Source organism: Cololabis saira, chromosome 3 (assembly GCF_033807715.1).
Source record: "Cololabis saira isolate AMF1-May2022 chromosome 3, fColSai1.1, whole genome shotgun sequence".
NCBI classification, from domain to species: Eukaryota; Metazoa; Chordata; class Actinopteri; order Beloniformes; family Belonidae; genus Cololabis; species Cololabis saira.
This window is the reverse complement of record NC_084589.1, coordinates 27,188,680-27,453,034: the sequence shown is the minus strand read 5'-3', so window position 1 is coordinate 27,453,034 and position 264,355 is coordinate 27,188,680. Positions and strand designations below refer to the sequence as shown.

The window sequence follows — 264,355 nt, the reverse complement described above, 5'->3', positions numbered from 1 at the left end:
AAGGACCCGCCTTGTGAATGCCAGGGAAGCTCTCCGCCCTAAAACGGGCATGACACCGGTGTGGTGACCAATCTGGTTACCGTTAGTCTCGACGTCTCCCCCAATGACCAATGGTAATGGGCCGGGGGCGGGGTTTAGTTTGATTGACGTCTCGAGTAGCCAATAGAAGTGTTGCAGCAGGTGCCGTGCGGCACTCTCGCGCTGGAGTAGAGAGATTTAACCACTCTTTGTTTACCATCCAGCAACGGCGGGAGTCGTGCAGACACCGATCTGATCTCGGATCTAGGCTTGTTTGATTTAACATGCGAAAAGTAAATGGTTAGTGCTAAATGATGCGACTCTGGAGACGTGATTCAGATTGAATCCGTACAGGCCTCATGTCGGTTCCTGGGCTATTGGAATATATATATATATATATATATATATATATATATATATATATATATATATATATATATATATATATATATATATATATATATATATATATATATATATATATATATATTATATATTATAATACACTAACATATTGTTTAAATTTTTGCTACACCTCCATATATATATATATATATATATATATATATATATATATATATGGAGGTGTAGCAAAAATTTAAACATTATATTAGTGTATTATAATCGGTAACAGTCTGCTGTTAAAACCCTGAGACAGAACCCCACCAAACCACTGAGGCATATTCTTTTTGCTCAAAAAAGGGGGTTATTATTATTATTATTATTATTATTACTATTATTATTAAAGTGAAATGTGCAATTATAGCATATCTTAAAACTGTCCATAATCCTAAAATAAATAAATAAATAAATGAACACACAAATGCACCAATGAAGGAACAAGATATGCAAATAAGTGTTGCTCTTTAAAAGCAGTATTTTGTTACCTTGTTACCATGCCCAGTGATTTAGCGAGTGAACTTTAAGCAATCAGTGACACAACTCGTTCTATTTCTTTTCGGCTTGTTTAATAAGTGAAAAAAGTGACAGTGCTTTGGGCTCTCATTACATATCATAGATGTGGAGGCAGAGTGAATGACAAGACCCTCCATCCAGCCTATAAATAGAAGATGGCCATGAAGGAAAAGTGTAAAGGGAAACACAAACATAAAACAGTATCAACACCAGTTGTAGCAGACAATGTGTTATCAATTCATACCTCAGTTCCACCTGAAGGTACAAGGGTGCATCTCTTCAAAAATACAAGTGAACCACCACAAATGAGGCATTGAGTTAAACATTTGTTGCACCTGCAACACTATTGTGCTGTTGTAGAGTTTCATATATGATATCAGCCTCTACATTTTACTCTTGTGCAAAGTACAAAGAAATAGTTCACAAGTTGTGCGTGGGATAGGTTGATTATTGGTCAACAATAAACATGTTGCACCTCACACTCATTTTTATATTTCTTTAACCAACATATTCTGTAATCAAATGCATAAATACTCATGTGGTTAGATTTAATGTAAATTATTACAAGATTATGACAAACAAAACTTTAAAAGTGCTTTGTAATATAACCATGAAGCGTAACTATTAAATAGTCTACAGTGAAAAACAGCTAAAAGCTTCTTTATTTCATCACTCTGTGCACATATTGTGATTACGCAGATACTTCGTTGAGTCAGGTTAATTATTTGTGTATTTAAACATTCTGCAAATGTTGAAGTGACAAAAAGCAACAGTAAATGCATAAAACACACACAATGAAAATACACTGTAAATACACTGTAAATACACATTTTGAGTGTGGAATAAACAGCGCTGATGAGGGGACAGTTGCATAGTCACTGATCCATCAGGAAGGCACCACCTACTAGACTGTGCTCATGTTCTGAGCCATAAACAATATGTAGTGTATTCAAACTGGGGGAAAATGACATGATTCATTGATCCATACAGAATATAGAATAATCCTTTGTGAATGTGGTGTAGATTCCAGTTCGACCATCTTCCAACTGTGAAGTCAAAGTCAGACGTTTTATAGATGCAGTAAGAGCACCCCAACATCATTACCATCTGACAATATGTCCTACTCAGTTCAGCTGAGTCATGTTCTTGTAATGTTGGGAGTGACTTACTGTCTCTGATGCAAAAGCTAAACGGAGTCACCAGGAGCAACTCTTTTTGGCTCAGATTCAGTTTCCACCATCAAGGGTCAAACAAGTGCATTAAACAAGGTTACAATGGCATAGCTCAGTTAGTACAAGAATCCAAAAATTACAGAGAAAAACACTAACATAAAATTTGAGAAGATACTGTAGATATTAGTGCAAGAAGAAAAAAAGCACAGTGATGAATGGATTATCTGCACACAGCCAGCATCATTTATCCTACAAGATCACTGCTATGATCTGAAACTCTAACATGCATGGAAGTCCTCTCAAACATTACATTAAATAAAGCAACATTTACAATATATTAACTTTTTTTCGTTCAAAGCCAACAAAGAAACAAAATATAGTACATTACATGAGAGAAAACGGCTAAAAACCGCTGCTAGTTTCCAGCTGTTTCTTCACGTAATTGTTCCGCTTTGACTCAAACAGAATACCTGCTTCAATATTCAAGTACATTCTTATCAATCTCCCAATATCACAGAAAGTGCACTATCCATACTTACCATAAGAAACTGAAGGATTGAAGTGATAAGTCAGCATCATAGTGGAAACACATTCCTGAGTAACAATGAAATTATCATTCGCTCCATACGAAAGCCACATCAAACAGATCAAACATGTCTTCAGTCAAAAAAGCCTGCAAGGGCAGTTGCAGGCTGCAGTCACTGTGTGGTGCTGTTGCATATCCCGTTAGTCAGGCAGAGCCAGATGAGCTGCTGTGGTAAGGATGGGCCAGATGTGAGGCCGAACAGACAAGATTTCAATGATACTGAAAGACTGCCAGGGCCAATCAGACAACTAGGTCAGAGTAGTGACCTTACTCATCCTGTGTTTTCCTGTTTACACATTTCCTCTCTTGGATGTTAATCTACACTTAACTACCTGTCTAAACCTCTTGACTTGCTCTTATACTAGATCTTTCTACCTTTCATATCATTGTAACTAATGCTCTTTCCTATCAGTGACTTCATTTTGGTAATTTTTTGCCTGTCTACGTGTACTCATATCCAGCTGTTTAACCACTTATGTGGCCTGGTCGTCCTAAGAGCTCTCTGTAAGCTTTCTGCCTATTTCCTTTTAAAACCTCCTCTTTTAGTTCAGTTGTAATGAAGATGTTCTGCCGAGGATGGCTTTCGAGACGGTGGGGAGGAACACTTAGGATGTTGATCTGGCTCATCCTCAGGTGAGACAAACTCCAGGGCAACTTCATTCTCATAACAAAATGAAGAATGTGAGCTTTCAGTGTCCTTCTCATCTAGTTCTTTAGCGCTGCATGATGGTGTGTTTGGAACTTCATATGTCCGATGGAAATAAGAGTAGTCCACCTGGAAACAAGGCAGGACATAAACTTTTTAGCTAAATACTAAGATGCTCAAAATGGCAACGCAAAGTTGCCTTTGTAATCAATACAACTGTGTTCAGTAAATTCAGTAAAAAAAAAAAACAACATAAAAATTCATAGAGAGCGATTTCCAAACCTGGTAGCAGTCTTTCCTCTCGAAGAGCACTGGTTCAAAGCGTTGTCCCCAGAGGATTTCTGAAGCCACATAGGAGCTACGACACTGAGTGGTCATCGCTGTGGCCTCCACCATACCCTCAAGTATGACCACCACCTCCAACTCAGAGTCATTCTCCAGAGTTTTTTGGTCCATCTCAAAAAAAGGTGACTCTTCATTGATTTCATGGACAATTGTCACAGGTGACACCAAAAAGATGCGGTCGGTACCATTGTCAAAGCCAACGTTGATGTCATCGTTGTCGAGTGGGAGGTATTCTCCCTCTGGTGTCACCCGAGGCTGAGGGCAACGTGGGAACAGAGAGTGAAATAAAGTCACTGCACATGATTGAAATTGTCATTATCTTTTTCATGTGATATAATTATTAAATAAATGCCAGAAAATTATATCCAAGAGTGATCAAACAAAAGCTACACTATAATAAGGAACCAAGAGGCAATAGTAATTGTAACAATTAAAAAGCTAACAGAAAAAAAAGTGCTGAATTTAAGTTCTGATTGTGACCCAGAGATAGATTTTTTTGGCTAAGCTAAATCTGACATACAAGTCACATCATTAGTGTCTACATAACTACATCTAACTCTAACATTTTGGATTTTATTTCTGCGATCCTCATAAACTTAATCCCACCTACTCCGTTTGGTCTTTTACTATGATATTGCTATTAAGAGAAATACAATTGTTTTCACTATAGTGTCAATGCTCCACACATTTAGTCCTTCTGGAATATCTGTAGAATACGCACATGCACTCACACAAAGCAATGATGACAAAAAGCTCACATAAAAAAGGAGCAATTTTTAACGCTAACCCAAACACAAGGACACTCATATTTATACGCAGAGAACAATGATCTAACCCACATAGGAACACGCTGCAAGCAAAAACAAGATGATGAAGGACAATGGTTTTCAGTTAAGAACTGTGGGCAAATTAATCCATGTTAAATCTTCCAAACCCCTGAGGGACAATAAAACAAGCTCTCATTAACTTCGGTTCACGGAACGCAGGCCAGATGGTCTAAGCACTCTCTTTCTTTCCATCTCCGTAATGCAACCTTTTTTCCCCTCTACCACTTTTTCGCAGCGACAACCCCTTTGGTACGTCATACATTCTGACCTTTTGCTTAGTTGACTATGGCTTTCATTCATCTTTCCTCCACTTACCTTCAGAAGTTGTGCTCTGACATGTGCCTCTACCAGGTGACTCTTGCGTAGGTTTCCAACCCGCCACATCATGCAGAGTTTACCATCTCTCAGTGCCACCACGGCTGTTTCAGAGAACACCAGCGTCTCGTTGCGCTTCTTGGGCTTGGCAATCTTGGCCATGACTGCCCCGATGATGAAGGCGTCAATAATGCAGCCCACAATGCACTGCAAAACGACCGCCAACACCGCCAGGGGACATTCTTCGGTCACGCTTCTGAATCCGTAACCAATGGATGTCTGTGTCTCCAAGGAGAGCAGGAAGGCCCCCATGAAGCTGTTCACTTGGAGGAAGCATGTCTCCACAACCACTGCCTCTCTATCAAACTCTCCTCCAGAACCGGCTTCTCCTGATCCCAGAGAGGAACCTGAGCTGGGGGTAAGCTGAATGGAGAGGTCCCCATGCGCAGAGGCAATGAGCCAGAAGACAAAGCCAAAAAGCAGCCAAGAGAGTACGAAGGAGAGGGTGAAGATGACCAGCATCCAGCGCCAGCGGATGTCCACGCAGGTGGTGAAGAGGTCGCTGAGATACCGCTGGCCCCTCTCGCTCATGTTGACGAAGGTGACGTTGCAGCGTCCGTCCTTGCCCACAAAGCGCTGTCGGGGCCGGCGACTTGAGCGCCTGTTGCGCCGGCGGCTGGTGGTGGAGGGGGAAGAGAGTGAACCCTGGTCTGATGAAAAACAGCCTTTCCCTCTCCCTCCTACACCACTGCTTTTCTTATTCTTTGGTTCTGAGCATAGTCTTCCTGTTGTCACTACACCTTCTCCTCCTGCATCTCTCCCAGCTGACTCTCCAATGGCACTCTGCCTCCGTGCATTGTTGGCGTTGCTCTGAAGTGGTAGTGGTTTACCGTTGAGGGCATGGATCGGGGAGCAATTGGATGGGGTCCCTGACCCCGATGGGCTCCCTCCGAGCCCTGCGGTATCTGCAGCACTCTGTGCCAGCCTCATTACTTCCTCCTCCTCCACTGGCCCATCCACCACAGCACTGAAGCGACGTTTTACACGTGCCGCTCCCATCATCTGTGATTGAATTTCAGTATTTTTCTGTTTAACTTGATGGTAATTAAGTACGTTGACAAAGTCAGTGAAGTTATGTGTACTATTACCAACGCGATCCTTCCATTCTGTCTTGATTAGGGGGATAATTTCCAGTCCAACAAGAGGATTACACCCTTCAAGGCCATTAGTCAGTGACTTTTTTCAGCTTTCACAACGTGTAGTTCTGATTCCAGTGTAGTCTATTTCCTCAGCAAATATAGGCTTTCTTGGAGGTTTATATGCATTCACTAACAGTAATGTACTTAAATTACACTGAAGGGATGCAATAAGATAGAGGGAAAAGAAGGGTGTCATGAATAGCTAAAAGCTATGTGGCTCATGTGCAGTAATTCATTCAAAAGGTTGGGTCATACTGACTTCAGCATACATTACAGAGGAGCATGCAGGATTGGGTTTTTTCCTATAAAAACAATACAAGGAACGTTTTGAGGAACATGTTTGCAACATGCAGTCAAAAGAGAAAAGAAAATCATGCAAAATCTTACGATCAACGTTTTTTGCAGTTTTGCAAATCCTTTGGTTTGGGCATAAGGATATAAAAAAAATGAAGTCAAATCAAAGTATTTTTTCAATTAATTATTCTGTGTAAATAATTGTCCACACAAAAACAAATACAGTGCTTGTAAATTAAAATAATAAGTAGCAGCGCGTAACATATTGATTTCAGCTAAGTGTAACTATTCTTTAAATGTGGTATTATTGAAACATAATAATTTCTTTCCTGTAAAAGGGAGCCAACAGAAAGACATATTGTGTTTGCCTGTTCCCTCTCATGTAACTGCTTTCACAATTTCACATTTCTTTTCTAAGTGTCTGTATATCTCTTTCATGGCCATTGTGAACTTGTTTTGTGTACTGACTGATGTGTGTGAAATAGTGAGCTGAACAACACAACTTTTAACAATTACCTGTCACAGTCACCGTCTCAGAGCAGACAAACCTCATTGCCGCTAAGCATTACAGCTGAGACATCACTAATACTTGACAACAAAAGGGAAGGGCAGTAACATGGAAAGGTTACTAGGATCTATCTCAAGTGACTAGTGTTTTTAGATTTAGGCTGGCAATTTAAATGCAGGAAAAAGGTAAGTACACAAATCACCTTAGGAAGTGTTCTGCATTTGTTGGGGGTCAGGTGCCAAGGCTGATAAATCGGGTGCTCGCCACAGAAGGAGAAGAGCCCAGAAGTACTGCAGAAATAAGCTGGCAAAGAGTTTAACTACCTTTGTGGATTGAAGTCTCTTAACCAGCATCTCTGTTTGAGCCTCATCACAAAGGTCTACTTGAGCATCTGAAAGATTTCCTTAGAACAAAAAAGATAATAAAATGCAGAGGCCACATGAAAATGGCAACTTGCGTGAAAATCTTTGAAGTAAAAACTATTATCTAACATGCATGCAAATATGAACAAAATTTCTTAGTATACTTAAATGTTAAAATTAAGCAAGGAAAATTTGCTTTTTATATGTGTTTACCTTTCCTGACTATTGCCAGAAGTACTGAGGTATTAATAGTAATATCAAATCATAGGAACCACGGGACAGAAACAGTCCCTAAACCATAACAGTGCATTACTGGAAGTTCAAATAAAGCAGCAAAACAACAGATGTGGAACAAGACCCGTAGAGGAAAACACAAAAGTCTACAACAAATGAAAATGGGGGAAAAGATCCCTCCTGAAGTGAGAAGTGACGTAAGGGTTCATCTTCACTTGTCTGTTGACCTCCCCATGTTTCATAAAATAGTTTTCCTGATGCCACAAGGAGCAGGGAATTCCAGGAGAAAGTATATATAAGAAAGTCGTCTGGCAGTCCTCTTCCCTTTATTCAAGTTTCAGTGTTCATGTTATATCCCTTCGCATTAGGAACTCCATTCCTTTTTTGCTGCCAGTCTTGAAATCAAGCCTGATCAAACAAAAAGAGAGGGAAAATGTGAGAAATTACTCACAAAGTTATTCCAAAAATTACACATTTTAATAGCAGTGGTAAAATAACAACATTTAGGTGAAAGAAAAAGTACATTGTCTTTCAAGTCTTATCTATATGGATGACATAATTAAAAAAAATCATCTGGCCCATAACAGATTTTAAAATCAGGTGAATAGTCTACAACTTCAGATAAAAAGATACAGTTTGGCAGTTTGATGAGTATTGAGATGTATATTAACACAATACCAAAATGGAGAGACATTAGCAATATTTTAAGAGAAACACTTCTTCACTCTATTTATCAATCTAGAAAAGATTACAAGGCTGTTTGTAAATAATGTTGAGTCCACCATTCTAAAGTGATAAAGAAAATATCCAAGACCATTGTCCATCTTCCCAGGTAAGGACTTCTAAGCAAGTTCACCACAAGGTCAGATTGTGCAATGCTCAGAGAAATTGGGGGGAGAAAAAGGGAATTGCAATTCAGTTTGCACAGGCTTTAGTAAGTATTTAAAGTAAAAAAAAAGAAAACGTTTTTCTTTAATTTTACAGCATAGGATCTGGGCACACTGCAGTCATTGAGGCAACCATGAATTCATCTGTATACTGCAACATTCAAGACTAAAGCAAGTCTTTGTCTGAGGGTCTGGGGTCATGAAATGGAAAGATTCCAAACACGTCAACAAATCCACAAGATAATAACTGAAAAAGAACAAAGTCATGGTGTTACAATGGCCCAAAGTCCAGACGCAGGAGAGAACTTTACATAAATGATTGCCTACAAACTTAAACAATAAACAATAAACAATAAACTGAAACAGCTTTGTAAAGATGTGAGCAAAAATTCAATATGAAAGAGTGATAATGAAACACAGAAAACAATTACTTCAATTTGTAGTTGGCCATGTCTTTGAACAACAATTACTTTTCTATCTCCGCTAATGCTTTGACACTTATAACTTACACATACTTTGCACCTCTTCTCCTGTTTTATACAGTAAATAAGATGAATGTGTTTTACTTTATTAAAGCTTGAATATTGTTCCTAAATTGTAATTCTTATTGAATAAAACCGTTAAAGTGTTAAATGACTAATAAAACTGTTAAAGTGTTAAATTACTAAATGCGATTTTTAACGTAAAGGTGTCTGGTCAAGCTATTGAATGATGAGTTTTTTTTGTGGTTTTTTTTACTACTCAAGATCTTTATTGACCTTTCAGCTGACTCAAGATTTTGTACACATCCTGGAAGAGACACATTTCTGCAAATCTTGAGACAATGAAATTTCCGTAGAAGTATAGGAGGCAGCTTGGAAGACGTTTTTTCTGCTGCATGGAACCATGATCATCAGAAGCATGCTCAAGTAGTGGATGGCCTGAGAGTAGTCTTTGCCTTTTTATTGATTATTAGCAACATATTGATAGATATTGTACAAAACCATCAAATTATTCAGAGACACCAGTAGTAGATTTCTCATAAACAGTTAAGAAGGGGTGCTAAACTTTATAAAATCTGTTTTCAGAACCTCAGACAGTAAATGTAATCTTTTCTAAGTCCATACACAACATAATATATAATATATATTATTATTATTATTATTATTATTATTAACATAACACCTCATCTAGTGTGATTGTAAAGAGGGAGCCGGACCTTTCCACCTCTCCTGGCAATTAGTGATGAAAATTAATTAATTAAATTATTAAATTAAATGATATATATGATATGATAAATGATATAATAATTAAATGAGAGCATTCTTTGTGTGAAAAGTGGTAAGTCCATCTCTGGCATAACTCCAAAGACAGTGGATAAAGGATTTGGCTCAATCTAACAGTGCAAAACTTAAGATATACAACGGAAAACTGACTTCTAGAAATTAGTCAGAGAGGGACAAGACCAAAACATGTGGATTAATGTCGCAGGTGCACTTCTACACCAGTCACATGTTGGGTCCATATTTGGGTAAATGTGCACCAGTTTAACTTTAAAGAGGTGTACCCAGTGGACAACTTTAAATTGCAGATGTGTGTGGCCAACATATATTGAGGATTAATGCACGCACAGTCTTGGATTGTTTCCCTATGGACACTCTTAACCCTGAAGAATCAAAGGTTTTCTTAAGTTTATCAAGAAACTGTGAGGAAAAAAACAGAAAAATATTCTATTTGAATCTCTTGACATCTGTATATTCTGAATATAACTTATGTTGTGTTCTGTTATGTTGTGTTCTGTTGATTTAGAGCTGACCCAAAGACAGTTGCATCTACATTGTTAAAATAATAAAGAGAATACTGGTGATCTATTTTATCTTTGATCTTTTGTTGTTTATAATATAGCTCCAGAATATTACTGACCGGGCCATTCCAATTTTAAGCAAAAGCAGTTGAGATGTCCAAGGAGTTCAAGTTTTGATGAAGACAACAGATGAAATCCAGCTCTACATGGAAGGGAACTCTTTTTGGGTATGCCACCAAGTCATCCACGATGAATAATATGCTGAATTTAAGACTACAGGCAGTAAGAGGTAGGGATTGGGATTGGCTACAGATGTGACTGAGATAATGACTGAGGACTGGAATAAACCTGAACACTAAGTTGGTTATGGGTAAAGAGGGAGAGTGCTGATGTAAAGTGATGTGCAGTGGATTACAGCTGCACTCGTGACTCCTGTAATCTCACCAAGGGTTTTGCTAATCCTCAGATTACTTACATAACTTTTCCATAAAGAACAACACTCAGGTATGGTATGTAATGGAATTCAAAGGGTTTATTAATTTAAGAAAAAATGAGAGACAAGATCAAATTTTATTGATCCGTTAAGTTCAGTTGTTGATGCAACTAAAAGATATTAAATAAAAATCAAGTGAAACAACATACAAGTAAAAATATGAGAACAATCTTCTATTTCTATTCACAGTTTTCTAACTTAATTTTTTAATCACAATTAGTCTAAATATTGTCATGGTTAACTTGCAATTAATCACACAAATATATATAATTTTCTTTGTGTTCTGTTAAGTTAAACAAAAATCTAAATCAAATTGCAATAATACAGGAGCTCACAATAATCTTTGCTTTAAGCAAATGGTTGTTGTTGCACTATTATAAGTCAAAAACATGTCCATAAAAGCCTAGAAAGGGCAAACTTTGGTCCAAAATCCAACAACTAATGTTGATCTGAGTAATTCTAACAGATTAAGGTTCAATTAAACATTCCCTGTTTTGAAGCAGTTTTTAATAAACGCATTTATACCCGAGTTAAAAAAACCCATGACACATCACCTCCATGACTACTCTGAGAGGGGTACATTTTTTTGTACCACATAAGGTGAATTTATATAAAGAAATACATGTATTTATAATATGAGGCACACCCTTATGATTGACAGTTGACTCAGCCAATGGCTAGCCATCATCACTTTATTATACTACTAACCCAGGGTCAGCTAAACAGAGCAGTAATTTCTGATTTCCTCACAGATGACATGTGATGTGGGATATTCGATAAACGTCTACTGCCAGCCCTGCAGCTCCTGACATGGGTCGGTTGGTATCTAGCTAACTTTCACATAAGATGGGCATGTTCCCATCGGCTTCCAGAGCAACGCGGTGACACACCGTATGAGGAAAAAGTATATATTCTTTATTTTTTATTGTATTTTACAGTCTACAAGAAAAAGAGCCCCCAAATATGCTCTTCAGAAAATCAATGTATCACGTTACTAATGGTTTGTGCATTTTAAATTATAGTACACCCCAATCTCTTTTTGTGTCTCCAAACAAAAGCAGATTGGGCTGAGGGATCTATTTCTTTAAATGTGTGTGCATTAATCCTGTGTTAAAAAAATTGCGGTGTTAAATACACATTAATGCATTAACTTTGACAGTCAAATTATGCCCTAATATCATGTAACGCAACCAGATCCTTGAGGTTCAAGTGGGTTTGGAGTTGATTCCAAGTGTAGGGAGCAGCATACCTAAACGTCTTTTTCCTCGTCTCACTTCAAATTTTAGGTACAGTTAATAGTATCAAGTCTTGGGACCGTGACAGTATCCACCAGGGCTTTTTTTCTAAGATCTATGTCTGTTGGTAGGATGGAAGAACACCAAGAATAGCTTTGTTAATTAATTTATGCCAGTGTCTGAGTCTACGGGAGGACAAAGAAGTCTATCCAGCCCAAGCATCAAAGTACAATGGTGGGTAACACATATACTGTATATCGCATCTCTGTAGTCAAACACAAACATAAAAGTAGCAGAGAGAAGACTTTTTTTTTCTTTTTTTTGGGATTCAAAAGAGAAGCAAGAATACAAAACATCCCGCGAGGGGGCGGCACAGGGGATTAGCACACCTGCATTTCCAGTTTTACCACAAATCTTGAAGGCAAGAAGACAAGATTCAGCTTCATCTCAGTCTTCCAGATGTATGTGTACTCTGCAGCTGCAACAAAATACGCCAACTCTTGCTTTTTCTTCAACCGAGTATATAATCACTGTAAAATGTCCTCCAACTCTGTCCTTGATTTTCTTAATTAATTAATTAATTAATTAATTTTGAATTAGTAACTTCAACTCTTCTCTTCAAGTTGTGAGGTGAGACTGGAAATGCCCAGGTCTGCTAACCCCCTGTGCCACCCCGTCATATGATGTTTTACAGTTCTCAGGTTACTAATATTGATTTAAAAAATAAATAAATATAAACTTTAGTCAGTTGTTCAACATGCAGCACAACAGAGAGCATGGTCAAAATCCCTAAGTATCTATGTTGTCAAACTAGCTCGTTCTCAATCTCCTTAGCCCTCGAAAGTAGAGACGGACGAAAGATCCAGGGACGGATTTTGCCTTTGATAATACCAGAGTTTTGTTATGTTGCTATTTAGGATTAGTTGCAACCCACACAAGGTGTGTTGAACAACATTAAAAGCTTGTTGTATATAAGGCCTGACAATGTCTAGAAGCAATACAGTGTATTACTATGCTGAAGGAATGAAATGGAAGGCAATAAAAAATGTTAAGCTGATACTGTAATGAACCAATGTGTGAAGAATGGGTCATGACCTTGGCGTCACAACAATAGTCCCTGCCAGCACATCAACAAATGAACAAGCTCTCAGGTCTGCTATCTGCTACTGCTCTGACGTGTCGACAAGAGTGGTGGGAGAAGTGATGAAGGGAGACTATGTGTATTAGTGTGTGAGTGTAAAGGTAAAATGTGAGTCTGTGAGTCTTCATGTTGTCACACCTTACTGTGATGAGGTGACAAATATCTGAAATGACTAATCACAGAACTACATTCACGGAGCAGTACATGGAAAAAATTTTTCATGTACAGTTGACATGCAGGCCTTCCATATATGAAGAAGGCTGGGAGGTAGGCCAGACTATAAATGTACGTGGATTCTTTAATAAGATTTATCTCTAATTATATAGAAAGTAATCTCACTGTTTAAAATTACAAGTTTTTGTTTGTGTACATGAGTTTCATTCAAACAGTGCTGAAAAAACTGTAATGCCTTTGTTTCCAAAAATATATTGCTCATAAAATTTTTTTTTAATGGATTATTGACCACATTTTGTTCCTAAAGTTTTAAAATGTATATCTGTAAAAGTTTTCTGTCATCTCCTGATGTGTGATCTAAGTGTTCCTTTATTTTTGAGCAGCACATGATCACTTCGACTGTGATGCCAGCAAAAATGGTTGCAAATGGTTACACAATTTCCACTGAAGGCAAAAAAAGTTTCAGATTTTTGGTTGAATGACATCTGCTCAATAGTTCAGAGCCTCATTTGGTACGAGTTTTGTTTGATAATGAAACACATATTCTTGACAGAACTGTATGGCCGGCGGGTCAATTTAGGCACATATACTACAGCGTCATGAAGTATTAATATGTGCTGAAAGAAAAATAAATCAGTTGACTCAACATACTTAGGGATACTGTTTCAAGTTCAGTTCTGTAAATTGTTTACATTGGCTGCTGTTTTGAATAAGGTCGATTTTAATGGCAGTGTTCAATGACAGTGCCTTATTAGATTTCCTGAGGGCATGTGTGCAGATTTATGTCTGCTTTTAATGCAAATACACTTGATTGTCTAAAGATTCCTGCCTTCCAATGTTATAGTTCCATAAACCATTGCATACTATATTTTTTCACATTCTCAATCTTTATATGACTTTTATATGCAATAAATGTTGAAGAATTCAAATTCTTTGCCATTTAGAATTGTGTCATTTCCCAGATTAAGAACTTTTTCTCCAGTGTACCATTTGTTTACTTTTTTATTCTTTTCTTTTTGCACAATATTTAAATTCATACTGTATTTGCTGCAGTCTTTTGTAAAAAAAAAAAAAAAAAAAAAGGTCCTGGCCTCAAATTGCAAATGAGCAAATATTTTTCAGAAAAAATATCACATTTCTTAATTTTAACATTTTAAGAGTTGTCTTTGAAGTATCCCACCTTAAAAAAAGTGGCTTTGCAGCTACAGCTCTAGTGTTTGAGGCAAATGAACTAGAAGGGAATGCAAAAGATGACGCCAATTTGAGGCCAGTCTGACTGAATTACAACTGTGACTCTACGACATTAACCCAATAACCTGGAGAAGCACAAGGCTTTAATTATTGCATTCTTTGTCCTCATACAATACCACAATGATGCAACCACCTATCTTTCATGTTTTCTCTCCCTCTGCCACCTCCCCTGTCCTCTTTCTATCCAGATTATCTGACCATATTATGATGTTATATTGACAGATTAAGTCTGCAAAGGATATGATTTAAGTGTCATTGGCAAAGTTACTGAGTATACTTTATTCTGCACCGTCACTCTCGTTACCTCTCATTTCAGATGACTGATCTGTCAATTACCTATCCAAATGAAAATAAAGTACAACTGAGTAAGTAATAATTACAACCTGTTTTGCTGTATGAATTGTTCATTTTCTTCAGTGGGTTGATACATGAGGAGTTAAATCAACAGTGAGTGCACATGTACAACCTAGAACATGGACGGCAGAATGCAAATGTGGAGCCATCAATACCTCATATTGATCTGTGGAGGTTAAAAAACAGGGCACATATTTGGTGTCTCTCTCTCTCCCTCTGTGTGTCACATGGCTCACATTCAAACCTATTTCTATCATTCTTTTTTCATTTAAGCTTGGTTAATCTATTCAACCTTACTTCACGAGGCAGATATTAATCATGTTTTAAGCATAGAAAAGGGCTTTTGCAGAAGATCTCAAAGCAAAGCCTGAAAAAATCAAATATATGCACAAGCACACGAAATTACTACAGCGACCTTTCCTCGAACTGATCTAAACAGTTCATATTGTTTCAGTATTTGCAGCTGATGGCTAAAGGATCAGAGCACCAGACACCGATGGGAATAAAATCCAACTGAATGCTAGGTGATATTAGGATTGAGTATTGTCTGACTCACATGGAACTGTTCAAAAAAGGTGAAATCAATCCAACAAGGCTCTACATCGTCTTTTTTTATTCTATACAGTTGTCTTTCTTGTCTCAAGACCTGGTAACTGCATTATCTATAATGCAGCCCAGCAGTCACCATTTCAGGCTGAGATTCTGAGCTGTTATTGTAATACTCTAATGCAGCCTGGAGCCACCAGACTTAAAGAAACACATAGATGTCACACGCCCTCATAAAACACCACAGGGACCAGTAAAGTTTTCAATGACATCCAAAACATGCTGCATTCGCTTTGCACAGTGGTATGTGTATTAATCTAATGTAGATAGAGGTTATTTGGAAATGCGTGTAATTTAAACACGAGGCCAGACTGTATTAGATGAAATTTAGGTATGGATTTGGTTATATCGTTTGTTGAAAAACTCACACACACATAAAAACACACTCTTCTGAAAACACTTTGGCACTCAGCCTTATTCCCTCTAATTGAAAACGTTTCTGCTGCGTGCAGTGCAGAGGTCATTGCCTGATGACGGCCAAATCTTAATCTGGTCAGTCAAGATGGTGCTGGCTGCAGTGCGCTAGTTAAAACTCAAGAAAACCCTTCACTAATTAATTAAATATTCAGATCTCTGCAACACACACACTCAGCACTGATTGGGTTAAAGCCGGCATCGATATATTCAGACTGCTTTTCCTTTCTTTTTGGTTAAAACCTTATTTCCCCAAAGAATGAAAACAGATTATTTCTGCGAACTGTTGCTATGCTGTAATTCGACTTATTACACAGCAAGCTTTTACTTTTGTTGCTTCCAGTTGTAAAACTAAATTAAGTAAAGTTTGTTTAGACTTTGTGCGTGGACTCAACAAAAAAAAACATTAAATGAAAAAAAGTTGGACACAGTGATTTATCAATTGAAACAGAAAAGAAAACATAGTTGTTGTAAAATTTTGAAGCCTTAGCATGAAACTTAAAAATTAGGTCCAAAAACAGAACAGAAATATGTGTAATTTAAACTGTCTGCATGGAGGACTCAAAAGCAACTCTGGGTGACCTTTGAGGTAATTCCTCGTTGTTTTTTTTTAAACAAGAACAGTGTGATATTGTTGCACAGAGTGGTACGGACTATTATTTAAGTCCAACACATGATGCTAAACCTCCAGTGCTGTGTGAAGACAGTATTTTAAAACTTTTGTTCTACTATTTCTATGCCATTTTAAGTTGCATAAACCCATACTATACTGCTTATTACATTATGGGATTATTTAATCTTCACAGTGTAACATCAAATCGATTAAACAACTAGACTATCAAGGTTATTATGATTACTGAGTTATTGGGTTTTTTACTGCCTGTTGGCATGGCATTTTATTTTCAAAAAGTTACACATCAAATAAAGACTTTCATCCAATGTCATCCAATTTTTTTTATTTGTGAATTAACCATCCCCTAACCTTGTTCTTGTTTTTTGAGCAATATGCTTGGAGTGTTTCATGGAAATAAAATGTTTCTGATTCAAAAAAAACTCTTTAGAGGTTATCGACATATGGTGAAGGGCATATAGAACTAAATAAAGAGTGCAGCACTTTCTCTGGGCAGCAACATGTGGTTAATCTTCTCTGATCTTATCTCAGTAATGTGCAGTGTCACATTACACTTTATCCTGTAGCATTCTGACTGGACGTTTAAATGTTTTGTCTTAATACCTGACTGATCAGTAAACTTTAAGATGTTGCTTATAAGAGTCATATCAGGGATCTACTTGGCTAGCTATATTTTTTAAAGCACATACATATTTGCTAAAGGAAATAGGAAATTGTTCTTTTACATCAGATTGTTCTTCTGCTGTTCACATGGCTAATCACATCCTACTATTATTCATCTGTCCCAGGAAATCTAAACACACTACGGTGCAAGTCCATGTCAACAGCATATCATGAAATTATGAGCTGTTTTTCGAAATCTGATCAGAACATCCAACCAAACTTAAGCTTAATGAGTTAAAGGCCAATTTATGATTAAACAATCCAATCCATGACAATAGTAGACAAATATGCACGGCCAGTTTAGTGCAATAGACCATTGATTAATAAATAAATAAATAAATAAATATATTTTAAAAAGGGGCACTTAATTTTTACATATTCATCAAATTATTCAGCCATCTTGACCAACTGGGTTTTGGGAGAATGGGTGTGTTTTTTTAAAACAGTTCATTAGAAGTTGCTCCAAACTAGAACTGTAAATTAAATGCAGTTGCTTTTTTTAATAGAGACTCCATTTTTGAAGCAAAAAGTCAAGTCAAGTCAAGTCAAATCAAGTCTCACAAAATACAATATGCAAACTTAAAACAGAATTGTGTGGGAAGAGACTGCTGTCATCTTAATCCTGCTTTTGTGACCTCTTTACCTCATGTGCTTTCCTGAGAAATCCTGAGCCATGCCTTGCCGCTTGATTTAAAGTTATCCATCAGTGCTGACACAGCTCCATACTTTGAGGAGTAAAACCGAAACAGCACTTATAAAATCACTGTGGCTACTGTAACCTACACCTTCTCAATGTTGAGAGGAATTACATAATTTTTAAACACATTTCAGAAGACAGATGGGATTCCTATTAGGTCATAGGAACTGTTAAAAACAGAAAAGGATTAACGTCTAAATCATCAGGCCACCCCAAGCTCTGTGGGCACCTTATCTGTTCAGAACTCTCTCCCATTTGCTTCTTTGCATCTTTTTATTTTTTTCCCCCAATTCTCCAACCCTGATCTAAAGGCTACATTGTCAAGGAAACATTTACCATACATTGATGGAATGTAGATAGCTTTAAAAATTGTTTAAGCATGTTTTTACAAGCCAAAAGTAGTAATTTTAATCAATAAATGTCCAAATGCTGGGTCAAACTTTGCAGTCAGTCATACACTAAAGTCCTTTTTGGAGCCAACAGTAACTCCACCAACCACAACTCATACGCAGGTGACTAATGCAGTAATGTCACTGTAATATAATAAAGAATAATAGTTTTCAGTCCAAGTTCACAGTCTGCCTTTGGAGAACAACATAAATGTCAAAGTCGACGATAATAACAATGATAATAAAAATAATAATAATAAAAGACGTAAGCCAGAAGTGGAGTCCAAACAAGTCCATTTGTAGTTAAATTTCGGAGCACTTACCCTCTGTTGACATTTGCTGCCCTTTAAATCAGCGCGACATTATTTTCTTCTAATTTTTAATGCAAATCTTTCTTAACAAAGCAGTTAAGAAAACAAAGAAAGAGTAAAAGAAGAAGCAAAAAGCAAAAAGGATGAGGAAAGTACTGCGCCAGACGCCCTGTACTGGCGGACTGTCGGCGAGCGCTCAGGTCGCTGCTGCGCGCTCCCGCAGCTGTGCCGTGTATCCAGATGAGAGGCTGGCATGCGCGCCGCCACACTACCTACTACTACTTTAAAACAAATCTATTCATTTAAAATTAAATTTACATTTACATTATTTGACTAATTCCAACTTGTTCCACTTGTTTTATGTTTGTATTTATTTATAATCTAACTATCCATGATGAACAGTTAATGGCAAAAATGAGTCCCACTATTTCCTGTCCATAGTGTAACCCACATTGATCAATAATGGGATTAATAGGTTTCTGCCTCTTTTTTAACGTATACAAACAATTACAGTTAAATATGGCCTCATAACCATAATTACCTCAATAAATACAACAGGGATCAAGGTAGGGCATCAACATGTGTGTGTGCAGGCATTTGTGTGTTTTAACTCATACTTAATCTGTTTTAATCTCAGTCAAGGAGGCTAGGAAGTGTCCTATGATGTCATGGACTCATTCTTTGGAAATAGGGATCAGACTAAAGATGATGAGGGCAAAACAACAAAGAAGCCAATCAGCTGGATCCAGCAACAGACATAAGACCTATATACCTTTCAGTGGAAATCCATGCATTTACACAAGTGTAAACTTAATCAATGGCACATATAAGCAACTAGTCAATGAGTGCCATTTTAAATTGCATAAGTGTTTCTGTTAAAACACGCTGTAATTACTATTGACCCATGGAAAACTCACTGGGAGGAGAGAGAGAGGAGGAGACAGACAAAGTGACGTGGGAGAGCTTGATGGCTTGATGATATCCGTGAATGAGTAAATGGACAAGAGGTTTAGAACAATAATACAGGATTACATTTGAAAAGCCAAATATATATGTTATATATATATATGCTATATATACACAACCAATTAACCCTCAATCCCATTTTTTAAAGTGTCATGTGATTATAATTTATCTTGTACAATTCTGATCCGTTTTGGTGCCAAGGTTGAGTCAGATGGATTATGTACAGAATATCAACTGGATGATAAAACAAAAGCAGAAAATCATTAAATAGGTTTTGCTTTGCGATTGTTTCAGTGCTTACTATGATTTTCCTGTTCGGGTCTAAACATATCAACTCTGGGTTGGAACTGGTTTTAATTCAGACATGGATCATCACTGTATGTTCTTGTATATCTCAAAAGAGTAATATTTCTTTTTATAAATATTGGTGCCATCTTTTACAGGTGTACAACATATATCACTTGGTGTGATTCAAGCAATCTCTTCTGGTCTAATGACAAATATGCACATCCATAGAAAAACATTTTCCTTCACTTATTTTACAAATTATTGGTGGATGATATACACCAACAGTGCTCTTGTTTAACCACTAAAACATCAACTAGCATCTCCATTGTCCCATCCTCAATCGTGGCTTAACCCTAATTACATAATGATTCATTTAAAGTGCCAGAATATAAAGGGCTAAGGTTTGTATACGAAACATGATTGACCACAGTTTTTTGGTTGTTGTCATTGTGGTTTGTGTGTGTGTGTGTGTGTGTGTGTGTGTGTGTGTGTGTGTGTGTGTGTGTGTGTGTGTGTGTGTGTGTGTGTGTGTGTGTGTGTGTGTGTGTGTGTGTGTGTGTGCGCGTGGGGGGGGGGGTTACTTTGAAGACGCTTTTGTGTTTGTTTCCACCGGGGGAAAACGTGGGTGCGTAATACTGTAATACTGTGTAATACTGATTCCAGACCACCAGTGGGCAGGTTTTAACAATTTATGTATCCAGCAGAGAGTTTACTGTTAAACGGACTTGGAAGCTTCATTTCTACACTGGTGATCAGCCAATCACATTGAAGGGCAGCGAACTGACCGGAAGCGTACACACCTGCACTCTGAGGACATAATGATTATAGACCAAGTTCTGCAATCAGCAGCAGCTGTGCAGACAGGAATAAGTAGAGGTTGTGGTGGTTTTTTTATTTGTTTTGTTTTGTATTTTTTTTTTTACTTGGAAGATGCTAATCAAAGATGACAGCATACCATATGAATGACATTAATCTTGTTTGGTAAGCAGGAATTCAGCTCCCCGCCTGCCTGGTTAACTACTGGCAGCCATGCCAACATTTGACATCGGCCTGTGAAAAGCCGATCTGATTTCTGCAGATGGTGCAGCAAAGCCTGGCTCACAAGTAACACGTTCCAGATTGTATCATGGTCACCCAAAGTGCAGATCCAATGCTCGGTGTTTTCAGGAGTAGGCACATATTGGTTCAGTGTGCGGAGTCCGCCCGCAGCAGCAGCACTTCAAGGGGCCAGCACAGAGGCCAGATCTCCAGCAATGTGCTCACTAAAAACCACACAGATGCTTTGCGTCATGGATATTGCTGAATCAGCTCAAGAAAGAGGATCCCTGGACCCTCAATGAGATATTGTTGGAGTACTATTATTATTCATGATTTGTTGAATTACCTCTTAAATTTTTTCATAAACCCACAATGTCATCTTAAAGGCTCCAGAAGGCTCAGAAAGAAGTCCAAAGAATATTCCTCAGGACCCTAAATGAAAACAGATTGATTGATTGATTGAATTTGCAATGAAGGTGATGGAACGTTGTAAACTTTGGACTGAGGACACTCTCACTCAGGACAAACTCCTGGCTTGTGTTGAGGGAACAGAAATTTGATGTGCAACTGCAAACGCACACAGGCACGGGGAGGGAAGGAGCGAGGTGAGCCCCGGGGGATCAATAACTCATCACAGGTTGCGAAGCGGACTGGTCCAACAACAGTTTGTCACACACACAAACAAGATGTCCGCCCATTTAATCAGGCCAACGGCAGTGAGGACGCTCAATTTGTCAGTCAGTTTGCTTAGAAACAGTTAAGCTAATTAATGAAATGAATGATGCAAGCAAGGACGTCCAGGAAAGGGTTAGGGAGTTGTTATTGCTGGTATTTGTCATACTTTGATTTGACGTCTTACAGCTCCTTACTTTGGGTTTGCTTCAAAAAGAGATAAAGATATTACAAAATATTGAAAAACATGTCCATTCACTTCTGCTTTTGACAGTTTAAAATCAACTGTGTACAATACAGAAAAAAAAAAATTGTAAAATCATTTCCAGCTTTTAAATAATGCAAGTGACCCAAGTGATCCTTTAAATCACCACTATATTTAAATTGACTTTGGTTTTATGATCATATTATACCAGTGGATACACTATGGTCCTTATGACTGACTGTTGACAAAAGTTGAAATTATTTTGCCTTCTAAAATATGGAAAAACATATATGTTTAAAAAACATATATAATTGAAAGTGCTGACAATAATCAACTGTAGACAGTCCATGAGCTTAAATGTATAGCTACAATCACTGTCCCAGTCATCATGTTGAACGCCTCACTGGCAACAACAGCACGAGCTGTCATTTTCTAATGTCTCCTCTTCTGTCTTCCACATTTACATACAAGATTTATGCGCGCTAATTAATAAAGGGAATCACATCCACAGCAAAGGCATCGAAAACAAAACCCATAGCTCAGGTAAATGTAATTAGAAATTACAGTGGGTGTCTCCACCGGCTGAGATTGATGTGCTCTGACAAATACAAATAAACAGCCCAGAGCTCGGACCCCGCCCCGCACCCCCATGTTTGCATGTTAGACTTAAGGAGTAACAGCTCCAACAGCTGGGTTTCTTTCACACTTCATATAATCCGGCTCCATTTCTTTCCATCTTAATGTAAATCTGAGATGGCTGAATATCACTTCATTGCAGGTTTCTTGCTACCTTGGCACTCATGCTGCCTCCTCCATTTCCACCCAACACGTCTTTGTAGCTGCTCATCTTCTCGTATGAAGGAACAGGGGGCTTCTCATGCCTCTGCAGCCCTATCCCCCCTCTGCCCTATTTTGGCATGCCTGTGCCAGGTATTTGTTCAAATTCCTCACACCCTGTGGGGATAGGTATGTCCCCCCCACCAGTACCACCTCCCCCTTTAGTCTTCACTGTCTGTCTCTGTCTATCTTATGTACGCCAGCACATGTATGAAGCTGCCGACGTGAACTCCCCACCACCAACATGAGGCACGCAGCCTGCACATTTTACCGACTGTAGTCACAACTAAATCATTTCCAAGTTGTCCAGCCTCTCGAAGCTGGCAAACCGCAGATGTGGGTTCGACAGCTGTCCGAGCCAAAAACAACTCAGTGGATAACAGGCAACTGAGAGTTGCTTTTGATAACCGCTGAAAGACCCGTTTATTCAGTGATGCTGTCAAAGTGTCTACCAATTAAACTGTGCTCTGACATGGAAAAATGTTGATCCAGGCGAGTATAGTGGATAATTAATTTCCTCTATAGTTTAAACACCAGATCACCATTTAAATCCCTCATGGGGCTGTGAGGTGCCTTGCGTTTGAAAACGAGCTGCTGTGGTATTGACATTGGGTCAGAGTTGAAGTGCATTAGTTATTGCAGTGCGTCACAAAATGACAGTGAATACCAGTGATACGCTGGCTCAGTGGGACTGTCTCTCTGCTTTTCCCACAGACACGCGAAACTCAATTTCAATCTTACTGGAAGACTCAGTTTTGTGAGTGTGATTGCATTTTCCAGGTGCCAAGTGAGAAAATTTGATTTATTCAAAAAGAAAGCCATGTCGAAAATCATTTTTAACGCTGCTCTTGATTGACCTTTCTCCCTGCCCTTGAGGAGATTTCTGAAGCCACAAATCCATAGTGCATCGTGCTAAGCTTTCTCTTTGTTTTAAAGAGTTGAAGTGAATGTTGGGGAACTTAAAAACACATCAGAATGCCTGTATGTCCTCTAATGAAACATCAGCTCTTAACCCCTTTCACAAATTAATTGATATACAGTTTTAAATGTTCATTATTATGTGATGCTCACTTTGAAAAAATGTATTTTCCATTTTTGTAACAATAGAAAATTTTAATTTTTAATTGCTTTAAATTGCTATCAAAATTACAAAATTGCCGTGCGGAGATTTAAAATATAAAAACAGTCCTTGTTCACTCATTAACCAGTAAATTATGAATGTTCCTGTTGTTTTTCTTAATTTTCTGTCTTTAATATGAGTGATCCAATTAAGTGAATAAGCACTATATTGAATAAACCATCCCCTTCTTTATGTTTTAAACCATAAAGCTTTCATAAATCAACTGCAATAAAATGGTAGCTTTATAATTTAATGCAGCTGAGTTATGCAGCATGTGATTATTTGCCAAAATATGACATTATATGACCATTTACGGTCAGAATATTGACTTTCATGGAAAGCTCTTGCAGTGGATTCCCGGTGAGATTTTTTGCTCGGCTCAGAGGTATTGAAATCATTATAAAGTCGTTATAAATGATGTAGCATATGTTTAAACCTTTGAAATGTGGCTGTAAAGTATGTGAATTTAAAACACACACTAATATCAATTTTATCTGTGTCTCAAATTCTTACAGCGCTACTCAGCCCTGCTGTGCATGGGCCAGTTTAGTCAGACTGCTTTCATAGTCATAATTCAAAGCAACTGAAACGAATAAACTGTAATTTTCAGAAATATTTGCTATGAAAGCTGCCCAAATTTTTCAAACAGATTTCAGCCACAAACCAAGTAATTTCCCTGACACAATCAACTGTTGGAGAGGGAAATCTGTGATCAGGGAAGTCGATCCTATAAATTCCGAGGAGCTTGTAATGATAGAAAGAACCCGAGCACATTTAATTCACTCTCTGTAGGGGCTCCAGGACCCTCATTTAGGCCGACACTTGATATTAATATTCAGTCCGCAGGATAAACCCCCTCATTCTGTGTCCCATCCCACTGCTTACCCACTCACACACGCTCCACAGTTTGACTCAGACAAATCAGTGACTGATTGAGGACACAGAGCTGCGCTGAGGACTGAACAAGACGGACAGCAGGGATCAGATCGCGAACTTCAGAAGACTGGCCCCTTCCAACTTCAAATCATCACCTCCTTCAGCTGCACCTGAACAGATCAGGAGGACTTCAAGACTTCAACATGGGAAGTGACTTTTTCCATCCACCAGGTCCAAGGAATAGTATTTTTTTCAGCTTCTTGGATTAAACAGCTCTAAAGTAAGTAAAAAAAACAAAAAAAACATGAACTAATAGACAGGAAACTATAGAACTAGATACATAAATATGTATATATTTTGAGGGCACAACATGGGTTTTCATATGCAAGATTATAGTCCTTTTTCCATTGGGACGATTTATAAAGGAAATTAGAGATTATATGTATTCATTTATATTTATTTGAGTACTTTCTAGCCATTAAACATATCAAGGTCATAAGGATGCCGTTTGCATAGTTTTGAAAATAAAATGATTCCTAATTTTGACAGGGACACAGCACACGCGTGTTGTCAAATGTTGCGAGTTGGTATGTTATTTTACTATTTGAATCGTGAAATAATGCAGATTTCCTGCTGGCCGATGTTTAGTGGTTAACACAGCTGTTATTTAAAGGGGAGCCTCTGCGAGTCTGTGCAGCGGGGGGCGACTGTTCCTGCAAAGTTCAACAGTAGCTTTTAACCCCGGAACCCCCCCGGGTCAGCCACCGACACCGCGCCTGTCCTGTCGCGTCAGATAATGTTTCTCCACAAAGTCATCCGTTCTGAAGCAAATGTAAGTTTGTCTCACAGAATTCGCTGCTGATTTTTTTTTTTTTTTTGGTACTTTTTCCTTGAACACGGCGCCAGACCGCAGTCCTGTTGCGTTATGAGTCACGCACCAGTCCACATCCAAACCACCGGCGCGTAAAAGCGCGCAACGCACGCACAAGAAATATAAACAAAAAACATGGCAATTTAGCACGGGCATGTTCGGAAGAAGTTGTAAAACATGCCTGCTGTAATGTTATTCGCTTTTGTCTTGTTTAAATTAGCCGAATAGCTGCCAATCCGCTGTCCTTGAGAAGGAGGTCTCAAGCCAGATTTACAGTCTTCACTAGGAACCCCCGACAATCCAATTATTTTACTAAAACTGTAACAGGCTTGCTGGTCTCCTATAAAACTGTGATGGCTGTGCCAGCCAGAGCAGGTTTTTGCTGAAACATAAACCATCCTCGTTTTGCTGACATTTTCATTTAAACATGTTTACATTACTTTATTTACTTTAATATTCTTTCACCATTGCACATAAATCCCACTGCAGCACCCTCAGATATACAGATGGGAGTTTTAGCTTTGTTGTTCTTCACACATGTGTATCAAGCAAATAAAATATCCTGAAAACAAAGATTACAGAGAGGAAATGACAGAAAACTTACACATATTGTTTTATTCTCCTCTCCATTTGTTTCTACTTCTTGATTCACTCCACCTCCTAGCTCTTTCTCCTCTCTGCATCTTTATTTTAACATTTTTTAACAGTCTGTGTTTTCATCTTTTACCATTTGTAATCCTTCTAACCTGCAGACCTTTTAACCTTTCTGATCATGGACCTTACAGGTTCTTTGCCTCCACCCTCACCCTACACCTTAACTATTCTCCCCAATATCTCAGTGCCTTCCTCCTCTCCCTCCATCTCTCCATCCCCCAGCCTGGCGTCCACCGCTTTATTCTGCTGCCTCCTCTCGCTCCTCTCCCTGCTGGGCATCACCGGAAACCTTTACACTTTGGGCCTCCTTCTGAGGCGCAGCAGAAGTAGGAGAAGACGTGGAGCTGGACCGTCCTGCTGCCTAACAAGAATACCATTGCCATCCTGCCTTGCCAACTCTACCTCCCCCTCCTCTTCCCCTACCTCCTCTCCATCCTCCTCCTCTCTTCACCTCCAGGTGCTGAGCCTTGCTCTTGCCGACCTGCTCTACCTTTTCACTGCTCCCTTCATTGTGTACGACAGCTTGGCGTCTGGATGGACCTTTGGAGAGCTGGGTTGCCGTCTCCTTCTGAGCCTGGACCTCCTCACCATGCACGCCTCCATCTTTACGCTCACTGCCATGAGCATGGACCGTTACCGGGCTGTCGCCCACCCTTTACGCACGTCCTCCACGAACTCCTCCAGCCTGCTGCGGGTAGGCCTGGCGTGGGGGCTGGCCGTGGCTCTCAGCTTGCCGATGATGATCACTCTGCACCTTGAGGACGGGGAGAACAATGAGGGCCAGCTGTGTGTCCCGGCGTGGGACGAGCAGAGCTCCAAGGCTTATCTGAGTGTGCTGTTCTGCACAAGCATTCTCGGTCCCGGGCTGGCCATCGGAGCACTTTACGCCACCCTCGGCCGGCTTTACTGGGTGTCCCAGACCCGGCCAGCCTGGGCCAGTGGGAATACTACTTGTACCCCTCGTGCACCTAAACCCAAAGTTCTGCTCCTCATCCTAGGTATTGTCATTGCTTTTTGGGCCTGCTTCCTCCCTTTCTGGGTCTGGCAGCTGCTACCTCTCTACCAGCCCGACATGCTGCGGACGGTACCGGTGGGGACACAGGTGACAGTGAATCGTATCCTCACGGGGCTGACTTACGGAAACTCCTGTGTGAATCCCTTCTTTTACACACTATTGACTGGAAAACGAAAACGTAATCAGCAGGTGCTTACATCAGCAAATCAGCTCTGCCGCAAGAGCAGCCCACTGCAGTAGTATCTATTAATCTCCAACGGTAGACGATAATACAAGTGTGCACATGGAAGTGCTTTAAACACTATACGCACACATGTGGGAAGGTGCAGAAATGCATTATGATTTCCACAACAGCCACCAAAGATGACAGACTTGTCCTTTAAACTGTGCATTAAATATTAAAGAATATAAAATAAGTGACAGCACTTTGTATAAATTTTTTGTGAAAGGACAACATTTCTTGTCAGGAGATTAAGAGTCAAATATATTAGATATATAGAGAGTTTTACCAGCATATAATGACAATCTTGGTAAGATATATTACTTAATGTTATTTCTACAAAACATTCAAAAAATTGGATGAATTAAATTAAACAATGCAATAGCAACAAAGTTTACATCCTGATGATTTGGTTTTAAAGCATTTTGTAACATTGTTTATTGTAATAATGGCTAAGTTACACAAATGGTTTCTATAGAAATAACAATTGTAAAGTTGTTTAACTCAAGGATTCAGGATGGTTATTTAGTCAAAGGACTACGGTTATATCAAGACAGCAGATCTTATGCCATATGTTGCGCATGCACATTTCCAGTGAAAGCCTGATGCACCTCTGTTTGTTTTCAGAGAACGTTCAAAGAAAATGTTTGTTTTTGAACAACTGGTTGTGTCTGGCCAGGACCTCGATGGGACATCTTTCTGAGACAATGTTTGTTGACATAATGAATTATGTTTAAGTGGGTCCAGAGGATTTTGTTTTCCTCTGCTGAACCCTGACATATCTTAGAAAAAAAAAAGTATTTGCTATAATCTTGACCTGCATGTTGGGTTTAAAAATGTACTTATTGTTCAGAATCATGCAATGCTTTGCATGGCTTTTACTGGTGTTGACTGTAACTGAGTTTTATAATATTGCAGAGTATGTTGTCCTGAATAAACTAAGCTTTCTTTCTGTAAGTCATTGTGTCACTGGCTCTTCAAACACTGACGTAAGTATCCTGTTTGGACTCAACAAATCACGCACCATATAACTGACATTTACACTCAACATGACTATAGTACACAGCAAAATCCACATTGATGAAACATCTTGAAGTTGCCCTCGTACTTTTGTTTGTGTCTCTATCCGTGACTCTAGGCGGTCTTCCAAATTTGTGAAGGCCTGTCTCTTTCTGTTCAACTCAAAGGCTGCACTATACTGTATTGCAAACCCTGCTGCTCTTTGACACAGATGAGCAAATATTTTTGTTTGACAGAAAGGCGTACGGATGGGGATGAGATGATAGGAAAATGGGCGGGGGTGGTGCTGCATGAGCCTTTTTCTTCAAAAAAACAATGTGCTCTTGGATGAATAGTGTTTTATAGATTAGATCCTAACCCTAACCCATCTCTCTCTCGTTTCTTCACTTTACTGCGCTGTATACGTCTATGAACATTGTGGGGAGCCACACCAGGACGAAAAGAAAGTAACTTCTAGGAAGTCAACCAACTACAGGCACAGCTGCAAAATGATGCGCCTCATCATAAATGTATGTACTGTACTGCATTTTTTGGAAGTTTATAGCCTGTTTGCCTCTGGATGGAGGAGAACTTTCCAATAAAGATGAACCAGTTCCCTATTTAAAAAAAAAAGAAAAGAGAACTCTTAACTCTTAAGAGGGCTTTCAATGACCTACCGAGTTTGTAATAATCAAGTACTGGATAATTAAGGGGATTTCATTTTCAAATTTAAATGACATTAACTTGACGCTTGCCTGTATTTATTTTGCACACTTTAGTGCATACATAAGTACATTAACTGAGAAACAGAAAACCTCAAGGCTGCACAAGAAGTGACGCTGCCCAGCGGGGCTCTGCTGCACGGCTACAGCCATAGCGACAGTTTGAAGAGACTCATACCGAAGTCATTTGTCATGGGAGCTGGTGCGTTTCTCTGCTCTGTGATGCCATTATTTCCCTTAGTCCATGCTGCCCTACCATGTGTTTCCATTTACCTGGACTGGTTGCTTGTGAACACAATGTTCCCACAGCAGCCATTATCCACAGCCATGTGAAGGCACACGGCAGGAGGCGCTTCTGTTGTGAAGTTAATGCAATATCCATCCACCGTTCACGGACAGCTGAGACTCGCACAGCACACTCATCCATTTAACTGGAATTTCGTGCAGACGGAGAGAGCCAGAGACGTTTGAAACTGTGCACCTTCATGTGAGACTTGGTGATTTTGGGATTAATCATACCAAAGTGACAGAGGACGGAGGGTTGTATCTCATTTGAAGATGAAACTTATCCAAAAACCACATTCGGCAGAAATGCGGATATTAAAGCGCGGAGAGAGTGAGTTATTTCATTTTCTGAGTATGCATAAGGTTTTGAATGTCTGTGCCGATGTAAAACTCCATATATCAACGGATGAGGTCCTCCCTCAGATCTGCAGGGATGACTGAATGTTTGATAAACTTCAAATACATGGTGTTTGGTCAACCCAACCAAATGGATGGAAAATATTGTCTCAGTTGGCAGGCTGGCCAATCTATAAACTTTGTGTTGTTTTTGGTTAGTAGTTACAACGCCAGCTGACTTGCTCCAATAATAACTTCAGTCCTCCCCTGCGACAGAAGCTTTTCATTTCATCCTGGGATTACAGGTCACGTCTTCCTCTCAACACCGGAGGGAAATACAACAACAGATATTTTCTTTAGAGAGCATCACTGCCTTCTACCTGAGGATTTTATAACCTCAGCACATGTCAGTTTCCTGGAACCAGCAAGCATCTTTCCATCCCAGCCCTCCCCTCTCTCCACCCACCAGGCGCTCCTCTTGACCAGTGTTTGAGGCTGCTGCAGGTGCCCCTCCCCTGGGCAGCCCGCTCAGGAAAGCACCCTGCTGGGTAGACTAGACGAGGCCACAGGCCCGGCCAAATTCACGCTGTGAAGTGTATAAGAGGCTCCCATTCTCTCTAGACATACACACACACATACAGAAAAAAAGATTCCCCTCACAATCCACCTTCCCTCCTCTAAAACTCAATCTCCCCATCTGTTTTCCCTCTCTCAATCACTTCTTGTCCCCTTTACACTTTCGGGCTCCACAAGGTCTCGTTTATTCACAAGAGTGAGATTTCTTTATAAACCAAACCAAACTATTATAAAAAAATATATAAACTACATAAAAAAATACATAAACTTACATTATGTTTCCACATGATAGGAAACATAATGATTTGTAACTTGTTTAATACAAAATTGGCAGGGTTTTTCCTTTCAATATATAATCAACACTTCAAATTAAACATTTTTTTTTTTTTGTTGGAGTTATTTCATATGACAAGCATTAAATGGTTAAAGACCTCCAGCTCTCAACGTCTGAAGCAATAAAACCAGCTGAAATCCAACACACTAACTCAAGTCTCGGTCTCCGTTATCTGCCTTGAAGAAGGCCTACATGGCCGAAACATGTTGGCATTTTTTAACTTTTACAAAGCCATGATTAAATAAAGGCTTTTTATATTTTTCTATCTTCTTGAGTGCCTCAGTTTTTCTAAATTGTTTTTCAATCTTTTTGATCCCCATGCCGAAGAGCACCTGAAGTATACTTTTTTTCTCACACCCAGCAGCACTCCATGCATTTGTAGTTACACTAACTAAAGTTTTTGATCCCACACGGACTATACGTACACCCACATTGTAATAAAATAATAATAAAAAACAAAAAACTGCTTGTAATTACTGGTTTGACAGCAAACAGCGAAACCTAGGAACTAACAGTGTGTCTTTGTTCAACCTCTGGCAACCCCACCGTGAGGCGCCCTGCTCCCGTCACGTCTCCCGATCTCACGTCTCCGTGTCAGCCGCCAGGATCAGGCCAGACCTGGCTTTGACGGCCTCCAAGGCCGGAGGTTACATCAACCAACATACACACTACGGTTCACACTTAGGCTCTTACTGCAGTCTGTCCTTCTCGCTCCTTCTCCCTGTGTTTCAGTGCTTCCTCTCACCCTGTACTGCCTGTCAACGCAGGCGTCAAAGATCTGCTGACCTCTGACGACTCTCTCGTGCGAACCCTGAAGTTCATGGCTGAAGACGGGACATGAAGCTACACCGCTTAGCGCTGATGAAAAAGTACAAATAAGAAAATTAATCTGCAACTGCTTTCAGGAAAAATGCTTAACGCTTGGATGACAAATTAAAATAAAGTTCCAGATAGAGTGTCTTGGTAAGATGTTGAGCTATCATGTGGCACCACAAAAGCTTTACCATGCCTTGGAATTGATTCTGCAAGTCTGTGGAAGTCTGTTGGAGGAATAACACACAATTCCCGGATGAACAGCACTGTCTCCTAGGTCAGTCAAAAGATTTTCCATAGACTTCCAACTGAGCTGGGAGCTGATGACAACCACCATAGCGAGGCTGATGCTAATAGGATATACATTTCAAATCAAGTTCAAATTTCAGGGTATTAAGTTGGAGTGAAACTTTGCTTTAAAGTTGAAGTGGGCTGAAATAACGCCAGAGCCACAGACAGAACCAACAGATTCTCTCACTGCCGGCTTAAATTTTCTTTAATTTGTCAGAAGATGATGAGCTTCTTTACATTTATTGTTACCAAAAACACATATTTTTCGAACATGGCTGGATCTTTCCTTAGGATGAAGTAAAATGTTTGGAGATATAACTGGTCATCAGGAAAAGCAATTTGGAACCATGTGATTATTTGATCGAGCGAATATAAAATAACAGAAATTATATTAATGTATTCAAGTAGAATTGTACTCCCTTTAGGATGACTTTGTGTATAGTTCATAGTTAGAATGAGAGCGACCCCTGCAGGTAGAATACAAGAAGATCTGCATATTTACTCAATGATCCTTGTTAATCCTTTCAATGGTGCAAGGATCAAAAATAAACGGAGTCTAACCACTTATATTATTTATTCTTTCCTACAGCTGCCATTTTCACCACAAAATTACTTGTTTGCAGCATACCATGAAGAAAACATTTATCATTCTGTTTATTCAATGTGCTCATGTATATCGGAAAGAAAAAAAGAGGATTATGCATGGATTTGATCCATATTATCTTAATGTTTAGGATAAAATGGCTGGATCCTTAGCCTTTGATGGTTATATTCCGAAAGCTTTGACTATTTTCTTACACAGACTGGTACATAGAATAATCTGGAACAAGATGTCAAAGTTTGTTTTGACATGCAAAGAGGTCCATGCAGAAAACCAAATAACAATACATCTAGATGACAAATAACTGTTATCTAGTTTCTGTCATGCTTTGTCAATTGCCATTACATGGACAAAATGTCCAAATATTCTCACTCCTGTTCTTAATTAGACAGACTTCCTTGTTCTGCACTAAGAATTCTACATTTCTATGTAAACTCTTTAGGGTTATTTTTGTCATGTTGCAAACCCACTCCTTTGAAATGCCTTCACTGTGTCTATAGTATGTTACACAACATGTTCTTCCACTTGTCTGTCCTTACACTGACTGAATCTCCAGCTCAGGTGGCTCAGTAACTGACCCACCCAAGTAACTGTGTCCCTAGCAGGGAGCACACCTTCCTCCAGATAGCTCAACACTTCAGAACAAGCTCTGCTCACCCGGCAGCCAACAGATATCCTGACGAGAGAGACCATTTACGTCAAACACTGATGGTATATTTAAAAGCTTGTCTCTATTTTGACAACAGTTGAAAAACTATGTATCAAGTTAATTCTGTAAGTGTTTTGCATACAAAAGGTTTAAGACAGTCTTTTATTTCTATTATAAAAAGTATCAAAATAATAAGTTCTAATAGAGGGGGTGTGATGGAAAACTAATTTTAAGCAAGAAAAACCTGCCATTTTTTCTAAGGCACACATGACGGACCTTCATCCTAATCAAACCTAAGAACGTAGTTTTTAGGACTGCTTTCAACACTCTGCAACACAGAACAAAAGGAATTAAACCAGGGTTTTTCATTCTGTTGATCCATGTTGGCCACATGCAGCGTTCTCACCTTCCAGCGTAACCTGCACCTCATGCCATGTCTCCGAGCTGCTGGGTGGTCAGTAACTGTACACCTGCCAGATTGACTTTAGGTAACCCAGTACATCAGCACAGGGTGGGAGATGGCAAGAAAGCATGCCGCTGCACCCTGGCCCTGGACAGGGCGCTGGATGTTGGGCTCATCATGCACCAGCCTCAAGGTCGTGGACTATCCAGCTCTGACAACCTCCAGTAGCAGCCTCCAGTAGTAGTTTCTTTACAAAACAATGAAAAATAGGTCAAAAGATACAGCTTTTGAAAGAAAATGTATATGTATTTATTTATTTTATCTGGGTATCCAAGGTGCTGTAAGTAATGAGAAGGAATGAGCTAAGTCTGACAAATTTTATACTCAGAGGGTCCAAAAACAGTACAACACGTTTTGCAGCATTAAAATAATACAATGTAACTCTTTTTTGTTTTTAATGGTGGAAAATGTGGAATTTTGTAGTCAAATGATGGTTAAATTGGTTAAACAGGAATAAACAAACTAAAATCAGTGCAGACATAAAAATCAAACTGTGTTAATTCTAAGATTCTAAGAGGAAACATGAATGTCAAAACTCACCTCGGTCACTGAACAGCTCAAGATTATATTTATTTTTTTCTTCCACTGAAAACTTTAACATTTGTCTCAGAGATTTACTGTGAAGGAGTAGACTATAGTCCACGGTGTCCACGCGTGGAAAAAAAAAGACTCCTGCTCCTCTTTACGGTGCAGAAACTGGACGGATGGAAAAACTTTGATGGCAAAGTCACCCGGAGTGGCTCGACGGGGATGAACAGCAGGATAGGTGAGACAGAAACTTTTTTTTTTTTTTTTTTTTAGAAAGACAAAATGCAAACAGCACAATACAACCGCCAGGGGGAGACACAATGAAGTACAGAAATACATTAAAAAGAGCACACAAAGTTAAGGTCTTGATGGCCTTTGCATTGGTGGAGAGTCTAATGGTTATTGTTTAACCTCATTTTCGAAAAATACAAAAAAGAGGCTTTTGATTAATATAACGGGATTTGTGAAAACATTGAAACATATTGCCAATAGTATAATAAGATTAATGATATAAAAAAAAAATAATTAACAGATGGATAGTCAATGAAGCCAAACAATACATGTTCAAAGCAAAGGGAGAAATGTGGTTCAACACAAACACAAATCAAATTACAGATATGGTTCCATAATTTGGTATTGAAAGAGCAACTCCAAAATAAATGAAAAACATCTTCAGGGGATCCTTCACAGAAACAACAGTGTCTATGTATTTCTAACTGCAAACGCATGGAGTGCTGGGTGCTCTTCGGCATGGGGATCAAAAAGATTGAAAAACAATTTAGAAAAAACCGAGACACTCAAGAACTTAGAAAAATATTAATAATTTCGTGAATAAATTCGAAATTTCGCCTTTTTTCTCAACATTTCAACTTTATTCACGAAATTTTGACTTTTTTTCTCGAAATTGTACTTCAACATTAATCTTGACATTTCGACTTTTTTCTTGACATTTCGACTTTTTTCTCGAAGTGCACAATGAAAAAAAAATCTTCCTCCTCTAAAATATTATTTTTATTTTTCACCTGCCTGGCCCTCTTCCAGTCAAGACTGTTGGTGAGACAGAAACCGCTCACCTGAACCTGCCAGACAGCGCTGGTGTGTGTGTGGCTCCCCCTGGTGGCGGATGCCTGTAATTGCAACAGCAGCGGAAGCGGAAGTGACAGCTGCAGCAACAACCAGCTCCGACTCCTGGAGGATCTCTGCACATATCGAGGAAGATTTCTTCTCAATTTTGCATCGAGAGGACATATTTGGGTTCAACTGAATATTAATGTCATTTTGCGGAACACAAAACAGCGGGTAGGTGTCGGAAAAAAGTGTTTATTATCTTTTTGTGGGGTCATTTTTTGACTCGTCGTCTAAACGCATTGAGTTAGCCTGCTAGGTTGCTATCGTAAGCCACATTATGTAATGTTTTCTGCACTGTGGCGTGTAGGGGCATAAAAACACTATAAAAACACTAACACGAGATGGGCTGGAACTGTTGTGTCATTGCAATGGTAGACAGGTCTATAGACTCAGTATTATCACTACTTCACGTTACCAAAACGTCAACAATCGCAGCGTTGTTTTTACTGTAGCATAGGGTTGCCACCCTTCCCTTGAAATAAGTTGCCAATACAGGCACATATTATGCTCTCATTTATTTATGTCATAATATACAGGTGAAAGTCGGAAAATGTGAATATATATTGCAAAACTTCATTCGTAGTAAATTCAACCTAAGGTGAAACAAATATATTATTTCCCACTACATGCAAAGTGAGATATTTCAAGCCTTTATTTGTTATAATTTTGGTGATTATGGCTCACATTTTATGAAAACCCCAAATAAAAAATTAGAATATATTATGAAATCAATAAACAATTCAATCATCAAAATTATAACAAATAAAGGCTTAACATATCTTGCTTTGCCTGTAATGAGACTATGTAATATACATGTATTAGTTTCACCTTTTAAGTTGAATTATTGAAATAAATTAACTTTTACACCATATTCTTCACCTGTAGCTATATTCTACATCTTGGCTGATGTGGACATACAGAGCAGAGGAGGCTATTTCAGTTGCTAGTATGTTTGGCTGTCTGTACAGTCGTGCAAGTTCAATGCTATTAAAGCACTATAAATCAAAGCGTTTTGTTTTTTCATATAAAATAAATACATTTCTATGCATTTTAGACGTTTTGGGGATGTCCCTTTTTTTGGCGCCTGCGCTGCTGAAATCGGGGTGTCCCTTATTTCTATTTCTGAAAGGTGGCAACCCTAGTGTAGCAGGTTACAGCAGTGCAATTTGCTCCATCACATCTTTCTGAAATCCTTGTGTTTCTCCCCTTTCTCTGTTTTGCTGCCCGTCCAGGCGCCGTAGCAAATGGGACCAGCCTGGTCCCGGCTCTGGCCCCGGGTCCGGCTCCGGGGGGATGTCGGAGGCTGAAGCTGCGCCCACCGGAGCTCTGGATGCTGCAGCGGCGGTGGCCGCCAAGATCAACGCTATGTTAGTGGCCAAAGGCAAACTCAGACCCTCGCAGATAGGACACCCAGGGCCACCTGAGAAGGTAATTCACAAACTATTTAAGTGTCACAGAAATGTTACTTGAGGGAGGGAAAAGAAGAAGAGGAAGAAACAGGTAGATTTTGAATAGTTGTTTATTGTAAGTTAATATTTACTTTTGTGTTTCTGGTTATAGGTGCTGGTTTTATTGCAGGTCATTGAACATGATTGTTGTCAGGTTGCGAGGCGGAAATTCTCATATACCATCTTGAACTAAACAAATGTCTTAGTCTTTTTTACATCTACAGAGATAATTTGTGTAGTTTTATTCAGTATGTTTACTGTTTTGCACTTTGGTTTGGATGATTATGGGTTGTCACTGAAAGAAGTTAGGTAGAAGTCATAATTTTATTAAATGAAAAAATATACTCCTGTTGTCTGTTCTAGGACGGTTACTCAGATAAACATGTTCTTCGTTTTATTATCGTCATACTTCTGAGAAAAAAATTTGAATTGTTTCATCATTGAGATACGAGTTCATGGAAAATGCACAACAACAAAGTACTGAAGTTATTCTCAGACTTATTATGAACTCCAGATGTTCATGGTTTGTTTTGCAAACTTAATTCTAAAAAAAGAAAAGTTTGCATAGTAGGGAAATACTATACTACTTTGATGTTAGCATCTCACCATGCTTTCTGGATTCAGGAAGTGTTTCAGATCTTATTTATATCCCTGCTTTTGTCCCATTTTGCATATTTTCTCAGTTTTTAGTTCAAAACTTTCCACACACTCTATTGTTGACAAGTCAGGACTGCAGGCAACCTAGTCCGGGCACCTGTTCTCATCTTCCTGTGCATCATCTTTCCTCCTTTTATATTGTCTTGTTGAAAAATATATTTTATGTAGTTCATGAGTCCAAAAGACCTTTGGGAAGGACCCAAATAAAAACCCAACTGTCAGAGACCCTGGCTTTTGGACTTTTGAATTAAATTAATTGATTATAGTAAAATGCCAAATAAAATATTAACACAATCCTGAGCTGTTCTGAACATTGTTGCCTTTCCTCTCTCAGGTTATGGGTGTTGGAAAACCTCAAGTGCCGTCAAAAGCCAAAGATGACCTGGTGGTAGCAGAAGTTGAGATCAATGACGTCCCAATTACTTGCCGAAATCTCCTGACACGAGGGCAAACGCAGGATGAGGTCAGCAACAAAATCAACTGACAACTTCATGGAATTAAGCTCATCACTTATGTTATTGATTATTTTCTAATCTGGTTTCTATCTGTCTCGTGATTTATTTTATTATTCTCTGCAGATCAGTAAAGTGAGTGGAGCTGCAGTTTCAACCAGAGGGCGTTACATGACAGGAGAAGAGAAGGGCAAAGCACTTCCAGGGTAAGTTTTCTCCTAATCACTTATTTTCAGTAACTGATCTTAAAACTGTTGGATAATGCTGTTAAGTTTCCTCATGTTTACAACCATTTGCTTCTGCATGTTCCCTACAGGGATCGACCTCTGTATTTGCATGTTCAAGGACAGACGAGAGAGCTTGTTGACAGTCAGTGCTCTTTAAACTTAACTCTTTTTCTAGTGCAAATTTATGATTTCATACAGCTTTGGATGTTACTGATACTCTTCCTCCTTTTCCTCAGGAGCAGTTAATAGAATCAAGGAGATAATCACTAATGGTGTGGTGAAGGCTGCAACAGCTTCACCATCCTCTTCGTCTTTCTCCCCAAGCGGGGCCTCGGTCACAGTTTACAATCAACATAACCCACCTCCGCCCACACTGCCTCCTTCGACCAACCACAAACCTCACTTTCAGTCAGGGGTAAGTGCCATCAATAGCTGACACTGTTTTTATAGTGTTTTCCAAGAACCTGTGTTGACTTAGTCACTTGCATTTTTTTTTCAAGATCATGTACTATTGTTTTGAAAGTTTGTGGGGGATAATATTTAGGTATAAATTCTGATAGACTTTAAAGCTTAGTTTTCTGCACATCATTATTTTTATATTTTAATAATGTGATCTTGGACACCTTTTAAAAAAAAAATAAAATAAATAAATAAATATATATGAATTGAAGTTAATGCAGCCTTTTGAACAAATCTCTCCAGAAGATGTCAAATGTCCAATACTTACTAAGCAAAGCACTGTAACGTCAACAAAAAGCAATTTTGATGGCCACTGTGATGAACATATATTTGAATGTTCAGGATTTCCCTTTCTGTGTATAACTACAATTACTTTAAAGCCACTTTACACATGTTGAAGACAAATTTTGTCCACAACCTTGAATTTGGATGGAACTAATTTGATGAGTTGTAGAAAATTAGCATAGATGTGTTGAAGCACCACCACCATGTGCTGTTTTACAGTCACCAGCAAAATAACAAAAAACTATTGTTATTTTACTTTTATTCATCAATGTCTTTGTCTTTTTTTCAAAATCATTCAGATGCACTATGTTCAAGATAAGGTTTTTGTAGGTCTGGAGCATGCTATCCCAGGGTTTGTGGTCAAAGAGCGAGTCGAGGGCCCCGGTTGTTCATACCTGCAGCACATCCAGGCTGAGACGGGGGCCAAAGTCTTCCTCAGAGGAAAAGGATCAGGATGTCTGGAGCCGGCATCTGGACGAGAGGCCTTTGAACCCATGTACATTTATATTAGGTAAGTGCTTCCCTATGATTTTAGAACATGAAGATTTTCTTTTCTTTTTGTTTTTAGAGACAATAACTTTTAAATGAAGGAAGCCCCAATCTCTAGCTTTGGTTTCCAGCTACATAAACTCAGTACAACCAAATTTGTGTTTTCCTCTACAGTCATCCTAAACCAGAAGGACTAGCAGCAGCAAAAACCTTGTGTGAGAATCTCCTCCAGACAGTGAGTCATGTCTTGTGACTGTGCAATGATAGTTTTTCCAAAGTTCTCTCTTACTGTTTCCTGAAGACTATTTAGCATTGGCCTTGCAAAATTCTGTTTGCTTCTGTGATCAGTTGACAATTTCAAGTTTTACTTCCCACAATGATGGAATCGGTTTAAATGTGCTCAAACTGCATAGAAATGCCCCTTCAACTGTCACACTCAATTTAAAAAAAAAAAAAAATATGTATTTTCATTGCAACCCAAGTGTGGCAAGAAAAGCATGGTCTCTCGTGGCTTTTGCAGATGTTCCGCTGAAATAATAATTTGCACATCATTGGTAGCAGTTTCTGATGTTGTGGTGGAGGAATTTTACACCAAAAGCAATGAACTCAACTTTTTGTAAAAACTCTATGTAAAAGATAGATACTTGTAAGAAATGTTGATACTTGAAGTTGTTGAACAAAGCGTTTCTGTCATGGTCTCATAAGTCTAATGATAACACAATCCTTCCAAAAGTCAGTGATGCCATTTAGTCTGTATTTCATAGTATATTTATTTCGGTTTACTTTTTTTTTAACACTGAACAATGCATTTACACAATAGTTCTTATCTTCTAGGTCCATGCAGAGTACTCTCGATACCTTAATCAGATGAGCACAATGATGCCAACGCAGCAAGGTACTTCCTCTCTTACTATGTTTTGTTTTGTTTTTGTTTTTTTGCACATACAAAGCAGTATGTTAACCATTTGAACAATGCATAAAAAGACAATACAGTTTTGTTGATATTGTTGTTTTTTTCTCTTAAGCCTTACAACTGTTTATATAACTCATTGACCACATATTAGTGATTCTAATAACTGTCTCATCTTTAGTATAAAAGTCCCTGCAACAACCAGACCTGATGTGTTCTGGCTCTCTTCCTCCTGCAGGCTTTGCTCAGCCTCCAATAGTGAACGGATTACCTCCTCAGGCATCTTACTACCCCCCAGCTGGGTTCCAGCCCGGCTACCCTATGCCTGTACCCCCACCTCAGCCTCAACCCCTCCCTACAGCGTATAGTGTACCACCTCCTGTCCCACCAGGGGCACCCGCAGGTGTGCCTTCTCAGTACCCTCTCCGCCCGGCCCCTGCTCCAACATCAGCCCCTGTTCATGCCCCTGCTTCCATCCCTGCTCCTTCTATGCCTCCTGTTCCTGCTCCTGCTCCAGATATCCTGCAACGGGTAAGATTCACCAAACCCATCACAAATCAATCATGGAGCTGGATTTTCTTTGAAATGTTGCTGTAAAATTGCCCCCCAAGTTCAACAGTAGGAAAACGTATTTAAAAGGATTTTGACAACATTTTGTTTCAAGGATGTAGTTGGGGTTTCTGCTCCTTCCCAATCATAGTGCATAACAAACAACTTAATCAATCAATGCTTTTCACATAAACTTAAGGCCCATTTATACTCTCTTTTTATAAACGGATAGCGAGACACAAGGAAACCTTCTGTTCGTTTCCTGCCTAGATTTCATCTGCAGTTTGATACATCATTTGATCCGTCCATCATTTAATATTATGCATGAAACAGAGCAATACCACTGGAAATCATGGGGGCAGTATTGAGCACAGGGAGCAAATTGTTAACCAAATACAATTAAGAAAATGAAGCCTCACTCATAGGTCTACACAAGTCCTCTCCGCCTGATGCAGTGGGCTACATGGTGAAGCAGGCGGTTTGGCAGACATCCAAAAGTATTGAAAATGTTTTGTCATCAAACTTCACGCATGGGTAAAATAAAAGAAAGGAAATTCCCATGTATTTACCGACTTTTGTTCAGGGGTCATTCCATTCACACCACTGTTTTGGTTTCATGTGTCTCCTAAGTTGCGTAAATAAAACATTGAATGTTTAGTTCACTGTTCTCCAATGGACCCTGATCTCTCTATATATAGATAGACCTACATCACTGTTGTGAGTATGTGTTTGTGATTGCTAACTGTGAAATTAGATGAGGATCACACAGAGGTTAGTGGGTTTTACAATAAAAATGTAACCCCCATGAAAACGGATATTATAAGGAAGGGTTTTTGCTGAAGTTGACAGCAAAAACTCATCAGCTGTAGCTATCTGTTTTGGAAATTGACTTATCACCGGTCCTTGATGTGTTTCTGAAGGACCATACAAAAAATAACGTAGAAAAGTGTGAGGTACAGTGACAGGAACAACTTTTGGAATTGGTGTAGAAAAGTACAAAAGTGAAATTAAAAATGAGGCTTTAGCCTATTTTTCTTGAAGCATCAAGCATCTCCTAATTCACCTCTTTCATAATCCCTTATGATTGTTATTAATATCTTGTACACCTATAGAAATAAAAATGCACGTATGTATACTCACATATTTCTGTGTGTCTGTGCATATAGAGTGGAAATAGGTAGAGAAATAACCAGTTTATGCTGCTGTTTTGCTTCTCTGCAGACTCTTCCTCCTGCACATTTTCCTCTCTCTGCTACAGCCCCACCCAAAGGTCCACCTCCCTCCGCTCTAGGCTCCCAACCACAGAAAAGGCGCTTCACGGAGGAAGTACCAGACGAGAGGGACAGCGGCTTATTTGGATACCAGGTGAGAAACAGTTCTTGTACATTTACAACCCCTCATCATTTTCTGGTTTTAGTTATTTATTTCCTTTTTTCCTTCTCCAATCTGTTTGCATCGTTTTACTGCCATCAGCCAATCTTATCCAATATCCATCACGATTAATTTTTTCCAGTTTTAAGTGTACATTTTATCCTTCTTTCATTTAAATGTTTGTTTTTATGTTCTTTGATTGAGATGTTTTGGCCTGCTGTTTCCTGATGATGCTTACTTACAGTTACCCATGAATTTCTACTGGTAATGTGGAGTTTCAGAAGAAGGTATTCTGTCAGATAATCTTGAGGAGTCGCTCGTTATGGAAAGGGGAACATGCTAGTGTAACCAGGCTGGGAACTTATTTTAATGTTGTGCTGAGATATACAGTATATATATTATTTATAGCACAGGGCTTAGTCGGGGATGTCTGCTAATGGTCCCTGTGTGTTTTTCTGCTCATAGCATGGACCCATTCATATGACTAATTTAGGTGCAGGCTTCTCAATGGGCGGCCCAGATACGACAGGACCCCCACCACCAAGTTCCTCTGGCCTGGGGAGTGAGAGGGACAGGTACTCATTTATAAAGCTTTTTATTTAAATACATATACGTATGTATATGTGTTAGTTAGGGCTGGGCGATATATCGAGATTTTAATATATATCGATATATTTTCAAACGCGATATGGTCCGAGACAATATCGTTTATATTGATTAAAAAAAAAAAATGTTTTTATTTTGATATAGCTTATTTTGTGACAAATTGACTTGAATGTTTTATTTGAGATTTGCACGAATGTTTTGTTATTTGCACATCTGCCAACCTCAGTGGAAAAGTCTGCCTGTTACTGTCTACATTGTATTAATTGCACAGTGTATTTTAATTTAATTGTTATGCAGGAAAGGGATATTTGTTTTATTTTATTCAAGAAGCATTTTTATTCTATATATGCAGGCAGTTTATTTTTATTTAATTTGTTTTATACAATTTAATATTGTGCAGACCTGTTAATAAAGGTACCTGTGTGACATTTGGCACGAGGCATTGTATTAAAAATGACTCCGAAAAAAATGAAGCTAACAGAGATGCTATGCTTTAATGCTTTGGGGGAAACCCCAACTATGGCACAGAAAAAATATCGATATAATCGAGTATCGCCATTTAGCTAGAAAATATTGATATGACTTTTGGTCCATATCGCCCAGCCCTAGTGTTAGTATGTTGTCAAATATAATTAAAAGCCATGGTTAATTTACATACCCTCTTTGTTTTGTAGTCGGCAGCTAATGCCTCCGCCACCATCCATGCCTGTGAACGGAGTGCGGCCTAAGATGGAAGAGAGGAGGGCACCGCAAGGTCCTCTGGGTAAGGGCTTTATCCTGTGGATTGACAAATCCCAGCTGAAGTCCACAGGTCATTACTGTGGACGAAGCCCGTTTATAATATTGACCTTAGTTTGCGGCCCAGAGGCCTCAGGCCTTGAGCCCAAGGCAGACCCAGGACACGCTGGAGAGAGTTCACCTCTTTGCTGGCTGGAAACATCTCTGTATCCTCGTGAAAAAGCCGGAGGAGGGTGTTGGAGGGAGGGAGGGAGGTCTGGGCCTCTCTGCTGAGGCTGCTGCCTCTGTGATCAGAGCCCGGATGTGCTGAATTTATTAGATGGATTTGTTCCCAGTCATAATGTACATCTGCTAATCCTGTCCAAGAACACTAGAATGTTCAAATTTGATTTATGTTGCTGGTAATTCTTAAAACAACGTATCAAATAAATCTATCAGACCTATAAAATCATGTTAACTTAAAAAAAAACTAAATTTAAGCCTCATTTCGTTTACTCGACCACTCAGCCTGAAACCGTCTGCATCTAATGAGTCTCTCAGGATTCTGCTGGTGTGACTTCAAATCTCCTCATAGTGAGGTGGAGATGTGGCTCGACACGTTTGTGCATTTGTCAGTCATCTGCTAAGTCCACGTTAAGACTGATATCATCAGTCTGGACTGTGTTTAGTTTGTTTTCTCTCCTCGCTAACAAAAATCTCTCCTGTTTTTGTGTTTTTCTCTTTTTCTCTGTGTTTTTCTTCTCTTTCATGTCTGTGGGGTGATGCTGGATACTGATTGGGGGTGGGGCACGACTCGACCCATGACACCATCCTGCCGCTCAATTGAACGGCTGTAACGCTGGCTACTTTCTAACGGCTGCCCCCCCCTCCGCTGCTCTGCCGAATTAAACATTGACATAAATCCATTAACTATTTGTTTCTCCCAAAATGTGTGTGGAAATATTGAATTGAACCTGATGCATTTAAACCATGTTGCTGCTGCTATGCTGTTTTTTTGTGGGTTTTATTTGTTTTCTCTCCCCCTCTTCTCCAAACGCGCTGCCCGTCTCTTCTGTTTGCTCCGTGTCTTCTGCTTTCAGAGCCTTCAGTGAAAAGACTGAGAACAGGTTTGGTAGCGTACACTGGCGACTCTTCGGATGAAGAGGAAGACCACCCAACGTCCAGGCCCTCGGGGTCAGGTAACCCTGGACCAGTTTCCCCAAACTCCATCTCTTCAGGCTGGGGACAGGGCTACCGATGCCCCCCTCCGCAGCCCCCTCGGGCCAAAACGCAGCCACAACAACAGTCTATGCCATTCTGGATGGCCCCATAAGAAACACAGAAGGGACATCCGTCTCTGTCAGGGCTCTCGGCAAAGTTTCAAGAACTTTCACCGAAAAGTAGCCTCTATTTTTCAACCAATAATCACTCATTGATCACGTGGATCATTCTGGACTGCTTTAAGTTGGTCCACATAGACACACTAATGTTTGTATAAATCATTTTTTTTCCATCCCCTCTATGCTCACACTTTTGATGATGAACTTGAACAAGACTGACAAGACCCTATTCTGTGGATGTACAGATAGGGTGCGTCCCAATACTCCCCCTCGCCCTCCTTTTCTTCCCTAACCCTAACTTTTGCGCGTTCCCGTGAAGGTAGTGGTGTCCCAATTCCTCTTTTCACCTAGGGGGAGGGGGCATAACGAGGGCTAGGGGCTGAGAATAGCCCCTTCAAATCGAGGGATTTCAGATGCTGACTTGGCGAGCGAGGGGGTATGAAAAAAAGAGGCTCTGCGTCGATTTGACTCGCCGACCGAAGGCAAACAGGCAGACTGGTCTCAGAGAAATAGAGAGAAATAATCCTGTGACTCGTCAGATTTGTTTTGGATGTTTCTGATATTATAGTCTTCAGAAACCACAAAGTAATCCAGCTGTTATCTGGGTAATTTACACACTTTCAGATAAAGTTGCGGAAGATCACGCCAGAATAAAGGGATTTATGGTTCCGCGTTACACCAACGCAGAGCCTACGGCGGAGGTTACGCAACCTACGCCGTAGGCTCTGCGTCGATTTAACGCGGACCCAAGCTCCGGACCCGGCAGACAGAAATCTCTAAATTTCGGAGCAAATTTCTTAACAGGCGTAGCTACAACTGTTAGATTTCATCTATTAAACCAACATATTCCTAAATGATTTATTTCAGCCGGCGTGATTCTCAACAGAGCTGCGTCCCGGGAGAGAGTGTCTCTCCCGGGGCTGACGGAGCAGCCTGACCCGGCGGAAACGTCTCTTCTCGGGCTGTGAGCTGAGGCTGCTCCCCGGGGCCGGCGGCTCTTCTCATCTCCGAAAACATCGGGTCAAATTTCTTAACAGGCGTTATTTGGATAAACTGAGTCCCGGTTGGGGATCTTAAGGTTACCATTATACCTGAAAAAATATTAAAACTTAATAAAGTGCCATATTAACAGCGCTACAGCTGAAATTAAAACAGCTTTTGGCTCTCAGCTTCCTGATCAGGGAAGGGATGAAAACGAGGGGTAGGGGGAGAATTGGGACAGGCACCTGGGCCAAGTGCCCTAGATCTCAAGTGCCCTAAAATCTCCCCCTTCTTTTTTAGGGCTTAGGGAAGAAAAGAAGTGCGAGTGGAGAAAAGAAGGGCGAGTGAAGGAGAATTGGGATTGGGCCATAATGACCGCCATTCTGCCTCCAGTTCTCTTCTTCTTTTTTTTTTTTTTTTTTTTTTTTTTCAACCACAACTTGTGAAGAATCTGAGCAGTGTCTTTCAAAAATATAGAAATGTAACAGGACAAAGATCCTGATCACTGGCCAGTTTTGTTTATTTTTTTCTTTTTGTCCCCTTTTCTGTCACTTTTTTTTCATCAACATGACATCTTTTCCTAAGCCAATTCTTTTTTGTACAGATCATATTGGGGATACTTTAGTAGATTTACTGAATTCATTTCAGGCCTTTATGAAATAAAAGTTAATTTATTGTTGTGTCTAAGAATGTTGTTTATATTGCTACATTTTCATATTGAAGGTTCTTCATTTTTTTCTTTATATTTGAGAAAGAAATAATTAAAAACAGTAAATATGAAGTATAATAGAATTAAATCATACATTTTCAAATAGTTACATCTTTAAGAACTTGCTCTGACTAAATAGTTTCTCTTTCAAAACTGTTAAAAAAAAACAAAAAAAAAACGATTGAGTAATAAGAGAATATCCATAAGGTTTTGTTTGCAGCGCATTTCCCGTGTTAGATCATCTCGATCCCTGGCTCTCTCGGAGGGTTTTTCTTGTTATACTGTGCGATGCGGCTTTCCATGATTGACCGGAAGTGACGTACCAGACCCTTAACAAGAAAAAGAAAGAAATGGGCATGAGTTTACCATTTGAATTGGTACTTGAAGTTGTCGTCTCTGTCGGTTGTTTTCAATAAATAAAAGTGCAGCAGTGTAGTTCAGTATCACCTGTACAGGCCAAGCAGCTCCATCTCCCAGAGCACAGATGGTGTGACCCTCAATCTGCTTGCTGAGCTCCCAAATCATGTCGATCTCTGACACCGCTGCGTCTCCTTTCACTAGCCTCCACATGATTTTATCCATCCAGTCCACTCCTGAGAGAACGACGAATGTTGCCAATAATTATCAGAATTACATGGCAGTGTACGGTCATTCTAGGGCAGGGGTGTCAAATGTGCCGAGAAAGGTTTTCATGCAGCCCGTGAGAAGTTTCCAATGCAAAAAAACGAAATGTTAATTTACTAAAAAGGAAGGCATAAATAATTGCCATGAATCGCAGCATATCCGATAATATATTTCTTCTACAAATCCATCGTTATTCCACTAAGAGCAGTTTTTGACATTTTTTTTTGTTTTCTAGAATGCATTTGCCGATTTTATTTCTTTGTAGACGGTCGTTTATTTTTATTAACTGACTACTATTATATATTTTCGCAGGAAAAATATCACTGCTAAAAAAGATGATAGAAGATATTTATTCTGGGAATTTCAGTTTTGAATACGAGGATAGTGACAAAGTAAAACAGTTAAAAGAGAAGTACTGACTTTTTCGGCACACTGGCGTAAATATCCGTGCCAATTTTTTAAAATAAATACACTTAATTGTACTGGAAAAATCTCAAAATCACAAAGAAACACTCGGATGTACCCGGTAATAAGAAAGATTTTGCATTTAATTAAATTTCCTATAAAAAAGCGAAATATAAAAAAAACATACTTGTTACTGTTTATCTTTGTAAAATGATATTAAAAGTATCTTACATAATTTGAAAAAAAATGAGAAATTTCAAGAAAAGATCCTGAAGAAATATATTTTACATAGAGTGTAAACAAAATGCATATTTCTATGGGCAGAAATATGTGCCACTAGAAACTGAATTTGAATCATTTATATTTGAATTTGAATTGCTCAACTTGAATTATTGCATTAAAAAACTGAATCTGAATCACATAATTTGAATTTGTATTGTTTAATTTGAATCATTGCATTAAAAAACTGAATCTGAATCACATAATTTGAATTTGTATTGTTTAATTTGAATCATTGCATTGAAAAACTGAATCTACATTCCGAAAAACTGAATCTACATTCAGCTCTCACAATTCAAATTCAGTTCTTGAAATTCAATTTCAATTCTACTGTGCCAGACATCCGGGTCTTCTGGAGGAACAGCAATCGAGTGCAGATCATCCATGGTGCAGATACAAAGAACTCGGTTATCAGTCACGTGACGTTTTTTGTTGTCAGCGCCATCTGGAGGACCGACCGGGGACATTCCAGCCCCCCGAGTCTCGCACTCAGCAGCACGCCGATTTTTCCCAGTGGCCAGCCGCGGTACTGCAACAAAAAATCCCACGGGGCAAAGAAAGCTTTTTTCCCATAGACCGCAATAATAAAAGAGAAGCCTCTAAAACTGTTCACAGAACACCTCCAGCTGTAATCACCGTCAATTACTAATCTTTGTATTCTAGATTTTTAAGTCATGGACTTTATACATTTACATTTATACATTGTTTTTTTTAAATGTTTTTGTTGTTGTTTTTTTTTATTGTATGACTGCACTGTACTGTATTTTTATGTTCAGGACCCCAGGAAGACTAGAGGCACATTTGTGTGCTTCTAATGGGGATCCTTAAATAAACTAAACTAAACTAAACTATACATACCCAGTGTTGGGGGTAACGCGTTACAAAAGTAACGCAATTACAGTAATGTATTACTATTTGCTGTAACGCAGTAATATAACGCATTACTAATACATTTTCGGTAATATTTTACTCGTTACAATCTAAGTAACGCACGTTACAACGCATTTTAACCCGTTTAGCTGTTGTTTTTTAAAGAATTCACCAACACCGCGTCCGCGAGACATCCCGACAACAGAAAAAAGCGTTGGGAACGCGGCGCGGCGGAACGTAGCGCCGCTGGACACTGTTTGTGTGGGGACTGTTTAGTGAGCAGAGCCGGCAGGGAAAAGTCAACAGTGCGGCGTGTCCGCGTGTAACTTAAATCTACCATGGTCTCAGCGTTAGGGCCCGGCCAAGTGAGGCTTTATTAATATATGGGCTTTATACATTTATTAAATATATATGAGCGTGGAGTCGGCGAGGAGCTCGAGCCGGGCTCACAGTCAGTCGCGCTGTGAGAGCGGATTTATGGTTCCGCGTTAAATCGACGCAGAGCTTTCGCCGTAGCGTACGCAGTAGTTCGCGTAACCCACGGCGTATGGCCTGCGTTGGTGTAACGCGGAACCATAAATCAGCCTTAAACCACACCTGCAGCCCATCAGGAGGAGAGGTTAAAACAGCTGCGAGTTGATTGCTGGTTCGTTTTGTTAACTCTGAGAGCTTTATTGGTTTGTTTGTTAGCTTGCTGGTGTTTTTTTTCTCTCTGGGAGTTATTTATGAAGAAGTTCTGAGTTCCGTGTGAGCAGTATTCGAGTTGAGGGGGGATGAGGGGTGATGTGATGGCACCCCCCCTGAAATTAAAACGGTCCAAATCATCCCCCCCTGAAATAAAAACGGTCCAAATCATCCCCCCTAAAATTAAAACGGTCCAAATCATCCCCCCCTGAAATAAAAACGGTCCAAATCATCTCCCCTGAAATAAAAACGGTCCAAATCATCCCCCCTAAAATAAAAACGGTCCAAATCATCCCCCCCTGAAATAAAAACGGTCCAAATCATCCCCCCTAAAATAAAAACGGTCCAAATCATCCCCCCTAAAATAAAAACGGTCCAAATCATCCCCCCTAAAATAAAAACGGTCCAAATCATCCCCCCCTAAAATAAAAACGGTCCAAATCATCTCCCCTGAAATAAAAACGGTCCAAATCCTCCCCCCTGAAATAAAAACAGTCCAAATCATCCCCCCCTGAAATAAAAACGGTCCAAATCATCCCTGAAATAAAAACGGTCCAAATCATCCCCCCTGAGATAAAAACGGTCCAAATCATCCCCCCTGTAAAACTGCCACCCCTCCTTTCCATCCCTTATGTAATTTTATCAATGAATGTGGTTTTACTGCTATTTCAACATTTAGAGTCATCACCAGAAAAATAACACCAGAAAAATAACTTATTTGACAATTTTCACCTGTTTCAAGTAAATTTTCACTTGAAATAAGTAGAAAAATCTGCCAGTGGGACAAGATTTATCTTTTTTTGCTATTTTGTTGAAAGTAACTCAAAAGTAATACACAAGTAGTGTAACGCATTACAATTCAGATATAGTAATATTGTAATGTAACTAATTACTTTCAAATGACAGTAACTAGTAATATATAATGTATTATATTTTGGATGTAACTTGCCCAACACTGTACATACCCATACCTGCCAACATTGGGCTGTGAAAAAGAGGGAGGTTTTCTGGGGTAGGTTGGAATGCTCCACTCACAACATCCCTGCCCTGATAGAAACAAGACGACTTTTAATGAGCTTTAAATCCATAGCTATTAGCTACAATGAAATGTACTAAAATGTACCTCCCAAAATGACTCTACAGCCTTTTTGGAGCCAAATATGTTTAATATTAATAACAATAAAATACAATTGTACATACAATAATAACAAAAAACAATGCACAATGTACAATTGTATATTGTATTTTATTGTTATTAATATTAAACATATTTGGCTCCAAAAAAGCTGTAGAGCCATTTTGGGAGGTACATTTTAGCACATTTCATTGTAGCTATGGATTTAAAGCTCATTAAAAGTCGTCTTGTTTCTATCAGGGCAGGGATGTTGTGAGTGGAGCATTCCAACCGCTACCCCAGAAAACCTCCCTCTTTTTCACAGCCCAATGTTGGCAGGTATGGGTATGTATAGTTTAGTTTAGTTTAGTTTATTTAAGGATCCCCATTAGAAGCACACAAATGTGCCTCTAGTCTTCCTGGGGTCCTGAACATAAAAATACAGTACAGTGCAGTCATACAATAAAAAAAAACAACAACAAAAACATTTAAAAAAAACAATGTATAAATGTAAATGTATAAAGTCCATGACTTAAAAATCTAGAATACAAAGATTAGTAATTGACGGTGATTACAGCTGGAGGTGTTCTGTGAACAGTTTTAGAGGCTTCTCTTTTATTATTGCGGTCTATGGGAAAAAAGCTTTCTTTGCCCCGTGGGATTTTTTGTTGCAGTACCGCGGCTGGCCACTGGGAAAAATCGGCGTGCTGCTGAGTGCGAGACTCGGGGGGCTGGAATGTCCCCGGTCGGTCCTCCAGATGGCGCTGACAACAAAAAACGTCACGTGACTGATAACCGAGTTCTTTGTATCTGCACTCGATTGCTGTTCCTCCAGAAGACCCGGATGTCTGGCACAGTAGAATTGAAATTGAATTTCAAGAACTGAATTTGAATTGTGAGAGCTGAATGTAGATTCAGTTTTTCAATGCAATGATTCAAATTAAACAATACAAATTCAAATTATGCGATTCAGATTCAGTTTTTTAATGCAATGATTCAAATTAAACAATACAAATTCAAAATATGTGATTCAGATTCAGTTTTTTAATGCAATTATTCAAGTTGAGCAATTCAAATTCAAATATAAATGATTCAAATTCAGTTTCTAGTGGCACATATTTCTGCCCATATATTTCCTTTAAAATTAACTAAACTGATATTGGATTAGATAACAATAGTAAAAAAAAAGAATTAGACAAGAAATATTCCGCACCGTTTTTGTTATTTTGAGCGTGCGGCCCGCGAGAAAAAAATTGGTCAAATCCGGCCCGCCAAGCAAAATGAGTTTGACACCCCTGTTCTAGGGTTTCTTTTGAGTGTAATTTCAACACAGTTTTGGATTTTTAATCGCATTATGCGTTTTGTTCTATAAATGTAAGCACACTTTTTCATTGTTAACCATAATGAAATCTGGCAAGTTTTCTGATCTGACAATCTAATGCACAGTTAAGCAATCTCTGCGAGAAACCCTGCAATGTATACATCTTACATGCAGTTCCTCACCTTCCCTGCAGGGGGTGCACTGGCCACAGCTCTCATGCTTGTAGAACTCAACCAAACGTGCTATAGCTCGGATCACATCAGTCTGAATGAAAAAAGAAAACGTGTCTCTCAGACTATCTTTTTACTGTCACATAAGGTGCTGTGCATTGTTGACCAGCTTTGATTATACAGCCAGTTGTTTACCGATTTATCCATGACTATGACAGCTGCAGTTCCCAAGGCTGTCTCTGCGCGGACCAGGTCATCAAAATCCATCAGAACATCCTCACACACGTGTCGAGGGATGATGGGAGTGGAGGACCCTCCTGGGATCACTCCTAATAGATTGTCCCAGCCACCTCTCACTCCTCCTGCACCAATCAGACGAGTGGATTAAGATAGAGTTGTGTCAACATTTCACAAAATAAATATCCAACCACACACCTGCATGTCTCTCTATGAGCTCTCTCAGAGGAATAGACATCTCTTCCTCCACCGTGCACGGGGTGTTCACGTGGCCCGAGATGTTGAACAGCTTCGTCCCAGAGTTCCTCTCCCTCCCAAAGCTGGAAAACCAAGCCCCACCTCGACGACAGATTGCAGGCGCCACAGCAACCGTCTCCACATTGGCCACTGTTGTTGGACATCCAAACACACCTTGAAGGAGAGAAAGACCAGTGAATAACTGTAATTACAATATAAACTTATTCTGCAGTTCCTTAAACCATAATTACGCGCCTTAAGAAACAGGATGTTTGTGTGTGTGGAGCGTTTACCTCACCTATGTCTGCAGGGAAAGGCGGCTTGAGACGAGGTTTCCCTTGTTTGCCCTCAAGAGACTCGATGAGAGCTGTCTCCTCTCCACAGATGTAAGCTCCAGCTCCCCGCATCACAAACACATCGAAGTCATACCCTGAACCGCAGGCGTTCTTCCCTATCAGCCCTGCTTTATATGCTTCATTAATGGCCAGCTATTTCATGAAAAAAAAAAAAAAAAAAAATCAGAACTAAAAGAGCAGATGGTTGGATGGCTTATTGCATTGGTGAATAATGAATTACAAACTGGTTCCAGATTAATAAATTAACTCTCAATATAAAAAAATGTAACTTCATGATCTTCTGCAACAAAAACAAACCTCATACAAAAGAAGAAACCAAAATATTAATTAACGGAACTGAAATCCAACAGGGACCTCACACCACATTTTTGGGTGTTGTTCTGGATGAAGGCCTTAACTGGAAAAACCATATTGATCAAGTATGCAAAAGATCTATGAAGATGCTTGGTATACTGAGGAAAGTCTGTCCCCTGATCCATCGCTCCGCTCACTTAACTTTGTATTATAGTTTTCTGTTTCCATATATGAATTACTGTAATATTGTCTGGTCTGCAATTTATCCATCCCTCCTTAACAAACTACTGATAATCCAGAAGAGATTCCTGAGATCAATCTCTATGTCCAATAGACATAATCCATCCGCACCTCTGTTCAAAAAATACTCTATATTACCCATTCATAAACTCAATGTTTTTCACTGATGTTTATTTGTGCACAAGTTTATCAACAATAAGCAAGATCTTCCGGACACCTTTCATAATTTCTTTAGTTTTTCATCTGACTTACATTCATACTCAACTAGACACAGTGTCAATCTACATTTACCCTTCTGTCGAACATCTTTTCATCAGTTTAATATTTCATTTAGAGGTCCTAAACTCTGGAACAATTTAGATATGTCTCTGAAGTCCACATTGTCATTTATATCCTTCAAAAAATTGCTGAAAAAACATCTCATGTCCTAATTTTTCAATGTATTCTCTATTATGTATCCTTGTTTTCTTTTCATGTTTATAATTAGAGTTTTCCTATGTTTGTACATTTAATTTTCTGTTTACAGTAGATGACGGGAGTGGAACTCTGTACAAGCCCTCTGGGCTTCGTTCCCTCCTTGCACTATTTTTTAAAAATTGTGCTAAATAAATAAATACAAATACAAATACAAAACACACATCATAAATGAAGTATTTCTACCTGTAGATTTGATGACTCGTTGTAAAACTCTCCTCTGATGTAGATGTATGCAGCCCGGGCGCCCATGGCTCTCCCAGCCACCAGACAACCCTCTATCAGCTTATGGGGGTCATGACGCATTATCTCACGGTCTTTACACGTCCCGGGCTCCCCCTCATCTGCATTCACCACCAGATACTTGGGTCTATCACGCAGAATCAAAGGAAACAACTTGACTGTTGAAGTTAGGCTCCCCGACAGATCACATAGTTTCTTTTCCTACCTGCCATCACTAGGTTTGTTCATGAAACTCCACTTCATGCCGGTGGGAAATCCTGCGCCCCCTCTGCCCCGAAGACCCGAGATCTTCACCTCATTGAGGATCCAGTCCTGGCCCTTCAGTAAGATCTCCTTAGTCTTGTACCAGTCGCCTCTAGTGAGAGCACCTTTGAGTCTGACAGGAAGAGACGCAGGAGTGAAACATGTAGGTTTTTTCGGGGGAGTGGGTGAAGATAGTTCAACATTGAGGCTTGTTTGTTTTTTTTACCTCCAATCATGCCGGCCATATATGTTTGTGAATATTCGGTCTTCGTCACTCAGAGGACCAAACTTGGACTTTTTGGGTTTTATCTGATAGCAGAGGGGAAGAAAAGAGAAAATAGTGATGGACGAAGATTGATGTGCAATGACATTATTGCAGGGGCTGATGCGCACATGGTGGGGCACTGAAAAAACACAAGACAAATAAAACAAAGACGGGCAAGTTATCCACTCCCTTTACTCTATCTATCTATCTATCTATCTATCTATCTATCTATCTATCTATCTATCTATCTATCTATCTATCTATCTATCTATCTATCTATCTATCTATCTATCTATCTATCTATCTATCTATCTATCTATAAATAGACACACACACATTCATTTGTTTGTTTGTTTATATAACAGATAATGTGTGACAACAAAATAACACATAGCTTCACTGCTTATATTCAGTGATAAAACGTTTTTTTAAAGATGGCAATGTTACAAAATTAGAAAAGCGTTACTGTTCCAATATTTTTAGAATGGACTGGATATATACTGTACTCTACTATTTATTCTACACACACACACACACACACACACATACATATATACACACACACATATATATATATATACATATACATATATATATATGTATATATATATATATATATATACTGTATATGTGTGTGTGTGTGTGTGTGTGTGTGTGTGTGTGTGTGTGTGTGTGTGTGTGTGTATTTTAAAGTAAAAATATACTATTTTTAATCTTCAGGGTACTTTCATGCTTTTGAAAAAAAAACTTTGAAATGCAATAACTCACAAATTAAAATCAAAATATAGTCTTATGATGCTGCTGCTGCTGTGTGTGTGTGTGTGTGTGTGTGTGTGTGTGTGTGTGTGTGTGTGTGTGTGTGTGTGTGTGTGTGTGTGTGTGTGTGTGTGTGTGTGTGTGTGTGTGTGTGTGTGTGTGTGTGTGTGTCTCTCTCTCTCTCTCTCTCCCACCTGTGGCTGCACCGCAGAGCTGTAGGTGACCCGCGGAGCGGCCTGTCGCCTCACAGCGGCCCACAGCATCCGTGAGGGAAGCAGCAGCATCCTGCAGGGCTCTCTCTAGCTAGGACGACCTCTTCCTAAACTGCTCCTCCAACCAGCCTCTCCGTTTGACTCCTCACACGGTCCACACCATGTTTCAAAGCCCCGCTGATGAACGAGTCCAAGTGCAGGTCTGCTGCTTCAGATTAATTAAAGTAAGAGGATTTGAGAGGACGCACGTCACGTCCTGTCCCAGCTCCGCGTGCTTGCAGGATGCAGCAGGGGCAGGTAACCAGTCTCTTCACACAACCCTCCTGATGTGTCACAGTCTTCTCTTTGTAGTGTTTGCTTCTCATCTGGTAAGCTTCCGAATGCCAAAGTAAGAGCCATGTTTCAGGACGGTTTAACTTCCATTAACACCAGCCACATTTTATTGGCTCAATTTCGTGACAGATATTGGGTGGACAAAAGTTCGGTCGTTACCACAAAGATTCTTTCTAACAAATAAAGTCAAAGAGATCTCTTTTAAATTGATACACAAATTCTACCGTGCAAAACAATATTTATCAAAATTTAAGAATGATATACATGTTCATTGTTCTTTTTGCCAAGGGCATCCTGAAACATATTCTCACTTATTCTGGTCATGTGAATTCACTTATAAATTCTGGAGGGACTTGCACAAGTATATTGCTGATTCTGTCTTTACTGATTTTCATCTTTATTTTAAGAATGTTATTTTTGGTTTTCATAATTTTAATCACAAAGATAGGGACGCTTTCTTTTTTTATAAATGTCTTTATTTTTAGCAAAGCTTCACATACATAAGTGCAAATGCATCCACAGAAAGCCTGAACTCCTTGTACTTAAAAAAGAACTTGAACAATATATGAGGACGATCTACTCATAAAAAAACACAAAGGCACAAAAGACCATCGGCATAAATCGCTGAATTTGTTTGAAACCTACTCTCGCACATTATGCTGTTTTTATTTGTATTTATCTTTTTAATTTAGATTCAACTGTCTTGTCTTTTATATATATTCTTTTGTTTATTTCCTTTCTATTTGGTGCTGGAATCTCGGTATCTGTATGTTGCCTTTTGTTCTGTATTTGTCACTGTATTTCAAGATTTAAAGAAAAAAAGTATTTTCACGCATGCGCACCTGCGCAGATCTGAACAGTGGGACTGGTGCCAGGGCCGTAGATCTGCACGCAGCGCGTTAATGGGGCATCAATTGAATAACCCTTACAACAGTTATTAACTCGGTTACACGCCCTGTTCGTTTCATTCGTAATCTGTAAGTATTTCTTAAAGAGCTCACTTAGACTTTTTTTTTAGGTCCTGACACAGAAAACCCTTGCAATACAAAAACCTAAAAACTGAAATCTGCTCTTCTTAGAGTATATCCATGTAAAAGACTTCCCGCCATAAGTGGCAAACAATGTCTTCAAATAATCTGTAAATTAAAAAAAATATTAAAAAAAAGAGTATAAGATGCGTTAAATCCTTTCTCCTCTGAGCTATCTTATTTCAAGGGAACATTTTGGGTTCTATATTCTTGAATATTGATCTTTTATTTTGAAGCCAGTCTAAATTAGTATATTAGAAAAGATTATAAATCTTATGAAATTACAATATTAGCTGATCGGACACTTGTAGGCTGATGAAACTTATTAAAAAGGTAAACGCAGGAAACTTTAATTAAGAGAGTTGTACCATTTGTCCATCGGGTGGCGCTGTTTCCCCAACTACAAGATCTCTGGTTAGGAGCTCTTCATAAAATTGGATTATGACATGGTTTATTTTCAAAATTATTCGTTATTAGTCATGATACTACATTATCTCTAAGAATCTGGACTGACTATATCATATCCCTGGAAAAAAAGGTAACAAAACAATTAAAGTAAAACAATGAATCAACACAGACAAGATAAGCTTAGATGTCTTTATTTTCTTTACATAAACTAAAACAAATCATGGGAAATGAATTCATATCTCTGAGAAGTTCCTCTAAAAAATGAAAGACAAAAATCCCTGATAGCGGGGTCTCTATCAGACCATACCCCATGTCCCTTCACCGAAGCCAAGAAGACAAACAGCTCACATGGAAACACTTCACAGCTGGCATCAGTTAACCGTAATTCACTCACAAAGCTCTGAGTCGGGAGTACCAACACCCTTCACGCACAGGACCAACTGTCATACTGCCTTTCCAGTAAGACAGGTTCCTGCAATGCCAGTAGTCCCCTTTCATTACTAGAATATTGGTTAACTTGATTTGATTGTATGATACAAAATATATAAAATTCAATATTTTGAAACTACTGGCATCACACGTGCATACAGGGTGTCAATCGCCCTACAGCACCAGTTTCTTCCCATTTTATATTTTGTATAATCACTTAGTGCATTGCTCAAGATTTCCTGAGAATAGTTGCAGCACAAAAAAAGGAAAAAAAAAAAAACTAAGGCAACTTCATCCCGATATATATTATATTTGACTAGAACTCTGTACTAATATGCCAAAAGAAGAGTATGTATGAGAGTTTTACAGTACTATTTCAGTCAACCATGTAAATAGTACAGAATGTGTTTATAGATGATGCTCAAGTTCAGGGGGGGAAAGCTCAAAGCTCTCAAATCTCATAGTGCAAATGAAAAAAGGAAATGAAGAAAGATTGACTAAATAACAAAGAGACTATAATAATGCATAATGATGCACACAAGAACAGACCAGCACATAAGCTACATGGATTTTAAGAGGAATGAAAATAAAAGTACAACTTCTGCCATTTAAAACATAAATTGTTGAATTGCATCCTGCTATAGTGCCACGTAAAGTATGAGGAAATTCAAAAGTATTTGGTCAGAAATAGATATAATCAAAAGATAATGGCCCCTTTAGTCACAGTGGTGGGCGATCTACCAGAACTGCCATACAACATAATATTATACAGTACAATAAATGTTGAATCAACAGCAGAAAAGCTTGCTGCAAAAGGTATTTTGTGTTCAAGTTACATTAAACGTCTTGCGTCCCCTTACTTTGTAGCTCTGTTCCCTTCTTTCTGCCTGGAAGAACAGAATTTGCCGGTGTTATTGAAGTACCTGGTGGGTTAAATACGTGAGGGATTCATTCAAGAAAAAGTAAAAATAGCCAAAATATGACAATCAGACTACTGAAAGGCATTCACGTATATGGAGATTTTTAGCCAAGATCTTTAGTATAAAGCAGCTTCTTTAAGTTTTGGACAACGAGTGGATTGTGATCTGTGTTCACACTTGGACTTGGTCTCACAAAAGCAGAAGAGCCATAATAAATATAAATAAATAAATAAATACAAAGGAAGGGGCACATTGTCTTGGTCATCCCCTCACCTTGTCCCATTTTTATCTGTTTCAACAAAGAACCCAAATGAGTGCATAGGAAGACTGAGGTCCACAGCTTCTGGGAAAGGAAAAAAAAAAAGTCTTACACATCAATCAAAGTTATTGACCCAGACTTTGTCTCTTTTGGTCAGGCATTAAACACAGAGCTGCGCAGCTCTGAAACACTCTGATATGGAAGCAGAGTCTTTCTCATGGCTATCAAAAGATTTGGGAAGAATCTTCCGTTCAAACCCAAAATTGGCTACAGTTCGCCTCTCTCCTCTCCCGTTAACTTAAACTTTAAGAAAGAACGCAGATCTTTGGTTCAAGTACCAAAAAAATCAAGCATAAATTCTACAACAAAAAAAATAAAATTGACAAGATTATTGCTTACAACGCTGATAACAAGTTTGATTAATTAGACTGCATGTCCACTAATGACCACCAGAGGACAGTGGGCATAAAAACATTCTTGTGATCTTGGTGATAAAATGTCTAAATTGCACCTGAATCCTTAGAATAAAAATATACATCTTCAAACATCCCTCCATGCTGCAGCCCTGGATAGTATGCATAGTGAAAAGCACCTCACACTCAACACACAGCAGCGAGAAAAAAAATAATCAAATCGTCAGACACAGCTACAAGTTAAAATATTTGAAAGTAAACAGCAAAATGTAAAGTTAAATGAAATAAAATGCCAACAACCAGAAGACAAACATTTAAAATATATCAGAAAACCCGTTTTCCCTGGTTTAATTTTTGATATTTAGTTTCTCTTTAAGTGCTCTCTGCATGGGAGCAGCAGGTTATTAGTCCACCTGAGCAAGAAAGTTTTTTCTTCTTTTTTTTTCTTTTTTTATTGTGGAAACTTTACCACATGAAATCAGTATCTCTTCACTATTCCCCTTCTTCGGCTTCTTCCTCTGCAATATCCTCTTCCTCTTGATCTGCCCATCTGTCACGCTGTCCAGCTGGCATGTGCGTTCTTCCAGGATCTTCTCCCACCATCTCTCTGGCTCCTTGCAGGTCCAGCCCGTGCAATAAAAACTCAGGGTAGCCGGCCAACCTTTGATGACCAAATTGGGCCAGAGCCTGAAGGGTAAGAGACCGCTCCCTCTCAATGTCGCTTGCAAATATCATTGGAGTGCCACCAGCGGACGCAGCCAAACCTTCCAGCATCGGGTGGGTGTGGAAAACAGAGGGGTGGGCCTGTAAAGAGAGAGCGCTGGACTGCTCCCTCCTGCCTTCATCCCCTCTTCCATCCTCCGTCAGGTCGGGCGCACGCCTGGGCCGGCGTGTGCGCAGCTCCAGGCAGCTCTGACCCTTGCGATGGCGCTGCAGGTGGTCCTCTCGAGCGAAGGCCTTGTGGCAGAGGGGGCACTCGAAGGGCCGTGCCCCACTGTGGAGGGATAGGTGGTTTTTGAGGTCATATGAATGGAGAAACCGGGCAGGGCAGTGGGGACACGGGTAAGGGCGCTCGCCTGTGTGTTTCCTCATGTGAATCTTTAACTTATCATTGCTAAAGAAAAGAGAGACAGAGAGAGGACGTTATAAATGACGAAACAATGACAGGAATATCATACGATAAAAACTGAAACTGATTTTCATGCATGTCATACCGTGTGAAGCGAACCCCGCAGGCAGGGCACTGGAAGGGTTTCTCCCCAGTGTGCGTTCTCATGTGTCTCGGCAGTTTTCCTGCTCCGTGAATGATTTTCTGACAGACTGGGCACTGCTGGGGGGTCTGAGACTTCCTCTTCCTCCCTCCTCCTGCTACTGACGTGGCTGCACCTTGATCAGCTGCCTCGGTAGGTGTGGAGCTTTGCCCCACTAGCATGACATTGTCCCCCAAACCCTCCAACTCGTCGTCTTCGGACAGCTTGTCATTTAAGGACTGGATTGTGGCCGGGAGGGTAATATGGGGACGCTCTTGTGGCCAGTAAGGGACCCTTCCATTTAGTGTGGCTCCTCTCCCTGGCTCGTTGTTTGCCCTGGGATCCCCGTTCTGCCCGTGTTTGAGGTGAAGCTCCTCTTGTTCGGGGCTGGGAGGCTGGGTAGAGGGCAGGGAGCGATAGCTGTCGGATCCAGGGGAAGGGTGAGAAGCAGGAGAAGCAGGCATCAGCTTCAAAGGAGAGGACTTGATGGTATTTAAACAAATTTTCTTCACCCTCTTTTTGTCTGTTTTTCTTCTGGACGCTTTCTCTCTACCAATCTCCCTCTTCATCATTTTGTCACATGTTGGGTGTTGGGTTCTTTGCACCTCTGCTGTCTCTCCCTCTGCCTCGGCCGTCTCCCCGAGGATATCCCTGCAGGCATCAGCCACACACTGGATGCCTAGAAGCTGAGCTCCTCGCAGCACATCTCTCATCCCAGAGCTGGGGATTGTAAGAGTGGCGGTGTAGGCGAACTCCAGGAGGGCGTCCAGGGCATCAGGTGCCACACAGTCCAGTTGGCAAACACTGAAGCCTCCTCCCCCTTCGCCACCACCTTCCTCCGCTCCAAACAACCGGCGGAAGTAGAGACTGACGGCGGCCATGACAGAGCGGTGTGTTGGGTAGCGAGCCCCTCGGGAGGTCAGGGTGAGATCACACAAGAGTCCCGTCCTCCTCTGGTCATTGAGGTGGGACAAGAGCTCGCTGCTGTGCTCCGGGAAGGGGATCCCAATCAGACCGTCCTCTCCTGGAGACATTGCCACCTAAAATACAGAGAGGGATGGTCAGATATGTGAAGGAAGAGGGGGCAGAGCAAATTACCCACGCTAACATTATATCCCATTATGTATTTGAAATGAATCTGTTTCATTTCTTTAATCAATGATAATATTATTTATATTATGTCTTTGTAGCTTCTAGGACTGAAAGATTAACCTGCAACTCTTTCTGAGCGCCATACTTAACTCTTTCAAAAGTAAATCTTCAGTAGCGTGACTCTCACAAAGAGTTCTTCTTCATGGGAGGGACAATTTAAACAGGGCTTAACAACCACTCTCCATGATCCTGAGATCTTTCCCTCCAGATTACTAAATTAGATGGAGGCCATTCGAGCCAATGAGTTGGGGGTTGGGGGACTTGAAGAAGAACGGTAGTATGAGAGCCAGGGCAGAGGCAGAATATGAACGCAAGAAAACGTAGAAATAATAACTGAAGCAGGAGGAATATAAGACCAACAAGCGGTGATGAGGACAGGACAGGGTTATGCAACGCTCTGTAGGTGTTGTGGCCAAGGGGCAGTAGGTTAATTCTTATGTGAAACCTTTATAGCATTAGCCGATTGATTAAAATACCAGGAGACGAACAGAGAGGGGCTGATGGAGGAGAAGGAAGAGAAGCAAGTGAAGGACAAATAAGGAAGTGACAGACTAGAGTGGGTGAAAAGGGGAGTACGACCGAAAGAATGAGGAAGGAAAAAGCAAGAGACAGCAAGAGAAGAATTTGTATCTATGCGGCCTGAAATAAAAGTATCACTCAGATGTCTAAATGTGCAATAAATGCCTCATGTTTTATCTTTTTTTCTTGATCCTATGAAGAGCTTTGGTCACCAGTTTTTCAACAACATAATTAGGTGGTTGATGGTAAAATCTCATCATGCAAGCCAAGGAGGGACAATGACTTTCTTTATTCCTCTCTGAGAAGCTTGACGGTAATAACATCCGACAACTCTATTCTTTGGATCCCTAAGCTCGCACCTCACCCTCACACTGTACCTGGTCGACGATATCTCTCACACACCTGAGCAGACCAGATTTTCCACAAACAACTCTCCGCATTCCCCGCTCCCTGCTCTTTATCTCCCTGCCATAGCAACGGGCAGCCCCCCGGCCATCCAATAACAGCGTTCACACAGTGCCCAGAGGGCTCTACACAACAACAGTACGTCTGCCTGATTAACCTGCTCCAAAACACACCCTGTTAAAACACACATGCACAGGTGCAAGCACACACACACGCACAAGCACACACACACACACGCACATACATACACATGTACACTTACACATACCCTGTCTCGATCTGTGGCTCCCCCCACCCACCATTGTTCGATTTAACCTGTTACGCGACAAACTCATCAACGGTCTTTTTCTCGAATGTACTCCACCCATTCAATGAAAAAGTAAAACGATTAAAGTTTTGCTCCCAATTAATACTTCTATGTAAACTTTCAGATTCTTCCCATCCTTTATAGATACGTCAACCCTTCTCTTTTCATCTGAGAATGGCACGTTGCACCCAGAGGTATAAAATGTCCATCCTACCTTTCCTGTTCTTATGGGCATGGGCACAGTCAGCCGGAGACGAGGCAGCTGTCTCATGGCATCCATTTTTTATTCTCTCTTTACAAGCTTTCTCCTTCACTTTTCCTTCTTGCTTTCTTTCAAAACCACCTCTTCTTTTTTTTTTAAGTATTTCCTTCTACCCGCACAGGTTCGAGGTCTGATCTCTTCGTCAGAAGTCGTGGTTAAGCGTTCATCCTTGGGGAAGTCGACCTCTCTCGCACATTCTGTTACTCTCCTTCCTGTCGTATCAAAAGAGGGTGCATGTTGACGAAGAGCGATTCAGAGATACCCCTCCCCCTAAGGCGCCCACGCGCCCCCTCTCTCCAAAACTCAACGGCCCATTTTCCGAACACTTTCCGATAAACAGGATCTCGTTGTCGTCCTAGAGGGGGCCGATAGGTAGATGGATGGCAGTGGAACCAAGGTTAACGCAGGACCAAGCACGATGCTGATGAAACAACCTTCAGGCATAAGACCACACAATTAGATCTACCGCCTTAGCAGGAAGGAAACTTGCACATGCAACCAACACGCGTAAGAAATAACATATTTTAGTCAACTCAAAGAATTTCAAAGTTGAACAACCATGTAAGAACCAAAATCATATTGGCATTATGAGTCATATTACACCCTGATTCAAACATTCAGGTAGATGCAATATGAGAGTTGGACCATATTACAACGCACCTCAGAGAAACTGGTGCAAGAAGTTATTCCTCTGAAAGTGTGGTAAACTTAGGGCCGTCAAAAATGAAAGAGCATCCTCTATAACAAATATTATCTGGTATTTTTCAAGCCAAAGCATTTTCATAATAGTTTTATCTTCAACTTGAGACAGCAAGAATGACAATAAGAGGCAACCGCTGACAGAGAAAAGCGAGGAAGTGGAGGAGCGAACGACTATTTTGTTTCCTCTACACAAACTTTGTTTTCTTATCCGTCATGGCCCAGCAAAAGTTTTGAATAGCTATGAATAATCTCAGCGTTTTTATACATTAAGTAAATGTAAGGATTTGAGCCTCTTTGAACTTGTGCAAACAAAAGATTTGGCAGAGATTTTTCAATTTTCAGACCATTTATAGACACATTATCACTTTAAATAAGAGACTGAACAATCGATCATCTTAATTATAATCTCCCATAGAGTCACGTATTAGAGATATACAATAATACAGGAAAAAAAATAAGTGTAAAAAAAATGGAAACTCAACACCTAAGTCTGTGGGGCAAAGAGTAAATGCATAACTTGACCTTGCATGTGTGCATTGTGTTTCTTTGTCTGTAGACTTGATAACACACCAGAATGAGGACCACTAATACTTGGAAACCTTCTTAAACACAATCTTATCGTGTGGATAAATACACAAACAAGGATATAACAGTATCAAATAGCCCTCAACAAGCAAAGAGACACTAAAAACACCCAAAAGAAAATAATGAAGAAGGGCAGAAAAGTGAGATAAAGAGGAGCACATAACAACGCACGTTAAATTTCCGGCCCAGAAGAGAGTAAAAGAGAGAGAGAGAAAGCATCATGGGTGGTTAGTGGTTCAAGATGGTTATTTTAGGCATAGCTATTCCTTAGAACACGTACGTATTCGGAAAACAATAAGATTGCAAAGAAGATACAGTAATTCCCATCAATTTTCTATTTGTGTGTGAGTCACTTAATACTGACACATTACGATGTACACAAGCTGCTCATATCCCCCCCTTCTCCTTCATCGTCACTTTGTTTCTGTTTTCTGTCGCTTACCAAGGACATGTCTGCAGAAGTTGCTGAATCTTGCAACACAGTGCAACTAATATTAAACAAGCCACAGACAGACAGCACAAACACACTGTTTTGCACACGAAATAATGCTTGCTCGTAAATACCCATCGCTATAAATCGTAATCTTTGTCATTATACGTTTATTCATGTTAATGTGGTGCTGTAAGACAAAGTAAAATAACAGATATAATTGTTTTTCTTTTTGTGTCTTATTTAATGCCACCTTAATCATACAAAGTATAAAAAACTAAACAAATATTTCAGCTCTGTCATGTAATGATTTAGTTGTGCATTTAATGCTACGGATGTTAAGACGTTACCTTTCCAACAATCATTTTTCATCTCTTTCTTTGTTTTTTACACTCACCTCCTACTCTTGTCGGCAGTGGAGGAATTAATCACCTCTGCAACGCTACCGTTTCCTCATCCTTTACTTTCATTATGTGCACACTCTTTCGCTCATTTAAGAAAGAAATATTTATTTTCTTTAGACGCTAAAATGTTGGTGGCATTTGAAAATATGAAATAATTTTCATTTCATCCATAACTACCCACGCTAACCTCAAACTGATACCGAACTGCTCAAGTGAGCAGCAAGAGTAAACCAAAGAAATAAAAAAAACACACAAAGAGGAGAATCCGCCGTGGATATGCTTTTACCCTGGAGGAAATGGAAACTTAACAGCACCATTATGGACCGCTACCATGATTCAGAGCAATTTCCCCCCAAAAAATAACTGACTCTGTGGTAATCACGAAAATACAGCTGTATTATTGACCAAAGATTCAATCTGAGAATAAATCTCAATAATAAAAGGATATCATATCATATGGTAGCATCTGTTGTATATATTGGAATCCCACTACACACAAAACACGAGTGTGCTAACTGGATCTTGAGCCGTTAGTTTTATTTTTATGGCTCCTATTTTCCATTAAAGGCTGTAAGTTTTCCCAGCCCACCTCAATTATATCAGGCTCCAGCTCTAAAGGGGAAAATATGACTTTATACTTTTCACACAAAACTGTGGCTCAGATGGAGAAAGAGAAATGCCCTTATGAAGTATGATGTCAGATGTTTTCCAGAGTGCCTGTGTGTGTGTGTGTGTGTGTGTGTGTGTGTGTGTGTGTGTGTGTGTGTGTGTGTGTGTGTGTGTGTGTGTGTGTGTGTGTGTGTGTGTGTGTGTGTGTGTGTGTGTGTGTGCTGGTTAATGTACGGATGAATGAGGGGTTACATGTGTCGTGAAGGCTTAAATAACTGACGTACAAGAATATGGTTCCTGGACTTTTTTCCCTGGAAATCTTAAAAGCAGACTTAACAAAATCTATCACAAGTTGAATTTTTACACATGCACTGAAGCTCAAATGCATTATAAAAACACACCGATTACGCTGAAACAGTGACAAATAGAGTTGTCGGTCGTGTCTTTACAGTAACTGAAACACATTGAGTCACACACATACAATCACACACTTCTTGACAGACCAGCCCATACTTGAAACATTATTAACTTGAAACATCATTATCCACCACTTAACAAATAGTTTTCTCAAAACATCCACTGGCCCTGAAGAAAGAAAAAGGAGCCGAACACATGGAAAGGAAAAGCAAGATGGAAGCTCATACCTTTTTTCCTCCACACACTTGTCTTCCTCACACCACTTTTCTTCTCTGTGTGACATACAGATTTTTATGCTTAAGAAGAAAAAACTTCTCTTTACACTTCACTTATTTGGGTAGGAGTGGAGTACTAGGACACCTTCTCTAAGGAAGAGTAGGGGAGGAGGAAACTGGGGGATGAGAAGAGATGAGTGCACATATGCCTGCCAAACCAAAGCTGCTGCTGCTGCTGATCTCAGCTCAGCATGGCACTGCCACACAATCTTCATCAACCTTTGCATTTTCCCTTCAGTTCTGTCTAAAAATCTTACTTAAAAAATACAAGCCAGAAACTGAACTCACATGTGCATGTCTTCTAACAAGCCAGCTCATCTCTGTTGGGCCATAAAACACTAACTCCACCTGCTGTGCGTCTCAACAGCTCCCGCCGGACTGCACATTTGCATCCCACCAGGAGATATAAAGACAGACACAACCAGGGAGAATTTGAATTACCATTTGAATTTGTCAAAGACAAGAATTGAGGCTACATCATGATAACTACAACGACTGTATCCTGCAATGACATGACTGAAAAGGGATTACAAAAAGGTAGAAGAAAGTCCACTGGCTTGACGTTACTCAGCTTAAGTTTGTCTTTTTTTTTTTTTTTTTCTTTAATTCAAGGAAGCCCCTGCGGCCCAGCCCTCCTCTATCTTTACTGCAACTGGGGCATTATGGTGTGTGCGTGTGTGTGTGTGTAATGTTAAACGCATGCGCGTGGTATGGTCTTAGTTCCAGAAACACATTACATTATTCATTTGGCTGGCAGAGCAGAGGCCCTTATCCCCTCGCCCTCCCACACCACACTCCACCGCGAGCTGCAGCAGCAGCACCCGGTTTGCATGCCAGACCTGGACACCCATGTGAATCTGCTGGAGGATTATCAGCTTATCAGCACATGGAGCAAGACATTTGGGTGCACATATACGCCCTGTCCCTTAATACCAACTGGCCTCTAAGCTGAAGTTAATGCAAATAAAGGTTTTCACAGCTAACATCTATATTTGTAGGTCGGGCAACCCTAAAAACATCGAAAAACTCCTAATAAATAACCCATAACCACCTTCAAACCATATAAATGTGAAGAAGCTTTTGGGTATTGCGGTTCCAATGCTTAGAGGCACCTCAAGTCTAAATAACGAAAAATTATTGTGCACCAATATTTTGGAACAACATTTGATCATTTAATTGACATGAATCAAATTACTAAAACCAGATTATTATTTAATATTGAGGCTCCACCTAACCCAATGCAAGTATTTTTTTCATTTTGCAGTTTTTTAACATGATAATGGATTTTGGTGAGTCCATTAATTATGTGGTATCTTTAAGCTTAATAATAATGTTTTTTTACACTTTAGATTGCTTTTATGCATGCCAAACTTCAAAAACTGCAACTGCTTTTTAAATTTTCTACTGACGAAAGAGAAGAATCACTGCAAAGTATGACACTTGTGCTTGATTTGCCGCAATGAAAGACAGAGGGAGCAGTAGCAGGGGAGGAAATCACTTTGAGGTTGGAAAGGGGAAAACAGTCTGAGATTTAAGAAGAGACAACCGTAAAATGAACATGAGTGAGGTATGTTTTCTAAAAACACACATGTTCTTAGAAATCACACAAAAATAGGGAGAGTATGGGGGAGGAGAAACATAAGAGTAAGTGAGTGAGTGAGTGAGAGAATGCGGAGTGGGTGTAGAGATTCAGAAAGATAAAGCTGAGAAGAGGGGAGGTAAAGACAGGAAAATCTAGTCTCAGCCTCGAACAATCTGTGTTAGCGACGAGACATGAAACAAGAGTCGAGAGAGTTAAGTTACAAGGGGAGAGGAGGGGGGGAGACAGAAAAAGAGAAGGGAGAGGAGCCGTGACATGACGGCTGGGAGATAAACAGAGCGATCGAGCAAGAGGTGAGCATGCACGCAGCCACAGGAAGTAGCATGAGTCCTTGCAGGTGTGTGTTCGTGCGGGGTATGTGTGTGCAGATGTCTGAAGGAGAGATGTGGTGGCACCCAACTATATGATTAGCATCATCAGAAGGGAATTTCACTGTGAAACAGAGAACACACACAGATGTGAGAGAAGGCATGCTGACAGAGTAGTTTCATGCTTTTACTCTTTCTCCCCCCTTCTGTCATCTCTTTATCTGGTCAGCAGTTTCTTCCCCTTGCACTCCAGAGCTCTGTGCGAGTGTGTGTGAACACTGGAGAATCAAGGTGTGCACAACCATACAACTTTTATCCACATCACTTTTTAAGATATTTTACAAATTATTTCAATGCATTTCAAACATTTTGTGTCATTTCATGCAATTTAGTCTTTTCCTAAGAAGAGTTTCAATGCTAGGACTGACACAGTTCACGGTTTCACTTGAGCTCTTTCGGTAGAGTGTTCCTCTCTCAGCTGTAAGGTTAGATGTACAGTCTCCTGACCTCTCCAGATATAAGGTTTGTTACTTTTCACACAGAGTTTCATGTATTTTATCTTTCACCCCTTCACCTTTGGTGTGCTTGAGTGGGACAACATGAGATGGACATTGACCAGGTCGGCCACATGTGACCACTGCTCATCGAGATCAGGAGGTAGACCAGTAATCTCCCATCTGGTAAATGGGTGGTTTGATTCCTGTCCTCACAGTCCCCAGAGCCTGAACCCCACACTGGTGTGTGACTGCATGTATGATAGAAAAAAAGCTCTATTTATATAGAAAAGAAATGTAGTGTATAGAAAAGAAATCTGTGTCAATCTCCACATAGATGGTGTATGAGACAAAAAAAAGCGCTACATTGATGATACATTGATTGCCTGTTTACCTTTTATTTTGCTGTTTCAGTTGTTGACTTAACAGTCAAGTGACTGTAAAAACATTTAGGACCTGTTTGAGCAGCAAACTTACAAGGAAATACATCAGTCTTGTCCCATAACTTGAGATGTAGGAGTGTAGGGGTGCACTCACCCTCAGCATTTTGCATCATACCCAAGCATAAACCCTAAACTTTAGGGTTTGGTGCAAAATGCCTAAAGCAGACTTTAGGGCCTAAAGTTTGCTTCATTTGGTTAGTATGAGTGCAGTGTTTAAGCCCAGCACATTTCCTTGCCTCTAACAAAGTTGGAAAGGGGTTGCTTGGACACTGCATGTTTGAACATTTGTACGCAATCTATGCATGATTTCCTCGTGACTGTCATTTAACTACATGGCAGCGTAGTCCAAAAATTCAAATTTGTGACTTGGTTGTATCTGACAAGACAAGCAAAAGAAATCCACAAAGTCCGTAGACTTGGCATCATATTTCCTTTGTTGTCCTCTATTGGGATTATTTTCTGAGAACAAGCAGCAATTGTGTTATGGAATGGTATGGCAAAGTCATTGCACCTAGGTATGTGACGCTGCTTCTTGTGTCATCTCGGTGTCAGTGGCCCTTCATTTTCACATCTCAGATTCAGATTTTTAAATTTTTCCATTTACAAAAACGTCTCATGTTGACACAAATTTGGTTAAGAACAAAAGTTGCATTTGCTTTGTTATGATTCAATTTATTTTGAAAATATACATGTAGCATAAATTATTTTTTCTATATATATTTTTTCAAAACACACTGATATAATTTTCTAATTTTGTGATTACTTAAGACATGGTTGGGGTTGTTACTTTTGCTCGTTGCAGAATTTATGTTGCTTGCAGTTCATTTGATTTATTGTAGTGTGGGCTATTTAAATATCTGCAGAAGAACCCTTTCCCATTTCCTGCATTGGATGGTGTTTGTAATTTTACTTTTTTTAATGTTTTATTTCTTATATGTAATTGGTATTGCATAATAGATTAATTAATGATAGGTAACTTTTACTTTTATACTAAAGTTTGTGTTCCTGAAGCTCTTTACATTGTATGCAGTGTCACCTGTTGACACACACACACACACATATATATATATATATATATATATATATATATATATATATATATATATATATATATATATATATACACATACATACATATCACACACACCTACACTATTTAAATAAAAATGTTTTACCATGAGTATAATTATTCATTCTGATGTAACACATCAGAATCTCAAAAATAAATATCTGTAACTGACTAAAACCGAATACAAAGCTCATCTCTTCTTTGTTTCAGAGCTCCTAAAGGCACTGCTAAAAGAAACAACTGAAATCATGCTCCTCACATCTATTGTTTTTTCCTTTCCCCCCCAAAATATGAGTGTACATCTTCTTGTTTTAGGGGGACAAAATATGGATATAATTGAGATATAGTGAGACAGTGGAGAATATAATATAACTGATTATTTTGAGGACAAAACACTCAGCAACGTGCTGTAGCTGAAAAATACGAAACCACAAACTCTTGTTGCAAAATTATTTCTGAGCTGAACTGAAAATAACTCAATAGATATGCTTCAGAAAATACGTAAAGAGTTATTTCAGGTTCTTTTTCCCGGTATTGTGTACGTGTGAACAGGTTATGGCCCATGTAGTCAATGTTATGAGGGGGTGATGGAGTAGGTGGGGTGGTTTTGAAGAGGAAATGGTTAAAGAAAGGACACGTATTTACAGTATGTAAACAGTCTAGTATTATTCATTGAAGCAGTATCGTATCGTTAACTGCTGTGTAATTGTGAGTTAATCAGAATCTATTTTCCCGAAAGTATGAGAAACATGACAACTTCTCTGGTCTTGTGATTCCGACGTGTTCTTGAAGAAAATTATTGTGAATGTAGGAATTTATTTATTCATTTATTCTTTAATAAACCTTTTCGGCCTGCAGGTGTTATGAAAAGATAATTTCCGTTTCTTCATAAAGTTGCAAAATTTCTAGGAGGGTCTCAGCAGCTGCTGTTCTCTGACCTCCTACTTAAATAGGAACATATTGCAAAAGCATTGGACACAAACATACATGCGCATACACTCACTCACTCACACACACACACACACACACACACATAGATAGAGAAATGTTGCAAAACTAACTGATCCTGATCAATTTCCTCTTCCTGTGCTCAGTAAAGATGCTCGACTACTAGAACAGATCCAGAGATTAAAGTAAAAAACAACCAAAAAGATCTAAACGAAAGATTAATTAAAAAAAACATGTAAAAAAGAAGAAACATAGCTTGGTTAAAAACACAAAGTGAGAGAAATGCAACTAAAAGCAATGAGGAAAGAAAAATATCACCTTCACAACAACAATTTTAACCATTTGTTTTTTATGCAAACTATAATAAATGAAATGTATCAAAGCAACTTTAGGGGGAGCTTTACAGTCAAGTTGGACATCATCATCGCTCTCTGCAGTGGTGTCAGAAAGGCCAGAAAGCAAAAAAGTGTTATTTTCCTAGATATAAAGTGCTAGTCTTGTTTAAAGTGTGTGTGGAGGATGTCATTTAAATCCATGCATATGAAATGTAAATTATATTTCATAAAGTGGTCCAAAAAAGGATATTTAACTAACACAATTAGACTAATGGGCCGTGTGTCCTTTCTTATAAATTGAATTTGTTTTTAAGCATTATCAAAGGGGATTTTCTTTTTCCAAAAGGATTGAAATGCAGTGTCTTGGAATACGAGTCTCCATTTGCTGCCGGAGTTCCCCTCTAAATGACACTCATGAAAGGGGTCACTTTCAGCAGCAATGAGTCCCTTTGTCTGCTCATGTTGGGGTGTTTATTCTCACTTTCCCTGAAGCGTTGTCTCTCTGTACCTATTTATGATAACCGCCCGCTCACTGCATACAGAAACAATTGCACTGTTACTAGAAGAGCTGAATCACCATCACTCCCTCAGCCCGTAGCTTGTTTCTCAAGCTTTTTTTTTTTGCCTCTTCTCTTTTTTTGTCTCTTTACAAGAAGAAGAAGAGTCACGGCCACCTGCTAGTTGGTTAACGCTGGGGTGGCGTGGGCTGCGATGCTGGTGGTCGAGAGCAAGGGAGGGCTGTCAAATGCTACAGAAACTCATGACTGAAAAGAGGAAATGGCAGATACATAACTTCCTCTATTGACACAGAACAAGTGGGGGCAAGACTTAACTGTAGCAGCAGACTGGATAAGGGACTTTGTGTAGTCATCATTGGGTCATTACTGCTTTCATATGGAGAAACAACTGACATATATGGTGAAAATGCATGGCTTGTTCAGGAGTCCAGACTCGCATTTTTAAATAAAAGAAGCGTATCGTCATAAAGCAGACTTTTGCAGGCACTGCAATAGCTTAACCGTAAGGTTTCATAGACCATTAACCATTGACGGAAGCATTGTGATCTTCATGTAAAAGATTATACACCAATGTGAGAAAAGAGGTGATATTTCTTCTCATTTTCAGAATAACTGATGTTGAACGAGAACAAAGGCATCGAGAAAAGGGGTGACACCTTCAAATATTGGGGGTGAAGAAAGAAAAAAAGCCTCCACTCGTTTCAACTCCCATTCTCCCTCCTCCTTTCTCTTTCTATATCTCCCCACCTTCCTCCCACTCACTCAGTTCGCATGAAACTGAAAGACCCATGTCTGAAAAGGGGGAATTTATATATGGGCTCACATGCCCTAATTAAAACATTTCCTGGAACTGTGTGCATGCATGCATGTATGTACATGTGTTTTTGAGGATGTGCGCACGTTCCCCGCCTGACAGACCACTCGATGCCACTTCTCTCTAAGCACCGGTTTACAGACATATGGCAGTCACCGGTCCAACAAAGCCACAGTCACAGGATTGGTCACACAAGTTTCCCTCCACAGACAAACAAAAGCAAATCCACAGGCCAGACACACCAAAGAAATTTGAAACATCTAACTGCTTAAGACTGTTCAAAGACTGTTCAACTTCTAACGTCATGGAGTAGAGACTAGTTTGTTGTTCTCTATCATTTATATGGAGTGAATTTGTGTCATTTTTTTCTGTTTAGCACAATCAAAACAAATATTTGACTTGCAATAGCTCCAGGTATCTAGAGGAGGACTTATACACACATATTAAAGATTATGATTGATTTATTATTATCATTAAACTTGTTTGCAACGTCTGAGTTCAATTTTCTCCCAATATATTAAATCAAAACTGTATCCATTTAAAAAAAAAAACATAATAAGGTCTGTGATTGAGTCATATTTCAAGTTAAAATTTGATGTTTAAACATTTTTTAAATGTCATTACCAACAGGTCAGGCCCATATGTGCCTAAAAGTGAATTATAAGCCTTAAAAGCAGTTATCTCACTTGGTTGCTTTACAAAGTTCTGCATTTCCTCGTTTCATTCTAAATGAGACAGTGTGCCATTGCATGAAGCTGAAATTATTAATTCAACCTTTTACTGTTACGCTGCTATCAAATCTCCACAAAATCACTTTTTTGTATATTTTCCAAAAAAGGGGGAAAAAATCCTAGAAATATCCTCTACATATTTCCTTAGCTTTCTTTAAAGGGCCAGTTGGAGCTATAGAGCGTCTGCAGCCAACAAACCACAGAGGAGTTAACTTCCAGGTTGCTTATAAAATATTCAACTGCTTGACCACTTTATTCAGCTCATATTTTGTTCCAAGGGCAGGGATGTCTTCAAATGACTCCTCCCACCCCCTGAAGGCAAGTGCGTACAGAGGTTCGACCCCCCCCCCCCCCCCCACACACACACACACACACACAAGATATTTGCGGTTTAAACTGTGTCAAAGAAGCAAAGAATCAGTGACAAAATGACGTGCCTGTACTTAAACAATATCAAGGAAATCAGTCTAAAGTCCCTTTTTTATATCACTCAGTCTGGCGCGTGAGCACACACAGATCTCAGATTATCTCAGTCTTTTTACAACAATTTAGAAATTGTATTGGTTTCTTATGTGACAATGCGAGTATGACGTTCTGTTTATGTGGAAACTACGCAAGCCTTATATTCGTTTTATTGCTGTAATTGACCCGGTTTTAAACCATCTCTAAATACCTGCTTCATCTGTATGCTGACGTGTGTTTGAACACCAAAAACTGTTAGAATGGCATCAGGATTTTTTCACAAATTTCTGATCAATCAATTCACCTGCAGGGCTGCAAAATATTTCATCAAGATGACATTTTTCTGTGGAAGTAAATAATCCTTTTTGAAGATGAAAACTACTCTACCAGAATAATATCACATTAGGATTTAAAACAGGTCCTGGCAAACAAAGATATTTTAATATTACCGGTAATTATGGTTGTTGCTGTGACATGACAGGAAGAGCTGGAACTTCTATCTCAGCTCTTCATTCCGCACGAATGCTTTTATGAGTCAACATCAAGTGTTTTTAAAGTATGCAACGTCATCTTTATCTGTGTGATTAATTTTACTGTATCTCTTGCTGGCTTTCTGTTCCATCATCAAGTCTGATTATCTGGAGCTTTTACTGAAGTAGACATTTTTGTTTTTCAGGCTTTTCCCATCCTGTAATGTAGCTTTTTGAGCATGCTAAAGATCTGCAAAGTTACAATTCCCAAAGCCTGTATGGGAATTATTCTCGCCCACAAACCCCCCTCTCCTGAATTCCCTGAAACAGCCTGTGCCATGACATTACTACACCACGGTGTAACACATTTGTGTTACAGTAATAGTATCTACATGGCCACAGCAAATACAAGGAATTAATGAACCAATCAGCTCCGATGTCAAAGCAGACGGGACTTTTAAGGTTGTGAGCCCACAAGAGACAGAAGCTAAAAGGAGTATTTCAGACACAAGTGGAAAAAAGGGTTGCAGTGTGGGAAAAAATATATATTTTTGAAAAATCAAGTACGCTGTGAAAGCGAAATTGTGAACATAAAAATAAGCACGATGTGGGCCCTGTAAAGTTTTTCTTTTGCTATTGTCTAAACATTTAGAAAAAGATAAATGTAATTCATCAGAATTACTTGTTTAGACGTTTTTACAATTAATATTTTATCCTTACGTATATACCTCTATTCATTTGCCTTATTCAGTAAGCGTAAAGTATATTTTGAGCATCCTAATTTTTCCCACCTCGATTTCAACCAGAAGATGATAAAATATTCGACTGGACAAATGCAGTCAATCGTCTTCAAGAATATAGACTCTAAAGAAGAGCAAGAAGAAGGAGGGTTTATAAATCACTTACAAGTCAGCATATATGAAAGGTTAAGTATTTTGTGCATCACCATCTAGAGTGTTAAAAACATAACCAACCTGCTTAACTGTTGGCAACATTTAATAATGTGCTATTATTCTTATGACAAGTCTTCAGATATGTCCCTCCCAAATTTAAGGGTTTGGTTCCTTTGATTAGCTAAATATAAAATGTTGGCTGTCTTTGTTATGACTAATGAGGGAAGATAGAAACTTTTTTTTTTAAATTGATAACTTCTTACGTGGGTACAAACTAACTTCAATAACAAATAACAAATAAGTATGGTTTTTTTGGTTCATGAAATGTCTTTTAGTTATTAAAAAAAAAATCAATACGGGACATGTGGGAATGTTAACAATGTTGAAAATCAGCCTTTTATCACTTTGAAACCTTTCACTTAAGCTCTGTTTGCACCAAGTAGGCGTGAAGTCCTATTCTACATAAATTGGCTTAATTTTTTCAAGAAGAAAAAGTGACAAAAAAGAAAGACAGTGACAGAGGTGTACACCTATAGTGAAGCACATAATAAATAGTGTATGATTCCTACCTCCAGTCCATAAACCCAGGAGAAGATGGGTACCTGCTGCCTGTCTTTCTCTCTCTCGCCTCCTCCTATTTGGTCCTTTTCTCTGAGTTCAGAGTTCATAAACCTGAGCGAAAAGGAAGCAAGTGCAATTAAATTCACAAGCAGTTATGGGTATTCTGGTGTTTGAGGAAAGCTCTGAGCATAATTAACTTGTCCTGACTGAATAACTTGTTTCATTTTTGATTTGTGAAGTATGTTTGAACACACAAACCCACATGCAATCATATGATGCATCACCCTGATGCAGAACAGAAAGGCGGGGGGGATTGGGGGGGTTCTCGTTAAAGAACAGAATAAAAAAATGCTGATCGAAACCAACTGCTTCCTACTTTGGCTTCTTCCGAAAAGAAGCCCTCCGACAGTAAAAAGTGCCTGGCAAGCCCATGACACACACACACACACACGCCCACACACACGCACGCACCTGTCTAACAAGAACACAATTATTACATAATAAACACAGGCAGTGGCATAAGGACAATATCTTTGTTGACTTCCCCAGCTCTCCAAGAAATATTCAAAAGATAAGTAAGTGAATAAGCGCTCATGTGCTGCAGATTCAGTATGAACACATGATGATGATGAAGTGTCAGAGGGAAACGGATATCAGCTACAAGAAGAAGGCCTACACGCCTACAGCAGAGGATGGAGGTCATGTCGGGACAGCGGCAGCAAGGGATGAAGCACAGCTGTCTAATTATGTTCTGCAAAAAAGAAAAGTTAAGGCAGACAGTGGATTTATTTCACAACTCCGACAGCACATCCATGCGTGGGGGAACCATTCCACTTTGAGTGAGCACTGGAAATGTCCAGTCACATGATGATAGTGACTGCCGCACAGAGACAAAACAAACAGCAAGACTTCTCCTGTCCTCACTTACCCACCCTGCAAGTCACAAGTTTGACCACTGGAAGCAATATTGATGGTTTTTTCCCAAGCACTCCAACACTGGGCCCCTCAGAGGCGGAGAAGGAAGCCTAAAACACCTGAAGACAACTGCCTGCACAAACACCTAAAGATTTAACCAAACAAGCCGTGGCCAAGACAGGGAAAACCAAACCCAAGCCAGTTGATCTAGTCGGGCCGGTCTGTCAGAGGGGCGAGTCAGCAACACACATCCACCTCTATAATGACGCACACCCAGCAGCCCACTACAGCCTGACAGCCCTCCCCACCCATCATGCAGGCAGCAGCCTTAAGGCTGATTTATGGTCCCGCGTTACACCGACGCAGAGCCTACGGTGCAGGCTCTGCGTCGATTTAACGCAGAACCATAATTCAGGCTTTAACCTAACATTACAGCCTGACAGCGTCCTATCCTAACACGGGATTGGGTCAGGATTAAAATAAAACACAGGGTGCGCCGTGGGGAGGACGGTGGTGGTGGTGATGATAATGATGATTAACAGACCACTGGAGGGACATCATTTCTGTGCAAGAGGCTAAATCCAGCAGATCCAGTGAACAGAGGCAGGTGATGTGCGTGAGAGCAGGTTAGGTTTAGGATGTCAGCCGGTGTCCTGGGCTATAATTAGCAGCCCGGTCTCCAGAAACGTCCCCGCCGACCCCGCCGCGGTTAAATACCCCTGTCATACACCTTCCCCACACCCACAAAGAAAAATAAAATACAATAAAAAAAATAAATACAATAAAAGGAAAAGTCAACTTCCACAATGTAACTAAATGTTACCGAATGGCCGTGACGCACACCGCCCTCCCGTGACCCCGGTGAGACACCGGGAAGGAGGGAGGACTGGGAGGGAGGTACGTGGAGTTGCTGTCACGGCCAGCAGACTTGTCACGTAAACTACATTGAACATATGTGTGTGTATAGTTTTGAGTGATTTGGAGAGAGTGCGGGGTTACCTGAGCGCCGGTGCGTCACCTGTCCTCCCACCTGAGCCGCGCAGGAGCGCACTTCCTGGATTACTGCGTCCCACCCTAACGACTTCTTATTTCTTCTTATTTATCTTCTCACTTCTTTATCAAGGGGGAGCTTGACAACCGTTTTTTACTTTAGTTTTTGTTGTAGTTTGTTGCTCTTTTTTTTCTTTTCTTCTTTTTTTTTTTCTTTTTTTTTTGTTTTAATTCCCCATGTCCCGGTGTCTCCTACACCGATCCTCCGCCGGCTCTCTGAGCTGCTCTGACCCCCCGGTAAGCAGCCTCCGCTCGCCCACTCCGACTCCCGGCTCCTCCTTTCTGAGAACCAGGAAGCGGCTTGCCCTACTTACTTACCCCCCGGCCGCGGATTGGCTCCGACGGGGCGGGAGAGGGGACCGCCGCGGTGGGCAGGGCTGCGGGGGGGGACGGGGGGGAGACGGGGTCGGACTGCGGTGCGATAGGCCGGCGGCCGCGTCCGTCCCCAGGAGGAGGGAGGAGGGAGAGGGAGAGAGAGATGGAGGGATAAAGATGGAGAGAAAGAGAGAGAGAGATAGAGGTGGGCCGGTTTGGAGACCCCGCTCCTCCTCCTCCCCTCCTCCTCCCTTCCTCCCCTCCTCCGTCCACCGGGCATCTCTCCTGGAGGTGGTACTGTCGAGCGCAGCGGGCAGTGAAAGCGGATTGAGGGATATCTTTGCCTGTTGCTTACCTGTCAGTCAGATGCAAAACTGTTTTCACTGGAAATAGTCCATGGGCCAGACCAGAGGTGACAAAACTTGCTTATAATTTTTTTGAAAAGATCCATGTCTGTAGATGATATTTTGGTATGATAACCCTTCCTGAGTGGAAGCTGTATCATAGTTATCAGGTCATGAAGTTCAGAAAATTACTTTTTAGATGCTGGTGCATATCCTGGTTTAGACTCATGTACAGGATATCTGTCAATGTTTCACAATATTGTCTTTGGTATCATTTTAAGCTGTGGAATAGTTTGCCAATAAATGTTAGATCTGCCCAGACCCTATTGGGTTTTAAGTCTTCTTTGAAAACTTATTTATTTTCTTTGGCTTTTAGTGTGTGACAAATTAGTTCCCCACATCTGTGTGAAGTGATTGTGCACTTTATGTGTCTGTTCTTTGTCGTCTATTCTCTATTATCTATTTTTTATTACTATTTTATTGATCATTTTAGTATGTTAGTGATTTTATTGTTTCTACACTGTGTACTGTGTTTTTCTTTTGGTATTGTTTTATTTTCTTGTATGCTGTACAGCACTTTGGTCGACCTCGGTCGTTTTTAAATGTGCTTTATAAATAAAATTGACATTGACATTGACATTGACATTAAGCATTCATTCAAGCTAAGATGTGAATCTTTCTGACCAACATCGAGGTCACTGCACATCTGTAAACTATAAACAACACACATTTTTACACAATTTTCGCCTAAATGATATACTATCTTTTAGCCCTGTGTCATCTAGGAACAACAGAGACACAAAATACAAAAATTGCAATACCGTACTCACAGGACCATAAGGATTCAGGAAATGCATCACATCTTAGCTTGAATGAACGCTTCAAAGGTCCCCTTTAAAATGATACCAAAGACAATATTGTGAAACATTGACAGATATCCTGTACATGAGTCTAAACCAGGATATGCACCAGCATCTAAAATGTAATTTTCTGAAGGGGGTGGGTAACTTCATGAACTGATAAGTACGATACAGCTGCCACTCAGGAAGGGTTATCATACCAAAATATCATCTATAGATGTGGATCCTTTCAAAAATCATAAGTAAGTTTTGTCATCTTGATTGGTACTGACAAGTGAAATCTTGGGCTCTGGCCCATGCACTATACCTGTCAGATGCAAAACTGTTTTCACTGGAAATAGAATTCATTACTCTACTGCCCTTACAACTTGTGCTTTTTATTATTTTACCTCTTTTCTTATCATTTAATTTCATTTTATTTGTCATTTACTGTTTAATTGTGTCTTGCAATTGAATTTTGATTTTTATTTGATTTTTATTTTTGTACATGTAAAAGACAACAATTAAAAGAGAAGATAAGAAAACAAAACAAATATTTTTATCCTTTAACACTTAATGTCTTAATTTACATGTGCAAAAAGGAGTAGGAAGAAGTGTAAACTTATTTAATCCTACCTCCATTCACTAATAATTTATTAACAAGTATTTATAATAAATAACTATACTATAATTATACTCACACACTGTACTCACACACTTACCTATACATACATACACATAGTTGAATATTTCTCTATATTTGTACACACATACAATATTTATTTATTTATTTATTGTATGTGTATATATATTTATATTCATGCCCATATAAATATTTATATAAATATACTTATTTACACTATACTATCTCTATATTAACTCCATCTGCTCTATATCTCTCTCTCTCTCTATAGAGATATAGATATAGAATTACCTTGTGTTGAATTGTGCTATACAAACAGGCTTGCCTTGCCTTGCCTTAATGCCCCGCCCCCTCCTCCCCCCTCCACACACACACCACCAACCAGAAGCCATCTGGGTGGGGGACCATGGATGGAGAAGTGGAAGTCATGCAGCAGAGCTCCAAACCAGGGCCAGAGACAGAGACCGGCAGATCATTGAAGTTAAACGGAAACTGGTGTTGCTAAATGAAACTCACACAGATGATGTGTCACATCCAATGTGGTAGCGTCAAAAGGGCAACGGTAATAGGGACTTTTTTTTTCTCCTAAAAAAGACTTTTTGTGAATCAATGAAAAGAAAATAAAGACTACAGGGCCTACTGAGATGAAACAGTAGCCATCTCCAAAAGAGAAAAGTGAAAAACAAAACAAAAAGAAACTCATGTGACTCAACTTATCTGCAAAAGCTCAACTTTGAAGAGCACAGGCCCGTGTGCCTCCTGTTTGAAGTGGTGTGGGAATCACCATGCTCGTCTAAAGCTTGAATCTCATCCTCATCTTACTGTTTCCCTGGAGTGCCAGTGTGTATGTGCTGGTGGGTTTTGTAGTGAGGGAGCAGGAAGTCTATATATAATTTTGTGGTGAACTCAAACAGCCCACCTATTACCACCCCCCTGAAATCTTAAATCTGTGCTCGCTCTGTGGTTTTGCTACCAGAAAAAGAGGTTACATTATACACCATGTATACGTCATAAATGCACCTTTTTTTCCGTGTGAGGTTACGCTAAATCAGTAGCTTTTGAGGGGGTCCTAAAATGCTGAAGTCAATAAGAAAAACATTAATTTGCGTAGATTCTCAATTACCCAGGTAATAGTAATCCTTATTGTACTGAACAGAGGGAAATTAGACATTATTTTCTTATTTTTTGAAATGTTTCAGCTATTATCTAAACTGGTAGGGGATTTCTACACAGCTAAAACACAGCACCGATTTTGCTCCAACATAAATAAGGGTTATTTTTTAAGAGTCAATTTAAGAGTCAATTTGAAGCTATTCAGATCAATTCTTGTAAATTCATACAGTTTTATCTGGACAATGCATTTTTTAGGATTGAAAGAAACACAATTGGTCTTGCGATCATATTTTTTGCACTCTGTTGTTTAACTGATAAATGTCATAATGTGATGGATGTATGACCTTATGATCCAGGTCCTGCTCAGTGTTTCTTCCCTCCTAAAGGGGAGTTTTTCCTTGCCACTATTTGGCTTAAGGTTTTTCTCCCACTAAGGGAGTTTTTTACCTGCCATTGTTTATGTTATGTTTACGTAATAATTGCTCGGGGGTTCATGTTCTGGGTCTCTGGAAAGCACCTAGAGACAACTTCTGTTGTAATAGACGCTATATAAATACAATTGAATTTAATTTAATTTAATTTAAGTATTAATTAACTGAGTATATGCTTTGTTTATCAGTTTTTTATTCTGAAAATATTATAGCAACAACAAAAAACACATTTGTAAAGTAACAGTAAAACAAAACTAGTCCAGTATTCATATATTGTTATGTTTTGTTGTTGTTTTTTAGCTGCATATTAATTAATACTGGTTACAATACAGGATCAATTCCATATTCAATTAACCTTCAACATACTACAACTTATTTAATTGGAAATGAAATCTGTTGCTTTTGTAAAACTCGCACCAGTTTTGAAATAACACATGGAAACATTATCTGAGCTTGTAAGGTCACTATTTTGTCAGTGTTAAGTAACCTAACAGTTCAAATTCAATATTGATCCCTTTTTTATTGGTAATACTGAGTTTTATCCACCAAAATTGATCATTAGCTCTCGGCTGTTCTAGTCTTTTTTAAATAAAGTTGGCTGAGCAGGTTATTCACTGGTTCTCGGTCCAGTTTTTAGTTCCTCAACATACCTTTCTGAGTAAAGATAATTATTGTCACCAATTCAATAATCAACTGTGTTTGTGGATGAGTGCGTGATGGAGGCCACCTGATGGAAATTAGAATATATCTAAGTTGATAAATGTATTTGCTGTTTCCTTTTCTTCACCAAATGTGTAAGTTCTTATTAACTTAGGCAGGAACTTCTTTACTCCCTCTCAAATGGAGCTATAGTTTATAAAACTTGAAACCTTGTTTAAATATTGTACTTGAATACATTGAATATTTAAATTCTGCCACTACACTTTACTGTGAAATGTGTAGACTTCTAGTGTCTTAAAACATCTCAGAGGAGTCTGGAGGAGTTAACATCAGTCTGTGGTTGAATTTGCAGAAGCAGCTGCAACCTGCTGTGACAAGAGGTCATGAGCAGCCTGGCTGTTTTAAAGCATTTTATGCAGGATCCTGAAGTCTGTTTGTGGGTTGGGTGACTGTTGATGAGGGATAAAACAGTCATTATATAGTTTCTGTCTGGAGGTCCAGTTTGTTTCCAGTGGGTAAAGACTTCCCTCTGTGTCTATTTCAGAGCCACGGTGACAGGCAGTAATTACAAGTCCCGTTTATCCCCCCCAACCCACCCCACCTCTATTCATGGCTGGTAATCCTGACTGGTCTGACACCATCAACTTCTTCCACACTGCCTCCTGACTCCACTGTGATCTCTAAACAAATTCTTGTAACTTTAATGGTTTTTCTATTCTCCTCGGCTAACCCAGAGTTGCATATTTCTGTGATATAGTGGTTTCCATCGCAACAGATTATTGCTCTGCTTAGTGTCGTTGTCAAATAATTGAAGTGTTTTTGCCATCTAGTGGCCCATGTGCAATTTACAACCGTGAATCTCCAGTAAGAGTGGTTACCTGAGGCCTGATCCGCAAAACTGCTCTAATTCTGCAACAATAAGGCACAAACTATTTTTTTCTACAGCTTCTGCCTTCACAGCTCTCTTTAAGTGAAAGCCTGAAAATACTCAAATATTTACGACTATAAGGTAATTATCATTTTACAGGTTATTGCTGCCATGTGTGACTCAGCAGTTGCTATTAAAACACAGTGGAAATACAAATGAACGTGAATCCAACATGTTAATCCCTCTTAACTCGTATTCTGTATGTGCAAAGTAATTCTCTCCTTGACACCTGCAATGTGCAGGAGAGTTGTGAAAACCTCTCGGACACCAGGAAATGCGTGCAAGAACAGCGCTAGAAGGGAAGGGGGAGCAGGTGAACCAGTGCAGCTGTAATCAGCCCTCATGAAGGCAGATATTCATTTCGTTCCTTTCAGGAGCAGCAGAGACTTAAATGTCCCCACAATACAAGCTTAACCTCAGATCTGAGCGTGGCTGCCTGCTGCTGAGAAGCAGAGGATTAGGGTTGGGGATCCAGGAGAAGCAGAAGCAGAAGAGTTGGGGATGGGAAGAAGACAGTTCTCATTAACATACGCTGGAACTTATTTTGTTAAACAGTAGTTTTGTGGCTCACCACAAAACGTCTAATCCTCAGAGGTCACGTACAAGTTTACGCTAGAGCCTCATCCGAGTCTGAATGGGAACTTACTGTTTTGAGAATCTATCCTGATAACCAGTTCAATATCCAAACTGGAAGATGACTTTAGTGAAATAGCTAAAATAGACATAGTGGAAGTGGAATCACTCAGTCAAATGCTGTTTTCTACATGAATTATGAGGTAATTGAGCTATTATTGATCTCCTTAATCTTTTCTTTCTTGAAGTGCAAAGAATGGTTGGATGGATCAATCATGATGGGGACCTGTCCATGATGAAGAGAAAAGAAAAAAGACTCTGGCTGCATTTCTGTTTGGTTTGGCCAGATACGTCAGTGGTGCGTAGGAGTGAGTCGAGGGTATTCATCACCTCTGTATTCATAACATCCTGGCGACTGCCACACTCACAGAACTGAGCATGAGTCAGCCAAGTCTTTCAAAAACAATGTTTTCAGCACAGTGGAAAGTTAACTCTTAACCTTAACCTTGCTTTGTGGATTTTTTTTTTAAATTACATTTTGAAGTTTGTTTTTTTACCAGTTTTCTTTTATGTATCAGTAAAAATACAGAGATGCTACTTTCTCATAAAACTGTAGAGGTGCATTATGTGAAAAGCGGAGACTCAGTAAAAGTTGGTGAGAAGATGAATCAGCTTCTTTCAAACTGCAAAATGGTGCATGAGTCTTGGTGAAAAACAGTCAGAGCTCGGGGTTTGTTTCATATTTGACATTGTTTTGTCCCATTTTACTCACCTTGAATCTTACTTCCTGTCGACTTTGAAAGAAGATTTCCCCTTGTGGATGTCAGTTACTTTTGCATCCTGCTCCAAACCTGTTTTGGGTTTAGTCGGTTTCCCAACTGATCTGTTCCTGCCACCCGGACATTGTTGTAATCCTTTATTAACCATTTAATATATACACAGTCCCTGGTTTTATGGTGTTCTGATCTAGAATGATCTATCTATTGCACCAATCACCACAACAAATTCCTTGTGTGTGTTTAACAAACTTGGCAATAAACTTTTTTCTGATTCTGATCTAGACATTTCTAAGTGTGCCCTTTACTTTAGTGGATATTTCTTTAAATGTTAAGTTTTGGTTACCTATTATAAATTCTCCCTAAATGCCATCTAATCTGACACGGTTTCAAACTAAACCAAACTGGAAAAGCCCTCAGAAAAGCTTGTATATCAACACACATTTGATGTATAAATCTACTTTATTCTTTCATCCAAATGTACATCATCATCATCATCATCATCATCATAACCATCCCCTTCATTGCCACATTCCAGATCATCATTTTGACTGTATTATTAGCTTTTTTTAATTTTTCAAAAGCTAAAGCTGTGATAAATAAAAAACATTTGGTCCTATATATATATATATATATATATATATATATATATATATATATATATATATATATATATATATATATATATATATATATATATATATATATATATGGTCTAGGCAACATGGTATCAGGGTTAAGTAATAAATGTCTTGTTGCTACCCACAGAAAACATGAAACCTCACTGGAAAAAGTGCCCAAACAGTGTCATGAGATGACAGAAGGATGAGAGCTAATTGAGCACGAAACTGATGCCAGCAGGGAGCTAGGCGTTGGGCAAACCAAGAGAAAGGGAGTGGACTGCAAGCGTCCAAGAAGCAATGACCAGAGCTGTGAAATCAGATGAAAGGCAGCTAGACAAAAAGGAGATGAAAAGCGAAGCGGCTGAGGGGTGAGGAAGCACACAACAGAGCCACAGAGAGGCACGTTATTTACAATACAGGGACCTGGGTGGAATAAAATCATGTGAGCCACGGGGCACAGCAGAGCGGTATTTTGAGTCACACAAACACACAAAACACAATTTTTAGAAACTGTCAGAGTGAACATGTTGGCTTCAAATTTCTGTATTGTTAAATAAACTAAGCACCACACACTTGGGACAACAAAACTACCAATGGACTCTTCCTAAGAATTTAAATTCATATCAGTATTAACTTTACAGTTATTTTTAAATGCTATATCATAATTATTGATATTCTGATGAGAAAATATTACACTTTGGTGGAGAATGGGAGGCAAGGGGGAGTTGGAGCTGGAACCCGGAGGGTGTCGGTTCTGATGCCTGTATTTTGACATCACAAACTGACTTTCTTCCCAACAGCAAACAGATTATGGTCTTCTCTCATTTATAATCTCTGTCATTTCCTGGTGCGAATGAGTAAAATGCATCAAAGTATTGCTGTTTTCATTAACAAACCTGTGCGTTGCTTTTGTCCAGTTTTACTGTTACTGTTCATTGCGTGCAGCATATTCCCACGTCAGCTCCCCCGCTTGCTCCGACAATCACTAACACAGATACGCATGTTTACATTTTGATGTTTCTTAGACTCTGTCATAGGACATTATCCTCTCAGCAGACCAATAAAGTCTTTCTCCTTGATCAATGGCTCGGCTGATGAACACACGAACACCTGATGTTCTAAGACAATCACATCCTAGATTAAATACAAACAAGATGTACCTGTCCATGTAAGTCTGCATATCCATGGCTCTGCTGATCAGAACTGACTGCAATCAAAGCCGTGCAAAATGTTCTTTTTCTTCTTTCTTACATATTGGCGGGTAGTTTGTGTCTTAGTCCCTCTGAGTCTTTTCTGGTGAGTGGCAGCTGAGGGTCCTTTTTGCCATTTTTAGGTGAAGTGGAGTTGCCAGGAGTGGCTGCGTGTGCAGTCTGGCTGGGTTCAGGGGTGGATGCATGACAGGTCTGAACCGGGGCAGAGGTTGTGTTGAGTTTTTGGGAATGGGTAGGAGAGGCTGTGGTGGATTGTTTTAGGGACTGAACAGGGGTGGACTGTAAACTACAAGAAGTGGTGGTGGAGGCGATGGAAAGGGAGGAAGGGTTAGTGGAGCTCTGCTTTGGACGTAAAGTTGTTGAAGATGAGGTTGTTTGTGGGATTTGTTGGATGGTATGGCTGGCACCAGAAATGGGGCTTTGAGTTAAAATAGGAGAGGTTTGCTTCACAGGATGAACTGAGAAAGTAACTTTAGTTGGAGAGCTGGTGCTGACAGGTGTTGATGCAGGAGGTGAAGTTTGTATTGGAGTTACAGGAGATACTTGTTTTGGGATTGAGGTCCGGCGTCTGCTTGCGCTGGAGACAGAGGGCTGGAGGCAAGGTGTTGGACTCTGGGATTTACTCAGGAATGGGCCAGATGAGACTGGGATAGTTGATGGAGAAGATATAGGAGTAAATGTCTGGGCAGGAGTAACCGGTGTGATTGTCTGAGTAGGTGTTTGGGAGGGAGTAGAAGGTTGGGTACGAGTTGTCTGAGTGGGAGCTGAAGGGGTTGGGGTCAGGGCAGGGCTGAGGCCAGACAGCGGAGAGGCAGAGGGAGGTGTGTTAGATGCTTTGGCTTTGGGGCTCTGAGGATGTGCTGGAGAAGAGGTGAGCAGAGAGGAAGGGGGAGAAGAGGAAATGAGTAGTGACTTGGGCCCGCAAGGTTGAGGTAGAGGAACTGGGGTAGAAACAGAGGACGGAGGTGGTGTGGAGGATGGTGAAGGGGAGGAGGAACGGGGAGAGGGTGTAGGAATTGGCTTGGGACGGGGAGTAGACAGCGGGCTGGCTCCCACTGATGGCAGGGTGGAGCAGAGAGGAGGGGAGGAGAAGCCAGAAAGGCTTGTTGGTATTGGCTTTGGCCGAGAGGTCTGAGAGAGTATAGTTGTAGAAGATGAAGGAGTGAGTGCAGGTGATGGGATGGCAGAAGAGAGCAGAGTCTGCTTTGGAGGGGATGAAGACTGCAAAGAAGCCATGTGTGCAGCTGTGGGTGTTGGTATCGAGGCAGTGTGGGCTGTAGCTTGTGTTATGGTGGAAAGCACAGGAAAGTTGGGTTGTGCTTGTGTGTTACATGGTATATTTGTCATCAGCTGTACTTGAGGGTTAGAGGTCAGCATGCCTGCGCTTCCTCCCCTGGCCAACTGTCCTGCCAGGAATGGAGCTGCCAACAAATTACCACCAGAAGCCTTCCGATGAAGCGCAGGGTGAGGCTGCAGTCCGGCCCAGGAGCGATGAGGCAGAGTGGGCTGTGAGGCTGACAGCAGCCGGGCCTCCTGGGTGAGTCTTCCCAATGCTGGCAGACCCTGACAGCTACTTCCACTATGACGTAACAAAGCCTCTTTTGCGCCCTGCTGACAAGTGTTGCCATCTGGTGGACCACTGGAAGAGGCGGGTGGGTTGGTGGTTGTCACCTTGTGGATCGGGGAAGATGGCACTCCTCCTGTCGGGGTTCCGAGTCCTCCAGCGGTCATTGACGGATGGTCGGCCTGAAATCTTGGGCTGTAATGAAGAGTCCTTCCTTGTTGGACAGAAGGTGGAGCAGTAGAGGCTGGAGTGGGTGGCGTTTTAGCAGTTGGAGGTGATGTCACCCCACTGGGAGGGCACATAGTTGAAGGTGAGACAGGAAATCCTCCCCTTGGAGATAAACCACTCATACCTCCCAGTGCCATCATCCCAATGAGAGAGCTCACAGAGGGGCGTAGGGGCTGAAGCACAGGACCACGAGGAGGAGAAATAGGGAACGAGGATGAGGGAGAAGGAGAGATCATTGGGGAAGGCAGGAAAAAAGCCCCTCCAAGAGCATGCTGCTGCTGCAGCTGCTGTAGCTGCTGCTGCTGCTGCTGCTGCTGGTGCATCAGGGCGATGGCTACGTTACTGGTGGCAGCTGCCGTCTGTAGGGGGGCATGGACCAGCGGTGCCCAGATGACAGGGCGTGGCCGAGGGGATACCGTGCCGCTACCTCCCATCACCCCGCTTCTTCCTGCGGCAGCGGCTGCGATGGCATCCTGCATAGCTGGCATGCTATCATGTTTGACAATCTGCTGCACTAGCATGCTATCACAGGAACCAAGACCCCCTGCTGCAAGGCCTCCTCCAGCTCCTGGACCCCCTCCGCCTCGGCCTCCACCACGACCCATACTACCCCCCAAAGAACCACCCTGGGACGACTTCCGCAGGAGCATTGAGTTCTTCCTGCCTGTAGAGGAGGAAAACCAGAAAATAGGTTTCATCGAAGGTAAAGTTGTCTGGCGGGTAATAAACAAAGCAGACAGCAGGAGCTTTAGTATGGGCAGAAATAGGTGCTACTAGAAACTGATTTTGAATAATTTATATTTGAATTTGAATTGCTCAACTTGAATAATTGCATTAAAAAACTGAATCACATAATTTAAATTTGTATTGTTTAATTTAAATCATTGCATTGAAAAACTATATATAAACGACCAATGGGAGCTAGATATTTAGAAACCTATTGTGTTTTCTCTACGCGGCGACACGCACCGTACGACGCGCGTTGCCGCGATTGCTCTTCCTCCGGAAGACCCGGATGTCTGGCACGGTAACTCCAGTAAATTGAAATTAAATTGCAAGAACTGAATTTGAATCGTGAGAACTGAATGTGAAAGTATAAAGACAGTTGAATTTTCAGTGAGGATCAAATACAGTTTCAGAACAGTTGAATTCAATTTCAAATGATGCTATTCAGATTCAGTTTTTCAATGCAATAATTCAAATTAAACAATACATATTCAAATTATGTGATTCAGATTCAGTTTTTTAATGCAATTATTCAAGTTGAGCAATTCAAATTCAAATATAAATTATTCAAATTCAGTTTCTAGTGGCACATATTTCTGCCCATACTTTAGACTCAAAGATGTTCTAATCTTCACTGAAAACACTGCTAATCCTTTACGATCTGTGTTTAAATTAATTGAGCAGAACTGGACTGCTACCTTTAGATATTTTATGTTAGTTACTGAACAGATACGTTTGTGAGACAAATGCAGAAATCAGAAATTAATAATTTACCAATACGGTCCAAACGGTCAACAGCAACAGTTTCAAAGGCCCGCCTCATCATTGGGTGTTCCTCCAGAACTTCATTAAAGCTGTCCACACTGAGAGAGTACAAACGGCAATAGGTGTCTGCACGGACGCTGGCTGTCCTCCGTCCACGAGTTAACAAACAGATCTCTGAGGATGAGAGGAGAGGCGGTGGTTAAAGAATAACAGAGAAAGTCTTTTATTGCAATCAACTCACACTGTACACCTGCACAAAAGCAACCACAGAATTACCAACAACCTTCTTTTATTTCTTTTCCAAAAACAGTGAAACAGTAATAAAACACACCCACCACCAAAGTAAGATCCATCGCTCAACTTGGTTTCCTTGTTGCCACGGGTAAGCACACTGACTCGTCCGTGCTGGATGAAATACATCTTACGTCCAACAGTGCCTTCGCGAATGATGAAGTCAAATGGCTGAAACACCTCAAAGCGAAGCTTGGTCAACACAGCCGTCACAAAGTTGGGATCAGCATTGGCAAACAGCGGCATGTTGGCCACCAGGCTCCGGCAGTTAAAGCTGACTATCTCCTAAATAAAGAGGTTTAATGGATTACGTGAGAAGGGATGGAGGTCGGAGAGCTTTCTTGGGGACATGAAAACATTTGCATTACGATGTATTACCTCTTTCAGTGGCTCACTGAGTTCTCCCAGGATGTTCTCCTCATCAAACATTTTCCCCTGGAAACGGTGCTCGTAGTACTCGTGGATCTTCTGTCGCATATCTGCAGGCAGCTTGTGGAAGGACATGTACTGCTCCACCTGCTTGTACTGCAATAACATCATATGAAAATAAGGACAAAGTACATGAATAAAGAGAAAACAACAAATTTGTAAATCTGTTTCAACTAGTCACCAAGTAACAGGCACGGTTGCGAGAGAACAATATTGAAATACAGATTGTAAAATTACTTTGATTCAAAATGATGATGTGTAATTATTTTTTTTACTTAATTTTTACAAACTCTTTTCTCCTTGAAAAGGAGCAGTCTCTCCGTGATACAGATATAAATTGATTTGTATAGAAATAAATGATATATAAGTATAAATGTATCACTCCCTCATCAATTTCTCATTTTAACAGACAGTTAATAGTTTGAGGTGAGTTTAGTTATATTTCTGGTAGCAACTTTTGTCTCCCTTTTACAGAGAGCTAACAGAAATAAATTACTTGAATGCAATTTTTCTGGTCACTTTAAGGAATTAAAAAAAAATCACTATACTTCTGCACACAAAGTTGAACGTTTAGAGTATCACAGAAATAGACATAATAAGGAATAAATAAGGAGTCATTTTGAATGCTGTGACTTGTGAACAAGTGAATTAAAGATGTTCTTTATTTAACTTTCAAAACACTCTTATCAGGGAAAAGCTGTTGAGATTTTTCTTATTTATTTTTTTCCTGAAATATTTTTCGCATATTTTCTTTTTGTATTGCAATTGTCACTCAGAAAATGCAAATTCAAATGATCAACTTTAGGTCAACAAATATTTATTTAGCCACTTCCAAAGTCGACACAATTGTTGATTGAATACTAAGAATCACATGATTCCCCTGGACAAAATAATGTACGTTAGTTGATGAGTTCAGTGATACATACATTCAATGCCTATCTGTAATTATTTTTAGTATTTTTGCAAAATGTTTGATCAAATCTTTATTTCCTCTCAGTGCTGCACTCTGCAGCTCACCATCTCTGGAAAAAGTTTCCATCTTTGGCAAATTCTCCCTGCCAATATTATAACGATGCCATGGTTCAAATTCTCACAACCTGCTTAGACTTGTAGTTGAGCGAGCTGCAGTCAAAGTCCCGCTGCGTTCACTTGGGAGTAAAGACAGTCAAGTGCCAACTGCATATCAAAACAAGACTGTGGTATATTGTTGACAGATGAATTAACTTGAGTCACAGGATTACTATATTTTGACAAAAAAAATATTTCCACCTGACACTATTGATTTGCTTTGATCCTTCAAACCACATGAAGATCCTTCCATAAATGCCAAGCTTTCAACCAGATGGGCTCAACCCGGCCCATCTGTGCTGGTCTGGGTTGTGCTGGGAGTTTTTGGATCAAGCAGTTCCAAAAATAAAAAAAAAACTTAGCAGGTGACAGGAGGGAGAACCTGTCTACAGCTGTAGTTAATAAATGTTTTCAAACCTAAAATCGGGCTGTAGCTGCTAATACACTCAAGCAACACTAGTTTTTATTTGATGAATAAATATGTAACAATGTTTTCACAATAATGATAATAAAAAAGCCAAAAGGTTTGTGGATTTAGCCTTTCAACCTTTTGAATTATAACTTTGGAAATTGAGCATTAAACACCTTTAAGCTCTGGAAAATTTTCATAGCATATGGATTGATTATTGAAAATAAAAATGTAAAGCTCTTTAATGAAAATTTGTTGCAGAACCACAGTGCTGTGACAAAGTGTTTGCCCTTCCTGACCTTAACTGAGGAATGTGAAGCCTGCAGTGCTTAAGATGCTGCATGCATGATGTGTTGCTTTTTTGTGATATTTTATTCTTTGTCATGCTGTCAGACAGGTTGTCTTTAAGGGATTTCTTACTTTTACATGCCTGGCATTAATAAGGCATGGGCATGGCTTTTAAAATTTAACTCAGCTTTCCAAAACATCTGGTTGATCACAGTTACTTCATGATTTAACAAGGGGGGACAAAAAAATGAGAAGTGAGAAAAAAAAATTAATCTCAATAAATCTGTTAGGGGACAAATGCCTTTTCACAGCACTTTATGCATAAATAGGCAGAATAGAGGACATTTAAACTATTACATACAGTTTATAGTTAGAAATGCAAGTAGCAACAGATGGATGAAATTCACATTTCACCTTCTCCTGGTACTGCCGTCGTGAGGAGTCCAGTGACTGTATGAGAGCGGTGGCATGACCGATGAACATTGCGTAGCAGGTGGCGCCTACGATCATACTGAGCATGGTGAGCCACACATCCGTCATCCCCTCTGGAGCCTGGGCACCATACCCAATACACAACATGTGGCTCATGGCTTTGAACAGAGCATAGGAGTACTGCACACCCCATGTGTCGTTCTGTCAGCGGGACACAGGCAGAAGCAAGTGTAAAGTGATAACCACATAATATATATAAAAATATCTAGTCATTCCCAATTTAGTCATGTTACAGAAGCCCCCTTCCCCCAGGACCTTAACTCAGAACAACTAACAGCTCTCAGAAGTTTGTAACTGCTGAAACAGCGTGGCTGCAGAACATAAAAAGCACACATTCAGTGAATGAGAGTATAAACACATAGAACCACCTGTGTGTTTGTGTGCACCTGCTGTTTAGCGTGCGAGTCACATTATAACAAGATATTAATGCAGGATGATGGGACTTTCTCTGGGGAATATCCCAGCATCAGTCTGCTTAGCAACCATCACTCATAGCAACCAGTGAGACATGACTCAGCTGTTAATACAACTGCATATCTCCATCCGCCGCTGTAGGGCTACATGCAGCTTTGCACCTTTGCGTGCATTCACACCTCTACACAGTCTCTGATGAGGGTTTTAATTAGACAGTCTTCTTAATCCTTCCTAATGATGACAGTCCATTTTATTCCTGAAGGACATGTTGCTGCATGAGCCAATTAATTCAGAAAAGGAAGACACCATTTAATATCTCATAAACAGCCTCCCTGTGTACACGCACAGAAAAACCCCAGCTCTTTTCAGAATTTGCACTCTGCCCTCATCTGGTATAAATATTCTAAACTCTGTTCAAACAAGCTCTGAGAGCGCTTTGTGTAATTCACTTAACTCCGCTTGAAATTTCTATTTTGTTTATCATGCAATAAAACAATGTTCCCATGTGTGTAGTAGAGAAACACAGTTGCATTAGGACTCCTGGATGGAGACTCACCACCATCAAATTCTTGGCAACCCAGCAATCAGGAGGGAAGTCCTGCAGCATCGGGACAAGGAACTGGAGACAGCCGTCCCAGTGACACAGTAACAGCATCATACCAATCAGGTTTACTATCCTCACCATGGCACTGGCGAGGTCATATGTCATATGGAATATCTGATGGAGAGAAAAAAGAGAGCGCAGAGGATGGAACAGAATAAAAAATAAGGGTATAACCACACTTGTCCAAGGCATCTCATCCCATAGTCTCGAGGTCAGAGGCCCCATGTTAAATAAAACAAAAAGGGTGAGCTGGAGGGGTGTCTCGACCCTCAAAACAAACTGTGTAATAAGAAAGTGCTTTGTGATGAATCATGTCTTAAACAGGCTCTTTTTCCCTTCATCTGCGCCGCTCACCTCCTCCCACTGGTGGATGTAACGGATGAGTCTGGACAGGCGGAGCAGCCGAAGAAGGCTCAGGATTTTGGTGAAGCGGAAAATGCGCAGTGCCCTGGCCGTCCTGTACACCTCGGAGTCCAGACTGTCCACCATCAGGAAGATGTAATCCACCGGGATGGATGACACAAAGTCCACCAGGAACCAGCTCTTCAAGTAGTTCTGGCGTATCGCCCTGAGTGAGGGGATAATAATTGAAGACCAGTGACATGCCTCATTTGTGGAAGTGAGTCAAACATTTTCCTGGCATGAGACACCCCTCATTAATATTAATCTGGAACACACTGGAGCTTAAACAAAGCTCTGGCACATCACTTTTTCTCATCCTTCATATGAATTTGTTTGAACAGTAACCTTACAGATGGCCAGAAGAGCAAATTTAAATTCATGGCAATGGGCTGAATGAGCTGGTATGCTCCAGCATGCACAACCGCAGTACCACAATATGACAGTACACACAAATACTCCTTCTGACCTGGGGTCAAGCAATATCTCTGTGTTGTCTTCCTTAACAATGCCAGTCCTGAAGTTGAGAACCAGGTCAACCATGAAGAGCGTGTCAGAGACCACGTTGAAGATGATCCACGAGGCAGTGTTTTCATCTCGAAAGAAGGTGATGCCCACCGGCAGGACGATCAAGTTGCCCATCATCAATACTAACATCAGCAGGTCCCAGTAAAATCTAGAAAGACAGAGAATTACTCAACTCCTGCACTTTTGTTATGTCCTTGTAAGTCCATAACATGAACATCTAAGATATGCTTTGAAATATATTTTATATTTTAATTATATTTATTGTGTTATTTCCTTGTAAGTTTAAATATTTGTGCAATACTGATCAAAAACATTGATAACATTTTTTTCATATCAGAGCAATATCTATAAAGAAATAAAAAGACATGGACATTGTTGGGATGGAAAGCTGTTTCACTGAAAAATAAATAAATACTTAAATCATTACATTTTTATAGTTCATTAAATAGATAAATATGACAATGAAAACATACAAAATAAATCTTACATTAATAAATATTCAATAAAATAAATAAATATGATGATAAAATAAATAAAACATTAATAAATAAAATCATTTTTTTAAATGAAAACTAATTTCATATTGGTGTGTTTATTTATTTCATGACACTTTTATTTCATAATGCTATATCTTTTATTATGTTGGTACCCATTAGGGAACGAAAAGCTCACAATGATCACTGAAATAACCTGAAAAAGTAACTGACAAAAGTAATATTAGTAAATAGTAATAGTAAATAATATTTGACTGAAAACTGACAGATGAAAATAAAACATTGGCTATATATTGTGGTTTAACAGAATTATTCATATAAAAACATACTAATGAAAGTACTTGGTACCCCTCGAAAAGACACAAAATCATTTGACCAAAATGACATGTTAGACTTAAGTGAGTCCTATAATTAACATCACAGCCATTTTTAATCTTGCAGTAAGCCAGTCTGTCTATTTAAAGGGTTAAAAGTCATCACTCTGTTGTGCTGGACATGGAAGAGGAAGCAAAGGAGAGAGTTGGCTGAGTAGATCAGAAAGAGAATTAAAAGCCCCTTTCACACAGAGATTCCGCAATATTGGTGTAAAGAAGTCCTGCCAATACGCCGCCTTTGTTGGTTCACACAGAACCATACAACGCCGGCATAACGCCGCTCCCGTCTGTAAATTCACACAGCATGCCGGCGTTCCGCAATCAGAGGCGTGACGACAGCGTCAGCGTCTAGTGGCATGCCGGCATGCCGGTTGTGTCATTCACACAGACCCCGTTTCGTCTCTGTGACGGCTCTGTGACTACCTCCGCTGCCGGCTTATTGGTGGGGCCACTTGGCCCCCCCATTCCGCCTCCGTGACTTTCACACAGAACAGCGAGGCGGCTTAAAGGCGCAACGTTCCCGCCTCGAACTGGCTGTGTGAAAGGGGCTTTTAAACCATTTCCAAGAAGCCTGATGTTCCTGTGACAACAGTTGCTAATTTCATTCAGAAGTTGACTGTAACCATCCTTCCTAGGCATCGCTGCAAGAGGAGAATTGACAATTGACAAATTGCAGAGATGGATAATACAAATGGTTTCCCAAAAGCCCAGAACAACTTCCAAAGAGATTCAAGGTGAACTCCAAGGTCCAGGTACATCAGTAGCCCCTTTCACACAGCCAGTTCGAGGCGGGAACGTTGCGCCTTTAAGCCGCCTCGCTGTTCTGTGTGAAAGTCACGGAGGCGGAATGGGGGGGCCAAGTGGCCCCACCAATAAGCCGGCAGCGGAGGTAGTCACAGAGCCGTCACAAGAGACGAAACGGGGTCTGTGTGAATGACACAGCCGGCATGCCGGCATGCCACTAGACGCTGACGCTGTCGTCACGCCTCTGATTGCGGAACGCCGGCATGCTGTGTGAATTTACAGACGGGAGCGGCGTTATGCCGGCGTTGTATGGTTCTGTGTGAACCAACAAAGGCGGCGTATTGGCAGGACTTCTTTACACCAATATTGCGGAATCTCTGTGTGAAAGGGGCTAGTGTCAGACCATCTGTCACTGACGAGACAAAGGAGGAGGACTCCACTGTTGAAAGAAAATAATAAAAATGACAGACCGGAATTTGTCAAAATGAAATTATTGACAAGCCACAAAGCATCTGGGAAAATGTCTTTTGGACAGATGGGACTAAATTTGAGCTTTTTGTCAAGTAACATCAGCTCTTTGAATGCTTAACTTTTGCTTCTGTAAACATAGAGCAATAAGTTATCAAGGCATTCTGGAGTGAAATGTGCTGCCCTGTCAAGAGGCTCGGTCCCAGCTGCAGGTCATGGGTCCTCCAACAAGTCAGTGATCAAAAATGTAGAGCTAAAAACACTCAAGAATGGCCAAGAAGAAAAAGATTGGATTATTCTGAGGTGGTCTTCTATGAGCCCCAGGGTTTCCCAACGCTGGTCCTCGTTGCACACTGTCCTGCATGTTTTAGATGTTTCCCTGATTCAGCACACCGTGATACTTTAGATGCGTCATCAACAGGGGTGTGCAGACCTTGATGACAAGCTAATGAGGGCCGTTAATTAGAATCAGGTGTGTTGATGAAGTGAACATCTATGAAAACAGCTGAAACATGCAGTCTGGAGAAGAAACTCTTCAACCCTGGAATAGCTGGAGGAGTTTGCTCATGAAAGGTGGACCAACAGACCTCTCACGTGCAGAAGTCTCATTGACAGTTACAGAAATCACTTGATTGCAGCGTTTGTCTCGAAACTTTGTGCAACAAAATATTAAGATTAGGGTCCCATCCTTTTTGACAAGGCCGGTTTCATTTGTTTGTTTTTAATGATTCTGTTGAACCGCAATTTAAAAGCAATGTTTACATTTTAATGAATGAATATTCAGGAAATTATTAATGATTACTTTGTCAATTTCAAGTTATTTCAGAGACAGTCGTTTTTTATCTTGTTTATGGAAGGATGTACAGTTACCTGAACCAGCATTAAATGTGATGGTAGCCTTTAACACAGTTTGACATGTCAAAGCTTCATGAGGCTGCCATGTATCACTCAGAGATTTATATTATGATTTATACTGAACAGCCATTCTAATCAGGTTTTTATTATCAATTATTTTTTTATGTAAAAAGTGTCCACAGAGGAAATGCCTGGGATGTGAGTCATGGTGCAAAAGGTCTGGAAGAAAGAAAACAAATTATCTGAAATATTTTATTATTATTCCCCATAGTTTATTTCAGTGTTTTATGTTGAAATTGCATTAACATGCACACACTGTCACACGAATCATCTGTATGAAGTCTGTTCCATCTTAAATATGACAGCATGCTATTTGTGGAAGCATTGTGCAAATGTATTTAACCTTCACAAAGAGACGCTAAATGTATTCAGTTTTAGTCGATCTGCAAGACGCTCAATTACATTGCATTGCGTCGGGGAACAGACTGAGGCAAATTATGAGTAACCTTGGTCGGCCTCATCAGTTTCGGGACATTACGCTGTGACGTAGGGCAGTAATAAAAATGCAGGAAATCGTTCGTGTCATTTGGATTCTGAAAGCATTTAGTGCATGAGAGAGGAGCCGATCCAATCAACTGGAGAGGATTCTTGTAATTTCTCTTTTTCTCCTTCTCCATATCCCTGATCCCTTCATGCATCACCTTTGCTTGCTTATTCTTTGCTGCTGTCTCTGACTCTGCCTCAGTCTATACGTACCCTGTCTCTTTTTCTCCAGGAAACCACTGCCAAGCTCTGCGGTCTATTGCATTTGAACACTTACTTAGTAGCATAACCTCATGCTGTGATGCTTCCGCCAGACTGATGAAGATTAAGCATGCGTGAGTCATCACTCCATATACTCTCCTCCCCGACGTTGTCATTTATACTGACAGATATATCACTTCCCACTCATTGGCAACAAATAAAGTGATTATTTACAGCAACCAACGCTAACCCCTACAACACGCCTTGGCGACTGTGATTATATGGAGCAAATCTGTAATCTGTAGCGCTGCCCTGGTTTGTTTTTCTGTCTGTCACAGCTATTCATATATGTAGATGCTAATATCATAAGGACGTTTGTCGTTTTTTGGGTTTCAGTGTTACTTGGGCAAAATAAGCCGTGCCTGTATCCCAGCTAGGATTTTTTTTCTCTGTTTACTCACATTTTAAAACAAAGAAATAAGTCATTTGATAGATTAAATCATTGCAAAATGTTTAGATGATAACAATGGTTGATTTTTGCAGCCCTATTTCAGTGGTGATGACCAGAAATAGACCACTTTTTTCCGAGGATTACTACACATAAGGAGGTCAGTAAGAAAAAGAAGAAAGGCTAAGCCATGGGGGTATGTAGGGTTTGCAAATCAGGCCCTCAATGGGGTCTGCATTATATTGGGCAGCAGAGGGGTCAGGAGGTGTAGGGGCACTGGATCGGTCTCTGAGGCAGCAGGAGTTGCCTCATGCTGGATGTGGTTCAGCAGACGAAAGCCTTGGGTGGTGTAGTGCCACCTGGACACGAGCCAGGCTGTGTCTGCTGGGTGAGCGTGCCCCAGAAACCCAAGGAAACCTCACTGACTATGTGTACAAGTGCATTTGAGCATCATATACTTTAAAAGTGAATTTATTTTACATTTTACATGTATCAACTCAATTCTTTCTGTTTTTCTGTAGAGAATTATATGTTTTGTTGCAATTTTCATAGTTTTGAATGAGACTATTCTGAGTTCATCTCTTTATAGTTGTAGCATTTTCATGTAACATACTGTTTCATTGTGCATTAAATACGCCTCTGTGGACTAAACTCTAAGGTTCCCTCTGTTTAGGCAGCTAAATCAAACTTGAATCCAGTAAATCAAAGCCACCCAACAGACAAAGAGATATCACATCCAAAATAAAATTGCATTTGTAAAGTCAAACTAAATACCTCACTAACCCGTGTCTCTGAACTCCAAACCGAGAAAACAGAAGTTATTATTTTTGGTACCAAGCATCTTTTAGGATTAGTTGTTGTTGTGATGGCAAACTGTGCGAAACCTTGTTGTTATTTTCGATCCGGATTTGTCGTTTAAACAGCATATTAATCAGGTTTGTAATCAGGTTTTCCATCTCCGTAATATTACAAAGATTAGGAACATCCTCTCCCAGAGTGATGCGGAAAACTAATTCACGTGTTGTATCTTCTAGACTAGATTACTGTAATGTGCTATTAGCAGGATGTCCAAGTAATTTGCTGAATAGGCTCCAGCTGATCCAAAATGCAGCAGCGCGACTGCTGATAGGAATCAACAAGAGAAACCACGTCTCCCCAGTGTTAGCCTCACTCCACTGGCTCCCCGTAAAACTCCAATCCAATTCAAAATGTAATTACTTACGTATAAAGCCCAAAACAGCCTAGCTCCGCGATATTTGCAAGACCTGATACCTTTTGTTCCTAAGAGAGCTCTCCGTTCTCAGAGGGCAGGTTTACTCGTAGTTCCTAGAGTATCGAAATGTAGATTCGGAGGACGGGCCTTCTGTTATCAGGAACCATTACTATGGAACCAACTTCCAGTTTGGGTTCAGGAGGCTGACACCACCTCCACCTTTAAAACCAAACTTAAAAAATTTCTGTTCAGTAAAGCCTATAGTTAGTGTAAACTCTAGTGTGTTAGGCTCAGTAGTCATAGCTGCAGCTGCAGGACAAGAATAAAACAGTTTGTCTCAAACATAGCTTCGTTGTAGAAATGCTGCTATAGACCAACGCTGCAGGGAGGCACCAACCCACTGAGCGGTGCCCAACACCCCTCCTTCTCTTGCGTCTCTCAGTTATTAATTAGAGGTATCTCATAACCATCATTGTTCTCCATTGTTCTTGTAGTTTGTTGTGCTGGTCTGCCCCCTCCTTTTCTCTTTGTACATGTTTGCAGGCCAAAGCCTCATGAGCTGCATGCTGACCTGCAGTCCCCCCCTCTGATCATCCCACTGCTGCTTCCACCTGTCTGTATAGATCTCTGTTGGATACCTGTTGACATCCTGACCTACAGTCCCGCCCTCTGACCACCTCAGTGTCTGCTGTCTACATCTGTTTATACAGCCATCCCTGTAGTGCACCAATTTACCATTGTGTGTGTCTCTCCTCTCTCAGTTTTTTTTTTCTGTTTTCTCTTTTTCTTTTCTGCCCAGATGGCCTCCGGCAGGAGGGTCCCCCCTTATGAGCCAGGTCCTGCTCAAGGTTTCTTCCCTCCTAAAGGGGAGTTTTTCCTTGCTACCGTTTATGTTATGTTTATGTTTATGTCAAAATTGCTCAGGGGTCATGTTCTGGGTCCCTGGAAAGCGCCTAAAGACAATTCCTGTTGTAATAGACGCTATATAAATAAAACTGAATTGAATTGAATATAAGTGTGCACACTTGTGAGTGCTGTCCACACACTAACTATACACACAAATAGGAATTGCAAATGCAATCAAAGCTGTTCTCTATAGCCTCATCAGTATTCCAAATTGAACATGAACAGATGCTGCAGGATAACTGACCTGCCTTTACCTGCTCAGCTGTTGTCAAGCTAAACACTAATTTTACTGTAATTGAGGCCAAGTGTCTCCTGAGCAGTCTGGGAGTGGTTCCCTGCTCACAGTTGGGCACATGTCAGTACCTCGCAAGTTTCCACTCATCATCCTGCTAGACAAGCAGAAAAACAAGCACAACAGCAACTGGCACCTACATTTTACTATATAATCTGTGTTTATGAATACGTATACATTAAATAATCTAACCAAATGGGTGAAGCAACAATATGTAATTTTATAATGAGGTGCACAAGCTTATCAGCAGACTTTGTGATGACAGATTGATGAAGATAAGCTAACAAGCCCTTGTCCTCAAGGTTGATGCCAGGAAATAACACAAAAAGCAGTTTTAGAGGTAATGTGTCTCCTCCACTCTGCTGTGTGTACTCACAAAAGACCTCTTCAGATGTCGTTCACGACTACAGGTACTTAACTGGAAAGTTAGGTGACTGAATTATGCATAATGCATACTCAACATGCATAATATTGAACACATACATAATTTAAAAGAATTCAATTATCCCCCTGCAATAGGATAATGAAGACTATTAACATCTTTTCTCTTGTCTTTGATGGGGATAAGTAAGTGTAGGAAAGACTGATGTTCGAAGGTGGCAAAATTCCCTCCACACCCTTCATCTATCCTTCCCTCTGTTTATCACTGTCAGCATTCATCATTGCACCTGCCCTTTAACGACCACTATAGGGAAGGATCATTGCATCCACAGACAATACAAAGCGGAACAGACTATGTATGCCCTTGTGTGGCTGATGAGACAAAAGTGGGCCAAGAGCCTTGGGGATCAAGTCCTCCATTGTTGCTGTAGTGTGTCTGGAAATTGTGAATGCTGTCAATCTCTCTCCTGGCCACCTGCACCTTTTAGAGGTGAATATATAGTAAGGAGTCTTAACTGTCAAGAATGTGACTGTTTAAACTATCAGCCAATTGATGGTAACATATGTTATGGGGGGCATTCAAATTACCCTGAGCACTCATGCAATATCTCTCCAAATATCTCTCCAGTATTTACTGTATCTCCATGTGAAATAAATGTTAAGCCAGAGAATTCAGTAAAATTGACTCATTTTGAACTTGAAACAAAATTATTCTAAATTGTTATACATACTTCCCAGAAGGGAGTGCTGTGCTGGATCCATGCACTGGGTGCATGAAAACATTATCAGCATTTCACTTAATCGACATGAAAGACATCTTGCACCTCTTGGCTAAATTTGTTCTCCCAATTTGCATTTCCTTGCCTCTGTTATCCATGCAAGTTACTTTTTTTTCTATGAACAAAATGCAGCCGGTATCTGCTGTCTTACTGCCAGCGTGCTGTTGTCTACCCTGGAGGCCCCTTCACCTACTCAGTTCCTTTACTGCCACTCTCATAAACACATCTCCCTCTGTTTTGTTGTTTCCCCCTAAACACTTTTTTTTATTCTCTTACAAACCCTGTTTCCATCAGACACTTTTTTCTAACACTAAACTTCCTATAAATGGACTCTACATTCAGCCTCTTGTCCTCCCCCCTATTTCACCCATTAACTGCACAGGAAGCTGCTATATGCATGAATGCATAATCTGTTCTCTTTCCAATTTTCTCCTTCTTAAAGGGGACCTATTATTTAAAACGCAGTTTTTCTTGCTTTAACATATATAAAGTGGTCTCCCCTCAGCCTGCCAACTCAGAGAGGGAGGAAAGCAACCAAATTCTGCAGTGTCTGTACAGCCGCCCGGATGAGCCGTCCAGTGTGACGTGGCTTCTACGAGCCGTTCAGATTCTGCTCCCTTTCGTTACGTAACCAAAATGCAAACCACGCCCACAACTAAACACCGTGTCCTAACTGCATGCGAGCGTCCGACTATCGCATCGCACTGTGTGACATCGGACGCTCTCTGTCCATCTCCCTCCAGCCAGCTGCCACTTTATTGAGGTTTTTGTAGTGAAATGAGGAGGAATCATAGAGATAACTTCTCATTTCAACTAACTGGATCAGCCGTTCCTCATCCATGACTGTTTCCTACAGCGCTTTCAACCGGCTTTCAACGCGAGCGACAGGAAGAAAATAGAAGCAGGGCGTCCGACAAATGTTCAGCTCAAAACGACGCACCGCGTCGTGCCCCGTCGTGCTGCGCAGCGCTGCGTCGCTGTGGCCAGTTAGGACAGTCCAATAGAAAATAAAGCAATGGAATTGATTTTGTCGCTGACGCTCACTCGCATCGCATGCACGGTTTAATAGTGTACGCAGCCGGCTGCTCTTCTGCCCAGAGCGATGCTTTGTGCCCTCCCCTGCTACACGTCATTCAGGCAGCCAATCAGCACAGAGCTTCATTATCATAACCGCCCCGCCCACTCAGAATCCCACATAGATAATGAGGTTAGAGAATGGGATGATAAAGACATGGCTCATAGGCTGAATTTCTAATTTATTTAGAAAAAACAATCAAAAGCTTGTTTTTAAGACATTCAAGGCCTGTTTAAAATAGGTATTACATGCCATAATAGGTCCCCTCTAACTGCACAGGAAGCTGCTAAATGCATGAATGCATAATCTGTTCTCTTTCCAATTTTTTCCTTCTTAAGCATATATTATCATGCTTCAGGAGTGCTGTTTAAAATCAGCAATTTCCACTTTTTTTGATCATTTTTTCTTCTAAAAGAAGACTAATCATCCTTTATATGCTACAAGTGGCATTTGTTCCACAGAGTTATGGTGTGTCTGTGCGGCTCCATACCTGAAGTCACTGTAAGGGTGTATGATCCACGACCCAGCTGATTTCATTCTTTCCTGCTCCAGAGCCACGGCTTTGTGCGACCCAAACATGCGCAGGCTGAACTTGTTGACTCCCGGCTGCAGCATGGCCTCGAACTGCCTCTGGATGAAGGTGCTCTGGTTGGAGTTGCTGTAGTCCTCTCCGTCCAGCCCCATCATCATGCCGAACCCGCCCAGCCCGGACTGAGCCACCGTGTCGGGGCTGCCCGCGGCGGTGGTGTTGCAGGCCGTGGTGGTGGTCGTCTCCGTGCCGGTGGCGACCACCAGGACCCCGGTGGTCCCGGCGGAGGAGGAGGTGGAGGCCAGGGGGGCGCGGGCCGCCGCGAAGCCCACGGAGCGCTGCGGCGGCGGGGGCAGCGGCAGCGGCCCCGGGGTGGTCGGGGTCCCCGCTGCGCGAAAGGTGAGGCCATCCCTGGTGGAGGAGCTCATGATGGAGAGGCGGCGGAGGCGGCCACCCGAGGACCCGCTCTCCGCCCCGAAGGAGCCCCTCTCCCCCTCCAGGGAGGCCAGGGACAGCCGGTAACCCGGGGAGGGGAGGCTGCCCTTGCTGCGCCGCTTGGGCAGGCTGTCCCCCCCACCCACACCTCCAGACACCCCATCCATCCCAACTCAGGGATGGATGGATGTGGGCGCACTTCCGACCCTCTCAGGAGAGCCGGGGGTTAATAGGCTATTGTGCCCTGTCTGGATGAATCTGGACGTCAGTCAGACTTATATGATTAAATAAAAGTAGGGAATAAAAAGTGTCCAGAGTGACTATTCATTCTTTTGCAGGTGACAGCTCACATTTTTCTCCCTTTATCTGGCAATGTGGCCATCCTTACCTCTGTGCCCTTGGAAATGGCCCCACGCAGATATTGAATCCTTCACCTTGTCAGCGTGACGCCTGTAACCTCACTTTTCCTCTTTTCTTTAAGAGTGTCTTTTTTCCCCATTTACAGATGTTTCTGCATCATTCCTCCTTCCTCGTCCTTGAAACGCTGCTCTCCGCCCGAGGCCCCCCCTCTCCTCTCCACAGCCGCCCTCAACGCTCCGACGCCGGTCATTTTGGCACCGGTTTCCCGGTTTATTGTAGATAACGGCGCTCGACGCTCATTGGCCGCCGGTGTCTGTGTTACATGTCCAGACCTCGTATCCAATTTAGCCCCTTTTCAGCACACGCCATTGTGTAAGATATGTGTAAGATATAAGGTAGTAAATTTAGGATCATTCATCCGAACACTGATGGCAAGGACGCTTGATCCTCTGCCAAAACCGTATGGGTTGTCAATGGAAATCAGGGACGCGCATTACAGGCGCAGACGGGCGCTCGCACTCCGAGGCGCACGGATTCATTCTAACACAACACCCAGAAATACGCAAACAGGGGAAAAAACACATCGTTATGAACACTCACGGCTGCAGACAGGAGTCAAAATTCCACCTAATCTAACCCATTCTTTCACGGAGTCCACGACACGCTGTCATTTTCAGTATCCGAGCGACAATGTCCCTTCATCATGACGAAAGGCGCACCGAAATAACTGTCTGCCAGACGACCGAGGCGCTCAGACAGCAGGGGAGACAATACAACGGCGCGTTTCACAAAAATGATGCCCGAAAACTTGGTGTTCACAGAATGACGTTTGAAATATTGTCTGCTCTGATTAGCCGGATCTATCCCCGTTTCAGTTGTGTCCGGCGGTGTCGTTTCCAGCTCTTATGGCTCCGATGAAAGATCATTCAGCATGTTAAGGTGGGGGTGGATGGGGGGGAGCTGCTGCAAAATACAGCGACTCAAAAAGTCTCCTCCAACAAAAATAATAAAACTACTTGTTGAACGTGCAACTGATCCGAGCGGATCAAGTCCACTTTACCTTTCGACTTTACTCCTTTTTCCAACTCAGCCTAGAGGTCGAGGACGCACGTCCACGGAGGCGCGCCACGCAATTTCATGTCTAATGAACAATTGTGCAGGTTAAGAAAACTCTGCATTCAATCGGACAGTTGCCATGGTATCCGCATCCCCATCACCCAGCCCTCAAGGCCGCATGCCCGGCCAGCTGAAGACGCACGCATCTCTAGCAGGTACAGGTCGCGCGTCATCAGGTCTCACCAATGCAGTGAAAGAGCGCGTGATGCAGAGATGACGAAAGTTTATTTAAACCCCGAAAAAAATGCAATTTTGTTAGCAATCATATTTCACATAGGGGACGCTCTAATTGAGTTTACAAGGAGGTAAATAAAACAGGTTTAGCTCTTATATGGTATGTATATAATTTTAGACATGGCAAAAAATATCCTAGCAACCAAATTCAAAATCCCTTACCCAAAATAAATATATACACTATATTAAATTGTTGATCTTAATACCCAAGTAATTTTAAATATTTCAAAATAGAATTTTTCATTTCAATAATGATATGTTTATATGATATTCTATTCAACTGCAAATAGCACCAAAACATTTAAGATGTTCTATGTGAGAAACGTTTTGGAATAAAATGTTGAAGTCGCAAAATCAAAAATACTTGGAGGCCTGCAAAAGAAAGGCAAAGCTTCACACCTGAACTAATATAATTACTTTTTGTGACCAATATGCAGCTGTGGCATCACCCAAGCACTGTTCATTAAATAAAAATAAAAGTGCAGTCAGAGAGATAAGGTCAGGACTAGGGGTGGGAAAAAAAAACCTGATCTCCAAATTCTATAAAAGTGTGTGTAAAATATGACATTAGGACAGACACAGAGACAACAGTCTCTTTCAATATCAGAGGAAGTTCAGTTAGTGAAGCATCAATTCAGAACAAGACAGCTAGAATTAATGCTTCAAGTTTTATTTGAAGGGAGTCATTGCTTTTAACAAACACAAAGTCAACATTAATGTGATCAGAGTCAGCAGCAAATGTTTCCTGATATTACTCAAAAGTTCGAAGTTTATTGTTTTAATTTAAGGACTGGTTCTGGGAATTTCATCACATTGATCCTTGTCTCAGTGGCAGGCCAGAACGTCAGTGATGTTACAAGTCCGGCGGAGGGATGTCGTTATGGGACATTCACTGCCCTCATGATGTTGGTGTGACCAGACCCTGGGATCCAGCCTGTCACCACAATAACCATGTCACCTGACTTGAAGAATCCTCTTGCTTTTCCTGCAATCATGGATGGAAAGCAGTATTCAAGGAATGTCAGTTTATTTTCAGACCAAAGGATGTTCACAAACTGACAAACTGCAGACACACACTGACCTATCTCCATGCCAAAGTCGACCCTGTTGTCAACGTCATCGGCCCAGATGGGAGCAGGAAGAGGGTGGAAGAGGACAGGAAACACACTTCTCAACAACTGGGACTGGCGAGCCACCTGAGAAAGAGAGCAGGGGGTGAGGCCTGGTCCCTTACAGTGAAATAATTAATGAATGAAATGCCAGTCAAAACTTTGGAACAAATGAAGACATCTGTTGCAGCTACAGTAAGAGGAATAAAAACAGGATTTATTTTTCATTGGAAATCAAATCCTGAAAGTCACTGTTAATTAAACAAATAAATACATTTGCTGATTAAAAACAAAAGCAATATAGTGGGACTTAACCCTTTTATGACAATACATTTTGAAAATACAGACGTATTAAAATATTCTGGGGTGCCTTGTTTGCTGAAAGGTGAGAAATGGTGGCTGATCAGTAGGTTCATATATATGCAACAACAAGAGATCATTACTGTAACAAGATATCAGCAACAGCAGGGTAGTTTGTTGTTTTTAGATACCTCTCCCTGGCAGAAGCAGAGACAGCAGTTTTAATATTCTGCAATGCATGATGGTCAAAGCAGACCATAACGATCACAATGCAACAAAATATTAAAGTGGACATGGCATGGTTTTTGGCATTTTTAGAGTCATCAAAATATAATTCTTTCTTTAGACGCCATCGGAAACTCTCAAACTCTCAAACTTATTTCAGGGGTTCTATGCACCAACATCATAAGGTTAAGAGTTGTGGCTGGGCACCCACCCATTATGAAAAGCATTAAAGTCAACATCTTGTTTAAGAAAAAATATTGTAATATATTCCTTTAGCATTATAAAGTAATTAGAAACTAGGAAGTAAGATGGGTATAATGTAAAAGCACTGTAGATAATAAAAAAAAAAAACTGAAATGACCATCTGAAGTCCATGTTAAGCTTAATATTCAGTCTCCAGCCTGCCTCCCTCTTGTCTCTCATCCTCCCAGCTGCCACTCACACACATACACAATCATATTAACCAGCAGTGGCCCAGCAACATGCAGCTCTATCTCACAACAGCCGTCACAATGATATAAGGTAACTTTAATATCAGGTGAAAGAGCATAACTTCAAAACAATCAGCAACAGCAAAATGCTCTTCACATCAGAGGCTTAAAAGAAAAGATCCAAGGAAAAAAAAAAAAAAAAAAAAAAATCAATGAGAAAGCAGACGGGAGTCTATGCCAGATTTAAATGAATAGACACCGCCTTATAAAAAGAAGACGATAGGATTTCAAGCCCAAACTAGAACCATTTCCAGAAACGCATCTTTTGAGGCACCAGTTCTTAAAAGGAAGAAAAGACAGAAAAGTATAACATTAATTCAATTATAAACTCATGCTCTTAAAAGGATTAAACTTTTTGATTGTTAAAGTTTAACAATCTTTTTCTGTTTCCAAACACAGGAACTGCTTACAATAACATCATCACACCTTTAATCGTTCAGACCATTTATCTTGACATTATTTCATGCACGCTTAATGCTATGCTCTTTCAAGTCGATTAATAATGCATAAGCATCTTACAAAGATATTGATGACCCTTTGGCCTGATTCAATGCAGATGCTGTCAGGAGTACAGAAGAGGAGGAAGCATCAGCATCTAGATAATCTTCTTTGAAACTGAACCTGACCCCTAACCGTCACATGAAGCACATGTTGATGAGATCATATTTGAATTACCCTGAGGTTGTACTGTACTTTCACATTTCCTCATAAATATGCAAGAGAGCCAAACAGCAGACAAAGATAATCAGCTAAAATAAATGATATAAAATGTGTTATATGCAGGCAATTGTTTGAGGAAAATAAACCAATATTACTGTAGACCTCAGTGAGTGCAAATGCCCACAAAACCACAAACTGCTCACTTCAAGTCACTTCATTTTTTTTTTTAAGTCTTAGATTTATCTATTTGATCATATTTAATACTGAAAATCATAGTTTAAACAAGAAAAGGGCATCACTGTTCATGACAAACAGAGTTCTGTTGTATAGTGGATGGAAGTACCTGAGGGGTTCTGGTGACGGCAATGATTGGACAGCGGGGCCGGTACCTAGACAGAAGATGTGCAGACCTGGAAAAAATGAGAGGATAGAAGGATGGATTATGAGGTAAATTAAATCATCAAAGACGAACAAAGAGGTCTTGGTCTGGTATGTGTGACAAAACTAGATCAGCTCCACGGCTCCGTGACATGGATCAGCCAATCTCTCCCCATTCATTTGAAATATACCCAGAGTCTGATGTTTGTCTGTGTGCTGAAAAATATTATTTTGACTCTGTTATTCAAGCATAATTTTAATCTCATCATTAATAAATTAATTGAGATTATGAATCAAATACATAGCACCACCCACTGATATGTGGTGTCTTTTAATGCGTTGCCAAAATATATTCTGTACTTTTGATCTCCAGGTGTTCATGAATGTTTGTGTGTTCTGTTTTGGTTGATACATGTTTTGAGTATGTCTCTGGAGGAGAGATGATTTCACAGTAGAAAAAAAAGCATTACTTTTTCCTATCTGATTTTCAATTTGTAGCTTTGCCTTGTGATAAAACAACAGTAACCTCAAGAGATCCTGTGCTGAACACTGTTTGCAAGAAGGAAGCAGCAAAACTGTGTTTACTCAGGTCTTACACAGGAATTCATTTATGTCTACATGCATTTGAGCGTACAGCCTATTTTTCAGGTACTGAAATTCACAGTGGATGAGCACAATAAATCAACATTAAGTGTTCTGCTTCCTCCTGTTCCCTGTTCGAACACATTATTTTACTGTTGTTCTTTATATCTGGATGAGACTGCTTTGCTATTTTGACGCTTTTAATTTGACGGTGATTTGTTGTTGTTTCGAGACAAAGCAAACAATAAACAAACATTTTATATATTTCTAGAATATGTGTGCATAGTCTTTAACGTGTTTCCTTAAATCTAATCAAGTACATGTCCTTTTGATTAAATGAAAGTATTTGATATAGCTCATATGCTAAAGTAGCTACAAATATAAGAGCAATAAGATAGCAAACATGTATACATTTCAGGTTGAAAATATATATGTAGTGTATATTCAAGATAAGTGATGCAGATTTTCCCTGAGCTGTCTGGTGCATCCACACTTGTCTGGAAGGAGAGTGTGGGTACACACCTCCCAGTGCTAGTGAGGACAATGATGGCCCCAGCGCAGCATTTGAAGGAGGACTCCACAGCGCCGATGGCAGTGACCTCTGTGGGGTCAGAGGACAGAGGCGTGAGGCGACGCAACTCCTCGAACAGCTGCTGGTGAAAAATGGCTCCCTCTGCTTCCCTGCAGATCTGACAGACGCAAAGAGTGACACCATGCAACCCACACACAGGAACAGAGCGTTATCAGAGGGCATTGAGATCAGATGTGACAAAACAGATGTGATCTGCACACGAAGACACTCACCGAGTGCATCATTGCAACTGCCTCTACTGGAAACTGTCCCTTAGCAGTCTCCCCGGATAACATTACACAATCAGCTCCGTCCAGCACAGCGTTGGCTACATCACTGCCCTCCGCTCTGGTCGGCCGTGTGTGGGAAACCATGCTCTCCAGCATCTAACAACATCAAATATTATTAACAACACACAAGGAACCTGATTAGGGAATGTGTCAAATATAAACCATTTGAGTTTTGTGCAACTTTGTATCCAAAATAAAGGATTTTATGGGTCTAGGGAGCCAACTTTGAGAGATAGACAGGGGGTGTGGTGAGAGGTTATTTACAACGAGGAGGGAAAGCATGAATTTCCAACATCTTTATCGGTTTACTGGAAATGATGAAACAGGGTCAATAAAGGCAGACAGCTGGAAAATGAGACTGCTCGCAGCGTCGCCTGAGAAACTGTATATTTCTAGCAGTTAAGAAGCTGTGGATAATGCTTATTAGAGTTTGCATGTTGGTGATGTTTCTGAGCTCAGGTCGCGAATGGCAAACCAGCTTTAACGCTGTCACTGCAAGTCAAGAGCACGAGCACAGACAAGGTACAATGTCATGACTCAACTTGGCTGCAGGAGTGTTTGTGTGTGTCCAAAATGAGAAAGGAGATAAAGAGCCTTGTGTGAAAGTACATTATAAAGCAGTGAAAGGTTAATGTGCACCTTCTAGCGTACCTTAATGGGAGCTTACATGGAGTCATTTGACATTTGACCGGCTAAAATGTGCTCTGACCTGTGTGGCACAGATGACAGGCTTCCCAGCAGAGTTGCAGCGCCCAATCATCATCTTCTGGGCAATGAAGACTTTCTCAGCAGGGATTTCAATCCCCAGGTCACCCCTGGCAACCATCACACCGTCACTCTCAGCTAGGATCTCCTCGAAACTGAGAGACAGATTTAAGAGGATGAGTAAGCGAAGGACTGAGTGTTTGGAGACAAATAAAGGGTGAAAAGATCTCCAGTGCGAGAATAATGGAGCATAAAGGACAAAAGCAATATTGATGTTGTTTGTTTCCGTGCATTATTCAAAAGTAGAACTGCAGATATACAGTAATTGTAGGATTTAAAAGCAAAAAAACAAACAACAAAACTGAGCAGTGATCTTAATAAAATTGTCTGGACAACATCCAAGAGCAGCAGTAAGATGATGCAGACTTTAGGAGAACATGAGGTGTAAAACAACATTTGTCACATTTAATATTCATTCACACAATGTAATTGTGAGACATTTAATCTTCTTGATGCAATCTAAAAAACAAATATGGCAGCTCGCTGTCTGCAGGAAGATCAGAACGCCATGAGTCGTACATTTATCCTGTCACTGCCTTCAGGATCCGTTTGGGTTATAGATAAAATTGCCTAAAATGGTTAAAATCGAGAGGGATTTTTCTAAACCTACTTCTTAACTCCTTGCCGGCTTTCCACCTTGCTGATAACTTTGATATCTTGTCCGTGTGGCCCCAGAGCTCGGCGCACATCCTTCACATCCTGGGCCGAACGGATGAAGCTGGCAAACACAATGTCTACACCATGAGCCACCCCGAACTTCAGGTCAGCTTCATCCTGCTCGCTAACAGCCTGTAAGCCAATCAGGTCGGAGTCGGGGAGGTTAACGCCTTTACGGCTGCACAGCGTCCCACCTGCTTCCACCACCGTATCCACCCAGTCAGAGCCTGCAGAGACCAGAGCGGCAAAGCTTCATCAGAAGACTCCAAGGGACCTACCTCACGCAGATTATCATGAGACCAACTGTTTTCAACGTTAGTAGAGCAAATAAATATTAAGTAGTGCAGGATATAACTGTAGATCACTATGTCTACATATGATAATGCTACAAAATAGAATTATAGGTAATAGTATTAGGTATGTGAAGACATGTACCGGTATGCATATTGTATCGTTCAAATATCCCCCTCCAGCGAAGGTGAAGTCTGAAACTCTAAACTAGTTGAGAAAAAGTTGTGTCTGGCAATAAAAAAAAAATAAAAAAAATAATTAAAAATAAAAAAAAATAATATTATTAATAATAATAATAACTAGAAAATTTCGGGAAATTTTGATATGGGCATGCCCTACCGCCCATTCGTCCCCTCTCGCCGCTTTGGTTTGGGGCTGTAGTGGTTGTGTTTAGGGTGGTTCTATGTCAGTTTGAGGTGTTTTTACGCTTGTATTTCATTCATTCCTGTGCTCCCAATAGTTATTAATGGGGCGCGCTTTTTGGCATCTAGCGTTGCCACGGTAACGCTTTTGACTGAGAATAGTAATGCCCATCGAGGCAAGATGGAGACGCATCTAACGATGTATGCCATGCATGGGTGCACGTTCCGGTTCAGGCTACGTTAACGGATAGGTTTTTTTTTCACCATGGTACAAAACCCCATCCGAATGAATGGGGCCAATTGGCCTGGATTTTGACATAAAATTTCCTTAAATCCCAGCTTCATGAAATTTGAGTATGTTGAAGTCCACAGCGTGCTGAGTCGGGAAACATTTGTACGATGTCTCTACGATAACCTGTTGCCTAGCAACAAGCGTCCAAATTCAAACAGAAATAAAAAAAAAAAATGAAAGGTCAATATCGCGAAAACTGTAGTAATTAGCATAATGAGGTTGTAGGGTCCGTTACTGCCAAACGGGCTGAGTGTTTGAAAGTTTCAACAATGTCTCTACGACAAAGTTCGGCCGAGCAATAAGCGTCCGAATTTTCGCCTTTTTTTTTGCTTTTTGCCGTCTAGCATTGCCACGGTAACACTTTTTACTGAGAAAAGTAATGCCCATCGAGGAACGATGGAGACGCATCCAACGATGTATACCATGTATGGGTGCATGTTCCGGTTCAGGCTATGTTAACGGATAGGTTTTTTTTTTCACCATGGTAAAAAACTCCATCCGAATGAATGGGGCCATGTGGCCTGGATTTTGACATAAAATTTCCTTAAATCCCAGCTTCATGAAATTTGATTATGTTGAAGTCCACAGCGTGCTGAGTCGGGAAACATTTGTACGATGTCTGTACGATAACCTGTTGCCTAGCAACAAGCGTCCAAAATCAAACGGAAAAAAAAAAAAAAATGAAAGGTCAATATCACAAAAACTGTAATACTTGGCATAATAAGGTTGTACGGTCGGTTAGGGACAATCGGGTTGAGTGTTTGAAAGTTTGAACGATGTCTCTACGATAAAGTTCGGCTGAGCAATAAGCGCGGGAATTTTTGCCTTTTTTTTTGCTTTTTGGCAACTAGCGTTGCCACGGTAACCCCTATTACGGAGAAAAGTAATGCCCATCGAGGCATGATGGAGACGCATCCAACGATGTATGCCATGCATGGGTGCACGTTCCGGTTCGGGCCGCATTAACGGACGAAAAAAAGTGCGGAATAAGAATAATAACTAGACCAAAATTCCCGGGAAATTTTGAAGTGCCACGGACTACTGCCGGATGATCGCGGGATGCACCCATGAAGGTCAAGGACTCGATACTTAGTCATTTGACACCACCCATGACTCTCTATGTCAAACCATTCAAAAGATATTGGACTATAACGTATCGGCCAATCAGAAGAAGGGGCGGGGCTAATTTGCACCAATGAGGGTCAGGGACTCGATACTTAGTCATTTGACACCACCCATGTCTCTGTATGTCAAACCATTCAAAAGATATTGGACTATAACGTATCGGCCAATCAGAAGAAGGGGCGTGGCTAATTTGCACCAATGAGGGTCAGGGACTCGATACTTAGTCATTTGACACCACCCATGTCTCTGTATGTCAAACCATTCAAAAGATATTGGACTTTAACGTATCAGCCAATCAGAAGAAGGGGCGTGGTTAATTTGCACCAATGAGGGTCAGGGGCTCGATACTTAGTCATTTGATACCACCCGTGACTCTCTATGTCAAACCATTCAAAAGATATTGGACTATAACGTATCGGCCAATCAGAAGAAGGGGCGGGGCTAATATGTATATATAATATACAAATGTAAATATTTATATGTATAATAATAATAATATACATATATATCCCATGAACCTGTCCCCAGCAGGACTGGGGATCATGTAAGGTCAGGGTTCAGATTCCTCCATTATCCAAGGTAAAGTATTATGAAGTCTGCATTGAGTGGGTCATGTGACTAGTTCTGGGTCACATAACCCGGAAGTATGGTAGTGTATATTGTATTGGAATGACTCAGCTAGTTTTTCGGATTTGACAAGCCTCAAATAACTTCACCTTGTAATCAAACTGTAGCTCCTAGCAGAAAAACAAAGACATCGTGAGAGAGACAGAACCCGGAAGATTCTGACAATCTTAATTTTATTCAGATATTCCTTAAAATGTGTTAGTAACGGCAATTCGAAAACAAAAATGAGATTTTTTTGAAGAAAACTTTTTTTAACATTAGAGTCAATGGAGACAGAGGCAGGATTTGGCGTGACTCTTGGCTCCCCCGTTCAAATTTTGTGCACACCACGCCTGTCAAAGTCATATTATTTGAATCTCAACATCTATGTCTACATTCTGACCAAAGATTATCTTTCTAGCTTTTACGGTTCGGCCGTGAGCTCGAGTTACAAATAAAAATTATGGTCATTTTTTCAAAGTCTCTCGCACTCTGATCAATTAGAACCGCACTGAAGATTTGACAAAAAAGTGATTTCCAGTCCTCGCTTGAGGGCTCATATCTTGAAAAGTGTACATTTTCGGAAAAAACAGTCTGGGGTTTAGAGAGAGAAGAGAAGTTTTCCTCCGTTTTGAAGTTTGAATGACGTTTCTACGTGCAAGTATGAGAAAGATAGGTGACTCAGAAAAAAGGTGATTTTTTTTTTTTTTAACCTCATCCCACACACAGTGTGAAATGCTGCCCCATACAAATACATGGTCCCCATTAGTTTGGAAATTTGGAAATGTTTTTGCACTTCGTGCAAAAACTATTCGTGCCAACGTTCTGAAAATCCACAGGACTGTAGTTAAATTCAGGGCCTACAACTTTCTAAATCGGTTCATAATTTTTCGAGTAACGGTGTGCGAGTGGTGAGGCCCCAAAGTTCACGCAATGCGTTCCGGATGGGGCAAAAAGCGCACGTTTGTGCACGTTGCGCAAAAACGTGCACGCCAATCGCTTATAAAAGTCATACCAATCGATTCCCGATTAAGGCGCACGTTTCTACGTTTTTACTTTTCGCGTTTTCTCAAAGCTGTGGGACTAGTTACGCGCCAAAGTTTTTACGGAAGAATCTATAATAATAAGCCTGAGCAATTGTATGAGTGCCTCGTGCTGCGCACGAGGCACTCCTCCTCCATTGAGCTTGCGCATCTCAATGGAGGAGGAGTGCCACGTGGCGCAGCCGTGGCACTAATAAGAAAAGGGAAACCTTTTCTAGATACTAATATATCGCCTTCATTTTCATGTTTTTCCTCGTTTTTCCAAGCAAAATGCTAGCAACATTGCCCTTTGGGCCATTCTGGACGATTGCAATATGGTCATGCCACTACTTGGCATGCCCATAATAATAATAATAATAACTAGAAAATTTCTGGAAATTTTGATATGGGCATGCCCTACCGCCCATTCGAGCCCTCTCGCTGCTTTGGTTTGGGGCTGTAGTGGTTGTGTTCGGGGTGGTTCTATGTCAGTTTGAGGTGTTTACGGTTGTATTGCATTCATTCCTGTGCTCCCAATAGTTAAAAATGGGGTGCGCTTTTTGGCGTCTAGCGCCCCCCACGGTGACACTTTTGACTGAAAAAAGTAATGCCCATCGAGGCAACATGGAGACGCATTTAACGATGTATGCCATGCATGGGTGCACGTTGCGGTTCAGGCTGCATTAATGGATAGGTTTTTTTTTCACCGTGGTAAAAAAACCCATCTGAATGAATGGGGCCATTTGGCCTGGATGTTGACAAAAGATTTCCTTAAATCACAGCTTCATGAAATTTGAATATGTTGAAGTCCACAGCGTGCCGAGTCTAGGAACCTTTGTATGATGTCTCTACGATAATCTGTTGCCTAGCAACAAGCGTCCAAAGTCAAATGGAAATTTAAAAAAAAAATGAAAGGTCAATATCGCAAAAATTGTAATAATTGGCATAATGAGCTTGTACGGTCCGTTAGTGCCAATCGGGCCGAGTGTCTGAAAGTTTGAACGATGTCTCTACGATAAAGTTCGACCGAGCAATAAGCATCCGAATTTTCGCATTTTTTTTTTGCTTTATGGCATCTAGCGTTGCCACGGTAACACTTTTGACTGAGAAAAGTAATGCCCATCGAGGCACGATGGAGACGCATCCAACGATGTATGCCATGCATGGGTGCATGTTCCGGTTCGGGCAGCATTAACAGATTGTTTATTCACATGGTCCCCCATACAAATGCATTGTTTTTTGTTGCCATGGTAACAAGCCCCATAGGATAGAATGGGACAATTTGGCTTTAATATCTCAAAAGCTGTAAACGACAGCGTAATGAGACCTCAGTATGTTGTAGTCCACATGAAGCTGAGTCTTTTAACGTTGGAACCAAGTCTCTGCGATACCGTGTTGCCGCGCAACAAGTATCCGAAGTTCCTTTAGCATCAAAATCAACAAAGTGGAATATCTCAAAAACCGTAATAGCAAGCATGACGAGACTAAAATGTGTTGCAGTACAAAGCGTCCCGGGTTGGTCAATGTTGTAATGATGTCTGTACGATAAACCGTTGCCTAGCAACAAGCGTCCAAAATAAAAGTGATTTTTTTTTTAAATGGAAAGTTAAATATCGCAAAAACCGTAATAACTAGCATGATGAAGTTGTATGGTCCTTTAAAGACTATCGGGCCGAGTGTTTCAAAGTTTGAACGATGTCTCTACGATAAAGTTCGGCCGAGTAATAAGCGCGGGAATTTTCGCCTTTTTTTTTGCTTTTTGGCAACTAGCGTTGCCACGGTAACCCCTATTACGGAGAAAAGTAATGCCCATCGAGGCAAGATGGAGACGCATCCAACGATGTATGTCATGCATGGGTGCACGTTGCGGTTCGGGCCGCATTAACGGACGAAAAAAAGTGCGGAATAAGAATAATAATAACTAGAAAATTTCTGGAAATTTTGATATGGGCATGCCCTACCACCCATTCGTCCCCTCTTGCTGCTTTGGTTTGGGGCTGTAGTGTTTGTGTTAGGGGTGGTTCTATGTCAGTTTGAGGTGTTTTTACGCTTGTATTTCATTCATTCCTGTGCTCCCAATAGTTATTAATGGGGCGCACTTTTTGGCATCTAGCGTTGCCACGGTAACGCTTTTGACTGAGAATAGTAATGCCCATCGAGGCAAGATGGAGACGCATCTAACGATGTACGCCATGCATGGGTGCATGTTCCGGTTCAGGCTACGTTAACGGATAGGTTTTTTTTTTCACCATGGTACAAAATCCCATCCGAATGAATGGGGCCTTTTGGCCTGGATTTTGACATAAAATTTCCTTAAATCCCAGCTTCATGAAATTTGAGTATGTTGAAGTCCACAGCGTGCCGAGTCGGGAAACATTTGTACGATGTCTCTACGATAACCTGTTACCTAGCAACAAGCGTCCAAAGTCAAACGGAAATTAAAAAAAAAAAAGAAAGGTCAATATCGCAAAAACTTGAAAAATTGGCATAATGAGGTTCTAGGGTCCGTATGTGCCAATCAGGCTGAGTGTTTGAAAGTTCGAACGATGTCTCTACGATAAAGTCTGGCCGAGCAATAAGCGTCTGAATTTTCGCCTTTTTTTTTGCTTTTTGGCATCTAGCGTTGCCACGGTAACACTTTTGACTGAAAAAAGTAATGCACATTAAGGCACGATGGAGACGCATCCAACGATATATGCCATGCATGGGTGCACGTTCCGGTTCGGGCAGCATTAACAGATTGTTTATTCACATGGTCCCCCATACAAATGCATTGGTTTTTGTTGCCATGGTAACAAGCCCCATAGGATAGAATGTGACAATTTGGCTTCAATAACTCAAAAGCTGTAAACGACAGCGTAATGAGACCTCAGTATGTTGTAGTCCACATCAAGCTGAGTCTTTTAACGTTGGAACCAAGTCTCTACGAAACCGCGTTGCTGCGCAACAAGCATCCGAAGTTCCGTTAGCATCAAAATGAACAATGTGGAATATCTCAAAAACCATAATAGCAAGCATGACGAGACTAAAATATGTTGCAGTACAAAGCGTCCCGGGTTTGTCAATGTTGTAATGATGTCTGTACGATAAACCGTTGCCTAGCAACAAGCGTCCAAAATAAAAGTGATTTTTTTTTTAAATTGAAAGTTAAATATCGCAAAAACCGTAATAACTAGCATGATGAAGTTTTATGGTCCTTTAGTGACTATCGGGCCGAGTGTTTGAAAGTTTGAACGATGTCTCTACGATAAAGTTCGGCCGAGCAATAAGCGTGGGAATTTTTGCCTTTTTTTTTGCTTTTTGGCAACTAGCGTTGCCACGGTAACCCCTATTACGGAGAAAAGTAATGCCCATCGAGGCAAGATGGAGACGCATCCAACGATGTATGGCATGCATGGGTGCACGTTGCGGTTCGGGCCGCATTAACGGACGAAAAAAAGTGCGGAATAAGAATAATAATAATAATAATAATAAGAAAAGGGAAACCTTTCTAGATACTAATTTAACGCCTTCATTTTTCAGGTTTTCTCGGCCGTGTTTCATTTTTTGGGGATTTTTTTTTTCCACAACAGAGCGGGGTCATGCTTTACAGCCGCTGGTGCGCAGTGGGACCTTTGCGACTTTAGCATGTTAGCGAAACGCTAGCAACATTGCCTTTTGGGCCATTCTGGACGATTGCAATATGGTCATGCCACTACTTGGCATGCCCATAATAATAATAAGAAGAAAAGGGAAACCTTTCTAGATACTAATTTAACACCTTCATTTTTCAGGTTTTCTCGGCCGTGTTTCATTTTTTGGGGATTTTTTTTTTCCACAACAGAGCGGGGTCATGCTTTACACCCGCTGGTGTGACGTGGGACCTTTGCGACTTTAGCATGTTAGCGAAACGCTAGCAACATTGCCTTTTGGGCCATTCTGGACGATTGCAATATGGTCATGCCACTACTTGGCATGCCCATAATAATAATAATTTTAACTTGTAATGCACTTTCCATTCAATGAATCTCAAAGTGCTACACTTAGACCATTATTCATTCATACACATTCTCTCTGGTGGTGGTAAGCTACGTTTGCAGCCACAGCTGCCCTGGGGCAGACTGACTGATAAAAGCTGCTACAAAGCTGTGAAATAGGTCAAAAGGGATGAGGGAAAGAACCGAGCATGTAGGTGGGCTCTTAATTTGTGTTACCTTGAAACTGTGAAAGATTAAAAGAAAAATTACACAAAAAGATGAATCTGCTTAAAATATGAAGGGGGTGCATTGCACACTTGTACAGTAACGGAGCAGACTTTCAACCAAAAATCTATGGCTATGGACACATGCATGCAAATAACGCAGTTTCCCTAAAACTAACTTATCAAAGATGAAATATTCATTTAGAGTATAACATTTTTTTAAATTGAAATAATGAGAACTAGTATATTAAACACAGGCTTTGTAAACATTATGTACATCACCTATTTCTACAACTCTGAGAGCAATGAGGCCATCGTCCACGTAGATCTTCCCTCCTTTCTGGAGGACTTTGGGCAGGTTGACGTAGTCCACCCAGATCACCTTCTCATCCGTCTTGTCTTTGTCACTGTCTGCTGTCACCACGCGCACAGGATTGCCCTTCACCAGCTCCACCTCTTCTTCAACTTTCTATGAAAAACACACATTAAAAACAACATCAGTGAGGGAAACGCACACTGGAGACACATGTATGAGTTGTCATCAAGCCGTTAAATGGAAATGGGCTCCCCAAAAATCCTCATGACTAGCTGAACCTGTGGTGGAAGCGCTGAAGAAAGAAGGTCCATTCTTATTCAAAATATAGTGTCTCTTAGCATGCTAGTTACAACAATGAGAGAGAGCCAATGTTCTCAGCTCATCTACAGTCCTTGTAATTTATGTTCTCTTCATTTGGAATCAGCATTTATTTGATAAGGTTATAAAAAAAAAATACTGTCGAGATAATGTGAATATACTGTCAATATAACTTGGTTGGTGTACAAATACACATTTATCTGCCAATTAATTTGCAGAAATTTAAACAGTTAAAAAAGAAACAAAAAACAAGGCTTATGTCATGTCATTTTGTAAGCTAATCAAGGCTTGATGAGGCTGCCAACAGCTCTGAGGTTTTGCTCAACAAAGCAGACGGCAGGCGACGACAGCACAAACACCACGATGAGAGGTTGGAAATGCAAACAGTCACTTTTTTTCCCAGGAGACATAACAAACTTTAACCTGTTTGACTTGGTGCACAAGAGGCTGTTTTGTAGATGAAGAGCAATACACTCACCCCTTTCACTAATCCGGTTCGGATCTCTGGACCCTTCGTATCCAAAGCAATGGCGACTGGTCGATAGCACAAGGGGTCGGAAGACATGGTCTCCACCGCCTCCCTGACGTTTTTGATGGTCTCACTGTGGTACTGGACGACACAGACAGAGTCGGAACGTGAAAGAGTGAAAAACCAAGACTTGCATGTGCAAGCGACACATTACTGTATGTTGCACCTACTTCATGAGAGCCATGAGAGAAATTAAGACGAGCAATATTCAACCCAGCCTTGATCATCTCCTGGAGTTTCGGGATTGATCGAGATGCAGGACCTGGGACGAAAAAAAGGAGGAGTAGAGAAGTAGAGTGTGAGTGTAGCTACAGTCCTCTTTTTATGAGGATTTGAGTATGGATAATGGATGTGTGTTTAGCACGTTTCTTTGTTTGTTGTCGTTTTTTGCTATTGGAATACATGCAAAATATGTTCTGACATTTTCTTGCAGAATTAAGTGAGAGCTGGCCTGAAAGTGATTAGATATGCGTATACATTGAAAAACAATCTCTGCATCAATGGGAAGAAGACGAAGGATGATTGTGGACTTTAGGAGGGGCAGTTACACCCCCAATAAAGTTTCCTTGAATCCTGATCAGGGACATTCAAGACTGGTTTTTTTTCGTCCCTAGTTAATGTTTTAATTATATCAAGTTTCAGACAGAATTACATCTCAGAATACTTTTTTTTTTTTTTGTTGAGAAGCATTATTGTCAGCGTTGCTTTTACAATTAGTCTTATCTTCAATTCCTAGAGAATCAGCCTCTCGGTGACACTGTTTCACATCCAATCATGTGACTGACATGTTGCTAATTGACCTGATTTACTGTGAGATATTCCTTCAGGTGGTATTTCACAACTTTTTCAGTCATTTTCTCCCTGTGTCCTTTATTTTTAGAAATAACATCTTGGCTAACAAGTCAAAGAGGAAATGTCTGCTTGGATTATTTTTTTCTACCAATTTTTTTATGTTCATCTTAACACCTGCTACTCAATCTCCCTGAATGAAAACATAAAAATGATCTGAAGATACAGATGTCTAAAAAACTGAGAAGCATTTTGTACGTTGTATTTCTTTTGAGATATCTGCCCTTTTTGTGGGCGGAGAAAAAGGCACCAAGAACCCAAATGTGTCCCTGCTTAGCATCAAATCCTGCCACCACACAGAGGGCCTCCCATGATGCAGCTGTTTGACAGGGAGTCACTGATTATGCACAAAAGTTGGCATAAAACAAACTTGGAGGTCAGACATGGTGTCTCCAACAAATTACCACACTCACCGATGGTGCAGATTATGCTGGTGTTGCGCGCTGTGATTGGCTCCTGGTCGATGTCCAGCAGACAGAGATGCTCCAAGAAGGTGTCGGCCATGCTGGCATCGAGCTGTTGGCGCTGAATGAAAGAGTCCGGCATTGTCATCGCCTCTGAGTAGCGCCTGATGCAAGCTGTAGTGACAGAAATGTTGTCAGTGGGGGGATATTAGTCTACAAGCCAACTCCAGAGGCCAAAAGAAACAAAGCAACACCTCAAACAGGTTAAACAAAATATTAGCAGCATTATTGATTGCTAACAGGAACATTTTTACCCGTGTATCAGGACAGGAGTGCAGGAAACATCTTGTAAATACACTGTCAGCTTTTCCAATCACACAGAGAGAAAAGCGAGACACTGACCTGCAATGAACTACCACCGGCAGGCCTCACACAGAATCACATTTAGTCATTTTATTGGATAATAGAGGAAAACAATACACCACCGCTCTGCAAATATTATTTGACAAGCACTTAGAAGGCTTTGGAAAGCACACAGGAGGGCTAATAAGATGGAAAGGAGCTTTTTAGGCTGGCACACGGAGGAACTGAAAACAGTTTGTGACCACAGGGAAGCGTTTCATTTAAAGGGAGGTTGTTAATCAGGAAAGTGAAGGGAAAACAACCCATCACATAATGTTCAGCAAAATATAATTTTCTCCTCACTGTTGGAGCAGGAAACAAGCCAAAGTCAGCTGTGATATTTATTCAGAGGATTAAAACATATAAGGACTAATACAAGACTGTAGTTGTATTTTTGTAGTTATACAGTCAGAACAAAAGCTCCAGATGGTTGTTGTTCGACATCTATGGGAGCATAATAAAAGCCAAAACCTCACTTAGTACATGGGTAAGCGGACAGTGAAAACCGGGTTTGATCAAAGCAAATTTACAAACAAATTTGAGTGCTGAGTGTTGCAGAACCCACTGTGGAAGACCACTAGTATGTTCTAAACTTATAAAAGCTACTAGGTCAAGAAGGCAGCGCTGACTCAACAGTTAGAGCTCTGGGTTACTGGTGGGGTGAGGGTTGAAGTTACTGAAGGGCACTTCTTGGGAAAATCCCTTATTATTTAAATCATTTATACCAGTTACATAATGAGAACAGCAAAGGATGACACGTATAGTCAGTTGGCCTTGCAGCGTATGGCAGGCTGAGACCAAATTGTGACAGCGACTATCACTTGATGTGCCATACAAAACTGATATGACAGTTAAAGCTGCGAGAAAGAGAAACGTAAGATTTATAGATGCCTTGTTTTGCATGACGTCTCCTCCAACTGTTACTGCGATGTCACAGCATCTCACCATCTCAACACAGAATCCAATTCAAAATGTGTTTACTTGCGTATAAAGCCCATAACGGCCTAGCTCCGCGATATTGTCAAGACCTAATAGTACCTCATGTTCCTTATACAGCTGTCCGTTCTCAGAGGGCAGATTTACTCGTAGTTCCTAGTGTCCAAATGTAGATTTGGAGGACGGGCCTTCTGCTATCAGGAACCATTACTATGAATCCAACTTCCAGTTTGGGTTCAGGAGGCTGACACCACCTCCACCTTTAAAACCAAACTTAAAACATTTCTGTTTAGTAAAGCCTATAGTTAGTGTAAACTCTAGTGTGTTAGGGTCAGTAGTCATAGCTGCAGCTACAGGACAAGACTAGAGCAGCTCGTCTTAGCTTCTTAGTTTCGTTTTAGCTTAGTCTTAGCTCAGTTAAAATAGCTTCGTTGTAGAAATGCTGCTATAGACCTACGCTGCAGGGAGGCACCGACATGATCCACTGAGCGGTGCCTCTCACCCCTCCTTCTCTGCTCTTCTTCTCTTTCCTTTCTTCAGATCAACCCTCAGTTATTAATTAGAAGTATCTTAGAAGCGTAACTGAGATCCATTGTTGTTGTGCTGGTCTGCCTCCTCCTTTTCTCTTCTGTGCATGTTTGCAGGCCAGAGCTTCAGGAGCTGCATGTTGCCCTGCAGTCCCCCCCTCTGATCATCCCACTGCTGCTTCCACCTGTTTGTATGGATGTTTGTTGGATACCTGCTGACATTCTGACCTGCGATCCCAGTTGGCCTTCAGCAGGAGGGTCCCCCCTTATGAGCCAAGTCCTGTTCAAGGTTTCTTCCCTCCTTATGGGAGTTTTTACCTGCCATTAATTATGTAATTATTGCTTGGGGGTCATGTTCTGGGTCTCTGGAAAGCTCCTAGAGACAACTTCTGTTGTAATAGACGCTATATAAATAACATTGAACTGAATCGTATGAAATTTGACTGACTCAGGCACTCAAATTCATATTATTTCATGATCTCAGCTTTTTAACAAGTTTGGATGAGCAGAAACAGAATTTCACTGAGCCGTCATGCACGTGTGATGGAAAAAGCCTGCATCTTCTTCGTTGGGACAAAGGTTTCATTACACATCCAGCAGATAGAGAGCAGCATTAACATTCACCCACAGTCACGATTCTGTCCACCTGAGAAACATAAGTCCAATGCTAAATATTCTTTTAACCCGTTTAGGCTTTCTACCAATCCAGAGAAAATTTCTGACTGTCTGATGTGTGGCATGATAGGAGATTTTAACAAGAAAATAGTTGCATGCTGCTCTTGGAAATGAGCCCATCAGAGTCACAAGAGGCAGGATTTTATATGACTTCAGCAGTACGATGCTTATTTATGTGGTGATTTACCTTTCCTGCAGCTTCCTAAGCCCAGTGAAAAGAAAGAAAAGAAAGAAATATTATCCTATTTACACCTTTTGTCAGCGATTCAGCCACAATCAGTCGCTGAGAGTTCAAACCAGGAAACGAAGCCCACATATTTGTGTCAAACGTCACAATTTGACTTTAGGCTTTCGTCCTGAACAATGAAATCCATTTTGAAGGATTTCACAGTAGGTCAAGCCAGCAATATCTGCCACAGCAGGGAGGATGGAGTAATGACCATAAAGACTATGAGGACCAGAGGAGCACTGACAAGGTCAGTGAGTATAAACAGCACAAGAGAGAGTAAAGACGCCAGGATGAGAATGAGGATGAGGAATTTGAACAAACTCATATCTTTCATGTTGTGCATCTTATCAAATCCTCTGCAAATAACACACACAAATATGATCATTTACAAGAACAAAACTCCCCAATGAGAATTTTGACTGGAGGGTTCGTGAACTCCTCGGCCCCTTCATATTCAGTTTGTCAGTTTTTCGTATTTTTTCATCTCCCTCCACCTCCCTATGACCCAATTCTGCCGCACTGCTGCTCACATCATTACATGTCCCACTGAGATGCTCCCCGGACACATCCATCTGTGTGTACACATGGAAACACACACACACACACAAAAAAAAATACCTGTTCCCGGAAAACTAAATATAGATAAAGCAAACTTCAGGTCAAACACACTAAATTACAAAATATCCGTCCATGCGAAGGACATCATGACTTATACAAAGGAGAACTTGGTGGTGGGCGGGGCCTCAGTGAAACAAACACGGCCAGCTCGTGGCTGTGCATGCTCTCAAATGAAGCGTATGTTTGAAGTCAAGACAAGACGGTAGATTTTAATCCCACTGTGAGCCCTGAATGAAGTTCTAAACATCAGCAAACCTGAACAACGTTGCTCTGTACATCAACCTCATATAACCTCATGCATTAAACACGTCACATTGCTAAATGGGTCTTTTGGGGTTTTAAACCATATTATAGTTGTATGAATACGTGCAAAACTGACCTGTGCTAAAAACTGAAAACAAAATTATTAACTCACTTACCCATTTCGTGTGAACTCTCCTTTGAAAAGTTCAAATCCTTTCAGTTTTTTTAGTGTCCTCAGTTTTGTTTTGTGTAAGTTGTCTGTATTCCACCTTCCCTAACCTTCTCTCTGTCAACGTTGCGCTCTTATCTTTTACCGAGTCTCATGTCAACTGGAAAAACCTCTTTCATTAATTTTTACCCTGCAACCTCCCCCCCTGCTGCCCCCACATCACTCCTCCCACTTGCCCAAATTCAAAACTAAGTGGCTGGGCCTTGCTGGGCCTAGATGACACCAAAAATTGAAAAGACTTTAAAGCAGGGGTGTCCAAAGTCGGTCCTCGAGGGCCGGTGTCTTGCATGTCTTAGATGTGTCCCTTTTTTTAAATCAAACCGTGACACAAGGAGCTTGGTCATCAACAGAACTATCCAGACTTTGATGACCATTAATTAGAATCAGGTGTGTTGATGCAGGGAAACAACTAAAACATGCAGGACTGCGGCCCTCGAGGACCGACTTTGGACACCCCTGCTTTAAAGCATGGGAATGAACCGTAGGTCAAACCTGGTAATGTAAAGTCCTGATCCCAAACTGTTGGACAATTTAACTCAAAACAGAAACTGGACACTCCTGCACTGCATAGTGTGTGTGTGTGTGTGTGTGTATGTATATATATATATATATATATATATGTGTGTGTATAAAATTTCATTCAAAAAGTGAAACTTGTATATTCATTCCACAAAGACTGATACATTTCAAATGTTTATTTCTTTTAATGTTGATGATTATAACTGAGTGACAACTAATAAAAATCCCAAATTTGGTATCTCAGAAAATTTGAATATTACTTAAGAAAAATACAAAAAAAAATTATTTTTTTTTTTTTTTTTTTTTTTAAATGTTGGCCAACTGAAAAGTATGAACATGAAACGTATGAGCACTCAATACTTAGTTGGGGCTCCTTTTGCCTGAATTACAGGTGCTATAAGAACCCAAGTTGCTCTGCCTTCAGCTCTTCTGCATCGTTAGGTCTGGCGTATCACATCTTCCTCGTCACAATACCCCAAAGATTTTCTACGGGGTTAAGGTCAGGCGAGTTAGCGGGTCAATTAAGAACAGGGAAACCAGGTACTGGTAGCTCTGGCAATGTGTGCAGGTGCCAAGTCCTTTTGGAAAATGAAATCTGCATCTCCATGAGGTTGGTCAGCAGCAGGAAGTATGAAGTGCTCTAAAACTTCCTGGTAGACTGCTGCATTGACCTTGGACCTCAGAAAACACAGTGGACCAACACTAGCAGATGACATGGCACCCCAAACCATCACTGACTGGAAACTTCACACTGGACCTCAAGCAACACGGATTCCGTTCCTCTCCTCTCTTCCTCCAGACTCTGAAACCCGGGTCTTGCATACGTCTGTACGTGGGTGTTCTTGAAGCACTGACTCCAGCTGCAGTCCACTCTTTGTGAACATCCCCCACATTTTTAAATGTTTTTTGTTCCACAATCCTCTCCGGGGTACTGTTATCCCTATTGGTTTTACACTTTTTTTCTACCACATCTTTTCCTTCCCTTCACTCTCTCTCTCACACACACTCTCTCCAATAATGTCCTTGAACAAAGAGCTCTGTGAACAGCCAGCCTCTTTAGCGATGGCCCTTTGTGTCTTGGCCTCCTTGTGCAAGCTATCAATGCTCGTCTTTTGGACAACTGTCAAGTCGGCAGTCTTCCCAATGATTGTGTGTAGACCATTTAAAAAGGCTTTTGCAGGTGTTTTGAGTTAATTAGCTGATTAGAGTGAGGCAGTAAGCTTCTTCAATATTGAACCTTTTCACAATATTCTCATTTTCTGAGATACATCAGATGTAATGTGTAATGTATATATATATATATATATATATATATATATATATATATATATATATATATATATATATATATATATATTATCTTCTGGGTTTAGGCTATTGATAGACATTTAAAGAGAAAATAATAAATAAATAAAAAACCAACAACAGCTCCAGCCTCATGTGTAATACTGATAATAGTTTACTCAAAGTTTCAAGGGAGGTGAGCAGCGCACGGACCTGCAGGGTTGTTTCCATGCACGGTCACCTAGAAAAGACATGCTGTCTAAGGGTGTAAATCTTTAGCTAAAGAGCAAACAGACCTTTGTGCTTGAGCTGACTGCTAAAAAGCTAACCTCCTGCTCCCCGCACCGTGAAGCCCACCCACGCCTCGCATCAGAAATGCACTTAATTATCAGGAGGAGCAACGGTCACTTACAGGTGTGGAGACCAAAGTTCAGCGCTGAGGTAACCAAATAGAATAAATTAAGACACTTAAGAAGCCATGTTAATAGTTTGACCATGAAAAAAGACTGTCAGATTTGATTTTGCTTTCTCTCAAGTAAAATAATAAAGAAAGAAAGAAAGAAAGAGAGATATCCCATGAATCCCCAAAGCAAACAAATGAAACACGAATGATCAATATCAGGCAGAGGGACAGACATGGGGGGAAAAAAGCAAAAGTAAATTCACCTTACATAACCGCAGGGTACAAATAGAAGCAGGTACTAACAGGATCGTACAGTAAACGCACACAGAGTAGTATAAAAGTAGGAAAGTCGAGGTGTTCTTCAGAAAGGAAGCATGACCGACCTGTTGGCCGCGGCAGGTCCGGACTGAGCGCTGCGCGTCAACCACCTGCACAAGTAGGCGGCGGGTTTTAGCGCCATCTGATGGAGAACAAACTACCCGTGCTTTTGCAAGAAGTCACTTTGAAGACGTCAGAGGAGGTGAAACTCATCTTTATTTATCTTATAACTAAATGCAGAGAATGAGGTTGACTTAAAAGCTCGTCGTTAAGTATAGCCAAGGAATAAACATGACACAGTGATGAACTGCACGATTAAACATATCCAAGGGTGACGGTACGACTCTGGTCTTTGTGTCAGAGCTTGCTGAAAGTAATCCTTGGTGGAGTCTCAGGCTGCAGGATGAGGGTGGCGGTGGTTTTGAGATCCTCTGAAGACGGCACGCTGAGATTGAAGCTCAGCAGGATCTAGACGAGGATGAAGAGGGGAGGCAGGGAGAAGGGTTGATGAAAAGGTCATGGCAAGGGGGGAAGAAGAGTATACATTAGAGAGCAGATAGTACATTAAAGTGATGAAAGTCATGTGCACAACATGCTCATTGCTCTTAAATAAATATGCAACTCCTTACTCACAGATTTCGACACAAGTCTACATACACAGGCCAAACTAGTTTGGGGGCTGTTGGTCTTATTTCAGAAAATAATTTCCAGTACGCACACATAACAATGAGTTATAAATTAGGAGATAATGGCAAGAAGGAATTGCACAATGACCAAACTCTTATAGCAAAAGAACACAAAGAAGATGAAAAGACCAAATCAAGCATAAAGAAGTACAAGATGAACACAAAGAGACACTGAGTGGCCACAGATACATGGTACAGTATATGATCCAAGTAAGCTTTGACACAAAATGGATGTGAATGCTAAAATAGATTTAAAATGACTGGTTTGAGACACAACACAACCACGAATTGGTACAAGACGACCACAGGCAGCAGAGACGCATACCAATCTTAACAGGAACACATGGCCTGAAACTATTAAAAAAATGCTGCACATTTGCGAAAACTGGCCCAACAACAGCCATAAAGAAGAGCCAAAAAGGCCACAACGTAACACAGATCATAGCTGTTGACACACAGCTGCTATGATGTGGTGTGGTTTGTGGTTTTGGGACATTTTCCGCCTGGCTGTCTGCCGTCTTTAAGGAGGGAGTGAAAAGTCTACTTCATGTTTCTGCTCAGTGATCCTGTTGTTTTACTAATGTCCAAATGCTGGACTTAACTCCATAACTCATTATTATGTGTTAAACCCACTCGCCTGTTTTACTTCAACAGACTACGGTTAAACTTGTCAAATCTTTTATCATTCCAGCCTCTTCGGTCAACAACATCCTTTACATTTTTATTTTTCCCATCCTGAGTCACACCCTTCTTTCTGGTCCCTCCTTCATCCTTCTCTAGATGTTTTATTATTTTTCCTCTTCCATCTTCTTCACTCACTTACATGCATGAGCAAGAGCTGCATCTCATTTTCAGCAATCCTCCTGCCAACACATTGCCTCGCCCCGAACCCAAACGCCAGCGAGCGAAAGCCCGCCCCTTCCCCTCTCCGGCCATCATCCCCATGGATCCACCGGCTGGGGTCAAAGCGCAGTGGGTCCTCAAACACCTGGGCGCTCCTTCCCATCGGGTAAAGACAAGCCTGGACCATAGTCTGTGGGAATGATTACAACAAAATATTTGGAGCTCTGATGTAGATCTGAATCTGCAATGATGAGTTTGTGTGCTGTTATTTAAAATTACGGGAAACATGAGCAAAGACAGTCACAGAGTGGACATGTCACATACCCCTGCAGGTATGTGGTAATTCTGGAGAATAATGTCTCTGACTGGATATCTCTGGACAGTGATTCCCACTGGGTATAACCTGAAACAAACGAATAAACCCACTCCAGTTCATGTTGACTAATATCAGCTTTAAAATGTCACTCAATTACAGACAAAGGCTCAGGATAGATTTATGATGACAAAAACATGATCTCCCATAAAAGCTTTTGTAAACCTTGGAGCGTGAGCTTTTCATGCCCTACTGATCTGAAGGTGCAAGTTATTTTTGTTCCATCCCCGTGGGTTATTCCTCTTTGGTTGTCATGGATGCCGTTCCTGCTTTAGGTCAAAGAAACGTTACTGGAAGTTGCTGCTTCAAATCAAGATCATTTGAAAGCATGGCTCTCGGGATTGTTGAGGTCTGGGTTGGTTAAGGAGAGTCTGCCTCACGACTCTGCACGTCCAAAGTTCAGTTTGACTACATCACTAGTGTGGCGAATGCTACACCATCAAATCCTCCAGGTTTATGATGCTGCAGCTGGGGGGCAGCTGCCTATTTCAAATTAGCAGGAATGGACAGCAGAGCTCACTGACCTTGACTACGAGGAAATGGGAATAGAGGGTGGATGAATTTTTGAAGAATTTCCATATCATTAACTTGGAGGGTTGGAGTAAATCTGCATGTATAGCCAGTCTGGCAAAACATGACCAGTTCAAAGTTAACATACTGTACACACGTTTTCTGGAGCTTTATCCTGATCTATTTTGAAACTCTTTCGGGATTTGATTTCATCAGACCTTGGCAGTCATTTTAATATAGTCCAAGGAGGTTTGAAAATTTACTCTAGGCTTCTCAAAAACCGTTCAGCTCCTTTCAGCAAGGTGAGAAGAATTGGTAAGTGGTTGTTGATGAGGGATTTAATTCAGGAATTATCTTTCATGTTTAAACTTAAAACAAAATAAAAGAGCCTGAAAATTGTACACATAAATAACCAAATTAACCATCTGTATTTTAGCATGTGACCACTGGCTGATGCAGAAGTCCATTTACATAGTATATTGCACTTGTCTAACAGAAGGTGTGTGTAAGTGAATCTGGGCAGACAACTGCACAAACATAAGCAACAAAAGCTGCTAAAAGTATGCAGGTAGAGCTGAGATTTCTGTACCTGAGAACCTCTTTGACGGTGCCTTTCAGCAGCGGTGCCCCTTGCAGGGCCCTCTGAGGGTCGCCGCCCGCCTGTCCCCATGACGTCCTCACCTGCTGCCTGACCCTGTCCTGCACCTCCGGGTTGCGTCCCAGCTCAAACAGAGCAAACTGCAGTGGTACGGCTGTCTGAAGAGGGGAAGGGGTGAGAGAGACTCAGGTGCACAGACTCAGGACAATAAAAAACGTAAACACACACACCGTGTCGACCCCTCCGGCCATCAGCTCGGTGACGTTGGCTTTTATGAGATCCAAAGACAGCTGCCCTTTCTCCATCAGTTTCCCCAGAACACCAGGGTACGGGCCTCCAGCTGCCACTGTCATAGACGCCTTGCCCTGGGAGGAGGACAGACGCTGGTACGCCCTCTGGATCCTTGCCTCGGCTGCACCAAGCACAGGACAGGAGTGAGGAGAATGAAGCAAAGGATTAAGGACAATGAGATGAACGTTCTTCTTACCATGACTGAAGATGTGGTCCCACGCTGTGGCGTGCTGCGTCCACAGGGGAGCGCCGACACGTTGCAGGAGGCGAGGAGGGAGGTAGAGGAGAGGAGGGGTGGTGGCCAGCATTCGCTCGACAGCCCAGATGAACTTCTGAGACTCAAGGGAAGGAGATGAGGAGAAGAGCCCAACACGCTCTCCATAGATGACATGACAACTGGCTGCAGATAGGAGGAAGGGGAGGTTGAGCTTCAAGGTGTTAGAAATTAGAAACAGTTAGTATGATCCCACAATATTTCATAGATTATTGTTTCTCATTATCTGTTTTCCATTTCAGCCTCAGACACCAACATATCCAGAACCATCATCCATCAATAGCTCACATAACTTTATGGGTAAAGGATTAGTTTGGTAAACGCAACAGTAGAGATACTGTCACAAATGCCACTTAAAAATAAACCCGGGCATCATATCTTAACTACTGTTGACGTCTCTGGGCTCGGAGGCATTCAATTCAATTCAATTCAATTTTATTTATATAACGTTTATTACAACAGAAGTTGTCTCTAGGCGCTTTCCAGAGACCCAGAACATGACCCCCGAGCAATTATTACATGATGAATGGCAGGTAAAAACTCCCCTAGTGGGAGAAAACCCTTAAGCCAAACAGTGGCAAGGAAAAACTCCACTTTAGGAGGAAAGAAACCTTGAGCAGGACCCTGAGGGGAACCCTGCCGGAGGTCAGCTGGGCAGAGCAAGGAAAGAGAGAACAGACAGAGAATGAAGAACAGAGAAAGGAGAGACACAGACACAATAGTAAGTTCGTGCACTACAGAGATGACTATATAAGCAGATGTAGACAGCAGACACTGAGGTGGTCAGAGGGCGGGATCGCAGGTCAGGATGTCAGCAGGTATCCAACAGAGATCTATACAGACAGGTGGAAGCAGCAGTGGGATGATCAGAGGGGGGACTGCGGGGCAGCATGCAGCTCCTGAAGCTCTGGCCTGCAAACATGCACGAAATAGAAAAAGAGGGGGCAGACCAGCACAACAAAGTACAACTCAAACGCAATATGTTGGATTCCTTATCAAGGTCATTTCCAAATTAAAAGAAAAAAACAGACTGAACCTGATTTTATTTTCTGCACTGTAATGAATTTCCTTATTGTGAAGTGCCTTGAGGTTACTTTTTTGTGAATTAAAGCTGTACAAGTAAGTTAAATTAAACTGTTTTGATGAGTATATTCAAATCTTTTTCATAAGAACTCTCCATGTTGCCACATGGGACTAATCAGACTGCCGTCCAGGCGCTGTGATGGTATGAGGTCGTATCAGTGTCCTCGGCAAAAGTTAATTTACACTTCTGTGGCAGCAGTGTCATGCAAGAAGGAACATTGGGATTGTAGAGCAACATATGCCACCTCCAGGCACATCTATGCATTTTTCAACAAGGCAATGCAAAACCACATTCTGAGTCTGCTGCCTGCAGTCATGACGTGCCGCAGGCAAAGAATTGGAGGAGAATCTTAAAAATGTGGTAAAAGCTTTACTTCCCCATGTTTGTTTGAATATGATTGATATAAACAATTATTTGTAAGTAATTCAAACAACATTTTTCTCCACATCGGACAGGTAACGTTTTTTAAATCCATCTTCACACAGAGAAGTAATGTTTTCTGAGTGCACATATGAACTTGGAGGAGCTTCACGTCTGCCTTCCCTCACCGATCCCTCATCTATCACACGTGCTTATGTTACATTAACTTAACATCATCCACGGGGATAGAGTTTCTTGTGGGCCCACTCCCACTCTGGCTTAGTGCCTGACTGTGCACTGTGATCCGTTTAGATCAAAACAACATGACTCAGTCTTCAGCTTTGCGCTTACGTAGACACAAAAGTGCGCTGAGTCACACAAGGATTGACACTTGTGGATGTGGTATGATGAAGATAGACACATAAAAAGAGCCGACCTGCAGAAGGAATGCTGCAGCTTTGATCATTTCTATTTTTAAAGAAGTATGCACCCTTTGACCTCCTACATCTTGAATATGTTAAGGACAGATATTTTCAGTTGCTAGATCTAAAATGTTGCTCTTTCTCAAAGTGAGAATATTATCAAATTAAAGCTCACTGGTTAGAACCAATGAGATGTCTGCAGAGAGAAAGACTACCAAAGGGGGGGGAGATTGAATATTCCCCCTGGCATCAGAGAGTATTTATGGCTCAAATTGCTGGTTGCTAAGCTGAGTGACACTTGATTTAAAGGTGGCTGTGGGAACAACTAATCAACCAAATTTAATTTGCCAGTTGTAAATAAAATCAAGAGACTTTGGTACATAAAAAGCATAAAAACCAGGATGATGCAAATGACCTCCGACCTTCGAGTGCGAAGCGGAAAAGGTCAGGACTGGGATCGATGGTGAGACTGCGCTTGCCCTCGTCTCCCCTCCCCTTCCTCTCCACTCGCTCCTGCAGCATACGACAGAAGTCTCTCCCAACCTCATCGAGGAGGGGGAGAAAGCTCTTTACGGCCGCACTCATCATCACCTCCTTGTTGAGCTGAAGGCGGTCTGCTCTCCACTCCTCGCCGTTCCTGTGGAGACGGGTTGCAGTGAGTCATCAAAATAGACCCATTTCACTCTATACCAAGTGAGCCAAGTGAATCCCCCTGCCTTCACACAAAACCATTGACATCTGCAGCACTTAACCTTGTTTCTAACCTACTGTATCAAAAACTGATGGACGACAACCATGATGTCTAAGTCCAAGATGTCTGTGTGGTCACACATAATGTATGTGTCAGAGACATTTGCAATGAGGGTGACCAAAAATGACAGATTAACCTTTCCAGTATTAGAAACATAATTTACAATCCAAGAAAAAGCAATTAAGTCAGTTTGGAAATAAATTAAACCACCTTATGGCAGACTAAGACAACAAAATCAGGTTCTTGGGGGAGTTTTAATTGAGCATATCTCATTTGCATATCTAAAGAGAACTTTTAGAAAACTTGCAACCCAAGGGAAGTATTGCTGTATGATCTAATCAAAGCTTTATCCCTGTTCACCAGGAGATTTCACTGAAAAGGGCAAATGTGGCTACATAATGAGACCTGCTATCCATAATCTCACTTCATCAGATCATAAATCCAGCCAGTGTGTGGAAATACAACATTGAATGGTCTCCATTAAACTATGGGATGCATCATAAAAACTCAGCTTAACATCAGCATTTCATGCTTTTATTTTTATATTTGTTTTTAATGTCTTATATGAGTTTCCCAAATGAATGAAGGAGAATTTCTTTCCACAACTTTCCAGCAGCTAAAAAAATCCCACAGTGGCTGAAAGCTGTTATGTTATGTCTCCAGCTGAAAATGACCACTTAAAATAAACTTGCTGTCTATGGGGAGATTGTGCTCATGGGGAGATTGTGCAAGTCTATCTTGAGTCTTAAACTGGAAAACTTTGCCAAATGAAAAGATAAAAAGATCCACAGCATGAGACTGTAAAACAAAGAGATGGAACTGACTTGAGGAAGACTCCCTTGCTATGGTTACGTATCTCTCGGTGTGTTGCCCACGGCTGCAAGGTCATCCGTCGAGGGTGAAGCCCCTCCGACTGAAACAGCTCACTGATGTCAGATGGTAACAAGATGTTCACACTGCTAAGGGTCCCCACTTTCTCCCTTCACACAAGGACAGAAAGGCTCGTGTGAGCTCAAAGATACATGAACAAACTGGAGAACCATGCATAGCATTAGATGTAAACCTCCCTGTACCTGTAGATGGGGCCGAGGGCATTGAAGGTCCTCTCCATGTGCTTGTGGAGCTGCTGGAAACGATTTTCTCTCCAGAACTTCACCAGGTTGATCCAGCCATTCCTCCCTGTGTGAGGGATCTCCTCAAAGCTTCGCACTCGTCCATCCATGCCCGTCTTTCTGATCTTTTTTGCAGCTTCCTTTCCCCTTTCTAACTTACCATGCACCACAGTCCCGGCTGCAGCCATACAAAGACCCCTTTGCAATGCATCACCAAAGAATCTGGACCCAGATGTGCTCTGCACCCTGACTAACACCGGCACTCCTATGGACATGCTCCTCATGATCCAAACAAGGTGTGTTGGTCAGTCGCATCCGGACCTGTGAGAACTTTGTCGTTGTTGCCTCTCGGGCAATGATCACTTCCCTCCTCCAGCTCCAACCTCACACGGAGCCTTGGATGGGCATTTTCACCCTGATGAACTGATAGCTGGGGATTATTTATGAGTCTGACTGTCAGAGTTCAAGAGAAAGACAACAGAGCGCAAATGTAAGGCTTATTTAACCCAAACACACTCACACACACATACTCAGACGTTGGACAGTGGGCCAAAGTAAGAGTGAATCCATCTGGACAAAAAAGGTCTTTATTACAAGTTTCAGCTCTGTCTACATGTTAGTTCCAAGGTCCTTTGGTTTCTGCTTCATGATTTATAAAATCCATCATCTAGAAAGTGTCAAACTATTTACACACCGATATTAACTTAACATAAATGAAAGCAGTAACTTAAAATGTCGTTCTTTACCGTTGCAGATACAAATGTGGCTTAATTACACACAGCAAGAATAATACAAAACAGTAAATGTTAGTTATCTTTCTTCATAAGAAAAGAAGAGGAAAACAAGACAAATTTAACACTCAAAAAATGTAAAAAATGTATAGATGTTGTGTAAGTGTATAAATGTTAGCGTGTGGCCCTGAGATTCCTGACTTGTGTATAGATCACTCAGATGGATCTATATGAGTTAAAGAGCTTCAACAGCCCTGTGAACTAGCTATGGTAGCTTTAAATTAAATAAATTAATTAGTAAACAGAAAAGCACCCTTACCTTTTAGTACAACTATTTTGTATTTCTTTAAAATGTTAAGTAATGGCAGTGAATATGAAGTGAACATTTAAAAAGTCATACACACAATACTGTTTGACCTGTAAGATGTTACATTTCATGTGTTTTAGCTTCTCAAATGATCATTTTATCAGCTTAAAATAAACCTCCCAAAAAGCACATCATTTGAAGTGTATCTAGTAAGCATTTGAAAGCAGACTTTAATAAAGTGTTTATAATAACTGGAATGTAGGTATAAGCACACTGAGTGCATTCCATTTTGAGCATATTCAGTTGATTGTTTATATTTACCATCATGCCTTAAAAAAAAGTTAAAAAAAAAGTAAAATAAGAAAAAAAACGATGTTTGAATGATATGTTCAAATGCCATCAGGCGTTAACAGACTGAGTCTTTACACTCAAGATCAACAGAACAGCTGGAATCAGCATTCATGTTCATTTACACAGATGTGTAGAAGTCATTTCTGTGGTTACATACAGCTTTACACAGGTTTGGTCACATGACTTTACAAGAGTCCCTGTTTGTGGACACGCTTCTGTGTTTGCCGCTTGTGACCGCTGCTGTTTTGAAGCTCAGGCCTTGAAAGGCGGTCAGGAGGTTGAAGCCATCGTCCTTGGTTTTGGTTTCAGGATTAATCATCCTCGACAGCTCGTGGGGGAGAGACACTTTCCCGCCAACAGACCTCAGGTGGTTCTTGTCCTTTCGGCTCTGAATCATCCAAGGTGGGAAAAGAAGAAGAGTGAAGGGTTTTAAATAAGGCAGGAACTTGGATAGCGATATTTACCCTGAATTTGTGTCCACATCAGTCATTCAACGCCAACAGGGAAAGGAAATAGTAATTTCACAAAAGAACATACTTATAACACGTAATTATTCCTTCAAAAGTACAATATTCTTTACAACATTGCTTTAGGTCATTGAGACTTGTGGGCAATTGTTTGGGCGCAGATTTCGCCTCTCGATTGTAAATTGGCTGGTTTGTTTGCAATCAAATAATCAAGTTCGTAGAAGCTTTGGCTGTCAGGCAGATGGCATCACATTTCATTGTAAAATACTTTGGCATACTGAAGAGCTTGTGGTTGACATAATAACTGCAAGGTGTCCAGTTTCCTGTCATTGCAAAACAGATCCAAATCTCTGAGCTGTTGTGATTATGATGTTTTTTGAAGAGATGTCTTTCCAGGGGTCAATCTTTAAAAAAAAATGTTTTCAGTATGCCATTGTGGTCTCCAAATTGCGTTAACACACAAATGAATCCTCCAGACCAGCAAAGGCCAAAATATCTACTTATCTGGAGATGCTCACACCTGCTAATGATCATTCATTTTATCGGCAGAGTCTGGCAGCTACCCAGCTTCTTGATTCATGCTGAGGTTGTGAGGGCATCCTTAGTGCTTCAAACACTGCTTCTGTATTTAGTAGGGAGCAGATTTCCTTTTCCTGATGTATAAGCTCCTATGATTTCTCTCATGGCTCCATATTCAACCAACTGACGGACGCCTTTAAGTAAAATTTCAACATATTGCATAGGTTCGTTTTTGAATTAGGAAATAAGTCATACATGTAAGAATTGGGCTAATTAAAGGAAAAAGTGATGTTTATACTTCATTTAAAAGTCAATATAGGGATCTTTTGAGTTTATAACTTGTGCAGTGCGAGTTTATTTCACAAAGAAAATCTAAACTTGTATCACAGAAACATGAAATGACTTAAAATCTGTAACTGTTTTGTGGTGGAGTTGATTATTTCACATTGGGTTTTGTGTAACTGTGTGTGATGTGTGTGCATGCTTCAATGCTCCAAATATCTCAAAAAAAGATGCGCTTCAAGCTACAAGGCTAAGCTGAAACTGTAGTGAGATGAGTTTGTTGTGTTGTGTTCACAAACCTCTGACAGCTCATATTTTCTCCTAAAGTGAGATCTCATCGCTGCTCTCTCTGCGTTCTTCTGAGTGTTCATTTCCTCTCGCGACTTCCTGTAAACGGAGCACAAAAACACACCTGATATGACAGAACTCGGATCAAGCGACACGGCTGCTAAAACTGAGTTGAATGTTCATTTTAGCTTCTGTTGACTCAATGTTGATCTTCCACTTTGAAGAGCTTGTGAACATTGTGATGGTTATTTGCCAGTGAGTGTTGTCTTTCGCTGAATTACATTCGGGAATATTTCATTTACAGTTTGAAGTCAAGTCACAAAACTGCACCAGTTCACACCAAATATATTAAAACCACATTGGTTGTAAATTCTGACTATTTAAGTGGTAGTAGGTCAGAACTCAGAAACTTGTGTGGTGTTTACATCATCTCAACAGTTTATCCTGATGTTTACAACCTGCATGTATCAGAAAGTGTCTAATCTAATAATAACAAAATCTGTATTCTCTTTTACCACATACTTGATGTATTAAATTAATGTATGTTTATTGATTTTTGCTTCCATGTCCACAAGTATCGGGACATTTCCTTCCCTACATTCCTTTCTCCACATTATAAAGCGTCCACTTGCCTCTCCCGGTCCAGGTCTGGCTGGTATGAGCGAATGACTGTCGGGGCTTTAGGAGGTACAGCTCGGGGGGCAGGGGTCCTCCCCAGCATGTTACATCCTCTGTGTCCTCTCCCTCCTCTACTCCTCCTCCTCCTCCTGTGCTTGGGGAACAATCTCCTCTTCTTCAGCCCAGACACACATCTGCCCAGCTTCCTGATGGGCATCCTCAGTGTCTTTTTCATTCTCATCACAGACTCCATGATGGGTGCCGGCTCTGGGGACGAGCGAAAACGACCACACCTCTACTTTCTTGACAAGAGACGGGTGGAAATATAATGGCTTTCTCCTTCAAACATGCTGTGTCTTTATGGCAGTCTCACAGCAATAATTCAGGTTGAGACCTGCCAAGGACAAGGACAGCAGTCAGACAAGGCTCTGACACTCATTTTCCTGTAGGCCTCACACACACCACCTTCAAACATAAATGTTTGTCATCGAGAGGAGGCTGGGTTGCCTAATCTGAAAAGCTGGAGCTTATACAAGGACAAACAATGACAAATGCGAAACTACAATTCTGTGTTCTGTTTTTTTTCTGGTCTCCTGGTGCACAGTTTTCTTACCCATGCAGGTGGTCACAGTTGGACATCTGTTGACAGCAAGAAGTCCTGATCACGCGAGCAGACAGATGGCTTTCACCACCACCTGCAGGAAATCCTCAAAGCTTAAAAACAAACAGGGGAACTAGAGAAGAAGAAAAAAGAAGAAGTCTCCTGAGGAGAGGTTGAGACACATGTGCATATTGGTCCTCACTGCAGAAAATGATTGCAATCGGGGTGAAGCCCCTGCTTCGCTCATTCCTTCCTCTCGACTCACTCCACACTCAGCTACCCCCAACTCTTCAACGCAGATTAAAGGACTTAAGTAGGTGAATCTCGTTAGGAAATGCACCTGATGACTCACGTGTCTGTGATGAGGATTTGAAGGAAGTAGCTGATGTCATGTTGACTTCCACGGACTGGTCCTTTTACACTGTTGCATTGTTTCTTTTTTTTTATTATTTATAATTTAAATTTTTCAAAATGAAGACAGGGACAATAAATAAAAAGAAAAAGGTTTACAACACCACATTTCACATAATCAAAAAAAGAAACATTACAATAACACCAAAAAAAAAAAGACAAGGGGGTGGGTGGAAGGGTTGGTACAGATAAACTTTAAGAATGATGGTGCCTCTAGTGTCAGTTCAGGTCCAGCTCTAAAAGAAGAATAAGTAAAATAAAATAAGAAGCATGTGACCAACACAACAGGTCATATTATTATTACATTATTCTCAACTGTTGTCTAATGACAGTCCATGGGGCAAATTGGTTATTTTCATTATCTTTGAGGATTGCGGTTGCCTTTTCCATTGATAATAAATCCAAAAAGTCCTTCAGCCAATTGTATTTGTGAAAGCAGTTTGGTTTGCGAATCTTCCAGTTCATAAGTATTGACCTCTTCACAGACAGAAAAGCGAGAGCAATGATACGTTGCATAATCTAGCATTGTTTCTTAATTTAACAAGAAGCTGTCAGATGACGGGGCCAGGCACTGGTATGAAAATCAATCAGATAAACTATAAACAATTCTTTAAATGTATCTTCACATTTTGGCAACTTGTTTCCCGCAGTTTCACCTTTGAACACTTCTACTGCGGTATTACATCCAGGTGGAAGATATTCACTGGAACTCAGCCAGGTGGAGTCCAGTTTAGTAGGAAAGCTTAAATTGTAACTGGGAACAGCAACCAAACTGAGTTGAAAGTGCTCCAGCTGCAAGTAAGAGAAATCATTATGGGCCTCCTGACTGGAGTAGCTATTATTAGCACGTTAATCTGATGACAACAATACAGTACGTGTTTGTGTACACAGACAGAGCGTGGAGGGTGGGGGGGCAGTTCAGTTGAGGTTGGATTTAAGGATGGAGCTAGCTGCATTTCACTAATATTGCAAGTCAGAAATCCAAATTTAGGAGGAGTTTAATTTTACTAATGGGAAATCTGGAATTTTAACGTCCCAGTACATATGGAATATCTGGTCCTTACCAAATTCTAATAGATCAGATTAAGTATGCTTTTCCTATAGATTTCTTTTAAATTCCAGTTTTAGGCAGAAAAACAAAGTGATGCAACCTTTTGTGTACAAGTGAAATGATCAGTATTGGATGTACTATACAAACAGATTCCCACTTCTCTCTCATGTATCACACCAGACAAATCGTTTTGCTTTCAACAACTGTTCAGGTGTTGTATGAGAGGGATTGTATAAGCTGCTTATCAATGTGCTCCAGCACCTCTCCTACTTTCTCTTTTGGGTCCTTTTTTCTGTATTTTCCATGTCTTTGAATGATGCTACACGTTGGATGTTGTGCTTTTCAGGCTGCTCTAATGCCCCAGTTGGCATTGAAAGCACATGGACTCGCTTCAGGCAGCTTTTCAAGGTGTCACATTCTCCCTCTGTCACTTGGACCACTCTGATTTCTGCCAGGCGCGGTTAATGCTTTAATAAGATCCCCTTGAGAACCACGCCCCACTGAGCTCAGGCTCCGTAACAGGGCTGGGATCAGTTTCATCACCCCAAAAAGCAGGTGGTCAGTACAGAGCAGAGGGAGGTTGAGGTGGTCCTGTCTCAGCAGATCCAAATCAGTGAGAGGACAGATGGAGAGATGGGTGTGCGGATTTTTCTCCAATTTAATCCAAAGCATGCAGCAAATGAATATAACTGCTGTACATCAACATCATGTTTAAGATTGTGTTCGAAGGGCTTTGCACACACTTTTTTGAGTGTGTGTGCATCATATAGAGTCTTTCTTTTCTATTTTCAGACTTCATGCCTCGTCATGCATGAGAACAGGCGTGTGTTTCAAGGATGGCGGGTCACGTGTTGGATCCTGATCCACCTGAGAATCCTTTAAGTGGCTCTGGGCCACTGGACTCTCATGGAAGCCGTCTCTATCCGTCAGATGGTTAAATAGCGTTGTTGCTCTTGCGTAATGTGGATACCTACGTCATGGCTCTATGAGAGTGCATGAGTACGCATGTTTTATACTTTACTACGTTCCTCTCATTGGTCACACCACGTCTCTGTGTGTGCTTATGTTTTGGTGATGTTTTTTGAGAACACATATAGGGCCTGATTTACTAAGATCCTAAATAAAGAGTACTAAATTGCGTGTGCACTGAAAAAGTTTGCACGTGCTGTTGTTGTGTGTTTTGCGGGTGATCAACTAAGAATGCTTGCGCAATTGATAACAGGCGCAAACCGCAGTATTTAAATGAGGTGTTGCGTGTCTTACGGTTTGCGCCATGGAGAGTCCGGATGGAAAGCAGGATAGTTGCAAGCGCAAAATGAAATTTGACGAGTTGGAGTTAGAGATATTAGTGGAAGAGGCAAATAAACACATTCATGAACTACAGCAAAGAAATTTAGACATTACCAAAAGAAACGCAATATGGGATAAAATCTGCGATAGAATAAATGCAGTTGGTAAGACAAAAAGTACGGCAGATGAGGTTAAAAGAAGGTGGCAAGATATAAGGCGAAGAACTAAAGAAAAAGTGGCCTTTAATAAAACTTCGGCAAACAAGACAGGTGGAGGGATGCCTCTAACCAGCATTGAGCAGCAGGTGCAGCTCACCTTCTGCGAGGAGCAGATAACTGATAGCAGAGCCAACTGCAGAACAAGGTAGGCGCACAATAAGAAACACTTTTTTCTCCATGAAAACACGTGATTTATTTATTATCACAAATAAAAAAATGAATGTGCCTCCTGTCCTGTGGCAACCTTTTGCTGAATAATACTCGATTTAACATTCAAATAAAATATTTCTCCTTTTGCATGTGGAGAATCCTCACCACAAGTTGAGCCATCCCCACCCCAGTCCTCAAATCAGGCACCAACAAGCATCCCTGCGTAATGCTGGGCAGATTAGCACCTTCCTTTCGAACGTATTAAATACAGACGCAATCACAATCCCCGCAAAAACTTTCAGGCTTGGTAAATCTCATTGCGTGTGGTAAATGGACGTATTTGCATTTCCCCCTCCCAGTATTTAGCGATTTCTGGTGGGTACGCCCCATATTGATTATTCATCAGGGCAAAAGTACTAAATGAACAGCGTGTGCTATTTTGCTCATTTGAGAGGCGCAGTCCTCTTTGCACGCTGTTAGTAGATCAGCTTGCACATTGGTTTGCGGGTGATGTCAAGTTTGCACACGTTTTTACGCACGCAAACCTTTAGTAAATCAGGCCCATAAAGTGTGTGTGTTTTTTTTTGTATTACTTTGTTACTGGTTTATTTGAGAGCACATCATATGTGTGGACATGTTTAGACCTGCTCCAAACTACTGTTGCCTTTTATGGTTACTAACAGATTGTTTTACTCGGTGTTGAATATAGGTAAGATAAGATCGTACGGGCTTGCCAAAATGATGTGACTGTTGAGCCCAAGTTATTATGGGCAGCCTGTGTCTGTTGCTAGTTCAAGGCCCATGGCTTGTTAAGAGACACATGGTTTGTTATTAGGCCACTGACCAGAATCTTTTGTAGTGTTAATAATGTTGGAATGGAGATAGATACGTGTTTTTGAATGTTTGTGGGGTTGCAACCCTCAGTTTGTTGAAAATAAATTTGGCACACTCGGTCTTTGCTGGTGCACGCCAAATGTCTTTTTTCTGGCTACGCCACTGGTTGCACATACAAGAATATTGTAGTACTTCTGTTTTAACTGCCTCACTAGAATGTTTTTTCACCTTACAGAGATGATGGAAACCCAGCGTTCTGCACTTATGAATTTAATCTGAAAATATCAACTTTATACCCATTTAAAGCCTTTGAAAGTACATTCACATTTACTCATGCTTTTATCAAAAGCAACTTAGAAATCAAGGAATACGCTCAAGGTACAGTATGAAGTACATCTTGTAGTATCTAGAAGGAATGGTAAGGGATAAAACAAGACGATAAGTGCAATAAAATAAAGTACAGCAAAATAAAGTGAGGGTTGGATTGTTAATATGTTAGGGGAGAAGGTTAGTTCAGAAGAGGTGTGTCTTTGAGAGATTCTTAAAGATAGAAAGGGACGACCCCGCTCTTATTGCCTTTGGAAGATCATTCTATTTTTGAGAACTCTAATGCCAGGTGACATTTGGAAGTATAAACCATTAAGATGAAGAAGATACTGTCATGTTCTGGATCATCTGGAAGGCTGTACCTACAGCTGGGTGGGATACTGAGTTAGGTAAGGCGAGAGTTTCTGTATGCAGAGGAGAACAAAACGACATGAGCAAGAGATCGCACCAATATGGTCATTGAAGGATAGCTGGTCATCAGTCATTACTACCAAATCCCTCACCCTCCTAGCTGTGTTGAGAGATGAGGAGTCGGTACTGATTTCAACATCATGATGGACAGACTGGATGGCCAGGATGACAGAGTTCAGTCTTTAGGTTTAGCTGAAGGCACCTATTCTTTATTTGTGGAAGGAGATATTAATGAGGGAAGCAGTGGCATTTGTCCGGACCGTGGAGTCAACTGGCAGGAGAGATTGATAGAATTGAATATCATCAGCATAGCAATGGTATGAGAAATGATGTGATCAAGCCATGAAAAGAAAATAGGTTGCAGCCCTGGGGCACCAATGAAAAGGTGATAGGATGAGCATGTTTGCCCTTTTCATGACACACTGAATGATTGACTATTGAGGTAGGATTCAGACCATGGGTGTGCTTTACCCCAGATGCTCATTTCAGCGAGCACACCAAAATGAGTATCTGGAGACTTTCTCTTCTGCTCAGTAAACATGCAATCTTTGAATATCGGGATTTGTTAAGACAACATTCATTCAGGAATAGTGAAGTACTAAATTGACGTAAAAATAGAGTTGCTTAGATGTCCTCAGATAAGTACTATTTCCTTCATCATATTATCTGTTGCATCGCTAAAGGGGCATCCTCTTTAAGAGGCATCAAGACTGAAGCCTTTTCCACAGTCAGCCTCAGTCTTCCTGTCTGTCCCGACTCAGTGCACCCTTGGGTTCAACTTGCAGTGGATTCTTCAGTTTGGTTTAACTGTAAATCAAATCAAATCAAATCAAACTTTATTTATAAAGCACCTTTCATACAAAAAAAAATGTAACACAAAGTGCTTTCCATAAAACATAAACATAAAATGTATTAATGCTCCCCCCCGCCCTCCCCCTCCCCCCTCCCCCCTCCCCGCACACACACAGACAGACACACACAGACACACGGTGCAGACATGGCTAGGCACAGAGGATCCAGGTGAAAGTCTGGCACCAGCCACAGTCAGCCACATAACACAGTAGATTTTATTGGTACTTCTACTCCATGTGAAGCCTTCAAAAGTATGTTAACATCACAAGGAAATATGATGGCCTAACTACTTTAAAGGTATTGTGACATAATTTTTAACATGCTTTTAACACTATTAAAAGTCTTGGCCAATATCCCTCAAATGTGTCTAAAAGGGTGTAACAAGAAAAACTTCACTCCAGTACTCCAGGCCTGGCTTTTTTTATGACGGTGTTTTTTGCTTGTGAAAAACGCGTCCTTTTCCCCCTTTCCTGTCAATCATTGCCCCGCTCCTCCTCCCAACCTGGGTGGAGGGGGCGGTGATTTAGCGGCCCTTTACGTAACGGTCCGCCAACCAACCAGACGCGCCGTTTTTGCACAATTATGCGGAAATTCCCAGAAAGCACACAATACACTGAATGTTAAAAGTTTTTTTTTTTTTTGGGTGTAATTGATGTCAAGACACCCAACTAAACACAAAAAATCAAGAAAAATGTGTTTTTCATGTCACAATCCCTTTAAATATTTGAAGTTGGGATCTAAAAATAGCAATTGGACAAAAGAAAAGGCCCACACGACTAAAATTCAGAATCAGTTTTTCTCATATTATCTTAAAAGTGAAACTGCCAATTTTTGTCAAAGATAAATGCTCATAAACAGCCTGAACTGATTTTTGGCATGGTAGAGAAGATCATGTACACACACTTCCATGTTTCTGTGCTTCTCCGCCCACACACAGGTGTAGACAGCCTTCCCCACAAACAAGCATAAACCTCTTCCAACTCAGCCAAGGCTGTGGAAGAAAAACTGGCAAGCTCACGCTCTCATTCAGCCTTGTGCTTTCTGCTGAGGTGCTTTTAGTCAACACGTCAATGGAGGGCTGTGACTCTGTGGCATTTACAGGAGCTGTGTGTGTGCGTCACACACTGGACTAGACTGGATGAACCGAGAGGCCACACTGAAAACATGAGAATTGAATAAGGGATTTTTATCTAAGGACCAAAGATATCAGTCGGCACCACAGTTATTACAAAAACACACTCTTATTATAAGGTGGCCATAAACAATGACCTTAAGAATAAACTCAACGATCTTTTTGTCTTTTTCTTTTCTTTGACAACATATTCCCTAAACATTTTAGAATTTATATGACATGATATGACATGATATAGCTTGTGGGCTGTACCTGTGTTTTTGCATGTTTAAACGTATTTAGTCCAACTCATATATGCTGTACATACAACAAGTCTGCAGACCATAAACACCACTGGTCAAAAGCTGAACAACACCCCAGTTTTTACAGTTTTTCTTTAATTGAAATTCAGGCCTCAAACGTACAACGTTAAGTGCTGAACTGCCAGAAGAAAAATAATGTACACTTCATCATTTTACATCCGTGTGTGACATCATCTATCAACCATGGGGAAGGAAGCGTTTTACTAGACCATCCATTCATTTTTGTAATGTGTGAATCATCTTCAGGATGAAACATTCCTGAATTGATAAAATCATATTAATTCTAAATGCATCACAGTTTGTAATTTTATAAGCATTCTGCACTTACTAGTTTAAGCATAGAGGACTTTAAAGACCACATTTCAAGAGTCTTCAAACTGATTGTTGTAATTACTGGAAAAGCTGACATGATGAACAAATTGAAGCCTGAGACAATGATGTCACAAAAAATATTAAAAAGTGGCAAGCATAGAAGCTTTATATGTCCTTTTGATATAAATGTTTGAATAAATATACTTTTTTAATATAAAAGTTAAATTAGGAAGTCAGATTATACTTTTGAAAATATAAACTATTTCCATTTTACTTTTTTTCTTTCCTTCTTCCAACTCAATCATCTCTTTGCAAATAGTTTTCTTCTTTGTCAGCTTTTCCCCGCATGGATCCCCACAGGGGACCATCCATTTCCATCTTACCCTGCCTTCTGCATCTTCCTCCGTTACGCCAACCAACTGCATCTCCTCTCCCACCACATCCAGAAATCCCCTCTTTGGTCCTTTTTCCCTGCCTAGCAGCTCCATCTCCAGCATCCTTCTGCCAAAATGTTCCTCATCCTTTCTTCTCATATATCTAAACTATCTTACTTTATTTCCAAAACATCTGACCCAGATTATTCCTCTCATGTGCTTATTCTTTATCAGTTTCCGTGCACGATGCAGTTTACCTCATACTCATTCCAGCTCTCTTAATTTGCAAATATGTGAATCAAGTCACTGCTCACACAGTGAGCCCTTTTAATCAGTCTCTCCAATTTTAAATCAATATGTATATTTGATTTGTTGCGATGGAGCTAAAACTTGCAAATCTGCTGGTATGGCCCACGTAGGACTAGGTAGCAATTCAGGATCATTTGCTCATGTCCCAGCTGTTCCTCCAGCCCTGAGTCCTTGCTGTATGATGGGGAGGTGTGAAGAAAGGATGCTCCAGAGCAGAAGGAAGAGAGTTGCGTTTTGAGGGCTCGTATTCCAACATCCTCTCCAAGAGATCAAAAAACTGGTGGTGTTCTGTCCCATGTGATAACAGGTACTCCTGGAGGATCAGAGAACAAGAGAAAAGCCTGTTATTCAAGGGGTGAATTTCATTTCAGCTTAAAGGTTTGCGCCCTCTTCAACTGACCCTTAATGGTTTGCATCTGGATTTCACCAAGCGTCCAGCCTTGGAGCACTCGTTCCAGTCTAGACGGCCATGGCGGAAGTATTTCTGCCTTCTGAGAAAAACAAACATTATGTTAAGTAAAAGTGTTTTATTGTGTGTTTTACAGTACCAAGAAAGAGTAGAAGGGTACCTGCTCCTATGAACCATTCTTGGGGGAATTGGTCCGTGTAGTCTTTCCATCATTGCAAGATGTTCCTTATTGTCATGAGTCTACAAGGAGAAACACGGACAAGTGAAGATGAAGTAATAAGGTCAAGCTGCGCTGGCTTTTAATAAGCCATACATCTTACCTGGAACAGTGTGAACCCTTCATAGTATTCAAACAGGATGCAGCCGATGCTCCACACATCACATGGGTGACTCCAACCCAACTCTGTAGGAGAGGAAATAACTTCACTGCCAACCAAACAGCTCTGACAGCTCCCTGATTACTATGCAGGGTGAGTCAATATCTCTTACCCAGTATGACCTCTGGGGCTCGGTAGTGACGAGTGGAGATGACGACAGAGTGGTGTTCATGGTCGAACGTGGCACTGCCAAAGTCGATCAGCTTTACTGTAGTGTCATTTATTCTCCTTTCATTGCACTTCTACATAGAAGATAGATAGAGACCATTGTTTATGGACTTAACTATCACAGCAATAAGCAAAAACATTTATGTCTTAGTCATGCAAATTCAGAAACTTCCATGGAAATGTGTTATAACTTCCACAAAAAGGAGATGATGCCTACAAGTTAGTTCAGAGTTCCACCTGTCGGCTGTAAGTCTTGAATTAAAACTGAAAAGTTAACTTGAATTTGACAACTACCCGGCTAACTTTAAGACTTCAACACACCTTCCCCGGATGCCTGGATTTGCAGACATTGGGCAAACCAACTACAGCTGCAGCTTAACGAAAAGAAGAAGATAAACTAGCGCAGATGGGTGAGGGTGATACACCCACTCAGAAAAGTCAGCATAAACCTCATACTGCTGTTGTTGGGGGATTGTGTGTACACATATTTATTACGTTAAACACAGTGAATTATTTGTTTTTCAGAAGAACCAGGACTGTACTGTTCAGGTTAGAAGACGGTGCACCAGCAGAGAGAGAGACAAAGCTGCAGGAGCTACTGCGACAGATGTTCACTTAATTGATTTTGTGCAGGACTATGGCGGTGGAAATTTGAGCATCAGCACTAACAGCCACCTCCTTTTTTACCTGGTTTTACATCGTGAGACAGCTGGAATTAATGCAAACACAACTGCAACAGTTTATCGTCGCTGGATGATAAACCCTGATGTGAGGTGAAATGACACAATGGTCACCTGGCAACGGATGGAAAGAGATTGTTTCTTTTGTTATGTTGTTTAGTTCAGTTTATTTGAGCTTATGCATGTGTTGGACAGTGTTGTACGCTGCGACGACCCCAGCATTTCTGAGCACAAAACACTGCAGATATTCAAACCTGATACTTATGTACTCATATACGTATATACTGTACATATATAGTTTAGTATAGTAATTTATGTTTCATTAGGTAGGTAATGGCAAAAACTCAGGAATCAGAAGACATACTTATCTTTATTTTGGTATTTGGATATCACCATCTTAATATCACTATTTATTTATTTAGTTCAGTCTTTCAGTGAGACACAACCCAGAGGTACGTCTGTCTTTTCTGTAAACTATAAAATGATAGGAGGCTACTTGCCAAACCCAAAATGGAGCGACATGACACTTTTATCTTAAAGCTAAGATTGTATTTACAACACAATGGTCAACTCAAAGGAGTACTATTTTAGTTATAAATAATATATTTTGAGACCAATCTTCAGCTGACTTTTTTCTGACTCCTCGCCAAGTACCGATAATTGGAATTGTTCCTCTTTTTTAATCTTATCAAATAATAAGTCAAAGTAAAAGTGGCAAAAGAAAGTTGTGACATGGGACACACCGCAGGCACAAGTGGCTGTTTTTCTGGTGAAACTGGATAGGGAAAAAAAAGAAAAATTATCAGAATCAGAATCATTTTTATTGGCCAGGTTCGAACATTGTCCAACAAGGAATTTGACTCCGGTAATTTCGCTCTTTAGGCAGTAAATTTCGCTCTTTAGGCAGTAAACCATTATAATGGTCTGGCACTTTTAGGACAGAAGAGTGGTGGCAAATTGCACATTAGAGTCAGTGCTTGCACCGCTGATAGTCTGGGAGGAAAACCTCGCTTTCACAAGACAGCAATGTCTGACTTCCTGGGAATGGCAATCAGTTGGTGTAAAAAAAGAAAAGCATTTGCTTCCTGGCATGACAGTGAAGGCCTAACATCAATGTAATTATGGAATAATGTTTAAAGGGACCACTAGCACACTGCTCAGATTGCTCAGATTGCTCAGATGCTCTGATTTACTTAAGTGTCTAAATCATCATGAAGACTGCCTTTTGACTACTCACTTTTGAAGTCCAAAAATGTGTGCCAATCCACAAACACAGGCGCACGCAGCTCGTGTGAGTAATGAGCAAAGTAGCATGGCAGGACCTGTGCACATCAACAACAACTCCCAAACAAACAGACCTGCTGACAATCGGGATACTGCAGTTTACCAACAACACACCTGTAGATCATTCCATGTCTCTACAAAACAACCTATACAAACATGAACTCAAAATCTTTGTTTCAGAAAGTAAATAATTAGATAAACTAGATAACCAAATTAAATGTGTTACTTGCTGCTGTGATCTGGACTAAAAGTACTGAACTGAACTAAAAGCGTACTGTAAGTCAGTGCCACTGCTATCTAATCCTTCCAAAGGTAAAGCTAAGTTAAAGTTACATTATATAAGTCATTATAGTTGTTTAAGTTTGTTTGTTAGAATTACTACCATAGTTTACAGTTTAACTAACTCTGTGAATCACAATGAAAGAGTGTAATTTTTTATTGAAGATAAAATAAGACATGGGTGTTTTTTTTTTACTTAAACACCTTCTGTTTTTATACTATATTTTACATATAGAGTAATGTTTTTACAAGAATAATTTTTTTTGCAATATCTCTTCAAAGATGCTAAACACTGTGCCAAAGAAAGAAAGATCCTAAGAATTATATTTGCATCTAGATGGACAACCCCGAACTAGCTTTTGAGATGATCCTGCCGTTATTGATAGCTGCATATTCAACATCCTGGTTTTCTGTCACCCTGAAGGTCTGAAGCCCGCAGTTGTTTCTGACCTTCTCAGCGTTGTATACGAGCGAGTAGTCTGAGTTGACAAATAGGATGTTCTCCGGCTTCAGGTCGGTGTGAATCAGCCTGTTGTCATGGAGAACTGCAGAGGAGACAGAGCAAGGGGGGGGGCTGAGATTTATCAGGAGCCAACACCCTCTTCTCGTTAATTTGTTTTTTGTTAATTAAACAGTTTGACATTATGCTGGTTATAAGGGAGAAAATAAAAAGTCTGTAGAAAGGATGCTGGAAAATGTACACATCAGAAACCCCAATCAAGGCTTATTTCACTAAGAAGCAAGAAATCTGACATTTTGTGTGCAGCTTTATGTTACTTGTTAGAAAGAGAGTGGCTCTGCTTCCTCTGTGATGTCTTTTGAGTAAATAATCCTTTCACTTTCAAAACTTGAGTTGTTAAGAGCTCATTAAAGTGGCGTCAGGTCACCGTAGAATGAATAAATGTTTGCAGTGACTGTTAAAAGAGCGTGCCACATGAAAAGCAACAGTCAGTCCTCCTTTATGCCTGAAGGCTTGTGGAAGCGTTCGGTCTTTATAACAATCACTTCACAGAAACAAACGCAATTCAGATCATAGTAGGACACATCTTCAGCTGCAGATCATTAAAAAAACACCAATTATGAGAAATTATGTGAAATAATGAGTCGCTTTAGGTCAGCCCGGTGGAGCAGAACAATCAGAGCACATTGCAGGGTCTCTCATTGTGTTTATAAGGAAACTTTTAAATATGCTACAGCAGAGGACCCCACCAACTCTCTCATAGGAACTACGATATACATCATGTCTGTGCCGTTTAACACATATTTAACTGGATGAAGAAAAAGAATACACAAGTAGTTGTAGCACCCTTTACGAGCGGTTAATAAAACTTTTCACAACAAAAAAAAAAAAGAGGTTCATGTCAGGGGGATGCTCCATTAAAAGTCACGTGAAGGTAACCTCTGGAAATCATGAATGAATACTGACATTTCATGGCCATCTGCTCTGCGGTTTCCGACATGTTGGGAGGATCGCCTTCAGTTCTTTCCAACGCCAGTGAACCAATTATTGGTTGTTAATACTGAATTTAAAAGAAGCCGTTAAGCCTTTATAAGCTAACGTTTGTGAGGAAAAGGTCAAGCAGCCCCCGGCCAGTTTCAGCAGGACATTGTGTTGCCACGGCAACTACAAATGAGACAACTCAGCAGCTTAGCAGACACCACTTTTATCATGTTAATTTTGTACCTTGTGTTTTAAGAACTATTTAAGTTAATCCATCCATGCTCTATACCCATTTTTATTCTTTGCAGGGTTACAGGGATTTAAGTTAAAGGAGCATGAGGCAGAATTGAGGCAGGATTTATGAAAAAAATTTGTATACGTTTTAAGTTTTCTAGTAATAATGTCAGATGAAGTTTTCCAAACCAAAAAGAATGAGCCCTCTAGTGTATCTCTCCGTTGCCTTGAACAGGCTGTGTGCTGCAAAATGTGCTGCAATTCCGGGCTCGAATTTGTCCCGCTGTCCTGCGGATGTGACGTCACATGACGCTGCATGCGCGTTCTCCCCGTTCTCCCGTGCCGGCTTCGCTGTTGGCTGCAGTACCCCCGGCGGCCATTGTGGCGAAGGTGGCGCTAATGAGTCTCATTTCTTAAAGGAGCCTCATGCTCCTTTAATAAGAATACATTTTTTTGTAATTTCTTCCATTATTTTTGCTATTTTACAAGTCGATTTATCATGAAGAGAGTAAACTGGCTCCATGTGAATCCGCTAAAATAAATGGTTGCCTGACCCATTAAACATTTCTAACAATGAGAGAGAGAGAGCATCTGCTGGTCATGGTTGTGTGTCACTTTGATTTAGCTGACACAAATGGGAGCGCTTGCTTTATCTTCAGGGCTACAGGCCACCCTCTGAACATCTTTCTGCTGGTAGGACGACTGGGTGGGGGGGGTGGGGTTACTGGGGTGTAAACTGGACTCACAGCGGACAGCGCGGCAGATCTGGCTCGCCATTTGTCGGATCTGGTTAATTGGATAAGGCAGGAAGTTGTTTGATTTCATGAAGTCAAAGGTGCTGAGCGACAACAGCTCAAAAGAGATGCACACATGGCCGTAGTAGATAAACCAGTCAGTCATCTGCACGCAGCTTCTGTCAGGTCCAGAAAACACAGGGGAGACGTGTGAAACATCTGCAATTATAACGTCATTTAACTCTGTGTAGTCACAAACCACTCACTGTTGGTGGTGTGGATCTTTCTCACGGATCCTCCTCAGTACATTGATTTCTAGCTTGGCTGCTTCTCTGTATTTCTCCTGGTTCTTAATGATCTTCAGGGCGATTTGACTTCCCCCCCTGTGTGATCATCAATCATGTGTTAAAGATAGGAAAGCATTCATGTTACAAACTGGTTCGACTTTTCGGTGAAACATTCACCTGCCGTGGTCTGAACACTGCGCCACTTTCCCAAAAGTCCCCTCTCCTAGAGTTTGGACGATCTCATCTGCAAGAAAGAAGGAGATCAATAAAGTTGGATTGTTTTTAGTTGTTGCCCACTCTTCCAGGTGTTGTGACACCTACATCTGTCAGCGAGGACGTCCCCGCTTTTGTAGATCAGGTGACCATTTTCACAGTCCCGCTCATTGTCGCCTGAAACCTCACGGCTTCTTTGCTGTAGACAAAGTCGTCAAACAGAATCATTAAAAGCAATTTAACAAAATAAAGAATTGAAAGAGGAGATTATTTTTTCACTTTAAATTTAAATTATATTTCCTACAATCTGTGCTCTGAGATCAGTTCAGTCTGCCTTGAGTTGCGACTTCTTGAAAGTAAGAGAGTCAAGGTGATTTCTGTTTGTCTTCAACACTTTATAAATGTTTGTATTATATTTTGGATAAAATATTGAAAGACTATGTTTTTTCCAGTCATTTTTATTTGTACAGAAAGACGAGTGAAGAGCACCGTTGGCTACATAATATTTCAGCAGAAATGTTGTGACTGCTGTGTCCTACTTTAGGATTTCCTTGTTGTGCTGAGGATCAATATCCCCCTTAAAGTTTCTCTTCCTATCCAACTTCAGCTTTCAGAAGGATAACTGCACAGTATCTTCACACACAATTTCATATAACCCAGAATTCATAGTTGAATCCATGACGAGTAGCACAAACCCAGAGACGGCAGAAGAAGTTCAGACCATGATATTTCCTCCACCGTGCTTCACAGTTGTTATTGCTCTCCACTAAACACTCCTACTTTTACTGTGGCCAAACAACTTTACCTTTAATTTATTGAGAGGATTATGTTTATTAAAGCCCTGCTTTATGTTTGTGCCAACAATCATCCAGTTGTAATGTTGTACTTTGACAGAAAAAAAAGGATTTTAGCAGCTCCTTAAAATGAAGGTCAAATCAATTAAACCTCTTTTTATTTGTTTATATTGCAGATGCACTTTGACATCAATTGGAGGAACGTTTTTGGATCCAAAACTGCTTTAAGGTTGCAGTTGTTGGGGCAGTGAGACAGCTTTTAAGGTATCTGATATCTTGCATCAATAATCCAGACATCAACTGTTGCCCCATAAGAAAGTTCTCATCATTTGAAACGTTCCTGAAACTTTTTGCTGTATTTCAGAGATTTGAGGCAGGATAAATGTCGCATTGTATTTTCTTTCTCAGCAAAGCCTGCAGCTCTATATTGTTTTAGACAGCAAGTTTGATGCATTATTTGTTTTTGTCGTCTTTAATGCAAACCTAAGCCCTCCCGAACTGCAAGTTCTTGCATCGTTGATCTCGGTGACCTGAGCCCGTTCTAAAGGAGGTCAACAACAGACTTTGGTCTCTTTGGAGGAGCTGCAGCTCTATTTCCATCCAGATTCTGAGACTGTTATTAATATCAGAAGCCCAGCATAGGAGTAAGTGAGGAGGCACTTAGTGCTGGACATGAGTCCCTGAAAATACACACAAAGCTGACACTGACCTACATAAACATCTACAATCTGTAAAGGACTTCTTTCCAAAATCTGAAGAGTTTCATTCCCACTGCACAATGCAGGTGATCCCAGGTTGAGGACAAATCAAGCAGGTGCAGAAGAGACTGAGAGAAATGGATGCACGTATGATACTCACATTCAAGCAGAGGCAAATACAGTCCAGCAAACCTTTAAAAAGAGAAAACAGCTCTTTCCTTCCCATCACACACGAGTGCAGATCTACTGGGAGAAGGTCCAGCTCAAGAGGAAGAGATGTTGCTTTGAGGAAGAACCAGGGGGGATGAAACAGAAGAGATCAGCTGCCGAGAGGGCAAGCGCTGAGGATGGTACGACGATGATTAAATCAGTGGCACAGAAAACAACGAGAGGACATGGGGATAAGGAAAAGTAAAAAATAGCCCGTAGTGTAGTCAGCAGAAACCTAACGCAAAGGGGAGACGCAGCTAAACGGAATCGCCACAAAATGTTTAAAAAAAATGTTAAAAGAGAGGGGGGGGGGGTTAATCAAATAAAAGAAAAAGTGAAAAAGGCAACAGAAATACAGACAAACACAGAAAGATACAGACAGAAATGAGATGACGGACAGAGAGAGGGCGAGCTGAGACGGACGCTAATAATAAACTTTGGTCACAACCCCCATGAGAAAAGTCCTCAGAGGAGAATCAAGATGTGTGAGGAGAGAGAGAGAGAGAGAGAGGGAGGGAGGGAGAGATCTGGTTCCACTTACTTTCTCCTCCTCACACCTCCTGCACCCTCCAGTATGTTTTTCCGTACCTGTCCAGCTCACACCTTTCCCTACAGTGTGTTCTTTCCTGAGAGGAACAACAGCCAGAGGCTTTTTTTTCTCTTTTCTTTGCTTTTTTATTAATTTTGTTGTTCAAAAGAACACAGTACTGGAACGGGACACATTAGCTGATTTCATTAAACATATATACATATAAAAAATGTTTATAACTTTAAAAACATGTCAAATATTCATATATAGTTGATGTAACTTTTTAGCCACGTGACCAATGTGGAACAACAATTCAAATAGAAATTAGCAACACAAACAAGGTAACTATAAAACAACAGAAAAATGCTTTAAAAGCTCTTTGAGATTATTTCAAAACGTATCACCAGGACACCTCAATAACAACAGGAACAATATTTGTGAGTGTGAGCCTGTTACAAATTCGGAAACAATTCTCCATAGTTGGGTCCAGGAAATATCCAGATTTCCCCGTAAGGCTCTTCCTGCTCCGCATGAAACCTCCCCGCTGATACACGGTCTACAGACAAAACATATCACCTTTTAGACTTTATCCATAACTGTGAGGGTTATTACGGTGTAACAGAGGGTTAGTGGCTGGCACTGTTGCCTCAGGGGAATAAAGATTCCAGGTTCAGCACCTAGACTCTAGTTTCACACCTCAACTCTGGCTGTTTATGAACCTTAAGCTTAACGTCATAACTCAAGCACCACATGGGGATGATAAGAGCGTGTGCTGGTGCTGATGCTGCAACATAAACACAGTTTTGACCTGAATGGTGGGACGTCACACACTCCAGCTTCACCCAACAGCTACTGAGAAAAGCGGCTGACACTTCTGCGGTCGGCATCTTCCGGTAAAATGGAACTGAAGAGTAAAGATTTCACCTCTGGCCCCATCAGATCTGTCGACATCCTAAACACAAGTAAAACACATCAACGTACTCCAACGTCAGAGTCTAAATAAAGCCCCATTTCTCATCTTGGAGTTTGTCACAGGCTAGAGATGATTACCCAGGAGACTCGGAGGCAGCTCGGCCTCCACCCCTCCCATGTCCGGCGGTGGGGAGACAGACCTGCAGACAGACGACCTGCAGAAACGTGCATTTAATTGTGACTGCATCAACACAGTCAGGCATCTTGATTTCATTTATTCATTTATTTGTTTTAAACCCACTCTCCACTCCCGGGCAGGGACACACAGGGGGTCTCTTGGGACAGTTCCGTTGGGTCCGACAGGTCCAGTGGTAATGTACTCGGAGCTGGACACACATGCAGACACAAACACTAACATTGGATATCCCACAACAGAAGGTGAGCATCCGTCCCTCTGACCCCAGCCGACCTCAGGTCAGAGGCTTTTCCCCCTCAACATTTCTCTCATTCTACATTTTACCTGAAGTTTCAAACCCTTTTTGTTCCCCCGTTCCTCTCTCGATCTGTATTTAGACACCGACACGTAACAACAATGTATAATCTCGTCAAACGTTCCATCTCATACCTGCATACAACAAATAATTGAACTCCGCTACACCTCTTTAGAGCTCAGCTCAAGTGTGTGCTCCTCTGTTTCTGCCGCCTCGCCGTCCCTCTCAGAGTCCATAGACTCGGGGTCTCTCTCGCCGACCTGAAGGTTGGATCCTGAGATCTGCACTATGGTCGCAGCCTTTCTCCATAACAACTCAATCTCTCTCGGCAATACTGCAGGGGAAAAAAATAAAAAATAAAAAAAACCTAAAAAAAAAAAACTTTAAAGGGGACCTATTGTGGCATCTAATACCTATTTTAAACAGGCCTTGAATGTCTTAAAAACAAGCTTTTGATTGTTTTTGCTAAATAAATTAGAGATTCAGCCTCTGAGCCATGTCTTTATCTTCCCATTCTCTAACCTCATTATCTATGCAGCATTCTGAGTGGGCGGGGAGGCTATGATAATGAGGCTCTGTGCTGATTGCTGAATGAATGACGCGATACGCCGCTACTAAAAAATGGTGGAAGTTCCGGCCGGCGGAGTTAGTTGTGGGCGTGGTTTCACACATCGGAGGCCAACCTATGTAAATCGGAAGCCGTTCAGAATCTGAACGGCTCGTAGAAGCCACATCACACTGGATGGCTCATCCGGGCGGCTGTACAGACACTGCAGAATTTGGTTGCTTTCCTCCTTCTCTGAGTTGGCAGGCTGAGGGGAGACCACTTTATATATGTTAAAGCAAGAAAAAAACTGTTTTTCATAATAGGTCCCCTTTAAACTTGCACTTTACCACCAGTTCATTGATTTTTGCAACGATTTTGAGAGAGTGGCCCAAAAAAGTGCCAGTCCAGGGCCAGGCTTTGTGAGACAACATCCATGACAGGGAAACAGCAGGGCAAGAACACGGCCATGGGCCAAAGGAAACGTAGCAGGGGTTTCTGGGAGGCTGTGGGGGAGAACGGCTGTCAAGCGTGTGACTGACATCTGCAGGGGTTGTTGAGGAGCTGAGGAGGAGGGAGTCTGCCAGAGGACGGCACTGCAACAAGCAGGGGTCTCCTCTCTATCAGGGGTCTAGGATCCGCTGCTCCTCCGGTGACCGCTGCGTCTCCGGGTCGAAGAAGATCAGTTGCCTCCTCCTCTTCGGTTTTTTCACCCTCACCTCCGGCCAGATGTCCTGGTGACATAAAGGGTGTGAGAGATAAACAGCCAAATGGAGAACACTTTGTAGGTTTTTGTTATTAATTGTAATGTCATATTAGAAGTCAACAGATCTTCTTACACTATTTTAACCTGCAAAAGTAACAGCTACACATTTGTGATCATTTTATCTGAGAACACAGAAGGCAAAACTGAGGAGAACAGAGGCTTTTTTTTTTCCTTCTCACTGATTGATTTGTTTATTTCTGGGATATAAAAAAATAATAAAAAATTACAAATTCTTGTCTGTATATCCAAAAGAAGCGGATCAGCACACAGTAACGTGATGACCTTACCTACACCATTAAGGATAAAGTTATTGGAATTTTGAATTAAATGCATTTTTTTGAGCAAAATGCACAAACTGCTGCACTTCTAACTCGAAGCCACTCAGACTTCTTTGATGTTCCCTCGCTGTGGGGGGCGGTGAGGGGAGGACACGCTGGTCTCTGGGAGTTCTGGTCATTTGGGCAGGTGGGCTCTTCCTGAGGCAACAACGTGGAGTCTTCACTGGAGACCATCGTCAGCTGCAGCCTGAAAGGGCAGGAAGACGGTCAGCAGGCCAGTGTGTGTGTGTTTGCTCTCTGTGGAACAAGGTGAATGAGTGGGTCCCATCAACAACGCAGAGGACCACGTAGTGCAAGGACAACAATATCCACCTGAATGTGGAGAAGACAAAAGAGATCATTCTGGACTTCAGGAGAGTGCACACCCAGCACACTCCACTAGCCATCTACGGTGCTGCAGTGGAGCGGGGGAGCAGTTCCAAGTTCCTGGGTGTGCACATCTCTGAAGACCTGGAGCCACAACACCACATCACTGGCCAAAAAAGCAAAATACAGCGCTTGTACTTCCTCCGTAAATTGAGAAGAGCAGGAGCCCGGCACAGTAGAGCCCCTAGTGAGAGCAGCTGAGAAGATCATCGGTGTCTCTCTCCGCCCCCTTCTGGACATTTATAAGAGCCGCATCAGCAGCAAAGGTGACCCCACCCAGCCATCCCACAGCCTCTTCAGCTCTTCACCTCCCTGCTGCCGTCAGGGAGGAGACTCCCCTTCCTCCCTGCTCTACCGTCCCTCCGTCCTCTGCCCCCTACTACAAGGCAACGCATGGCAAATGTATTTATAAAGCACATTTCACATGATGAGTTTTTAAGTTTTAAGTTTTTAAGTTTTTAGTGCTTTTGAAAGAGGGCACTGTTGGAGGAGATCTTAGTTCCTGCGGCAAGGAATTCTAGGTATGATGAGGAGACTCTTATTTGATGATCTAAGGGATCTGTCCGGTATGTATTCAGTGAGCATGTCAACTATGTAGGAGGGAGCTAAGCCATTCATAGATTTAAAGACAATAAGAAGTACTTTAAAATCTACTCTTTGTTTAACAGGGAGCCAGTGAAGAGAGGATAAAACAGGAGTGATGTGTTCATACCTCTTGGTTTTTGTGAGAATTCTGGCTGCAGCATTTTGAATAAGCTGGAGTTTATGTAACACTTGCTTTGTTAGTCCTGCAAAAAAGTGCATTGCAATAATCTAATCTACTGGAGATAAAAGCATGAACCAACTTTTCAGAGTCCTATTGTGACAGAAAGCATTTTACTTTAGATATATTTCTAAGATGATAGAAGGCAGTCCTGGAGACATTAGCTTTGTGTTTCTGGAAGTTAAGATCAACATATAAAATAACACCCAAGTTTTTGACAAGTTCACAAGGTTTTACTGACAGAGGAGTTAACAAAGGGAGAATATGTTGCCTCAGAGCACTTGGACCAATTAAAAGAACCTGTTTTTTCTTCATTCAGCTGTAAAAAGTTTGTTGCCATCCAATACTGGATATCTGTAATGCATTGAATGAGGTCATTGACTGTGCTCAAATGATCGGCAGTAACAGATACATATAATTGTGTGTCATCAGCATGATCATCAGAATGATATTGAATATTATGATGCCGAATGATGGACCCAAGTGGTAACATATACAAATTGAAAAGTAGGGGACCCTGAATTGACCCTTATGGGACTCCATACTGAATGCTGACATTATCAGATTTTTCTCTGACCGAAACAGAGAAAAATCTACCACTTAGATATGATGAAAACCAGTTAAGAACTGAGGCCTCTGAGGGCCAAACACTGTTCAAGGCGCTGAAGTAGAATGACATGGTCCACAGTATCAAAAGCTGCACTAAGGTCGAGAAGTAACAGAATAGAGACTTTGCGGTTGTCTGTGTTAATCTTCAGGGGCCTCATTTAAAATGGACTGCGTAGGAGTCATACTAAAAGTGCACGTACGCTCAAAAGCCGAAAATGCCGGGCGCAAAAAAAAATCCGGATCTATAAAACCGCGTGCACGCAGACTTCCACGTAAGGTTCTCTTTATAAATCACAGTCCAGCTGGAAGGCTGCGCACGTGAATCCGCCTGGTATCCCGCCCTCTACACGCCCACTTTCTACCGAAAATGGAATCATTTTGCATATGAATGAGCCTGCTGAGCATGCGCAGTGGCTTCCTGCAACCTGTTTGGCTTCAGAATGAATGAATGAACGTGTCGAGCCACCGTGCCACTGAATTTCACTGAGATCTGAGATCTAGATGTTGTTGATGAGGAGGAGGACAGGAAAACCACATTATTTTGTGGTCACAGTAAAAGTAGAAAAATAAATAGTATAAAATAAAGCGAGTGAGTGGCAGCACGCCGTTGCTGCGCGGAACGCCGTGAGTTCCCCGGTGCAACAGGGGGACACACGTCCCCCCGTCTTTTCAAAATCATGTTTATTTTCCCCTTACTTTTTACAGTTTAAAAACTAACGGTAGGCTCAGCCTTAAATTGCAAATTATCAAGACACTGTATGAAAGCGATACGAGAACGGCCCCGCTTCACCCCCCAGACCACCCCCCCCCCCCCCCCCGCTCCCCCTCCTCCTCCTCCTCTCCCGTCTCCCCGGGCTGGTTTATGGTTCTGCGTTACACCAACGCAGAGCCTACGGCGTAGGTGCGCGTCGCCGCGTACCCTACGCCGTAGGCTCTGCGTCGTTTTAACGCGGGGCCATAAATTAGGCACCATACACCCGCACGTAAAGGTTTCACGCGCCCGTAAAACTCATATATATGAAAACAAATCTGAGTCCCTTTAGGGAAGAAATGAGGGGCTCCGTGGGGCTCCCTAAACGCAGCCCCTCATTTGTTCTGTCCTAAAGCGGTGAAGGAGGTTCCCGGCGTGTCCTGCGCCGCGGCTGCAGCTCCAGCAGCACCAGAGTCCTGACTGACAGCTTCACACACAGAGGAACACGATCAGCGCTATATTATTTTATTTTATTATTTTATTATTTTAAGTCTGATATATTTTGTGATATGTGATGACATTATTAAGAGTATGACATGAATCTGGCTTCATTTCACCACCTCAAACCCTGCGTCGCCAGTTCCCCGTGTCTTAAGTAAATTCTTACGGGAGGGTCCTAGTTGCCGTAAAGATAAGCAGATTTTTCGGTTAGTTTTTTCTTTTTAGATCCGAGGATTTGCGTAGAAGGCGGCTTCCGCAACTTTCAGGCGCTTTTTCTGCGCAAGCAAGCTTTATAGATGAGGCCCCAGATCATTAATAACTCTGACGAGGGCAGTTTCTGTACTGTGGTTTTTTCTAAAACCCGATTAAGACTCTAAACCCCCCCCTCAAGAACTCAGGGACTGCACAGTTCACTTGCCTTATTTGCACTACCTCACCTGTTATATAGTTATTTAAAATCTATTAATTTCCTATTTAATTTCATCATGGAAATACCTCTGTAAATATTCAAGTTTAGTTTATGTAATTTTAATTATGGACTGTTTATTTTATTCATATTTTATTCTTGATGTAATTTTATTCTATTTTATTACTTGTATTTTGCACCGTGGGTCAGAGAGGACTGTAACTTAATTTGCGCTGTATGTCCATATAGCATATCTGACAATAACGCTTGAAACTTGAACTTACTCGATGCTGGATCCTGATTCTTCCTGGTCCCCAGCTTCCTTGAACAGCTCTATTCCCTGCTCTCCTCTCGGCGGCTCCAAGGCTTCTGTTCAATTAAAATAATAATCAACGAAGGACCGAAATCCTCCTTTCCTTGATCTACCCTTCTTATTGAAAACCTTCTTTTGTTGTTAATCTTACTGGAAACAGGACCTCTTAGTTTGGTCACACACCTGCTGGAAAGGGATCAGCTTGAGCCATGAGGAAGTCAATCATTTCCCCATGTTGATCAATAAGCTCCTCACCTTCGAACTAGCAGTCAGAAGAAGACAGAGAAGGCGGACGAACCCGGTGAGATTCAGAACATGTGCCACATGAGCTTCAGCGAGCAGCCGTACCTCTGCAGCGGGAACAGAAAGGGGCTCCGTCTCTCTCAGAGTGATGGACTCTGGAGATGCAGTAGTACCTGCGGAAAACAGGAACGATAACATCATGAAATGACGAATGACGCCAGCAGGATAATTAGGCAGATATGAAAGGCATCTCATCTGCTGAGTGGAAACCAGCAGAGCAGCATCTCCTGATTCTGCAGCATCCACTATCTGCAAAACTGGGAGGATGAAGATAAGATAAGTGGCTCTGCTCGGCGCTGGGTCCTACAGTTCCCATAAAACAGATGCATCTCTCTCAGAGATAAAGAAAACATTGTATAATGTTTATATATGAGTTACTCTAACTTGTTGTGTTGTGATCCAGATGTTTTTAACCCTCATTAACATGCTGCAGTCTGTTCTTTTATCTGTTTATACACCCAGCATCTTTTAAACACATGACTTTATTGTCAGATAATGTTGAGAAAAGAAGTATAAGCCAGTTATGACGCATTGATAAGGAGCTTTTACAATACTTGTTTATGTTTAAATAGTAAACTATTTCAACCCTATTTAGTGGCTCAAACATGAGAGAACATGGTCCTTCATGATGCATTTCCAGGTCTTTACGTCATCTGTCTTCAGTTTGCTCAGGGCAGTTTTTTTTTTCTTTGTTATTTGCGTCTACAGCCGAAACGCAACATCCAACCATATTTACGGCACAAGTCTGAGCATTGGCGGATGCTAAATCCCTGTTTACCTCAGGATTTATGTGGCCACTTGTGTCTTTTGTCAGATGATCAATAAACAATCATGACTGAGCGCGGCTGTTTTCACTCGTCATCACACCGCTTCTCTGTGTTTTACAAGCGATGATGCACAGATCATGAGCCATTCAAGGCTACGTCCACACTTTTGTTTTTGCTGTCAGTCTGCTACAGACGTGTTCAAAGAGCACTGCAACAGAGATGGTCTGTTTAAGGTTTTTGTATTTTAATCAAACCTGTTTCTTGATTCTTATGAATGCTCTGCAACATCTGCTTTGTGACTGTTCTCTTAATGGTCGTCTTGGCTTCCTGCTTCCTGTGTGTTACTCCCTTCGTTAAATAGTGTTGGGATTTCTATATTGTAGAATAAATTATTACACATGATTATTTCTTATTCATGATTATTTCTTACATACCAAACTGTTTACTTGGCCAGTTAGATTGTTTCCCAGTAGCTCTCAGCCTTTTTATTTGTTTGTTTTGACTGCTCTTTGGACTAAATGTTGTAGGTTCACAGCAACCAGATTCCAAATTTAAACTTTACATCGAGTCCAGACCTCTTTAACCTCTTAAATGGTGAAACGTAATAAAGGGAAGCCCACGCTGTCGCTGAACTTTCTTTTGAGTTAATATTTCATCTGGATTTGAACTCTTGAAAAGACGGTTCATGTTTTGCTCTTGAAGACCACTTTTATTGTTTTACTATAACTCAGACATACTTTGCTTCACAAGAAAAAAATTAAGTAAGTAGCTTCTGGGCCTTCTTGTTATTTAAAAAAAAAAAGTGAAAAGAAAATAGTATTTATACCTTTTATTTCCTATATTTGTAAATGCATTTTTTCTACATTGTGCTCCATATTCTCCTTCTGATACTTAATAACCAATAAAATGATCCTACCAGTTTTCAGCTCAGCAGCCTCTGAAGAAGTTGACCTGGCAAGTTCATGAAGCTCAGGAGAGGCTTTCCTCAGAAACTCCTGACTCATCTGGGGAGCAGAGAAAAGGCTCAGTACATTTAATCAGATGTCTCCTTGTGTTATCCTCATTTACAAAGTTTTCACTCACTGTTATTTCTTGTTACCTTTATGAATTCAGTTGGACTGGGCATGGCATCAGGAAAATGCAACACCCCAAACAAAGGATCCAGGACTCCATCAGCCTCCTTCAGTAGAGACAGAGGATCTGGCAGGAGCACATCTTTTCTGGGAAGAAAACAAGAGGTTCAGTAGCAAGATTTTTTTTTTTTTTGTCTTTTTTCCATTTAATCATGTTATTGTAGGCAAAAGTTCTCACCTGCCATGGTCATCAAGATCTATTTTATCCCTGATGTTCGGTTACGAAAGCTTGCCCAGAAAGAACTGAAGTTCCTCTGGAAAGGACACAAGTTTTGTATCAAGACTAAATTCGTTGCGTTTGTGGTTGTTGGTTTTTTTTTTGGTACAAGTACTGGTTTCTTACCCAGGAAAATAACACACTGGCGGTGGTAGACGGTGACGAGGCCATACTGGAGCTGGGTGGAGAGGTAGAGGAAGAAACAAGGCCGTGGCAGAGCCGGGCAGGGGGACGGCACCCGCCCCAGCAAGTACTCCATCAGTTGATCACTGCAGGTAGCAAATAATGATGCATTCAGGATCCTCCTTAAGCTTCCAAGATGGACAAATGCAAGCACTTTATTTGTTAATTGTTATGTCCCCATCCTCCATGCTCTGCTGAGGAATTTTATGTTTAAATGTATGTGTCGACTCCATGAGTCAGAAAATTGTCTAATAACTGCACTCACTAACATCAAATGGAGTGATACAAGGTACACATCTGGACTATGGAAACATTGGAACAGATGTTTGCATGTATTTGTGACTTGTAATTTTTATGTATTTTTATGTATTTTATATGGAACCTTTTGAGTCTGTAATAAAGTATTCATTCATTCATTCACTGCGGTCAAGCCAGCCGTCATTTGTACTTGCGAGGTCAAATCAGCCCCTCCTAAATTTCATGTGCGCTCCTATTTCAGTCTTTACGGCAAATTAATGATGGCAGCTAAAAAACAGAAAATATGAAGTACTGAGTTTGAGATAATGCAATTCTTTTTTAATATATTTCTTTCATTATCTTGATTACCCCCATACTTCAAACTTAAAACTTAAAACTGCACCTTTAATCGTGATGTCTGTATGTTACTGAGACCTTGAATTTCACTTTGGGTATCAATATAAGTTACCCAATTAAGTAAAATGGAAATAAAGTATCCATCTATATAGATACTTTATAGATCCACCTATATGTATATGTATATACATATGTGTATATATTACAAAGGCTATAAGAATTAACTTTTACAGTCTGCAACACAGAACCTGAAGCAAAATGGCAACTGGCCTTTGTAGAAAAGTAAAATGTTTGAGGTTTACATCTTAATATTTCATATATTTATTCAGTTGAATTGTTTGAAATTCAGTGTGCCTGTAGTGATTGTAGTCCTAAAGAAAGGTATGTGAGGTATTAGGTGAAATTATGGAAGAATTCATTTTTATAGTCTCTGCAACACAGAACCTAAAGTAAAAAAAAAAGAAAAAAAGTGTTTCATCCTTTTCTTTTATAGTAAGAGTGTGTAAATATTACGATGGAAGTATGGGTGTAATCAAGATAATGAAAGAAATATATGAAAAAAAAAATTCTGCATTATCTCAAACTCAGTACTTCATATCTTTCTGTTTTTGAGCCGCATTCATTAATTTGCCGTAAAGACTGAAATAGGACCGCACATGAAATTTAGGAGCGGCTGATTTGACCACGCAAGTACGAATGACGGCTGTATGTGATGGATGAGCAATAGCTTTATTAGAACAACAAAACAAAACCAAAAATGCAGAAATAGCCATCCATACTTACCAAGTGTTTGAGACATTGACTTTCAGGAAATCCCTGCGAGGAACTTTGATGCCTTTGGTTCCAACCAACCTGAGATGTGAGTGTTAAAGCCTGAATTATGGTTCTGCGTTAAATCGACGCAGAGCTTCCGCCGTAATGCAGTTCAGAACAAATTAAGTTAAACTAAATTAAGTTAGACTAAAATTTCTTAGTTTTACGTCTAAACACAAACCTTTTTGTTTTTGTTTGTTTTTTTCCCCCTCGTTTTTCTCCTTTAATCTTCAAAGTCAAATTTAGTTAACATACGGGAGTTCAAACACTCCAACTGATTTGTTTTGCCTTCAGTGGTGTGAGTTTTGTTTCGTTTTTAAAGCACCTGCACCTGCAGCCCCCACTATCGGGACGTCGCTGAAGCTGGTCTCCGATTCGCCACTCCATCACTTCTTTTGAGCACTGACACCTACTTAAACCCGATTAAACTTTGGTTATACTATTACCTTTTTATATCATAAATACTACAGGTAAAGTTAGAATACCTTATGGAAGCAAATATAAAGCAGTTTGTGGTTCCTGAAGCCTTAATTCTACTTTGAAAAATTAAAATAAGAAAAAAAAATATTTTCTTTTTAACCTTTTTATGGTTAGGCCACTTTAGACCAGATCCAGTTCAAAAACTAAAATACTAACCACAGTACTGCTCTTAAAAATAAATAAATAACAGCGGAATGGCCCTTTAGCCTTGTCAAACGTGAGCATCAATCAGAAACCAACTTCAGCGTCTTCACCTCAGTTTATTCAGCGCGGCAAAATAAATGTTTCAATGGAAGAAAAACTGGATTTAAACGTGGATAACTAGGAAAATCGACTCCAAACGAAGAAAAATCCCTGATTTAGAAAAATATATAGATCATTGTTTTCTCCGAGGAGGAGGAAAGTCTCACAACACCTGTCAATTGTCCTTTAAGCCACATCACCATCGCACCGGTCCTTTCCTTGTGAGGGAGGCGGGCTTTTTAAATAACGTTAAATAACTACAAACATTGGACATCGATATTTAGATTTTTACTCACCAGAGTATGAAAAAACATCCCGAATGTCGCTTCAAAACTGTTGGGTAGTAAAACATTTTTTCAAAAGTTCAGAGAACCAAAAAACTTGTGTGAAAGTGAGAAAGACCCGGAGCTTCTGGTCTGAGCGTGTGACTGTAGATGAACAGTGTGTGTGTGTGTGTGTGTGTGTAGATGATTGGTGGGTCCTGTTTTAGTGAAAAACAGGGATCTTAAAAACTGGTGTTGCAACACTCAAAGATGAGTTCGAAATAATACATTGAGCAGTGCACAACCACCCATCTATAATTAGTTTTTTCTTTACTAATTATTATTTTTTTATAACACAAAAGGATTCCCTGAACTTGAGAGAACTTGAGTGATTCAAGACATTTTTATTCAGATGTTAAGAAAACATGGTCAGACAACACAAGACGACTCAAGTAACAGGCCAATACGATATAAAAGCACAAACAAAGAGGGAAAAAAATCATAAAACAACTTAGAAAAAAAAGGGGGGGGGGGGGGGGGGGGGGCTGGTGGCAAGGGGGTTAATAGTGTTGAAGGGCTCCTAGAAGTTTCGTACAAAAGCAGCAGAGGTGCAGCAGGATCACACCAAGATCACAACAGTCTTCCTCTGCACTCCGTGGATCCACAGCAGCACAGCAGCTCTTTCCCCTCCACGCTGCCCACCTCATAGTTGTAGTCCCAGGTGAGCTCTGTGCCGGCCCGGATCCGCCTGGAACAGGACACGAGTACGGAAATAAGTGCAAGGACAAGAGAGACATGTTCTATGTTATGCTACATATAAAGTATCATTTATAATGACTTTTGATGTGACCAAACTCACTTGCTGGCAAAGAATGCCACCCAGGGGAACCGCAGGTCATGCGTGTCCACAAACACGTTCTGGACGAACAGGTTAGGACTGCAGCTGTGCTGTAGCACGAGAGAAGTAACAGGTGACGTTACATGAGGAAAGAAAGGCCTTTACGTGACTTATGATGGGTTTTTTCAGCCTATTCCCACATCTTACATTGAGGTAACGGCCAAGGTTTCCCTCCAGCTTGGCATCAATGATGTAGCACGACTCTTCACCATCGAAGAACAGGCGAGTGAATTTGGGAGGGTTTTCTCCTCCTCCTCCTCCTCCTCCTCCTCCTCCTCCTCCTCCCCCCGTTTGGCCCTGGTGTCCATGTTTCCCCCCCTGACCCGATGACCCTCCCCCACCTCCAGGTGTACTTGTTTTCACCATCATACTGTGGCTATTTTTCAGGGCAATGCCTCGGGTAGATTTTACTGCCACCTGCTTTTTAATCACACCTGAGCAAGAAGCGGGAGAAAAGATCATAATGAAAGGAGGAAAAACAAAAACCTGAAGCCCTGCAGTTTAGTTTTAGTTCCTCTCTCTCCTTCCTTTACCTGGGGTGACCTTCTCCCTCTCCCTCTCCTTGTTGTCTTCAGATCCTGAGCTGATGGTCTGAACATCATCGCTGTCAGAGACGGTCATCACGTCCTGCTTTTTCCCAGATTCTGTCTTCATTTGACTGCAAAAAGCACAAAAATACATTTTTAAGTGATATTGTTATTTCTAGTGGTCTTTCTAAATTACTGTTTAAAAAAATTGTTAAAAATCTATTTAAACATAATTTGGTTGATTCCTACTCACTTCTTGCTATCCTCGCCTTCCTGTTGTGGAAAAAAAAAGCAAAGGGAGGGTTATAAATCATTTAGAAAAGCAATCATGAAGTTAAATCACCTAAAAGGCCAAGAGCCACTTTCATGGTTTATTCTCCAAAAAGAGGAAGAAAAATCTTCCCTATGATGAGAGGACAAGTACATCCCCTACAGTCTCCCTCCCATGAATCATCATGCTTAGTAATTCCTTCGTTGCTTCCCTTTTGACTCACTTTCTTCATCCCGTGGCTCGTCAGCCAGGACGCCACTTTGCTCTTCCCCGTCTCTTCTGGCATGGACGGCGGCTTCTCATCGTCTCTTCCTTTGACTGAGATGCTCATTCCGTCTTTACTGTCTTGACTCCCTGAAGCGGGAGGTCGGAAAGCAAGTGAGAAGAAAGAAAAACAAACTTTCCACAGCACATCGATAAACATATCAAAACCACAATGAAGGAGTGTTGTAGTTGGTTTAAGGGCAACCCATACGTTTCTTCACAAGTTGACACAATCTCCTGGATCATTATTCACAACACAGGGTAGAATCTCATTATTTGTTGTTGTAAAGCTATGGCTCATCCAAAGGTGGTAGATTAAATACACAGAGTACTTATTACTATAACTAGTCAGTTCAGTAACACAATTTCTCCCAATGGTGTTGGGAGAAATGGTTATTTTCTTTTTTGTTCTTCAAGCTGAGATCAACTTCTGTTTCAACATGTGGCCGTCAAATGAAAGCTGGGGGTGCTGCATCACAGAAAGGCCTCAAAAATAAACTTATGGCACAGAGGGGTGAGAGAGCGTGGCTGAGAGCCCACTGAGCAGACGGAAAGACGAGAGCCATCGCAACATCGACTCCCTCTGGTTTTGTCACATAAAACATTCGTCGGCTCTCCTTTCTCCCTCACTCGCATGATGCGTGTAAACTGCTGTCAATCTGCTCTATTAAAAAACATGTTCACGTTTGTTTGATACTTAATCAAACAGTCCACAGCATGTCCTAAATAACGTCTGATAAATTATATCTTATCAAGTTCACAAAAATACATACTAGATCTCAAAACAGAAAAAAGGGTCATGATTTTTGCAAAATGTTTTTAAATTAGTCTTGTCGTAAAAATATTTTCAATAAATCCCCTGTTTATCATGCTCTCCATCAGAAAGAACTGTACAGCTCTCCACATGTACACGCACGGCACAACCACTGTAAACGCTCTCTAGCCTTCAAAAATTCAGCTCCTTTTTTTTAGTTCCTTTGAATTGTTTGTACATAGCAGAAGTGTCAAGTCTAGCACAGACACCAATACACAGATCCTCAAGTTAGTGAAACACGCATCACTCATCTGCAGACCCTTTATCAAAAAGTTGACATTTAAGATTTTGCCCAGAACTAAGACCTAAGGTAAGAGTCTGAATTTAAAAGGAAAATATTTAAGAGCTGTGCATGTGCCTCTTGATGACTGCTAATCCAAACACACACAAACGCTGGGATCAAAGCCAAGTCTAACATGAGGAGTTCCTTGTAAAGGAAAACGATGGTTATCAGCGACAAACGTCTCCTCTGATTTGGGCGACACAGACTCAGCGTACCTTCCTTGTTGCCCTTGGCTTGACCACGTGTGGTGTAACTTCTCCACACAGAACTGGAGCTGAAGTAGTTGTCCTTCACAAACGTGTCGTCTGAACTGTCACTCTCATCTTCGCTCTTTGAGTCTTTCTCGTCGTCCTCGTTGCTGTCATCTGATGAGTTTGAGCTACGGTCTGTGAGAGGTGGAAACATGATATGTGTAAAACAGAAAACTCTATATGGCCCCCCCAGACAGATGGATAGAGCTGCTGTATGGTGCTGAGGTAGTTTATTAAGAAACTAAAATCCCTTCAGATAAGTCACATTTACCTCCTGTTCTGTGTAATAAACAGGATTTATGTTTGAAAGCAGTTGTGGTCGATCTCCTCGTGTCTAATGTTCCTCAGCTATGGACTTGTACTCACTTTTCTTGGGCGGTCGGCCAGCGGCGCTCGATGCTAAAGCAGACGGCTGGATTTTTATCCTGGACACATCTACGCCGCTTCCCTCACTGTCCGAACAGTGAGCCTCACTTTCATATCCCTCCTTGAAGTTTTCCACACTTTCTATGTGGTCCAAGTTAGCAAAATACTCGTCACCCATCTCGAGACCTTCTTTGTCAGCAAAGTCGTCTGTCAAGATTTTACCTGTTAAAAGTGGAGGGAAATAAGTTTAAAAAAAAGTGAGGAATTCATAAATGATCAAGTGTTCTCATCAGCCAACAGTCTAAATCCAATCTGTTCATCACCTGCATAAATGCAAACAAAAGAGCCTTTGGCCACGTCATCCAGACACCGGATGCCCCAACCTTTGTTCTGAGTCTTAAACAGTTGGAGTCGGACCTGCAGGCCATGCTGCACCAGTCGGTTAGTGCAGCTCTGAGCACAACATTTGCACCTTTTATTACACTCGTAGATCCTAAGAGAAAGGAGGCCAAAAAAAAGGAAAAGGAATAAGACATAATTAGCTCTGAATCATGAGAACAAAATGATCTGTTGTCTTCTCGTGAGGTCAAGAAGGGTGGGAGTTAGTCTTTTAGTAAGAGTTCAGGCAAGAGGGAAGAGCTTTGGATCAATGTGTGCTATGTCTGACCCTGTGGGCAGGCACTCCTCTAATCGCTTGTACTGGTATCCTGCGTGTGGGTTGATCTGCCCTCCCGGCGTACAACCTGTAGCCTGAAGAGTCAGCTGGTGGCACGAGCATTTGGATCTGTGATTAAGACAGGACAAGATCAAAATCCCAGGGCAATTAGCAATGGTAAACTTTTTTTTTTTCTTTTTTAAATGAAGGTTCTTAAAAGGAGCAGCTCCACTAACTTGTCTCGGCAGCCGTCAGTACATTCACACCCAACCAAGAAGTCTGCACTCGTGTTGATAAATACTCCATCTTCGGGAATACGCTCTTTACCTTGAAGACAGGAAAAGAGCCGTCACTCTCTTAATGATGACATACTTATTTGCAAGTATACAAAGCAAAAGTGCATTCAGCATCTCCTGTCAGGACAATGCTTATCTCCAGACAAACACTGATTAGATGGAGTGATATAAAACTTCTCCAAAAGCCAAATAGGCTCATTTCTGTCCTTAGTTGTAAACGTGGTGATACTGACTGTAGGCGACGTTAGGAGGTGGGGTGGTATCAATCTCGTTGACACAGGAAAGCGGGATGTCTTCCTTTCCGCCAGTGATGTCTGGAATGTAATAGAAGGGCCTTTGCGGCTGGAATGGCCGATCCACAAGTACGTAGGGGTCCAGACAGAACATCTCAAGGAATATAAAGTCACAGCGGGTCTGGAAGATGTACTGCTGGATCTCTCCCATGTTACGAAGGCAAAGTCCGCACGGAGCTTTGTAGATCACGTGAAAAGACATCTGAGGGGTGGACATGTAGAAAGCTGAAGTTATACAAGACAACGAAAGCAGTGTAAAAGGTCATCAGTCGTATTACAGTCCAAGTTTACCTTGCGATTGACTTTGCGTCGTCCTGTCATGCGTCTGAAATCGTACAGCAAAGGGCTGAGGAGGGGGTTCTTCCCTCTGTGCATGTCGGATTTTACCGGTCGAACCCGGTTTAGGCAAGCAGGTTGGCATGTGTGTGCCAGGTAGAAGATGCGGTCTGTCGGGGCTCGGTACGAGGGCTGCTGAGGGATGGTGGCCAGCGCATGCGTCACGGGAGCCGGGGCGGGAGCCAGAGAGGACAACTGTCTCTGATACGACTGCGTCAAATTGGATGGGGCAGTACTTGCAGTAGTCAATATTCTTACACTGCGGATGAATACAGATGAAGAGACAAAACAGAAATTAATATTTTCTACAACTTTCATAAGTTCAGCACTGCAACTCTTACGGAGTCGTGCTGTTGTTATTATGCTAATAATGTGGTTTTGAATCATCTTGTTGAAACAAGATGATTCTGACACCCGAGCTGCTTCCTTCCTCTCTGTTACTTCCCACTTCTTAGTTAAGAGTGTACGTGCATAAATGGTCAATTATTTATTTACAGACACATGTTTATAGAGTATTTGTACAATATGTGCACAAAATGAGTCATCATTTCAGTTAGTTAGAGCAGTGTTTCTCAATCCTGAATTTCTAATTTATTTAGCAAAAACAATCAAAAGCTTGTTTTTAAGACATTCAAGGCCTGCTTAAAATAGGTATTAGATGCCATAATAGGTCCCCTTTAGGTGGCACAAAAATCTGGCTGTCATCTGCATAGCAATGGAAAGAAACACCACATTTTCAAAGGATGGACCCAAGTGGAAGCAGATACAGAGAGAATAGAAGAGGGCTTAATATTGATCTTTGTGGAACCCCACACGATTAGAGTTGCAGAGGAGGACACAGTCACAGATGACAACACAAAAACTTTGATCTTTAAGGCAGGACCTGAAGCATTGTGGTGCTCTGCCCCTGATGCCACACCTACTATCTAAAGGAGAAATTAAAATGTTGTGGTCCACTGTGTCAAAAGTAGCAGTTAAATCTAAGCACAAAAATAACACAGTTTCCAGAGTCCGCAGCTAAAAGTCATTAAAAACTAGACAGTGTTTTAAAAACAGACTGGAAGCGCTCTAAAATACCGTGTTCTTTCAGAAATGCAGTTAATTGACAGTTAAGTTTTTTTCAAGGATATGTGATACAAATGGTAATTTAGAAATAGGCCTGTAATTTGCAAAGCCTGTGGGATGCAGACTTTGATTTGCTGTCTTTTAAGTTAAACATGGATTCTGAATGATTTGAATGATTCTGTTGTATTTTTGTTTACATTTTTCACAGCAGTGTCACTTTTTTTGGCAGAAGTTGAACTCACTTGGAGAGAGTGATGGAGTTGGAGGATGCAGACTGCAAGAGTTTGGAGGCATGCGTGCCCCCAATACCAGGGACAAATGGAGATGTGCTCTTCTTTGCCATCTGATGTTTATTCCTTGAAGACAGCAAAGACATTTTAATGTAAACTGTAAACATGTAATAAAATGAGCAGCTGCAACATGATGACTCCAGTTGTTTGGCCTAGAGTGAGGCTTCTACTGTGTCCCCATCCATTTCAAAGTTTATCCCAATTTCTTTTTTTATATATAATCTGGTGCAGCATCAGCTGGACCATTACTTTAGCTCACTGTAGTCCAGCAAAGAGACACACTACTACTACCTTCCATCACTTCTACTTTCCTCATTTCTTTACATCGGGATTTAGACTCAATGTGGTGGTATTGAAGCTCTTCTGAAACCATATGCTGGCGCTACATCTTACTGACACACTACAAGTTGATATTTCCTTGAATAATTTGGTGGTTTGTAAACATTTCATTTCATTTGAAATTATGGTATGTCAAAAACATAAAACATACTCCCAGGGACAAAAAAAAATAAATCCTTTTTTTCCAGCATAGTAAGCAACAAAATACTCAGCAAAGTGCTTGACAACAAGTTAAAATGGGAACAAACCATAATGACTGACAACAGGATGAAATGGATGGTATACACTGATCTTAGGTGACTGATTAACTCTTAATTCTTTATTGATATCTTTTGTGGTCTGTAGTTTGTTTACTAAGCATACTTACTCAATGCGAATAGGCTGCACAGTTTGTTGTGGTGTCTGAGGGGTTTGCTGGCTTAGCTTGGTATACTGGGTATGTTGGGTAAACTGGCTATGCTGGGTTTGCTGGGTTTGCTGGGTAAGCTGCGTATGATGGGTATGCTGGGTAAGCTGGGGTTGCTGACTCTGCTGGGGTTGCTGTATTTGTGGACGGGGTTGAATCTGCGGCGTTGTTGGAGAATCAGTAGCTGGAGCCTGTGATCCTTTCACAGGAGACGACCCAACGTGTTCGACCCCGGTGTACTGAACAACTGGGCCTTTACTCCTCAACGCCCCTGGAAATCAAAAAACAACAATCATTAAAAATAGACAGTAATCTATAAAGTAGATATATTCTTTTGTTTGTTTTGTAATTATTCCTGCTTTTTTTTTTTTTTAACCGCCAAATCACAGCCTTTCCATCAGCGCAGATGTCTGCCTGCATGGGCGTGGGGTGTTACCCATATTAGGTCTTGTTCTCTGGTGGCCAGCCAGCTTCTTTTCGTGGGTGTTTGCCGTTGTCATTTTCAGATTGAACATGGGCTCCAACCTGGTGGATCCTCTGTAGATCCACTCGCTCCGCTTGTCATCCTGCCAGCATCAGACAACACAAGAGATTCAACCCATCAACTGCTGCTGTCAACAAGTATTCAGCAATTCATTAACAAGAGAATAATATTTCTAATATGGGCAAGTTATAAGGAAGCTGATCTCATCTTCACTACGGAAACACTGTACTCCAACAAAGGCAGACAAGTTAAGTTAAAGCAATAGTGTCACAACTTCATAAGAGTCATGAAAGTTTACTCTTTCATATTAAAATCTAGACTGACTTTGAAAATTAGTGACTTTTGTCACAGTATTAGTAATAATAGGTTGCTGCAAAGGCAAACTAAACATAATCCTTTCCCAACCATGTTCCAATTTCTGGTTTGTTAATGGTAATAAGGAAGACTGTAAGTGGTCAAACCTTTTAGTTCTACTATACTGCATGACTTTGAATATATAATAATTATTCGTTAATTACTTTAAACTTTACACTGAACTCTATTTGTACAGCGTTAGTTTTGTGATTGGCTTGCTTGAAATAACATTGACTGCATGTACATTTTAAGACTGTGCAGCATTTTCTTCTTCTTGATTTGTACCACAACCTGCAGAAATCATTTCCAGCACTGGCTGAAACGACCAGTGGCTCTGGATTTTTGTGTTTACTATGCTTTAATAACCCCCCCCCCAAAAAAAGTTGTTACTGTGAAAGTATTTTTCTAAAGTTTTGGTTTGGTGTTGGACACATAAGTTGTAAATTAATACTTTTCATCTGAATTTTTATTCCAAAAATGAAAAATAATACTAGTGCTGACATACCAAAAACAGGATCTTGACCAAGCTGCCATCCACCTCCTCCACTTTACTCTTCCACCAGGTTCCCTCCCACTCCGTCTTGATTATCTGGCCGACCTTCAGGAGCACCATTGGCCTGCTGGGATAAGCAGAGATGTACTCCTCGATGAAGTCTCGACACGATGCATCCTCGATGTCCTCCCAAGTATGTTTTACTGTGAAAACACAAATGGTCTCATGTGTTAAGCAGTTTTTAAGATATTGATCTTATTTGTATTTATTTTTTTATAAAAAAAAAAAGAAATAAATAAATAGCTTCATACATGGTCTGCATATTGGATAGAGTTCAGGTAGTATTACATACGAAGCATAGCCATCGTCAAAGAAAATCAGGAACCTGAAATCATCAAAGGATATTAATCAAGGGGATATCAATGAAGTCACACTGGTGATCTCAGCATCTCTATACATTTGTATCAGCCTACCTCATGCGGTTCTTGTTGTTGGGCATCTCTGCTACGATTCCTGCATAGAGCCACACCAGGTTGCCATCTTTGTATTTAGCAACAACTCGAGCGCCGACGTACAGACTCTCCAGGGTGGGGTTGTAATCAAAAGCCACATGGTTTCCAGACAGCAGACTCTTGCCTTTATCAAACTTCACTTTATACTTGAACACACCATTTCCTAATTAACGACAGAGGGTGTGAAGCTTTAAAGATACAGAACATCAAGGTAAATAAAAAAAAATGTAAAAATCAGATAAGCGAAAAATAATTAAGAAACTCAATTACTCCGCAGAAAACATGCTTTCAAAAGTCACTCAAAAGAGATTGTTAAAAGAGGCCGCACCGACAGCGTTGATAGCAACGAGGTTGCCTTTGTGCCATGTCTTGGTGCGTTTCTTTCCCAGAATGCTCATCCCGACTAAAAGTTCATCCTCTTTCATGTTAGGGTTTGGCTGGGTCGATGCTTGTGATGACGGAGCCTGGGATATAAACACTGCTGGTGCTGAACCCTGGATACCTGGAAGGTAGGAAAGCCACACACGTGAGTGTTGATCACTCGTCCAGTCAACTGTGATGCTTGGAAATTAGTTTGTGCTCGTCCGACTGACCTGAAGGCTGCATTGGAGACCGGAGCAAATGTGCACTTGGTGAGGGTTTGTTGACAATTTGGACCAACTTCTGCACCTGCTGGGATGTTTTCTGCACCTGCTGGGTGGTTTTCTGCAGAACTGCAGAAGCTTCTTTTAACTGGTGTGATAAATAAATAACAGACAAAACCATTACACATTACATAAATAACTCAGGAACATATTTGTGTGTGTCCCACTCAGCTCTAAATGTCACTATTCCTGTTAAACACTTTATTAGCTGCTGCAATTTCAAGTTTTGTTGTTTTTTTTTTGTATATCTGAACCAAATGAATGTGTAAAAACTATAAATAAAAGCGTTCTCTGTCTTATATGGTATATTTTAACTGCTCCTATCAACTGCCAGTTTGTTGAATAGAATGCAGCTTACATGTGAAGCAGAGATGAATTTTTATTGTGAAATGGTGCCGTTTTGGAAAAGAAATAAGCATATGAGGACTTAGCAGCTTTGAATTGAGTCGCATCTTCATATCTTACACCCATGGCAACATTGGGACTGGTGACACCAGGTGAAGTCAAAGATCCCATTTTCCTCCTCAAGTGTAGGACGTCAATCAGAATTCAACAAGCTGAACCGTATTTTCCACAACCAGTGCTTAAAATGTTAATGTGAATTGTAGGGCAATGTGGTATATTTTTGAGTGGAAATGCCGACTTTATAAAGACTAGTGTTATAACTTACTTAATTTAATTTCAAGTCTTGCATCAATGGCAACCATCTGACATGCACCACCTCTCTTTCCATCACAGACCTTATAACAGTGATGAAGCCAATTGACGTTATACATCTTGAGTCTGAAAGGGTTTTTTGGTACCTGCTTAAAGATTCAGCTTTTTCATTGTTAGGACATGCTTTAATGAATCCAACTATCTAAAATCTTCTCCAGCTGATTAAGCTCCATGATCTTAGAAAAGGTTATCAAAGACCTTCAAATTATTGTGGTACATTTCTTCACATACTGAGACATATTGACCATGTGTGGCAGAAAAAGAAGTCAATTTGGAATCAATAAAGATCATCTTATCTGAGCTGTCATTCTCTAAAAGGCTGATCTATTTGATAGGTTTTTATAAAAAAAAAAAGTCAAAGGATAAAATAAATCCACATTTTGAAACTTCTGCCATATAGACCAGTTAATTAGAGACATCTGGGATTTAAATAAAAAAATGAGGTAGATTTCTTTTGTTGTACTCACCACAGGGTCTTTGGAAGGAGTTAAAGTCTTCTTTGGGGGAACCACTAAAGGTGCAGATCAAAAGAGAAAGTCATAAATTATTACCTCGGTGTTTTCATTACAGTCCGATACTGAATGGTAGCTTGTTTTTTTTTTTTTTTTCACAAAACACGATGACTTACAACAGCCAACAGCAATAACATCGTCGTCATCGTCATCATCTATCTCAATGACTTCAGAGGCCAGTGCACCTCCTCCACCTCCCTCGTCCTCCGAGCTGCTCTCCCGGTAGACAAGACCATTACTTTGATAAGCTGCCTTCACCAGCTTCTCACACTCTAATACTGACCTGAGCAAAAGTAGAAAAAGGAAAGACATGAACTTGTGTTAATACCGCCACCATTATACCACTCAGTGAAGAAAAGTAAATATTGTCTCACTGGTTGGCATCATTAAGAAGCATCTCTGTCTTCGCCTCCTCCTCCTCTTTCTGCTCCACCCATTCCTTAAGCTCAGTCAACTGATTTCTTTTCTTCTGTACAATCTCGCTCTTCTCCACAGCTTCTTCGATCCATTTCTTGAGCTCATCCAGAGAAATGCCAAGCTCTTCCTCCAGGCTTGGGTCCCAGCCATCCACCTCCATCCTGAGAAGGTGCACACGAACAAGTCAAGCGTTTATCCAACAGAATTTTTCAAACTGGTTTCAACAAATCTTTTTTTCTGTTGTGTATGTTTCTCTGCCTCATATATAAACAAATGATAACAACTACTCAAAATAACTTTTCTGTGTTTAAATGTACTCAGAATCGGGTTTATTGGCCAAGTCAGGTAAAACAAGACAGGGAATTTGACTCGGTTATATTCGCTCACTGAACAGTAAATAGACAAATGAAAGCTCTTATTAACAACAACAATTTTAAGAAAGTGAAAGGTGCATCAGTATGAGGTAGGCAATTTTAAGAGGCCTATTGTAATTTAACCAAATTAAAAACTGAATACATTTAAAACATTTTCAAAAACACCAACTGTGTCCCTGAGATGCAAAACAAAACAGCAAAAACATACCGATGTTGTGCCAAAAAGTGATTGCCTGCCAGAATCTGTTTTCTTCTGATTTCTGGCCGCGGGAGCGCGCACAGTAGCCCGTTGAACGATAGCGCTAAAACGTCAGATTTTCAGATTATGAAGCTCAAGAATGAGATCACGTCATATTTAGGCATAAACAACTTTTCATTAACTGTATTTGGCCTTCAATCAATTTTTGACAGGTAAAAAGACCCATTTTCAGGGGAGAAATCAGATTCTGGCAGGCAATCACTTTTTGGCACAACACCGGTAAATGCAAAGTCAGGGTTAAAAAAAAAAAAAAACACAATTTCAAAAACATTCACAACTGGATGAAAAAGAGACATTCAGAAAAATGCAATATTAGAAAAATAAATAACTATGGAAAGCAGCATTTTCGTTTTCTTAAAAGTTGCATCTTCTGTTTTGTTACCGTCTTGTTGACTATTTTTTTTTTTTGGTTTTGTTTAGTTTTTTTCTTTTTGTGTCTGTTGTTTCGGTTCTTCTGTTCCATTTAGCAGTATTTTGCATCTCAGAGCCCGTGTTTATAAAACCGTTAGAATGACACCGCGGTTGAATTGGTTTGATATTGGATATTGGATATTATGAATTCAACACCCATAAAACTTGTGATACATAGCCTACCACTGATTTTGGTCAAACCACTTGTGATGTGTTCATGGTCATCTAGACTATATATCACAAGAGAGTAATTATTATAAAATCATATTATGGGCTGATTTAATGAGGTTTAATAAATTCAACACCCATAACACTTGTGATACAAAACACCAATTGTTTTCATTAAACCTCATTAAATAAGCCCATATATATATGATTTTTTAATAATTACTGTTTTGTGATATATAGTCTAGATGACCATGAACACATCACAAGTGGTTTGACCAAAATCAGTGGTATGTATCACAAGTTTTATGGGTGTTGAATTCATAATATCCAATATCCAATATCAAACCAATTCAACCGCGGCTATAATGACAACATATTTCAGAAGCAGCACATGTGGGAATAAGGTCTGGTTTATTCCAGGACTTTCATCTGCAACACTGCACAGTTCTGATTTACCTTTTCCCGTTTCTTATTGACATATAGCAAGTAATTTTTCTTAGCGAACAATAGATCTAGATGTAAAAGAAAACTGCATAGAAACTGATGAGATTATCTACTGTTGAGTGAAGATACAATAAATCTGTGAGTTATCAACCCCACTTTTTCAGTCAAACTGTGACTTTGTTTACTTGAAACTCACACAGGGACATAAACTAACATGGACACAAAGACTTTGGACTGATATATGATACTAGAAACTATCTTTGTATTTGCTTTGTACGTCTATTAGACAATAATAACTGAAAATGTGCATCAGGAGTTAATTAGAAATGAGCTTTAAACAACACATCACGGGATAACTGGAAACATTTAAGTCCAGGAAAACGAGCAGCATTAAAATCCCATTCAGTTGACTGCTTTGGCGAACCAGTCCAATTGTCCAGATCCTTTAATAGGTTGCTGGTTTGAGAGACGACAGCTCTGAACAGGTGACCGTTCTTAGCACGTTAGCTTAGCATGCGATGACATGGTCTCATGTGCAGAAATCACTGAAACAGATGGCTTGAAAAACAGTCGTATTTGTATTGCACAGGGTCGCTTTCAAATAAACAACTGGTGTTTGTGCAGAGACGCCTCTGTAAATGAGCTCACCCGTCACTGTTTTCCATCCTTTTGGCTGCAGATATGCAGTTAGCCTGATGCTAAAACTTCCGGCTAGCTACAATAGAGAGTGCATGGTTTGTGTCGCGGCGTATCCGAGGCGGGCGGTGCTAGACACACTAACTCCACCAACACAGTTGATGTTTCACTTATTCATTTATTTACTATTATTTTTATTTTTTATATTTTTACTTTATGTTGTACGATAATTAGATTCTAAGTGTATATTTTCTATTACTGATGTTGCTCAACCCAAGGCAAACGTTTGTAATTCTGATTTGACTTTAAATGAGCCGTCTGTAAGAAATGTCCAAAACTGGTACTGCAGTCACTTTCAAAATATTGTTGAGCGGCGTGTACCCTCCCCCTCCTCCCCCCGACCAGAGGTTGCCAGGTAGGCTGCAGAATGCAGCAGGAACGTAGGCTGCCATGGCTGCGATAATTAGAGCCGAGCTGGCAACCCGGATGCCGAAACAATACTGACTTGGTGATTGGGAGATAGGTGGAGGGTGGAGCTTCAGGCCAAAACAAAAAAGGAAAACATAAACATCAGTTGAGGGCTGCAACTCCTCTTTTTAAACAGGAATATCCTGGCTTGAGTGCTGTTGTCAGTGACATAAGTATTTGAAATGAACATGATTTTTTAATGTATGTTGACATATCGGGGTCATTTTATGATTCGTTTTATTATTGCTCTTACATACAGCTCCTTTAACGTTATTTAAAGCCAGCTCCTATTTTATTTGTTATAAGGAGACCGATATTTAGTGCTTTTATTTTGAAGGCGTCTCGCCGAGACCATGTCAACATCCGGCGCTTCGGACTTTAAAGGTAAGAGTTTAACAGCAGTAGAAAGTGTGTCTGAAAGACTAGACGAGTGTCGGGAAGGCTAAAGTGGTGCCTAACTGACTCAAAAAGTACCTGGCTGATAAGGGGCACAATTTTATGCCGTATTATGCGGCTTTGTTTGGGAACTTTCGGGGCTTCCATGAGCCACGTGACCGCCACTCTGTTTTATCCATCGCTCTGCCCCGGAACAACAACAACTCCGCCGACCGGAGCTTCCGCCATGTTTCGTAGCCCATTACATTTAAATCTTAACGTACCGTTCTGAGACATCCTGCTGTAACCGCGGCTGCGACTCAGCAACAGACTCACTTTCGTCCTGCGGTTCTGGGTCAGACTCTGGATCATAATTATAGTGTACTGCAGCCGGCTGCTCTTCGGACGTGGTCGCCATGTTTCCTCCGCGCTCAGAGCGATGCTCTGTGTGCCCGCCCCTGATACGCGTCATCGCGTCAGGCAGCCAATCAGAGCCCATTATCATAGCCGCCCCGCCCACTCAGAATCCTGCATAGATAATGAGGTTAGAGAATGAGATGCTAAAGACATGGCTCAAAGGCTGAATTTCTAATTTATTTAGCAAAATAAATCAAATGCTTGTTTTTAAGACATTCAAGGCCTGTTTAAAATAGGTGTATATATATCTCGTAATTATATATATTTTCTACTTTTTTTTCACTCCTCCCCTGTATGTGTGTGTTACAGTTTTTCACAATTGTTTAAACACATTTATTGGAACATCAGACACAATGTGCACAACCTGAAACTCATGTTTCAGGTGGCTGAACCAATCCTGCTGAACTCCAAGCACATTTACTGCTCTAGACTCAAATTCCCATTCCATACCACACATTTCTCACAACACTACACACAATTCCCAATATCCTGCACACTCTTCCTGAATTCCCTCTCTTGCTGTTCACACAGAACACACAGTCGATCACATTTCTAAACTCCAAAGGCTGTTATGCAATATGCAATCACTGATTTGCCATTGAATTCATATTCATTGATGAAGCGGGGTTCAACCTTGTAAAAAGAAGGCGCCGAGGGAGGAATATCATCGGCCAGCGTGCCATCACAGAGGTCCCTGGCCAACGTGGAGGGAACATAACAATGTGTGCTGCCATCAATCACCACGGCGTCCTCCATCACCATGCCACCCTTGGCCCCTACAACACTGCACTTCTTCTAGCATTCCTGGACCAGCTCTACATTGTCCAGTCAGACCAGATGGAGGACACAGAGGTGGTCAGGTTTGTTGTTATCTGGGACATGTCAGTTTCCACCGGGCTGCTCTGGTCCGTGAGTGGTTCAGGGTCCATCCAGAAGTTGATGTCCTATATCTCCCTCTATACTCTCCCTTCCCCAACCCAATTGAAGAGTTTTTCTCTGCCTGGAGATGGAAGGTATATGAGAGAAATCCTCAGACACGGATCCCACTGCTGCAGGCCACGGAGGACACATGTGGCGATGTCACTGCTGAGGCCTGTCAAGGCTTCATACGACATTGTAGGAGATTCTTCCCCCGCTGCTCGGCCAGGGAGAACATCGCCTGCGACGTGGACGAGGTCCTGTGGCCAGCCAGGGATGAAAGGCAGGACGCAGCCTAATACTTTTGTTCTGTCTCTATTTTCTGTCAAGTTTTCATCCACAGCTTGCTGTGATGTCCAGTGGACTGCACATTTTGAGTCCAAATACTGTAAAATATTATTTGTTGTTACAGTAAAGAATTGTGTGTTGTTTTCTATTTGAGTAGCCTATACATAAGAATACTATATGGTGATATATTACATCCAACAGCTGAAGGTGTAACACTGAACATACAAATGCATGATTCTACTGAGACATTCATATAGTGTTTTCCATTCATACTATAGTGTCTTCCATTCTGCACATCAGTGTTCAGTGTTCATGTGTTTGGCATATGAGAAGGAAATACCATTTAGTGAAGAGTTAACACTGTTTTGGGTGTAGAGTGTGCTTTTGCAAGAGAAGTGTAGGATTTAGCATTTTGTGTGTGAGTTTTGTAATTTGTGTTTAGAGTTTTGAGAAAGTGAGGTAGTCTATCAGGAAATGTGTTTAAACAATTGTGAAAAACTGTAAGTGTACTGCTGCTAACAAGTGAGTTTCCCCATTGAGGGAGAAATAAAGGATTATCTTATTTTATCTTATTAGATGCCATAATAGGTCTCCTCAAAACTCAAAGTAAAAGACAGGTAGCGGTTGAAATAGAAATATATGTGTTGTATAGTTTAAAAAAATACTAATAGACTGTGAACTATGTTGTCTTTTCTTGTGGAATAAACTTTCCTTCTTTTTTTGGAGGGGGGGCAGTATGAATTCAGGGCTCTTCTGTTCTGGGAACATCATCAGAGACTTGTTGCCATATCAACCATCCAGATTTTATAAATGCTGTACGATAATCCCCAGCTCCCTTCATTCAGCCTCATGTAGTCTCGTGGTGTTGGATTGGGGATGAACTCCTCCAAGCGTCTTTTTTTTTTCAAGTCAGTTGTTTTCTTACTCTTCCCTCCTTAACATATTATGAACTTTTTTATACATATTCTGCACTGCTCTTTTCTAGGATTTTGGTCATCACTAAATATTTGGAAATATTTCTGTTCCCAATAATCGATGCAGTACTTTAAGAGAACAGTAAAACTTTGTCAAAGAACATTGGTTCATTAACTTTTTAATTTTGTGCAAAACGCTTTCAAACATATTGATATCATTAGGAGAGCAAGCTAAAATTCATTTTTCCTTCCTATTTTTTTTGTTAAACTTTTAAATATCTGTGCTCTAATTATTATTATTATGTGGACTGAGGATGAGGTGGCGTCTGATCTGTTCATATCAAACAACCAGACAGCTTCGGTCTCAGATATTTCCATCTCAAATATTTGTAACCGTATAAATCAAAAGTTAGCATTCACTCACCTTGCAGTTGTGGTGCTGTCATCGCATATAAGAAAAGTTCTGGTGGCCCTCAAGTGAAAGACACAAATATACATATTTGGGTAAAAGACAAAAAAAGGGCAGAAAAAAATAATTTTGGTAGAAAATGTTTTCTCTGTTACTGTGCATGGTAGGATGTTAATTCTGGAAATGCTTTTGCCATCTTATTGTCCAAACTGTTGGACTTTTGGATTTTGTTTTTCACCATAAAGCCACCATACAACCACACCACTACACAACTCTGGTACTCAACATTTTATACTTACATAATTAGAATATGCAGCTTTTCCACAAACATTTTAATGAAGCAGAAGCTTCATAAAACAAACTCAGTTAAAGATATTATGTAGAAAGCCAAATTAGATTTTTGTGAATCCACGTTAGGAGTCTGAACCAGTCTCTGGTCTCCATCATCCCTCTGTCTCGTTGTCCTGGTATGAGGCAGCAGAAACAGCACTGTAGGGGTCAAGGACCAGCTGAGCACATCGGACGATAGTCACCAACAAAAAGAAGCAGAGGAGGAAAAAGAAGAAGAGCGCAAAACCAAGATCCACATCCACATCGCTCATAGGGGAGGTTGGAGGGTCCATGCTGAGAAGTCCACTACCTCCAAAGTTACGTATCTACCTAACAACACTCGCCTGATCTATTAACCTCTCTAGAAGCACGTCCTCGAATGTTAGTCATTATTCAATCACTTCACCTTCAAATTAAAAAAAATCCAGCAAACTTCTAATTATTTTCCTCCCGTCCCTGGCCTCTGAGGTCCTCTTAAAACAATAAGATGGACCTGTGGACACTCAAGAGCCCCATTTGGCAACCGTGTCCTCCATGAATAGTTAACAGGGAGTTTGGTAACAACCAGGTCGTTCCTGAGATTAGAACACACGGACATCTCTTCAGGAGACACCTTTACAGGAGATGACACCTCAACAGAGTCACAGGATCTGTCGTCAGCTGACAGCACAGACACAGGATAACACTGATAAGACTGATGTAGCTGCACATGCGTCTTTAAAGCTTTTTACCTGGTGTATATGTAGAGGCACTTTGTGCATAACCTACACAAGGCTTCTCAAGAGGCTTATATGTATATCCCTGTGCACATATACTAAATTTGGATTATTTTACTTCCTTAAAGTAGTCAAAGACAGTAAAAGCAAAGATGCAGAAAGAGGAAAGAGAATACGATGCCTTAGTGGTAATCCACTTGAGGGGCTGGAAACTGATCCTGACCTCAAAAAACAAACCAAAAGAAACCCGGAAAAAACTGCAGAGTGCTTGTGTTCTGGTGACACTAATTGACATAGTGAATTTATTGAATGAAAAAAGTCAGGACAGGGTTTCTTGGTGTTAAAATAAAATACAGAAAAAGAAGAATTCAGGGGAGAACACTTTTACCATTAATTACCTCTGGTTTCACGCTGAAGGAGTTCGACGAGGAGAGGAACGATGGACAATGGCGGAATCTGATCCCAGCAGATAACCAAAGATCTCTGAGCATTCACTAACTTATCCCCAGAGGGGAAAGACAACAGATACCAATCAAAGGTGGCTTTTGTTTCCTCAGATGAGAAGGCACTGGAGACCTGAGTACATAAATAGATGCTACTGCAACATGCATGCTGCTTGCATGAGTGCGATTGGTTGAGAGCACCATTAAACACAACTATGATCGATGGCAGCTATAAGTGATTTTGTGATTAAGGATGTAATTACAGATAGACCACAAAGTGCTGCCATGTACCGTAGGAATGTGAGGGTCAAATTACAGTCCAACTGCTTCATTCTTGACAATATAACAATTTAATACAAAAACCAAACATTTCTTTATCTTGTTTAAAATTTCATAAACATGTACAGTATATTTATATATTTGTGTTTCTATGAGTGAAAAAAAATGGATAAAGAGCAATCATAGAAGTTTTCTGCAACAAACAAGACAACACAATCACCATCATCTGGAAGATGAAAACCAGATCGTTATCTACATGGGTTACACACAATTACATTATCTGCCTTCACATAAGTGTGACAGCAAACTAAGACCTGTAACTTTAAAATCCAAACATTTAAAAATGAGAAATTTCAGAACCCCTAACTTTCATTCCACAATAACATACAAACCTATATTTAAAAAAAAAAAAAAAAAACAGATCTTGTCGGCAAAGATTTAGTCCCCATACAAACATAAACGAGGATGAAAACACTGACAAAATGTTTTGTTGACATTCCCACTTATAGGTCCACTTGTTCTCAACTTGGTTCATTCCATTTGAATCCTGAATACCCTGATCAATCCGTAAAATACCAATCACAGAGCAACGAATGTCAAGGTTCAACCAATAAAATGCTTAGAAAACATGTCCATTAAAATCCAAGATTACTACAATATCGGTCAATTCTTATTTATAATATTCAAGGAAAACATAATGTCAAAATGGCTTTAAAGTACACAGTTCCTGCATGTTAATTATTGCTCTGATTTCTTTGATTAATAAAAAGGAGCCCAAACCTACAGGATAACAAGAGTGAAAGAAAAAAATGAAATCAGGCATGGCAGCAACCCTCTGACATTTATATGTATGCATCCACTTTACAAACATACATACATGCATACTGAAAATAACTCTGTAGACAAAGAAAAATATTTTAAATACATTATGGCCATCTTCAAAATAGTATGTAGCCACTGTAACTATTGTTGAAGTACATTATTCAAAGAAAAATAAAGTATAATAAAAAAAAAAGAAAATTTCCTAAAGAGGAAAAACAAAATTCAATTTATAGGCGAGGCTACCCATGTATATATAACAATTGTACGCCATATAATCTTCACAAGGTAGTTGCAGTTCATGAAAGCAGTTCAGCTGTGCGGCATGCTGTAGGTTTATAACTGAGAATGAGATTAGCATGCATGCTAAACATATAAATCCCTGTTATTTCCCCAAGTTTAAATCACTGACTAGAATTGTTAGTCTACATGATGAAGGTTAAAACTAAATTATATTCTATTAATATATGCCTGAGAGAATCCACTGATGAATTGAATAAAAGGCCTTTGTGTATTTTTACTTCCTACGCATGTTTACCAGAGTGCGAGAGTGTTTGTGTGTAGTTTATTCAAGTGTGGTTATGTGATGGATTGTGCGTTTTTAAACATTTATATATTTCTTATATACTGTATATCACATATCTACAAAAGAAGTTGTTAAAGCTTTGGGCAGTGCTAGCTAGAGGATTCTCTAACAAATTGCTGGAATATTGTGAAAATGGTCTTGTAGTCAGTAGCAAATTCTTGGTTTTCCTCCCCTATACATCTGCAGAAAGATATCCCTTCATCTTTAACTGATGTGCAGTTATGCAATTTAAGCCACTCAAAGCGAGTACAGAATGCTACCCTCCCAGGCAGGAAGAACAGAAGATCTGCGTAGAAGATAAAGCCGAGCAGAACCAGGAACGAAGAGAAAGGGGAAGACCAATAGACGAGTACTGAACAGGTCACTCATTATATGATGGGTACATGGGAATCTCAAAGTCTTCGCTGTTGAAGTTGGCCGGCTGGTCTAACATAGACAATACGTCCTAAATGAGATAAGAGAGACAAGCTTATTTACTTCAACTGCTGCACAACATGAAGATAAACGTGAACTTGAGCTTATGTCACTCACTGGAAACATGTCTTGCTGGTTGCCCTGAGCGTTAGGATGCTGCTCTGCATTACTCTGAGCATGCTGTTGTCCTGGCCACTGAGGCCACACTGCCTCCGCTGCTCGAGACGGGAACTGAGCTCCAGACTGAGAGCCATCTGATGAAAGAGTGCAGAAGAATAAGACTGTATAAAGAATATAACTTCAAAGGGAAAATCTCACATTTATATGTACACACGACCCACCATAACCGTTGGTGTTGAGGCTGGCACGAGCATTCATTTGAGGGTAGTTTGTGCCATTGCTTGTGGTAGGAGCAGCACCCGTGGGCATCTGGCCAAAAGTGTTGGAAGAACCACCTCCAAATCCTCCCATGAGAGGAAACTGTGGCGACATGGTCTTTGCTGCCTGCGGCGCCACCTGTAGTTAGAATAGGAAGAGTAAGAGCAGTGGTAAGGGTTGAAAATGTAATCAGTGACTGGTATACATATATAACAAGAATGATAAGATATATAAAAAAAAAAAAAAAAAAACCCCACAACTACTGACTTACCTGGTTATTAAATTGTGGTCTGACTCCAGCTCCAGGCCCAACCCACCCTCCTGCTGGTCCTCCATGGAGAGGGCTGTTAGTGCTCGAGGGGGTAACTGACTGTGGGGCTCCATTCTGACGAGACATCTGAGCCAGCATCTGCCCTGCTGAGTGAGCAGGCTGTGCCATCTGTGGAGTCATACTGACCGGTCTGCAGAGAAGATAAATAAGAGTGAGCGTTCTGTTACCCAGCTGACATAAATGGACACAGACACTGTAAAACAGGACAACGTTACATAATGTGGCAGGAAAAAAAAAAAAAACATATACGGACATTGCCAATTCAAGTTTAACAGCAACCAGTATTTAGGGGTTCTGGATAGTTCATGTAGCCACCTTAAAACAGACATTAATGCAGGTTTTCAATTCTTAAGAGCCTAAAAATATTTTCCAAGCAGCATCCCCAACCATGTATCCTTGATGTGGACGATTGCATGGTTGCCCCAGTCAAATTCAAGGCAATAATTCTTGCCCTCAGAGCAACTTCTTGGTCTGCACCCAGCTATTTATATGCAGTCATATGGACGCTCCTCTCAAGAACAGCATCTGCTACTGCCATCATTTACCACGAGGCAGCGTCAGCCCAGACTTCTCATTTGTGGTTATATGATGATGAATAAACTAACAAATTCTGTCATCCTCCATTATAAACTCTCGGAGATTAATTTATTTCAAGAACACCTCCACTGATTAACCTGCTTAATTTCCACATCCTTTGCATTTCTTTACCTGCTCTACTTGTACTCATTAAAATAGGTGAAACACTTAATGCTTACAAGATTTGTTACATCCTCAAGCTGTTGTTCCTCACTTCTAACTCAGTTTGAGTGTAAAAAAAAAAAGAAGCCTAAATTTAAGCTGTAGCAGACTAAAAACTAGAAGAAGTGAGAGTTTCCCAACTGCTGATGTTGATTATTAGCCAACATTGCACAAAAAAACTCCCCCGGGTTGACATGTAAACTTTTAGAGACAGACCAGCAGGTAGGTATATTACATTAAATCACATGTAACAATTAAATCTGATGTCCAGATCAGTGCCATAAGTACAGATGATCATCGTTTGTTGTAGAGTGACAAGACAAAACTGCAAACTTTTCAATTGACGTTTTAGATGTAGTGCACATAAAAACATATGCGCACTCACACACGTCTACACATTAAAAAAAGACTTCATACCTGTACGTATCACTGGAACGGGCAACGGGAAAATTGTTGGCATAGATCTGAGTGGATGGAGTCGAGGTGGAGGGCATGCCCTTGCTCTGATCTTGTCCATGGAATATGGGGGGGAAGAGTTCTGGCTTCTCTATGGTTTTGCTATGGTCCGGCCCTGCTGCCGTCACTGCCTGTACCGGCATCTGAAGACCGTCATAAATATCAGTCATGGCTCAAATTATTTTAAAATACACAAACAAATAAATAAATAAGTTTTATGCTTAATATTTAAAAAGGGGGGAAAAAAATACTTGGGATAAGCACACTTCAATTTAGTGTATTCAGCATGTCACTGTTACCATGGTAGGAAAAGTCGCTCCCCCAGACACCTCAAATCAATAATTATATTGTGAACATGGCTAAAGAAAAGCAACAACAAACCAGTATTATCATAGTAGAATAAAAATATTTTTTATTTTAATTCAATGGCATATTGCTATGAGTCACTTTACTATTTTTTTTCTTTTCCTCTCCCTAAAAACACAAAAACAGCCGAGTCACAACAGAGGTGTTATTTGCCTTCCCATATGACACTTAAACATACAAACAAATTTGACCCAACAAGGATCTCTACTGTTCGCTTAGGCGCCCCAGTTTTGAGCCGTATTCTGCTCTCATACCTTAAAAACAGGATCCCGCTACCCAGCTAAGCTGCATCACTTTCACCTTGAATGTGTTATATGCAAGGTCCTAATGTAATCACAGTTTTAAGAACTTTGTTTTATTACAACCAAACAATCTGTGTATTGCCACAGGCCTATCTCTTGTTTATGATAGAACCTCTTTATCTAATTCAAAATTACTTTTTCATTGGTTCTGTTGTTGCTTTCACAGTTATAAGTTATTCACCATATCTGCGGTAGCCTACTAACTGAAGTACATTCTTTGCTCCAATATACTGTACATGCATGGGAGGAGAATCGATTTACAGACTAAAGTATGTCAGCCTGCGCCACAAAAGTGCCCATTTTCAGTCTGCTGGAATTGAGCTTCTCCTGGTTGATCTATTATGCCACACACCAAAACAAAACAAATCTTTGTTTTAGTCTGCAGTGGCCAACTGGAACACAGGAGGACAGATGTACAGCTTTGCCCATTTCATAAGTCCTGAAGGTTTTACCGCTTCTCTGTATAAGCTTCATCTTCCAGTAATACGAGGCAAAAGCCTGGGACAGGACGACAGAAGCACATGCACTACTGCTCTCTCCCCAGGCCCAACTCCGGCGGCATATACAAGTGGCTTTTAAAACTAGAATTTCAAATTTTCCTAATTTGATTTTGGCCAGAATACTTTAATTCCTTTAAGCTATCTCAAAGTAACCAAGTATGAAATTGAATGTGTTTGCAGTTAATTCAAACATCTATGGCAGGCAGTCTGAAGGAAATTCTGATAATGGAACTATCCCAACATCTGGAACAGCTTTCCTGAGTAAAGTCAACATCCTTCCAGCGTTTCCATTTCCAAAGAGAAAAAAAAAGTAACAACAACAACCCTCATAAGTCACCAAAGCAACAGACACAAAACAGAGTGGTAATAAAATCCTCAATCAAGCTGCACATGTACATTTATGTCGGGTGCATGGCCTAACCTGTGGGAGGGTGATATTTCCGGGGTCATACAGTGCATCTCTCGTTCCCCCTCCTTCCAAGTCGGCCTGTTGCTGCTGCTGCTGCAACTGCCTGAAAAAGCAAACGCGACACATGGAGTGTTGATTTGAAGTGCACCAAAAATAGACTTGTTTCCATTTTTATGCCTGACATTGCAGAGTGAGAAATCCCAAACACCTCTTGACAAAACAGCACTCAACCCGCCACCAGTCACCATGGGAACATAAATGAGTTCAAGAAAAGAGGAGAAAAATCTGTTAAATGTATCACCAACATGCTGCACCACCACTGTTAACAGCAGATGTGTTTACACTACATTTCATACTAACCAACTATGGAATGATGGGACATGCTTTGTTTTTAACAGTGCGATTCTAGATCAATAGAAATAAAGAAGAGAAGGAGGAGCTACCCAAAGAGGGAAATGAGAAACAAAAAAATAAAACAAAAAATAAGAAAGAGGGTTTCCCACAGGTCTGCTAATGAGTACAATATTAATGACTGCCCTAATATATTTGGAAATCCTTTTGCATATGCTTTATCATGAAATGTACAAGTGTAGGCTTTAACTGACCCTTCCGCCCAACAAAGCCCTTGCCCTCTTAATGCATCCTAGTATCAACATTTAGTAAGGCACAGGAGGAATGCTTGCTGCTGTACACTGTTGCCAATTAGATTTAAAAAGCTAATTTAACTTTATTTTTATATGAAATCAAATAAAAAGTAGCAACTCCTCACTGCTTTGCATCGGTTCATTGCCGTAAAGATACATTCACACTTTGAGGCATGATTTACACCCAAGCGTTACACGATTAAGTGATCACGCCTCATTCATTTTGCATGGGGTCACATCGGGCACTACTGAACTGAACTGTAGCTCTGCTGTTTTGCTTAACCTGCATAGCTTGAAAGTTTAATAATTCCACTTTTCAAGTAGTAACATAGGCCCTCACCATTGAATCACCTTAATAAATCTGTGTCTGATATATCTACAATAAATGCCAACAGTCAGACCTGCCTAATGAGTGTTGAGACAAGTCTGTGCAAAAACGACACAATTAAAACTAATTTTCCCAAGTAGATCTGGTTGCTGAGGTCTTGACTGCAGTCTATTCAGTGACTGGCAGAATGAAGGAGTACGGCAGCTGACCAGGCTGTAAATGGAAGAGGAAAATAAAGGAAATCTGGAAAAAAAAAATTAAAAAAAAACCCCAACCAGTGCAAAAAGTGCCTCACAGCCACTAGTATAAGCTGATCCTATGGGAAACACTGAAGGACTTTGACTTGAAAGAAACACCACTAGTCTCCTATGAAGAAGCAGCCTCCGGTCCCCATGCAGAGGCAGGGGGGAGTTGTTTCAGGCCTGGTCTCACCTGGTGGTTATCTGCCCTGGGCTGAGAACAACAGGATGGCCATTTGGGCTGCTTTGACTTAGGGAGGGGGGCACAGAAGCCCCTGGGGATGAGATGGGAGTGAGGGGATCCTGGGTGGAGTTTCTACTTCCCCACAATCATTGAAAGGTGAAGAGGAGAAGCATTGGGAGAGAGTGAGAGGTGTCTGATTTATTAAAAGGGGTTGTGGGTGGAGCATATGAGGACCTGGGCCTGAAGGCAAATGGTTTGCATCCAGACAGAGGAATGCTTCACAACAGTCACATTTCATAACTTCACTAGTTTCATTAAGCACCGTATTTGATTGTGAAATAAAGAAGCACATGTTACTCACTTGACATTGACATTGGTACAGATGATATACTCAATCTCCTCCGAAAAGGGGTTCTGGAAAGTGAATGAGCTTGTTCTCATCCAGATCCATTCTCTCGATTTAGAGCGGAACCGAAACATCACTGACAAAACCTGACCCTTCAGTTTCACCACCTGAGGACAAACAAGCGTAAGGTGCCAAACAATCACGTGGTTGCGTTTTCATACACACAGATAATAAAAAGCAGTAAGCAAATGGACAACAGTATTCATGGGTGAGAACTGTTATTGAAGACAGTCAGTACATTTACATGGACTAATAGAAATTTGAATTGTTGCCTTAATCCGACCGATAGTTTTAAAAACCATGTATACACCTTAAGGCTGAAATATGGTTTTGCGTCAAAACGACGCCGTGCCTACGGCGTGTGGTTTGGGTCGACGCAGACCACACGCCGTCACCTGCGCTGTCACTGACGTGCACCTCCAAAAAAATTGTAACTACGCGTCGAGCGACGCAGACGGAGAGGGCTGTGATTGGTTAACTTGGAAGCGAAGCCTTTCCGGTTTCCGGTTTGAAGCAGTAGTGAACTTTCAGGGCTCTTTTCTTCGTTTATAATGTGATTTTTTTTGTTTTGGTTTTTTGCACAATAGTTGTCCTTATCTCTTTGATTTACTGTGACCGGAAAAAGTCGGATAAACCATTCAGAAAAAGATCGCTAACTAGCGGCCGCGGGGGGTACTGCACCGCGACGAAATGGAGTGACGGAGAAGTCCGAAGGGTTCCCGACGGCGTCACGGCTGCGGCGTCACGGCTGCGGCGTGTGCTCTGCGTTGGTGTGACGCAGAACCTTAATTCAGCCTTTAGCCGGTCTGTAGTCGAACCGAACTGAAGCTGTTGAGATCGAGCTTTTGGTGCTGGATAATGCGGTCCTCATTGAGTTATTTCAGCATGTATATGCAACCCACGCTGAACCGAGCTACTGACTAACTGGCGACTCTCCCTTCGGGAAGCAACAACCCGCGGGAATAATAACAGTCACGACATCACACCAACACGGTAACAGAAGAAGAGGGAGACTTTGCCTTCATCTTACCTGCAACATGATCAGGCTTAGTACGTACGAAATTTACAGATATGCATTAGCGCCCATTTTTACGCATGTTGTCCTCATTTGCGCTTGTTTACTAATTGAAGAATCCGAACTCGAAAGATCGTGTAGCGCCACCTAGCGTCAGAGTCGAACGCACCGCACTTAATGATCGACTGTCTTCTCACGCATCTATACTTGGATTTCTCTGAAACTCCAGTTTAATCCATAGCTAGATTTCTCTGAAAACTCTAGTTTCAGAGAAATCTAGCTAAATTTAATCCTTAGCTAGATTGTTGCCAATAGCTTGATTTAGATGTGCATGTAACTGCACTGGAAGTTGCGAGAGCAACTTCCCTTACAGTAAAAACATTGTATTGATTCATTATACACTCAACAAAATGTTTAAATTGCGGAAACTACCCTTTCTTCTCACTTGTATGGCTTGTTTCACTTTTGGACCAACTCTGAATTACTTAATTTTAATTTCAAACCTGCTAAGTGCTGTGAATGCTTCTTTCATTTTGCAGCATAGCAGTCACAAAAAGGGGCTCTCCCCATCTTGAAGCATTTCTCATGCACATTTAGACTCATACACTGAACTATTTTCAGGCATGCAAATGACCAACAAACCAGCTTCCAAGGAAAGCCGACGTTACTCAGATTCAGAAACGTGAGCTTCACACATAAATTAGACTTTAGAAATAAGCAGTCTAATTATTATTCAAGTCTTGTGGTTCCAGAAGACACTGGATCTAATCTAATGTCACAAGAGTTACACGTGAAAAGTGTGTGAATGTGCAGAAAAAAGAAAAAATGTTTTATAACTAGTTGAATTGTTCACCTGCTGGAAGCTGTCTCTCAGTAGACTTTGGTCCTCAGGGTGGGCAAACTCTAAAATACTCTTCCCCAATAATTCCTGCAACACAACAGACAAGAACACTTCCGCTAGTCCAGACAAATATAACATTCATTTGTGGCACAAAACATATTAGGGCTGTTTGACCCTGATCCTTTGATCTCCTGTGTTTACCTGGGGCTGATAGCCGACAGCAGCCATGGAACGGCTGTCTACGAAGGTGAACATGCCCTGGCAGTTGTGGCGGGAGATGAACTCCACTGGAACACTGATACTATTAAGGTCTGTGTCACCTGGGCAGCAAGTCACCTGGAGAAAAGATTGAAAAATCTGCTCTAAAGATGACGCACACAACCCCCGAAAAATAACACTACATGGGGACACAATACTGAAGCTTTAAATGTCACAATGATTATATTGATGACTGCCAAACATACTCTTACAGTGCAAATGACACGTCGGTTATCCAGTTCAGGACTTTAAACCTTTTATTGTGACTTTAACTACTGCCTTTTCAAAACAATCTAACGTTTAAAACGATTATTATTGGTCATCTTTTCATGTAAGGCGTTAAATGTTATTGTAGTTTATTGGAGATAAGTATGAATACTAGCAAACATTTCAGAGATTACATTTTCCATATATTGTTCCCTTTCACTTACATACACAGACTAAGAACTTATAAATGAGGAGGCGTTAGAAGGTTTTCATTCTAAGCTTTTATAAATGTATCCATCCTACCTGTAATCTTCCAATGGCAACTAGACAGTAGCGACTCCCTTGATTGTTGTCTGCTTCGTCATCTGTTAACGACACTCCTGTAATGGAGAAAGTTAACTCGATTAAATGACATATAAACAATTTTTCTGTTTACCATCTCACATAAGGCCAAAACATGTGATGAAGCAAATGTAACAAAGATTTGTATATCAACAGTAAAAATTGACCAGCTCTACCTGCGGGGGGCCAAGACTTGATGTATCCTGTGCAGTGGACAACTACATACTGTGGCTCCCCTTCCTTGGCTGTTCCCAACCCATGCCTAATGTGGAAAAATAAATTGTAAAATATGTTTTAAATTATTTGATGGAACTACTATGCCAGCAATAAAATTTAACTATTTTAGTTTTGTTTTATTTATTAATTTTTTAATTAAAAAGAACAGTGTTGTCTTAGTCACCTGTTTCTATTCCTAAGAAAGTTGAGTCTATTCATGGACATTGGTTCTACTGGGCAAGTGCCACACCTGCAAACAGACCAAAAAAAAAAATAGTTAAAACATTCAGAAAGAAAATGACCCTGTAATCAAATACAGCAAGACCCAGGTGACTGGTTGATGCAGGGCTACCAAAACCCCTTTCACTTGAAACATACCTCTAAAGTTACTCAATGTCTTTCTTGGAATAACTAATGCACTTTTTAAAGCTAGATGGGTAGAAAACTTCAACATTCACATATGCTCTATCTGACAGTATATCCGATCAAAATGATACAAACTCCTGCTACAGGAGCTGACCAAGACTTCCATGAAACCACGCTACGTTGACTTCAGGTGGTTTTTAATCTTTTTTATCTTCTTTCTTTGCATTCTTTTCATTTTCTATCATTTCATTTTAAACATTCTACAATTTTTCTATAATCATGTATTTCTACATTTTACTTTATTAAAAAAAATCTATTTTAAAAGGCATCTTATTGCTTCACTTATAATAAAATTTAGTTTTCCTGTCTTTGTCAATGGTTCAATTTTTTCTTTTAGTTTTATAGTCCCATTGAAATAAAGTTTGACTATGAATTGTTTCAATTTATTGAAGACATTATACATATGAGAAAATAAGAACATACTTGTTGCAATAAATAAAACCAATAAAACAACAGACATAAAAATGTACATTCATTGCAAAAAAGACTAGAGAGATTTCATTGATAAACAGCTACAGTGACAAACAGCATAAAAACTAATAAGTTAAATAAATATAGATGTCAAGTAATGGTAAAGACTCATTTCAATGCAAGGAAATAACTGGATAATCAATTATTTTGAGTCTCACCTCATTCTGCAGATGAATGACCGACGGGCCCCCATACTCATTCTAGCTGACGACTGCTGACTCTCCTTCTTCACTGTTCCTGTCTTCAAGTCCAACATCCTCCCTTTACAGGTAAATGAAACACTGCACTTAAAAGTCATTACTTTTTTTCACCCCTATTCACAAGAGAGGTCTGCTTTGTCCCAACTCAGTGAAGCCTTGCACTACACTGAGGGTCATGCATGCTTGATACCTGTATTGTTATTCTCCGCAGTGGAGAGCTGTTCCCTGAGCTTTTCTGTGTCATCTGGGTGGAGCTGATCGTAGAGAGACGAGCTAACCCATTCGGACTGGGGCTGGTTGAGGACAGGTGTCACAGAATCGGAGACATAAACTATGCGGCCAGTCTCACATGACACAACAAACAGAAAGCCGTCCGCTGCTTCCAGGATGAGGTGCTTCAGCTCCTGTGAACATGTAGAATCAAAGAGCAGTGACGATGAGAGACATATCAAGTCCCTGTGCAAGTGTACAAAACTGCATCTCCAACCTCTGATTTTATACATTTCCTCTAAACATTCAATACCTATGACCCTATGTAGTTTGGTCACTTCTCTACACTGCTAAACTGGGGAGAGTAGACAAAACAGGCACTCCCTCTATGATGGTCCACAGTTGCCTGTTTTCAAGTGTCTGCCAGACATATGAATGTATACAAGAGCTGACATAAATTCTTAGTTTGATTTTAGCAATTTACAAGGTAAGTGAAATAATAGGGGGAGGTAAACAAACACTGGTAACATCAATGTTTCAGTTTAAAAATTGCAAAAGCAGGTAACACTGCAGAAGCATCAAACCCAAGCTGTTTAAAACAGTAGCTGACAACCAGGCACAAGTCTTTAAGGTTTAACTTTCAGACCCCCCTTAATATAATTTTCCCACATGTACAATGTAGTTCACACTCTGCAGACGATAGAAACAGAACAATTGACTTCTCATAAGCAGTACTGTCCTGTTATACACTGTTGTCTCCATGAACATTCACTCTGTAAAGCTCCAAGTTTTCTCCACTACTGGGTTACTGTAGGTGGAACTTAGGTTTATAAATAGCTTGTTTTAGCAGCAGGTATTTTAAAACTGATGCTTCATCAATTATGACATTTTTCTGTGACTCATACCTGATCGGTGAGAAAGGAAGGTTTGTATGATCCATCTGCATTGGTATTGCCGCTTCCTCTGAGAGACTTCATATGGGACACTGCCATTCGTAAGATGGTTAGCTTGTCTGGTTTCCGCGCTAGCGCGCTACACGTGGGCACCATTTCTGACAATTCTGTGATGTAGGCCGTCATCTTGTTCCGCCTTCGCCTCTCAATCTCACTGTGATTCTCCCTGGAGTGAGAAATCAAGGGTGGAAAAGGTAGAGCAAAAAAAGGAGGGGTGGAGATGGGGCAAAGCAGAGGGCAGGTGGACAACATGAAGAATAGTTTAGAGTTAATGCTGCAAAGTAACTCTGCAAATCAGGAAGAAGTGCTGAAAATGAGAATGTGAGAGAAGTAATGGATGCATAAAAACAATATAGGCAGTCAATGGTCTTTAAAAATGAGTGAGATAGCAAGAAAGTCTGGCATTTTAATACCAGATTGTGTGACAAAAGAGGCAAGTGCAGAAGGACAACGACCGTTCAGTAGTCCTGGGAAGGGGGGGAGACAAAATAGACAAAGAGGACAGTCGTTCAAGACGACGGGATAACCAAAGGTTGAGAAAAAAGGTCCCTTACTCACACACAGCAGTGCAGTTAGTAACACATAACAGTGGCAATTGAAAGAGGTAACCAGCTACTTGACAGGCACCAAAAACAGAGAGTGGTCAAATTTACTTGTAATTTTGTGCTTTCAAAATGACTTGTGCTGAGATCCCAGCAGGACAGGATAGTATTCGATCATTGCATTTTGTATAAATATGGATACAAGCAGGAGAAGGAGCCATCCTCCGTGCTAAATGCCATACCTGGCTAGTTTTTCCTTATCGGCAAAACTTTGATCTTCTTCCAAAAACCTGAAAATAAAACCAGCCTACTAAAACAAAGGCCCAGATGTTAAGTACAAAAATAAAAAAAAAGGCCCAAGAAAAAACAAAAAACAAACAAAAAAAACCAAACAAAATAATATAAATAAAAAAAGAAGGGAATAAGAGAGCTGGGGGGTAAGCGCTGCCATAAACTACTTGCACAAATGTCTCCTAATTTCTCCTCCTACCTGGCAAAGCGCTCTTTGTCATTGCCGGAGCCTCCTGTTTCATCATCACCCCTGCGCAAGAAAAGAAAAAAACAAAACAATATTATCGCAGCAGCCCAGACAATTCAAATAAGTGTACTGTATCTTGCTTAACAGAGCAGTTTTCACATATGAACTGCTGCCCTGTAATCTTCCATATTTTAGCGCTGCAGGATTTTTAACCCTTTTTTTTCCCCCCATTGCTTTTAAAACAACTCTCTGTCCCCTTTGTCTCCTCTGCTACTAATATTGAGGAGTTTAGCTCCTGGTTTCATTCCTCCTGTAGCATGACTCCTTTAACTAAATTAAAGCCTGCTAAATGTGAGCCCTGGCTCAATCAAAGAGCCCAGGCATCTAGAAAGGGCATAAACAAAAGCTGAACGCAGGTGGAAGAAGGAAAACTGCAAGTCTCGCTCCAAATCCTAAAGAACTGCTGGCAACTCTATCAGGACACCGTTACAGAAGCAAAAAAAAAAACATCTGTCTAATATTATTGTCCCTAATCAGCATAAGCGACAGGTGTTGTTTTAAACAATAGACTCTGTCCTTCATGCTCCACAGGCTGCGTCCTTAGAAGCATCGTCTGAATCGAGCAACACTTTTCGGATAATGTTTTAATGATAAGATTACAAACATAAGGGCTGTCATTATCATAGACCTTATGTGTTAAACTCAAGGCCCGTGGGCCAAATCCGGTCCACCATAACCATTTATGTGGCCCTCCAGAGATTAAAAGTGATACTTGTCTAATCAAAGTGACTGCCAATCAATATTATTAGAACTTAATGTATTGCTTGATATCAACTCTCCTGGCGTGGTACAAAAATATTCACCCCCCCCCCATCATGGGTGTGAAAGCAAATGATACAGACCAAAACAGTTTTTTCAACCAGGCTGTAATTGTGTTTATTTCTACTCAAACTTTGGACATTTTATCATGGAGGTTAATGGTGATTGACTGGCTTTTGGAGCCAGCCTCTATCGGTCAGTCAAGGAACTTCAACTAAACTTAGTTCCGCATGAGACTCAATGCAAAAGTAAGATGGTTGGCGCCTGGTGATTATTACTCCTTCTTCTGACCCCCCAACCTCTGTCCTTTCTTGAAAAGTTAAAAGCATGTCTGTCATTCTTACACAAGTTGGAAAGACAGATTGAGGCGTCAGGCTCTCCTCTAGATGCCACCCCTCCTAATCTTTTTAAAGAGATCTTCTCTACTATAGATCAGACGGTCCTTTCTAATATTAACAGTAGTCTAGCTGCTGGTGTTGTACCTGCCACTTTTAAAGCATGTAGTTGTTCAACCCCTGCTTAACAAACCCGGCCTTTAACACATTGCATTGACTAATTTTAGATCCATCTCCAACATGCCTTTTTTTTAACCAAGAATCTTGGAGAAAGAGATCTACTTGGAACTGGTTTCAGATCACTGCACAGTATAGAGTCAGCATTACTAAGGGTCAATAATGGCACCGACGCTGGACATTATGTGGTTCATTATGTGGTTATGTGGCTGGATTTAACAACAGCATTCAACACGGTGGGCAACAGGATTTTAATGTTTAGGCTTCAGAATTTGGTGCGGACACAAGGTACTGCTTTAGCCGGTTTAGGTCATACTTGGCAGGAACATCCATTTGTGTCAACATAGCTGGCTTTGAATCCATCACGGCTCAGATGTCTATTGAGGTTCTACAGAGCTTAAATTTAGGGCCTCTTGTTTTCTGTGTTTTTTATTCCTTTAGGATCCAACCAAACGACATATTGAGAAAGCATGGCATGTCTTTTCATCTACTGTGTATGCTGATGATAGTCAAATTTATCTTAAATGTAAGATGCTTTCTCTATTAAGCCACTTCTGTCATGTCCTGATGACATTAAGGATTGGTTGCCTGTAAGCTTTTTGAATTTTAATGAAAAGAGGTTATAGTGTTTGGACCAAATGACTCCAGTGGCACTTCCCCAGCTAATTAAGGGTCTTTTCACTAGCTTTTTAAAACCCATCAGTTTTTAACTTTGATTACAAATTGGACAGCAATTTTAAACTAGAGCATCAGATAAGCTCAATGGTAACGTCAAGCTTTTTCCAAATCTTCATCAACTAAACCATTTTTAACAGCTCCACATCTTGAGCCAGTAATGCGTTCCTTTATCTTTTCCTGGCTGGATTACTGTAACTCACTTTATCTTGGAGACAGCCAGTCTTCTTTCTTACATCTCCAACTCATCCACAATGCAGCCACCCTGGTCGGAGCGCCCAAAAAGAGACCACCAATTCTAGCGTCGCTCGACTGGCTGCCTATACATTTTAAGATTATTTTATTCATCGTTTAATCCATAAAAAGGCATCACCCCGCTGTACCTATATGAGTGACACTCTGCCTATTCAGTAGCCCCGTGCCTCAGATCAGCTGATCAGCTCCTTGTAGAGATACCAAGGTCTTTGTGGAAGCGCAGAGGGGACAGACCCTTTACAGTCACTGCTCCAAAGCCTGGGAACACTCTGATGTGCTGCGGCATTCACTGTCCATTTTAAAAACCCATCTAAAAACCCATTTATATTCTGGGCTTCAACCCAACATGAGACTCTGGTTGTTTTTGCTATTATTGTCCTATTTTACTGGTTTTATTCTTTGTTTTGTACTTTTATTGCATTTTGTGTTTCAGCGTGTTTTATAGTTTTAGTTGGTTTTACCTCTGAGTAATCATTTGAATGATCATCCGCCGCACCTTTCATCTGACTATTTCCCAAAAGCGATACGGCAATGCCAATAATTTTTCAAAGAATAAAGATGTTTTATACATCTTCGTCAATGTTGAGGTTTTCACTTTTGTTCTTTTGAAAAGAAATTTGGCAGGACAAGCTACAGAGAGTTACGAGACACTGCCCCCCCTGCAGCTGTACCTTTTTTGCAAATTCAGAGAGTCGATTTTATTTTGCAGTGTAACAGAAACGCAACTTAAAACATTAAAAAAGGCAAAAATACCTGAACAACTTGCTTCCTTCATCGTCATCAAAGTCTTGCCTGAAATGCAAAGGGTGAAGTTCAACTTTTTAACTATTTTTCTCACAAGAATGTTTAACCGCAGTTATACCAATCAGAAAATGTATACAACAAGGTTTAGACATGGCAGACCAAACATCACCAGCAACACACACTTACGTAATTCGTCTTTTGTTGGTCCCTTTCGGTGCAACAACTCCGCCACTTGCTTGGGTCCCACTTGCCCCCATACCCAGATTTGGGTCTGTCAAATCTATTTATAAACACATGTAAACGGAATGCTCAATATAACTGATGACAGGTGACTTCATATTGTCTTAAGTGCTGAAAAAGAAATTATAACACTCACTGAAGCCTTGCTCAAAAAGACTGAAATTACAGCAAGGACATTATAACCAGAGGTGTCAAGTAACGAAGTACAAATACTTCGTTGCCTTACTTAAGTAGAAATTTTGGTTATCTATACTTCACTGGAGTAATTATTTTTCAGACGACTTTTTACTTTTACTCCTTACATTTTCACACAATTATCTGTACTTTTTACTCCTTACATTTTAAAAACAGCCTCGTTACTCTTTTTCATTTCGGCCTTTAAAAAAAACTATCCAGTTAAATTGCTCCATCCAGATAGAGTGAATTTGGTTGTGGTTGTTTCAGATGTTCTTGTCCAGTTTTGTTCTTACATCCGTTCCCTCAGATTCCTGCAACTAAACTTGGATGTACATTCCAATAAAGGTTAGGATAAATGATAACATGCCTCTGAAGTTTGACTTTTTGCACCATTACCATACTTATAGGCAACTAGTCATCATATCTTCTGCTCTCTGAAACACATGTTAATGCTCAATAGTACACATATATGGTTCTTTAATATATTTGCATTATACTAAGATGCATTCATTTTAAATGGCTTTTGTCCTTAATGACTTTTTTCCCCCTTACCTTACTTTTACTTTTATACTTTAAGTAGTTTTGAAACCAGTACTTTTATACTTTTACTTGAGTAAAAAACTTGAGTTGATACTTCAACTTCTACAGGAGTATTTTTAAACTCTAGTATCTATACTTCTACCTGAGTAATGAATGTGAATACTTTTGACACCTCTGATCTTAAGTGCTGAAAAAGAACCTATAACACTCACCGAAGCCTTGCTGAAAAACACTGAAATTACAGCAAGGACATTATAACTATGCCATTACTATTATTACAAGATCCGTGGGTGAAATATACGTTAAAATACACTTAGTTCGCGAGTGAAGTCTACAGATAACTGAGATGATCACGACTCAGGGCTAAACACAAAAATAACAGTACTTAAAAAAAACACACTTCAACCAAGTTAACTAGCATCAACTTTAGGGTTATCCAATGTGATGTCTCATCTCCAGCTGTCTATTAAACACTTAATAGTGAGCTTATTTTAATCAAAAACTAACCCCTTGGACCAGGGAGAGCTAGTTAACCGACGCAGAACCTACGGCGTAGGGTTACGCGGAGACGCGCAACGTACGCCGTAGGCTCTGCGTCGGTGTGACGCGGGAGCATAAATCAGCCTTTAGCCTGCTACCCCTTATGCAATAGCCAGCCAGGCTGTTGCATCGTTAGCTCCGATGCTAAGCTAACTTAGCCGACGCTGTCACGCGATCTGCTGGCAGTGAAGGGCTGGACAAAAGCACGCACAGCCCAACGACAGCTACACAAAACTCTTACTAAATCGTTATTATAACTTTTTACACATTCTTACCGGGATTCGAAGAGGTCATATCCGTGTGGAAAAACATAAACAAATAACTTCTGCTAAGAAAAAAAAAAAAAAAAAAGAAACCAGCCCAGTCTGTCCCTCCCCCGGTCAGCTCCAGGCCAACCAGTGCAGGCTCTCCCGGCTCGCTTTCACCTCCTGTTATATGGGCCTGGAGCCATGCTTTTTTACGTTATCCCGACGCTGCCGAGGGGGGCTCCACGTGAATATAAATCAGCGTTATAAACCGTCACAGTCCGTTTTCCTGAGTTGGTTTAAACCCCCATATCTGTGTAAGATGGCGTTTCCAGCGCAAGCGTGTTATTTTCCTCTCTTCCCATTGGACAGCAGGCAGACGGATACTAGTGACGTCACCCGCTAGGAAATCCTTTTTTTTTTTTTTTTTTTCTTCCTCTGTCTCTGCCGTTTTATAATAGATCCATGGTCCCTGCCAGAAGAGGAAGACACGCATAAACTAAAGTCACCAAAAAGCAGAGGTGTCAAAAGTATTCACATTCATTACTCAGGTAGATACGACGGAGTATTAGGGCCAAACTAAGACAAAAAAAAATTGGAAATTACGAGAATAAAGTCATAATATAATGAGAAGAAAGTCGTAAAATTACGAGAATAAAGTCATAATGTTGCGAGAATAAAGTCGTAATAGAATAAAGTCGTAATATTATGAGAATAAAGTCATAATAATATGAGAATAAAGTCGTAATATTATGAGAATAAAGTCGTAATATTACGAGAATAAAGTCATAATATTACGAGAATAAAGTCGTAATTTATGAGAATAAAGTTGTAATATTACAAGAATAAAGTGGTAATTGAGAACTCTAACAGGAAGAGTGTGTTAAAATGTTGAATATTGAGCATCTTGTGAAGTTATATTTATATATTTATAATATATTTAATATTACGACTTTATTCTTGTAATATTATGACTTCATTCTCAAAATATTACGACTTTATTCTCGTAATTTTACGACTTTATTCTCATATTATTATGACTTTATTTTCGTAATTTCCTTTTTTTTTCTTAGTTTGGCCCTAATACTCCGTCGTAGGTAGAAGTATAGATACTAGAGTTTAAAAATACTCCTGTAGAAGTTGAAGTATCAACTCAAGTTTTTTACTCAAGTAAAAATATAAAATAACTGGTTTCAAAACTACTTCAAGTATAAAAGTAAAAGTAATGTAAGGGGGGAAAAATCCATTAAGGAACCATAAATAAATTTAACGCGGAACCATACATCAGGCTTAACTAGCTCTCCCTGGTCCAAGGGGTTAGTTTTTGATTAAAATAAGCTCACTATTAAGTGTTTAATAGACAGCTGGAGATGAGACATCACATTGGATAACCCTAAAGTTGATGCTAGTTAACTTGGTTGAAGTGGGTTTTTTTTAAAGTCCTGTTATTTTTGTGGATCCAGTGTGTTTAGCCCTGTGTCCGGATCATCTCAGTTATCTGTAGACTGTAGAAGTGTATTTTAACGTAGAGCCGGTATATTTCCCACACGGATCGTGTAATAATAGTAATGGCATAGTTATAATCAGAGGTGTCAAAAGTATTCACATTCATTACTCTGGTAGAAGTATAGATACTAGAGTTTAAAAATACTCCTGTAGAAGTTGAAGTATCAACTCAAGTTTTTTACTCAAGTAAAAGTATAAAAGAACTGGTTTCAAAACTACTTAAAGTATAAAAGTAAAAGTAATGTAAGGGGGAAAAATCCATTAAGGACAAAAGCCATTGAAAATGAATATGAATATGAATATGAAAAAGCTTTAATGTCCCCGAAGGGCAATTTGGTTTGCAACCACAGGACAACATACATACATATCCCACTTCAAACATACAATACAATAAATAAATAAATATAATAAAAACAGTCATCACATCACATTGTTCCCCCTATAGGCTGTTTAAAAACTTTACCGCAGATGGGATAAATGAGCTGAGGTACCTGTTTGTTTTGGCCCTACAGGGAAAAGTGTACCTTCTCTTGGACGGGAAAAGCTGAAACTCAGCATGAAGAGGATGGTGAGGGTTCGCCAGGATGGCCTTTGCCCTCCGAGTGGCTCTGGCTTGATAGATGTGATCCAGATCATTCAAGCTAATGCCAATTGTTTTCTGGCAAAGTTTGACCAAATTCCTCAGCTTGTTTTTATTTAAAATGCTGAAGTTACCAAACCAGTAGATCAAAGCAAAAGTTAAAATAGACTCAATAAAAGATGAACAAAATAATCAAGGACAGGTCCATGGCCCACCTCCTGGTCCTGCAAGAGGCTGACAATCACGGAATGCATCTTAGTATAATGCAAATATATTAAAGAACCATATATGTGTACTATTGAGCATTAACATGTGTTTCAGAGAGCAGAAGATATGATGACTAGTTGCCTATTTAAGTATTGTAATGGTGCAAAAAGTCAAACTTCAGAGGCATGTTATCCTTTATCCTAATGTTTATTGGAATGTACATCCAAGTTTAGTTGCAGGAATCTGAGGGCAACGGATGTAAGAATAAAACTGGACAAGAACATCTGAAACAACCACAACCAAATTCACTCTATCCGGATGGCGCAATTTAACTGGATCATTTTTTTTTAAAGGCCGAAATGAAATAGAGTAACAAGGCTGTTTTTAAAATGTAAGGAGTAAAAAGTAGCCTACAGATAATTGCGTGAAAATGTAAGGAGTAAAAGTAAAAAGTCGTCTGAAAAATAATTACTCCAGTGAAGTATAGATAACCAAAATTTCTACTTAAGTAAGGTAATGAAGTATTTGTACTTCGTTACTTGACACCTCTGCAAAAAAGTACAGTATCTTCTAATTAGGGCCTGAGCACTGACAGTGCAAAGGCCCTATTGTATCTGTAGGAGTTCTCGTTTTTATTTTCCTCCTTTTTATTTTTCCGACGAAAGGAGGGCCTTTTTGCCCCTCTAAACATGCCCCAAAAGTCACCAAATTTTACACGCAAGTCAGGCCTGGTGAAAAAAATGATTTTTTTAATTGTTTGCATTAATGGGCGTGGCCTAATGGCTCAACAGGGCCCCCTAGAAAACTTCGTGCCTCAAGCCCCACAATACGGTTTGACGTACATGCGCAAAAATCGGTACACACCTGTATCATGTTGCAACTTAAAGAAAAGTCTCTTGGCGCCATGGCCGAAGCCGAACAGGAAGTCGGCCATTTTGAATTATTATTATTATTTCGAACGCTTTTTTTCGTCCGTTAATGCGGCCCGAACCGCAATGTTTACATATGCATGGCATACATCGTTGGATGCGTCTCCATCGTGCCTCGATGCATATTACTTTTCTCAGTCAAAAGTGTTACCGTGGCAACGCTAGATGCCAAAAAGCAAAAAAAAAAGGCGAGAATTCGGACGCTTATTGCTCGGCCGAACTTTATCGTAGAGACATCGTTCACATTTAGAAAACACTCGGCCCGATTGGCACTAAAGGACCGTACAACCTCATCATGCTACTTATTACGGTTTTTGCGATATTTAATTTTCAATTAAAAAAAAAAATTCCATTGTATTTTGGACGCTTGTTGCTAGGCAACGGTTTATCGTACAGACATCATTACAACATTGAAAAAAACCGTTGTATGCGTTGTACTACAACATATTTTAGTCTCATCATGCTAGCTATTACGGATTTTGAGATATTCAACTATGCTCATTTTGATGCGAAAAATTTGATATTTAATGGTTTGCATTAAAGCGGCACTATGTAACTTTTCCACCTTAATATCATATTTCCAGAGTCATTGTGATGGTACATCAACTTCCAACAGGTTTAATGACACCTCTGTCATGGTCTGAGGGGTCTGTATCACCTTCACTGGCACTATGTAACTTTGAGGATCATGGTACGAACCCTTCCACACTAAAAAACTACACATTTTTTTACGGTTTTGACTGCTTTACGGCATACGTCACTTCCCCCTCCTTCCCGATTCGTAGTCGAGACGAAAATGGGCGGGGCGTGGAGCGCAGCTCCCCAGAAGCTGGTAACCCGTTGCTGTGTTGTGGCTGCAGCAGCTCCACACAACAGACGTGGGGAAAAGATCGCTAATGGTTTAACTTTTCACCGCTTTCCTGCTTGGAGGCAGAACCACGGAGGCCAAGTAGGCTATCTGATATAACAGAGTAAAAGAGTAAAAGAGTTGTCGGCTCGGTTGTATTGCGGCTGTAACGATCAAACATAACGTTCAGTAAACAAACAAACACGCACACAGACGGGCGTCGGATCAAAATACGGGTTTATTAAACCACGAACAAACACTCACAGACCGGGGTTGGATCATTCAAACGGGTTTTATTCCCCACTACTCCAGCTAAACGCAGTTGCTGGCCAGCTCTCTGCAGTGAGATTAATTTTGTTGAGGAAAAAATATGAACTATTTGATTTGTAGCTGCAGAGGAAAAAAATAATCTCACGAGGAAAACAAAAATATTGCTCACAACTCGGAGCCTCTTCAGTATAATATAGCAGTCAAAAAAAAAGAAAAGAAAAGTAAGAGTAATACAAAACATGTACTGTATGTTGTACTATTATACTAATTTATTGAAACACATGGCGAGTCAAACATTTTCCAAAGCAGCTGCCAAACACTCCTAAACAAGGTAGTAAGACGTGGGTTGTGCAGAACTGCGGCAGTAAATCCCTTATAAAGAGTGGCGCTCCGACGAGGAGCTCCATTCTTTAGTAGGGATTTCATATTGATCCAGACCGTTATTAATCATTATTTCCTCCATATAGGCTACCGCTCCCTGGCTTCCTTGTTTAAGGTATCCCGGTAAATTCCAGTTCCTTTCCAGCAGTTTAACATCTCTTTTTTTGCGTTCTGTCTGTTCACTTGGTGAAACAGAAAAGCGTCTCGTCTTCTCTCAAAACAAATGCATGCGACGGGACAGGAGTTTTCCGGCAGTACACGCTGGTGCTCATGGGAAACGTAGTGTTCTTTCTGGTAAAACACTACCGCTTTTGTCCAAAAGATGCCGCCAAACTCAGAAAAGCTGAAAGTTACGTTGTGCTGCTTTAATGGGCATGGCCTAATGGCTCAACAGCGCCCCCTAGAAAACTTCGTGCCTCAAGCCCCACAATACGGTTTGACGTACATGCACGAAAATCGGTACACACCTGTATCATGTTGCAACTTAAAGAAAAGTCTCTTCGCGCCATGGCCAAAACCGAACAGGAAGTCGGCCAGGGCGGGAGCGTTCATCAACGTTCATCGTTGCTTGCAGCTTTAATTATGGTTTTAGTCTCTAAGGAGTTGGGTTACTCATGTGACACACTGCAAACCTTTCTCTAACATAACACAGCTCATGTAGTGGGGGTTCTGTCAGTTTGCCAGCCCTAGACCTTTTGTATATGAGTAAATATTACCAAACATGTTGAGATCTTTTGTAACACAAGTAAAAAAACAAAACACAAATTAGACAAAAGTATAATTTTTGACCATAAGTTAATAAAAAAAAATTTAAGTTATGTGCACATACTATATATATTGGCAAACATATGCCTGTCTGTTCTTTCAGTATCTGTTGAGCCATTCATAATAACTGTGATCTCATTTGGTTGGTGAATTAGTACTTCATTAACTTGGTAGATATTCTTTTAATCCATTCCTCTGTGTTGTGCAGAAAATCTGGAGAAGGCATTTGACCGTGTCCCTCGTGCCATTCTGTGGGGGGGGCTCAGTGAGTATGGAGTCCGGGGCCCTCTATTAAGGGCTGTCCGGTCTCTGTATGATCGGAGCAGGAGTCTGGTTCGCATTGCCGGCAGTAAGTCAGACTTGTTCCTGGTGCATGTTGGACTCCGGCAGGGCTGCCCTTTGTCACCGATCCTGTTCATAACTTTTATGGACGGGATTTCTAGGCGCAGCCAGGGGCCGGAGGGGATCCGGTTTGGGAACCACAGGATTTCATCTCTGCTTTTTGCGGATGATGTTGTCCTATTGGCTTCATTGGACCGGGACCTTCAGCATGTGCTGGGACGGTTTGAGTCCAAGTGCGACGCGGCAGGGATGAGAATCAGCACCTCCAAAACCGAGGCCATGGTTCTCTCTGAACGTTGGGTAGTGACCGAAAGGAGAAGATACCTGATACAAGCGGCCGAGATGAGTTTCCTCCGCAGGGTGGCTTAGAGATAGGGTGAGGAGTTCGGTCACTCGGGAGGAGCTCGGAGTCGAGCCGCTGCTCCTTCACATTGAGAGGAGTCAGCTGAGGTGGCTTGGGCATCTGTATCGGATCCTCCTGGACACCTCCCTAGGGAGGTGTTCCAGGCATGTCCCTCCTCCTTAGGGAAGAGTTCCAGGCGGAAGCAGCAACAGCAGACATCCACGTAGGCAGGTGGAAGCAGCAACGGGATGACAACTATACCTTAGATTTTTCTATGCAGAGGGCACTACTTGTATAGCTGGCACATAACTGTTTTTAGTTTTTTAAATAGCTATCCATGTGCAGGTAAAATATATGGAATATTTGCCTGTAAACTCACACACTTTGACACTGACAGCTTTGAGAGTTACCTGAAATTCTTAACTTTTCAGACTTCTTTTTAGACCAGACTGTGTGCTCTTGGACTTTTCTGGAGCAGCCATTCCCAATTAAAAAATATCAGTCAGTTAAAACTTTTCCTTGGCTGTATGTGACTAGTGCTTTTCTTTTGAAGAGGAGTTTTATTTCAAATATCTTGGAGATAATTTTGAATTCCATGCCAAACTCATGAATATCCACAACCTTGCTTTTTGAGAGCGTCTGACAGATCTTCAGATATTACAGTGATCACATCAAACCCTCAAAGAGCAAGGCAAACATCAGACCTCCGATGGTAGCGCTTTTATAACCACAGCTTCCCAAGGAGTGTCAGTCTTATCATCAGCATCTTTGTATTTCACCAATCACCACAACAAATTCCTCGTGTGTGTTAAACTACTTGGCAATAAACTTCTTTCTGATTCTGATTATCTGGAAACCCAAATTTTGATTTAATGGATGTAAACGTGTGATAAATGCTGGGGTTCACTTATATATTTAAAAAAAAAAAAGAACACAATTTCAATAATAAAATAGGAGTTTTGGCTAAGTAGGTAAACTTTAAACATAAGCAATTTTGAACAGGATCGTGTCTGTAGAGATATGTAAAAAACAATTCAATTTCCACCCTCTTGTGTGTTTTTACAACTGCAGTTAAAGAACAGCTCATTTAAGCTACTTAATAGGCTGATTTTACACATACAAAGATGGATTAAACATCAAATTCAGCTGTCGGATATAATCGATTTGATAAAATTTTAATCCCTGAGGTAGTAAGAGTATGGAACTTTTACTTTGACACAAAAATATGTTTATAGTTTCCACACACTTTGAGATGTACAACAGAAATTAAGTAATTGAGGTGTATAACTATTATTGTGCATGTTCTTATGCCTCACTATATTTCTGTTAGTGTTATGTTGGCAGATATGACACAGACACATATAAATGCTTTCATTGTAATTTATGATCTTTTATCATTAATAACAATACTTGGGCATCAATAAACAACAAAAATACAAAATAATAATAATACAACACTGTCATTAGGACACAGCTGTTTCCTCTGTATCACTGGTGAAAAAAAGGTTGCTGGTTGGTCAGGATTAGTAAAAGAGAATCTGGTAGTGGAATGAGTCACTTTAAAAAGGTGGTTCTTAAACAAGAGAAGCAAGTGTTGAAAGAAACAGTGAGGAGGGAGCATGTTCAGAACTTGGAGGTGAAAGTCATCGATGTGATGTGGAAACAGGAAAGAAAAGGAGAGGACATAAAGACAGGAGCGCTCCCTGTTCATTACAGATAAGGCACTTGACATACAAATACATAAAAGTGTGACAACAAAACTGGACCGCTTGTTATTTCATAAACCTTCAAACCTTCGAAACCAATACAACAGTTTTCTTTGAAAAAGAAAAAAAAAGTAAAACATGAAATAACATGACTGTAAACCTATTACAGACAAAAAAAATAAAAAAAATCATACTTAAAATCATTGTTTAAATCAAGACCTAAAATTCTGAGCCAGGTCAATGAATATAACCTCATCTATTAGGCAGTGAGCTGAGGAAATCTGCCTCTCAAAAATAACGACAAAATAAATTCCACAGAAAAACCTTCACAATGTTTACACTGACTCATCTCTTTTCAGTATGTGGCAACAGAAACGTGCTGCTTGAAATGTATCTGGTAACTGTGAGTTCTCAGTCCCAGGCGGTACATGGATTTATGTCTACCGCTCTTGGCTTTAACAAAAAGGAAGTGAGAACGGCATCCCTTTTGGAAGTGGGACTCGCACAAAATAAGCTCGACTGGATTAACACCGAATAGAATACTTCTTAAATGGCACAAGCTGCACAAGAGAGCATAGGCACACAGTCCTGCTGCAGAATATGACCTCATGTTTGTGCAAAGATGTTGCAATAGCTGAAGAGTTACATAGTTGCATAGACAGAAAAAGGGAAATAAATGCCCCATAATCTGAACTTCATAAAATGAATATCCACTTTGTTTTGTTCTTTCTGTAGAAAAAAAGCAACATCATTTCAAAAGTGGCGAGGTTTGAAATACTTTTTTTCTTTTCTTTTTTTAAAGCAGCCATCAGCTGGCTCTAAGGCACAGTTAAAACACAAAAGCTTAAGTAGAAGCAGCATCACCCCCTTCCTGTTTCTCCTCCACACTTTGCTCCTCTCTGTTTTCTCTCCTGTATTAATGGCATTTTTGGGAATAATATCAAAGGCAATATTTTTTTTCTGATGACAAAGAAAAACACCATGACACTGTGTAGTGTATACTATCAGCTGGATCTCTGTGCCCTCTAAAAGTACGTCTGAATGAGCATGTGTTTGTGTAAACGCAACAGTGTCAATTTTTCTAAGATACCTGCTGTTTTTAGTTTCAGGGAATACTTGCCCCCTTCCGCCCACATCCCTTCTTCTTTCTCTCTTTTCATCCATCCCACCCTTGTTGCTCCCCCTCAGAGGGATATGAGTCCTTCTTGCTTTCTGTTCTGACATTTGCTTTCACTCCGTCTTGCTGTGGTTGTTGTTGTGGACTGCATGACCGTTCTGCACAGGTCCATTTTTCTTTACATGCTTAATATCTTCTACATTTTCTTCCCCCTCTTCTGATTCGTCCGTTTCATCTTTATCACTTCTGTCATCGTCCACTTTTTCCTGAAAAACAACAAGGAGTTTGTTTAGTAACGTGTCATCAGTCAAAAAAGCCTTCTGGTCAGACTTCCCAGAGGCGCCGGTCAGCATCAGGATACCCTCAAGACTGTCCAGCTGTTCTCTGAATTTAAAGCTGTTATCATCATAACTTTATATTTATTTGGTCAGGAAAAGACACAGATACTTATAATAGGCTGCTGTTTCTCTAATTTCAGCTTTACGGCATTATTTTACTGTGATATACTGTTCTGATCATGGTCACAGAGTTCTCATACACCCCTGGAAGATACAAATACCATCTTAAATGAATGACAATGGCCGGGTTTCCCAGATCAGTTAAGAAGCTCTTAACAGCAAAGAGCTTCTTTCAAACCTTCTTAAGGAGCCTGTGAAAGAAAGACGCGTTTCCCAGAGTCGCTCTTAGCTTAAGAAGCTCTTTCATTAAGAAGGAAGTGTAAGATGCTGCTGACCCACTCTTTACAGCCTTCTTAGTGAACAAAGACTCACAGATCCAGGTGCGTCAGGCAAACATCTGCACACATCCCACATCTGCGTGCACATATGAGATAATGTACCACACTCAAAAATGCTTCAGGGCATATCAAAAACATCCACCCTCCAAACCTGCCACATTTAACACATCAGGCAACTGACAGGTGTAATTGAGTTCAGCTAGAACCTCATTAAGGGAGACTTCATCCACTGCTTTATATAAAGGCGTTGCCACATCACACGTGTGAGATACCATGGCTGCTATACAGCATATTCTCGCTGCAAATCAACCGCGTCACCGTGTGTGAAGCAGAACTGTTTATATGAACGCATTCGTGCATCAGCACTTCAATCCCCTGGACGTGCTGTTGGACCGGGCTGTCCAGATGAGGTACCGGCTTCCACGGGCTGAGATACAACGCCTCATCACGTTGGTGTCTCCACATATCCGGAGGGCAACCCTGAGCCGGGAGGTCCAGTTACTGGCTGCACTGCGTTTTTACGCAGTGGGGAGCTTCCTGGAGGTGGTGGGGGACAGCACCGGACTGAGCAAGGCGTCGGTGTCACGGAGTGTGGCAGCCGTGACACCGATCCTCCTGAGCCGTGCCCGAGTGCACATCAAACATCCGAAAATACAACGTGGATGAATGCAAGATTCTGCTTAATAGTGAAAAAGGTCAAGCAGCTAAATAAACTTCAGAATATTTTTTTGAGGTGAACGATACTGTTTTACCAGTCAGGAGGATACAATGTGGTCCTATATGCTGATCGTTAAGTTAATTTGTCCTTTCGTCCATCTTTCACATTTAAAAAAAACAATACATTTCCTCATTCTCTTACCAAGACTACTTCTTATTAAGTTGCAGTCTTGTTTTCATCATGAAAAAGGTTCATTAAAGTATATTTATCATCTTAGTTTTTCATTATAAGACACATAACGCGCAGGCAGCAGGGAATTAGTGCGTTAAGTAGCAGTGCTGTGTGTGAAAATGCGGTGATAGTGATCGGTGATCGATTTGCCTGGCATCGATTGATTTAGTTTCAGAACCGCGGTGGTGGACAGCTCCTCCAAAGAGCTTCTTAAAGAGCGATCTTAAGAGCGGTCCTGAGAACGGTGTTAAGAAGTCATCTGGGAAACACCCGTATCTTAGGGCCCCTTCTTAGTTGAACTCTTCTTAAGAGCCTTCTTAAATCTTTAAAGCTAGGGTCTATGATTTTACATATTGTACATTTTTATCAAAATCATTTATAAGGTTGTTATGGCCCAATAGTGTTATCTATGAAATAGGATTAGCAAAAAGAACCAAAAGAAAATATTTCTTCTATCTGCTGTAATCCTGCAAAGAAGTCAACCAATAGGCGCCATTCGGCCCGAACGGCGCCTATTGGTCAATCTGCTTGAATGTCCGTGATTGGACAGTCCTCACCCTACTCCCCGCCTCCCAAAGTACGGCAACACGAAGGACATATTTAGAAAGAGTATTTGCCGAAGCAGCGCTCCGGCAAAGGCGCCGCTTGTTTTTGGTCCTGCTGGCTCCCGTACCAGAGGGGGTGTGTCGGAGGCGGGAGCTTCATGTGAGGCAGAGCACAGGGGGGAGGGAGTTTGTGTGGGGAGTAGGTGTCTTTTTAAAAAAAAAACTCAAGATCGTAGACCCTAGCTTTAAGAAGGGTCGGATCTGGGAAACCCGACCAATGTTTTTGTGTCTAAATTACTGTTTGCACAATAACTTTACAATAATGTAGTTGTGATATGACAAAAGTATTTTTACCCATTTCATATTTGCTTTCAGTGTTAATATCAAACTCTTTTCACAGCTTACGCTTCATCTCACACTTCAAACGCTTACAGATCAGTAGTTGTAACAAATGGTAATCCTGAAAAGCTTGAATAAAAGGACAGCTGGACCTTTTGGGGCTTTTGAATTCAAAAACCTAGAAAAGACATCTAGCTGCCTTCTGTTCAAGCTTTTTGAGTTACACGTGACTGACTGCTTCTGCTGCCACTTCAGAGCTGTATCAACCCTGAAGCCCCATCCTGTGTCCATATCTTCATAACAGAACGGCGACAAGAAACAAAATATGTAGAAGGTGTTTTTCAAGAGCACCGCATTTTGATGTTTCATCAGTTTCAAATATAATCAACGGCACTGTTTCAACAGCGTGTGAATGTTCACTGAGTTTTTGACCGTATGCGCCTTTGTGTTTGCTTACATTGTGGGTGAGGAAGCGGAGTGCTATACGGATGATGAGAACGGCCCAGAAGATGTGTAGACACTGCAGAGTCATCAGCAGTCCGTTGAAAAAGTAGTAGCCAAAGAAGGGGTCGTAAATGGTCACTGGGTACACCCACGTACAGTAAATGATCCTGAAACAGAGTCAGTGGGGATTAAGAGCAGGCGAGTTGCGACGGAGCAAAATTAAGGCCAGTAGTATATTACATATTCAAAACAATTGTTCAAGGCGTGTTTGTGTGTACCAGAAGGGAAAGATGATGAGGCGAGTGACGATGAAGACAGCAGCAAATACAATGAAGATATAGTTACAAGCATTTCGCCACCCAGCATAGTTGAACATCTTTGCAGACTGTCGGAGGAAGAGAGAAAAATGTACAGACAAATGGATATTGTACTTGTTTGAACAATAAAAATGACTATTGGTTAGTCTTTTGTTTAGCAGTGACAAAAGGACACTCTCCTCCACAAGGAGGCAGTGTACGATCGGTGTACCACTTACATGTTTGAAAAGAAGGCAACTGGACCTCTATAGTTGGTTCTTGAATACATTTCAGCTCTCCACTAAAAGCCTTCATGAAATCTAAATGACTGGTGGGGAGTTTCAGGCCTGAAGAGCGTTGTTGGGGCGTTCACACTTTGGGATGTTTTGAAGTCACATCTTAAATCACTGACCCACCCATCCCTTCTTGTGAGACTGAAACAGCCTGAAACCACTTCACTTAGAACTGAAGAAGCCTTCTGAATATGGGCTAAAATCTTTTAAAAAGAAAACATTAAAATATGTCCAGTCACCCTCTGTTCAAGCTATCAGGACAACCATTACCTGCATGATTAGGGGCCGACAGCCAGCGTGGATCTGGCATGTGAAGGCGTTTAAAGTCCAAATGTTCTAGTTGTAGGGATTAATAACCTCAGCCCAGGTTGTATAAAAATGCGGTAACACCATTCTTGTTAACAAACATTACTGTTGTAAGTTCAACCAAAACTAGAAATAAATGGTGGTGAAGGTACATGAGGTTACATGTCACTTTAGTGTGAACACGTGTATGTCTGTACAGGAAGGAAACCTGCAAATCTGCAAAGAGGCATGTTGGGGATTTACCTCCAGAAAGTAATCAGAGGAGTCGTGCACCAGCATGATGAGTGTCCCAGCACGAATGTAGTTCATACACCAAGAGAAGCTGATTAGGAGGATGGTTGCTACATGGTGAACTATCTGCTCCTTGAAGTCCTAATGAAAAAGACGTGGGAGGGGAAAACATATTTTACAGAGGCTATGAAAGAAAAAGAAAAACCACAATTTGTAATTGTGTGTTGCATGTTTTCAATGGGTTTGTGTGTGGGGCACCAAATCCTGCTTAAGTGGTATCTAGGTTAGACTTTTGTGCTGGAGGAACACTGTGTGCCTCAGTTGAAAGATTTTTTTCCCACTGCGCTCAGCTGACCAGGTCGGGCAAAGTTCAACAAACACACAAGCAGACCGCACAGAAACACACGTGTAACAACAGTCTAATGTCCACCCGCGGTCCACAGATGTCAGATGTGTCAGATAACGAAATGAAAGTTTGCCTTTGTCTGTGTAGAGTAGATTATAATGCAACAGCTACATAAAAGGAAAAGTTGACTTAGTCTGTATGACTTGTAATGTATCAATATTAATTTACAAAATGTTGTGTGATTTCCATCGGTTTGTATAAAAATCTGATGTTTTGCAAAAGACAAAGACAAATTCACTTACTTTGCGTTTGACATCTGAAGCCACGCTAAAGAGTAAAGAGCCGTAGAAACCCAACTCAATCATATAGTACCAATACTGAGATGGCAGGAGAGTCTGGAGGACAGGAGAACAATCTTTTAACGTCAACATCTCTTTAATAACTTTCACAAATCCATATTAAGAAAATAATTCACATCATGAGAGAACCGTCCAAATATTCTCAAAACATTTTCATTAACATTTAGGGATTTAAAATTGTGACATTTTTTTCACAACTTTCAAAAGCTTGACTGAAGATTTTTCTTGGCTTAATGTCAAAGGTCACACTTAAAAATAAATATAATCAGGTGATAATCACAGAGGACCCTGGTGGTCAGCACACATTTGAGAGACCTGTTTTTTAAAGCATAAAATTACATACATTAAAATAAACACTCATCAAGCGCATCTGGGACTCTGATTACGGTATATTTCTTTGATATATTTGTTTCACAGGAAAACCTACAACCACGACAACTTGATGTGACCTGGACCAAAATTAAGAGAGAGAAAATACTAAATTTAAAGTGGCACAAGAGGTTGTTTTTTTCATGTTAAAATATCACTTATTTTCCTTTGAAGGAATATTTGATTATTTTAAGACAGTATCATCTAGCTCGCTCTCAACTCAGAAAACTGCACCAGCTTCATGACATCAAACATCAGCCACGTTGCCATAAGATGAAACTAGCTCACAGAGCTACAATGAACATTATGACAGAGCCGGCTAAGAGACCCGAAAAAGTAATGATGGAAGAGAAAACAGAACAGAGAACAACCAGGAAAGATAATCATCGCAAAAGTGACTTAACGCCCATGCCTACTGGGAGAGCCAGAGGTAAAATTTGAAAAAGTTGCTTTATAATTATGCCAACTATTTTGACTAAGTAAACCATCTTATGACAGTAGCTTGTAGCAACAATGTCGACACAAGGCCTTATTGTGCTGATGGAAAGTCCAGAAAGACAAATAAAAATGGCGTGCAACAGAGGAAATTTTCAATACCTTCTCCCATTTTGTGCAGGTAACTTGGCTTTTCTAGCCAAGCAGATATCTGATGATCCCACTCAAGTACCCCTGTCCTATCACTTGTCTGTCCAACGTCCAAAAACGATGATCAGATTATAGGTGGATGCAGTTCCACATCAAGTTAGTGGCTCTAATGCGCCAAACAGGAAAAGCTACTTCAATAAAGCGAACAGAAGAAGGACTTCTTAAATGATTCTGCTGGAAGAGAAAAACCAGACACTAGCCTACATGTGACTAGCCTTTCACAGAAAATACATTCATGGTAGTCAATATTCTGTGGAGTTTGTTAATAAGCCAGAAAACGCCACGTTGGTTGTCATTAATGTGTGAAAGAGCATTTACTGAACTGCACTCACTCAGCTATTAACAGTAATTTACTTATGTTTAGTCACGATTTATGAACATTAGCATTTCATTGTCTCCATGTCTGTGTATCATGTGCTGTGTGTGTTTAAAAGCATTTTTTCTATGCATGGTAAAAATCAATAAATAATTCATAAGATTCACCGTCTGTTTTTTTTAAAATAATTATACGCTTGAATGAGATGTGACTGGAGCAAGAGGGATTGTGTGCAAAAATGTTGGACAAATAATTGACCTCTTTATGAGAAATGGGGTCCTTTTATGGGCCCCTCACTTGGAAAAATCCTCAATCCACCACTAGCAGGGACCTAAATTTAATAAACAGACACCCTTGTACATTCAACGTACTCAGCAGTCCCAGAGACATACCAGCACTGGAAAGCCTTCCCACATCTCCTTCATGTCATACAGCCAAGGTTTCTAGAAGGAGAGATGGGATGAGAATGAGACAGCAGAACTTGACAAGTGTATTTATATCCACTGACTCAGCATTGGGGGGAGTCAATGCTTCCTCACTGAAAAAAGCAAGTGGTGAGGAAATCACAGCAAAAAGGACCAAGTACCACAGAGAACGAAGTTACAAGAGCTGGACAGGTGATGGATGAGGATATATGCATAAAGATGCGGGTTCAGGTTAACATGGCGGTACTCACATCGATGAGGGCGCCCAGGCCAGCAATGAAAGCAAGAAGGTAAAAGGTAAATCTCCAACTGCAAGAGAACACACACATACACACACACACTTTCTCCTCAGTCAATGGGGATAGGATGATGAACACATTTTCTGCCAGATGCATAAATGCATCACATACTCCCAAATTCTCCCTCACAAAGTCTTTCGGAGTTGGAGAGAGAGTTGGCAGGCTGGGTGAACTGCCTGGAAAAATCTGGACAGCTACACTGAGTGTCAAATCAGGACACAACAACAAAACTGGTCAAACACAAGATGCTTTCAGACAATGACCTCCACGGTTTCACAGACAGGAAGAGGCATGCAATTGCTCATACAGGTGTATAAAGATTTTACAAAAATAAAAGCTACAATGGTGATAGAGAACGGTGGAAACAGAGGTATAGAAAACAGCAAGGATGTGTGAGAGATACAGCAGTGGGGGAAGTTAGAAAGAGAGACAGAAACCCCGTTGTCTGCACACAGACAATAGATTGATTCAACAGAAAAGTGTCATTATGTTGCAACCAGCTCAGTGAAAAACACACGATAACCAGGGAGTGACAAACATGCGGTCACATGCACGCCTGCGCATTTCCACACATCATATTCAGAGTGAATGAGTGATCTGCACATAGACAATCAGCTGTTTAAAGTATTAGTTTACCAAAATAACAATGACATTTCTCAGGTTTCCAGGTAGCTCTCATTGAGACCGCTGCCAGCCAAACACAGCAGCAACATCCCTTTATCAACTCCGACAGAATCAGCGTGGATACAATTAATACAAATACAACTAGAAATTAATTATTGTTATTGCTTCACTTTCATATCATAGAAGTTCATATATCCTGATAACTGTGAAAACAGAAAAATGTGAAAATAGTTCAGTTATTAAGCTTTAATGGATATCAAACGTAAACAATGTCAATGACAAGAAAGTGGATGGCAGTGACTGTTATATTGAACACAACCCGGTGGATAGAATAAAAAACATGTTTGCACATGTATTTCAATGTACGTTTCCCTGTCTATCAGTCTGTGTGATGCTTACACTATCATGCTGTCTGCTGCTGCCTGTGGCAGAGTATTACAGTCCCAACTAACACTTGCCAGGCTCTGCAGCCTGGTTTTAATAGGCGGTTGAATTCTGCTTCTCTCACATTAAATGCTCACTAAAAAAATAAAAAACACTAGTAGTGACAGAACCCTTCCAGGAGTTGAGGCCTTGTTCCAGTATACACGTTGATGATTGTCTTTGTTTGTGTGTGTTTATGTGTGAAACAATTGGGACAAAGGAATGGTACCACCAGAGTGGTCCTATATAGAGTGCATGATAAAAATAGATGGCTACTTTTGCAGCCAGAAATGTGCTTGTATAGCCAGAGGAAGTCAGGGGTCACCAGCTGTTTCAACAAGCTCTAGAGCTCCGCATAATATATATGTCTAAAAGAGTGTGTATATGGCGGAGTTTACCTGGCCTCTCGAAACTTTTTCAGTAAACTCGGTCTGTCTTGGTTCCTTCGTCTTCTGAACCATCGTTGCACTTGTCTTTCCGAGTAGCCCGTCTGCTTGCAAAGACCTGCTACTGAAGACTGAGACCAGCACAAAAAGCCAGGCAGGTCAGACTTTAGCATTTGCTGTCAAACACATTGCTTGGTCTTTGTTCTAAAATGTGGAGAGTGAAAAAAAAAAATCTACCTGGCTAGGGATTTTGGTAATATTACAGTAGTAAGACTCCAGTGTGGGATTGTGTGAGACTTTGAGCCGCACAGTCTCTTTCACTCCAAGTAAAGAGGCCAAGGGTGTAGCCACTGTCCTGCAATAAGAAAATGGTTGAAAAGATTAAAATGAAAAAACATTCTGAAAATATAAAAACCTTTGAGTAAATTTAAAGCTGCTTAAAAAAGTAAGACTGTGATGAAAAACAGGAACATACATTGTATCCTGGAAAAACGTTGTGCTTATGTCTATTCCAATCTCAAACACCTACTTCTCCAGCGAGGAAAGAGTGCAAGAAGACCTTTATGGTTTATCTAAAACATTTTCATTGCATCCTCCTCTGCCAAAGAGCAGGGGTTAGTAGATAAAGGTCCAGTTGCTTTTGCAGCATTTGCCAGTGAGGGATGGAAGCAAAAATTCCAAACAACACAGTGGTCTTTCATAAATTTGGGAGGAGACTTCTATTTTTACGATCCTCCTCAAACATTACCTTCTGTTGCCTCCAAATGGAACAAAATGTGCAGAAATAAAATATTTATAAAAAGGTAGAAATAGATATTAACTGATCATTTCCTTTAGTGCATATAATTACCACATTTGCAATAATGATCTAAATCAGTTTAAACGTTTATTTCTTTTTAAGCCACCCTGCTCTGATTGATTTGGTTTCATTAGGAACATTTTTACATATTAACTGTGGTTTTAATTATGTTAAGTTATAAAACTACATAATCTTGGTTTTCTGGAAAAATCATACAATTAAAGCAAGTATTAAATGCTGAATGGGTGACAAGGATGGCGAAATGATAATGATTGATAGTAAATCTATATTGCACAATGAAAGTACTACATATTGCAACTTTTTGAGCAGCTGCCAGCTGCAACAACCACAATCCATTTTAATGAATGTAAATGTGATAACTCTGAGTGCTTTCACCGCTTGTCTTATCAAACGGTGCATGCAAACGGTGAAAACGGTTTCCTTACTTAACTGCAACTTAACTGTAGGAGAAACATGAAACCACAATGAGCAAGAGAAGCTCTTGGCATCAAAAGACAAGATGAACTCTGTAATCAAAAAGTAGCTACTAGGAAAAAAAAGGAGCGCCCGAATCACTGGGCTTTCACTTATCATAAAGCAAGGATTAAGTGATTACTGAAAAAAGAACAAGCGTGGCAAAAAAAAAAAAGATTACAATCATCAAGGCAAAGGATGGAATAGGAGATAGCTGATGGACAAACTTAAAGACAAAAAAGGAGAAAGACAATGCCTAAAGAAAAGGGCTAAATGAAAAAGGACGGAGATAAACGTGTACACAGAGAGGAAGTAAGTGTTTGAATTAAACAGTAGATGAGGAGCACAGATAGGCAATGGGACACGAGTGAAAAATAGACTGACCTTTCAAAGATCTGTCTGATGATGAGGAACACCAGAGCGATGGGAAGTGCGACCCATAAATCACGGGGTTTCGCGTATACCCGTCCTTCCCGATCCACCAGGTCGGCCCAGCCCAGACCCTCTGGAAACCACAGCCGTTCCTCCCAGAACCACTCGGTCAGCCCCGACAGCATCCTGAAGCACAGAACGCACCAGGACTCAGCAACACCGTTATGGGCTTATTAGTCTTCCCATATAATATCTCAAGACATACACAACGATATGGTTCCTAATGCTGTAAAATCTAAACTCTTCTATCCAGGCATGTACATGTATAAGCAGAGTTTGGTGCAGTCTAAATGAATAAAGTGTCCCAACTGGTGCAAGTCTTTCAATGTTTTTTTTTTTAAATGCATATAACAGAACACAGGGAGCGGCTACGAGTTAAGGAGGCCCAACATGAGGGAAGAAAAAAAAAAAGATCAGATCAACTGAGGAAAATCTTTTCCTTCACAGTTTCATCACTAGCTCATAGCTTATGGCAGCTGTGAGTGCTGCATTTTACCCAGAGGGCACTCAAAAATATTTCTGGTGCTAGGTTCAGGGAGTGGCAGAGAAAGCTAGTAAAAGGAGTCTGTGGTGAGGGAGAACAGGCATCCGAGGGATGAGTCATAATTCACCCGAGAGTGGCGGGCAGCGGGGGCGCCCCCACATGCTCCATCTCCTGTGTCCCCTCACAGATCTACAGCTGCAAATACCGAGGCCCTGTAAGCGATTCACTTCCACTCCCATCCCCACCCGGCTGCTCCCTGCCAGTAACCCACCAAGGATTCCCCTCTTTCACTCCAGTAAGCCAGAAACATTTGTACTTCACTCTTGCTTTAAAGTAAAGGCCCCAAACCACACTTTGATATTAATACTGACAAAGCCTTGCCTGCAGAAAAGCATTAAGGAAGTATGCGTGATTAATTTTTTAAACTGACAATGTGATGCAATATTGGAGTTCACGGGAAACAATTAAGTAATGAACAAGCTATTATCAGTATCTAAAAGGTGGCTTTCTCTTAAACGTCTATTGATTATGGTGCAGATAAAATCCCATTTACATTACTAATGCATCAATTGAAAATATTAAAAACACCCATTAAATAAATACTTAGGTGACCTCCCCCCGCATAATTCTTGACTTTTCTGGCGGCGGGGGTCATCAACTGAGAGCTTTTTAAAGAAAAGAATAACAATACATATTTAATAAGTAGAACTCAAGTCTGTTATACAAAACTTAATGACTAAAATATCTCTTAAATAATGTATAATTTGTGTTTTTCTTATTTTGTGTCAATAATTAAATTTGTGATTAAAATCAGCATGTTTTCATTCCAACACAAAACAGACCTGAGATGTTTCAGATGACAAATTCTGACCAGAAATCCAGAACTTGCTGTTTCACTGACTAGATATATGGCTCCATTTGTTTTTTATTCTTCAGTGTGGTCCCTGAACAAGTTAAAAAAAAAACACTTCAAAACAGGGCTTCATGCCTGACCCCAGCATATCATAAAACAACGTGAAGGATGCAGTAGTTAGCTGTAGCTGCTTGCATTGCTCACGAGAAGGTGTCACAGTTGAGTGCAGTGGTTATTTTCCACTTTGTGTCACATTAGTCATCCTGGCCTGCTTCCTGTTGCAAAACCTCAACTGGCTGAGCGCTGGGCTATCCCTTCTCCCTTTTCTCCTTCTTTTACTCAGGTGGATGGGAAGGATGACATATTTTTTCCAAGTCCTTTTGCCAGCTCTTCCACTTCGGTACCACCACTTCTCACTTGAGCCAGCTCATACAAGCTCTGCAGAATAACACGTTGGCATCCATATCTGGCTTCATAAAAGGGCTGTGTAATCTCCTCAAAAAACAGATAAGTAAATAAGCTTCTAAGCATTAGTACACGTGGTTCAAAGGTCAGAAAGAGCTGTGTTTTCTGTATATAAATGACTGATTATAAAACTGTTTGCAAGTGTATCAGCTGTAATTGGGCTCAGCGTTTTTCTACAAACACACCCATAAATAAAAGATAAGGGGTGGGGGTTGGTTAGTAAAAGGCAACGTAACACAGACAAATCTATTACACTATACATTGCTGCAACAGTGCGTTGTGTGCATTCAATTTCGGATACAAGGGGATAATTTTAGGGCTACTTGCTGAGCTCATCCAGTGAATTCAGCATGTTAAAGCCCCTTTTTTTCCACACAGTGCTTTCCTAACACTACATGCCATTGGCCTGCCAGAACAGATGACCAGACTCTGACCATTTCAAAGGTCCAATAAAAGTAAAGAATGCCTCTAGTAGGGGAGGGAGAAAGGAAGTTCCCTCTGCCTGACTGTCTCTTTTTTTCCTCCCTCACTATGAATATACATTACAAGCATATCTGAATTGTAAATAGTGATCTCGTGCCAAGCTGGCAGAATACTGCTCCAGCTGTTACTGATGCGCTTCCTGAATGCTGGGTTTATGAGCCTATGATGAACAGAAAAAAAGAAAAAAAGAAATGTGAGGAACAAGCCTCAGAGGAAGACCTTGACAGATCAGACTAGCACCTACTACTAAGTCCATGGAGAATGTAAACACAGTCCCATTCACCCTCCAGGGATGAATAGCAGTATATGGTGTTTTACAGTCACCCACTGCTTCATCAGGATGGTAGGAAACTAAGCTAGACAGGGGAACATAAGTCATAAGACTCTTGCAATGTGGTCCGACTATGAGTCACTAGTAACATACCATCCGTGTTTGTACAACTACTCCTTTACTCTTATTCATCCATAAGCAAGACCTTCCCTATCCGCCTTCAACATGATCAGGAGACCCAGCAGACTTTAACATGAGAGTTCAAAACTTCAGTTCTGATAAACCCGGGGACGGAATGGCTGATTGACTAAATGATGATTTCCCAAATAGGTCACAAGACTGAAGTTAAAACTGAGCAGTCATACAAGTAAAACACCTTACATTATTCTTCATTCTGGGTTTACTGAACAGCACAGTCAGTTAGTTTAGCACTGCAGATTAAACAAACACACAAACATGGATTTCTGCCCTTATAAATTGCTTATAACCGACTTCACACTGAGATCATTACTTCCTTGGGAATCACAGAAAAAAAAGTCATACGCCAATTACTCATAGATGGCACAGACGAGTCACAATTTTGGTTAACTTTGCTAATCTTGGAATTTCCTAAATTTAGACTGCACTTTGTTTAGACTGGTTTTATTTGTGATGATACTATCAACTCTGACTCATCAGCGCAGACAGAATAATTTCTAACTAAAACTGAATATATATATATTATACAAATATATAAAATATTCCCATATTGTGTATGTTAACGAATATCTCGGGCGAAAATGTTAGTTGTCTAGATTTATAATGACGTGCAATAAAAATAGCATTTAACCTTCAGTATTGATGGATTCGGGTGAAGTCATAGATCCTGACTGCACATGCTATGGGATGAAGTGGCAGCTCAGAAGGCTGGCATGCTCTCTGCACATGGTTCATTAGCTGTAACTCAGGTCATGCCTTGAGCATTTTGAGCTAGGGTGTTTTGATAAAGAGGAATACACATCCTTCAAATTGTAGGCATTCTTTGGGAAAGCAGTTGACAGAAAACTGTCTTCTTTTTTTAATTAGAAGGTATAGCAATTGAAATACCACAAGAATCCTTATATCTTAAATTATTTTCTGTCAGTGGAAGAAAATCTGAAATCACACCAAGGCAAGACATACGATTCAGGCAACTGGTTCATCACGGCAATCCAATCTGCTGTGCTGTAAATAAAGATTACAAGGAGTCGACTTCAGTACATTTGCCAGTGTTGCATGACACTGATAAATTATTGATGGGGAGAGTCAATCAGTCAACAAATTAACATTGAAGAGGCTTGTTCAGGATGTATGAGGGTAATAGTTATATGTTCTTCTCCTCATAGGGTCCAGGTCAGTTTTACCCATACATTCAGCTAAGGGAGTTAGAATAATCTCACAGGGGCAAAACTTTCTGGGATGAAGTAAAACTCAAGGTTCATAGATGTTCAAACTAATGAATGATTGCTGATTGAAAAGAAAGATCTAATCATTGTCAGATACTCGATGAACCTGATCACCCTTCATCTGTATGTTAATGTGTGTGTGATGGAGAAAAAATGTTGCAAGTAAATCATAAAGTGCTGTATGAAGAGAGCTTTAGAAATGCATTTCATCAGTGCATATTAGCAAAAGGGGACCCAGTTCAAACTGCAAAGATATACAGTGGAACATAAAGATAAGCAGTTTAATATATTACTTCAATAAAAAGCTCTATATTTATACATACGTCTGCCCACCATTTTTAAATATACAGGACTGTCTCAGAAAATTAGAATATTGTGATTTTCTGTAATGCAATTACAAAAACAAAATACATACATTCTGGATTCATTACAAATCAACTGAAATATTGCAAGCCTTTTATTATTTTAATATTGCTGATCATGGCTTACAGCTTAAGAAAACTCAAATATCCTATCTCAAAAAATTAGAATATTCTGGGAATCTTAATCTTAGACTGTAAGCAATAATCAGCAATATTAAAATAATAAAAGGCTTGCAATATTTCAGTTGATTTGTAATGAATCCAGAATGTATGACATTTTTTTTTTTTTTTTTTTTTTTTTTTTAAATTGCATTACAGAAAATAATTATCACAATATTCAAATTTTCTGAGACAGTCCTGTAAATTCACATAGATTTGAGAATGATAATTCAGAATTAAGCTTTCCTTAATTTTTCCCACATTATTTCCTAAATCCCTCATATGGTGTTTTGTTGACAGTGTGTCCAGATTAGCTTCAATGTTGCTATCTTGAGGGAAGTAGGGGATGGATAAAAACCACAACAACCCTGGAAGTTGGGTCCCAAACTGGAACAAATCGCTATATTTACACAAAAAAAAGGAAAACACGTTTTCTCAACTGCATATTTCTTCAAAAATAACACATCCATCATGCACATGTGGCCTCTGCATGCCACTTAGCTTCAGTCATACAGTGGTTTTACCTGCAACAATTTCACAGCAAAGACCGGTCATTCGGCAGAGTTCACGCACCAAAACAACAATTAGCATCAGCGTTGATCCACACATACTTAAAAAAACAAACCCCCCGTGTTTTTCTCCACTAATGGGCCTGTTTTCCATCAGAACACCCCTTAGTGCGGGGCTGCGCGGTGACGTGAGCGGGGATGCAGCACATGCGCCAGCGACGTCTGGTCGGCGACATGAAAGTGAAACGCTACTTACTTTGGTGTTTTTTCTGTTAGAAAAGCAGCGTCAAAAATGCCCGCTTCCACCCTGAAACAAAAAAATGGGTCTCCGTCTTAAGTCCACGGCGCAGTCCGCGTCTCCTCTCTTGAAACCTAACGGGATCCTAACGGGGTCCGGCTCACAAGGGCGCAGCTTGTCCAGATCCGGGATTGGTTTTACATGTTTCCTCAGTCCGGAGGTTGATGTATATGAAACCTTTGAAAACTAAAAAGCACCAAGAGTTATATGAGATGCTGCTGCTTTTTTTATTTTTTTCCTCCCCTCAGCAAGCGTTCAGGCTTGTTAGTGTGAGTCTCGTCGTGTCCGGCTGGTGTCACCCCACCCTGGCGGGGGCTTGTGTGGGCGTGTGGCCGGACAGCGGCGCGGGTCGGCCGGCAGGAGCTGGAGGAGAGAGAGCACTGAGAGAGCCGGGGGGAGAGAGGGGAGAGGGGAGAGGGGGGATAACGACGAGGGAGGGACCGGATGACGTCCGAGCACATGAGAGACGGCACTCGCCTGCTGACACGCTCAAGCCTGATTTATGGTTCTGCGTTACATCGACGCAGAGCCTACGCCGTAGGGTACGCCGTAGGCTCTGCGTTGGTGTAACGCGGAGCCATAAATCAGCCCTCAGAAGTATATGCGCTCGGTTTCCGCTCAGAGGAAAACTTTTATTATTATTATTATTATTATTATTATTATTATTATTATTATTATTATTATTATTATTATTATTATTATTATTATTTGAAATCATAGTTATTTTGTTGTCTGCTGTAACTATGGTTGCCAACTCCTTGAAAAGTAAATAAGGGACACCTCATCTGCAGGGCCGGTGTTCTGCCATTTTTTGCTGCTTTGCCAAAAAAATGCTACCTAATGGTTTTCTACCTTTTGTAGAGCTCTAATTTTATTGTGTTTTACTCCCTAAACCACCTCCTTTTCCCCCAAGTGGTCTTTGTCTCTTGCCAGGCCGTCATTGTAAATAAGAATATGTTATTATGACCTGCCTGGTTAAATAAAGGCGAATGACTGAATGAATATCAAATAAAGCGATAGAATTGTTTTTTTTTCCCTCTTTATTGTTTAATGTTCACACAGTGTAATGCAATTCATGTCATGAGTGGTGTATTTTGAAGGATCAAATACTCAACATCCCATATTATCGATTTAGCGTGGCAATCAAACTTTGAAAATCGTCTGTGCGCATGTGCAGAACCACAAAGTAGCATTTCTCGGCAGGGAGCAGAAATTGGCAGAACACCGGCCAACCTGATTACCTTCACCCTTCCTCAACTTAAAGGCATGATGGCTGTGGTTAGTCCACAAATGCCTTCTTTAGTTATATAGATCAGGGGTTTTCAATTCCGGTCCTCAGGCCCCCCTGCCTTGCTTGTTTTAGATGCTACCCTGCTTTCAGCACACCATGATACACGGAGCTGTGTCATCAACAGAGTTGTACAGACCTCGATGACAAACTAATGAGGACCATTAATTAAAATCAGGTGTGTTGATGCAAGGCAACATCTAAAACATGCAGGGCAGGGAGGCCCGAGGACTGGAATTGAAAACCCCTGTTATAGATTGTTGTATTATTTTGGATAAAAAATGCAATAATAAATTCTTGAGAACTAATTTTACTTTGGTGTCTTTCTCTTCACCTTTTTAAGAGGAAACATACGTTTCAACATTAGTTTCTTAATTAAAATGAGAACCAGTTACCTCTCCTTTCCACTTCCACCCAAGGCTAAATAAGTTAATTTTAAAATAATGAATGAGGTCTATCCATGTAATGATTTTTTTACATAAAAGGTTTAATTTAGATTTGAATATTTGTACTTTTTGTAACGCAGACATCAAAACAAGAGCATCTTTTTTTCTCTTGTAGCCTAACTAGGACCTTTAGGGATGCATTCCAATACTGGATAATCTATAATGATCAAACCCTTCCTATTCTTACATTTGAAACATTAAATATGGTTTACAAGTGGAGGACAAAAAATAGACATTGGAATCAATCATTTAATTATCCATCCATTATCTATACCCGCTTTATCCTTTGCAGGGTCACGGGGGTCTGCTGGAGCCTATCCCAGCTATTTTTAGCTAATTATATTGGCTACATTTTTTATTCATAAATGTTGCTTTTTGAAAATTAATCCAATCTTTATTGTATATCTAAACGAAATAATTCAGTACAAAAATGTTTTGAAATCTTGCATGATTCCAAAAGCCCAGCATCTTCATCTTTATACCCTAATTCCTGACTGATCACTTGCTTTTTTTATTTTTTTATTTTATTGTTTAGTCCTTTTCTTTCTTTTTCGCTCTGTATCTTCTTTGTTTTGTTTTACTCATTGGTCACTCAGTGTTCTTTGATGCAAATGTTCTTCTGGAATGTATAATGTGCCTTGTTTTTTTGTAAAATCAATAAAGAGGTTGAGAAAAAAAACAAAAACAACCTTCACCCTTCCTAATGTCTCCAGGACTGCCTTCTATCATCTCAGAAATATATCTAAAGATGCTTTCTGTCACAATCAGACTCTGAAAAGTTGGTTCATGCTTTTATCTCCAGTAGATTAGATTATTGCAATGCACTTTTTGCAGGACTAACAAAGCAAATGTTACATAAACTCCAGCTTATTCAAAATGCTGTGGCCAGAATTCTAACAAAAACCAAGAGGTATGAACACATCACTCCTGTTTTATCCTCTCTTCACTGGCTCCCTGTTAAACAAGGAGTAGATTTTAAAGTACTTCTTATTGTCTTTAAATGAATGGCTATGAATGGCTTAGCTCCCTCCTACATGGTTGACATGCTCACTGAATACATACCGGACAGACCCCTTGTATTTGAGCACATTGAGTCCATGCTCATCATGTGAAATGTGCTTTATAAATAAATTTGCCATGCCTTGCTTGAAAAGTAAATAAGGGACACTTCATCGGCAGGGCCAGCCGACCCGATTGCCTTCACCCTTCCTGGCGTGGTGAATTCTTTTAGCCCCTTTTTTTGTGAGTGAAACAATTTTTTTAACTATTTGACTCGAACCTGAATTGAATTAGCTGCATATTTTTGGATGCCATGAACACATGGGAAACAAATTATTATCAAGCAATTCACAAACATTTTACAAAATAACAAAATTAACTGAATAAAATAAGTATCTTTCTTAAAGTGAAACCTATCCTGCTTATAACTTCAAATTGTATAAATTAATATAAAATAGAAAGCAAACAGAACATCCATTCGGTAATAGTGCACATTTTTAGTGCAATAACAAAAGTGCAAACAGAAAGTCTGTAGAAAACTTGTAAACATATTTGTGCCTAAAAAGCCATGACTGTAGACTACAGTTGTCACTCAACAGCTCAATGCCATTTTCCATTGCCATTTTATGACTATTTTTTAACTCTCACAGTAATACGGGACAAAGTGCGTCCCCTTTCAGCTCAATACGGGACGCGTACTTTAGTTTATAAATACAGGACGATTCTATTTTTCAAGGGACGGTTGGCAACCCTAGCTGTAAATAAATTGTTCAATTTTGAAGCTTAGTTGACCTTTGACCTTGTTGTTTGCTCATGCAGCATAACTGGCTGCGTTTTTTTTTCTATTTAAGATATTATAATTCATTAAAAAAATTTTTTTTTAATTTCATATTTTCAGTAGCCTTGTCATCAATGTGAAAATACAGTACAAAGTACAGCTTTCTAAATGTGGGTCTGATCTATCGGGCTAGGTATTCAGTTCGGTACTGAGATTTTTAGGTATATGTGGGACCAAATCTTACAATTCACTGTTAAAAAAAGTTTTCTTTTGCAGATTAACATTATTTGTGCCTCAGTTGTTTGATTCATGAGCCATGTAAAGGGTTTACAGGGTGATAGAGTTTGTACATTTGAGGCAGGTTCAATAAAACGAGGTCACTGAGGCTGTTATGCATCTGAATGGTGATAGGAAGCTCTGTTGATAGAGCTTTAAGTTACTTTTTTTTTAAACCATAAAATGCAAGGAGACCACATTCCTTGGATCTGACAAAAAATAAAACTAAGCAAGCAGGTGACAGGTGAATTTCTCTTGGGGTGTCTATAATGACTTCCATTAATTCTAAACCCAAAAAACATATTTTTAATGAAATAAAAAAGCAGATAATGCCCTATTTTTACCCTTTAACCTGTACTTACTAAAATCTTTATCAAATGTTTAGTACTTGTATAAAATTATGCACACGTTGCAAGCCATAGTCGCCCATTCACAACTCTTAATCTGTAGAGATCTACATAGACAGCTTTCTATCACACAAACTCAAACATAGATGGATGCATCTGAGGCAACCTGGGGTTCAGTGATGGACTGCAAGGCCAGGAATCAAACTTTCTGGTTGGCAGACAACTACTGTATATTATAAAACACCTTTATCACTCTTACTGAAGTCTGTGGAGAGCAAGGTTCATAAAAAAATCAATCCACACTTAGGAATACAAAGTTTATCCTTTGACTTTCCATCTCTAACAGAACAGAAAATTCATACATTGCCTGTCCAAGGAAAAAGTCACCACCTGGATTTAACGAAACAAACAGGTAAAAGCCTCCCATTGGATAAATGCTGCATGAATGATTATGTTTTAGCTGTCAAGAAATTATTTAAGCCTAACTGTTGCAGTGAGTAGCTTTAAATTTCTTAAGCATGTTGGAGGACTCATCCTGTGGTTGTGGAAAATATGTTGTTCTGTTTCAGAAGGGTCAAATTATTGGCACGCATCAGGCAAAGAAAACATGCAAGGAGTTTGCTGAAACTACTAAAATTGGGTTAAGAACTGTCAGACTCATTAAAAAGTGAAAGGATAGTGGGGAACCATCCTCTTTGAAGAAAAAAATGTGGTCAGAAAAATACTTTGAACGATTGTGATCAGCGATTGCTTAAACGTTTGATCAAATTAAATAAGAAAAAAACAACAGTAGAACTTGTGACTATGTTTAATAGTGAAAGTAAGAACATTTCCACATGCACAATGTACGGGGAAACTTAAAGGATTTAGACCAAACAGCTATGTAGAAATACACTTATCACTGATAAGTTATCAGTGAGGCTTATTGGGAAAAAAAAGGCTTCAATTTGTGAGACAGCATTAAGATTAGACTTTGGGGCAATGGAAAAGGGTCAGGTGGTATGATGAGTCCATATTTACCCTGTTCCAGAGGGATGGGTGCATTAGGGTAAGAAGACAGAACATGAAGTGGTGCAGCCATCATGCCTTGTCTTTACCATACAAGCGCTATGACCCGGGGTTTCTGCAGTTGGTCAGCTTTAGGTGCAGCAACCTTAAGTGTCCGAAGAATGAAGCCGGCTGACAACCTGATGTACTGAATGACCAGGTTCCATCAATTAATTTTTGTCTTCTCAGATGCGATGGGCATATTCTAAGATGACAATGACAGGATCCATCAAGCTCATATAGTTAGAGAAGCTTAGGGAGCATGAGACATGATTTTTAATGCATGGACTGCACACCACAGGGCCCAGACCATAACCTCATTGAGAATCGTTGGGATGTGCTGGAGTAGACTTTGAGCAGTGGTCCAACTCTCCCATCAAGGATACAATATCCTTGCGAAATATTAATGCAACTCTGGACGGAAATAAATGTCGTGATATTGCAGAAGCTTATCGGAACGATGACACGGCAAATGCGTGCTGTAATGAAAGCTAAAAGCGCTCCAACTAAATATTAGAGTGACTTTTTTATTTCAGGCAGTGTGTCCTAAACATAATCTTGATGTCTTCTGTTTACAATATAACATCCATAGATCACTTTCCTTTTTAATTTGTCAGAGATAAAACAAAAGTAACATTTTTATTGTCGCTAAATAGCAGTTCCCTTCCATAAATGATTAACAGGAGATAACAAGCTTGACACTTCAGTGTGAATGAAAATGACAGGATCCAGTCTAGTTACGCCCCCTTCTGGTCACGACACTGATGTGAGATCTGTTTTCTGTTGAAGCTTTTAAATCCAGGTTTTTGTGTAAAAATACCTGTTGTATAAAGGAATTCTGTAAAACCCTTCTCTTTTTCTTTTCAGATGTACACAGTCACATACACACTGAATGAACCACATCAAGACATTTAGTATGATACCTTTTATTTAAACTTAAAAAGAGAGTGGATCAAAAACAGGATTCAATAAATTAGAAATAAATATAATTGCTGTAATAATTAATAGATACATTATAATTACTCAATTGCAAGAGTCTGACAGAAACAGGCCCTCAAAATTTTTTTTTCTCTAGAAAATTCTAAAATCAAAATATTGCATCCCACTCAAACCCTTTCCCCCATTAAACAAAATAATTGTTAAATCAGTAAATAAATAAAAAATAGTTCAAATATTAAAACCTCCCGAATCAAAGTGCAATACCCCCTCCCCCTGTGTTTCACCTAAAATCTAAGTAGAAATTTAAAATAGGTTTGTGATTTCCCATTTTACAATTGGAATGTCATATCCTTTTATGAAAATGATGACGTCACTAGTGGTAATAATAATAACAATAATGATAATAATAGTTATGTTGCTGTGTCCTGTTAAGTGTTTTATCTAAAGTATTATTCTTTTTGCATTTTTTCTCATTTTTTTTTCTTTTTTTAAATGCTGCTCTTTGTAAACTAAACTATTTACAGGTCATTAGGGTCTTCAAAGTCTCTCTAACCTACTCATTTAGTTGTTGTATTTTGTCTTTTTTTATTAGGAAACATTGCTCTATATTTGTCATGTAATAGATGTGGGATAGACATGTTAAAGTCTATTGAAGAGATGTATCAGCAGTTTTTATCAGCATCCTCCCAAAGCACACGGTCTGAGTTGTTTTAGCTGACTTTTACACCCTGTTCCACACAGACTATGGTCAAACCAAGCTCTTGGCTCAATGAGTAAGTTACTTGTGTGAACCGTGTGTATTTATGTGCGTGTCCTTAAGCATGTGTTTGTGCACTTTATGTACATATCAGCCATTTCAGGTTCAGTCTTGAGAGTGCATTTCTCTTTGTGTGTGCGCATCAGTCAGTGTATGCCTGTATGTATGTGTGTGTGTGTGTGTGTGTGTGTGTATGTGTGTGTGTGATAGCACTCCGCAGGCGCTCACAGGTGGCAGACAGTCTGAAAGCACAATGAACCCCGGGATTCCACCTCAGCTGGACTCTGAGAGGTCACCTGTGAAGGAAGGGGTAGTTGGAGGGTAGAGGGAGTGATGCATGAGCAAGGAGAGAGGGAACACAGAAGAGACAACCTTTAAGATTTATAAACAGACTGGACCTTCACATTTGATAAAATATGCCCCTCCAAATCAAACAAGACCCGTCTCTGGGCATGACTGCAGCTATCATCACACTTCCTTTAACAAACTGTACCTTTGGGTGCTCCTAGATTTTCTCAGTTTCGGTTTGGAAGCATCATTCACAGTTGTAAAGATCTTTTAACAGCAGTAAATCATGGTGCTTTACGGCATACACAGTGTCTAGATCATGCAGCTCAATACAGTGAAAACCATTTCTCATGTCCTCATGTGACCAGAAGTGGGTGTGTGGAGGTAAGAATGTGTGTGTCTGTAAAGCTTTGGGCATATGCTTTTATTTGTGTCCTTACTGGCTTGTGCTGCACACATGTGCCTCGGATCATGGCAAGCAAACACTACTAACAACATGCATCACTCTCTGGCATTTGCAGTATAGAAATTCTGGGTGATAATTTGAGCAGAAAATTAGGAATTCAGTACCACAGTTCAAATCCACCATGTCTATATTTTTGTAATACAAAGACTTTGTATCCACAGGAATTTGTTATGTAAAAATTAATGCAGAAATAGAAGTGGAGATGTTTATTTTATGTATTTATAGTGTGTGCTGCCATTTGACGGTGCCTCCACACACACTGACCTTACAGCAGCTTCACATTCTCTGCTCTTTGGTGAAGGTTGAGGGTTTGTGGAGAATCAAATTTACCTCACACTAAAGGAATCTTAAATTATTTTTCTCCCAGAATTCCTACAGCTGAAGGCTGTTCTCCGATAAGCAAGAGGCACTTGTTTTTCCACCATGACAACCACATACCCTTTACCTTAAAACACCAGCGAGAGGAACAGAAAGATTATCCTCAGGTGAGAAAAGATGATAAAACATTTGAAGGAGAGAAAGGTAGAGGGGAGAAGAAGATCGGGAGATTGGTAGAGGAGCAGGACAGAGTTGGTGAAGGTGGTAAGGAGGAAACCAGAAGCAGTGATAGAGAATGTAGAAGAAAAGAAAAAGAGAATAATAAAGGAGCAAAGAAACTACAGTGCTGCATCAGAGTATGGAAAAAAAAGTTACAATCCAGGATAATGAAGTCAGGCTAAGGATTTACAGCTCAAGAAAGTGCATGCTCACCCATAAAGACAGTGTTTTTGACATTAAAATTACATAATCTCATCTGGCTCTTCTCTAGCTTGTACACCTCATTCTTTGGATCAGTTTGTGACCGTATTTTGACATATCTTGCTTGTAACATGTCCTCTTGTTCATCACGGCCTGCCATTATGTACTCGAAACATTCTCAAGCTTTTGTTTTTCCATCAAAATCATTTCATGATTTCTGTATTGCTGCTCTACATCTCACCATTCCACCGCGGAAACCTCTGGACACCTTTCTGTACGGACACCAGTACAACAAGGATTGTTCTGTTCTGTATTACACACTAACAGTGTAACACAGACACATATGCACACAGAGATGCCCACGCGCACGATTTAACCCAAACCATTTGTTCAAATAATAATGACACCAAACAGAACACTACAAAAACTGATCAAAAACAAAGCTGCAAAAAATAACAAGCGTTGCTACAGAATTGATCATATTACTATGGAATGATTAAGTGTATCGAATATCCAATCAAATCTGTTGATTCAGAGTGCAGTCCTGACTATACATAGTTATTGATCAGTATGTGCACAGGTCAATACAAAATAAAGTCACAATGCACCAAACACAGTCTGTGATCACTACAGCAACAGGACATGCAGGTCAACGCATGGCTGGTTGCTTGAGGTGACAGAACAAAAATTGCCAAGGGCAACCAACACAGGCAGTCAATCGCCACAGCAACCCAAACACAGGCCAACCAATCAACTTACAACAATGCGAGAGGAAGGGGGGGTATCAGGGCTTTATCGGTCACTAGGCAACCATTGCCATAGCGATGGGGTCCTGATGAATTATGATTGGACGGAAGAATCTTGGGTGAGGTAAGTTGCGTTTCAGGAAAAGATCAAAACAGCAGGAAAGAAAATAAATAAGATTGTGAAAGAAAAATATAAGGAGAACAATTTCTTTTTGTATTTTAACTTTTACTGAGATAATTAAGTTGCTTTCATGAGAAACCCAATTGCATATTCACTTCAATGTCAAAGCTTTTCCTGCCAGCTTTTTAATATCAATTTTTTTTTGTTAAAATATAAAATTAATTTGCCCATTTTCTCTCATCAAGCCAATTACATCAACCTGCTCCCCAACACACTATAGCGAATCTCTTTTCAAATCCTATGACTCGCTACCTTCTCCCCTCCACCTCACCTCTCTATATTTGTTCTTCCTCCTTTTAGTTGTCACTCAATACGGGCGGTTGGCATCTTTAGGCCTTTTGAGCTGCACTTTGAGTCTTTTCATGCCAATCTGGAAACCGTTCATGGCCTGGATGGCAGCCTGAGCGCTGGCTGGGTTGTCAAAACTCACAAATCCTGAAAGATAGACATAACAGAGATCATTATTTCCTTTTTTTCATTTGATAGTTTACATGCAGACAACAACAAAATATGACATCCTTCACAACCCCAGTCTCTGTTTTCTTTCACTTGTCCATCACTTTTTATGATGCACCTACTCTGCCCCTTTCTTCCCTGTTTCTTTCCCCATCTGTGTGTCTCACCAAAGCATTTGCTCTGGTTCGTAGCGCGGTCCACAAACACCTTCGCTGATATGACATTGCCAAAGGGCAGGAACATCTGCAGCATCTCAGAGTCGCTGAACTCCTGAGGCAGGTGGTAGATGAAGATGTTACACCCCTCTGGACCTGTCATGAGCACACACACACACAAACACACACACATGTATATGAGACAGAGATTGAAATATGATTATGAGCTTTGAAATCCTTATAATAAACAACTTTTAATAAGAGAGAGGTGTGCAGACTCAGTGACAAAGGAAGTCAACCCACCTTCTCTTTGCTGTTGTTGCTGGGGCTGCTGGTGTTGCTGGGCAACCAGTGTTTGCTGCTGGGGGAACGGCTGCCCAACCAATCCGTAGGCAGCAGGGTATGCGGCTATTGGAGGAGACAAAGAGTAACAACATTTGATTGGGTAAAAACAACAGGTGATAACATAAGAGTGCCCAATGGAGTCATTTCCTTACAAGTGACACGTCTCCTGCTGAAGGTGAAAACTATTAACTGTAACAACAGAGTGGAGCAAGTGGTCTATAAAAAGACACTGTTGATTTCAGTCTGGTGTGCACAGATTACATCACCCTATCAAGTCAAAGATTAGGGACCATGTATACAAATGATGTCTCAGTGAAATCAAATAAATCATAAAGTTAATTCATCTTGAAAATTGTTCATCCTTGAAAGTCAGAGAACACACAGATGCATCCATTACTCACTTTTAACAAATGTGCATCTTCATTTACCCTCCTGCCTGAACTGTAAGCTCATTTGCACACATTTATTTATTATATCCTTGATCAATGATTATTTGACATGTAAATTAAAATATTCTTTTCTAACTTGAAGGGGTTTTCATAGCAACAAACATCATGTGCCCTGTTATGTCAGAGCATTTTGTTACATTTTTGTTTCAATGATCCATACATATTATAAAGTACATTCTAGACTATATTCATACATGTTGCAAACGAGTGAATATCTTTACAGGATCCAGATCAAAATGGCATCTGTTCCAACACCAACCTGTGTAGTGTTGCATGCCTGCGTAGGCTTGCTGCAATGGATCCAAGGCTGCTGCCGGACTCTGGGCTGGACATAGTGTAAAACCAGTAAACATGAAAAATACAAGACCAATGAGCACATATACTTTTCCATTTGTTTAATTTATGTGGGGCATTATTTTACATATTCATAAAATCCTCTAGTTTTATCGAAATACCTTGATATGGATGAACACCATTGGTGTATATTGTTTCTGTTTGTTGTCCATTGGTGGGAGCTTGCACGTTGCTGTAACCATTCACTCCTATTGGTGGAGGGAGAGCTGGCACCGGTGTTGCTGCAATAGTTGGAGGAGTGTTTGTACCTATAGATATGAATCCAACCAAAACAATTAGTCTGCGTCACAGACATTTTCACTTTTTGGACTATTTGTGCTCTCAAATCTTTAGTTTTTCACCATTTAGTTTTCCCCCCCAAAAAGTAAACTAAGGTGTAAAAATAAGAACATCTGGTGACTTGAAACTCCCACATGTTGCAACACTGACATTTGTTTTGAGTGTGAAGGGCACGCGTGTGTCAGTTTACCCGAGGATGGTGTGATGGGTGTAATGGGTGTGGCAATGATTCCGTTGGCATTGAGTGCCGCCATCTGCTGCATCTGTACGGCAGCAACTGTTGCCACAGGAGACAAGTACGCTGACTGCGCAACCAGGGCCTGCTGCTGGACAAGCTGTAGACGAGGAAGGAAATAGAGACATGGAGGGGATAGAGGAAAAAGAAGGAGGGGTCGTTGAATTGATATGGGAAAAGGAGAAAGAAAGACAAATGAGGAAGAAAAATGAGAGGAAGGGCCAGGGAGAGGGAGCGATGCAGGAACAGATGAATAGAGATCTAATTACAAGGCCATTATGTCCCGAGTCAGTGGGTTAATGGTTGTGTGTTGCGGGAAAGCTAATGCAAGATGACGTATGTTCTGTTGTCTGGGTAATAACATTAGCTCCAATTAGACCACTGATAGCCTCTTGAAACTTATTACATCCTTTCATAGGCACAGCACTCCCCTTACAAACTTGATGTGTACATACAAGTATGGTACAGTGAGTGTTTGTATCCTTGTGCTTGCCTGTGCGTTGACCGCCTGTGTATAAGCGTTGTAGGCAGGGAAATTGAGAGCCATGGGACTGAAGATGCCCAGTTGGGAGGCCACCTGCTGCATCCTCCTCAGCCCCCGCTCCTTCTCTGTGTCAGCAAACTTTACGACCAGACTGGACGATGCTCCCTGTGAGCAGAGAGATGAGGACAAAGGTAAGTGGTGTTATGCGTTCATGGGACAAAGTTTACTCATTTTTTTTCATTCAGTTTTAATCATTTGTAATCATAGGCACAAAACTCACGGGCATTGTGCGGCTCCCATGCAGGCTGTTGATGGCAGCTTGGGCTTCTGCATGTCCTTGAAACTTAACAAAAGCACATCCTGCAACAAAACAGGATCATTCAATTATAAAGTGCTGCTAAATGAAATAAAGAAGCTTGATATATCTTGTTTGGGAATGCTTGAGCATATCTGCTTTATGTAATTTACCTTTGCTTGCGCCATCTGGTCCTCTCAAAACAGTACACTCGTCTATGCTGCCAAAGGGCTCAAAAAGCCTTCTGACATCCTCGTCACTCTGTTGCTTTCCCAGCATGCCCACAAACAACTTCCTGTCCTCTGAGAGACAGAAGATGTACCGGATAAAGAGAAGAAGAAAGAACATGAAATCAACTTGATTGACCCGGAATGTGTGATGCCTCTGTTTATAACACTGAAGGTTGTGTTCATAGACATGTCTATCCAAGGGACTATGATTTCTCTCCACTAGGGAGCAGTGTTGGCTAGTGATAAAACATTGGCGATAACGAAGGGGCCTGAGGAGTAAAGATCTGATTATGTGCCTGCGTGTACAGGTAAGAGTATCTACTCAAACCAAGTCCAACAACCTGCCAAGCACCCTGCTGACTGCTTGCCATCTCTGTCTTATCCAGTTTGACACCTTCTACGTGTCACAGTGTGCCAGTATGTGAATAATCTTTAATGCAAGCACACCAACCAATGGGCATCTGTGGATGTAAGAGGATGTTGATGTTTAGAATAATTCTGATTTGTGATGACTTAACAGGATGACCCAGGAAGGGAGAAAGGAACTTGTGTGTGTTTGTCTGTCTGTGTGGTGGATGAGTGGGCGGGTGCAACATACCTCCTCGACCTTCACTATCAGCCGGTTTCACCTGGATTGGCCGGTTCATCTGAGACAAACAAAAAAAAAAAAAGAACTTCCATGAAAATAGTCACCTTAATCAAGTCTCCTGGTTTGTCTCACTATCAAACTGACTTTACTGATACTAAATATTCTCTATGGTGACATACAATATTTTATATCCTAGGAAAATAATATGTTTTTGTCCTGTAATTACTTTTCAGTTGCAGGTATGAAGTGAAATGAGAAATTAGTGGACAATCAAAAGGGAAGTAAATAAAGCCTTTTCCAAAATACCTCCTTTGTGGGGCTGCGAATGACACATTATTTGGTTGGGTCCTTATGTTCTTATGTCACTGATAAATCAAGGTTTGGACATGGCGTTAGTGTCTGGACTCTGTCTTAGACTGCCGTCTTTCTATGTTAAACTCATATAGCCTTACCACCTGTGATTTTTGTCACGCACTCACACGCAAACACAAGGGAGCACTGGAGGGGGCAGGGGGGTGGGGGAATTGAGAAGTGACAAGATTAAGAATGAGGGCCAGCTGAGCTGGATTACAGAAGAACTGCGGATTAGATGAGGGACAAGAGTAGGCTGAGATACAGAGAAGGGGCAAAGGGGATGTGGGTGTCAGGAAAGACAGATAATGTTGTCGGGTGAAATGACGAGCGCGTAAAGGGAACAGGGCCAGCCAGTTAAAAATAAAAGGATAAAGAAAACGAGTTGTCGAGAGAGTCCCAGGGACGCTAACAGACGTCAACCGCCTGATAGGGCAGGTGGGAAGTCAAGTGAAATCCAGAGAGCAAATGGAAACACTGGAAAAAGAAGTATTACATGAAGAGTGAGAGAGAGAGAGAAAAAGAGAGAGAGAGAGAGAGGGAGAGAGAGACGGAAAGTACAGGGATGAAAGCAGAGCTGCCCGTGAGAGATGATTCAAAAAAGAATAGAAAGCAAAAGGAGAGGAGGGAGGAGCAGCCACGATTCAGTCGTGACTTGCTCTGTTGAAAAGAAAGTCACGAATACAGAGATTCCTTGCTGCATCATTGCAAATGCACATTCTGAATATCCTTTCCATTCATATATCTTAAGCTGTAGGATAGTGTAGTTCATACATAAAGCCACATATAATCGGCGAAAACATACTACAGACAGTGCTTAGTCATGTCACAGAGGCAAAGGCGACAGATAATTATTATCAGGGAGAAGGGAATAAGGAGAGGATGGGCTGCTGAATGATGGTAGTAAAGGGATGGAGATGACGGGAGGAGAGGGGAGGATTGAACAAGGAACGTACATCAATACACAGAGCAAAGAAAAACATATTTGTGTATGGGTGGCTCTCTGTCACTCAGGTATGATTTTAGCTGAATTATAGGTACTGTACATCTTAGAGCTGTTACTGAGAGATGCTGAGAACATTTCAGCAGAAAAATATGAGAGAAAAGGAGCAGGAGGCGACAGAGAGGAGGAGTATGATGGGGAGGGAGGGGAAGGGATGAGAAGGCGGAATGGAGAAAGATCCCAGTGGGGTGTTAAGGCAATGTAATGAAGCTGGTAATTGAGGTGAGGGCAGAGCAGAGAGAAAATGATCCATACATTTGATTAATCAGCTTCTGGCTGTCACCACAAAGCTATTGATCTAAGGCAAGGCCATCACGCACTGAGACACTAACGCACAAATGCAAACACATTTGTAGACACTTCCTCTACAACACATGTACACAGCATTGAAAAGAATTATATATATTATATATATATATATATATATATATATATATATATATATATATATATATATATATATATATATATATATATATATATATATATATATATATATATATATAATAAATTTATATATATATATATACATATATATATATATATATATATATATATATATATATATATATATATATATATATATATATTATATATGTATATGTATATATATATACACATACACACATAAATGTTTTTTATAACGCAAAGATTTATCAAGCTGTCAGTATAAACATAAACTTGAAGAAAATACACACTCCCCATTAATATTTTTTGTAACTTTAGACTCCATCCATCCATCCATCCATCCATCCATCCATCCATCCATCCATCCATCCATCCATCCATCCATCCATCCATCCATCCATCCATCCATCCATCCATCCATCCATCCATCCATCCATCCATCCATCATATCATGATCCTTGTGTTATTCCTGTCCATCTACACTGCCATCCATCTTGCTCTATCAGCTCATTGATCAGTCCTGTCTTGTACATTGATTTTGGTTTCTGTTGTAGAGCGGGCTGATTGTAGCAAGATTTGTGTCCACTAACCCTTTCTCTGTCCTTGCATCCATCCATCACCTCTTCCATTTCTTCTTTCATTAGGCTGATTCAAGCTTATCATTGTGCATGTAAGGATTTGTTTATGGTAGCAGCAAGGTATCTGTCAGCTTGAATCTCATCCCACACAGACAGACGGATTGCAGATATTCAAACAATGCAGAGGGGCACATGTAGAGTCTTCCAAAAAGTGAACAGTGAATATTTTTCTGAGATTTTGCTACACAGAGATGGAATGATAAATTGAAAGTCAGCTTGAGTTGGGCGAAGGCGGACAACAACCAGTTTCATCAAAAGGAGGAAAAAGCTCAAACAGGGATAATGAATAAGGCTACACTGGTGAAAAACCACAGACAATAGCTACATGGGACAGTCATCATTATTTCAAAATCTAGTTTTACTCAGTCATAAGGCAGATCTCCTCTATGTCTACCGACATTTGTCTTTGCCTTGCAGAGAAAAAGCTAACAGACCAACAACAGTCCATTAACCCAACTTCTTAAATTGTTCCACATAATTTTGAGGCTGTCCCCAAGCTGCACCGATGCAGAGCAGTTGCAGAACCGCTCTCTAGCTCTGAGACAGACAGTCTGCACATTTGTGTGTTCTGGCATTATGATCTAAACTAGATAATATGGATTAACTGAGAAAGATGAGAGACAAAATCAGAAAAGATGGAAGGAAAGCAAATAATAGGAAAAAAATTGCTGCTACAGAGACAGCACAATGGCATAGGAAAATTGGTATGACAACCAGCTTGTTGCCATGGCAATCATGACGGCACACTGGGTAGGTAAACAAGGATGATGGTTGCCAAGGGGGACTGCTGTGCTCTTTGCGTAAACAAAGAATTAGTGCTGGTGAATGGTTTGCTGGCTTTGTACTATCCTCCAAACATCACTCCAAACACATTTTCTCTTTGAGATGTGAAATTGGAAAAATCTGTACAGTGAGCAGTAGGTAGTGAATTTAAGAAAATGATGAAGAGATGAGGTCAGAGGACAGAAGGAGGAATGAGTGTGAGGAAACTGACTCTTTACTGTAGTGATTAAAATTCCCTTGAGACAGGGAGAAAATACAGAGTATAGTCCCTGCTAGTCACACTGTACTTCCGTCTGTCTTCGTCACTCTCCTTTACTCCGACGCCCAAGAAGAGCTACACGTTCCTTTCAAGTCAAATCATCCTCTAATTACTCACATTCCAATTTAGACTCGATTAACAGTGACCATCTGCAAATGTGTGCGTGCACAAGGAGCTGACTTCACACAGGAGTGTGGTTTGAGCCATCCTGCTGCATACTAAGAAGCCAGTGCTGGATTTCGGCATCTTCAAGCAAACTCATATGCGAGGCCATGCATCAGAGCATATATGTGATATATAATGGGAGTCTGAGCTTGAATGAACATTTGTACTTTGAGCCATGTCCACTCATGCACACATGCCCAAGTCCTCCATTCAAACACAGGTTCACTTATATGCTGTGGTGACAACACAAATACAGACTGTACATGTAACTCATCTACACACACACACACACACACACACACACACACACACACACACACACACACACACACACACACACACACACACACACACACACACACACACTGCACACTATACTTTTTCCTTCCATCACACAGAGACAAACACATACTACACACATACAGTTAATCTTACTCCCTGCAGTAATGCGGAGAGGATTGTACCAGGATTAGAGGATATTAAATCCTTGGATTATCCAATCAAATCGTATTTTACCCCCTCCCCCACCCACGCAAAGTCAGTGGAACAAACCATTCCACCATGGTGTGAGAGACGGGGGGGGTTGTGCATCTATCTAAATTTGTGGGAATCATGAATCAATACTGTGACGAGCCAAGGCTATAAATTTGCCTTTTTGGATTCTTTTTTGGCATGGAAATTCTGCAGGGCAATTTTCCACAATAAGAACGAAATGTTCGTTCAAACAGTTGAATAACGGTGATTACAGTGCGCTGCATGACAGGATACAATTGTGTGAGTGTGGATGTAGGTGGAAAAACACAAAAACAAAACACAAGGACTGTCACTCTTTTTCAACCCAACACACAGACGCACACACACTCTTCCTCCATTTTCAATCTGGAGCACTCCATCCACACATTTTCAGATGCCCATCTTTCAGGGCGCTCAAGAAAAGAAAACTATTTATAACCCTTCTACACAATCTAGCATTATTTCTGCCTCTTCCTCCATCCTCGACTTTCCTTCTTCCACTCTCAGCTCCATAATCCCTCCATATTTGCCTAATGACGCAGGCATCTCTGCTTTTTTTATTTTATCTTTTTCTTATCCCCCCCCCCACACTGTCTGTATCTCATTCACATGATTTGCATGCTACAATCAGATCCCCATAGCTCTGCCAGACACTAGTGTTGATGTGATAAAAACACAATTAAGTTATGCAGCAGTGCAGTGTGATTTATATTTCTGCATTTAAAGAAAATAAATAAAAACAATCTACCTGTCTATCTAAATATACTTTTATTATGAAACAGATTAGAAAAATCTCTCTGTTCTTGGTTTGTTTATGATGAATGGTTGTATTTTATTGTAGACACAGCAGTTAAATTATTTAACAAGCAGAACATCATAATGCAGATAGTTTGGCAAAATGTTACCACTTCAATGTTTTCAAAGTAAAAATGAACATGAAATAAAAATGATAATGAATGTAGTAGTTACAGTACAGGACATTTTTGTCAATTTCTTTGTTGCCATGTAATGAAGCAATTAAATGTGCTGCATGTGCTCATAATATCAACTTCTAATGATGATAAATTTATACAACATCAATCACTACTGTAATTATTATCACCAAACCATAAAAAAACTCATATACATATTATTTTATGTAAATTCACAGATAATAATCGGTCCTGAACCACATTATTGCATCACATTTCTGCCCCGCATGTGTGTCAAAATGTCCACAAAGGATGCGTTTTTATGTAGACCACATATGTTAATATTTCAGTAGTGCACAACACATTGTAAATACAATACAAGGGTCTTCCTGATGAAACTGAGTTTCTCTCTCATGTTCACAGCTGGATGAAGACACTGAAATGTGAGAAATGCTGATAAAAATGACAGTGAAGCAGCCCGGCAGTACAGCTCCACCCCTGAATGCTATCATCTCTCTATACCGCCACGTTAGGCTTTGCATCCCTCAGGTTGCCTAGCAACATGGCATCTTATTCAGCTCCGTTGCCTGGTAACGGGGGCTTGCATCTACAATACACGCTCCTAGGTGACCCATCCCCCTGCTCCCATCCCTCCTTCCCATTTCTCTCTCATTTCATTCTTCACACCTGAGAAGTCTGCCCTCCATCTCCTCTGCTCAGTGCACTATCTGGCAGTTAACCCTTCATCAGCCTCTCTGTTGGAGCATGGATTAGCAACACTTGCATTTCTCCCACTCTCTCTCCCTCTCTCGTTTTCTCTTTATCATCGTCTGTACTAATGGCTTTAAACCATGCATAGAGCAGAACTAACCATCCTGTTGATCCGTAGAATATTATGCTGTTTTTGTCAAACCCCACTGAGAACATTCTGCATGCAGCAACAGAGCACTCACAGAAATTTGATCCTTTGGATTTAGTCTAACATAATCCAACGGCACTATAGCGGATAACTCCTAGACCTATGCACTTGGACCTTCTTTCTATTTTAGGAAGTGTAAGTCCTTTGGGAAATGAACTGGTGAATTAAAAAGAATGCTCAAAGCCTTACAAATTCATTATTACAGAAATCTCATATTCACTGAGATTACATTCAATACAGAACCTGTGACACATTTTTATGGTGTTAAACAGGATCCCAGAATATTAAAGATGTGCAAATGGATGGGATGTTCTTGTGACAGAATAAATGAACTATAAAAAAATTGATTGTGTACTAGAATGAAATGTTGAGATAAAGCAGTTTTTTTTTACTGTTTTTCTTTAGTTTGTTTTTTTATCTTAAACTATTTCTTCCTGTTTATGGGTAAAACTTCACAAGAAATATTTTGAGTCTCATTTAACCCAAAGGCAGTATTTAAATGGCCCAAATGTCTTAATCTAATCAAGCAAGGCTAATCTTTCCTTCTAATATACCAAATTGTTACATCTGCTTTGTCCTTAAATCAATTTCCACAGAGCCAAAGAGAAAAGGGAATGGAGATGTGATGTCTTAATTCCTGAAAATGTAACATGATGAGGACAGAATTAAACTAGCTTGTACTTGCAGTACCAGCATTTTCTTTTTTTTGTATTAATTCTATGGTAATAGTTAAAGCCCTCAGATAGAAACGGTACCAAACTGAATGCTGAAACCTCCCGTTAACAACTTTAAATACAGCTTCCCCCCCCATGGTCAAAGTGAAAAGGCCATTATTTGGACATAAGGTTGAAGTGTGGTTAGAGAGGGGACCTCAGATTGGACGTCACACCCCAGGTGCAACTAAAAGTCCTGTCATCGGCTCGCCGCCTAATTACACACACATGCATATGCAGGGACACACCAGTGGTTCCCTCTGACAGATGTCTCTGTTTAAACTGACAGAAGTATGCCCTGACTCCCTCCCGGTCCTCCACCACCCAGAGAAAAGCCTTTCTTCCACACACCACCCGCCTGCCCCTTCCTCCATGCTCATTATGGTAAACTTTTGTCTTGTTTCCTCCTTCTCTCTAACATAACCTCCTCAACTCCTCCCCTGTCTCACCCTACCCCCTCCCTGTCTGTACACCCCTATTCATACTAAACCTCCTCATGGCCCTCCTCCACGTCTACTCGGCACCCTTTCATTCATACAATCTCACACATTCATTCAGGCCCCTTGCTCTATATGTCCATCTCTGTCCAGACACATAAATATTACATGTGACAAGGCATCTGGATTGTTGGTTGTAGTGAGTAGTTTGGTATTCACATATGGTAGACTAAAACCTGCCAATTCACGTAAATGCAGATCACAGAAATAAAGAAGTAAAAGTGACAACGACTTGTTTATAAGATTGGGGGTATTAAATGCCACATGATCCAGCACAATTCATCAAGGACACTGGTTAGTGGTCCAATCGCCATCCAGGCAGTGGGACTTGGGCAGCATTTAAGATCAATTTGTTTGAGTGATTTTTTTTTTTTTGGCACACTTCTTTCTGGCACGTTTACTTTCTTGAAAATTCCTTAAACACACAAAAGGGGCTCTCCTAATGTATCCCTATTGCAGTCTTCTATCTACAATATTTCCTATCTTTAACATATCTTTTAAATGTGAGGGTTTCAGCAGACAAGTTTTGATTTCCAAATTTATCAAGATTTATATGGAAAAACAACACTGCCTATGGTTTGTATTAAATAAGATTTAAAGCAGAGTTTAGATGTGACGATTCAAAAGCAAAGCATGCATCACAATAACTAATAAAGACTGAAAACACAACTAAACAGAAAATCTCTTCTATGAATGTGAAGGGAAAAAAAACAGACAGAAGCTGGCGGCATTTACAAAACAGATGGTGTGTGATATGGACTCAGCTCAATTTTAGGCTACTTTGGAGCTCAGCATCTGAGAGACGCTGGTTTGGCACTGAACAATCACACAATGTGGTAATCATGTCCACATCAACCAAAATTATCCAAGTGACCAGTACATAAACATTCCTCTGTGTGTGTGCGAGTGTGCAAGCATGAGTGTTTATGTGAGTGTGAGAAAGAGAGAGGTCTTAAAGAGGCAGGTGCTCTCTGGGGTCAGATTTTTATGATGCTACGATAACATTGTCCCTCAATTTCTCTGTGAAATATAAGGCCATCACACTTTGTCTCTGCAGACTACATGCAAAATGTACCTATATATATATATATATATATATATATATATATATATATATATATATATATATATATATATATATATATATATATATATATATGTATATATATATATATATATATATATATATATATATATAAAATAAATATATACATATATGTATGTATATGTATATACACATACACATATATGTAAATATATATACACACACATAACACACATTTATGCACACACGCACACTCAGAAGAGACATTTCTTTTTTCATTAGCAAGATAAATTCCCCCTGGTCTTAGCTGTAGATAATGCTACACAAACACCCTTCTGGTCTGCATTCACCATCTGTATTACTCTTTGTGCTCGCGGTATTACTTCTGTCTTGTTATCACACACACACACACACACACATACACAGTCAAATCTACACCTGTCCCTCTACTCCCTTCCCGTCCCACACACAGTGAGGATAAAAATAGAGAAACAGCGTGAAGGAGGGGGGGAGCGATACGAATCACAAACCCCATCAGGAGAGGAGAGATAGAGGCAGAGGAGGAAGTGAAAGAGAATATAAAGACAGACAGAGAGGGAACTGGGGTCTGTTCTAAATTGAAAATGCAGCAGTAAGCAGTGAAGGGGAATAGTAAACAGTGCTGCTGACCACATAAATATGTGAAATTAGCCTACAAAGTCGCCCTAGTGGATAATTGCTCATCATAGCTTTGCCCCTTAGGGATGCTGTCTGCCAGGCTTCTTAGATTCCACATGGAAACACACACACAGAACATACACAACACACACACACATACTGAGTGGCTCTGATAACCATCAACTACACATACTGAATGATGGACACATGCAAAGATAGTGGCTATCTTTCCAGTCTCATAATACTACTGGCATACTAAAGGGCTAAGCAATTTTGTGAACCACAATTACATCGATGTGGATTAAATGTATCACTTCACGTGTATCACATATCAATTACATCAATATCGCAGTGTTTCTATTTCTTTGGCTGTACTTAAAGTACAAAATGATGTAACATCAGTATAAGACATAGCAACAGCATCGCTGCTGTTTTTGCACCTCGCAGGTCTGTACATGCACGCCCATTTTGCATCCATATAAAGCAGAACATTTTCAGCTCAAGACATACCTAATTTCACTCCTCCTTTGGATCTGGGCTCAATAAAATTTGTAATTTTTGTAACAGTAACCCTGGGACTACTATTTCAATTTATCGGCTTCAGAGAACTGTCAGACCGTATGCATTTAATCGATATCACAACTACAAACTTCTATTTTTTTAATACATGTATTGATCTTTTGCCGTATCACTTATTGTTAACTACTTGTCCTGTGGCACTTCTGCCTTTTTAATAATTCATAGGTGCCAAGTGTGTCACGGGAAGTACGATGTGTGTATATGTGCATGTGCCTGCTTTGTTTAGCCTCCGACCAAAAAACAGGGAGCAGAGTGCTGCCTGGAAAGCAGTGAAGCATAACAACAAACACCTGGTAAGCAGCTTATCACACTTTAATTTCACCTACACTGAGATCTGCGGATGCCAGCGTGACCAAACAGATGTATGTGTGTGTGCTCATGTGTTCCTGTGCACACACGTGTGTGTATGTGCAAACAGTTGTGGTTAAGGTAACACAAAGATGAAGGGAGCGATAAATACAAAGAGAAGAGGGTGCAGATTAAATGGAGAGAAAGATATCAACAGTGAAGAACAAAAGAACAGATAAGGGGAGAGATATGGGAGGACATATGGCAGCAGTAAGCTCAGCAGTGGCAGATAGTGAGTGAAGGCAGATATTAGGTTAAAATCTTACCAGGATGGATGGGAAGTACTGTTTGATGAAGAGAGTGGGGGGAGGATGCATTAAAGAATTTGGACAGTTTTTTTTTATTTCATTTTGAATAACTGATTACTCGATATTTTGCATTTCAATTAGCATGAACATATACGTGTACAAATGTATGTGAACATAAATGCCATGTCTTTGATTAACTGTCTTTGCAAAGACGAAACTTAAAAAAACTATTATGAAAGATTACGTATTGTCACTAAATCTGGGTTGAGAAATTAAGCTATGCGTTCCAAATTGTTGTTACAAGTAGCAAAGTAAAAGAGGAAAAAAATCTAAGAGAAAGAGATCTATTAATTCAGTCAAATATATTGTTCTACATTATGGCGATGGTAGAACTTAAAGGCCACGTCATTCTGCTGGAAAGGAAGTTTTATAGCCCCAACAGCATCCTCTGTTTTCCCCAAAGGAATTGTTCCCTGAAGGCTGAGGCCCTGACCTCTGACCTCGCACACGTGCTGTCGACCTACTGCACAATCTGTTTAAACTAAAGATACATAAAAGCAATCTAAAGCTTTTCTTCATCTTTCGAATAGAAAATACTGAAGTATTTCATTTTGTTTGCACATATACTTATATTAGGGTAAACTTTAGTTTCTCCATTATATGACCCCTCTAACAGAAGCAAATGAGATGTTTATCCTGATCCTGTCCTGTTCCCTCGCCGATCATTATCTGAGCTATATTCTGCATGCTTTTTTCAGTATTGTACACCAAGAAACACATTTTTGCGACAATTTTCATTTCTACATGTGAAAGTGCCACATGCATAATAAAAATAAGCAATCCAGTTATCAGATGCAAATGAACAATAATATGTGGCAGCTAAATGGAAACTCTTTCACATGGATGTAAACTAGAGGGAATTACAAATATCTTGTATTAGAACAAGATATTTGTACGCTACAATCCAACTGGACAGCATTTCTACTGTAAAATTTCTGTGACTAATATCATGTAACTCTTGCTCTCCTCATGTCACGCTCTTTTTTGCTTCTCTTTCTGTGTCCAAATTAAACACAAGGCGCAGGACAGTCTGATAAGGCCATCTGTTCATCTCCCTCCTGCTCTCAATCCCTCTGTACTTTTTTTTTCCTCATTTTCCAATCTGACACTCTGTTGCCCATGCTGAAACCAGCAAGTAGATTTGACACATTGTTTCTCTGCGTACCGCTATATGTTTTTCTTGAAACTCTCATCACTCTTTTGGCATGTTTGAATTGTCAAATTTGCATTTAATCCCCATCAGTGGCGGACACCAGCGATAAACACTTTTTGCAACACTTTTAAGTACTTTGCCATGGATGTAGGAGAAAAGCATCTGTATGAGTGTGATGCCACATTTCCATAAATGTTACATGAGGTGCCTGATGTTACACCACCTAATGCAATTTATAGTAATTCCAATATCCAAGTCCCCCTCGACCGTACACACAAACACACACATATACACATTTCAGGCTTCTTGCCCCACAGCCAGCCCTGAAGCTGGCTTTGAAAATAAATTTGTGATAAACCCATCATGAAGCTTAACAAATAGAGCAGGAGAAGACAAGCAGAAGAGGAAGAAAGAGAGGAGATGGGGGATACTAGGGAGGGAAACGGTCAAAAGGGTCAACTAATTAAGAGGAGGGGAAATGAGATGAGGGGTAGAGGAAAGGTAGGAGGGAGTGAGATGGTGGGAGACTGTGTGAGGACGACTGGTGTTGAGAAGACTTAGAAGGGTTACCATAAATGACTGTGAAATGAGAATCCAAGGAGGAAGCGCTAGTGTGCAGTGAGAGAAAGAAATGAGTAAAGGACAGCGGGAAAGAAAAATGGTGGGGGGTGGTGAGGAGATGCCATGAAATAAAATGAAAGCGCTTGGGGGGGGGTTGAAAAGAACGTTATATCCTACTGATGCAAGTAAAGTGGAAGAGAAGGAGTTGAGCACGGGACAAAGGGGATTTGAGTGGAAAAAAAGGAATAGGTTGGAATGAGGGAACGGATATTGAGGGTTGGTGGAAAATAAAAAAAGAATACAGAGAAGACGGAAACGCATTTCACGGAGAGAAAAAAAAGAAAGGACAATGTGTGCGAGAGAGAAAAAAAATTTTAAGTTGAAATCCTGTCAAAGAAGGCAATGGAGGCAGAGCGAGGAATGAGAAAATAGAACAGAGAAAAGATGAATATATGCAGGGAAAAGAGATAGAAGACTAAACGTAAAGATACTGTGAGGGCGAATATTCACTGTTCAGTGGCCCATCAAGATAATGTATGCAGTAGCTACAAAAAATGTGGAGATTGATACATCCAGAATAATATAAACTCTTGCAAACTCAACCATGGGTCATTATACCAAAGGGACACGCTTTCAATGGAAATTAATGACAATGACAAGGCCACATAGAAGAAGAAAAAAAAGCCATGCATGCTCACACTCACTCCTGTGTTAAATGTAGAATAACCAATTAAGTTAACATGCATGTTTTGGATTGTGGGAAGATCTAGCAAACCTAGAGAAAATCCCAGCAATAGGAGAACATGCAACCTCCACGCAGTCTGCACACCCCGGCTTCAAATTTGAATCAGAAACCTTCAAACTTTGAGGCAACAGTGCAAACCACCACATCACCTGAATTCAGGTCAACTCACAAACATCCTGAAATAGCCACTTGATCAAAACATATGTCATTTTTTTTTTTTAGATAATACTCACAGGTTCAAACAAATTGAGAAAAATTATTATTATTTTTTTCTTCCCATCAACAGCCTGGCTTAAGGAAAAGCCACGACAACCACACCCTTAGCACTTGTCTTCCAATGGGGAGAGGTGCTTCAGATTTCTTTTTCCTGCTGGCCTTTTAGTAAATCTCCCCTGCTGGTAAGTATCTACAATGCAAATGTTTTCTCTGTGCGTCCAGAATATTTATCATCGTTTATCTGGAAATATGGTGCAACGCTCCATTAAGAATGCAGACACATGTATAACTGCTAGAGTTGTAAATAAAGGAATAGGATAAAGTAAAACCCAGAAGAATAGGATATAAGTATGAGTCAAAGAGCAAAGCAGCACAAGAGAGAAAAGCTACAACAGACAGACGACAGGTGATTAAATGCAGAGAGGTCAGACCTCTTAGCAGTCCCTAATTGGATTAATGTCATTATGAGTACACTGTCCTTGTATAGGTGAGTGTGTATGTGGAAATACGGAGGCATTCCCCCAGCTAGATGAAAGAGCCTGCATCATTGCAATATGTATATATGCAGGGATTTGTGCTCATATGTGTCAGAACATTTCCCTTCCCCCAATGCCCTTACTTCAGGCTCTCCTTCAACAATTTTCCCACAAAGATCATATCAACTCACAAGCTTCTGGAGAGGGCGCAGAAACTGAAACTCTGATGAAGAGCAAGGCAACACAGATAGAATGATATAGATAGATGTTCAGAGACGACAGAAACAGACTAACTATTCTCTCGTAACTAAAAATTGAAATGAGAACTTGGATAACATTAGAAAATGCAATTTCTGTTCAGGATTACGTATCAGATTGACTCCACTTTGTCTAGGTCGGGTGGTTTTGCACAAATCCTCTGATGTAAAAAATTAGGATAAATTTGCAAGATGTTCCAAAACAGGTATTGTACAATCCTGCAGTGGAAACCAGGTCAGAGAGAAAATGAAAGAGGGAACGATGGAGAGGTACAGCCTATGAGACAGACAGTACTTTTGCTCAGTGCCCCTTCCATAATGAACAGTGTCCTACCCCAGCGCAGCCGCAACGCTCAATCCCTCACTAGAGAGACTAGAGGGAGCCTGGGATGAGACAAAGGGGAATGGTCACATTAATTACACACACTCTTTAGAAGGGAGCTATCACCGGAGGCTAACAGAGGGGACGACAGGAAGATGGAGAGACAGAGAAAGATAGAGAAATGGAGATGATAATGCTCACGGAGTACCCTATGTGTCTCCAGTGAATGGGAGTGTTTGTCCTTACCAGCAAGACGCCTGCCGGCTGCTGAGTTATGTTGCACTGTTACTAATGGGAGCTGAACCTCCAATCATACAGTAACATACTCTGTGTGTGTGTGCATGTGTATATGTGCGTGTGTGTGTGTGCGTGTGTGTGTGTGTGTGCGTGCGTGAACGCGTATCCAGAGCAGAACGTTCTGTCTGTGTACGCAAGTGAGGAGGTTGGCTCTGTGATATGAATATACATGAAAAATTGTGCGTATTGTTGCGTAAGTGCAAAATGAGTAATGTCTGGGGACGTGTGTGTTTATGATTGTTTGTTACGTGCACTTACCCCCGGCAGTGTTTTCTGCTCATGAAGAGCGCTCTGGGCTTTCAGTGCCGACTCTCTTGCACAGTACGTCAGAAATGCACATCCTGTCAGACAGAAAAAGGCACACAAACAGAAAAAGACGGAGAGAGAAGTTATGGTAGAAAAGGTCACTTAATGGCTCTAAAAAATGCGTTATTCTTTGTGTCTTTGTCTGTATTATCCCAGTACAAATACACACACTTTCAAACATACACACACTGTCGCTAAGCATTTAAATGTTCCCTTTTCCCGCTGCCTTCCCTGATTATTCGCTGCCTACTCTAAAATATCGTCTGGATAATCATGTGAGACAATTAAAAATATAAATAAACATGCACTGAAAAGTAACTTTTCTGGACAACATCATTGTGGTGTACTCTAGCGTAGAGAAGAACACTCCACGGCACGGCACATTTCAGAACGACACGGCACGAGTCAGCACACATGACAGCACCACAGACGTGTGTGCGGGGCTAACAAGGCCTTTCAGGCTTGCCACTGTCAGCTTCATCCCCTCTTCCAGCCACTATGCATGCCTCACAATCACTCCAAATGCACTCCCTCTGTTTTCCTATGTGCTGTACCTGTGTCTGAGTGTGTGAGGGAGGGGTACGTAGAAGAGCTGGCTGGCCAGAGCTGTTTACTACACCTGTCACCAGCACTAAGACAACAAGATTAGCAGCAGGTTAGCATCCCCAGTGACATCTCACACAGACTAATTCAGGTTAAAAGAAATTAATTCACAAAGGCGTTAAATCTGAGGAGTTGATGATGACTCAACATAATGCCAGAAAAAAAAAAAGAAATAAAAAAAAAAGAAATGCAAAGAATAAGACATACGCTGACACACAGGAAATTAGATAGCACAGGCACACATGAATCTTGTAGTCCATCTCATTGCTTTTAAGAGGGGCTTACTGTGGCTGTGGGGATTCTCAAAACAACAGATTCTTTCCCTGTGTCACCCAGGCTTACAGGCCCATTACACTGATTGGAGCATACAGTGTAATCTGGTTCATGTAGCACACAGGACAGGACCCCGGTCACTTTGTTTGTGTTTGTGTGTGTGTGTGTGTGTGTGTGTGTGTTTGAGTGAGTAAAAGAAGAAGAATGTGTCCCATCTTCATTTGTAGTATCTGAAGTTCTCTAAAACTTGTTAATCATAAATAACAGGCTCTTGGGTCAACCTATCATATAGTTAAGATTCATTTATATGAGATATCCTCTTATGGAATATTAAGGTCAACGGCTCTAATTTTTAGTAACACTTTAATTAGACATTGAATTCATTTTTGTCACATTCATATTCCTACATAAAAGCATTTTGATTCAGTGTACATGCGACAACGTAGTTTGCTTGTGTGTCTTCGAGATCTCACACTGCACAGGTGTGCTGTGACAGTTTCTATGGATACATGGGGCAATTGATGCTGAAAAATCCACCTATGACATATCTGCCTAAGTGTTAAACATCAGTTTACCTAGTCTTGTATCAAGCTATCTGCAATTATCTTTGTGTCATTATTTTTCTGTCTCTTAAAGCTGTGTTATAGGAAACCAAGACCTACCTTTATGCATCCCAGTGTATTTGTCCTTGATCACGGTTAACTCATAGATCTTCCCAAACTGCTCAAAAATGGGTTTGAGGTCCTTTTCCTCCAGATTCCGGGGAATCTGCCCCACAAACAACTTGATGGCATCAGCCTCCTTCATTGGGACAAAGTGGAGGAGATTATTCCAGGGACTGAGGGGCAAACGATCACGAGCAGGTATCCCTGGAAAGGACCAGCGGATGCTGGACAGATCCTTGTTTTAAAGCCAGAAAGATGGAGACAGAAAAAAAAACAGTTGGAGGCAGTCATTAAAAATCGGATATTATGCCAATTATTTATGGTGGTATTTATAATTAATGATGCATAATCCAACAGAATTAATAAAATTACCTTGGGGGACTGTTTTTTTAAGGATATTTACAAATGTACCATAGAATCAACATATTCGTTTTCAAGCATATAAAAAAGGAACAATTTACATTAGTAAATAAACATTCTTATAAAATTCACTATTTGAATGTAAATATGAGTATAAAAGCATTTGAGTGATGATTATGAGTATTTATTGTCCAGCCTGATGACAAAGGACTCCACCGGCTTATTGAAAAACAATTATGCAAATGTTAATTAGCCAATCAAAAAGCAATAATGGCACTATTTTCCCAAATTGAACGTAAACAAAAAGCATTTTTTTTTTTTTTTTTGTGAGCCAGCATTACCTTTTGTTGGATAAACGGTGTTCAGGATCCCTGCACATGAAAAAGAGAAGAAACACCGTGACTGGGGGGGAATCATTGCAATAGAGCAGTTTCTTTGTTTAGGCAGCTGTAGGTTACAGCATACACACGGATGTCAGGGGGGCTCCCTTGCTCTTTGTCCGATCCCATCTCAATGTATACACACACACACATACACACACACTAAAGGCTGATTTATGGTCCCGCGTCACACCAACGCAGAGCACTCTGCGCGTCGCCGCGTAACCTACGGCGTAGGCTCTGCGTCGATTTAACGCGGAATCATAATTCAGGCTTAATGCACATATACATTGAAACGCCAGAACCAAACAATGCATGGAAATAAATGTGAACTTCCCCATGCTCCAGCTCCTACCGTGAATGAGCAGGGTTTGTGGCTCAGATCGGAACTTGAAGGATGCTCTCTCCGCCGCTTCTCTCTGTTGTCCTCCTCACCGCCGTCGCTCTCTCCAGTCCCGTCCTGCCTCCAGTCTCTGGATACTCTCCGCTCTTTGTGCCAGCCGCTTTCCCCCTCTCGCCTCCTCAGTGTGCAGATACCACGGGCTCAGTTGCGTTTTTTTTTTTTAGAAAAGCAAAAACAAAATAAAAAAGGAAAAAGGGAAAAATCCCGTGTCCCTGGTCTTGGAGGGAAACGGAGGAGAGTCCTGGTGGTGGCAGGTGACAGCTTATTATCACCGAAACTACCGGAATAAAAAAAATGTATAGGAAATTCTAACAAAGCTGACTGGTTATTACAATCAAGAAAGTCCCCTCTCTTTTTTTTTTTTTTTTTTTTTTTTTTTTCCAATTTAGTTGCAAAGTATTAAGGGGGGTAGACAGGTTCCACAAAACTTACAGTAGTTCACACTAGATTTGTCTCTTGTAATAGTCTCTTTCAGCTTTGCCGGTATAGTCCCCGCCGTTAAAGGGCGTATTTCAACTAAAGAGTTCTGGCTTTCATGTATTTCTTGTCGTGTCTCCGCGTCCCACGGCTGCGTGGCTCTCCCCGTCCTGTGGATGCCGGTGTGCGCTCTCTCTCTCTCTCCCCCTCCCCCTCATCACGCGAGAGCGGCGGCCAGTCTGTGACGTAAAGCCTGAATTATGGTTCCGCGTTAAATCCACGCAAGAGCCTACGCCGTAGGGGTCACGGCGTAGCCTACAGGACCGTCTCAGAAAATTAGAATATTGTGATTTTCTGTAATGCAATTACAAAAACAAAAATGTCATACATTCTGGATTCATTACAAATCAACTGAAATATTGCAAGCCTTTTATTATTTTAATATTGCTGATCTCTATGATCTCTCCGAGGTATATATTGTGATTATAGTGCAAATTGTATGTATATTATAAATTAATAGTAAATATATTCTAAATCTCTGTAGGCTATGAGTGTATATGGTTTAGAAGTATGAGTATATTATAATGTATGAGTATATTATGATATGTAATACATATTTATACTTCTATATATATACTTCTATGATGTGGATGGTTGGTTAGTTAATCTTTTAATTTGGTTCAATTTATTATTTCAGGAATTATAGTGAAGTTTTTTCACCCTTTTTGAGTTGGATTATTGTCATCTTTATTGTTATGTTATTATATTATTATTATATTATCATCTTTTATATTATCTTTTGTATGTCTATGTGTGGACCCCAGGAAGAATAGTCTTCCCATGGCGAAGACTAATGGGGATCATTTTTAAATAAACAAATAAATAAACAAATCATGGTTTACAGTTTAAGAAAACTCAAATATCCTATCTCAAAAAATTAGAATATTCTGGGAATCTTAATCTTAAACTGTAAACCATAATCAGCAATATTAAAATAATAAAAGGCTTGCAATATTTCAGTTGATTTGTAATGAATCCAGAATGTATGACATTTTTGTTTTGTTAATTTGCATTACAGAAAATAAAGAACTTTATCACAACATTCTAATTTTCTGAGACAGTCCTGTACGTACGTTGCGCGTCGCCGCGTACCCTACGCCGTAGGCTCTGCGTTGGTGTAACGCAGAACCATAAATCAGCCTTAACTCCAAGGGACAGTCAATAACCATTTCTCGCTATACGTATTCCCCCGAAGAGAAAGTCGTAATCGCCTAATCGTAATCACGGACCTAATCTGTTAAATTCGTGTATGAGCGCAGTTTTATAATATCCACGGTGTGATTTTGTGCAGCATTTCCAGCACTTTAGATCCCTGGGCTCCAGTGAGCGGCGGGTTGCGGGGGGGAACTAGTCAGACGTTGCCTAGGCGACCCGGTGCGCGGAGCCGCCTATTGTTCTCGCCGCTGGCTCTGGCCTTGGTGCTGAAACGATGCTGCTTGACGTGGAGCCGAAGCGGTCACGACTACAGCTGTTCACGCCTGAGCCCCAAATCACGCTCACACCCACACACGGAGAAATGTGTGACATTGGTGGCAAAAAAAAAAAAAAAAAAAAAAAGCTCGGGGATTGAGTTGGCCTACTTTACGAGCTGCACTGAAAAAAATAAATCTAAACGCATGTAAATATGCAAACATATTTAAATCTGTGATATTCACAATTAAAAATGAAGTTTGTTGCTTTACATGAATACATCTAGTTTTGAACTGAATCTGCATTTGTTAAAAAAAAAAGACATTGTGCATTTTTTTCTTAACAAGCAGTATTTATGTAATCCCAGGCAATCTATTCATTTACACACAAACAACAAGCAATGATCTTGTTGTATTTACTTTTCCTTTAACAATTTGAATCTAATTGGGCAGATTGACCAACGTTTAGATGAAACATGCGTTATTTGTTTAAGTAGAACACCATGGTAAAAAATATCTTGCTTGATCTACTTTTAAAAAATTAAGGCAACTTTTTCGCATGAGATTTTTATGTAGATCAAGAAAGACTAGTCTTTGTATAAACTAGGCCTACTTAATTTTTAGTATGTACAAAATGTATTTGCAAGTAAAGTCAACTCAATCTTTGCAAGTAAAGAACAATTAAGTTGACTGTACTTGCAAAATGTATTATTTACATACAAAAAATTAAGTAGTTTATACAAAGACTAGTCTTTCTTGATCTACATAATAATCTCATGCAAAAAGTTGACTTATTTCTTTTAAGTAGATCAAGCACAATATTTGTATCATGTGGTTTTTGAAAGCACAGTGTTAGTAAATAGGGTATTACAAAAAATTGAGTTTCTGAGTTTTTAATAAATCCAAATGTGAGCACTGGTTTCTTATCTTTGGGACACCAAAGACTTGGGAACCGCTTGGAGCATAAGACTCTCAGTGAAAGGAGAGTCAATGGGTTCATGTTAATTCCCTCCAAAAGGTCACCATCTGCTGCCACTGTCTCCTTCCCTCTGTGAGCCAGTGTTCTCCACCATATAGCTTTACCCCTACATCACACATATGGACTTGCACATACATCAACTCACGAGGGGGGTTCCCCTCGCTCCCCACAGGACAAGCAGGAAAAGCCCACTGCGCCCTGAGGATGGGAAAGGAGTGTTGGTAGTAGGAGCTATCCAAATAAGATGATAAGACAACTTACACGTGCCTGACACCCACAGTTGAGTGAGAAACTGACACACCTCATTATTTAGGTTTTGATAAGATAAAGTGTCAGTTGTTCACCTTAAGGGAGAAAATGTTTAAAAAAAATTCCAGACAAAATAAAACGTTTTCAAACATTTAAATGAGCTAATTTTGCCACTGGGCTGCAGGACACAAAAAAAATAAAAAGAAAGAAAGAAAGAAATCCCACTGGAAATTATGTCCTACAAAATAGGTAGGGATACATGTATTATTGAAAGACTTTATTATGCCATTAATGAATAAAAATTGAGGCACTTTATATTCTAAAGCTGTCTTTTAACACAGTGATGGGAAAATTAGATTAGAATGTGTTCCTCTTGAAAAAAAACAGCTGCAAAGTGTCTATCGTAAAACCCTTAATTGGTATAATGTAATTCTTTTGTTAGATCTTGGCATCACAGTGTTCTTTTCTTGATAACCTCTGTGAATTTTTGCAATTTTGAAGCATCTGTTAGGTTTATTCTAATCTTTAACTTCCTGTTTTAGTTTGAAAGTCCATTTAAAGTTTATTTAATTCTATTTGACTTCCCAGTCTCTCCTGATCGTTCACACTTCTCTATCCTCAACACCTGTGACTGTATATATATATTCTCTTGTCTTCCCCTTTTCCCCTGCAAGTCCATTTTGTTTTGCCCCTGGTCATGTTCTCTGAGGTCTGCTGTCCTTCCTTTTGTTGGTTTCATCCACTGTATTTAGAGCTTTTTATTTTTCTTGTGGCCATGTATTTTGATAAACTAAATGATTTTTGCTCATAACTTTGTAGATCTCTTGCATTTGGGTCTCTACCACACCTCATCATCACAACATTTGTACTACTTTGAAGAAGCAACTACACATTATTGTTGATCATTACTAGAGAACTTTTAACTAACATGAGTGTTTCTAAAATCTTGGCCACGACCCTTCACTCCTCCAGTCCCTTTGGATTACTAAGGAAATTAAGAATCAAAAATAAAATTAACAAATGCTTAGAAAAAATGTATGAATGCCTAAAATGGCTTTAAGATTTGTTTCTAAGGCTCTATAATGTTTAGTGATTTTCAACAAATTTGGTGAAAATTACTGTGAGCTGATTTTTCTCTTTTTCCTTGGCCATGTCTCTTCCATATTGCAAAAAAA

The 264,355-nt window shown here is 40.4% G+C and overlaps 15 protein-coding genes across 22 annotated transcripts; 2 read left to right on the top strand and 13 right to left on the bottom strand.

The window, feature by feature from the left end:
• Positions 1-975: 975 nt before the first annotated feature.
• kcnj14 (potassium inwardly rectifying channel subfamily J member 14) lies at positions 976-18,666 on the bottom strand. Of its 2 annotated transcripts, XM_061716945.1 has the most exons (5): positions 18,463-18,666; positions 7,028-7,829; positions 4,825-6,439; positions 3,620-3,937; positions 976-3,466 (listed from the first exon to the last, which is right to left on the bottom strand). In XM_061716945.1, the coding sequence occupies exons 3-5, from the start codon at positions 5,884-5,886 to the stop codon at positions 3,239-3,241; spliced, it is 1,608 nt and encodes a 535-aa protein (XP_061572929.1). In that variant the 5' UTR covers positions 5,887-6,439; positions 7,028-7,829; positions 18,463-18,666; the 3' UTR covers positions 976-3,238. The 2 variants fall into 2 exon arrangements, with proteins under 2 accessions (XP_061572929.1, XP_061572928.1); XM_061716944.1 differs by having other exon boundaries at positions 4,825-7,829.
• Positions 18,667-24,511: 5,845 nt separating this feature from the next.
• Positions 24,512-28,136, top strand: uts2r3 (urotensin-2 receptor 3). Its single transcript, XM_061718409.1, has 2 exons — positions 24,512-24,732; positions 25,988-28,136. The coding sequence occupies exon 2, from the start codon at positions 26,096-26,098 to the stop codon at positions 27,230-27,232; it is 1,137 nt and encodes a 378-aa protein (XP_061574393.1). The 5' UTR covers positions 24,512-24,732; positions 25,988-26,095; the 3' UTR covers positions 27,233-28,136.
• A 6,830-nt stretch (positions 28,137-34,966) lies between these two features.
• On the top strand, positions 34,967-46,151 carry khdc4 (KH domain containing 4, pre-mRNA splicing factor). 4 transcript variants are annotated; one of them, XR_009777296.1, is made up of 14 exons: positions 34,967-35,108; positions 36,170-36,365; positions 37,377-37,505; positions 37,621-37,700; positions 37,811-37,863; positions 37,958-38,136; positions 38,765-38,976; positions 39,129-39,189; positions 39,789-39,849; positions 40,103-40,395; positions 41,635-41,778; positions 42,278-42,359; positions 43,065-43,153; positions 44,208-44,265. XR_009777296.1 is itself a non-coding variant. In XM_061716940.1 (14 exons), exons 1-14 carry the CDS (start codon positions 35,080-35,082, stop codon positions 44,438-44,440), a joined length of 1,869 nt encoding a protein of 622 aa, XP_061572924.1. In that variant the 5' UTR covers positions 34,967-35,079; the 3' UTR covers positions 44,441-46,151. The 4 variants fall into 4 exon arrangements, 3 of the variants coding, with proteins under 3 accessions (XP_061572924.1, XP_061572923.1, XP_061572925.1); XM_061716940.1 differs by having other exon boundaries at positions 42,250-42,359; positions 44,208-46,151; XM_061716939.1 differs by having other exon boundaries at positions 42,250-42,359; positions 43,065-44,344.
• Positions 45,827-55,395, bottom strand: LOC133433079 (NADH dehydrogenase [ubiquinone] flavoprotein 1, mitochondrial-like). Its single transcript, XM_061716943.1, has 10 exons — positions 55,144-55,395; positions 54,155-54,237; positions 53,891-54,061; positions 53,629-53,812; positions 52,377-52,566; positions 52,040-52,252; positions 51,800-51,966; positions 51,617-51,698; positions 46,585-46,730; positions 45,827-46,466 (listed from the first exon to the last, which is right to left on the bottom strand). The coding sequence occupies exons 1-10, from the start codon at positions 55,231-55,233 to the stop codon at positions 46,371-46,373; spliced, it is 1,422 nt and encodes a 473-aa protein (XP_061572927.1). The 5' UTR covers positions 55,234-55,395; the 3' UTR covers positions 45,827-46,370.
• A 1,710-nt stretch (positions 55,396-57,105) lies between these two features.
• Positions 57,106-78,190, bottom strand: zbtb7b (zinc finger and BTB domain containing 7B). Its single transcript, XM_061716938.1, has 4 exons — positions 77,829-78,190; positions 75,923-76,025; positions 60,166-61,241; positions 57,106-60,065 (listed from the first exon to the last, which is right to left on the bottom strand). The coding sequence occupies exons 2-4, from the start codon at positions 76,019-76,021 to the stop codon at positions 59,444-59,446; spliced, it is 1,797 nt and encodes a 598-aa protein (XP_061572922.1). The 5' UTR covers positions 76,022-76,025; positions 77,829-78,190; the 3' UTR covers positions 57,106-59,443.
• A 7,049-nt stretch (positions 78,191-85,239) lies between these two features.
• On the bottom strand, positions 85,240-104,444 carry LOC133440614 (potassium/sodium hyperpolarization-activated cyclic nucleotide-gated channel 1). The gene is made up of 9 exons (XM_061717935.1): positions 103,804-104,444; positions 94,482-94,688; positions 93,968-94,181; positions 93,566-93,727; positions 92,518-92,736; positions 90,288-90,434; positions 89,954-90,194; positions 89,628-89,792; positions 85,240-88,791 (listed from the first exon to the last, which is right to left on the bottom strand). Exons 1-9 carry the CDS (start codon positions 104,442-104,444, stop codon positions 86,372-86,374), a joined length of 4,416 nt encoding a protein of 1,471 aa, XP_061573919.1. The 3' UTR covers positions 85,240-86,371.
• A 2,197-nt stretch (positions 104,445-106,641) lies between these two features.
• Positions 106,642-128,801, bottom strand: pklr (pyruvate kinase L/R). 2 transcript variants are annotated; one of them, XM_061716936.1, is made up of 12 exons: positions 128,758-128,801; positions 122,319-122,483; positions 121,227-121,318; positions 121,006-121,137; positions 120,176-120,362; positions 111,969-112,242; positions 111,303-111,453; positions 110,537-110,689; positions 110,255-110,421; positions 109,116-109,182; positions 107,069-107,183; positions 106,642-106,972 (listed from the first exon to the last, which is right to left on the bottom strand). In XM_061716936.1, exons 2-12 carry the CDS (start codon positions 122,455-122,457, stop codon positions 106,866-106,868), a joined length of 1,584 nt encoding a protein of 527 aa, XP_061572920.1. In that variant the 5' UTR covers positions 122,458-122,483; positions 128,758-128,801; the 3' UTR covers positions 106,642-106,865. The 2 variants fall into 2 exon arrangements, with proteins under 2 accessions (XP_061572920.1, XP_061572919.1); XM_061716935.1 differs by lacking the exon at positions 128,758-128,801 and adding an exon at positions 126,116-126,256.
• Positions 128,802-128,933: 132 nt separating this feature from the next.
• LOC133432964 (cytochrome P450 11B, mitochondrial) lies at positions 128,934-136,374 on the bottom strand. The gene is made up of 9 exons (XM_061716933.1): positions 135,958-136,374; positions 135,709-135,864; positions 134,556-134,770; positions 132,190-132,393; positions 131,933-132,114; positions 131,694-131,860; positions 130,546-130,624; positions 130,202-130,411; positions 128,934-129,160 (listed from the first exon to the last, which is right to left on the bottom strand). Exons 1-9 carry the CDS (start codon positions 136,278-136,280, stop codon positions 129,050-129,052), a joined length of 1,647 nt encoding a protein of 548 aa, XP_061572917.1. The 5' UTR covers positions 136,281-136,374; the 3' UTR covers positions 128,934-129,049.
• Positions 136,375-136,567: 193 nt separating this feature from the next.
• LOC133433006 (complexin-4-like) lies at positions 136,568-140,446 on the bottom strand. Its single transcript, XM_061716937.1, has 4 exons — positions 140,173-140,446; positions 139,570-139,953; positions 138,953-139,036; positions 136,568-137,773 (listed from the first exon to the last, which is right to left on the bottom strand). The coding sequence occupies exons 2-4, from the start codon at positions 139,810-139,812 to the stop codon at positions 137,561-137,563; spliced, it is 540 nt and encodes a 179-aa protein (XP_061572921.1). The 5' UTR covers positions 139,813-139,953; positions 140,173-140,446; the 3' UTR covers positions 136,568-137,560.
• Positions 140,447-146,991: 6,545 nt separating this feature from the next.
• On the bottom strand, positions 146,992-156,290 carry clk2b (CDC-like kinase 2b). The gene is made up of 11 exons (XM_061718408.1): positions 155,892-156,290; positions 154,348-154,438; positions 154,204-154,270; positions 154,006-154,122; positions 153,752-153,918; positions 151,781-151,875; positions 149,032-149,161; positions 148,863-148,945; positions 148,703-148,782; positions 148,534-148,624; positions 146,992-148,446 (listed from the first exon to the last, which is right to left on the bottom strand). The coding sequence occupies exons 1-11, from the start codon at positions 155,955-155,957 to the stop codon at positions 148,264-148,266; spliced, it is 1,170 nt and encodes a 389-aa protein (XP_061574392.1). The 5' UTR covers positions 155,958-156,290; the 3' UTR covers positions 146,992-148,263.
• Positions 156,291-156,922: 632 nt separating this feature from the next.
• Positions 156,923-168,255, bottom strand: LOC133440613 (meiotic recombination protein REC8 homolog). Its single transcript, XM_061717933.1, has 16 exons — positions 168,200-168,255; positions 167,151-167,219; positions 165,717-165,859; positions 165,597-165,627; positions 165,340-165,460; positions 165,157-165,244; positions 163,519-163,586; positions 163,354-163,432; positions 163,142-163,226; positions 159,555-159,708; positions 159,043-159,151; positions 158,041-158,207; positions 157,903-157,945; positions 157,684-157,768; positions 157,521-157,582; positions 156,923-157,026 (listed from the first exon to the last, which is right to left on the bottom strand). The coding sequence occupies exons 1-16, from the start codon at positions 168,253-168,255 to the stop codon at positions 156,923-156,925; spliced, it is 1,464 nt and encodes a 487-aa protein (XP_061573917.1).
• A 295-nt stretch (positions 168,256-168,550) lies between these two features.
• setdb1b (SET domain bifurcated histone lysine methyltransferase 1b) lies at positions 168,551-183,222 on the bottom strand. Of its 2 annotated transcripts, none has more exons than XM_061716931.1 (25): positions 183,073-183,222; positions 179,611-179,814; positions 179,353-179,519; positions 179,192-179,235; positions 177,957-178,095; positions 177,692-177,865; positions 177,325-177,526; positions 177,163-177,236; positions 176,864-177,054; positions 175,957-176,086; positions 175,482-175,791; positions 174,728-174,841; positions 173,376-173,679; positions 173,025-173,286; positions 172,732-172,822; positions 172,508-172,624; positions 172,164-172,333; positions 171,841-172,062; positions 171,439-171,609; positions 170,086-170,216; positions 169,845-169,864; positions 169,598-169,722; positions 169,212-169,498; positions 169,026-169,114; positions 168,551-168,914 (listed from the first exon to the last, which is right to left on the bottom strand). In XM_061716931.1, the coding sequence occupies exons 1-25, from the start codon at positions 183,204-183,206 to the stop codon at positions 168,797-168,799; spliced, it is 3,990 nt and encodes a 1,329-aa protein (XP_061572915.1). In that variant the 5' UTR covers positions 183,207-183,222; the 3' UTR covers positions 168,551-168,796. The 2 variants fall into 2 exon arrangements, with proteins under 2 accessions (XP_061572915.1, XP_061572916.1); XM_061716932.1 differs by lacking the exon at positions 183,073-183,222 and adding an exon at positions 181,958-182,041.
• A 3,831-nt stretch (positions 183,223-187,053) lies between these two features.
• arnt (aryl hydrocarbon receptor nuclear translocator) lies at positions 187,054-205,836 on the bottom strand. Of its 2 annotated transcripts, XM_061716929.1 has the most exons (20): positions 205,539-205,836; positions 203,953-204,046; positions 203,776-203,814; positions 200,774-200,824; positions 199,694-199,907; positions 198,769-198,982; positions 198,537-198,639; positions 197,666-197,731; positions 197,442-197,527; positions 197,227-197,303; positions 196,660-196,794; positions 196,471-196,545; positions 194,558-194,709; positions 194,206-194,328; positions 192,814-192,904; positions 191,186-191,367; positions 189,971-190,160; positions 189,663-189,837; positions 189,439-189,575; positions 187,054-189,352 (listed from the first exon to the last, which is right to left on the bottom strand). In XM_061716929.1, exons 1-20 carry the CDS (start codon positions 205,573-205,575, stop codon positions 189,269-189,271), a joined length of 2,325 nt encoding a protein of 774 aa, XP_061572913.1. In that variant the 5' UTR covers positions 205,576-205,836; the 3' UTR covers positions 187,054-189,268. The 2 variants fall into 2 exon arrangements, with proteins under 2 accessions (XP_061572913.1, XP_061572914.1); XM_061716930.1 differs by lacking the exon at positions 194,206-194,328.
• A 7,206-nt stretch (positions 205,837-213,042) lies between these two features.
• cers2b (ceramide synthase 2b) lies at positions 213,043-230,175 on the bottom strand. Its single transcript, XM_061716928.1, has 11 exons — positions 229,744-230,175; positions 224,430-224,603; positions 223,010-223,127; positions 222,785-222,903; positions 221,292-221,349; positions 221,008-221,058; positions 219,229-219,321; positions 218,593-218,721; positions 217,733-217,839; positions 217,468-217,621; positions 213,043-214,767 (listed from the first exon to the last, which is right to left on the bottom strand). The coding sequence occupies exons 2-11, from the start codon at positions 224,600-224,602 to the stop codon at positions 214,615-214,617; spliced, it is 1,155 nt and encodes a 384-aa protein (XP_061572912.1). The 5' UTR covers position 224,603; positions 229,744-230,175; the 3' UTR covers positions 213,043-214,614.
• Positions 230,176-235,896: 5,721 nt separating this feature from the next.
• On the bottom strand, positions 235,897-260,662 carry LOC133432879 (CUGBP Elav-like family member 3). Its single transcript, XM_061716927.1, has 15 exons — positions 260,019-260,662; positions 259,625-259,654; positions 258,921-259,158; positions 257,335-257,417; positions 242,962-243,010; positions 242,307-242,435; positions 242,119-242,198; positions 241,848-242,003; positions 241,310-241,454; positions 240,942-241,088; positions 240,746-240,811; positions 239,996-240,100; positions 239,705-239,848; positions 239,353-239,516; positions 235,897-236,958 (listed from the first exon to the last, which is right to left on the bottom strand). Exons 3-14 carry the CDS (start codon positions 259,063-259,065, stop codon positions 239,389-239,391), a joined length of 1,377 nt encoding a protein of 458 aa, XP_061572911.1. The 5' UTR covers positions 259,066-259,158; positions 259,625-259,654; positions 260,019-260,662; the 3' UTR covers positions 235,897-236,958; positions 239,353-239,388.
• Between the last annotated feature and the right edge of the window lie 3,693 nt (positions 260,663-264,355).

What these genes read in the sequence shown, in the direction of transcription:
- kcnj14 (XM_061716944.1), bottom strand. Translation starts at nt 5,886, where the DNA reads ATGATGGGAGCGGCACGTGTAAAACGTCGCTTCAGTGCTGTGGTGGAT. An exon ending in TCAGAGCACAACTTCTGAAG is followed by an intron (nt 3,938 to 4,824) that starts GTAAGTGGAGGA and finishes CGTTGCCCTCAG; the next exon opens with CCTCGGGTGACACCAGAGGG. An exon ending in AGAGGAAAGACTGCTACCAG is followed by an intron (nt 3,467 to 3,619) that starts GTTTGGAAATCG and finishes CCTTGTTTCCAG; the next exon opens with GTGGACTACTCTTATTTCCA.
- uts2r3 (XM_061718409.1), top strand. Translation starts at nt 26,096, where the DNA reads ATGGACCTTACAGGTTCTTTGCCTCCACCCTCACCCTACACCTTAACT.
- khdc4 (XM_061716939.1), top strand. Translation starts at nt 35,080, where the DNA reads ATGTCATTTTGCGGAACACAAAACAGCGG. An exon ending in AACCTCACTTTCAGTCAGGG is followed by an intron (nt 38,137 to 38,764) that starts GTAAGTGCCATC and finishes AAAATCATTCAG; the next exon opens with ATGCACTATGTTCAAGATAA. An exon ending in GCGGCTTATTTGGATACCAG is followed by an intron (nt 41,779 to 42,249) that starts GTGAGAAACAGT and finishes TTCTGCTCATAG; the next exon opens with CATGGACCCATTCATATGAC.
- LOC133433079 (XM_061716943.1), bottom strand. Translation starts at nt 55,233, where the DNA reads ATGCTGCTGCTTCCCTCACGGATGCTGTGGGCCGCTGTGAGGCGACAG. An exon ending in GCCTTTCCCTGCAGACATAG is followed by an intron (nt 52,253 to 52,376) that starts GTGAGGTAAACG and finishes CTCTCCTTCAAG; the next exon opens with GTGTGTTTGGATGTCCAACA. An exon ending in GAGCTGCTTGGCCTGTACAG is followed by an intron (nt 46,467 to 46,584) that starts GTGATACTGAAC and finishes TTTCTTGTTAAG; the next exon opens with GGTCTGGTACGTCACTTCCG.
- zbtb7b (XM_061716938.1), bottom strand. Translation starts at nt 76,021, where the DNA reads ATGAACTCTGAACTCAGAGAAAAGGACCAAATAGGAGGAGGCGAGAGA. An exon ending in CCTGGGTTTATGGACTGGAG is followed by an intron (nt 61,242 to 75,922) that starts GTAGGAATCATA and finishes TCTGTATTTTAG; the next exon opens with GTGGCAATGTCTCCAGGAGA. An exon ending in TGCGGGGTTCGCTTCACACG is followed by an intron (nt 60,066 to 60,165) that starts GTATGACATGCA and finishes TCTTTTCTTTAG; the next exon opens with CAATGATAAGTTAAAGATTC.
- LOC133440614 (XM_061717935.1), bottom strand. Translation starts at nt 104,444, where the DNA reads ATGGATGGGGTGTCTGGAGGTGTGGGTGGGGGGGACAGCCTGCCCAAG. An exon ending in GAGATATTGCTTGACCCCAG is followed by an intron (nt 94,182 to 94,481) that starts GTCAGAAGGAGT and finishes CCCCTCACTCAG; the next exon opens with GGCGATACGCCAGAACTACT. An exon ending in TGACCGTTTGGACCGTATTG is followed by an intron (nt 88,792 to 89,627) that starts GTAAATTATTAA and finishes CCTCCTCTACAG; the next exon opens with GCAGGAAGAACTCAATGCTC.
- pklr (XM_061716935.1), bottom strand. An exon ending in TCTCTCATGGCTCTCATGAA is followed by an intron (nt 121,138 to 121,226) that starts GTAGGTGCAACA and finishes TGTGTCGTCCAG; the next exon opens with TACCACAGTGAGACCATCAA. An exon ending in GAACCGGATTAGTGAAAGGG is followed by an intron (nt 120,363 to 121,005) that starts GTGAGTGTATTG and finishes TGTTTTTCATAG; the next exon opens with AAAGTTGAAGAAGAGGTGGA.
- LOC133432964 (XM_061716933.1), bottom strand. Translation starts at nt 136,280, where the DNA reads ATGAGGAGCATGTCCATAGGAGTGCCGGTGTTAGTCAGGGTGCAGAGC. An exon ending in TTTCCGCTTCGCACTCGAAG is followed by an intron (nt 132,394 to 134,555) that starts GTCGGAGGTCAT and finishes TCCTATCTGCAG; the next exon opens with CCAGTTGTCATGTCATCTAT. An exon ending in ACCGTCAAAGAGGTTCTCAG is followed by an intron (nt 130,625 to 131,693) that starts GTACAGAAATCT and finishes CGTTTGTTTCAG; the next exon opens with GTTATACCCAGTGGGAATCA.
- LOC133433006 (XM_061716937.1), bottom strand. Translation starts at nt 139,812, where the DNA reads ATGGAGTCTGTGATGAGAATGAAAAAGACACTGAGGATGCCCATCAGG. An exon ending in ACCTGGACCGGGAGAGGCAA is followed by an intron (nt 139,037 to 139,569) that starts GTGGACGCTTTA and finishes GTTTACAGGAAG; the next exon opens with TCGCGAGAGGAAATGAACAC. An exon ending in GAAAATATGAGCTGTCAGAG is followed by an intron (nt 137,774 to 138,952) that starts GTTTGTGAACAC and finishes TGGATGATTCAG; the next exon opens with AGCCGAAAGGACAAGAACCA.
- clk2b (XM_061718408.1), bottom strand. Translation starts at nt 155,957, where the DNA reads ATGGGAAGGAAAGAGCTGTTTTCTCTTTTTAAAGGTTTGCTGGACTGT. An exon ending in TCGTATACAACGCTGAGAAG is followed by an intron (nt 149,162 to 151,780) that starts GTCAGAAACAAC and finishes TCTTCTATGTAG; the next exon opens with AAGTGCAATGAAAGGAGAAT. An exon ending in AGAATGGTTCATAGGAGCAG is followed by an intron (nt 148,625 to 148,702) that starts GTACCCTTCTAC and finishes TGTTTTTCTCAG; the next exon opens with AAGGCAGAAATACTTCCGCC.
- LOC133440613 (XM_061717933.1), bottom strand. Translation starts at nt 168,255, where the DNA reads ATGTTTTACTACCCAACAGTTTTGAAGCGACATTCGGGATGTTTTTTC. An exon ending in GTCCAACTGAATTCATAAAG is followed by an intron (nt 165,245 to 165,339) that starts GTAACAAGAAAT and finishes TCTGCTCCCCAG; the next exon opens with ATGAGTCAGGAGTTTCTGAG. An exon ending in AGAAGTCTGAGTGGCTTCGA is followed by an intron (nt 159,152 to 159,554) that starts GTTAGAAGTGCA and finishes TTATGTCACCAG; the next exon opens with GACATCTGGCCGGAGGTGAG.
- setdb1b (XM_061716931.1), bottom strand. Translation starts at nt 183,206, where the DNA reads ATGGCGACCACGTCCGAAGAGCAGCCGGCTGCAGTACACTATAATTAT. An exon ending in TGGCCGACCGCCCAAGAAAA is followed by an intron (nt 171,610 to 171,840) that starts GTGAGTACAAGT and finishes CACCTCTCACAG; the next exon opens with ACCGTAGCTCAAACTCATCA. An exon ending in GTGGCATTCTTTGCCAGCAA is followed by an intron (nt 168,915 to 169,025) that starts GTGAGTTTGGTC and finishes GTCCTGTTCCAG; the next exon opens with GCGGATCCGGGCCGGCACAG.
- arnt (XM_061716929.1), bottom strand. Translation starts at nt 205,575, where the DNA reads ATGTTTTTCCACACGGATATGACCTCTTCGAATCCCG. An exon ending in GAAGGAAGCAAGTTGTTCAG is followed by an intron (nt 200,825 to 203,775) that starts GTATTTTTGCCT and finishes TTTCTTGCGCAG; the next exon opens with GGGTGATGATGAAACAGGAG. An exon ending in CAAGTCTTGGCCCCCCGCAG is followed by an intron (nt 197,304 to 197,441) that starts GTAGAGCTGGTC and finishes TCTCCATTACAG; the next exon opens with GAGTGTCGTTAACAGATGAC.
- cers2b (XM_061716928.1), bottom strand. Translation starts at nt 224,602, where the DNA reads ATGCTGTCGGGGCTGACCGAGTGGTTCTGGGAGGAACGGCTGTGGTTT. An exon ending in TTACCAAAATCCCTAGCCAG is followed by an intron (nt 222,904 to 223,009) that starts GTAGATTTTTTT and finishes TGCTGGTCTCAG; the next exon opens with TCTTCAGTAGCAGGTCTTTG. An exon ending in GCCTGGGCGCCCTCATCGAT is followed by an intron (nt 221,059 to 221,291) that starts GTGAGTACCGCC and finishes CTCTCCTTCTAG; the next exon opens with AAACCTTGGCTGTATGACAT.
- LOC133432879 (XM_061716927.1), bottom strand. Translation starts at nt 259,065, where the DNA reads ATGAAGGAGGCTGATGCCATCAAGTTGTTTGTGGGGCAGATTCCCCGG. An exon ending in AGCAGAAAACACTGCCGGGG is followed by an intron (nt 243,011 to 257,334) that starts GTAAGTGCACGT and finishes TGTTTGTCTCAG; the next exon opens with ATGAACCGGCCAATCCAGGT. An exon ending in ACCAGATGGCGCAAGCAAAG is followed by an intron (nt 242,199 to 242,306) that starts GTAAATTACATA and finishes GTTTTGTTGCAG; the next exon opens with GATGTGCTTTTGTTAAGTTT.